This window comes from Rousettus aegyptiacus, unplaced genomic scaffold (genome assembly GCF_014176215.1).
Source record: "Rousettus aegyptiacus isolate mRouAeg1 unplaced genomic scaffold, mRouAeg1.p scaffold_m13_p_15, whole genome shotgun sequence".
NCBI classification, from domain to species: domain Eukaryota; kingdom Metazoa; phylum Chordata; class Mammalia; order Chiroptera; family Pteropodidae; genus Rousettus; species Rousettus aegyptiacus.
In genome coordinates, this window is record NW_023416290.1 from 34,573,539 (window position 1) to 34,817,331 (window position 243,793).

Below are 243,793 nucleotides of genomic sequence, written 5' to 3' on the forward strand. Positions count from 1 at the left end.
AGTATGAGCAGAAAGGGAGCAGAAGATGAGATTGGAGAATCATCTGGAACCCTGTAAACCACTGTAAGACTTTTCCGCTCTTACTAGGCTACCGCTCAAATTGCTCATATTTGACTTTTTACAAACGTTAAAAACACTGTGCATAAGAAAGTTGGAGCACCTGAGCAAATGTTTGGGTCCAGGGTCCAGAGAAGGGAGGGGCCAGAGAACCAGTAAAGATGGAAGAGAGGAGCCAGGGCCCAGGTGGCCCGCCCACCCCATAGGCCATCCTTCCTTAAAACAAGTGAGCTACTCAGAATATCCATGCTCCCGTGTTTAAAGAAGTAATGGAACCTGCATTTGTAAACATTTTCTTCCCACTTCCCCTCTCTATCAGAAATCAGCATTTTTTTCTATTTATTGTTTAGCTTCTGCCTAGTGACCTACCTCATTTCTTTGATTTTCCTTCTGTTCTTCTGACCATGCTGTAGTCGACATCCGTTTAACCCACCACAGCCCCTTTGCCGATCCCCTCAGCTTGGTCTTTTGGACCTCACCCTTAGTGTTTCCTGTCGTGGCCTCTGCTCATGACCTTTGCCCACCTACTGCATCTCCCTTTCACATCTTCCTATCACTCCATGTTCTTGACTTGGTCCCTGTAGTAGACTGTTGGCTTGATGTCTTACGATGAACCACACCTCGAAATAGTCCTAGGATAGGCCATGTGACTTGGTTTGGCCAATGGGACCTTAGCAACTACGAAACAAGCAGAGACTCCATTAGTGCTAACACACTGAGGCTTACATTCTGGAAATTATCTACTGTGCACTGAACTTGCTGGGACCACACTACCTGAAGAATGAGATACCACCTTGGATGCTAGTCCAAGCCAAGCTCCCAGTGGGATGCAGCCATGTGACTTCAAGTGAAGCAGAAAAGCTATCCTGCTGAGTCTGTTCAACCCTCAGACTCATGGAAAAATAATAAATGCTGTATTTGCTTTAAATCACTAAGTTTTGTGGTATTTTGTTATACAGCAATAGATAAAAGAATTCCCATCGCATCTGGTCCAAAACTTGTTAGTTTCAGACCAGTGAGGGACACACTTCTGTGGTAGCCTCAGTTTCTGTGTGTCTAAATGCTTTCATCAAGACCTGCTGACCCAACTGCACCTGAACCTGGGCTGTTACAGGCATCCGGTTTTGGACAGTTGGTATTTGGGCTCTCTGAGCAGGAAACAAATTGAGAGAAAACCGAGTGTAGAAATACTCATTATTATCATGCTGTGTTATGACTTTTGTGCCACTCTCCTCATTCATTTCTTGGCCTATGTTATATGCTGAGTCATTGTTTGGAAATAAATTTGTATTTGCATTGTCTATCAGCCAGGGAGCACAGCACCCACGGTTTCCCTTCATAAGTGCGCTCTTTATAATAGTGTTTCTTTTGTCTCACTTTCATTTTCTTCACATCCTTTAAGGTGAGAGATTGTTGACAACTTTATTATTATTATTATTATTATTTAAAAGTTAGCTGCTTAAAACAAGACTTAAAAGTTTTACATTTAGTTCCAGAAATACTTGAGAAAAACTGATATTTTACTTTTCAGTAAGAGTTACATTCTCAATTTTGAAGGGCTACTTACAAGCTCAAGCTAATAAATTTATTTCTGGTGCACTAAATATGCAGTAAAGAGCTCTGGAATTTTACAAGCGTGGCTTCCGTTTGAAAACTGGTCATCATGGCCTGAGTGGTGGATTGCTGAGATAGTGAAAGGCCCTGGGCTGTGAGCACCACCGGTGCAGAGGTGCTTGGTCTGGTCCCTCTCTATGTTCTCGGCCCTAGGCCCAGTGCCAGACACAAAGGTGTGCTTAATAAATAAGCAAGAGTGAACGGATTATCTGTCAGGAATTTGGTGCCTTGGAAACGATGCTCAATTTCTTGTAGGAAACCATACATCTTGATAAGTAAAAAAAAAAAAAAAAAAAAAGAATGAAGCCTCTGCTCCAATGTGGTATAAAAAGTGGTATAAAAACACGTTCAGTACTCTCTTTCAATTCCTGTGTCAAGTTCAATGAACTCGACAGAAAGAGAGCCATGTCAGTGAGAAATGAATTGCGTGCATGCTAATTATGCATTTCATTTAAAATTCGAAAGTGAAGGTGAAATGGTGAAAGCAAGAGATTTTTTAAAAATACCATTTTCTGATTTAAAGTAATATGTTTGCTTTAGATATTTTAGAAAATACAGATCAATAAAAGTAAACAAAATAAAAGCTACCTCCAAAAACAAACAAATGAATTGTCTATCCTACAATGTTTTGAAATCTGCTTTATTCTGTTATCAATATAGCATGCATAACTTTTTATTGTGTTAAATATTCTCCTATGTTATAATTTTTTATTGTTGAATTGTATTATTTCACACCCATGTGAGTACTAATTTTTTTTAGCTAATTCTCTAATTTTGAATGTTTACAACTTTCTTTTGCTATTATAGAATAGTGTTATAATAAGTATAGTTGTAGATAAATTTTTGCATACATTCATGATTATTTCTCAAGGTCAAATTCCAAGAAATGGATTTCCTGAGTTAAGTGATGTGCATTTAGGTCTTTTGACACATATTGTTATGTGTCAAAATATTGTACCTCTTTCTACTCTCCAACACTTAGCTCTTAGACATTCATCATGATCACTAATTATTATTATTGTTTTTGTTAGTTTTGCATAATAAATAAAAATAATAGCTCATATTTGAAAATTCTCTGATTATTAGTGAGAGTGGGCTTTTTAAAAATTATTAATGAGATTAAAAATTTTAATATGTTTAGGTACTGTTTATGTATCTCCTTTTGTTAAGTGCCATACATGTCCAATAGCTATTTTTTCTACTATAATATTTTCCTTTTATGTATTACATAGGAATGATATTGACTCCTTGTCATATAATTTGCAAATAGTTTGCCTATGTGGTCACTTTTCTTTTAACATTGTTTGACATAGTTTTTTTTTTTACAGCAAATATTTAAATCGATCTCTTTTCTCCTCATAATTTCTGCCTTTTGCGCTATACTTAGGTCATTTGCACTCTCATGCTTAAAAAATATTCATTTATATTTTCTTTTTAGTGATATTGTGGTTTCTTAATATTTTATTTTACATTGAACTTTCTGCTTTCTAACACTTCTTTCCTTATACTTTCTTTAGTTTTCATTTGCCATAGTTTGACAATTTCTTGAAATGGATGTTGAAAGTATTGATATTTAACCTTTCTCTTTTTCTAATATGTGTATTTAAAGCTATCTATTGTTCTTTAAGCATGGGTTTTAGCTGTATCCCAGAAGTGTTGGTATGTATTATTTTTTTACCATTCGAAACATTTTCTAATTTCCATTGAGATTTCTTCTTTAACCCATAGGTTTTAAATATATGTTTTAACATTTCCAGATATACAGAGGATTTCTAGTTAACTTTAAAAAAATGATTTCTATCCTAATTCCACCCCAGTCAAAGAACTAATTTGATACGACTTCTATCCTATAACATGCAGACAATTTTTGTTTCTGTTCCATGTGTGCTTAAAAAGAGTACCTTTTGGGAGTTGTTGGGGATACTTACTGTTCTATATGTGTCAATTAGATTAAATTTATTAATGATCTTGTTTAAGTTTTTATTTCCTACTTCTTTTCTAGAGAAATGTATTTCTATCTTCTATAATGATTGTGGCTTTTTCTGTTTTGAAGCTCTGCAAAATGTGGATTATTGGCCAGTGTTACCCTGCAAACTGTTACCTGTTCAATAGCGCATATATAGAAAATGAAATAAGCATTTAGCAACTTTTATAGCAATTTGATATTGCTGTAACACCCATTCATATGATAAGTAAACATATTTTGTGAGTTTTTAATTTATTTTGATTAACTCTTTTTACTGTAGTTTTATGGAAGTATTACTCTGTAACAGATTAGAAATTTTTAAAAGTGTTCTTTCAATGTTTGCTTTGTATATTTTGCATCTATGTTATTAGACATACAATCTTGGAAATGCAAAATTTTCCCAGCAAATTGAACATTTTATTATCATAAATTGTCTCTCTTTATCTCCAGTAATACCTTTTGCCTGAAAAATCTACTTAGTGTGATGTTAATATAGTCACTCTAACTTTCTTTTTCTGTCCATCTCTATATCTTCATACTTTAGATGAGTCTTTTATAAGCTGCATATAGTTATTTTTTAAATCCTGCCTGACAAACTTTGTTTTTAATTGGAACATTCAGTTCACTTATATTAAATGTAATTATTGATATGTCTAGATTTAATTCTGCCATTTTATTATTTACTTCCACTTTCCCTTCCTGGTCTATATTCCTTTCTTCTCCTTTCTTGCCCATTTTGGACTTAGTATTTTTTTATCATTTCATTTCCTTCTCCCATTAGCTTGGTAGTTTTATATAATTTTGCTCTTCTATTTGTACTTACCCTTGTGATTACAATATGCATCCTTTACTTATCAAAGTTCAATATTATTTGATATTTTTACTTTATTCCAAGAACTCTAATGCATGAATTTGAGGACATTTTAACTCTACTTACCCCATCATGACTTATGTGTCCATCATGTTTGGTTCTCTCTATATGTTACGCCCTGATACATTAGTATTATAGTTTTATACAGTCAATAGTCATTAAAATAATGACTATTATTTTAATTATCTCATTATGAGATAATTTTCTTCCTGTGTGGAGACTACCCTATAGAATCTCTTTAGTATTGGTCTGGAGGTAACATAACATATCTCTTAAGTCTGCTTGGCTACATTTAAATTTCTAGGCTGACAATTATTTTCTTTCAGCATTTTGAAGATACCATTTCATTGTCTTCCAGCCATTGTTTCAGTTAAGAATTGGCAGTCAGTGTGTTGCGCCTTTGAAAATAATCTGTCCTTGCTACTTTCAATCTTTTTTTTTTTGAGATTTTAGTTTTGAGAAGATTTATTATAATAATTTTTATTTTGTTTATCCTGTTTTGGATTTATATTGCTTCGCAATTCTATTGACGTCTTTCAATAGTTTTAGAAAATTCTCAGCCATTATTTCTTCAAATATTGCTTCTGCTCCATTTATTTCTTCTCTCCTTTTGAAACTCCAATTATACATATGTTAGAACTTTTCACTATATGCTCTGTTTTCAGTGGTCCTTTCTGTGTTTTTCAATCCTTCTCCCCTCCCTATGCTTTATTCTGAGCTAGCTTCCTGTTTATTTTCTTCAACTATGTCTAAATTTGGTGAAACTGAGCCGTTGAATTCTTAATTTTTATTATTTTAATTTTCAGTTTTAGAATTCCTATTTGGTAAGTATTTTTTACAGTTTATACATTTCTGCAAAATTCTCAGTCTTGTATTTATCTCCTTAGATACAGTAAGCACACTAATTTTTAAATCTGCCATAACACATGCTGTGACTTTTATAGATCTGTTCCTATTATCTCACTTTTTTCATGGAATTTAATAATATTATCTGGTCTCACTGTGTTCTTGGTTATTTTTTGTTGAGTTTTAGACATTGTATATACAAAATTATAGAATAATTTAAGGCCTAAAAAGATGATATCTTCTCCCGGAGAGGATTTATATTTGCTTCTGGGAGATAGCACAGATTTCTAACAATCCAGGATCAACCTAATCCAATTCTAGGGTTAGAGATGACTGAAAACTGCTCAGTGTAAAGGCTCATCTACCTCCACACTCACTGTTCCCTTCAGGACCCAAAACCAGTGTACTGAGAGCATACTAGGGGTTTTCCTATTCCATTTTCTTTGTACTCCAATTTTTCTTTCCTTAGCTCCTCAATGTTCTCAAAAGTACTGTTGTCTACAGCTTCTCAGCCATCTGCTTTGGAATAAACTAACGCTTCTAGAAGCAAAGCGTCTCCAGATCTTGGGCTTCTGCTCCCAGGTTCTCTTCTTCTTTTAGATTTTGGCTGTGCCATTCTTCACTGACTTTTTAGCTCTCAGATGCCTTCAAGCAAACGCATTTTGAACTTTGTTACGATTTTCTAATTGTTTTCAGCAGGAGGGTTGATTCGGTAAAATGGAATGTATTTAACTTGGGGCGAGTTATCCTTTTATTCCCATTATAATTCATTGCATAATATTTTCATAATAACGTGAACAATCACCATTATCATACTCTAAATGAATGAATATATAAATATTTGGGTTTGCTTCTAGACTTTCTGTTCTACCCTTCTGTATATTCTAGACTGGAACCATATAGTTTACTGGGTATAGTCAGTTACTGTAATTTTACAATAAATTTAAATATCTGGTGAGAGAAGATCTCCTTAGTTTTTGTGTTTCTTTCTTCCTTTTTTTTTTTTTTAATTTTTAACTCTTCACATGTCTTTGTTCTTTTGGGTGAATTTTTGAATCTTTAAGTTGCATCTTCCTCATAATAATTCCATTGAAATGTTGGTGGGAATTTTATTAAAGGTATGTATTAATTTGAGAATTCACAATTTCCAATATTAAGTTTTAATGCAGAAATATGGCATAAATCTTTACACATCTTTGAAAATTTATCCAAGCCTATGAGTAAGTTACCCCAATATTTTTTAGTTCATTTCCTGGAGTTTTTCAAAAAGCCAATATGTGCTGGTAGTGATTAATTTATCTCATCTTGCTCAATATTTACACCTCTTTTCTTTTCCTTGACTTACTGCATTAGTTAGAGTAACAAAACAGCATTAGAGGCAATAATGGATATCTTTGTATTTTTCCTGAGTTTTAATTAGATTGTTTCTAAGTTAGTCTCATTAAGTATAATGTTAGCTATTGATCTAAGAATGATATTCCATTAAATAAATTTTTGAAAATATATATTGATAAAAGCCATCTGATCACATGTAAACTATAAGATGTAATAGAGATTAAAGCTTATATGCTTCTTGAATATTATCTTTGTGTCTTAGTTTGGTGTATTAGCTTCCTAAGACTGCTACAACAAAATGCCACAAATCAGGTGGCATGAACAGAAATTTATTCTCTCCCAGTTCCAAAGATAGAAACCCCAAATCATGGTACTAGCATGATCAATTTCTTCTCAAGACTCTGAGGGAGAATCTGCTCCATGCCTCTCTCCTAGCTTCTGGTGGCTGCCAGCAATCCACGGTATTCCTCAGCTTGTAGATGCATCACTCCAAACTCTGCCTTGATCTTTACATGGCCTTTTTTCGCTATGTGTCTATGTTTTTTATGTCCAAAATTTTCTCTTCTTTTAAGGACACCAGTCATTTTGGATTTCAGGCCCACTTATCCAGTATGACCTTATCTTAACTTGATTATATCTACAAATAAGGCCACTTTGACAGAGCCCAGGTATACATAAATTTTTTCAGGACATTATTCATCCCTATACAATTGGTTTCTCCGGAAGCAGACTCCGAGATCGGAATTCATGTGCAAGTCATTTATGTAAGAAGTGCTCTCAGGTAGGCCAGTGAGAGAGTGGGAAAGTAGAAGAAGTTAAAGAAGAGTGCGATGACAGCAAAATTTCTTGGAGGGACGATGCTTCAATATGCTCAGGGAAACTCAGGATTAAAAAATTGTGCCTCGCATTTGTCCCCACAAGGGAGCTGGGCTTTATTCTCCCAGACCAGTTAGTCATGGGATGAGCGTTGCCTGGGAAGGTATAACATCCCAGGCACTTTTCTCTCTGTATTTGCAAGCAAAGTGTTCCAGTAACTTGAGGGGAATATTCCAAAGAAAAGTCATAATTGCACGCTGTTAGAGGTAGTAGCTCAGCAAAGCCAGGTAAAAGACATGCAGAAAGAGTAAAGGGGTCCGAGGGGGTCTGGTGGAGAATTGACAGTGTCTGTTACAACATTTGGTGTATGTACATTTATCAGTCAAAAAAATTTATCAAGTGTGTCTGCTATTTTTTCTAGAAATCTACCAAGCCTACTCGTAGTAGCTTCTATCAGTCTTCCCCAGGTAGACCCTAGATTAATTCTGTTTCCTTCTTCCCTAATTTGGGTATTATTTACAAAGCATTATAAATGCAACTTTGCTGTACTCATCTGGAACTCTTTACATTTTATACAGCCCTGGCTTTAGAAGTGTCCAAAAAAGATTGGAAATATACAGTGACAAAAAATAGTCAAATAAAAATATTGGTAATAGGAGAGCATCAGGGGGTGGAGGAAGATAGTTAAAGCGGCAGAGAAGGTAATGGAGTCAATGAGTGACAGATATTTTGTCAACAAAAGGACAGATGAAGGGATATCATGAGGTAGGGGAGATGTAAGTAAGGATTATACAAGTTCTGCAACCCACCACACACACACACACACACACACACACATGCACACAGATGTAACAAACACACAAACAAGTAAGTTCACATAACCCCAATGAGAGCAACCCAGAATATGGTAAGCCGAGTTTGGGCCTGTGCTATAATCACTCTGGAATTTAGACATGTTTGTGGGGTCCACAAGAAGACTCTAATAAATGACTAAGGAGTAAGGAGTCTTGTAGAAAAGCACTCATCTGAAGCAATAATAAAGACAGGTTCTTTGAGTGTCAGAAAAGGAGCACAATTTTATATATAGCATACCTGTTATAGAGCTAGTCCTTCAGCTGAGGATCAAGTCTAAGTTCAAAAGTAAGGAGACTATAGGTAAAATGGAATGATCTCCTGTTGCTAGAGATGAAATGTGAGAATGGGGGTACCAGGCAGCTCTACGTAAAGACCCTTTGTAATGAAACAAGTTAAGGGATGCATCAGAGCAGATAGCCCTAGATGCATCTGTCTGCAACAGGCATGGCCTCAGGGCAGAACAGAGTTCTTATCTATCATTACTTCCATGACATCAGCAGGAAGTGGGTGTCAGGGCCCCCGTAAACAGAAGAAGAGATGGTAGCAGCAATAGGGGACTTCATAAGGCTTTGGGAATATCAGAGACTGGGGTATAGGCATCTCTCCAGGAAGCCAGGTTAGGGCAGGAAAGGAAGAAGGGATGTTATGTAGCCCATGTTCGTGAACACATGTAAGACACCTCCTAGAAACAGCCAGAAGTGCATAGAGTGGACTTTCTAGGAGAGCAGGCTAGCGGGTCTTGTGTTAGTTCAGATCCTCCAAGAAGCAGATATCATATCTGTATTAGATGTGCCAGAGACTGATTGAGGGCAATGCCTGTGGAGGAAAAAGAGAGCTAGTTGGAGATGATAGGAATATTTGACACCTGTGAAGGAGCAGTAAGTAGGAAAAGTCTCAGACTTCAGGCCAGTTTTTCAGAAAATTTCAGACAGGATGATGGGGAGTCCTTCAGTCAACATCTTCTGGTTGGGGAGTCCCATCCTGCTCAGGAACTCCGTCATGCTCAGTAACTGGGAGCAGCCCTGGGAAACACAGTCGTAATACGTACATGACAGTGGACCAAGAGGGAAAGAAGTTGGCGCCATTGGACAGTCGTGCTCCCATGGCAAGAGATGTGAGCAGTTCATCTTCATGACTGCCACAGTTCATACAAGCAGATGAGGCCAGACAAAGAAATATCATTTGTTATAGCCTGCAAAGTGACATTTTTAACCCCAGGCCTGTGTTATATACATAGAGAAATTTGGATTGCATATGGTTACAAATTTTAAAACTATTTGAAGCTTAGAGTTATACTTAGTTATCTGAGTTCCTTTATCCAGAACTATGCCCTATTCCCTCACAATGGCGGTTAATGTTGGTGCATCTATAGTAGATAATTTTAGACAGCATGAAAGAGGTTCTGGAATTACCAACAACTTGTGTAGAGATGGTCAGAATAAGAATTTCTGACCTCAGAATAACAAGAGATAATAGATTATTTGCATTGCTCTAGATGTACATAGGATCGACTAGAGTGCTAAAGGTGAGGCTATGTAAAGAAACCGGCTAAAAGAGGGGAAACAAGCAGCCCCCTGACTCCAGCTGCTCAGCTGTATAAGGGACAGAAAAATGGCTTTGCAAGACTTCGGAACATTGGTGAGAGGGTTTTAAGAGACATTTGTACTTGCAATGATGCCGTTCGTCAGGTCTATCAGTTCAAGAATGATTTGTTCAACTGGTGCTTCAGCCACATCAGGTTGAGCCTGTTCACCAACACAGAACACCTAGGGATTACCCCTGGAAAGTGCAAGAGGTAAATATAGGACAGGGAAAAGGAAGTGCATAGGTGGTGGCAACTTACTGAACTTGTTATGTCAAGAGGTGATGACAGCCAAGACTATAAATAGCATGACTCTTTTTTTTAATTGTTATAAGAATTTATTTGAGCCAAACTGACAACATCCCCAGGAAGCAGGATCTCAAATACTCTCTAAATGGCATCACTATTTGAAAAGTTTAGATAAGTTGGTGCTTAACAACTCACTAGCTGTAATTTGGGGGTGACCTTCTTTGGTCTTTTGAGAGTGACATCAGAGAGACTGTCCTGTTTGTCTCACAACAGTCTCTACTGGGGCCTCTGTGAAAGCCAGATTGCTGGACCAGATGTATAGTGGTTCTTATTTAAATATTCTCAAGTGAAGCAATGCAATATATATATATTTGTTAACCAATGCCACCATAATAAGTAAATATATATACATATATATGTATGTGTGTGTATATATATGTGTGTGTATATATGTGTGTGTGTATATGTATATGTGTGTATATATATGTATATATGTATATGTATATATGCATTTATATGTATATATACATATATATTCAAATGAACAATTAATGTGAGGAAATTCTGAGGCAACTGTTAACTTCTCTGGTTGTGCTAGTTCAGATCATCAGACTTTTGTTGGTGTTGCGGTGCTCTTCCTTCCAGAAGACAGTTCCTGAGCACCACCCTGCCACCCTGACACCTTCCTCTGCTAGCTCTAGGATTTTGGAGCCCACCTCTCATGCAAGGTACTGAACCAGAATGTGGATCATCTCGAGGTACAGAGGTTGTTGAAAACCTTTTCAAACACATGATCTCAACCCATAGAAATGGAGCAGCATTTGAAGGCACTATGGAGAGAGGATTGGGAGTTAAGGACAGACAGCAGGTGACCTGTGCCCGTCCTCCTTCTCCGACCCCACTGAAGTTTCTGAGTCCTCTCTTCAAGCCATGATTTGAGTACCACTGTGGCAAAGAAAATCAATGTATTTAGAGCACGACCCGATGATCAATGACACCTATCCAGTCCTAAGACTGCATGTTTGACTACATAATTACAGAATGTCACACCACACATGGCAATCAGAGTTCTCTGGTGAATTTAAATGAACTTTTCTAAAAGGCAGCATGCTCATCTGGATAGATCATGAGCTTTGGAGTCAAAATATCTGGGCTCTAGTCTTTTTTTTTTTTTTTTTTTTTTTACAAGCAGAAATAAATGCAAGTCTGGTAACTGCCCACTCCTACAGTGGGAAGTACTAGGAACAGAGTGGTGGAAAAGGAGGGTGAAAGATTAAGGGGCAGGAGGGGCAGGAGGAGCATGTTTTAATATTTTTTTTCCCTTGGGGGAATAAATAGACTAAAAACACAGGAGTCAAATTACTTAAAGTAAAACCAATTGATTCTTAAAAGAACAGTGTTAAATGTTGTCACATCAAAAGATAAGGTCTCTTAGCACTGCAACTGTCAGAGCATATCAGCTGATCTCTAGAATTCCTGGATGGAGAATTAAGAGGGCACTGAGTGAAACCACAATGGGCCTAGCTGCTATTGTGGAGGTGGATTCAAAGAGCCAGAATCCAGACAGCAAAGATGCCCACGTCATCATGTCCTTCCGCATGAACATTTGCCTCTTTGACACTCCAGGGAGTAAAAGCAGGTAAACTTGCTTAGTCTCCATATGATAAAATGGGTTGTGGAAGAAAAATCTTGAAATAGGCATGGCACCCAAGAAGACTGTGTGGGTTGATTCATATCAGGTTTTTTAAACCTCAGTGAAGTCATTAATAATAGTGAAAAATTAAAATCCATCCAAATAAACATCAGTAGGGAAATGACTAAATAAGTTATGGTACCCATCAGTCAGAGACCTCTGAGATGGTGCAGTGGTGTGGGTGGAGTAGACTGGCCTACCTGTAACACAAGGCTCTGGTTAGACAGCTAGCTAATGGTAAGCGAGGCTTGTGGATGGTGTGGAGCCGAATGGTGGTTAGCGTGGACAGTATGACTTGTTGTTAGCAGACACATACCTACCCATCCTCTAACCAACACACACACAGCCCAAAGCTAAATTCTTTCTTGTTTTTTTTTTTTTTTTTAGTGATGTCCCAGTTCCCTAAGGCCTGGATTCTAGTTTTGACTCTTACACTTACTAGCTTTGTGACTTTGGTGAATAACTTCTCCAAGTCTCAGTTTTCTGGCCTTAATAATGAGGGGAATAACATCTTCCTCAAAAGAATGGTAGGGAAAGAAAGCGAGATACCCATGCTGTCTTGTGTGGGATGGGACAGTCCCGCTCACACAGACATTCCCCAGGTGCTCTATCTGATCTTCTGACACCCGTGTGTACCTACATTCCCAACACTCTTACGGGGCTCCCGTCTTTGACCACCCACTTTATACAAATCATTGCAGCCCAATGTCAGTGTTTCCTGGGACACATCCTGATATTCACCCCTTGACTCAACCTACCACGACCATGGATAAAGGCGTGTGGGCACTCCTCAGGCCGACCTTACAGGCAGGACCCTGGCTACTACGGAGAGGGGTGAAGGTGGGCCTGATACCCTAAGACCTGCTTGGTTTATGACCTTCATCAGAGTCAATCTTCCTATTGGGGCTTGGGTTCTGGGTCCTATCTAAGCTAAAAGGACATACAATCACTTCACCCTCCATACCATAAAACCTTCTGCCAGTCAGATTCAGGTAGCCCAGATCCTTACCCCAAATACACGTCCGTCCTGACCATAAGCTACTGGGAGGAATCTTCAGGTATGCAGAGGATGGCATGCATGTTGAAGACCAGACATTAACCAGGACCAAGGGTATAAGATGGACTGTGCCGCACCCCCTCGCCCCCCGCCCAAAGGAGTCCTGGCTGCGTAGAACATGCAGAAAAGGTGCCAAGGAGAATCCACTCCAGCCGCAAGCACAGAAGGCAACAGGGGCTACAAGGAGAGTCAGGTGACCTGGGATCCTGTCGTGGCTCAGCTAGAATCCAACTGTCACCATACTGCTTGATGAAGTGATCCCACGGACCCCATAGATTCACAAGAAAGAACCTATGAATATGGGGCTTGAGTTATACGCGATATTTATTCCCTAGCGACCCACCCATATGAGCAGATGAGAGAGCAGAAGGAAAGCCAAAGCTTCCAATTCGGTTTATTTGTGAGAAGAGACCCTCATTTGTTTAGAAATTGAGCGGAAGCAACACCTTGGTCTTATCACTATTTATGCTCAATGATACACCACTGATATCTCTAACACATGTTCTGGTAATTCCTGATCTCAGCAGATAGGCTGCCTTCTGTTCATTGTGGAGAAGGTAGCAGAAATGAAAGGGTATGGATAGGGAACAGTAATAGGGAAAGCAGGTTTGTCAAGCCCCATCACTGAGGACTTCAGGTAATTTAATCTGGGGTATATCAGATAAGCAAACAAATCTGTTAATGGTTGGAAATGGAGTCTAGCTCCGCCAGCTAAGAAGAGAGATTGGGCCAGATAGTAAACAGCCCTTTTCTCTGCAGAGACCATCGTTTTTCTCTTCTTGCTGATAAAGAAGATGAGACAGGCATTTGAATTTTACCTGGAACATAAGGAGGTATTGTAACCACGTGTTCCAAACATTGCGAGGCCTGACAGGAAACAAGAACAACAGAATCTGGCAGAGAGAAAGTGGGAAAACAAAAAGCAAGAATCTCAGGGATTCTGAAGGAGAGAATGAAAGGGGCTGGAACTCGTGTTACTGCCTGGGCTCAGTGTGGAAGACTTTGGAGCAGGAGGAATTTCCACAGGGGCCACCCTCCGCCATTGTTCTTGACTTTGCACTTTGTCTCTCTAACTTATGAGATGAATTTCATGACAACTCCAATTTATTTTACCACCATTTGACTAAATCACTAATGTGAAAATTTCCTATACTGAATATGCCAAGTATACATCTTATACCAGGCTTCTTGCGTCTCAACCTGTCTTTAGAATATTTTTGGCATTCAGGGAACCAATGAATAATAATAATGATGATGATGATGATGATGATGATGATAGCAGCTAAGTGCTAGAAATTCTCCCGAGCCTTTTAGAATATTTTTCCACTAAATTCTTACAATAGCCCAGTAAGGTAAGTACTATTATTAACACTAATTTACAAGTAAGAAAACTAAAACTCAAAGAACTGATAAAATTTACTCGTGGTTGCAAGGCTACTCAATGGCGAAGCTGGAACTCCTACCCAGAATTATTTGCACCCAAATTCATTTCTTAGTTAATATGCTACACAATGTAACTAACAGCAAAGAGCATTTAACGAGCACTTACTAATTCTCAGACCTCCCAAGATCTTTCCTTCAATTATCTCATTTAAATACTCACAGCAGCCCACACACAGGTACTGTTATTGAAATCATTTTTTAAGTTACTGTTATTATTACAGAAAAAGACAGTGAGGCTTGAGAGGTTTGGTAATCCTAATCCTCCCAAGGAACCCAAGCGGAAGCTTTGGGATGCAACCCCAGGCAGCCTTACAGGGAGCTGGCGCCATTAACCACTAACTTAAACCTAGAGTTAAATCCTCTGACTCACTGACCCAGTGGTACACATATTGTGTGTTGTCAATAATCTAAATTTCCAGGGTATATTCTACCTGCTTGTCAAGTTTAATCTTATATTTTAACTGCTCGGGGCCGTTCCCACGGGAGTACTGTTTGGCACCTGGTTGATCGCCAACAGTTTGGATCTTCAAGTAGTTTCATCTCTCTCCTATTCATGCTTAGGCTTGAAATATTTATTGCACAGCACCACTAATTTTCCAGAGGAAGGCAGTTCTCCCTGTGTAAATAGAAGAATGATGAGCTTTATTCCCTCCCCCGCCCCCTCACCCCCGGTCCCTGCCCCACCATCCGGAAGAACTTTGTCTAAATCCTCCTAAAATGGATATGTGGCCAGCCCCACACTTATCTTGCTTCTATTTTCCGTCCTGCCAGGACATGAGCCCTGTCACTAGGAAGGGCCAAGCTCTTAGAGCGATGCCGGCTACCCTGAGTCGAACCTCTGTGCAGTGAAGAGCTTTAGGATTTTCTAACACGAGACCTGCACCCGACTGAGTTCTAATCTGTTTCAGGGCTTCCTTTCCTGTCACAGTGTCGCCTTGCCCCTTCCAGGTCTCCTACGCTTTTGAAAAGGCCCACCAAAGCGTTTCTAATGTCCACCTCCATTTCCTGCAGCAAGCTGAGATGTAGGTTTCCTAGGGTTTTATCAGCATGAAGAATCTCAAACTGAAGTAATCTGCCCACTTCCCAAATCCTGCTCATCAATCCACCATAATGTGATTCCTGATTAAGACAATATCACTTCCATACAAATGAATGCAGAGAGCTCCATAATTTCTTTGTCCTTATCTCTTGTATAACACATTATCCTTTGCCATTTGAGGAAGAAATTTCTTTCATAGCCTTAATCTTTTGTTTGTTGTTGATTGTTTTTGTCCCTTTGAATGCTTGAAAATGGCCACTTTTATCTTTCATTCTATAACTCTGTTTTGTCTTTTTGAACCAGGACTTGGCCAAAGCTTTAATTTGCTCATCTGTCGAGTAGTTGGACTAGACCAGGGCCGGCAACCTTGTTCTGTGGGCCAGATAGTAAGTATTTTAAGTTTGTGAGCCATACGGTCTCCATGGCAGCTACTCGACTTTTTTGACTTGTAATTCGAAAGCAGCATATTACAATAAAACTTTATTTATGGGCACAAAAAATTTAAATTCCACATAATTTTCACCTTTCTTGAAATACTATTTTTTTTACAGACCACATAAAAATGTAAAAACCATTTCTAGATTGTGACATGCACAAAACCAGGCAGTGGGCCAGATTCGGCTCCTGGACTAAAATGATTCTAAATTTCCTCCTTATTCTAAGTATCATGGCATTTCAGAACTGGCGGGGAGGTGGGGCGTAGAAACCACCAAATCCAGATGTCTTATGTGCCACTGAAGGAAAAAGTGGCCCACAGAGTCAATGTGACTGACCCCTGCTCACACAGTCGGTGTGTTAGCGGCAGTGCAAGACTATAGTTCAAGTCTGTTGGCGCTCACTCTGGGCCACCCCGCCACTGCGCCCTGCCTGCAGCTTGTAAACACATATGCTGTGTTCCACTTCTTAACACTTTCAAGAGTCATAAATTTGGGGACCACTTTCTACTCTGCCTGGAAATAGCATTTTATATACTTGCATTTAAGTAAAAACATGACTGTGAATACTTGATTTGAATGAACATATAAACTACTCGCTTCTATAAAACACTAAAGAGTTTGTGTAGTATATACGCTTTTTATTGTTGTTATAATTAAGATCAAATTATTCAACTGCTTAGATAAACTCAGGGCAATGTATGGATACCCAATATTTATGATACTTGAACTAAAATAATAAAGTAAATTTATCTGGAAAATTTAGGATAAATTGGACTGAGGTATTAAATAGCAGAATAACCACACATAAAACACACATGCACAAAAGGAAGAATTTTGATTCGTGCCCCCAAAGACTGGCGAAATTAACATAAATAAATTTTAATGAGCCAGGTATAGGACATGCTCCCTCTACTCTCCAAGGAGCCCTACAAAATACTAATGATGAAAGACTTGTTTTGGTAGCAAGACTGAGTCAATCACAGTGCAGCCAACTTAAAATAAAGGGCACTGTTTTAAAATGTATCACTCACCATTCAAAGAGATTGGCCAGACAATAAGATGGATCATAGCAAAAGCCTGCATTTTCCTTTTTTATCTGCTAAAAACAGATAAAGTTTTTTGGGGGAGGGACGTATGTGTGTGTGCATTCGTGTGTGCACGTGCGTGCGTGTGTGTGTGTGTGTGTGTGTTGGACTGGGGACTGAGCAGCTGCTTTAAAAAATCAATCTGTGTTTTCACTTCCTTTGACCAGGAAAGTGGGAAGCAGGAATTGGGATAAGAAGGAATTTCATTTAAAAAACAGCCCATTAAGATAAGTTTCTAGGAGGATAGGGAAGGGAAGAGGAGGTAGCCCAGAAAGAGAAGACTGCTCCAGCAATTTCCATCTGGAACTGGTTTATATCTCCTGAATCTTCACACTATTTCTGCAGTTTTTTAACTTTCAAGAGAGTCTCTGCCTTAGCAGCCAATTCTGACAAGTTTTATCTAGTGATCCAGGGAAAAACACAATTGCAAAGATATGAGAGAAACCTCAAGTAGTTTTTCAGATGGCCCACGTCTTTCCATAGTCACCTTGCGAATCGCGGGCCTTCTCACCTTTCAGAACCCTTCCTTGGGCCTATCTGTACTCACACCTGGGAAGAGGAATCGGAAGTTTTAGCAGAAGCAGCCCCATATGATGCATACTCAGCTATTCACCTACCAGACATAAAGCTGACATCATAACTAGTCAGGCCTTGGTAAATCAAAGGCTTAGCGAGATGCACTAAAGCTCCCAGCCAAAAGGTTGTGGTCCACTCTTCTTTGTGGAACCTGATCTTGCAGGTGCTAAATCATTTCTTCCTGTTCCTCATACCTTTCGGGAGCTCAAGGCTTCATCTCACGCACACACACAAAAAAAAAGGATCCCAGTTTATATTTCGCAGAGTAGAAAATAAACGGCTTACCCTTTCGTCTAGGGTAAAGAGGCCCTTGGCTTTGGTTTATCATTTCAAACCTGGTAGCTCACCTTCCTCATTACCTTAACCACGCACACTACCCAGTCCACACCTAGAAAGGAGAATCTGGGCATCTCATGTTCGCTCAGTCAGAAGTCCTGGGCTGTCTCACTTTCTGCTAACCTGGATATATTTGACTTTTAACCTCTCACTGTTGTCTTCCTTTTCTTACCCATTTCTAGATTTTTATTTGTTTGATTATTCATTTATTATTCATTCCTACCATCAATGTTGGGTGCCACCATGTGCAGGCACTGTGCTAATACTGATGGAGAACACTATAAGGGAGGTTCTTGTGCACTTGGGACTTAAAGTTTAGCAATGAACAAGACAGCTGAAAGACGATTACCTAGGTACTTACATCCTTCGATGCGGTGCATGCTGTGATGGAAGTTAGCTCACTAAATGTTTATAGAGAATCTACTTCTGCTAGGCTGAGTTGAAAATGGCGACCGTAAAGGGACCCCTGCCACCTCTGTTTTCATGGAGACAGACCATTAACCAAACAATTATACTCACGAATACTACAATTACAATTTGAGTATGCAACAGGGGAATCTAAGAGCCTTGGGAGTCAGGGGTGGCTTCTGGGAGAAAACAGCATTGAAACAGTGACCTGAAGGGAGGGTGACTAACTTTGGCTTCTCTGCATATCCCCAGTAGTGTGTGTGACCCTGGGAACCCCTCCATGAGGCAATTTCTGCACCCCTCTTCTGCTGGTATCTGGACTTGCCAGGAACTACTCAAACCAGTCCAAACCCTCCCTTAATGCATCGAGCATCCGTTCATGTGGCCAGCATCCTCGGTCCCTAACAGTGGTTATCCAATATAGTGAACATCCAATTGCTTCAGATATGTATACCACCTAACGCAGAGCCTGCATGTAATAACTACTCATTAATATAATATATAAAGTAAGTTCTTTACCAATTAGCTCTAGTCCTCTCTGGCTGGGATCTCCCGTCACATTATTCACGAATTCCTTTGCTTTCCGGGGATAACTTATTGCTAATATGCTTCTATATGCCTTAGCTAATTACTATTCAGACACAAGGTCAACAGCAAATATATGTGTGTGTGTGTGTGTGTGTGTGTGTGTGTGTGTGTGTATCTTAGTTTCTGGAGTGGAGAGTCTAATTTCTTTGATAAACGTAAACCCATAGCATCCATGCTTCCTTGGCCTATGACTGCCCAGGCTGGAAGATTAAGCTGGAGGAACACATGTAGTTTGTTGGATTTGTAACCCTAGAAAGTTCAGGAGTGAGCAGATATGTGAAAGTGTGGCTCCTCACTGGGGGCAGAGCTTGGGTCACAGGCCACCTTCTCCTGTCACCACTTTTTCTTTTCTCACTCTCCTGAAGTACTGGCTGGGCTCGGTGAGCTAACGTTCAATTCCTAGGAACATAAAGTTCTTGTTCTAGATCTTCTCCCAGGGGGTCTCTGAGCAAGCCAGTTAGCGACCTCGCCTGGAAAGGAGAGTCACAGGACAGCCCTGAGACAACATCCTGAGAGGTAAAAGAGAATCCCCGTTAAGATGATTTGGAGGCACTTAGCAAAGATGAAGTTCAGGGTCAGTGTGCCGTGTGGTTCCTAATAAGACCTTTGGAGCTTTTAGGGGGAGAGTATTGAAGAAGGGCGAGGTGCTGGAGAGAATGGCTGGGGAGGAGGTGAGGGAGGGCAGTGACCTGTGTTCACCGAGAGGCCATGGCTCATCCAGCCTTTTCATCCATTTCATAGCTATTTCGTGGCAGTATTTTTGCAGGAGGAACAAGCTGCAAGATCTGATCATGCTCAAGTGGTCACCCAGTTCTCTTAGGCATTATTGAGGGACTGTAACTCATGGGCCCAGCCAGCAGGTGGGCGTTCCCTTTGATACGAACAACCGCTTCCTCCAACGGCCTTCTCAGGTCCTAATTCTTGAGTTGACTGACTCCTTCCTTCCTTTTAGGCATAAGATCCATGATGACTCCAGTGGCTCCCAGAAACTACCCAAACTGCTCAGTTTTGAGCTTTGGGAAGACAATTTGTTTTAAATTGTCTACATAATATAGCTACATTTTAAAAATAAAATAGAGAAAATTAGGGAGAAAACGCATGACCCCATTAACCTGACACATTATTACTGTTACCATTTTGGTGTATTTTTCATCTTTTTCAAATGTGTTTTTTTATACGATAATGATGTGGATTAAAATTAGTGTCTTGTTTTGCTTTATGTTTCTATCTAGTCTTCATAATCAATTTGAATGGCTAGATACTATTCATTGAAAGAACAGATAATATTTACCTTAATTGTTATTATGGCTTTATATTTCCTTGTATCCAGTTTTTCCAGTAGTGAAATGATACTGGAAGGAACATTTTTGAACAAAATCCATAGTAAAGTACTAGAAAAGGTCCTGATGATTCACACGGCTGAGTAGCTTTCGCTAATGGCTAGGTAAGATCAAGGATGTCCTCTGGGGTATCTATACTGAGGCTAACTGCACATCTATCAGGCAGTGATGCTGTCGTAGATAAGACCGTCTTGGATCCTGGATTTGCAAAGTCACCTGATTCATTGTCATCTTTACAATCATCTGCTTCCTGCTCTCCTCTTACCTGAACTCATGGTAGATGAAAGGTGGCCATTTCTTAGCTCCTGGGTTCAAATCGCCATTCAAAAGGCATTCCAGACTGACCTCTGTCTCTAAATCCTGACTCCAGATTCCAGAGAGAGGGAATCCGACGACCTCATCTAGGCTTGGTATATCTCTTGTCTCTTCTGTCAAATATAGGCAGAGAGGTAAAGTCACCTAGGACCCATTGGAGGCCTATTCTGTTGCTATTATGGGCGATTTATACCTGTCCCTATCCAAGGTCACCCCCTCCTATTATGCCCTGTATCCTACTCCTAGCTTCTCAAGGACACAACTCCTGCAACTATGCCCTCCCTCTGATTTCTGCTCACCACTCTTGTCATTTTGTTTGTCAGCAAACAAACATGTTTTAGTTTAGCTTTAACTTAAAACAATAACAAACCTGCTTTTGGCCCCAGTTTTTCTCTATTTAATTTTCAATCTCTCTGCCCCTGTTGACTGATAACATTATCAAAGGAATTATCTGTATTGCTGTCTTCACTTCCTCATCTCCATGCTCTTCCCAGTCCCTTCAGTTAGATTTGCCTCTTTCCAGTTTCGCTAAGATTGCTCTGGTTAAGGTCACCAAGACCTCCATCTTGGCACATCTGTCTTCATTTGAGGCAAACTTTCAAAAATATTTCAAACAGTTGACCACTTCTTTCTTGAAACTTCCTCTTTCCTTGAATTTGAGAATACCGTATATCCTAGATGCTCTGCTGTGCTACCCACATCCCCTTGGCAGGGCAAGGAACTCATTCCTCCAGTTGTCAGGTGCTTTGGTGGCTGATAGCTCAGGGCTCAGTCCATTTCCAGGAATTGTCCTTGGAAAAACAAACTGCCTTTCCCAAACGAACTTAAGCCCCTCGCCAGGGATAGTCCATATGTAAGTACTGGTTGACGTGAGGGTGCAAAGTCCATGCCCCTTGCTGCAATTTGGGACAACCCGAAAGGACCGTCCCAGCTCCAGAGCCCCCGGTTGGCGTGGACAGGCTGAGGCTGCAACGGCATCACTTTGAATCCCCCCGCCCCCCGCCCAGACCCACTTCCCTCATTTCCGTAAAGGTGCCGTTCCTGAGGTCTCCCACATCTCCATCTCAGAATTTCTTTTCAGGGGACCTGACCCAGGATAACAAAGTCTCCTGGTTTTCCTCTTCTCTCGTTTTCTGCTACCTAGATTTCTTACGAGTTCATTCCTGTATATCTTCATTCTTGATTTCTTTTCTCAATAACTTTAAGATACCTTTTTTCTCTCTCTCTCTTCCCTTCACTTTTTTCTGTTCTCTCTTTAGCTTTCTTCTTTTCTTTGTATTATCTGGTTGGTACGCTAGTGCCAAATACAGAACTGATAAGATAGGTCCCAAACTAACAGTTCTCTTTAGAAAAAGCCACATTACCCAATGGCTGTGTTCAATTTTTCTGACATCTAAGGAAGAGATAAAGTGCAAGATGGATTTTTCCCACTGGCTCAATTGAAATGAATGTAACATTATTTATTGTTTCATAATTAGTTAAGTAGATAGTACTTACCCATGGATACAAACCCACGGGCCTGATACACAAATTAAACCAGTGACGGTGAAATTATGTGCATAGCTGTTAGTTGTAAGTACATTTCATTCTTTCTCTTAATTCAGCTCTAAAGTAAAGAAGAAAAGGACCAAAAGTTTGGATTTTCAACAGCTGTAAACTTCCTAGTGGAGAAATAGAACACTTATTCACAAAGCACTTCATGAGCTGAGGCATCAAGAAGAAATTGTGGTCCTAGACCATTATACATAAATGAGGTCATCTAGAAAATCAGAAAGCATCTGCTACATAATGTAATGTTCACATCATATAGCACATTAAAAGCACCTATACAATCGATGTTGATCTTTTAGTTTTGACAAATGTACCATGGTTATGTAAGATGTTAGCATAGCAGAAGCCGAGTAAAGGGTAGGAGTGAACTCTGCACTTGCTTTGCAGCTTTTCTCCAAATCTAAAATTAAAACTTTAAATACTACACAGTTTACTATGTAAGCTCAATCTGACTGGTTGAGAGGAAGTACCTAGGAGATGCTGAAATTGGATGTTTGGTGACTCCAGCCATTTAGAGTATAGCTATGAATAGTGAAATCAGAGAAAAGGTCTTTGAGCAGCTGAAAGCTTTTATGAACTCCTAGGAAAGGCAGTTATCCTCTGGCCTGCTCACAGCAGCTGTGCCAAAGATACTGAAAAGACTGGAAGCTGCCGAGACATGCAGACTGCAGCAAGCAGTGCTAGAAGAAAAACTGCTGATAATGCACAGCCGGTTAGGGACATTTGATGTAGGGACAACCAAAACCACATACTCCTCGGGAGCATGACTGAATGATAATGCATTTCAATGGAGGCCATTTGTAATGAGGTCCTCGGATGACAAAGAAAGGTCAAAGTTATGTTGGGCTTAGGCAGGAATACTTCTTAGAATTTCCTGCTCATCTCTGCTCACACATCCCCCACGCTCTCCTCCCAGGCGGAGATGTGGTAGAGAAGGAAGAGCCTGGGCTTTGGTGCTGACATCTCATGCCATCTGACCTTGGGCAAATCTCTTCATCTTTTGTCTTAATTTCTCCATCTATAAAATGAGAATAATAAAAAGTATCTCGCCAAGGCTGCAGTGAAGATTCTCTTTTAGATCTTTATAAAACATTTAGGAAATGCCTGGCACTCAGTGGGTACACAGACTTCAGGGAGGTAATGAATACACGTCTAACTGTGTAAGATTTAGAGTCTTGCTGTTCAGACCACCTTTCCAGCTGTGGCACTTGAGAGCTCCCTCTCCATTCCATCCCTGAGCACAAGAGGGACTGATATGGGTCAGGTCAACAACTTTCTTAAGTCCCAGTGATTAGGGTGAACTCGAGGTGAAGCTACAGAATCTTCATGGTCTTGACTTGACCTTGTATACTCACCTCTCTGCATTTTCTTCCTCCCCTTTGAGGTTCCCATGAGGTTGGCAGTGTAGATGGCTCTGGCTCTGCCATTGCCCTTTAGCTCCAATGTGGTGGTGGGTTTCTCAGGCCAGCTCTGCTCTGAGCCTTAAGGAGAAGCACTCTTAAGTGCTGTAGTTAGGCTTTTCTTTGGGTTAATTATTTCTGTACTAATCGTTTCAATGTAATAGTAATAAGATCTAAAGGGCCAAGATCAGGGGCCAAGGAAGCCATCACCCTGGCTTTAACCAAAGCCATTGGGCCTGGCCATTTAAAAGAGTCCTCCCTGCTCCATGAGGTCCATCCTCAACTGTCAGGGCCAGAGCCTCCAAGTGGCTTGTCGAAACTGATGCCTGGAACAGGATCTCATCTGCAATGCTCCCTCAGAATCCTGAGAGTAGGCACAGTGGAAGGCTTTCTTGTGATGAACATGGTCCCTCGAACCCCTCAAATGCACAGGCATTACTCAGCTCCCAAGAGGGCTGATCTTTTCTTTGCTCTGGTTTTGAAGACCAGTCCATATTCCTGGTCCAGGTGGAGCACTGGTTTATCAGGGCTCCCACATCATCCCCTATGCCTTGCCACAAAGGACCTGATCTCAGCCTCTTGCTTTATGTCTATGGTCCAGTGCCCTAGCAAGAAATGTATACCCTATGCCTTGGAAAGACATTTGTTCAAAATGACTCAATAGACAAATGTTGATGGTTGAAGAAGAAAGTGTCAGATATTATGAAAATTCATGTATGCAGATATCCTATGGATCCAGACATAAATGAGCATACAGTAGCCAAGCATATTTTTCCCCACCGTCCTTAAATAAGTTGACAATTTAGGAAAAAGTTGCTTTAGTTCAGCCTGTTTCTCTTGAAATCACCATTTCTTCCCTCATCTCACTTTGCTATTATTGATTTTTTAATTCCTTGCTTTTACATCCCTGTCTTACCCACCTCCCTCACTCACCTCCTTCCAGGACTTAACACTGAGGAGATCAGTTATTTCCCAGCAGACTTAAAACCAATTCTCAGCTGCTAGGCTTTCATTTCTGATCAGAAACATACAGCGTCTTTTCAGGTCTAGACATCCAATGATAATAAGTCATAGGATTTTGTCGACAGCCAGTGCCCTGTGGTTTGAAACATTTATTAAAAAGAGAGCAACATTTAAACAAACTGAGCCATGAAATTGTGTCTTTTCTCCTCTGGATGTGCCAACATTTGGCTCACTCTTTTTTTGGAGGAGTGGGGCACAGGTTCCCATTCATTTACCTCCCGTCGGATCTATCTTTGTCAGTTCCCACAGGCGTCTCCTCGTTAGGTTAGTGGCTTCCTCTTCCCCTGCCAGCTCCTTTCATTGGCTCCTTCCTCTCAGGCTCACCTCCATGGTGTGACCCTCACCTCCCCTTTGCGCATAGTTGCTGAGACCTTCGGCCCCCAAGGATCCTCCCGCCAACACCATTCTTCACTTGATCAGTGGGTGCTGTAATAACTAGTTTGGAAGAGGTGAATGAAAGGATTTGTTTTTCACTCTCTCTTAGAGGCGAGTGTGGATAGTGATGCAGGCAGATGGGAATTCCACCTCAGCTGAGCAGTGGGCAATTGTCAGTGAACATTGGAAAGGTGAAGCCAGCAAAAGGCTTTAGAACATCGAACCCCACGTGTGTAGTACAAACCTAAGGGAAATTCTTAAAAGAAACACAGAGAAAGTGTTTGCTGTTGTTAAGATGATAAAAACAGGGCAAATTAAGAGGATAAAACATTTGTCATAGCATTCCTTTCTCCACGGTCCTGCATCCCTTCCTCCCCAGGTTCAGAGCTCTAGCTCAGCTTCATTCCGCCTGCCTTGAATGCTGGCCCTATAGGCTCCTTTTTACTATTGGGACAGAGAACCCCAAACACCTGGTAGTCCTCCAAACACAGGAACACATTAATAATCAGAATTTAAAAGATACCAAGTGTTTATTTGTTTGAATTAAATATGGACCAGAGAGGTGGGGATCAAGCCTTCCCAGCTACTTAAGAAATACATGCTGACTGTTGCTAGGGTCTTCCATCCATCTAGCTGGCCCAGAGAAGGGACAGCTTAGACACATGCAGAGACATTCTGGGGTACTAAATCATCAGGGTGGGACTTACTGCATCCTTACTCATTTTCATCTTATTTCCCCAATTTTCAGATGCATGGACAGCTGAACAAAAGCAAGGTTCCAGGTGCTGAGGAGATAAGTACAGCTGGAACACATCTCTGGCCCTGCAGGAAGTAGACATATGTGTTTATTTGACTGTGAACAGTTTTAGCAGGAAGAACTCAAGGCAGGACAACTGCAGGAAGAGTAGGAAGGGAAACGACCAGCAGGAATGAGTATAAAGGAGGGGCCTCTGCTCCAAACCATCCCGAGCCTAGCTTATAGAGTCTTAGGTTCTACCTGCTAAGCCCCCAGGGGTCCACGGGGACAGGAAGGTGGGCTTGGGGAGAGACTGGACCCTAGGGCCTAATGTGACTCCATGGAGGGCCAGCTGACCCACTCCTAGAAAGACACTAGGGCATTTTTCAAGAATGTTCTATATGAAACATGAGCATCTCAGCAAAATGGCGACTCCATCCTTGCAGTTGCTGAGGCTAAAACCTTGCAGTTGCTGAGGCACTCATCCTTGACTCCTCTCCTTTCATATCCCACTTTCGATCCATTGGCAAATTATTTTGGTTCTGCCTCCATGATATATACTGAATCTGACCTCTTCTTTCCATAGATTTATTGCTACCACGTTGTCCAAGCCACCATCGTCTCTCACTTGGATTTTTGCAGAAACCTCCTAAGCTGTCTCCTGGCTTCCATGCTTGCCCCTCTGCAGTCTATTCCCAACGCAGCTGCCAGAGGGATCCTGTCCCTCTGTTGCTACAAATGCTCCCATGCCTTCCCATCTCACTCAGAGGAGAAGTCAAAGAGTCACAGAGTTATGACCAGTCCGACCCAGTCTCACTGACTGACCTCCCACCACCCCTCCTTCATGGCCTCATCAGCCCCCTTCTCATATCTTGAAGACATCAAGCACACTTCTGCCTGAAAACCTCTGTCCTTGCTCTGCCCTCAGGATAAGACACTCTTCCCTCAGAAACTGACCCAGCTCCTCCCTCACTTCCTTCATGCCTCTACTCCAGTGTTGTCCAATCAGTAAACCTTTCCTTATCACCCCCCTTTCCACCCCTGAACCCGCTTTGTTGTTCTTCTTAGAACTTATCATTACGTGACATATGTATTTATTGGTTTGGTTTTGGTCATCTCAGCCACAGAATGTCAGTTTCATGAAGACTTTGTGTACTTGACTTGCCACTGTACCTCCAGGGCTGAGGACAGGGGCCACTCAGGAAATATGTTTGAATGGCCAAATGCACAGAAGTTAATTAGGGCACCGTAAGGTACAGTGACACATGGATACAATTTAGATCTAGAATTCTGGTTCTCAAGCCCTCCTTATCCATGGAATCCTTTCTTTAAGTAAAACAAAGGGGTTGAAGGAGGAGGGAGAGTTGAGAGATTAGAGAGGCCCATTTACAGGTCTCTCTTCCCACTCCCCAAGGAAGTCCCACTCCCCAAGGAAGTCCCCAGTAGACCCGGGTTGAACCTGCAAGATCTGAAGAGTAAAGTTTGAAGGCTAGTGATCTAGGAGATAACTTTAATATTGTCACTGTTTTCAGTGGTTTAGAAGTTGTTTTGCCCCTTGGCTACCATTTAGGGCACACCTATGGATTCTTTTAATATGTTCTCTACTTAATTACCTTTACCTCGAAGAAGTTCACCCTCTTTCTGAGAAAACAGCATTTTCTTTGTAGAGACTAACTTTATGATGCAGTTTTCTGGAACACTATGTAGTAAAAAGCAGGGACTTCTTGTGATGGTATTTTGGGAAGGCATCGTTGGACTAGAAACTAGGAGAAATGTTTATACTTGACTTTTTGGTGATAGGTGAAGAATAAGAAACCAAGCGATTCATTTTCAAAAAAACTTTTATGGAGTGGTTATCTCGTGCCAGGCATCTCTAGGTGCTAGAGGTTCAGTCAAGAATTAGACAGAGTCCCCGCCTCATGGAGATTCCATTTGAGAGGGCCAGGCAGGTAGAAAACACACGCAAGGGTAAATGAACTGCTTATTTTCAGGTAGTGCTACAAGCTATAAAGAAAATAGATCAAGCCTATGTCATAGAGAATGACCGGGAGTTGTCTAATAGCCTAGACTTACTCAATATTTAATTGCCCAGAGAATTAATCAAGCTGATTTCTCCATCTCAAGGCTGAACAGTAAAATTTCACATTTAGAATGATTGTCCAGAAGAGCTGAAAGATTAAATTATATTCCTTATACTCATTTTTAAGTAAGAAAAGATAAAAAATAGTGTGGGGTTGATGGGAGGAAGGAATAAGGAAAGAATAAAACTATTTTCTAAAAAAATTTCTTGCAAAGTGAAGAAGATACAATTAACCAAAGCCTACCAATCCCAAAGAATTCCAACTCATCAAGGATTCATAGGACCATTAAAATTGTTTCTTAATACTTTGACTCTCTTTAACAGAGAAAATTCTGGCATGTTTTTCATAAACACTGTTTTGATTTCAAGTATATCTCATTCCATAATCTAGTCCCTTTTGAATTTACAAATGGCATCCTAATCATTCATGGTCTTTATATAACTGAAAAGAAATTTGTCGGCAAAAGTGACACATTTGCAAAAGTTACAATATTTTTTAGATCAAAGTGACCCAATTTAATTCTAATTGATTCACCTTATTACTGACATTGAAAAGAATTCAAGGCACATGCTGGCCCATGCCAATTGCTTTTGTTTTTCTTGATTAACTAATAAAAGAAAAAGTCGTTCGTCTAGGTGTGAGTCCAATTACATTGAGTGTGATACAGTCAGGGCCTGCATGATTTAAATGTGATTCCCCTCCCATTTATACACACAGCTTTTAAAGTCAATGATAAAAAATGTGACCAGAGCTTAGGGCAGAACAAGATTTCCCAGAGCAAGTTTCTGCCATAGTGGTGTCCGTGGAGAAAACCGAGTGCTTGGGTCAGAGTAGAGGCACTCAGGAAGGCTCCTGGATGTGCTGGCACCAGTCTAAGTAGATCACAAAGTCAGAACAGTCTCACCAATAAGATCTGGAGTTTTACAGTGTGGTTCCAGCGGAGATGTCCGAGACAGGGTTGGGCGTTAGTTCATCCTCTTTTCCACCACTAGACACCCTCATCATAATCACTAACTTTTGAGTGCACACTAGGGTCCATTTGTTATATTCATTCACTCATGCAACTACCTTGCCAGGTGGGTACCATTATCATGCTCATTTTGCAGACACGGAAATTGAGGGAGCTGGATAATGTGGGCAATCTCACATAATAGTAACTGAAGAGTTAGGATTCTACCTGAGGCAAGTAGCTCTAGAAGCTTCATTTACATACACTGCATCATAAAGAACTCCACTTTGATCTCATTGTATGTTTACATTTCTTGTAAAATTTTGTTAAAAGGGAAAAAAGTTAGGTTGTTAAAACAAACCACCCCCTTGCCAAACAAGGTTTAAAGACCATCCACTTAGAGTAATCACAACATCTCTACCTAGTACATCTGTACCTTGCGAAGAGGGTTAAACAGTAATCTCCACAGAGAGTCTATACCTTTGTGCTGGGGAAAAGGCTTAGGGCCTTCTCACTGAGCCCAGACACCTTGGACAATAATAACAACGAGCATACAATGGCAATAATTAATAACACTAGCCATCATTTATTGAGTGCTTGCATTGTGCTGGGCATTAAGGCATTATGCTAGATATATTACAGGAATTATTTCAACTGAACATTCCCCAAGCTTTTCGAGGCCAATACTATAGTTGTTCTGAATTTTAAGAAGAAGAAACTCAGAGGTAAGCCGCGTGCCCTGCCCAAGACCATACAAGAGTTCTAAGTGACAGATATTCAAACCTTCATCTATCTGATTGCAGAACCTGAGTCCTTAACCACTAAATTCTATACAGCCCAAGGTCAAACAGATCTGAAAGTCATGAGGAGTCGGGGTCACTTAACTGCCTGAGGCAGAAACAGAAAGGCATGAGCCTGCTAAGAAGAAAGTGGAGTAAGGGGACAGCTGTTTGGAAAGTATTCGTTGATTCACTGATTCATTCTATTATTCAACAAATATTTCTTGCATTTTCACTATTTGTTAAGCTAAGCTAGTTCCACTCATGAGCTCTTTAATTTGTTCAGCAAACATTTACTGAGTGCTTCGTATTAGGCAGATAAAGGTAAATAAGTCCCTGTCTCCAGGAGCTCCTCCAGCCTAGCAGAGAAATTGTGTTAACAAATCTCTAAGAAAGGAATCACTAACCCAAACAAACAAACCAAACCCCACCAACCTTGGACCTTCCTTTCTGGACAGCTCCCTTGCCTGTTCAGAGCCTGGTGGGAAAGGCAGTGGGGGAAAAACAGGTGAATAAATAAGCGTAGGGGATGGGGATGAGAAAGGACTCCTTGGTCGGAGCCCTGGCTATTTGGCAGGCATTGTGCTGGGCACTTGAAATAGACTCATGTCGTCTGTGCAGCTGCCTGCCGGGCAGCACCATTAGCCCTTACACGCAAGGGAGCCGAAGAGCAGACAGGTTTCAAAATTGTCTTTAGTCACATGGTCAGAAAAGTGGCCGAATCTGTCTGGCTCTAAGCCCTTGGAAAGGTCCAGCATGTGTTCTGATTTCCCATCTGCCATTTGCCCCAGGATCTGTTTGGCAAGTGTCAGATCTGGAGAGAACTGTACTTGGAGCTATTAGGCCCTAATTCGAGAGGTCGCCTAGAAGGAATCCTCTCCCCAGGTCCTCCACTATCAGATCATTCTATTAAACTTGAGAAAAGAGGAGAGGAAGAGAAAAAAAAAAATCAACAGAACACAACATGTTTACTCCCTGATAGCTTTGAGGAAAGAAGGCAAAGCTCAGCCCATCAGGACACCTTGATTGTCATCAGGCCAGAAGACAGGACAGAGGTGACCTGTGCAGGTGAGCAACCTGCTAAGAGAGGTCACTCTAGAAACTGGGAGGGTCTCCAGACAGCGATGGGGACACTCTGCAACCACTCGGCCTTGCAATCCAGCTGTCTTTACTCTCTTAGCAAAAGAGCATGTGCATGTGTTGGGGGTGGAAGGGGGTGGTGGTTGGAGGCATTAAAATGAGGCACGTGGGCAGCATTTAGAGAAATATTAAAAAACCTGGGGTCCAATACGATAGAATCCATTGCTGTGGGGCTGTTCATTCATTTCCTTAATAGATATTTCCTGAGTGCCTATTTGGTGGCAGGCACTGGGACCACTAGTGGTGAACAAAATAGAAAGAGCCTTTTGCCTTTGTATAGCGTGTCATCTGGGAGAGGGTGCATGGATAATAACGATCCGAATTATAAAACTACGAATCATAACCATTGCTCTGTGGGGACAGCGGAGTTATACTTCTGGGAGGTGTCCACTGAAAGCACAATCTTTGGGAGGCTGTGGCATGAGGGGTGAGGTACCTTTCAAGGCTTGCTTGATAAGAGCTCGCTCAGAACCAGCTCACACTACCTAAGCAACAACACGTGACAGTCTGTGCTAAGGGATACTGCCTGGGAGGAAGTGGAACATGGCCTGAGAAGACAGTGTTTGGAGCTCGAGGGAGGCAGTTTGTAAATAGAGTTGGTAAAAGTAACTTTCATCTTCCTTTCATACTGCTCTGGGACAGGTATGGGGCAGGTATGGGGCAAGTATGAGGCAGGAGGAGGTACGGGGCACGTACGGGGCAGGTGTGGGGCACGTATAGGGCAGATATGGAGCAGGTACGGGGCAGGTATAAGGCAGGTATGGGGCAGATATGGGGCAAGAGGGATGCCATGAATAGTAGAATGGCAGATGGCTGGTTGTTCAAGAGTATTCACTCCTTCCCTTCTGCCTCCATGGTGAGAATGTATTTCCTTGGCCCTTGACTTAGGGCTCAGCGGTGTGACTTGTTTTGTCGGCAGGTTGTTACGGATGCAATGTAAGCCCAGAGAGTTGGCACTGCCCGTCTGCTCCTTCTCCTCAGCCATGAAGGAGCTTCCCCTGAATAGCTGCAGCTCCTTCGGCCTGGGCCCCAGAGGGAACACACAGGCTGAACCCAAGCCACCAGAGAAGCCCAGGCCAGTCAGAGCTGGGGCCCAAGGCAGCCATCGTTGATCTGCAGCAGACGTGCAGACCCATGGGCGTGAGAGTAAATGCTTGCTATTGTAAGCCATGAGTGTCGTGGTGGTTTGTTCCACAGCATTATGTGGCAATTGCTCAATAACTGTGCCAAGAGGTGGTTAGGAGAATTATCCACCCCACCCCACCCCCCAAATAAAAACTCTAAGTGAAAACAATGAGCATATTATGCAAACGTGGCATAAAAAAAATATCCCTTAGCGATGACCTTCCTACCATATTCCAGCTCTCAGCTCCCGTAGGAATTCTAGAGCCACCACTGTTGAGAAAGTGAACACTGCTGCGTGGCATGGCCATCTCCAGGGGCACAGGTGTCTCTCTTTATGCCAGTTCTTGGCCTCACAATGGATCTGAACTTCAGGGTTAAAGGCAGAAGGTTTCACTCCCACTGTGCCCTGATGTATGTGAATCCCAAGTCAAGTCCTTATCTGGTCTCACCTGAAGTCTGTCTGTCAGCCCACAGCTCTGCGAGAAGAGCAGGGCAGAACGCAGGGGTTACAGACACGCCGCGGCCCCAGGATGGCATCCGGCACAGCGGGAGAGGAAAGGAGAGTCCTGTGGAGGTTTGCAGTCCAAAGGGGCTGTCGCCTCCCGCCAGAGTGGGCGTGCGGCTAGCTCCTATCTCTAAAACACTGTCCTGGAGCAGGACTGGGAATCTGCCATCAGGAACGTTGGGTAACGTTTCTCTCTCTGGTTCTCTCTGAGTGTCTGTTACATCCTTCTCTCCCAGCATTTCTGCCTTCTCTGGTATGCATTGGATGTAGGTAAGAAAAACTGCCATGTAAATCTCTGTTCTTTTGTCTGATTTCTCTATCTGGCTCCTCTACTCCTCCTCCTCTTCTTCTTGTCTCTGTCTCACTCTCTCTCCTCTCCTTCTCCCCACATTTACTGTGAATAGGCTCTGACTGGTTTTATGTGGGTCAAATGGACACCTGTGGTCTAATCGACTGGGCCCAGGGTACCAGATCGTGTTGAATAAGCATGACTGGAAGGAACCAGCTTCCTGGGAATGAGTGTAGAGTGGGGAGTTAAGGGGGCATTGCGAGTTGGGCAAAAATCCCTAGAGCAGTCTGTTCTAGGCAGGGCCACCTCTGTTATCCTTTCGTGTCTGCGTGACGTTTCACGCAGTGCTGAGCACACATATGTGATTCACAGAAGCTGCAGACTGTGATTGATTGATCGATTACGGTAGCATTTTCACACCCAGAAAGTAAACCTACCACAGCAGTGATAATAAAGCCAGTTACAGGACAGCATTAGGAGACCAAGATTTCTCTACATCCTCAGGAGACACTGAACAAACAACAGTTAACAGGTAGATTACTGATGCACAGTCTCAACATCACAGACCCTGTGTTTTCTCTCTTCCTTACCCCTCCTGTCCTCCTCCCCTTTTGCTTCCCGCATTTCAGAGTCCAAACTTCCATTCTTCATTAGCATTTCTGCTTGTCTCCTCTGATCTCTCCAAATCAACTTGTGGGGGTGGGGGGTGGGGGGAACCAAAAGCAAAACAATGGGCAGAGCGCTGAAACCTTAATCCTGTTTTGGCTTTAGCACAATCTAGTTGTGTGACCTTAGCTGTCCAGATTACTTGGTTTCTCCGGACTTTTTTTTCCCTGGACTATAATAAAGAGAGGACATGGCAGTTTGCAGATTATCACCCTGGAGCCTTCAGGCTCTTCAGAAGTGCGTCAGGAGCAGTCATAGGCTAGAAGGCTCATGCGAGACCAACCCCAAGTTTAACCAACAGAACACCTACAGTTTAATAACAGGGGTAAGATTTAAAGTGCTGCTAAACAGGACTAGTTGACCTCTAAGATTCTCTTCCATAGCGCTTCGGAATTTTGTTAGGTGGCAAGCAAAATGTTTACAGGAACTTTTTTAAAAGAGTGAATTACAAAAAAAAAGTCTTTTTTCCTTCATGTAAAAAAATGTCCAGAGTTCAGGGTCAGGTTGGTTGCTCCACAGTGTCAGCAATGACCTTAGCTTCCTTGCTTTTTGCTCCTCTTATAGCACTAGCTATTGGCTCCCACCCCCACAGTTGCTAAATACTTACTGAGGAACTATCTGTGTGTGCTTGAACACTCACATACGGAAAAATCCAGAGACCTCCAGGGTTTCTCCCGGCGCCTTGTCTGTAAAGTGTTCCACACTTTACAGGCCGGCTTAGTAATTCCCACCTCCGTCGCCCATTCTACTATCTGTCAAGAGTTGTGTTTTCCACACCGTATCATGTACCATCTTTCTATGTCACAAAATCTGGGCTCTTGACATTGAGCACCACGTCTTAACTCCTCTTTTGGTTCCTGGTGCCTAATCCGGTACTTAGCATCCAGCAGGAGCGTGGTACTTGTAGTGCATCATTTTGTCTTCACTACCCGTAGCCCATCTGTAATTAATGAAAATTAGATTGCTTGGTCATGCTTGTTTCTCCAGGGGAAAGGGAGAGGAGGAACAGGACACAGCTGATTATCTATAAGCCTAGTAGAGCTCCAGGAAAGGGCTGAGCCAGAGGTGAATCCGAGAATCATCGACATATATGTGGGAGTTAAATTTATGAAGTAGATGGAGATCACAGAGTAGACCAATGGAGTAAAGGAAGATGAAGGGGACTCTGGGGAATACTCACATTTAAGAATTGGGTAGAAAAAGAGGATGCAGCCAAGGAGACTGAGGAGTGAAGAGCTGGGGAGAGAGCTGCAGCAGGAGAGGGCTTCAGAAGGAAGCCACGAGCGGCAGCGTGAAAAGCTCAGTGAGATCCGTAGGCGAACATGCTCGGCCTGGCCCTGCTGACCAGTCTCTGGAGTTACGGGGCACCAGCTGAACTCCAACCCTAATCTTCACTCTCAATACCCTCTGGAAAAAGCACATTTCTAAGGAAGTCAGAGGCATCTATTCCCCATACTCAGGCCCCCTAACTATCACAACTATACCTCCTCCACTATGAGGTAATTTTATCCATAGCAAAAGCCACTTACAACTGAAAGACGCATTTAAGGAAAAGAGGCAGTTCTTGCTGAGAAAGTTTTATGGCTGGATGGTCACAGCGTTGGTTAACCTAGCGGGCAATAAGGCCAAAATCAAACTAAGGAGGACAATGGGAATTTGAGTCACATCTCTGGCCGTGGGGTTGCAAGTATAGCAGAGTTACCCAAAGTGTGTGCCAAGAAATACTGGTTATACAGAAAGGATGAGAAGAACAACAAAAGAATCTGTTGCTAAATAAGGACCAGGAGATCAGAATCAGCTGCTGAGTCAGAGACTGGGCAATAAACGCCTCAGCATCGAGTAAGAGGAGAAGCTATGGAATTTGGGTGAAGGGTGAAGCAGAATGACAGCCGAGCAGTGTGAAGACTAGAGACACAGAGACAAAGTGAGGAGAGGGCACTGGGGACAGAAAGCTGACTCATACCAGGGAGACCTAGGACAACCTCCCAGATTGGGACATGTACCTAGACCCAGTAGCCATTCCTGTTGATTTAGATAAGATTTAGATAGGATTTGAGCTGCTCTTAGAAGAATGGCAGATAGGGAGGTGGGGAGGTAGGTCACGTGGGGCAGAGGAAAACATTTGAACAATAACCTAGAGTGTTGGGTTAGTTCTGCCAGCAGGTGGTGAAAGGCGGGGGTTGTGAGGCTTTAGCTTTGTGCATTCTCAGCATCTCCCCAGGGAGAGTGACTTTCAGCCTCATGCTGTTTCAGGGCACAGCCCTGGAATGAAACAGGACCCACTGCTCTCCTCAATGCCACCTTTTGACTGAGAGTGGACCGAGACTGGGCCAGGCAGCCCAGCTTCCCGCCTGGACAAAGCAGAACCTGGCCTGGGCACTGCGTGGGGCCTGCTCAGCCGAGCAGAGTCTCCGTTACCCTGAGCTGCAGGCTCCCGGGCAGGGCCCCAGCTGCTTTGTTCATGGCTGCTCCTTCGAGCGAGGATAATGGTGCTGGTATATCCTCCCAGCTGAGACACTCACTTTGTTCTGCAGGATAGCCCCACTGTTGTGCACTCCGTCACCTGTCCCAAGGTCTTCCTCTCAGTCTACATCCCCGGTCAAGGGAGCGGGAGATGCCATGCCTTTCGTTTAAAAGGCTTTGAGAGCTCTTGGGTGGGAAGGGAGTATGCAAAAAGAGGCACGACTGAGAATGTCCATGGAGACTGCCAAAGCCCAGCACCAGGCCTTCTGAAAAGACTTAAAACGAGTCTTCACATTCTAAATATAATGGAAAGCAAAAGTAGTAAGTCAGGGAGACTTTCTGAGCTGCAGTCTTGGCTCTACCATCTGTCTGCTGATCAGACTGGGCCATGTGCCTAGCATGGGTCAAAATACTTAACTCAGTCTCCTGTTAAATGGAGATAATCACATCTACTTTAAGAGTAGTCGTGAAGCTTTATTGAAAGCATTTAGCATAATGCCTGGCACCTGGTAAGTGCTTAAGAAATGTTAGCGCCTTGTGAAAACCACTGCCTTCCTTGTCAAGTTTGTCCCTTTTATACCAAACTCGTGAGTACACACACTCACAACCTTTGATTAAGTAATTCTCCTCCCAGGAATGCACCTTAAGAAATTACACAACCAAGAGAAATAAGAGATGTAAACACACAAGGAAAAGAGGCAGTAATAACAATAACAAAAAAACAAGACTGGAAGAGTAAATGATGAAGTATATTTATTATAAAACATCCATTTTTAAGGACTATTCTGCAACCATTAAAAATTGTGACAAAGAATAGCCAAAAATGTTTTGAAAAAGAACAAATTTAGAGGATTTATTCAACCCGATTTAGACTTATGGTAAGGCTGAGGCAGTCAAAACAGTTGGAACTGGCATAAACAGACATGACTGAATCAAAATTGAGAGCCCAAAACTAAACTGTTACTTCATGGTCAATTGATTTTTGACAAAGCTGTCAAGACAATGGAATGGGGAAAGACAGTCATTTCAACAAATGGTGGTAGAACAATTGGACATCCACATGCAAAAAAAAAAAAAAATCAACTTAAACCTTATATTACACTGAACATAAAAATTAACTCAAAATAATTTAAGGAGTATATGAGACACTATTAAGGCTCCAAATATTTGTCTGATCAGAGTAACTGAAGAAAATCAAGATGTTGAACAGCTGTTTGAAGAAATAATGATGGAAAACTTCCCAAACTTGGTGAAAGAAATGGACATAAAACTCCAGGAAGCTCAGAAAATTCCAAAAAGCAGGAATCCAAAGAGGTCCACACCAAGATACATCATAATTAAAATACCAAAGCCTAAATATAAAGAAAGAACATTAAAAGCAGCAAGAGAAAAAGAAATAATTACTTATAAGGGAACACCCGTAAGACTGGCAGCTGATTTCTCAAAAGAAACTATGCAGGACAAAAGGGTTTGACAAAAAATATTCAACAGGATGAAGACTCAGGATATACAACCAAGAATAATTTATCCAACAAAGCTATCATTTAGAGTTAAAGGACAGATAAAGAGCTTCCTAGACAAAATAAACTAAAAGAATTTATCACCACTAAGTGAGTATTACAGGAAATGTTGGAAGGACTTCTTTAAGAAGAAAAAACATATATCAAAAAACAAGAATAAAGAATGGTAACAACTACATTCTTATCAATAAGTACCTTAAATGGAAAAGAATTAAGTGCTCCAACCAAAAGGTAGAGTGGCTGAAAGGATAAGAAAACAAGATCCCTACATATGAAAAGGAAGGGGATGGAAAAAGATATTGCTTTAATGGACCTAGAAGGTATTTAAGTCAGACAGAGAAAGATAAATGCTGTATGATTTCACTTACATGTGGAATTTAAGGAATTCAAAGAACAAACTAATCAAAAACAGACTCACAAATATAGTGGACAATTTGGTGACGGACAGAGGGGAGGGGAGTTTGGGAAGCTGGGAGAATGGGGTGAAGATTTTAAAAAATGCAAATCAGTAGCTGATGGATGGTCACCAGGATGGGGAGCACGGCGTAGGGAATGAAATTAGCATTAATACATTGTCTAGGTGGAGGGTCAGGGGAGGGAGGGAGCAATTGCGGGGATCTTTTTACGAACTATATAGATGTCTAACCAATGTATCGTATACTTGAAACTAATTAAAATTTAAAAATTAAAAATTAAAAAATCTTTTATAATTCAGTAACAAGAAGATAAGCAACCTAATTTAAAAACAGACAAAAGATTTGAATAGTCATTTCACGCACAAAAGAAAGGTATATGAAAGGCTAATAATATACCTAAAAAGGTGTTCCACATCATTAATTATTAGGGAAATTACACTGAAACTAATAAAATGCCACCTCCCACCTATTTTAAACACTATGATTGAAAAGAAAGATAATAAGTGTTGGCAAAGATGTGGAGATACTGGAACCTTCATATATTGCTGTGTATACTAAGTTGAATGTAAAATGACTTAGCCGCTTTGAAACAGTTTAGTAGTTACTTTAGAAGTTAAATACAGAGTTGCCAGATGACTCAGCAATTCCACTCCTTTTTGTTATCTGGCCAAGAAAAATGAAAACACATGTGCAGACAAAGACATATGTTCATAGCAGCGGTATTCACAGCAGCCCCAAATTGGAAGCAATCCAAGTGTCCATCACCTGGTGGGTGGATAAACAAAATGTGGTATATCCATACATATGGTTCAGCAATAAAAAGAAGCAAGCTACCAACTGATACGCACTACAGTGCAGATGGATCCCCAAAACTTTTTGCTAAATAAAATAAGCCCGACACAAATTTACATGAAATTTTTAGGAAATACAAATCTAAAACAGAAAGCAGGTCAGTGGTTTCCAGGGGCAGGAGATGAAACCAAGAACTTCAAATGCAGACAGAGGATTTTGTGATGGAGATATCCCAAAACTGGATGTTAGCCATAGCTGCATAACTCTATAAATTTTCTGAAAGGCGTAGAACTATACACTAAAATAGGTGAATTTTATGGCATATAAATTGTACATCAACATAATACTTTAAAAATTATTATTAAGATTGTGTGACAACATGAACAAATTGCATGATATGTTAAGTAAAAACAAAAAAGCTAATGCAAAATACATAAATATTTAAAATACAAAGTATATGCATGATTACAACTGTGGATGAATCGGAATAAAGATGAAGGAACTATGGAGCAATAAAAGTTGCCATATTCATAAAATGGGGAATTATTTTTTACTTTTTAACGAAACATTCCTTATTTAAAAAAAAAAAACTGAGACAGACTGGTTTGTGTTTGGTCTTTTAGCTTTGGGGGTGGGGTGAGGTGGAGGGCAGAGATAAGACCCCTCCTAGTTTCCTAGTTCTTTTCTTCTGCATTGCTAGAGAACTTCACAGATATTATTAGTTCATTGATCCTTTAACACGCCACGAAGCAGGCAGAGAATAATAATAATAGTACCTCCCCTACCTTCCTTATTCAAGTTCATTTAAAGGCATAATTTTTTTAAAAAATTTATGATAAGGGTTTATGTGAGGCCCATGATAATCATATTTTTCTATATTTCGAATTTCTGCATACCAACACGCCAGAATAAATGGATTACATTTTAACCACCTCCTCCGAATTAGGCTATTTCTCCCCCATTCTCATTGTCCTCTTACCCATTCTGAGCTAAAGCTGAGGTATCATGTTACCTTAGCTTCCAAACAGAAAAACCACTAGGCCTACTAAATGCTTCTGGTGGGCCAAAATTTCTCTTTTTGTGCTGTCCTTAAGTGATCTGGACAGCAGACGTGAGTGTCCAGGCGCCAGGTTACCCTGCCGGTGTGCAGCTCTCATTTTGTTTGGTTAGGACTGACTTTCGCCCATTACAGACAGGTGAAGTCCCATGTTACAGAACAACTGATTCCGAAATAACAAATCCTGAAGGACGTCCTTCTTACACACGACTCGCACTGTATGTGCTGTCCCTTCGCTTAAAACACCCTGTCCCACTCATCTACCAAGTGACCTTCCTTGATCTTTTCAGGAATAAGATCCCTTATAACCTTTTGCCTTTTTCTTCTTCACTTCTTCTTAAGTGCCTCCCTGCTCCATATTGTAAAGCACCCCTCTCCTGTGCTCTGATGGGTATGGACCTCGAGTTTTATCCTTGTCAAGCATATTTGCCGATGTGCTTGCTTCCCTCTATTAGGCTGTGAATTCTTTAAAGAAAAAAGATAATGGCATAACCATCTTTGAATCCCAGCACATGGTAAAAGTGATGATAATAAAGATACTGATGAATTATATTAGTTTGCTAGGGCTGCTGTACCAAATGCTACAGACTGCGTGGCTTAAACAATAGAAATTTATTTTCTCACAGTTCTGGAGGCTAGAAATCCAAGATCAAGGTGTCAGCAGGGTTCATTTCATTTCGAGCCCTCTCTTCTTGGTTTGTAGATGGCCGTCCTCTCCCTCTGTCTTCCTAGGGTCTTCCCTCTGTGTGTGTCTGTCTTCACCTCCTCTTCTGGTACGGACACTAGTCAAAGTGGATCAGGGTTCACCCATATGATCTCGTTTTACCTTAATTGCCTCTTTAAAGGCTCTATTTTCAAATACAGTCACATTCTGAAGTACCGGGGGTTACGACTTCAAGTTACGACTTCAACATATGAATTTGAAAGGAAAGCACAATTCAGCCCATAACACTGCTGATGAAGAGGATGTTAACAGCTACCATTTATTAAGTGCTTACTATATTAAGAGCACTTGACTTTCTATCAGCTATCTCTATTAATCTTCAATATCCCTATAATTATGATCAATATTTTGTCATTCCTGGTTTATAGACAAAGGAACCAAGGATTAGAGCTAATGTACAGTGGAAGTAAGATTCAATCCCAAGTTATTTTGCCTGCAGAATTATACTCTTAATCACCATACTCCGCTACCTGATACATAATATGTATGCAGTGCATATTTGAAGAAAGAGTGACCAAGTAAGTCAATGAAATAATGAATAAGATGGATGCGAAACATTTAGATTTAGTCATCCTACAGATAATATCATAGTTTCAAAAACTAATAAAAATTGTGCATATGAAACTTTGATAGATAATTATCCTAAAAAGTAACTTTATTCTTGTATCTAATGCTGGATTTTTAAAGGTTTTATGAAATTTTAAATCTAGCACTTTTTTGTTTAAAAAAAAAAGTTGAAGTCCTACAATGAAAGAATTTCAGAGCTGGGAGAAGCTTCACAAATCATCCAGTTCAAATTCCCCCTTTCACAAATAGGAAATAAAGGCTCAGCGAGGTTAGCTGACTGGCCATTACTTTGTTAGGCTGATAAGACATTATTAATTACGCATTATTGCTCCTACTATTTACATCACAGGTGTGGAGTGATAAAATTAGGTGTTCTTTATCTTCGAGATCAGTTCAGAGCGGCTGGGGTGTGAGACATGTGAGGAGGCAACGGAAGAGGCTGGATTGGCAGCCCTCCCAGGCCACTTTCCAATGTGCTTTTCCCCACTTGCCTTGTTTCCACCGCAACTCATTCTAACTGGAGAAAGGGGACTTTTCTTCCATGCACTGATTCACAGGAGTATTCCCTAACCATTGCTGATGAAAGGAAAAGCAAGGTTCCGCACGATTCTCAGGAAAATGGAGCACGTGCGTGGCGTGGCCCCGGCAGGCACACTGCTCTTGACGGCACCTCCCACCAGGGTGCTGGGCCCGTCAGCAGGGTCTTGGAAAGCTCTAGATCTTCAGGGACAGGAAGGAGCTCAGAGCCTATTTAGTCGAACTTCCTCAGATGAGGAAACGAAGTTGTAATGAGCGAAATGACTAACCCAGGTTGAATCAGCTAATTAATGAGTGTTAGAACCAATCACTCTCCTCCATGGATAAACTGGGCAGATTTAATAACGTTTCACTCACACCTAGCGTTCTTCTTATATCTGGGGAGTATTTCCTGAAATGTGGTCTGCGCACCCCTCACGGTTTCACAGGATAGTTTTAGCTACTTTTTTTTAGCCAACATTTCTTTCTTTTAATATTTACATATTTATTTAAATTGATATTAGAAAGAAAAGTAATTAGTCCATAAATTCATAGGTTAAACTGATTTGGAAGAAACTTAAATTTTATTCTGAAATATTCTATTTAGGTAAAAAAAAAAGTGATTTGATTTCATGAAAAAAATCAGTAAATAATAATATAGACCTTATGATAATACGGCAAAAATCCCAGTTTAGTGTGGGACATGCTGAACTAAGATAATTCTCTCCTTTTTATAGATGTGTTACCTAGTGTGTGGGGAAGAGATGAAATCTGCTCATGAACAGGATACAAATATTTTTTCTTATAGTTCAGGGATTTGTCCTTATAACCAAGTACTAGAATAAGTTATAAAATTTCATTTATGTCCAACAGCTCATGGATTTCAATGATTTGAAGGCTGCCATCACATTGAGCATTTTTTCCTTCAGACGAATATTTTTAAATACATCGTGAGAACAGCAGTTGTCTTGAACCTTTATTGATACACTTGCATGTTTAGCACGGAAATGATGAACCAGAAAAGATCCTGCTGCAAAAGTTCCCATGGTAATCTGTCACTTATCAGATCCTGGTCTTTTATCTGAAAATTGGCAGATTGGACAGCAACCGGTCTACACTTGTCCTATACAACTGCTGTTCTAACATGTTTACTGCGAACAAATACACTTTGTTTTTATAGGGTGAATAATATCCTGAAAGGGTAACCTGGGTTTCTCGCTGCTCAATTTAAGCCAGTCCCAGATATTCTTAGCCTTTAAGTAACTCCTTTCTTTATTTAAAATGCCTCATTAAGTCCTCCAAATTTGCAAGTTGAGTAATGAGTTGGGGTAAGGCTTTTTGAAGTTTTCCTGTGGTTGTTTTTGTTGTTTGCAAAGTTCCCACCTTAAAGATTTGTATCTGGAACATTTGTAATCAACTGGCAGAGGCTTAACCTCTCCCCACCCCCACCACACACACCCCCATAGAGGCGGATCAAGCATTAATCCTCAGATTTGAAGAGTGTGGGCCCAAAACTCTGGGCCCAGAGTCCTCTTCTTAGCCCAGGGCCCCGGAGGCCCACGGGTATGCCATTAGCCTCCCACTACCACAGAGAGACTGAGGTGATATTTTCTCGGAGGAGACGCTTTGTCTAAGAAGCACCCCAAGCAAACTAGCAAGAGACATTACGGATCCACCCCTGGGGCTGGATCTGACAGGCACGTGAATGTTACACAAGCCTACAGCAAATTACAGGGCAAACCCTGGGTTGGCTTTTAAATTTTCCCAGGGAACATATGTCCAAGGACCCTTCTAGAAAGTTCCACTCTCCTTTGTGTTAAATACAGTTCAAAATATTTTTGTGGTGCTAGGAATAACACCAGTGGGAGGTTACTTCCTTAAACTCCTTTTAGTCAGAGTCCATGAGACCACTGTAGATAAGACTTTACAAGTGTTTAAACTGAATGCAGGTTGACAATGAAAGTCTCATGAGGTAAAAACAGCTCCAAGCCAGGGAGAGATCTCACATGCCTAGCTCATAGCTGGCTCTCAGTACAATCACTGGGGCTGAACCCTCACCCAACCTGGCTCTCATTCTATTCTTTTCCTAGTTTCAATGTAGAAATTCTGGGCTCCAAAGTAGAAGTGGCGGTTCTTGTCTGGGCTGCTTCCTCTCGCTCTGCAGCTCCCATCCGACACCTCGTTCCTACCCAGCTCTCTTATTCAACTCCCTTCACTTCTTACCGTCCATTTCCTTCCCATTCTCAGGGCCAGAGGTTAGACCTTACACCTTACACCTCTTATTCAACTGGAAACCAGAGGCTGTCAGTTCAAACACTTTAGTGCTATTTCAAGAATTCTACACAACTTATTCGAAGACCCATTTGCTTCAAGTCAATATTCTTTATCCACCACAGAAGGGAAATGTACACGTTCTTATGGGAGATTGTTTTTAAGGGAAAACCATGTCCTGAGAAATTGGTTGGAGATACAATCCTTGGAGGTTCTCTTTGAAGACTAAAAGAAAATGGTGGGAAAATATACCTTGAAAGAGATGTTTAATGTATTAGAATGTATCTTATATTTTCTACTATCACAGTTAAGATGCTTTTTGCCAGATATCGCTAACGTTTTCTGACTAGTCCACATCTCTAGCTGAGTGGGCAACAGATGAGGTGAACTTATCTCACTGCACCTGGTGAGGACGTGAGTCTCAGGGATGGTTCACCCGTTACACCACCTGTGACATAACCTGGCTCAATAGCTAAGCCAGTCAAATCCCTCTCTAGGGTTTTAGGTAAAGATGCCCAGAGAGAAATTAGTTCTGGTGGCTGGACCTGGAAGGTCATACAGATTTGGGAACTGAATGGCCATTTTGAGGCATTTGTAGATAAATAAGCAGAACTATTCAGCCGGCAAACAAGAGAATGAAAGAGGCAGCATATAGAGACGGACTCTGCCATGAGGAGGACAGCTGGAAATGTGAAATGAGCGTGTTATAGAGCTGCCTTGATTCCTACCTTTCTGGAGGCTCTTCCAGAACTCCCACACATATGTGTCCCTTCAGTAAACCCCATTATTTCTGAAAGAATTTGAGTGAGTCCCTGTTTCTGATTAAGACAGAACCATGACGGAAGCTCTAGAGGAGAGAGATTTTATGGACCCTAACCTGGGTGACAATCAGCACTCTCTCTGTGTCAGGTTGGTTGGTGACCCCTCCTTGGTGTAAGCTTGGACATCCACCCAGGGGTTGCACCCAATCGTATTTAGTCCTCATCCCAAGACTCTGGCTTCTGCCATTTTGCTTTAAAGTAGTTATACATCCTTACAGACAATGCTAAATCTAATACAGACAGACTCACAGCTTCTCAGTGTAGGAAAGTCATGAGACCACTCTGTCCGACCACCCACCCCATGGTTGAATGATGCCTATACATTCCTGGCCAATGACTTTTTCAATCCTGACTTGAAGACTTCCAGTGACAGAAAATTATAATAAAATTATCTCCGTAGCTACCACTTATTAAGCATCTACTATGTACTGGGCACTATGCTAGCTGCCTCACATACACTCTCTTAATTATTTTTGAAAACAGGAAATTTATGCTTTAGAGAAAAAAGAGAAGAGAACCAGTATTTATTGAGCACCTACTATGTGTCTTTCTCTGTATAGATATTATCTTATAGTATACTCTAGAATTACTGGGATTATTTTCAAATGAATAAACTTGGACTCAAAGAGGTCAAATTGTTTCCCATGATCATAGTCATGCATCTGATTAATGGCTGTGAAAGTTAGAACTTTTTGCTCACATTAGAAAAACATTCCTATTAACTTTAGCAAAGACAATATATTAGAAAGACATAAGTAGCTTATGGAATTGAGAGAATTTTGAAGACTAAGACAAAAACTAGTAATAATTCTATTCCTCAAGATCAAATCGCTTTGTAAGGAACTTGGGTTGGAGATATTCCTTAATGATTCTCTTTAAAGACTGGAAGAAAATGGTTGGAAAATATAGCTTTAAGGACATGTTTAATACAGAAGAACACATCTGGTATTTTGGCATCCTCACAAGTAAGAAGCTTCTTACCAGATATCATGAACGTTTTCTGACTAGTGCACAGCTCCTGCTGCAGGAAGTTCAAGGCCCAGGATAAGAGCCAATACTCAGGTAGGTCAGGGCACTGCTCAGGGACAAATCAGCTCCAGCCATTTCTCCACTCTCATGTTACTCAGCTCAAGATAGAGTGTCCTGGGAAAAAGAATCAGACTGGGCCAGCTTGGGTCACATACTCAACTCTTGGCCAGGGGTGATTAGTACAACTTGATTGATTGTCCCACCAAGACTGCTCTCAAAGGAAAATTTTATTTCCCCCAAAGGAAATTGGGCATTGCTTTCAGAATAAAAGGGAATAGACTCTGGAAAGCAAAAACAACAAACGCTCACCACAGTGATGACACTGGCGTCCACACCGGCCTTTCTCCCACCGCTTCCAGGCAGAGATAACAAACCTGTCTTCATACAAGATCAAAATCTGTTGCCCTCCAACTTTCTCTTATTGGTCCTGGTTTTCCAGCTTGGAGCCACACAACACCAGCCGATTCTTTCTTGAGTAGGAATATAAATATTTTCCGCTCCTTAAACTCTTCCTCACATAGTTTGAGTATCTTCTCCGCTCTGGTCGTCCTCCTCGAAGCCTGCTTTGGATTGCTTATTTTCCCCCTTACAGCATGGCGACCAGAGGAACTCAAGGTAACAGAACTCGAGGTATCTACACAGAGAGAGACACACAGTAGGTGCTCCATAAATACGTTCTGTTCAAAGCAGAGAAGTGTAGAATTTCTCAGAATCACAAATGGTCATTTGTTTCCACAGCTTGCCTGATGCAGGCTCTAGTGCCTCATGGGACTAGTTCTGCACCTCAGCATTGCCATTTGTTAGCTATGCGACCTCAGGGAAGTCATTTATTCTCTGTGAGCAGGCTTCCTTCCCTGCTACCTGTATTCGTAATACACATCTGAGGCCACCATGATTATTAAAAGAGACAGTGCATGTAGAGTGTTTGGCACAGTGCCTAGTCCATACATAGCAGGTATACTCATTGCTATTGCCATTTATTATTGTTACTCCACCCCAAGTAAGAGGCCATTCAGCCTTTCCATGGCTACTGAATGTGGGTCATTGCCAGACAAGCCATATCTGTCCTTCAGAGTTTGCTCAAAGGCACACAAGGGACGGACTGGACAGAGAGCACAAAGTTCAGGATTTATATACACTAACAGAAGGAAGTATTATCAGCTAGAAACTAAAAATGACCTTGTGGGAATATGTGCAATGCTATGAGGTGAGGAACCGCTCTAAGGTGCTTCCCTTGAGAAGTAAAGTGAGAGCTCATTTTGCTTTGTTTTTTTTTTTTTTTTTTTTTTTTCCAGGATTGACCAGAAGTAGTCATTATGTCAGGATCTGGAAAGATCAAGTTCTAATTATGAAAGGGTGAAAACTAACATGCAAATATTTGTTATTGATAAGATACCTGGTAATCAAAGTGGCTTCTCACACCCACAGTAGGCTTTGCTCACAGGACTTACGATCTTGAATTTACTGCTCCCACACTACTTAGGCACATAAAACAAAGCAGACCCGGAGTAGAAATGTAGTGTATGTCCTAGAAAATGGCCATTATCCTTTGCTGCACTAGGACACTGCTACTGAGGCTGTCGGAGCATGGCTAGGAAATGGCAGAGGCGAATGTCGTAGTCTCTGAGTCAGTGGTGTCAGAAATAATGGCAAACTTTAAAGTGTATGCACCACTAAGAGGCTATCTAGAGCAAGGGTCCCCACACCCCAAGCCAGGGACCTATACTGGTCTGTGACTGTTTGGGAACCAGGTCTCACAGTGGGAGGTGAGCAGCAGGCAAGTGAGCGAAGCTTCATCTGTGTTTGCAGCCGCTCCCCAGCACTAGCATCGCCGCCTCAGCTCCACCTCAGATCATCAGGCATTAGATTCTCATAGGAGCACTGGTCCCTGGTGCCAAAAATGTTGGGGACCACTGATCTAGGGGATAGTTAAGAGAATAGGTAAAGGAGGCAGAGGCAATAATTAAACTCTGTGAAGTCTTATATGTCCATGAAAGACCAATTCTAAGATTTCATTGTGGTCTTGTGAATCACTAGCACTGTGCCTGCCTCAGAACAAGAGTTCGAAACTATGAATGAATGAAGAACTGCCTGCGTTCAGAGCCTAGCTCTGCCACTCACCAACAGCATGATCTTAGGCAAGTTCTAAAACTTCTCTTTGCCTTGATAGCCTTGTCTGAAAAGTGGAGATCATGATAAAACTGTCCCAGGATTGTTGTAGAGATTAAACGAGAAATGTAGACAGTTGAGCACAGCACATAATGTTCTGACTTTTCATTATTATTATTATTATGACTGACTTTCGATCAATTCTGATAAATGGTCCGTAGACAATAATCTTCACATTACACAAATGCCTAAAGAGTTAAATTGCCACATTAGCAGCTGTTTTACCACCAGCAATAGTCAACAATGAGGCAGCTAAGTTTTTGTTTGCTTGTTTGTTTCTGCCAATTGAATTTTAAGATCCTCGGCTTCACTATAATTAACTTTGAACAGGCAAGGTGCTCTCAGTGCAATCGCCGGCCATCGGTTCTCTCTCCCCTCCCCCGTCTCTCTGCCATGGCCTCAGTGACACACATCCTGGGACGATATCTTGGGACTTCAGAGCTTTGAGAGCACAGAGAAGATGGGAAGCACCTATCATTTATTTGGAAGTGACTTTAATAATTTCTGCAATGAAAAGAGACAGTGTGAAAGAAGGGGACACACACACACGCATATATGTGTGTGTGTATATATATATATTTAGAAAACTAACTTGGTAAATTTTCAATAATTAATGACTTGAAAATTTTCAGAGAGTTTTGTTTTAGCACTGCTCCCTATTTTCAGGTCCAAATCTCCCTTGGCTTGATTTTTTTCTCCCTTTTCATTAATGAGGAATATGATATGGAGAAATTAAAGTGCTACTACCAAACACCCATTTGAATCAAAAGGAAGTCATGTTATGTGTGTGTCTGTGTGTATGTACACTCTCCATTATACTGTGTATTACATACAATGTCATCCTAATCTTCTATTGTTTTAAATAGCAAATTATTTGCTTTAATTATGCTTTATCTAAACAGCATTTTTAATTTTTAAAATATACAAATTATGTATAATTTATTGAGGAAAAAAATCCCAATCTTTGCTTTTCTGGGTGTCACTGCAGCTATGCTAAGAAAAATAGCAAACATTTCTAGACTGTCTCAAGCTAGACACCATCCTTCAAGAAGCCTATCTTAAGCTCTCAATAATATTAGGATCTCCTTAAAAAGAAGAAAAAAAATTCGAAGGAGGGAGAAGTGACTTTTCAATGCTATTATCTTTGGCATTCTGTACCAGTCTGGGGTTTCTCAAGGCTTGAGACCTGAGGCACATGTTCCATTTAGACATTAAAAAAAAAAAAAAAAAAAACCATTCTGAATACCTTTGCAGTCTCTTCCTTGAGCTGTCTAGAGGGAACTATTTATTTTGCTTCTTTACCTTGCAAATAGCTAAGGGCTTCCAGTCAGGGCTCAACCCAGCCCTTTTGTGCCCTGCAGTCATCGCTGTGTCTTTAAAAGAAAACCGATTCTCTGGAATGCTGTGCGTGCACATGCCTGTCGGACTCAGTAGGCCCCACCTGCGAGCAGGTAAACCAGATCCTCTGCACTGGCCTCTGCAGCCACATTCCAGCCAGGCAAGCTCTTACTCTCTAATTGTTACCTGTCAAACAGGTCAACCAAGCACTTGGGTCTGGTCCAAACACGCGCATATTCCCACGAAACCCTAGACCTGCAAACCTTTGACCTTTCATGTTGCCCCAGTCCCCGTGATTATTGTAACCCGGGCTGATTTAAATCCAGATGACGACTTTTTAACAGGCACACAGGTTCTCCTTCTCCCTCACCGCAGATGTTGGAGCTGACCGCACACTGTCTGGGGTTTCTGGACCAGCACACCGTGGTAGTTCAGCGTGGCCAGAAGGCATAGCCGGGCTAGCAGAGCTCCTGAAGCGAAATCCACTGGCACTAAATCACTTGTGAAAATCGCAGGCTGTCCACCGTGACCAACTGGAAAGTGAATTCCCCAAGGGGGATAAAAACAGAGGGACTCGCAGGTAAAAACTCCCTCCTCTCCTCGCAGGTACTAGGCTGGCAGCAGAGACTGTGGCCTATGGACTAAGGTAAGACCTTAAACAAGTCACAAACCTAGACCTGCAAACCTTTGACCTTTCATGTTGCCCCAGTCCCCGTGATTATTGTAACCCGGGCTGATTTAAATCCAGATGACGACTTTTTAACAGGCACACAGGTTCTCCTCCCTCACCGCAGATGGTAGATCTTCCCCTCTCGAGTAGTGAGAAGAAAGGGGGCACGCAGGTCATAAGGATCTCTTCCAGCACATTCTGTTCTTTCCCTGACGCCACCCAAAGTAGAGGGATCATGTCATAGGATTGCAGCTGCCCCTTCACTCTTTGTTATCTGAAGCTGGTTGAGGGGCATGGATGCGGCTGGGGGGACCCTTGATCAGCTGAGGGCCTGTTTTGATTAGGTTACCAATTCTGGGGACTTCGCTCAAGTGTGGGAGGCCCTGGGCTTCCCCTGTTGGGACATCTTGTTGTGGTGCGATCAAATCCAAGACCCATGGAGCCAAGTGAGATGAATTGTGAGCCTTTATTAGCCGGCCAGCGACTGACCCTCTACCACGCAGGGTTAGAAGAGATCAGTCCCGAGCTCCCAGAAGAAGCAGTTTATATAGCCACCAGCACATCCCTGAGCAGATCACCACACCCTGGTTAACAGTTGGCCATTAACATATCCTTGATCAGATTACCCAGGTTAACAGTATCTCCTTGATCGGATTACCACACCCTGGTTAACAGTATCAGAAGTAAATACTTAATGCTGGGTTGCTGGAAAATTGTCCACCCATAACAATCTGGGTAGAATACAGGACATCCGTCTTGACCTCAGTTTCCTCTCCACATCTAGCTCATTTCGGGAGTTTAGTCTTTTTAATTGGGAGAAGTGATTATTTTGATTGTTTTGGTAGCACTGACTATTCTTTTTATTCTACCGATAATAAATTCAGAATCAAAACTATGGGCTCGCCGCATCCACATATTTCATTTTACAGATAAAGAACCTGACGCCTGGAGAAGGAGTATGAGTTGCTGGACCCCCCTCAACCAGTTGGGTTCCTCAGTTAAAGAACAGTGGGCGTTGGTGAACACTGTGGGCTAGCGAAATCATTGTCAGAGAAGTGATGCCAGAAGATGCTTCCAAGACTGCTCCAGTGACAGAATTTCAAAAATCCGGGCAGAGAACAGGAGCTCTCCAGCAGGTTTCTGAGAGGGGCGGTGCTGTCAAGCCAGTTTGCTTGGGGCAGGGGAAGGTCTCTCCCTAAACCAGGCAGGTTATTCTACCAGGAGCTCAGGATCACCGCATGCCAAGCAGGAACTGGCACTTCCTGCTTGTTCATCCAGCTCAGGCTTGTCCGCCAGAGCCAAACAGGCAGGGCTGGCTCCCGGGAGAAACTTCCTCCAGGCTCTGGGATGGTGGAGCCTGGGCCGTCCGCAGGACTGCAAAGCATCCTTCTCACCGGCGGCTCACTTTAAGGTGGACAAAGTATGGAATTGGAGTGTAGAGTGCGTGGGCTCAGGGAGGGGACTCCCACCTGAAGCCCGCCTGGCTTGTCCTCTAGGCTGCCATTAACTTACGAGGGCTGCTCTGTGCTGTGGGCACCATGCTTCCCCCACAAAGGGACCGCATGCACTGAAGGGGCCTTCAGCAGTCACACTGGAAGTCACACTTCATCTCACTGTGAGCGCCACTGGGAACATGTAGACCCTGTGTGGTTGCTTAAAATAAATATTAGACAGTATTTACACAACATACCTGATTAGCATTATATTCTCATTATCAAACACAAAATTTTCCACAAATTGTAAATTGTCAGCCATCAGCTTCTAGCAAACCCCAGATGTATTGGCTGAGGACCACTGAGAGAGCTATATCAGCTTCCTGAGCCCCAGCTTCCTAATCTGCACAATGGGAACAATTGTCCTATTTCCTCAATAGCCTTGTTGTGTGGAATAAAAGATAAAGTTCCATGCCTGGTATGGGCTTTGCACGTAACATGCATTTAATGTCAGCTATTTTTGTTGCTGTTGTTGATATAAAACTAATTAAAGTAGTGATCCACGTGGCCCAGTTTCAGAAAAGTATGTCTGAGGATCGAAAAGTAACTTCAGAGCAACCCAGAGTTCTCTCTGCCGTTCCCCAACGCCGGGAAGGGGGCTCCAGTTTCCTCACACACGAGAGCCATTCCCCGCGTGGTACCACCTTGAATTCTAGGCTGTTCCCCTGCCGTCCCTCACACTTCTCACTGCCTCTACTTGCCATTTGTTGGTAAGGGGTCTGGAGTGTTAAACAGATTCTAGTATCAAAAAATCCAAAACATGATTCGAAAAGATGCTCTGAAGGAGAGGGTGTTTTGGGGGTTATGGCACAGGGACCGGGGGGCTCAGCTCATTCAAACAACCGCACGTCAATAGCTACACTGGGTGACTGTCCCTCTCCCACCCTTTCCTTAGGCCACACGCTGATTACGAAACAGGCTTTCAGAGAAAGGAGAAGAGTCTAAAACCTGAGAAAATCCACTCACCGAGTAATCACCTCCCAAATCCTTAAGTGCTGACAGCTCTCTTTAAAATTTTGGCTTTTCTAAAACAAGACTGGCCCAAGGTTACACTACACTCATTTTGGCTTGCCCCAGGCCAAAGCACCTTGGCCTTGGGGATGGATGAGGATTAATAGAGTGAGATCTGGTGGATATTTGGCTAGGGGTTGATAAGGAAGTAAATCGGTCCCCCAAAATTTGTTTTTGAATCCATGATGACTAAACCCAATACATTCAGTGAACCACCAAATCTCATCAATTCTACTCAAATCCGTTGACCGCTTTGTCCACATTTAGAACACCAAGTTTTTTTATGTGAGTTCCTCCTCACCAGACTTCTAAGAATGGTTCATGTGGCCTTTGATGGGCTCATTGGCATTTCTCCACAGCCTCACTCCTAGCCTCTGGCCCCTCTCTGCTCCAGGGCACGCTGCAGATGCCGTTCCCTCCCTGCCTAACCCCTACTCAGCCTTCAGGTCTCTGCTGAGACAATGCTTTCTACAGGAATCTCTACAATCTACCAAAAATGGTCTGAAAGCCCCTCCCAGGCTCTAAGCAGCTCGGTGGCAGGCCCAGCTTCTGTCCTAGGCACCACGCAGACTGTACCTCCTGCAGTGCTTGACCTGTCAGAGCTGTTCAATGTGTATTCTCTCATTTAATTCATATCACCGCCTTAGAACACAGGTGTGACCGTGCCCACGTGACACATGAAGTTTAGAGACAGGAAAGAACTTGCCTGAGGTCACCCAACTAGGACAGGGGCAGAGTCTTTATTTTAATCCAGGCCTAGGGGATTGAGGCCTGTGCTTTTAACTTCTACAAGATGCTGCCCCATGAATACTCAGTTCACTCTATAATTAAACAAGTCAGGGGTCAAACAGTTAATCAGAGTTTGAGTCAGTCATGAAGGCAATCAAAAGATTCCGGCTCCCTCAGATGCAAATTCAAGCAAACTGTCACCTTTCAGATAGAGTATGCAGGCCCTTTAAGAGCAGCTTTGGTTTGAGCTACATTAGATTAGCCATTTCTACTCCCATAAGTATAAAAGACACTTTTAAGGCTGCATTCTGAAAAATTTAAATGATTAAAAAAGAAGTTTGGATACAGGTGCAGTTGTGCTTTTAGTTTCAATGCTAGCGGTCAAAAGTTTTATGAAAGAATATGGTCCAAGGGGATGATTGTCAAATGCAGAAGTGTATGGCCAGAGTGGCCTCGGAGAAAGGGCCACCCTGGGACCAGGAGGTAGAATCAAAGGAAGGGTGACAAACAGAGGAGCTCTGGGCGGTGTGAAGGGATTTTGAGAACCCCAATACCCGACTCTTCCAGGGACCCCCAGGACCCTCAAGCTCAGAGGCGAGAGGCTTCATTTGATGCAGAAGAAACACCACCAGTGCGGGTTGGGCAGTGGTTGGAGACGTGGCCGAAGAAGTTGGAACTTGGGGTGTTTTAACCGTCTTGGAAAGAACATGGGGAGGAGTATGAACCGAAAGCTTTCTGAGGTCTCACCCAAGCATTCCTGAGAGGACTTCTGGATTAAATGTCTGATTTAGCACTGAAAAAGCATGAGGACAGCAACTGATCTGGCCTCCTGCCCTTCAAGAGAAAGAGTCAATGGTATTTAGCCAAGTGCTTTGGTTAGAAAGAAGTATGAAAAAAGCAGACAATTAAGACCCTGAGCATAAAGGGAGTCACATCCAGGGATTCTCATTCCTTTCTACCCTGGTTTCTCTTTGCCCCACACATACCACCTGCCGGAGCTCTGGTTTCCATTCAGCACAGGACGGGGTTCAAGATTTTGAGAGGATGAAAAATATCACTGATTAGAAACACAGACTGTAGCAAGATTTATTAAACAAATGATATAAGAAAGGAATATTTTCTTAAATTAGCCATCATAAGTCCTTTCCAAGACAAGTTAAGCTACAAAATAATGAAAAAAATTAAACGTAGAAATATAGAACTAAAACCCACGGAGTCATCAGTAGCACCCATTGGGTCAGCTAAAGAAAAAATCCTGCCAGAAAGGGAAACATTAGGTACAGAAAGAGCAACAATGAACCGCAGAAGTCAATTTGTGCTTTAAGAGTGAGCACCATGTAAGATTGTGCGGGCCATATCGCCAAGTGGAAAGTATTTCTCCTGTTTATGGAAGCAATACGTTTAAACTTGAATGTCTGAAAAACTACGTGAATCAATTAGTGGTTGAGTGAAGCAATTGAAATGCATCCAACTTCCTACCTATAAAAGGTAATGTTTCATAATAATGTATGATGATAACCTGCCAAGCTATGTGAACACTGGGAGGATGAAAAATTAATATGAAAGGAAAGTGTTTTTTTAAACGCACACGCGCACATACATTCACACGCATACAAAGGGGTTTGTGCTGCTCAATTACTTCAACAGGAAGCTCCTCCATGGAAAAAGTAATAGAAGCGAAGATCCATCTGTGTCCAAAGCAAATCAACGCTGACCCTGATGGCAGCTTTGGAAAGAATGGAGTGATTGGTCAAAACGGTCTACAGAAAAATACTAGCCTAACTCGGCAGAAGAGAGAAGGAAAAGTTACACTGTTTTGGTTTTGTTAATACATTTACCGAATATATTAAGGAAGTACAATTCTTAAGCTACAAAACTTTGAAGGGACTTTATAAATTCATACAAAAAGAAACATTCTACCAGTTTATGGTGTGTCCTTGAATGTGTCAAGGGCTTTCTAAGCTGCAAAGGAAAGAGAAGACCCTTGTCTCCAATTTTTAGGTAGGTAGGTAAACAAAACAAAAGTGCATTAAAGTACAGGCAGTGGGTAAGCAGTGTGTAAGCGAAGAAAGTTCGTGTGATTTAGTTGCCGGGGGGACACAGGGAGTCAGAGAGCAAAAGAGCATGTGCTATGGGACTAGCCAGAGGATGGTTCCAGAAAGTACGCGAATCTATAAAAATTACTTGGAGTTGAAATGTCCCAGTTCTGATCAGGATGCCCAAGTAAGTCATCGCAAAGATACCTGCTGAGTATCTACAGAGTTTACTGCACTGGAGGCCTTACTGTAGACAAAGTACCTTATGTGTATTACGCACTTAATTTTCACACTGCCACTTAAAGACAGGTCCTAACACCATTCTTCTTTTTCATATGAGGAACTCAAGGCACTGAGAGTGTAATCCCCTTGCCCTGAGTGACAGAACTAGTAAGTGGTCTGCAATATTAACCACTTCTCTCTACTAGCCAGAGAGTAAATGCTCAATAACTATGAAGGCTTCTGGTCAAGCAGAAAAACCACCACAAGCCTCAGCATTAACATAAATGTTTCTGCTAAAGTAATGACTGCTCGAAAATATAGAAATTTGGTTTGGAAATGTCGTAGGTATCAATGCGGGTGACATAGATATTGTACAAAGGATTTTCAATGAACTACTCACTCAGGATTTTTGCCAATTAAATGTTGAAGTCTTCTCTAAACATTCCATTCAGCTGATAATGCTGATTAAAACAAGCAGAGTTTTGGCAAAATGTCATTCTTTTCCAAACTAGAATGTCTGATTCTGCCTAGTCTTGTCAGCAGAGGTTAGATTTAATGTGTACAACCTAATATCTCGAACGAAATTTAGTCTTCCCTTTCGAAGCAGTAGGAGGTCAGGTAAGATCCATGAAATTTTGGGACATGCCAAAAATGGTTAAATTTAGGTGACCTGGTGGTCTCTGTGGGATACCACCTCCTATGTAAAATCCAGCCTTGTAGAGTATCGGGATTAAATGACACCGAAATCCCAAGATTCCTGGCTCTTTCTGAGGCAGTAAGGGCGCGTCAGGTCATTGTCCTATAGCCACTCACAGATGTTGTTTGGGCCCCATTATTATTATCACTATATCACACAAATCACTCGGAGGGGTTTTTTTTTGCTTGTTTGTTTTTGTTTTTTTAGTATGTATTGGTGTAAAAATATCCATTATACAGAAACACATAAGTAATGAGGCTTAAAATATACATCCAACGGGCCAGAGAGGGGACATGGGCAAGGATGACTCTTGCAGTGCTGCGGTGTTGGGGAACAGGAAGCAGTGTGGGTGACCGTCACTGGGGTGTGGATGCGGAAAATGTGACTGGAATACTCTGCAGCAGTTAGGAACAACAGGCTGGATGTGCCCGAAGCGACATGGATGGAGTGAAAAAGTTATAATCAGAACGGGTCTAGAGCACAATGCTTTTCCATAAATTACAAGCGTAGGCATAAAATACAGTAAACCACTTTTTACAGGAATGCATATAAACACAGGTATATGTCGTACATACATCAAGTATATTAGAGTGGTAGCTGCAGTGGAGGAAGAAACTTGGGAGGGAGAATAGAATAAAAAAGAATAAATAAATAAAATAAGAGAGGGCCTTGCATGGGCCAGTGATGATAATACACTGTGAACTGATGAAAATGACAACCTGAACTCTGCATCTGGGATCCAAAACCAAATAAGATATTTAACCAAGAGTTTTAATCTTGGGTGCTTAGCCCTATGGCTTCCGAATGAGGTATTTAGCAGTGAGGTTAATGATTGCTGGGTGGGTTTCTTAAGCTCCTTGGATGTGCTTGGATGCTCTTTAGGCCAGAGGCTCTCAACCTTGGCTGCACATTAGAGACACTGGGGAGACGTAAAACATCCCAGTGTTGGGCTCCGCCCCCCAGAGATTCTGTTCCAGCAGCCTTTGGTGAGGCCCAGGCATTGGTATTTTTCCAGAGCTCCCCAGGTGTCTCTAACATGCATCTAGGGTTAAGAACCATTGCTGTAGGTGTTTGCATTTTTTTTTTCTAGTTGCAAATGTTGTATTTCTTGCCATTTCAAAAGAGACTACTGAAATCAAAATATTTTCCTTTTTCCAAACATCAATTTTATTATTAACAGAGAGTAGCAAAAATATATAGCATAATTCATTTATCCAGTTGATTACACAGTCAAAACTTCTGGTTGGGCCACAGCGTGTTTAGGGCAGGCACCGCATAATTCCAGGGGATGTATCCACAGTGCAGTCTATGCAAACAGGGCCCCTTGGAATTGATCAGTTCCCACCCTGCCCTGCTGTACACAGCAGTTTGTTCGGTGTCCACCGTGTGCCCACCGCTGCATTGGTGAACAAGATGACATGGTCACTGCCCTGGCGGGACTTCTGGCTTCCAGGGAAAGCCATTGCACTTAGCATTTCCCTGTGATGCGGTTGTGCTGTGGTGGAAGGTCACTGTGGGAGCTCAGGTCAGGGCCCCTCGCCGCGGCGGGGGTCAGGGAAAGGCTTGCTGGAGGAACTGGAATTTGAACCCAAACCAAAGGACAGGTAGTTCTCCTGTGGGAAGACACTGCTGCCCACCCAGAGGGAACACCCCGGGAAGGGCAGGGAGAGTCTACTGCGCTCATAACAAAGGAGCCGGAAAAAACATAGAGTGAGTGAGTGTCATGCGCAGGGGTGAAGTATGGGGACTTCGGGGAAGGCAACGTCTGGTTACAAAGGGTCTGTGGGCCAAGTTAAGCAGTCTGGACTTTGTCACACGGGCAACGGGGAAGGAAATAATCTAATATGGGACTTAGGAAGATCATTCCGGCAACAAGTGAAGTTGGGGCTGCAGGGAGCCAGGAGAAGGCACAGAGGACTGGTTATGGGGCTAATGAGCAGATCGAGGTGATAGATGGTAGCAGCTTGGATGAGGGTCGAGACCTGGAGAAGAAGAGAAATGGACACACGTGAAAGATGCGTGGGAGAGACAGGATGTGCAGGGTGTCTGAGGGACAGGGTCGACGCTGGACGGAAGTGGCACCACTCAATGAGATACGGCGCCACTCAATGAGATACGGCGCCACTCAATGAGATACGGCGCCACTCAATGAGATACGGCGCCACTCAATGAGATACGGCCGGAGAAGAGGAGAAAACGGGGTGGGATGGGGGGGGGGCGCGTGATGATCTTCTTTGAAGATGTTGGTTTTGGGGAGCTAGTTTTACAGGTTGAACTCCGGGGAGGTAGGCTCTGAGACAGTCTAGTGAAAAGAATCTTTCTTAAGGTGTGCTCTTGAGAGTGACACCCGCAAACGAGAGGGAGAAGAGATGGATGTGGGCAGAGGGAGATACTGAGCTGCGAAGCGGGACTCATGATGGCCTTAGGCGTTTCAGACGATATTTTGCAGAGACGGCCATGCCAACTGTGTCTCCTCCCACGTGCGCTTACAGTGTGATTGTTGATGCTCTTGCATGGAGGGATCGGGTCTGTACTCCATACTCTTGGACTTGGGTGGACTTTGTAGCTGCTTGACCAGAGTGATGCCGCATGACTTCTTCCTGGTTTCCTCTCTCGGGATATGCATTTAAGAGCCCTGAGTCAACAAGTAAGAAGTCTGGCTTTTCTGACGATGCCATGCTGGAGAGAGCATGTGGAGAAACCACACAGACATACAGAGTGCTGCCCAAGCAGCCCAGCAGTTCCAGCCCAATGCAGTGTGTCAGACACATGAATGAGTAAACAAGCTTTTAAATGTACCCAGCCCCAACTCCCAAGAAACCCCACTAGACACTGAGTAGAGCAGAGAGGAACTATCTCTTTGCCCTTCCTCCCACCTGGAGCCTGGCCCAGACTGCAGATTCACAAGCAAAATAAATGCCGTCATTGTCTTAAGCCATTACATTTGGGGGTGGTTTGTTAGGCGGCATTAGATAACCAGCACATCGGCTTGCCCGTGGGGAGTTCTAGAGCTTTTCCAAGCTGGACTGAGATGGCTGAGCCTTTATATTCACACGCTGATCAGTGACTGGGCATGGGCTGTCCTGAGAAGTGACATGGCTTTCGAGGAGGAGTCTGCCTCCAGCCAGGCAAACCTGGAAAGGGCTCACAGCTGGAGTCTAAAGGCAGACAGCACTCCCTGCAGCTGGGGCAGAAAGCCCTCGCCTGAAGAGTGATCTGGTGGCACATTGCTGTGACCGCTACAGCCAGGGAGACATCGAGCCAACTGCACAGTCCGGAGCGTGGAAGAGCATGGGAAATTCTGATGAGCCTATCATGCAGAGATTCATCTTGCGGTCTGAGAAACGAAAACAACCTGCACTGAATCATCTGAACGCAGCCCCCACCCCTGACCTGGCAAATCAGCACTCAAGATTATTACTAGACTCCCTCAGATCATCCTTCTGTCCTCTAACATTGAGAATCTCTGGATAAGGGATACGAAAGCCAGTGGGGAGTAGATGAGGTACCTCGGGGAGACCACATAGGACGCCTGAGAACCCTGGAACACCGCCATTTGGGAAGAAGAGGCTGCAAAGGAGGTGGGGTAGGAGTGGGGAGCGCAAGTACTTTCTGGTGGAAGCTGTCACTAGTAATGGATGCAGACTAAGATCAAGTAGTGCGAGGACCCCGGAGTGCCCTTTGGACTTGGCAACACGGAGGTTATTGTCGGCCTTAGCCAGGGCAGTCAGGGTGGCTGTTAACTGCGTGGCACAGCCCTGGTGATCTTTCTCCTGGCTTCTTGGCCGGGGTTCCTGGGGGAGAGGAAGGGACTAGAACTAATACGGACGATCAGGTGGGTGTTGTCTTGGGGTGGGCCCTCTGCTCAGAGGAAAAAGAAAGGGATTGTAGCAAAGACGACACAAAGTAAGCTGGGAGAAAGTAAACGAGGGAGAAGCTAAAAGGAAAGGAAAGTACCCACCAGGGAGACTGAGAACTAGCTGAAGGACCCAAACCCAGAAAACTACTTATTAAGCAAGTACTTTCAGGGTTTACACAGCCCAAGAAGGCAGCCCAGTGGTCACTTAAGTAGCTAAGAGAGCAAATGTGATTGGAATCAACAGGCACGGCTTTGGTTTCCAGCACCACAAAGTTGTATCTCTTGGGAAAGCCACTTAACTTTTCCAAGCATCCACTCTCTTATCAGAAACAGGGAGGTAATCCCGCCTGGCTTGCTGCTTTGCTGCGAGGACTAGTGCTTGTCCGTTCATTCAGTGGGCATTTACTAAGCTCTACGCCTGACGCAGGTGATGCGACGGCCAACGGCACAGACCCGGCACATAGTGAGGGCTTGTCCTTCAGTGAGAGGGCTACGCAGTAAATAGAGTGTAACAATAATGACGTCACCACTATTGCAATAAGTGCTACAAGGGAGGAGAAAAACAAAGTATGTTAGATGCCAAGTGGTGCCTGGAACATAGTAAGTGGCCAATAAATGGTATTTACAACCAACTCATTGGGAAGATATTTAATGGGACCACATTCAGCAAAATTGTAAAAAGAGATGTTTTATATTCAGCATCTACAGAATCCCTCTCTCTGCTGTTTTCCCCTCCTGGGGAACTGTGGTATTTCACGTTTTGCTTATCAAAAGTAGTACTTAATCGGCACCATCAAATACTTGCAGGAAGAAGCGAGCTGACTCACAGGGAGAGAGGGCATTGCCCTTGGTCCTTCACGATCACACGTGGGGACGGCCGCCTCTGTTACTCACGACATAAACACACTCTTGAACTTCTTACACATAAAAAGAAAAGTTTAAAACCTTTTTTCTTCTTATAAATTCATTTATTAGAAATAGCATGAACTACCACAAGTGCTTTCTTGTGGTAGTAACTTGTGTAGTATATTGGCCTCTTTTTTTCTTTTCTTTTTTCTTTTTCTTTCTTTCTTTCTTTTTTTTTTTTTTTTTTTTTTTTTTTTTTTTTTTTTTTTTTTTTTGAGCAACTTTGGCACAAAGCTGACTCATTTGGCAGGAAAGCTCGCCAGTGTGAGTCTAGAGTCAGCAGGAGAGGCATTTTACAACTTATCAGTCAGAACAATCACTGATGATAACCTCCATTGGGATGGCATGTTCACATCAAGTGTGGGATTTGATATTCTCCACGACTCCATGACATGGTAACTTCATTTAACAGCAGAGGAAATGAGAACTCAGAGAAGTTTGGGCAGCTTCCAAAGGTCCCATAACTGTGACTTGACCCAGGCTTTGTTTCTCGAAGCCCTTTTGAGGGGTGGCACCTGGGAAGGGGTCAGCTACAGGCTCTTGCCTTCCACGCCAGCTACCACTCACCCCTGCCTTCAGCAGCTTCTAGTCTCTCTCACACACACAAGCTTTGGAGTCAGGGCAGTGTGGCCAGGCTTTGAGGAAAAGGTGAAGACAGCAGGCAGCAAAAATGAATGTGGGCCTGGGAAAATGCTGACTGAGGCCGGGCCCAGAGAGAAACTGGGCAGGTGAGTACAGCTATAGCAGTTTTGCCAAAAATATATTGTGCTTGTGTGTGTGTGGGGGGGGGGGATGTGTGTGTATATGAGAGAAAGTGTGTGTGCGTGTGAACTTGTTGAGTGCTATATGAGTGGTGTGTGGATTTGTTGGAGAGCAAGCGTGTATAAGATAGCATGTGTTAATGTGTGTGTGTCTGATAGCATGTGTGTATGGCTGTGGTTGTAAAACGTGGGTCATGTGTTTTATGTCTGAGAGTGTGTGTGACCTCATGTTTGTGTGTGTGTGTGAGCGAGGCTGTGTGGGTGAAGAATCCACCTGACAATGTTCAGAGATAAATGTGCCCTGGGTTACTTCGAGGCCTACCTATTCCTGATTGATGGGATATTACCATCACTTTTAATTTTCTTTAAGGGGGAATCTGAAGGAACACAGTCCCAGAGTTACCTGATCCACTAATCCCCAGAAATGAAATTCCTACACACCAGCAGTATCATTTAGAGCCTTCCTCAATTAGCAATCATAACACCTGAAGCTTTGAACAGTTGTTATATGTTTATCTTTCCCTTCAAGTTCACTCTGTTGGCTGTCTAACCAGCCAAGTTCAAATAACCTTCTGTCTGGCAGCTGTGAAGACAATACCCCCAGCTCCCACCCCAAAGGCAGTTATAACCAGACAGAAGATGGGGTCGATTTCCATCATCTCTGTGTGTGTTCTGTTGCCTTTTTATTTAATTGCGCTTTATGATGTGGCTCCTATCAAGGATCTGCAGTGACTTACAGTATTAAAAACACACACCCTACAGAAATGATTCAGAAACACAAAAACTCAGATCAAAACTCTGACCATAGGTAGAGAAAGATGTTGCAGTGTGTGTATTCCATTGCTTAGTTTTCGCTTGTGGTAAAACAGAGCCATCAGAAGTGCGATAGTGGGTAACGGTTAAGAATGCGTCTTTAGGAATTACCCTGTCTGGATGTAAATTATTGCGCTATTTGCTTAAATTCTCCACACCTTGCTTTCCTTATCACTACAAATGGGTATCTGCCTTGTAGGATCAAGAATGAGGTAAGATAATATATACGAAGCGCTAACGGTGCTTGGCACACAGTACGTGATCAATTTCATTGTGGTGGTGTCATTTTAACTGCCACTGTAGGATTTCAATTGCATCCACATTGCATCTCTTTTTGATTGTGTGCACAGATCTAGGTGGGATTTTCCCCTCTCTAGACTAATGTAAAGAGAGGTGAAGTGAACATATTACTGGAGTCCCATCGTCCAAGAGCCCAAGAGCAGATGCCGTAGCTGGCTCTCGTGCATGATGGAGAGACTATCAGGCTGCACATCAGGCTGCATGAGTCGGGATTGCTTTACTTTTCTTTTTCAGTTTTGGGGTTGTTTGCTAGCTTTGTTGGGCATTTGCATGAGCTGGTTTGGTTTGTGGGTTCTGTGATCACTAAGTGTGGAGCTGAGTTGAACTGAGGCAATGCTACACGCTCGAGTGAGACCCACAGGCCTCCTTCCAAGGCCAACTTAAGTTCTATTGATCTCTGAGAAACAACTGTTCTTTGGAGCAACCAGTCTCAGATAACACTGGTAGCCTGTCTGATATATACACAGCCTACAGCATAAGCACCTTCATGTGGATTCTTTATTCAACCTGGAATACCTAGACACACAGTCACCTTATCCATTCTTTGCTTATGTCTTCAATGGGCAAATGAGAAAAGATCTACGATCTCATAAAATATAATTGAATGCTCCAGAGATGCTCACTGAGCCCTCCGACCTGCCAGCTTCCCCTTGGTTTCCCAGTTTCCCAGGTTCCCATGGCAAGTACCATCTGGACAGGGTATAAGTGGAAGTTACTCCAAGAGCTAGCAGTCTAATCCTGCCCAGCATCTGTTTTCCACAATCCCGTCTCCCCTTCTTGTCCTCCTCCCAGCAAGATGGGTTCAAGCGCTGCAGTGGCTCAGTAGTTATCTCTGCGTCCCCATCCCCATCTCTCACTTCAGGTCCCCTTGGTACCTGGCACTTAGTAGCTCTCTATAAATATATGTCGAATCGAAGAGCATGCGTACGAAAGCAAGTAAGCAAAGAAATGAAGTGTTTCACAGAGAAAATGTTAAGGCAGAAATAAACCCAAAGTGTTGTTAGATTGAGCACCCACACATAACAGTCAAGGAGACAGAGGCTGTGGCTGCCCCACGAGGTGACGAGACTCCGTGGCAGGACTGGAGTCCGGGCGTCCCACTCTTGCTATGGCCCTGTGCGGCCTCTTATTCCCTCTCTGTCTTCACCTATCATTCTTCTGGGAGAGGTTCCAGGAGTCTGCCTGAGGATCTGTCAGCCCCACTTCTCGCTGACATCACTAGTTCGTTAACCAGGGTGCACCCTAGCCTGGCCTCATAACAAAAGCAAATCAATTAATATTGATGAAGTGCCTACTATGTCGATAGCCAGGTGAGAATGAGGAAAGGCAGCAAGCACAGGAGAGAGAAGCTCTGTGCAGCTTATCTGCCTTAGTAATGGTCAGTCTGACACCCCAGTTCAGTTCACAACGGTCCTGACAAGGCGGCAGGCATGCGTGTGGGCTTTCAGCTAGGAAAGATAAGGAAGGGGGTTCTCCACTGGCTCCAGAGAAAGCCCCTTTCTCCCTTAGGTGAGAAAGAACAGAGAATGTTGAGTAAATAATGAATCCAACTACACCCTGTTCCTTCGGAGAATTCCATGAATGATTAAACCTGACTGTGGTTCCAGGATACACAGAAATTTAATGTTGCAATTGCTCAGTGCACTTTCTCTCTGTCTCTGCGTGATTGTCTATCTCTCTGTCTCTGACTCTGTCTCTGCCTCTCTCTCTCTCTCTCTCTCTCTCTCTCTCTCTCTCTCTCTCTCTCACACACACACACACACACACACACGCATAAATGTGCATGTCTGCCACCTTGTAACTGGTCCACAAGGAAGGCAATGTAGTCAGTCTGATGGATAGGTAACACTGGGTACAGTCAAAAGACTTGACTACTATCCGTGCTCAGCCACTCATTCACTGTGAGCCTGGGTACATCGGTTAACTGCTCCAGGGCTCTACTTGTCCATTTTAAAAAAGGATAGTACTAATATTGTTATATATCTACTTCACAGGGATGTTGTTGTTACAATCGTGCTTCATAGATATAAGCAATCCTTACAAGTTAAGCTGCTTCAGGCATCACATAGTCAAAATAGTCTTCAAAAGTTGGCTATACACTTCAATACCCCACAGAGATCACAAGGAAGTAGACCTAATAGATAACTACAGATCACTCCATCTAACAATAAGAGAAATACATTATCTCAGGTGCACACAGAATGTTCTTCAGGATAAACTAAATGCTATACTACTGCAATGGACTGAATTGTGCACCTGCTCCCCCCACCCCAATTTATATGTCAAAGCTCCTAACCCCCAATGTGACTGTATTTAGAGTAAGAAAATAATTAAAGTTAAATGAGATCATAAGTGTGGGACCCTGGTCTGATAGGCTTGGTGTCATTAGAAGAGGAAGCACCAGAGAGCTCGTCCTCTCTCTCTGCCCTGTGAAGACACATTGAGAAGGCAAGTCTGCAGGCCGGAAAGAAGGTTCTCACCAAAACTAAGTGAACTAGCACATTTATCTTGTACTTCCAACCTCCAGAACTATGAGAAAAAAAATTCCTGTTGCTTCAGCCACCTAGTCTGTGATATTTTGTTATGACAGTCACTGAAAAACTAATAGACACAAAATGAACCTCACTAAATTCAAAAGAATAAAAATAATACAAAGTCTGTTCTCTGATCACAGTGGAATGAAATTAGAAATAAATAGCAGAAAAAACTTTGAGAAAACTCAGAAATATGTAGAATTAAACAACACACTTCTAATAATGAATAGGTCAAAGAAGAAATCAAAAGGGAGTAAAAAAATTACTTTGAAATGAATGAAAATGAACACATAATATATTGAAATATGTGGAATTAAGCTAAGTCAGCTCTTACAGGGGAATTTATAGCTGTGAATGCTTATATTAATAAGGAAAAAGATCTCAAATTAGTAACCTGAACTTCTACCCTAGGACACTGGAAAAAGAATAAACTAAACCTAAAGCAAGCAGAAAAAAGAAATAGATAAAGATGAGAGTAGAATTTAATGACATAGAGACTAGTAGAACCATAGAGAATATCAATGAAACACAAAGCTGCTTCTTTGAAAAGACCAACAAAATAGACAAATGTTTAGCTAGATTGACTAAAAGTCACCTATAAACAGACTTCACTGTGCACAGGGCCTCAGCACTACTCATCCTTTGCAATGGCCAAAGAGGCTGAGACTTTAAGAGCTAGGTGTAGCCAAGGCAGAGGCAAGCCTGGAAACAAAGTGTCCTGACCCCATTAGGGGCTTGGACACTCCAGCCCCTCATCTATCTTCTAACACCAAATCAAATGCTTATATTTCAACTTGTATTTTGAAAAGCAATAGGAAAACCAATGAAGAGAGTTTTGCCGTGATGTAAACTAGGAAATCCTTAAGTGAGTCAAATCACTGCCTCCCTCCCACTCGGTCTTCTGCATAAAGCAAATCTCACTTGATGTAGATATTACTCCCTCAAGCACTGGACCTATTTTCTCTTGTTGCTGAAAAACTACCCAAAGCTATAATAGGTATGGCAGGAGAGAATTTAAATCATACTTCTATAACTACCTGTTCTTTTTCAGGGTCATGGTGACCATTTCAAGATTATAATCCCGGATGAGAAAAAGTTAGGCAGTAGATGAGCCAGGATGTGCACTGTATTAGATAATATGGCCTGGTTTGGGGAATCAGAATCCCCAGAACATTCCTTGAGTCTCATAGTATTGCACGATGTGTGGCCGAGCTGGGTTAACCCTATTCCGCATAATTTCAAAGAGAATGCTTGAGTCTCTTCTGAGGAAAGACAAGCCAGGTCTTACCTCTAAGAATAAAATCAAAATCTCAGAACAGTGCACTGATGGGAGACTTCAAGTTGTTCTCCCTCCTGAGCAAGCAGCTTACGGCGACCTCTCTTATCCCACGTGGGGCATGACCATTTTCAAACATCTAGATTCTGCCCCTTTTTAGTAATAATTTATCACAGTGTTGCAGCAACAGATATATGCCTTCACAATACCAGTTGAGCTTGTCTTCTCCTTGATATCAATTTTATTCAGCTAATGAGACAGTAGAACCTGAAGGCAAGGAGGGATTTTCAGATGTAGTTCAATGAGCTTGGGTCAGAGGAAGGAGTCTTGGTGTCACAATGATAATAACAGATAGTATGTATTTAGCGCTTGCTATAGCCAAGTAGTGTTCAAAGACTTTACATTGAATAACTCATATAATGTGCTCAATAATTCTATGATGCAGGTGCTATTATTGACTCCATTTCACAGATAGAAGCTGAGCTTCAATAAGTCTGTGTCCTTAATCACGCCACTTCACCAGCCCTTGAGAAAATCAGCTTTAAGATTTGGCTCTACCAGCTACTGCTATCTATCTATCTATCTATCTATCTATCTATCTATCTACCTACCTACCTACTTCTCTACCTCCCTCCCTACCTACCTACTTAAGCTTTTTTCAAATTCCTACTTACTCCTATCACCTATAATCCTCTTCAGGAATCTTCAGAATAAACAAATTAAGAATCGTAATAGGCTGGAAAGTCAGAACTGGGAGGGACCTTCGAAATCATGTAAACCAGGTCTCTCTCTATTTTATAGTTGAGGAGACTGAGGTTTAGAACGTTCACTCGGTATTAATGACAGAAGAATTCATTACACAAGGCACAATCACACAGCTATAGTTTCAGTAGTTAGAGATCACAACGTAACAAATCTATTTTATAGATCCTTCTAAAATAATTCTGGATCTTTCTGAGAAAAAAGACAGCCTTGCCCAAGAGTTTGAGTTCAAATCACCTGAAGAACTTTTTAAAAATACGTACACCTAGGTCTATTGAATTAAGATCTCTGGGGTGTAATTTGGACAACTGCATATTTTCTTTTTCTTTCTTTCTTTTTTTTTAACAACACATAGGTGGATCTTATGCACAGTGAAGGTTGAAAATCATGTGCTGAGCCAATATTTGATAGATTCTTGCTGCTTGGCCAAACCAGCACTTTATCTAATCAAGGACTCACTGGTGACAGCGGAATAGTTTTTTATTCCATAGGTCATCCTTCCCAAGCGGGTCTGGGCATCTTTGAAAATCAAAGTTACTATGGCTATTCATGCCTCGAATTCTTCCTGTGAATTGAGAACCACCTTCATAGCATGCAACTACTTCCAGGTATTCCATAAACATGACACTAAGTTTAAGAAAACGAGTGTTGGCATGTGTCGGTCTAACCCAGCAAGGCAGCAGCAGACCTACCTGATCTGATGCAGATCTCAGCCTTGGCCTTTCTCTCCCTTGGGCATGCAATGGCCTGTGGATCTCATACCAACCTGCTGGCCTCAGAGCTAAAATCAGGCTAAAACCTAAAATATATTTAGTCATTAAAAAAAGTAAAGTGTTCGCCAAATGCATGTAGTCAGTCTCCCAGCAGAAGTAATCAGCTCGCTTGCCCAGGGGGCAAGGGCTAACGTACAGGAGGAGAGGAATGAAGCCGGTGGAAACGGCATGCCATCTCCCAGGCCCACCCCACCCCACTCCACCCCAGCCACCCCTTCCCACCCCCGCCCTGCGCCCGCAGGCACCAGATAAACAAACAGCCTTTTGAATCACTTGGCTCCTCTTTTTTTTATTCTGCATAATGATAAAGACCATCCCTATAGTGTTCTCAGGGCTCGAGTCGTACGAAATGACATTTTGTCAGTTTGATTAAGTCAATTTTAATGAGTCAAAAAATTTTTGTTAGCCTGCGATCAAACGGAGGTGAAAAAAAGTGGAGTGGGGGCGGGGTTAAATGGTCCGTTAGAGACGTTCGCCTCGGGAGCCGGAGCGGGAAAGCGCCGCGCACGCCGCCACCGCGGGGCTCCCCGGCTGCCCGCTGCACCTGGCGGGAAGGAGCCGCACGGGCTTTAACCCCGATTCCTGCAGGACCCAAGGAAGCATGTCGGAATCCAACTCTTCTAAGGCAGAATTAACCGAAAGACGAGTTAACGAAAGCTCTTTGATGAGCAGGGACGAACAGTGACCAAACCATCAGGGTCCCAAGAAAACAATTACAAAAGGGGGGCGGAGAAAAGCTGAAATCGTTTCTTATACTTGTAAAAAAGTATGTGCGTGCTAAGAATGTCAAACGTCTCAGTGAGTTGTTCCTGTGATCGGCTTGATACCGGTGAGGGAGGATGTCAGTAAAATGATCGCAGCGACGACACTATGGATCTTGCCGTGGACTCTGAAGGGAGCGCCTTTGGTCCTGAAACCTGTGAATTTTTATGCATTGTCCTCTTTTTGCACGTTTCATAGCATGCAGAAGACTGAGCTGCAGCACCGCCATTCGCCGCACCCCTCCTCCCTTGTCTTTCCTTTTAAGTTTCGGCCCAAGTGCTAATGACAAAGGAAGCGCCGGGAGGGAGGGCTCTCCGCTCCGACAGCCTTTGGTGCCCAGCATGGGCTGGAGTCAGGGAAGGGGGGCGCTCCCCTCCATTCGAGACAGAGCGTCTCAAGCAGGAGCCTCTGCTTTTTTCTAAGGTGGAAAGTCCTGGTGATGAGGCAGATCCTAAGGAGAGATAGGGAAACTGCTAGCCAAAGTTTCTTAGCCTTTCTTTATTTTTCATTTGCATATTCACCAACAAAGATCCTCATTGTTAACAAGCGGTCTGAAGCCTTTTTATATGCATTTAAGTAAAATGAATTTGCTCTAATTCATAGGAGAGAGGATAATCAATATTTATTAAATTCTTAATGTGTGCCAGGTCCCTTACAAACACCCTCATTTTAAATTCTGTAACTACCCAATGTGGTCAACATTACTGGTTCTCTTTTATACAAAGAAGGAATCTCAGAGGGCGGAGGTGACTTTTCCAAGGTCACACAGTAAACCAGTGGTGGAGCTAGGTTTCGAGTGTAAACGTGCTGGGATCCGGGATCCTCACTCTTGTTCTCTATACTAGGCAGGCTCCTTCTCAGCCATTTTTCTCATTGCCTGTCATTATCTTGCTCCAATGCTCCTGCGTCCAGTCCTGAAGGGTGGTTTTACCAAGGACAGCATATACCTCCCCTGCCACGCACACTCTCCTTATCCTAATGGCAGGGCACTCGCCCCAGAGTGAGGTTCACAGAGGGCTTTTACTAAGAGCATGGGACTTTGTGGACAATTTCAATCTGATGACATTTTATGGCCAGAAGGATAAATGATAACCTATCTTTTGATATTTTAATTTTGCATTTCTCTAGCTATTCTTATGCTCCTTGATAATATGATGGCATTTCTGTTTATCTTAGGTTATAAAGGTTGAAAGCTAGGGCTCTGGAATGAGAAAAAGCCAAGTTGAAATGCACGGTATGACCTTGTGTAAGTGACTTCAGTTTGTAAAGTGGGGATAATCGAGGACTGTTATGAGCAGTGCAAGGAATAGTGTAGTGACTGGCACATAGAAGGTGTCCCAGTAAATGTTTCTCTTCGATATCCTTATTGTCCTTCTCCTCTTTATTATTATTTCCCCTGGAAGTGGAGTCAGAGCACGGGTACAGAACTGTGTATCTGCCAGTTCTTGGCCGTCAGCCATTTCTCAGGGGCCGGTGGGAAGCTGAGAAGGAGACAATGGTGATACTTCTGAGGCAAGTCCTCTTGTCTTCGCCTTTTTCTCTGGCTCACGAGACCTTATTGGTCACATGACTAAGAATTGAGGGTGGAGGTGGAGAATTGGGGGAAGCAAAGCAGAGGGGACTGCCAAGATTAGAGCATGTGTAAAATACAACTGTATGAGCACAAAGAAGATAACGTGGGCTTTGAATTTAACCAAAGATGCTCAGGTTTGCCTTCACTGCTTTTAGGCTGTTTATCTTTGGGCACATTATTTTACTTCTTTGAGTCTCAATCTCACCAACCTAAGGTTTACTGAGATGCTACTCTATGCCATGTACCTTTTGGTCACTTTTCATATCTATTTCGTATATATGAGAGAGCATACCTTCACAAGTACTCTGCAAGCTGTTCTTAATATTTTAGTCTATTTATGCCCCTGCTTCACATCTACTGGTTCCGTGAATAACAACCAAGCGGTCTACTCTGCTGGGAATAAGGAGATGATTGCCCATAAGGCAAGCAGGCTCCTTGTCTTCATATGGCTTGTATTCTGAGGGGGAAGTCGAGGTGGGAGTGAGTTATCATACTTAGCACACAGTGTGTCTTCAGTAAATATCATTTTCCTTCACCTTTGCCTAATTTTACTCATCGTGCTACACACAGTTCAACTATTCAGTTGAATCTCATAAAACTGATGTCTTTATCATCAAAAATGGTCATAGAGCAGCAATTGCATATAGTCCAATGTAAGGGAGAAGGGAGAAGGCTTGCCTTGATTTAAAGCAGTCCTAGTAGCAACAAACTCCCAGTGGGAGCTTGAATAAGATCATTTTTCTTGACTTCCTAGGAAGGCAATTCCATCCCTTGCTCTGTTAAACCTGGCTCTAAAAGCAAGGCAGCGAAACAGACTGTTGAATGCTCACCGAGGTAGAAAACCAGGGCCAAACAGCGGTGTCCCACTTCGAGAGCCAATAGGGGAAACGAGGGAAGGTCAGCGTGAGACTGCAAACAGAGGAAGGCTGGCTGGCACACCCCATGCCTTGGACAGACTGACCGCAGCCACCAACATTAGCAAGAACAGAGGCATGCTGTCAGCCTCCCTTTCCCTGAAGCCGATCCAACCAAGAGACAAGCACCCAAGAGAAAATAGTACCACTGTGAACCCAGGCAAAGCACTGTCAAGGGGGACACCAAGAAATGGGGGCTCGAATATACTGCTTTTTCCTCAAGAATTAGGCAGCCCAAAGAATTAGACTCTATAACTTCTAAATACCTCCAAAGAATCATTTGATTAGCATAGCTCATCAATAACTACTCTCAGGGACAACTATCTATCATGACTGAGACATTGCCTTGCCCTTTTAGTTAGAATGATGATGGATCTGGTGTAAATAAAGCCTTTTTTGTTAATTTCGATTGTGTGCAATCAAAAGGCTTTTTTTATTTTTCCTTTTCCTCACCCCCCACCCCTTTCCCCTAAGGTGTTTTGGACTGAATTTACTCTGGTTCCTGAAGTGTGAAATAAGTAAACAAAGTTTTGTTTGGATTCTACCCTTAAGTTTCTCTGCACTAAAAGTGTCAGAAAGTTAGCCCAAGGAAAATAATTGTCTTGGAGTATGATAATAGTTTCAGAAAATGTTATGGAACAATAATAACTAAAAAATCCAGAGGCTTTTTTAATTAAAGAGATGGGGCCGGTGGTGGGGTGAGACGATTGGCCAATTACTTTGTATTTCCACAAAAAGGTAAATAATTTTAAAGTTTATGGTAAATTTTAGCTCATGGGTAGTCAGGCCATTAAACACAGGATGCCTAATGGTAGATTAAATGAAATTCTGACACAAAACTTAATCATTATAAAATTTCTGGTAGACAGATGAAGTGCAACAAGTATCAGGAACTTAAAAACACACATGCACAAAGAAATGAAAATCATCTAAAGAAGTGACCTCGGTCTGTCTTTGTGGTTCTTAGTAATCTGCAGAGAGGACTCTAGCTAGTGAGTGGCGACATGTCAGTAAGGCTTCCAATCAACAGTAGGTTATTAGCAGCTAAATACTGGGAGAGTCAAATGTTATGTGTGGATTTTTTACTCCATGAGGTTCAGTGCCCCTACCCAACTAGTTGTTTTGGTGTCAACTGTATTTGCAAATGTAGGTGCCTGGTTTTACATGTAAGCTCATTAGTCCCAAGAGACTTACAGAATTAGATATTCCAATATTGGCATGTTACGCTTTGGTTGCCGCGTAGAAGAACCTATTACCATCATAGATTAAGATTTGAAGCAAGTGTGACATTGCACTGTTCTTCACAAGGACACCATCGGCATCACACTTAATGCATTTTACAGTGTAGGCTTACACCACAAAACCAAACCTTTTCCTGTCACAGCTACCATGTCTAAGAATTCTTTGGTCCATCTAAATTCTCATTAACATCATTCATACACATTCATTAATAGAGCCAACTGAAGGGGATTGTTCATACTTATGCTCTTCTCACCAGAACACACCATTGATGATTTCAGAATGACTTATCTGATTTGAATATTTGGCAAGATAAACTGGACATGTTTGGCTTCTCGCTGTCTTTCATCCTCTCAAACAGAACCTGCCTGCAGGAAGCATCAGTTTCCCTTGGCTCTTCCATAACATCAGTTTGCAGGCCTGGGACTGGGCAGGTGCCCAACTCCAGGGTTCAGGCTGCAGGTCCAGTCTGCTTCTCCCATTATATCATGACCTCAAGTGTGCCTCTCTCAGTTGGGAAGAATACCTTCGGCTTTCACCTTTAATCTTTCCTTTGCGTCTCATCTTGTTCAGGACCTAGGTGGGAAAACGGAGCACAGTTTATTCCAGGCCTCTTTGGAAATCTCAACAAATTGTCCCTCGGATTTCTCCAGTCCTACTTGGCACGTGTTGGGTTCGTGTTTCTCCCTTGCTGGTGAGAGAAGATGTATTTTGCGTTGTTCAATGGATACTTTTATCAACCTGCCATCTGAAAAGGTTAAACTGCCTTGGCATCAAATTCATAACTACATTTTGTAGCAGCTTTATTGACTTTATTCACATGTATAAAACTCTTGATGAGAAAATGTCTATTTTTTTTTTTCAATTTGGTAATATTTTCATCCTAGTTCTTATTATGGTTTTTTTCAATGACAATTATTAAATTGTGTTCTTTAGATGCAATCATTCTTTACATAATAAACATAGCAATAGTCATTATTTCCATAGAGAAGTAGACTGTCTTACAAGTTTCTTAAAATAGGTGGTTCTTTCAGTCTGTTTTTTTTCTTCTTGCATTTATGGTAAAGGCATAAGAGCAGAAAAATGTTAGAAAAATAGTAGAAGAGTGATTAAAATGGCAGCTAACACTCAGCTGGAGAGTCGCAGGGCGGGCAGAAGCTGAGCACACAGGAGACATCCATCTTCCCTTAGGGCCACTTCTGCCACGTGAGCCCAGGTTGTCAGATTTACTGATTTTTTTTTTTTTAAAGACGAAATCAGATTTTTATGTGAAATTTTACTTTAAAAATATTTAATTAAAAAAATACTGCTTCAATTAAAAAATAATCACTGAGCATATCAACAAAATATGTTCTTTGGCAGAATCCTTCCCAAGGAATGCCAGTTTCCCTGTTATCAGACAACAGGGAGCTCCCTCCCAGGGTGGCTTGGGCATAGATGACTAGCTATAGCATAAAGTCTGTTGGGAGGAGGGCGGCGGTTAGGGTCCCTCTTAGGGACAGGCTGTCTTCCCTTCAAAGGGCTGAGCCGCCCGGAGCCAGGAACAGACAGGGTGGGGACAGAGGGCCCATTCTGGCCAAGGATCCATTTTGCATTTTGCCTGGGGCAACCAAGCCAGCTTGTGACTCACTAGAGCTTTCTCCAAGATTCCGAGCTGGCAAATTCCACTCTTGGATTTTTTCTTTCTTTCCCTTTGACTTTTCTTTCCCTCCGAATCTGCCCATTCTTGCTACTTCTATTTTTTAAACCGGAGTTCAGCTTCAGTTCAGGTTCCTTAGGACTGGTGGGTACTTGGTAAATTCCCACCAATTGAGGGACAGTAATGAACAGCTGAAACAAAGACACAATGAATTAAACTCGAAAGGCAAAATGTCTGTTATGAAATATAGCAGCCGGAAAAAACGAAAAAGGATTTCATTGACTGAGGAGAACATAGAATCATTAAAGAACCCAAAATGAAAACTGCTTTTTATAAGAGACATGTAGAACACTTTAAACTCTCCTGTAAAACTGATTTGACATTCCCGAAGAAAGCACATAAACCTACATGTTACATCATATCCGCACACATCTGTATTACTTTTATAAGACTTTCGTCTTAAGACGCATTAAAAACATGTTTTTGCTTGCTTTTGAGTACATTTTTATCTTCATTGATTATTTGAATATCCATTTGTTAGAATTGCTTGTTCAAGTTTATTGGCCCATTGTCTTTTGGATTGCCTTTTTCTTATAAATTTGTAGAATCCCTCCCTCTCATTTTCTCTCTCTCTCTCCCCTCCTTCCCTCCCTTACTCTTTCTCTTTCTCTTTCTTTCTTTCTTTCTTTCTTTCTTTCTTTCCTTCTTTCCTTCCTTCCTTCCTTCCTTCCTTCCTTCCTTCCTTCCTTCCTTCCTTCCTTCCTTTCTCATTTCTTCTTCTTTTAAAAATATGCCCTAGATATAATTCCTTTACCATTTGTACGTGTTGAAAAATGTTTTCTCTGGTGTGTGGATTTCTTTTTACTCTTTTAATAATGTAGAAGTTTTAAATTTTAATGTAGTTCAATTTATGGATAGTGCTTTTTTTGTTCTGTTTAAGAAAGTTTTTCCTACTCCAAGGCCGTAGAGGCATTTTTCTACATTATCTTATAGGAGGTTTATTGTTTTGCTTTTAACATTTAATATTACAATTCACCTGGAATTAACTTGTTTTGTGTGTTTTCCTTTCTTCCTTTCCTTTCCCTCCCTTCCTTCCTTCCTTCCTTCCTTCCTTCCTTCCTTCCTTCCTTCCTTCCTTCCTTCTTTCCTTCCTTCCTTTCTTTTCTTCCTTTTTTTTCTTCCTTCCTTAATTTGGATATCCTATTGGCCTAGAGTCATTTATTAAAAATACTGTTGTGTCCCCACTATACTACGTATAGCTTTGTCATAAATGAAGATGTGTGGGTCTATTTTGTTTATTACTTTTTCATGTTTGTTTATTTGCTAATTCGTTTGTTTTAAGCTTTGAAAACTATGCATAAACGGTAGGTTGCCTCCATGATGGCTCCAATGATCTCACCTCCAATGATCTCAATGATCTGCACACCGCGGTGCAGTCCCCTCTCACGTCATATCAAGGTTGGTTTGTGTGACCAATAGAATACTGACGAAGGCATGGACTCTCACTTTCAAAATTAGGTTATAAAATGCACAGGCTTCTGTTTTTCATGTGAGCTCTCTCTGTCTCTCTGTCTCTGTCTCTGTCTCTGTCTCTGTCTCTGTCTCTGTCTGTCTCTCTCTCTCTCTCACTTATTCTAGGGGGTGTTAGCTGTCATTTCTTTAGGATATTCAGATATTTCTGTGGAGAGATTCACAGGGCAGGTAATTGTGCCCTCTGTTCAGCAGTCTATGGAACAACCACGTGAGTGAATTTGGAAAGAGGTCCTCTAACCTTCAGATGACTGCGACCACAACCTCATGAGAGCCCAGAGTCAGAATCACTTACAGAGCTGCTTCCAGGTTCCCGACTCTCAGAAACTGTGTGAGATAATAAATGTTTGTTGTTTTAAGCTCCTAAATTTTGGATTCATCTGTCACATACAAGAGATAACTAAAAACACCATTGTTTCATTTTAAAAATGTTTACATACTCAAAAATACAAACAGAACTCCTAAACGTCTTACTTTTTATGAGTCGCTTCTGTTGAAGTGTTAAAGCAGAGGATTACCTAATAATTAATACTTCACATGTCATAAAATTCCAGGCAGCTCTGACTTTGAGCACACCATTGCTATAAAAAATATGTGACAGCAACTGACAAAATGAGAAAAAAGCGAGATTAAATCTGGGATTCCAGAATTACTTCTGTGGGCCCTTCCTTCTGGATAATTTAAGATTCTGGTAGAAGTCTAAGAAGTCTAGTTCTTTAAAATCTTTAGAATAAAGAGTAAGGATCTTTCTTTCTTCCTTTCTTTTCATTCCTATATCAGCCTGAAGGTATTTAAGTTAAACTGCTTTAAATAGCAGCTGGGAAATGCAGTGAGAACCTAAGATGCAACGTGCAAGGCAGTTTGCTTGGTGCACAGAATTGATGAAGGGGAGTGTTAGGAGGTAAGATCAAGACAAGTAAGTTGATGTCCTTTCACTCTTGGCCCACAGAGCTGGGACGAGCAACACATGATTTTCCATGAGCTGGCCTCATTATTCCCAATTCTCGTGCGCTCATTTTCTTCATCTCTGCCTCCAAGGCCTGACCGCAAGCCTGCTCCAAATAGTTTCTGAGGCTCCTTTATTTCTGGGCGACTGCCTGGCATTGGAGCACCTGTTCTCCCATCAGTTCCTGTTCTCCGTGCTTTCTTGGTATGGGGCCGCCTCATATGCTGGGAAAGGAATTCCCCCTTGCAAACCTGGTCCTTAGGAACTTTATCCTGAACTTAGTCCTCACTAGCTCCCAGGGGATAGTTACATCATTTTGCTTAAATATTATATTTTATTGGAGTATCCTACAGCGCGCGTGCGCACACGCACACACACACACACACACACACACACACACACAATCTCACTTCCATGGGCTGATAAAGATAGAGACCTCATATTTCACATTCTGGTTCTTAAAACCTTGTCTAAAGCCCCCAATACCACCTCCACCTGTCCACTCCCTTCCCTGTAGTCAAATTACATTTGGTTGTTTGTCTTTTAAACCTATTTTAATATAGATTTCTTCCCTCCCAATAGCATTTTTTTTTTTTTTTTGTCATTGACTTGCTGCAGTAACGAAGCCTGTTACCTATAGGATTCCCAACATTCTAGGTTTGTCTACTTGAGTTCTTGGAGTGTCATTAACTTGTTTACCTATCTCCCTTGTTTCCAGAGGCTTGATTAGATTCAGCTTCATTTTTAGGCAATAACACCTCAAAGGTGATGCTATAACCTTTGTCATGCAATACCTCAACTAGCTGCAGTGGCTGACTGTTCTACTTTTAGTGATGCTAAGGTTGATCAATACGTTTAGTGGTGACCACCTGACAGTCATTCGAAAGTTTCCCATTAATTGTTCATCATATTGGTTCCATACATTGATAATCCCAAGTGAGTTTTTAAGAGGAATCTCTGCTACGACAAGAGACCTGGTCCTCTGGTCACAGTTCACCTTGAGCAATCTATTATACTTCTTTGCCCTGAACCTCCCAGGATATATGATTTCTACTCATGGCTGTATCTCCAAGCCCTAGACACATGCTCCTCAAAACTTAATGTGCATATAAATCTTGTTCATATGTAAATTCACTTCAGGAGGCCTGACTTATGTATTTCCTACAAGCTCCCTGGCTATTCCAATGTTGTTGTTCTGTGGCCGCACTTTGTGTAGCAAGGCCCTAGTGCGTCTCTAACATCTAATATCCCACAGGAGCCAGAAAGAGCTACAGACTACTCAGAGATTTGCAAGATACTTTCTAATGCCTTATCCCATCTGGCCCTAAGAATCAGGGGGACATTTGAATTGGGAAGCAGTATAGGGCTCCCTTCCCTGCAAATCTGCCTTCTTCCAACCTGGAAAAACTACAACTTAGGGACCAGGGATCTCCTCAGAAGCCCTCCTTCATATGGCTTCTGCCTCCACTACCTGAGCCCATGACAATCCTCTTTCTGCTGGGCCAGGCCACCTAGACTTAGCCATGTCTTCCTCCTCCCTTCATGCACATCTCTGCCTGAAGCTCTGCAACTGGAGATGGGAAGAGTACAGTGAAAAATGCACTATGCTCTTGTTGTGTCCAAAACCTGGAATACTGAAAATGATATGGACCACTATGTACCACAGACCTTGTCGGCTGTTGCCAGAGTAACTTAGAAAATGTCAGGGCTTTCTGCAAGGACCACCCAGGAAGAACTGAGGTAGTGTGATGCAGGGGAGGAAGGGGACTGTACCAAGACTAGGATACGTAAGACAAGAAAATCATCCCCATCAGTGAATGACACAGACAATTTCTCTAAATCTCAGTGCTTCCAACTCGCTCACATACCTTGGCTTGATATCCTAGATCCATGGCACAGTTTTAATATCTGCTCTTGGCCTACTTAAGCTTTAAGTTCCTTCCAAATAATCTTTATGGCATTTTTGATTCACCTCCCAATTTTCATTCGTGGTTTATGGCTCTGCTTATACTTATGCTTTGGTGGTGGTGGTGGTGGTGGTGGTGGTGGGGTCTCAACTCTTGGACAAGGAATGTTCACTCCAGCCTGCAGCCCTGTAGATCCCACATCAAGCCACAGCCACTTCAGTTCTCCTTATGTAGAAGACCGGTGGGGACAGATTCGGGCAACAGAAGTTAGACTGAAGAACCTCTCAGTTGGTAGATTAGGTTGCCCCGTGTGTACTGACGAATTGCTGAAGGTTTTCAAACAGGAAAGGAGCAGTTACATGATACTAGATTCTTTGAATATGTTTTTTCAAGTTGAGACATTTTCAAAACTGTATTGAGGCATCAACAATGAGCATAGCTCATTAAAAATCTCAGAGAGAACATTCTGTTCTGCTATAGCCCCAGCCATGGTCTCCATGTTCTCATTTTGGCATTTTCCCTTGGGTAAATGTCATCTCTTCTCAGTCTGTTTACAGTTCATTTAGATCATCAAAGTAATAATAAATCTCAAAAATAGAGAGAGATGCTCTGATGATCAATGGACACATGAAAAACATTTTTATATGAGAATAAAAATGAAGAGTGCGATATTAATATAATGTCCCACAACCATCCTCATTATCCCCATCAACTCAATTTGTGTTTTTTACTTCAAGGTCTTGCTTAAAGTATCTTCCTCCTTCCATCTTCCCAGTTTAGTTTTTTCACCAATTTTAATGTTATCATTAAGTAATTCCATTATTATGATCACATGACTATTATTCACTGTTGAGCCAAGTATATACTAAGATTAATATGATTGTATTTCCATTCTTGTATAATTTCCCACCTCTCCCCTCCACCAGAGCTACTGAATGCTAAATAATTTGCTTAGTTTTCTCTGTACCTGTTGCTAATACTTTCCACACCCTCAAAAAAATTCTAAATATAATTTTTTACAATGTTAAATTTAATAGTTGAATTCTATCTCCCAAACCCCACTCAGAGACCTCTGTTGAAAGAGTTTGGTTTCCCTCTAAGCCTGCCACAAAGCTGGCATTCTGCATTCCCTCAAACTTTCTTTTCTGTTGACTCCTCTGTTTTCTTAGTCTTAAGACTATCTCTTTCTTGATTCTTTCTTGTTCTTCCATGTTTTAATGGAGCACATCCTCCAATATCTTTCAGAGAAAGGGTACATGAAGGCAATTTTTGAGACCCTGCTTTTCTAAAGTCGAACTTTATTCTACTTTTATACTTCACTGATAAACTGTCTAGGCACAGAATTCAGTATTTAAAGACATTGCTTTCTAATGTCTTCAAGCTGACAGTGTTGTTTAGAAAGCTAATATAATCTGATTCTTGATCTTTCATATCTGAACTGTTTCTTTTTGTTCATTTCATTTTTACTCTCAGAAATTTAATGGTAATTGCTTTAATTTATGTCATTTAGAATTCACCGTGCTAGGCACTATGTGGGTCTGTCAACCAGAAGACTTGTAACATTTCAGTTCTTAAAAATCATATTTTATCTTTTCTCTAATAATTCTCTCTCTACCATTTTCTTTTCTCATTTTCTCTTTTTGAAATACCTGCTAGTCACATATTAGACTCTCTTGACTGATCTTGCAATTTTGTTATTTTTTCTCCTTTATTGTCTCTTTTGCTGTCCTTTTGTTCTACATTCTGGGAGGTTTCCTTGATTCTATCTTCAAATACACCATGCAAAGGCTCTATTTCAGCTTTTATATTTTACTGTCTACAAGTACTTTTTGATTCTCTCATGGTTGTTTTATTGCTTTTAAATAGTATGCTGTTCTTTTTTCATCGTGAATGCAATATCTTCTCATATGCTAATTCTATAGTCTTTATCCCATCTCTGTACTACCTCTTTTCCTCAAAATCACTCTTAGTTACATTTTTGTTCTGGTATTTGTACTTAATATTGGAGATTTTCTCAAATGTTTCTTTTTTCTTGATCTCGTGTTTACATTTGAGTGTGGTATAAAAAGCTTATCAGAAACTCTGTGTGTGAGGGTAGAACTTGTCCACTGATGGACTTTATTGAAAGGAGATCTGGTAGAGAGCAGGTCGTCCCTTCCTCCCTCCCCCCGCTTTCCTTCTTTCCTTCCTTCTTTTTCTTTCTGCTCTCCTTCTCCTCTCTGATTGGGGAATACCCACATGTCAGTATCTGTAGATATTTACTCTAGGACTTTATAATTTATTCAAAGAAGGTTATCTGATCTCTTACTTTGGGGAAAAAGGATGGGTGGTGGTGGTAAAGCTTGGCTCCTGGCTCACTAAGCTGGGTGGAGTAAGGTAGGAGATGGTATCTCACAGATTAGCATATGGCCTTTCACTTACTCTCCTTGCTGTAGATCCAATGCTTCACTCTTGATGATTGATTCCCTTCATGTACTTCAGCCTGCATTCTTCCTGGTTCAATTGGACTATAACATACTGTTTCTTGCCAGCATGGAGGAAGGATGTTATTATGAGCTGAATTGTGTCTCCCCTAAATTCATATGTTGAAGTCCTAAGACCTAGTACCTCAGAATGTGACCATATTTGGAGATTGGACTTTTAAAGAGGTGATTAATGTGAAATGAGGTTATATAGGTGGGTCCAAACCCAACAGACTAGTTCCCTTATAAGAAGAGGGTACTAGGATACAGATACACCAGGACGTGCATGCTTACAGTAAAAAGACCTATGAGGACACAGTGAGAAGACGGCAACTTGCAAGTCAAGGAGAGAAGCTTCAGAAGGAAACTAACTAACAAAAACCTTAATATTGGACTTCTACCCTCCTGAATTGTGAGAAAATAAATTTCTGTTGTTTGAACCACTAAGTTTGTGGCACTTTGTGATGGTGGCCCTAACAAACTCATACAGATAAGAGCTTATTTATGCTGGGTGGAGGTGGGGACCCAGGAGTCTAGTAGTTTTGAATCAAGATTTTGGATCGATCCCTCTGGTTTCAGCCCTACTGCTCACTCCCAGCTTCGATTACAACCAGAAACTTGATTTTCTGTCTCCATGAGGTTTTACAGGCTAAATGGGCCTGCATTCACCTTTTTCACTTTCCACCTTTCAAATTTTGTTGTCATCTTTAACTTTCTCATCTCTCTTATTCTATCAGTGGAATTTTATAAAGAAGTAGAGATAAAGACATATATTCAATGCACCATGTTTTAACAGAACCATGCTTTCTATTGGCGAGTTCCCAATGGCTAGCCCAAGCACCAGAAACTTGTGTTATCCTGAAGGAAATATGCAAAATTCAGCTGGCTGCTGGACAGTCGAAGAGTCTTCATTAAATATGTAAGTATCCATGGAAATAGACCTATCTGTGCAACCACAAAAAATAGAAATGGCCCTAAACTGCAAGAAAACTGCCACTTACTGCTTAGTTGGTTGTTATAAATCTTTATTTTGATTTCAAATTCAGGTGTCCACGTACATTTCATTCTTCTCAAAGTTTCTTCTTCTGGGTAACAGCCAGCTGAACAACTCAGTGCTTTTATAGTGCAAAACCACCTAGGAGATACCACCTGTCATTGGCTTCCCAGTGAATTCTATGACACACCTATTGTAATGGCCCTGTGTGTGACATCAGACAGTGGGTGAACGAGCAGCAAGCAGACTTGTTTAACTAGATCCGTAGGCCTTTAAAACTTGATATTTCTGCCTGGATAACAGAGAAGTGTCATCCTTCTTCCCAAGTCTCACTGTAAGAGACTTGTTATAATAAAACGACAATTTAGCATCAAATACTAAACTTTTTACGTTAGGAAAATGGGATTAGCCATTATAATAGGTGGTAAAAACTACTACTAAAATGAATTAAACAATAGTATTTTTCTTCCCTGAGAATTTAACTGAAACTTTAATCTCATAAATAAAATAATTTAGTCTAAGAAATAGTACTCTCTTATCACTAGCTTTTTATACGAAGATTTATTTTGTTGCTGCTACCTAAAATGACCATCAAACTACACTGCAGAAACTCATAAGTCTATAGTGAGTACTATGGCAGATTTCAGGCTCATTTTTGGATGTGCTAACAGTTTCAATTAAAGGCAATGGTCAACCGTTATTTAAACAATCTCTAGGTGGGAAATGAAATAATCCTGATGGATAAAATCTACTACTTACTCCCTCGTTATTGAAAATTGTTGGAAAACTCTGTATCCGGCATAATTTAGAATGATGGCCTTTAATGGCTAAGAATGTGCTACTTTCTCCTGTCAGGATAATGTACCAGCGTGTATCAAATTCTAATATGTAGGGCTTATTAGGAATACAGACTGCTACCCACCTCCTTGAGTTTTGGCTTTAGTAGGTCTAAGGTGAGCTAGTGAAGCTGCATTTCTAACAAGGTTGCTGGTGATTTGATGCTGCTGGTCCACAGTTTGGAAACCACTACTGTGCTTAATTTAACTATTTATGGATAAGGATGTCTGGAGAGAGAGAGAAGAATTTTCTCATAATGGGTGTGGCAGGGACTTTCACATTCATTTATAACTCTTTTGCCAAAAGAATCGAAACAACTGGGTAAGGAAGGTAATTTCATGGTTGACAGTTTAACATGGTCATGATGACCTTCTCCTTCACTAATCTAACCAATCAGCATAGCAGTAGGTGGCCAATCAGGGATACTAAGCTACCTAATCAGAGTTGAGCTGTTAGATGGTGAAGCAGAAGCAGCGAGCTTGGCCATCGTTGACCAATAAAAGGAAAGGTCTGGCCATAAAAGTTGGTTTTGTTTGTATAAACAAAGTTGAGATAGTTTGATAAACGCTTCTGGATAATTTTGGAAATGATTTCAAATTAAAGATGACAGATCGACCCACACTTGTTTACCTTCATTGTCTCCTGAGGATAATACAGGAAGATAAAAGGATAAATCTTCAGGGACAAAGAGAACAGAGGAGGGGTCAAAATGTATATTTTGACACAACTCTGGAAGATGGAATGAAGGGAAGAGTAGACGTTGGCTTAAGAGAACAGCAGAAGCTATACTCTAATGTAGAGGCCAGTACAGAAACAGCTCAATTACCCTAAAAACCCCCACAGCTGCCTGGGTCTTAGAGATGTCAGAGATCATCAGAGGGAGATGCTGGTGAGAGGCCCCCAGAAGTGAAGGAGAAGTAAGAGGCAGAGGGCTGAGGGAATGTGGGTATTAGGAGTCGTTAGATCCTCAGGTCCCCTGTCCCACTCCTTGCAGCCAGGTGATCACAACTCAAGCAGGTAAAACAGGAGAGAGGTTTATACATCTGGTAGAAAGAAAGGCAGGAGTAATGCACCTGCAAAAAAGGAAAGAATATGAGACTGCCTACTAAGCAGTAACTCCCCCAGACTCCTTTCTCTCAACTGCTTCCAGAATACTGGCAGCCCAGTGAATGTCCCCTCAGGCAAGAGATTGCAGATATTTCTTCTGAGAAACGAAAGAGCCCAAAAAGAAAAGACCTCTAGTTTTTGACATTTGAAAGATCTTCCTATGGAAAGACCAGCTTTTACCTGACCACTATACTTGCAAGCCCACAGGTGAGCAGGCACACTCCCTCCCACCCCTATACATAGAGTTTCTGGTGGGACTTTATGACTTCACTCTTAAGTACAAATACAGAGTCAAAGGTTTGCAGGCATTTGAGGAAAGCCTCCTGCATGATGGGACTAAAACAAATACATAGAATGAAAGGAAGCAGAGAGAAAGCAGGAAAGAGAGAGAGAGAGAAAAAAAACCCTTTAGTAACTATCCACAAAAGACAAGAAATTATTGCAGCCATGACATAATCACAGAATTCTGTTTCAAAAATAATATGAATAGCTGAGATAAAAACTTCAGTGAAAAGGAAAGTAAGGAACTATTCCTCCAACTAGGACAGATGAAGAGATGTCCAACGGGAAAGAAAAAATTCTAAGATTAATCCAGAGGATCCAATATCCAACTGAGAAGAGTTGTAAAAAGAAGAGTGGACAATAATCAAGGACTTACTATGTGTCTGGCACTGTTCTAAGGGTGCAGATATATATCCATGAGGAAATTACTATCATTATCTCCATCATTATTATATATAACATATGTTTTATTATTAGAGACAAGAAAACTGAAGAAGCACAGCAAGAATAAGTGATTGCCCACGGTCATGTAGTAGAGGCGTGATTTGAACTTAGACCGATCTTCGCTATTGAGTTTCCAGCACATAATGACGAAATTTCAGAATATTAGAGATAAATGGATTATTCTACAAGAATAATTCCAGAAAAAAAAGGTCCCAGGTCACAAAAAAGATAGAATCAGGGTGGCATTGGAATTCTCGACAGCAACACTGGATGCTAAACGATAAAAGAGCAAGTTTTATAAACTTAGGAATGGAAAATTCCAACTTAGAATTCTCATCTCCATTGGAACAGTAGAGGGATGTTTCGAGGGGAAAAAATGAAATTGATTTGGAAAATAAATTTGATAGTTATTTGACAGTTATGTTGTAGAAAAAACATCAGGATGGGTGCATAACAAAGTAAATAGATAAAAGATTTTATAAGAAAGAAAACAATCACAGTGCATCAGTTGGCACTGTTGACTGGTATTTGTACAGTCACCAACTACTTAATACTCCCAAACTGTGAAAGAGTTATGTTGGAAGAATGGCAGAAGGGGAAACTGGGTGGGGTGTGAAAGAGCTGAATCCTTATCTGAGGCAACAGGTAGTCAAAGCACACCTGAACTGATAAATCAAGAGATAGCAATATAAATTATTTAAAAATCAGAAGGTAAATGACAAAAGAAATAGCTGAAAGTGGAATGCGGTTGCCTCTAAAAATGAGATTAAGAAGATAGAGGAGAGGTGGGTACTGTATTATCTTAAAAGATTATACTAACTTTTAAAAGTATGTGTACTTATATTGTCTTTGATAAGTAAGCATAAAATTTTGAAATTCATTTGACTAGAGTGAAAACATAGAACAACCAAACCTTGCTTCCTAATGTAATTTTCAGGAAATACCTGATCCACAAAGATTAAAAGAGAAGTTGTATTAGCTCTGGCAACGTAGTATTAACATGAGGTAAAACGTGGTAAATTTTTCGTGCCCTCTCCTTCAGTCCCACAATTCATAAGTCTGGGCTAGATCCCTGTAGAACTTCCACAAATACTCTTTGGGAGCAGTGGTTATAAATTATACCTTTGCTAATTCGCGTCGCTTCCAAGCAGGAGAACCTGAGCTACAAAAAAAGTCAGTTTCATCCTGAATCGTTTCCGTAGCAACCATACTAAGCTGGAAGGATAAAGCACCTTTGTAGTCGCTGCTTCTATTGAATTACAATGTAAATGTTGATGTCCGCTTGGAAACGTCAAACGACAGCAGGTTTACGGAACGGATTCGGTGGCGGTTTGCAGCTCTGGAATCCCAGGCTGCAGAGTTGAAATGGTGCGCTTGGGCCATCTTACTGTCTCTTCAACTCGATCCCCTCATCCCACCAAAACCATGCCGCTGCCCGTCTGCCCAGCTCATGAAAGGCTGCTCACCTCTGTGAAAATCTGTAATCAGGTCTCTTTACACATCGGGGCACGAAAAGTGTTTGTTGTGGGTAAGAATGTTAAAAATGCAATTACGCAACAGCCCCGGCAATCGTTGTGTTCCTCCCCGCCCTCCCCTCCGGGCCCCCCAGAGCACAAAGTCAACTTCGGTCCCGTACTCTTCTGACACTGTCAAACAGTCCTCTCAATGTGGGCATTAAACGCCTTGTGGTTGTGCTGCGCATTTGATTCCGGTTGGCTTGGGACACCTGAGTTCTGCTCTCCACAGTCCTTCCGTTCGACCCACAATCCCTAGTGTTTGCAGGTGTTGCTTTTTTTCCTGGTTCCTTTTCTCCTGAAAGCCCCCCCTCCACTCCCCCGCCACTCCTCCGGGCGGCCAACGGGAAGAAGGAAAAAGTAGCACGAAGTCTCCGAAGCACTGACCCTCGGCTCCCACGGGCTGCCGCAGAGCTGCAAGCGTGCCGCTGCTCCACTCAGGTAAACTTCGGAGTGAGTTACCTGCACTTGGAGAAGGGCCTTACCTGAGCGCGCCTCTGCCAATGGCAGCTCACCTGAGGGAGCCCCGCAGCCAATCACCGCGGAGCTCGTCCCTCGGGTTGTACCCTTTAGTGAAAGAATTCAGCTCCTTGCGAGAAAGTTACCTGTGGCCGACCAAGTCCGCCACTTTCTGCTCTGTGGCTTCCCATTGCCACGATCCAGGAGGACTCCGCGCCGCCCGGCCGCCTCCGAACTCGGGCCCCATGTGAGGGGCCCCTCCTTATCCCACCTTTCCGGCTAGGTGAGGGCGCGAGCAGGCGAGCGAGCGAGAGTGGTGAGGGGGGACGGAAAAGCAGAATTACCTGTAGCTCTTGTTCTGCCATCTCGGGCGCTCTCACACACCTTCACCTGCACAGACTTGAAAGTCCAGTTTCACCAGAGGCTGAGGCTCCAGGAAAAGGGGAGCGAGTTCATTGGATCAAACATGTCACAAGAGTCGGACAAGTAAGTGGATCACACGCGCCGGCTGCTGCTACTACCACTTTGGGCTGATGGCAACTGGTTTGTTATGTTTTTTTTTTTTTTTAAGTTGCTATTGTTGGTATTTTTTTTCTTTCTTTTTGGTGTATCCAGACTCTTAACAGATTATGTTTCTACCCTGGTTAAGGGAGAAATCCTACAAGAATGTGAATGTTTAATACCCCCTCTGGGCCTTGATAGAACAAGTAGGCTTTCCTCTTTCCTTCCTCCCTTACGAAGGATCTCAGCTCCCGATTCCCAGGATGAATACTTGGATGTTGACAGAGGATTTGGTAGATGAGGGCGGGAGGCGTTAGTCCCCTCTTTAAGTTGCTCCCACCGTTTCAGGCTTCTAGGGCCATTTGAAAATTCAGCCGAGTTCCTTCGATTTGTCCAAGGGGCCTGCTGGAAAAGCGGGTCTTGGCCGCTTTTGTGTGCGCGCAACAAAGAGCCTTTATATGAAGCAGAAACGGCCATCTTCCCGCACTTGGGCAGGAGAGTGTGCGTGTGCGCGCCCCCGACGGGAGGCGAGGCGCGGGGGCGCCCGGGTCTCTGGGGGCGTCCAGCGCCGCTCCGTCCCCATCCCCCCGTCCGCCCCGCATTGTTCGGCCACCTTAGGCAGGTGCGCGAGGACAGGGCCCTTGCGAAACGAGGGGAACTGATTTCAGGCACTGAGTTTGCCCCTTGCTAGGGCGCAAAGGGGCGCCTGCAACTTTTCGGTTCGCCCACGTCCGGAGTGTTTCTGCGCGTTCCTGCGAGCCCGCGGCCCGGCCGGCCCAGGCGCTCCCCGCTGGAGGCGGCCACTTCGGGCGTGGCGAGCGGGCCTTCTCCGGGAACTCTCGGACGGAAAGGCCGGGGCCGCGGGCCGCCTTCCCGCTCCCCGAAGGGCGAGCCGGGAAGCGCGTCCTTCCCATCCGGGACTGGAAGGCAGACCCGCCGGCGACCAGTGACCTGCGCGGCCCGAGCTGCGGGGCGCCGGGCCCGCGTCCAGGTCCAGTCGCGTCCCGGCGGCCTCCCAGCAGGCCTGGCCCGCGGCTTCGGGACGGCTTTGTGCTGGCAGGGGGAGGAGGGGCCGAGGGCGGGAGCGGGAGGGAGTCGGAGGTGGGTCCCGCGGCCTTTCTCGGGATTCGATGTCGACACTCCCTTCCCCCTCTTCTCAGGCGCGGCCGGGGCTGAGAACTGGCTGCGTCCTAGTCGAAGCGCGTAGTGGCCACCCGTTTGCTTTCTTCGGTAATTTTACCCTGGTGGTGTGGCTACCCCAAGGAAACCTCCCCGAAGGTGTCTCCGACAGGGCAAGGGCCGGGCGCTTCTCCTCGGAGAAGGGCTCCCGGCCCATTCTCAAATTGAGGGACCCTAAGGGGGGCGGCGGGCTGTGCCTGGGGTAGATGGGGGTGAGGAACCGGCCTCCTAGTAAAGCCGCTGGCAGGGTAGGCATATCTAACAGTGCGTGTTGCCATACTTGAAAAACAAAAATCTTCCCGATGTTAGTACCACTACCCACCAGCGAAAAGCTAACTGCGTTCTACGCACCGGAGGGGAAGAACCGGTGGTTGTTAGGGAAACGCTGGGAGCTGGTAGGAGAACGGCGGGGTAGGACAGTGTGAGTGCATATCCACCCTCACGCTCGCTCACGTTCTCGCTGCAGCTTTTGAGAAATAACCACTCGATTTTGAAAACTTAAGTTAGGCGAAAGCCGAGATGACAGGGTTTTTGTTTGTTTGCTTGTTTTGATCTTGGTATCAAAAATGGTTGCAACTCTAGTGACTTTTGGACGAGATTATAATTCTTTAATTAAACCATACAATTAACATTTGGTTATACTGCTTTAGTTTTGTGATACAACATGACTCGAATTCAGGATGAAAACGGACGGGTTTTTATTTTAACCGGTGATACTTAGCACCAAGAAGGACAATTAATTTAGTATTGAAAGTAGGTTCTGAACACTAGCAATCTGGTTTCAGTACGATGCTTTTATGGGTAATAACTATTTGGGATTGCATATATTACATTTAATGAAAGTAGCTTTTATGGTTTCCAAGACTTAATTTCGTACCCTGGGAAAAGCAATACTGACAATATGCTTCAAAGAGGAACACCTTTGTACCCCCACATGCCTCTCTCTGTGCTTGGACTATTATGAAATGCTGGAAATTAATAAATTTGAGTTTCGCATCATTTTTGCAATTTCTAGCTTAGTTTTCTTAATATTATAAAAGAGGAGTTGCAGGGATAGGTCCAGGTTTTCTGTACCTGAAACTTATGCAGTTGTGTACGTTAAGCGGGGTGGGAGTCCCGCCAGTGCAGGTCCTGAAGCTGGAGCTTGGTGGGCGTCATGGTAAATCCACTTAGGAGGCCTGTCTGTATTTTCTGGAAGTAACCTAAAAGAATACACACAGGATATTTTCCTGTAAACCTATCAAAATGTAGGTAATCGTTTGACTAGTGTACGAAGATAAGCCCAGTTAGCAAGTCTAGACTGAACTAGTAGCATCATCTTTTTTTATGGTCATGGACTTTTCAGGTTGTGGACTTTCCAGATTGAAATGTCCTGCTTTTTATTATGTTCTGCAGTGTTGGTGCTATTGCTAATTAATTTTTATGACAGTTTGTGAATATTTTAAAATTCCCTATTCCCACTTTTTAAAATTTTATGAAGATTTATGATCTTCCTCAACAAGCATGTGATTTCTACCAAGGCAATGATAGATTTAGAAACTTTGATTTTACTGCCATATATAATATATATTTAGAGAGTATATATGTAGTTTTATTTGATACCCAAAGGTATTTCTCATTACATGAATGTGTTTTCTGATTACCTACTATTTGCAACAATTTAGATAGGCATTATAGGAGAATAAAAAGATGTGTAAGATGGGTCATGTCCTCAAAGGCTCACACTAGTGGAAAGTAAGACATGAACAGACAATTTTAAAAATGCGAAAAATTTTCAATTACAGTTGACATACAATATGTTAATTTCAAGTTGTACAACATAGTGATCAGAAATTTATACAACTTATGAAGTGATTACCCCGTAAGTCTAGTACCTCTTTGATACTATACATAGTTACTATATTGACTATGTTCCGTATTCTCTACTTTACCTTCCTGTGACTGTTTTTGTAACTGGCAATTTAAACTTATTAATCTCTTACCCTTTTCCTTAATCCTCCCAACCCCCCTTCTATCTTGCAACCATCAGTTTGTTCTTTGAATCTATGACTTTGTTTCTTGTTTATTTATTGTGTTTTTTAGATTTCACATATAAGGGAAATTGTGATATTTTTCTTTCTCTGTCTTACTTATTTCACTTAACGTAATACCTCCTAGGTCTGTTCATGTTTGTTGCAAATGACATGATTTCATTTTTATAACTGAGTAATATTCCATTGTATATATGTACCACTTCTTCTTTATTTATATATTGATGGACACTTAGGTTGCATCCATGTTTTGACCATTGTAAACAGTACTGCAGTGAACATACAGGTGAATATGTCTTTTGGAATTAGTGTTTTGGATTTCTTTGGAAATGCCCAGAAGTAGGATTGCTGGGTCGTATGGTAGTTCTGTTTTTGATTTTTTGAGGAGCCTTCATACTGTTTTCCATAGTGGCACCAATTTACAACCCCACCAATAGTTCCCTTTTCTCCATATCCTCTCCAACGCTTGTTTGTTGATTTATTGATGATTCGTGTGAGGTGATATTTCATCATGGTTTTAATTTGCATTTCCCCAATAATTAGTGATGTTGAGTTGAACACATACAATTTTAATTAAGGAGATACTTGGCAAGTTACAAAGAAAATATAATAATGTATTTATCAGGTCATGGTATATTGATCCCCTGTCTCCCTACCTACCCTGCTTTTGTCTAGGACAATTACTTTTAGTCATTCTGTGTGCTTTGTCTTGAGTCTGCCATTATTTTAGAAAGGAAATAGAAAATGCCTCCAAATTATAGGTATCTCATATGGATAACCTTTTAAATAATGAGATGAAATATTTTAATTAAACTTTACTCTTTGGTTTTATAAATGCATATGTTTGCTTCCATTTAGATATATAAAATATCTTTTAAGATCACAAATATTAAGAATTAATCATATTCTTTTCAAGCCACTAAAAATAACCACTTATTTAGTTAACACATATATTGAATAGCACTATATACCCAGCATTAATCCTGGCATTAAGATTCACTAGCCAAAAGAACAAAGTCCGTGCCCTTGTGCTGCTTGTGTTTTAGTTGGGGAAAACAAACAGTAGGTCAATCAAGAAGTAAATTTATAATAAATTAGATACTAATAAGTGCTATGAAGGAAAGCAAAAACAGTTTAAAGGGAATGCAAATAATGAGGACCCATTTTATATAAGGTGGTCAGTGATGCCCTCTCTGATGAAATGACCTTTGAGTAGAGACCTGAAGGAAGTGAGGAATCAAGCACTGAAGATATATGGGATAAGATGCTTTTTAGGCAGAGCAAGAGCAAAGGCCTTGAGCTGGGAGAGTGCTTAGCATGTTCTAGGATCAGAAAGGACTCCACTGTGAGTGAAGCAGGAAGGTAGATAATGATCCTATTAAGTAAACTAATGTAATCAATTCTCTACTTACTAGTATACTCAGACAAAATTATATTTATAAATGGTCCTGGCAGTCAAATGGTGATTAAAGAATCAGTTAATAGCAATAGTCTTGTCTTTCCCCTGAGTATTGAGTATTGACAGTTGAATGGGTAGTCTTGTGTTCTCTTTCCTACAATGGGTTAAATCCTGCCTGCTCCTTAATTTAGAGGTGAATAAATGCACACATTCTAGAAGACCCCTGGGAATCAGAATGGAGGAAGAAAAGCCAAGTCAGATAGTGTTTGCTCTGACACTCCTGCCTCCCTAAAACTCCTAAATAGTCCCATTCTTCAGGGACTATTTCACTCCTTTTGACATCAGCCTCCTGCAAAATAAGGCTTGCATTTCCTGCCCTCCTCTTGTCCTCATTCGAATTCTGCAAACTTGTATCCATCAGAAAACGCGAGCTTGTCCACTGTGTTTAGAAGAGGACATTGCAAGCAGTGCTCTTGGGTTAGTTTCATCTCTTTAGTGGAGTACTCTAATATACAGGCATATTAACTGTCTGAAAATAAGGAAGTACTAGATGACAACATGACAATCTGGATTTTTTAAAAAGTTGAAGATAATTATATACATGTTTAATAATAGAAATCACCATAAGAATTCTTTAAACTACTACTTCCCAAACGCATAAGATTACAAAAATAGCACCCAAAGTACATGGGAAAACTGCAGATCCCTGGACGCCACGCCTGAACCATGGAATCGGGATTCTCCATCACCGAGGCGCTAGGGCATCTGCATTTAAACAGTGTCCTGGTAGCTTTCACGATTGGGTTAGTTAGGGAAATAATGGATTAAGTGAGTATTTAACATTATGGAATAAGTTCAATTTATATGCAGCTTTTCAGGTATTGTATCAGTGTGTAAGTGAAGTGAAACCTGCGGCTCTATTCTGAGCAGCTTCTGATGTAATTTTAACTTGGGTTTAAGAATTCTTAGGCCTTCTCTCAAAGTTATTTGCTTTCATTGTTTGAAAGAGAGGGAGTCGGAGGTGCTGAACTGCCCTTTCTGGAAGAATGGGTCATTTTGACAGGCCATATATTTCCAGAGCTGCCAAAGACTTGATGTGGAGTGATGTCATCCATGTGGGCCTCTGCCAGGCATGTAGCTAAGGGTCAAATTCAAATTTTAGGCTGGATCCCATTCACTAGGGAGCTTGGTTGGAGTTAGAAGTTCAACTTGCATTTTCACATTAAAACCAGAAGTTAGTGTTCATTTTTCTGGGGACAGTCTTTACTGAAGTTAGATTCTACTTTGTAGTACAAAGTCAAATATTGACTTCTGATCTGATGTTTGGTCCTTGGTGAAATGATTTAATGAAATGAGGGTTACCGTTTCATTTCTAGGGCTAATGGTAGCTTTAAGTATTTCCCTGATAAAATGGCACTAGACCTTCTGTTGGCCTGTAATTACGTCTTCTTTTAAACTAACTTCAGATATCAGGCCACCCAAGTGGGCCTTGTGCCAGGGGGATTAAAAGTAAGTGCTGGAGCAGCGGATGAAGAGCTATATCTAGCAATTTCTACTAGGTTCTGCAGAATCAAAAGGAGAATTTAGACAAGCAGTCAGGTAGATCAAACATACATAGAAACATTCAAACAACAGCCATACCCATTAACTCTAAGGAGTATTTGAAATCTATAGACAATTTGAACAAAATTACTATTTTGATGTTAGGTTTTTAAATCTACTTTTTAAAAAGTCTTAGACAACTCAAGAAAATGCTTCAGTTCCTCTTTCTGACTTTCATGTAACTAGACATACATTTCTGGTTAAAAAATGAACCATTTGGTTAAATAGTATTTTCAGTCTCACTTCCCTAGTCTGAACCAGCATTTTTCCCTCCCTCTCTTCCTTCCTTTATTGGTCTGTCTCCTGATGCCACTTTCCTGATTCCAACCCCCCCCCCCACCTCCGCCTCTTATATTTGTTGAAACTGACACATCCACAGCTTCTCTGCAGAGATGTAAATGTGAATCCGATTTTAGGTGTTAGTGAACTCTGCATTTGGCCAGTTCTCTTGGCATTTACAGCATCAGCAACTCACCCCTATTACCTGAGCCAAGAGTGAAGACGATGGCGGCAGATGTGTCTCCCTATCTAAGTCAAGTCAACTAAGTTTAACCTTGGGAAAATGTTTAAGTTCCTTTTGGTATAAGGAAAGCTTTATCCTAAATTAACTGCAGTCCTCACTCATGATTCCTGGCATTCATGCTGGGGCGTGGACACTATGTTCCTTTTTTTTTTTGCCTACAGTAGCCAGTCTTCCTAGGTGGTCTCCCATCCAAGTACTAACCAAGCACAACCCTGCTTAGCTTCTGAGATCAGGCGGGATCAGGCATGTTCAGGGTGGCATGGCCGTAGACACTATCTTCCTTTTCAAAATGTATTCAAAGATTCCTGTTCAATTATTAAAAACTAGGTCTAAGCTGAAATAGAGTAGTGATTGGTTTGGCAGACTTGCTCAGGAAAAATTCCTTAGCAAGCAGCAACAGGCTGAATAGGAATTTTTGCTTCTAGCCCCGGAGGGCTAGTGGGTTGCTTAGTAACAACAGTGTGTACCTGGGGAATCCCTCAGGCAGCTGTACAGGTCTTTAGATTTAGGCTCCGCCAAATTCAGATTCACCCTACCCTCCACCTGCCCTGCTTATTTCCATCCTTTAGAGATGTCCCGGCTTCTTGGTTCAGAGAGATCAATAGATTGATCTGTCTATCCATCCAACACATCCATTACTAGGAATTACATTTTATGCTGTAAATCTTTTAATTGTAAATGGTAAAAAGGACTGAACTATAATGAGTTAAATAGGACAGAAGCAAAGGATATCTCTTTGGGGATTTACCTCCACCCTCTCCCTCCATTTTTACTGATAAGAGATTAAGAAGTGTTTTAGTTTGATGTGTTTCAGTGACTAGTAGGAATAAAGTAATATTATTTCTAAAAACAGCACATTTTGATTTGCCATATACAATACCAACCAAGTATACACTTTCAGAATTCTATGGAAATTACTAGAAAAGCTGGTACATTTCAGGGGATTTTAGTGTATGTACGTTGGGGATATAGAGATGGTGAATATACATGGGCCTGCAGTGGAAACAATCACTGCCTGTGGAGGCTGAAGAGTTATTTTACTTTGTAATGAACATGGCAATGAACTTGGTGGGGAGCACTTATGAAGTGATTCGACTTCACTTTCACTTCTAAGGAAATGCGTCCTTTACTAGTGTGAATGCAGACACCCTCCAGAGCAGAAAAGGAAAGCAAGATTCTCTTGTTTCTTTTTATTTTGGCACCTGCCTTTCATCAGAAGGCCAATTGCAAGTACAACTAACCCCCCAGAGCCAGAGTCTCTTGTTTCTTAAGACCCTTGAATTTAGACTGGAGTTTTAGGAAGGGGGTTGGCGGTAGGTCGAAGTGTTCAGGGAGGGATGGAGACAGGGAAGGAAGAGAAGGAGCAGGAAGAAACTGGTTTAGCCAATGTCGATTTGCCAGAATTTTCTCAGTAGAGTCACGGAGCTGGGATCTAAGGTGTGGTGACATGTGGCGATTTTTCTCCTGGGGAATTGATGTTCCTTAGATCTAGGACACAAGCCTTAGAGATCATGTAGGGCATGTGAGTAACCAAGCATAAGATTTGGAGCTAAAAGTTTGGTTTGAGGAGAAAAGTGCCATCCGATCTTATTTCTGTGATGCATTTGGGGTTGTAAGAATGGGTTGAAAATCTGAAGTTTTGATTAATTTGAAAAAAAATGTGCTCCTTTTTATTTTTTATGGGGGGAATGAAAACATTACCTTCTTAACATATGAGCACGAGCATATGAAATGCCTGTTTAAAGATTCCCATCGTTTTACTGTGTGTTAGAACGAACTTTCTTTCCTTCCCACACTCACCCCAAATCATTGCTTTTAGTTCTCAGTTCACTGAGTCTCATAAAATAACTGCTTTCTGTACTTCTTGGATCTAACTTTTCAAAGAAGCAAGGAACAAAGGTAGCTTTTGCTTCTTTCCTGTATTGCCAATAAAATAATTAACATAAGATCATAGGATTCTTTCATTATTTTTCATCTGTAAAATGAAAAGCCGAACTAAATGATCTCTGAGGAGAATCACATGCTCCAGCATGCTGTAGGTCTCGGGTTCTCCCTCCAAAGAGGTCCGGGGACGGGCGCGGCCCACAGAGAGTGATGGATGTTACATAGGAGAGAACCGGGCTCAATGGGACCCGCTTCCGCTCCCATGTCCCCCCCCCACCCCTTTGCCAAAATAAAAGGTGGTCTAAGATGACAAAGAAACAGATGACAGCAAGTGGGAAGATTTCAGAGTGCCACATGGAGTTCAGAATGGCAGCTAGGAGGTAAAATCAGGGGTTTACCTAGAGGACCCCCTTACAGCCTCACTGGGCTAGTAGATAAAGGGTACAAGAAAATCAGATAAAAAAGCCTGGCAGGTACTCCGAGAACTCTCTTTCCAGAGAGAGCCCAGGAAGCGGTCTACTCTGGGCAGGCTCGTGGAGTGAGTGAGGCAATATCAGAATGGATGGGACATTGAATGAAATTTAGTTCGCCGAAAACCTTAGGCAAATGAGACAACTTCTGCTTCTCCCCCCCCCCCCTCCATCTCCCCACCTCTCTTTCCCCTCTTCTTCCTTCTTCCTTTTTCTTTTCCCTCTTCTCCTCCTCTTAGTAAAGCAATACCATCAGTTTGTCTGAGCCAGGAGTTTAGTAAGTGTTCAGAAAAGGTATTAAATAATATAAGGATAAGAGTATCATCTGCAGTTTCTTGTTAATTATGAATTAATATATTATTTCAATATCAGAGCACACAATGACTATTCATTTAGGTCAACAATAAAATCTCTTTCTCAGGTCTCCTAGTGTGTTAAAGGATTTAAAAGTCCGAAGTCAATTTTCTCTGCCAGTCAGTACTAGTAACCAGGACAAAACAGATTGTAGCCCCTGGGAGGTTCTCAAGTTGGAGGACTTTTGATGGGTTACAAGCCCCCCTAAGTACATTTATGCTGCTTCTGCAGATCATGATTTTTACTTTGGAGTCTTGGTGTCTACTTTGAAATATCTATGTCTTACATATTTTTGAAACCTTTAAAAAGGACAAATGCCTCCACAGAAATACGGTTAAAGACCAGAAGTAGACAATTCACAAAAGCTATCAGTGGTTAATAAACATAGAAAATAATATTTAGCTTTATTTATAATCCAAGAAGTCCAGATTATAGAACAGGGAAGTTCCAAGTTTCTCTGTCACGTTGGCCAAGATTAACAACTGGATTTGGAGAAAATACTTTTCTAGGAGGATTATAAATTATTATGAACTTTCTGGAAAGCAATTTGGCAATACTGGTTGAAATGCGTCCACCTGTTGACACCTGAATTCCAGTTTCGGGAATTTATCTTAAGGAAATAATCAAGGATATTAATTATAGCATGATTTTTGAAAGTGAAAAATCAGAAAAACAAGTGCCCAGATACACAGAATTGGTTTAGCAAGATAATGGAATACTATGCAAGTATTACAAATCGTATTATGGAAAAACATTTACCGACAGGAGAAAACGTTCATGATATATTGTATTAGGATGTTTATGTAGGCATACAAAATAAAGAATGAAAATAAAACCACAATAGGTTAAAAGTAGTTTGCTCTCTGTGTCGAGAAATTATAGGTGCTATAGAACTAAAATTATAGGTGCTCTGTATTTTTCTAGTTTGCTGAAATGAAGTTATAATGCTTTTGTAATTAAGGAGAAAAACTTTAAGGTTATTTTTTGAAGTCGTCATTCTGCCCTGGAGACATTTAGAAATAACACACACATACCCTAAATAAAATGGAAAATCTGCCTGCTCACTTGCTCTGGGCGGAATTTACCTAATGCCCGCAGAGGCCCCTGCCTCCCTCCTGTGATCCAGGCGCCACCCTGCGCCTCACGGGTGCTGGGCCACGTGTGCCTTCTGCACTATGCTTCATTCACCTGCAGATTGGTTGGGTTTGCGTCTCAACAATCCTGTCTTTTTGGATGTGCCCAATTATCCAATCCGACTATTTTTCAAAACAGTAGGAAATAGGTATAGGAATTTCCAACCTTTGTATAACTTGAAGCTGAGGAATGACTGAGAAAGTGAACTGTTTCTTTTACTCAAAAGGCTGCACGTACTTGTGTAGTTTTCCTTGAAGAAAATTCTCTGTAGGTGAGGCTGCCTTCCATACTGTCTCAGACACTATCTGGATGTTTCTGCGGGAGGCTATGTGGCAGGTCCAGTTGCGTTTAATCTTTTGGAGGAATAGGGAGAGCCTGGAATATGACTTCTGTAAACACAAAAAGTAGTTGTAGGCAAAGTTGAGTTTTAATATTTTTTTAACAACAATTTATTTATTTTTTTATAACGTAGGCTAGCTTTTTCCCGGAGGTCCCAGCATGTGACTCATCTACCTGCTTCTACAAGCTGGTACACAGATCGTGCCAGACTAGAGCTGGAGTCTGTTAAGCTGCATGAGATTGCATCACTGGATTTCCTGCAGGCAATCTTTAATGGAGGCTTTGTCGCAAATGTGAAATTATTTACTTATCAACATATCCAAGGAGCATCCATAGCAGGGAACAAAAAGTACACAATGTGGATTTGAGGGAGAAAATGGCCTCACAAGATCACTGAAGTTGCCAAAATAATGTCAGGAAAAAAAGGGGCAGGGGAGGGTAAAAAAAAAGTGGTTATGAACTTTGTAAACTTGAACAAAACCAAAGCAGTGTTTGGCTGTGGGAATCAACAAGAACTCCTGTTTCTGAAACAGGAACTCATAGGTATACTTTTTGGTTGTGGATTCCAAAGTGAAATTTTCGATTGCCTCCTTCCCTCCCACACCTACTTGGCTCCTCCTCCTCTATATTTTTCTTCTCATTGTGCGAGAATTCACCAGATCTCAATACTGTATCTTCCATTTTCAAAAATCAACACATTTTTTTGGATGCTCAGAGTCTAAATAAAGGCATACTAGAGTCTAAATAAAGGCTTGTGGGAAGGAGATGAGCAAATGGTTATGGTTTGTCTTTTTATCCTGTATGTATCTTCAATTTAGTAAACAGCTCAAAAGTTGCGGTTTGTGTTCTATTTAGCCACACAAAACCACAAATTTGCATTTTGAATTTACCCTCAAATATTGGGGCACAATTCATTGATCTTCAATAGTATCCTGAAATTGAAATGAACTGGGGTAGCAGTTACTCATTTAAAAGACCCACTTACTTTTCTTGTCTTCCTGATTCTTCCTAAACAATAAAATAACCTATGTCGTCAATACCCTGGGAACCATTTAATTACAAGTTGCAAGTTTTTTGCCAGCTAAACTGAACTAAACTGAATATGTTATTCAGAGGTTTCAGGACTAACTAGATTTTGTTGTACCAAATATTCTTGGAATATTGAAGACATTGAAAATGTTTTTTACGATTCTGAGATTTTTGTCGTACTGAATATTTGATGGATTATTTTACAAATTGCTGTTTCGAAGCATTTCTGAATCCTCGCGGCTTTCAATGTTATGGTGCAGGCTGACTTTTTTGGACTATTTTGTCATATAGTTTTACATCTGCATGCGTTTCCATTTTTAAGCACCATTTTTGGGGAAGCTTTTTTTCTGATTATGAAGATAATGTATGCTCATGAGGAAAAAATGGAAACTAGATAAAAGTATGTAGAAAAATCTCCCATAATTCCAGGACTCTTAATATTTATATATTTTCTTACAGTTTCTAATGTGTGAATGCATGTGAATGTTTTTATAAAGAGTATGCAAATTGTGATTCCCCCACTTTTACAGCATTCATGCTATTCTGCATTTTCCACTTAAGTTGATGTTATTAGCATTTTACTAGTCTCTTAAATATTCTGTACAGGACTTAATAGTGAAATCCTCTGTTTTTTGTATGTAAGTTATTTTGCTTTTTCTTTATTATAATCATGCTTACACGTTAATCTTTGTATCTCTGGTTATTACTTTAGAATAGGTTTTTGGAAGGACAAGAATAAAAGACATAAATATCTTTAGGTTTTTGAGTCACAATTGGAAAATAACTTCTAAAAAGATTGTAAAAAATTTATGTTTTCTCCCAACAGTGTTTGAGTGCCTTTGTCACATCATATCATCAATAAATGAGAGTTAAGTTTTTGTCAATTTGAAAGGCAAAAAAAGTGTATTTTTATTTTATTTTGCAATTTGATAATGAGGTTAAAACATTTTCTCGGGTGTGTATTGGTCATTTGTATTTCTTTTTTATTGAAGATCTTGCTCTTGCCGTGGCTGCTGCATACAGCTGTGCCATTGTGTCTGGACGAAGGGACTTAGGGCCTGAGATTCGGCTATGCTTCTCTCTGGCCTCTCCCCAGGGAAAAGGGCATCTTCCAGCATCTGTACAAATGTACGAGACGGGTTAGCAATGGCTTGTTATTTTTCATTCATTTTAAAAATCAGGTCGCCGATATTTTTATTATTGATTTGTGAGAGCTCTTAAGCATTTACATTAGTAACCCTTTTGTCAAAATTCTGGCTACCAATTCCCGAACTTTTTGTTTATCATTTGATTTCATGATTAAAAAAATATTTAGAGCTTTAAATTTTTTTGATGTCAAATATATTGCTCTAATGTATGTAAATACTTTCATTGCTTTCAAATGTAAAAAGTTTGAGATCGACCTTTATGGACTTAAATCATGAAATCTTTTTCCTCTATTTTAGCCTTAGTCTTAAAGTTTTTTTAAAAAGGGCCTTTAAAAGGTAATTCATACTTAACTGTAAAAACATTAGGGATAAATAATTATTCTCAAAACTACCACTCATCTATATTTTAATTCTTGTTACTATGCGATTACATACAAATATAATAGGTATACAGAGATGAGATAGTAATTTACATGCTCTTTAGTAACATATTCTTAATTAATATTGATCACAGCTTTCTATGGCAATAAATATTTTTAATGGCCCTATAGTTTTACACTGAATGGAAATGTTTAAATTAATTTAACCAGTTCCCTATTGTGGTACATTTAGATTTTTTTTCTCAGTTTTTTTTACTATTAAAGTTAATTATTTGAATGATTATCTTTATAGCCATATCTTCAAACATTTCGCAGTTATTTCCTTGAACTATGTTCCAATGAATAGACATTTCTGATAGAAAGGTAGGGTCTTTTTAAAAATATTTGGTTCATATTTCCAACTTGCCATCCAGATATTTTTTCCTCACTAACACTCCCACCAACTCTGAGGGAGAAGTTTCCACTTCCTTCTCCAACAATGCATATTATCCTCTTTTTAGTCTGCCAATTTGATAGGGTAAAAATGGTAACTTGTTTTGAACAGCATTTCTTTCCATTTACTCAAGTTATATTTTTTCTATCTCAAAAGAGATTTTGTTTTTGTTTTTGTTTTTATATATAGTATTTTGATATCTTAAAGCTCATTTTGGGTTTTTATAGAGTCGAACATCAGTAAAAAGAGTTTGTTAGCAGAAGGTCCAGCCATGGTCTCTTCTCTCAGAATGTCAATGGATCTGAGAACTTCCCCTAATTCACAGCCTCCATCCTTTGTCAGTGAAAGCAATCCCAGGTCTGCACTCAAGTTCCTTAATCAAAGATCGCAGTTCAAGGAACTTAGTCAAGGGACAGGGAGCCCATATCTCCAAGCCAACTGATGACCAAGTTCAGGATGAATATGTCCAAACAAAGACAAATGAGTGGTCACCACACTCACTTATTTCACTTTATGATTTATCGAGTGCCTGTAAGCCAGGCATAACAGCTGGGCACCAGGCCAGGCCCTGAGACCACAAAGATGAAACAGACTACTAGTTTAAGGTCTGAGACCTTAAACAACATAATTAGAAAAAACATAATTTAGAAAGAAAATGCACATTTACTTTTCATTCTTGAGGTAATTAGTTGTAGGAAAAGTGGAGACAGGCAGGTCCAAAATAAGACAAAATCGTGTGAGTCTTCAAATTTTTTTCTTGATTTTGATTTGAAAAGAACTGCCACTATTTTTTATTTCTCAGGCTTTCATCCATTCACTTGATTTATTTACTGATTTTGGTCTATTTTTAGCTGTTAAGAAACACTTTGGCTATTTATCTCGATAGTAGGGTTATTTAAAATGGAGTCAGTTTTCAAAGAGAAATCTCTAGGACTCTATAATTAAACTTTATATTAAAAATCTTTTCTAGAGCTATGGAGTTTAAACATCTATTTGTGTTCCCTGTCATATGTATTTTGCCTATAGTGTTAAAGGAAACATCCGTGGAAACTGGCAATTTATGGAAGTAATTTGGTTCTTTTCTAAACTGAGGTACAACATGAAAACATCTAGGACAATTAGGAATTTATTTTTAAAGTGTTGGTGACATTAGAGCCAGCTGCAGTAATCAGGAACTCATTATCTGGTCTGTGAATTATTGAGGCTGTTTTCTTTAATCTCCCTCTTATGGTTAACCTTTTGGATATAAATTTTTTTCTCCCTACAGATCTACTAGAGGGAGCATGAAAAGGAAAATTTAGCCTAATTAGTTTGGCTACTGATTAAGGGACAAAATGTTTAATTACAATAGCAGATGAACTCATTATTTTAAATACATTCTTTGATTATCTAGGATTTCATGTGATGGTTGCTCTCCTTTTCAAATGTTCTTGAAGCTGTAAATTTAAGGATTGTTTGATTAGGAAGCCTACCATTTGCAAGGTACATATAATGGCCTTCTCCCATGAAACATATAAAGCACTGTGCTAATGAAGGACTAATTAAGTAATTGGCTTATATTGCATATTTTTCTATTTTTCCAACCAAACTTTATAAGTATTTGTCTATGATTTTATGATTTTTTTCTAAATATTTTAATGGCCACAGAGCATTATGTGCTGTGGATTTACTATCATTGACTTACATTTAGGTTACATGTAGATCATTGCCATTTTATTATTATAAAATCATACTTTTATAAAAATCCTTAGAAAACCTTTCACAATTTTTGAATCATTTACTAGAATGAATTTCTACAAGTAGAATTTACTGAATTAAAATTTACAAATATTAAAAAAATATGTCATTACACAATAACTATAAATTTAGGGAGAAAAAAGATAAATTTCCCTTTTATAATTCTCTCCTACCATTTTCAACAGAATCTTGACAGTTTCTTGGATAGCCTTCTAGATGTGTTTCGAGGCATTATATTAACATGAATATGCATGTATTTAAGAGTCTTTAAATTTTTTATTTTTTATATAAATAAATTATTTTATACATACTGTTTTATGGCTTTGGTTGTTCCATGTCGACACTGCAGTATTATATCCTTTTTTATGGTTACGCAATATTCCACAGTATGACTGACTATATGAGTGACTAAATTTGTAGAAGTAAACTTCTGGGGCAAAGGCTATATGTACTGAAATCTTAGATTATTCTCCAAAATTATACTTTAATCTATAATCAATAATGTTTGAATATGCCCATTTCTGCTTACCCTCAAGAAATGGATTTTTTTAGTATAAACCTATTTTTTATTAAAATATAGTTGACATACAATATTAGTTTTAGATATACAATGTAGTGATTTGACATTTATATATCTTACAAAGTGATTACCATAAGAAGTCTAGTAACTATCTGTCACCATACAAAGTAATTGCGATGTTATTGACTGTATTTCCTATACCGTACATTACAGCCCCATGATTTATTTATGTTAGAACTGTAAGTTTGCACCTCTTAATAATCCCCATCATCTTTTTCGCCCATTCCACCCCTCTGGCAACTATCAGCTTGTTCTCTGTATCTGTGTCTATTTGTTCATTTGTTTAGTTTTTTAGATTCTACCTATAAGTGAAATGATACAGTATTTGTCTTTCTCTGACTTATTTCACTTAGCGTAATACCCACTTGGTCCGTCTATGTTATTGCAAATGGCAAGATTTCATTTTTTTTTTTTTTATGGCTGAGTACTATTCCTGTGTGTGTGTGTGTGTGTGTGTGTGTGTGTGTGTGTGTACACGTACCACATCGTTATACATTTTTCTATTGTTGGACGCTTTAGTTGCTTCCATATCATGGCTATTGTAAATAATGCTATAATGAACATAGGGGTGTATTTATTTTTATTCATTAGTTTTTTTCATTTTCTTAGGATAAGCGCTCAGAACTGGATTTGCTTAATTCTATAGTATTTTAATTTTAATTTTTGAGGAACTCCCGTACTGTTTTCCTTAGTAGCTGTGCCAGTTTACAACCCCAACCAACAGTACATGAGGGTAGAGAAGAGGCAACTCACACTGCAGGAGGTGTGGTCCAAGGGCCTCAGGATCCGCCCTGGTTTCAGAAGATTTTAATGATCGGTTCTTTCTTGAAGTGAAGCGTTTATATCTGGTGTTCTCCTCTCTGCCTCTTTGATTTTTTAAACATTCATTCATTCATTCATTCATTCATTTATTAAAAAATTTATTTTTCAATTAGAGTTGACATTCAATATTATTTTATGTTAGTTTAAGGTGTGGTTAGACAGTTATATAATTTACAAAGTAATTCCTTGATTAGTCTAGTACCCACCTGGCACTATAGGTAGTTATTATAGTATTATTGACTATATCTCCTATGCTGTACTTCACATCCCCATGACTATTTTGTAACTGCCAATTTTTGCTTATTAATCTCTTCAACTTCTTTACCCAACCCCTCTCCCATCTAGCAACTATAAGTCTGTTCTCTGTATCTATCTCTGTTTTCATTTTGTTTGTTTGTTTTGTTCTTTAGATTCCACATAAGTGAAATCATATGGTATTGTCTTTCTCTGTCTGACTTATTTCACTTAGCATAATACCCTCAAGGTCCATCTACGTTGTTGCATATGGTAAGATTTCATTTTTTTATGGTAATATTCCATTATATATATGTACCATTTTTTCTTCATTCAGTTGTCTACCGATGGGCACTTAGGTTGCTTCCATATCTTCACTATTGTAAACAGTGCTGTAGTGAACATGGAGGCGAATATATCTTTTAGAATTTTTTCGAGGTTTGGTTTTCTTTGGATAAATGCCCAGGAGCACAATTGCTAGGTCATAAGGTATTTCTAATTTAAAATTTTTGAGGAACCTTCAACTGTTTTCCATAGTGGCTCTACCAACAGTGCATGAGGGTTCCCTTTTCTCCACGTCCTTGCCAACACTTGCTTTTTCTTGTCTTTTTGATAATAGCTATTCTAACAGGTGTGAGGTAATATCTCATTGTGGTTTTTACCTGCATTTCCCTGATAGTTAGAGAAGTTGAGCATCTTTGCATGTGTCTTTGCCATCTTCATGTCTTTGGAGAAATGTCTATTCAGGTCTTCTGCCCACTTTTAGATTGGATTATTATTTTTTATGTTGAGTTGTGTAAGTTCTTTATATATTTTGGCTATTACTGCCTTATCAATATATCATTTGCAAATATCTAACCCCATTCTGTAGGTTGCCTTTTTGTTTCGTTGATGTTTTCCTTCACTGTGCAAAAGCTTTTTGGTCTAATGTAGCCTTGTTTGTTTGTTTTTTTATTTTGTTGCTCTTGCCTGAGAAGACACATCCAAAAATATATTTATAAAATTAGTAACAAAGAGTTTACTGCCTATGTTTTCATCTAGGAATTTTATGGTTTTAGGTCTTACACTTAAGTCTTTAATCCATTTTGAGTTTATTTTTGTATATGGTGTAAGAAAGTGGTCTAGTTTTATTTTTTTGCATGTAGCTGTCTAGTTTTTCTAACATCATTTTCCCTATTGTAGTATTGCTTACTTTGTTGTAAATTTAATTGATTATATAAGTCTAAGTTTATTTCTGGGCTCTCAATTCTGTTCCATTGATCTATGTGTGTTTTTGTGCCAGTACTATACTATTTTTATTACTTTGGCTTTGTAGTATAGTTTGAAATCAGGGAGCACGATGTCTCCAACTTCAATTTTATTTATTTCTGCTCTAGTCTTTATATTTTTCTGTTTTCCACTAACTGGTGTAAGTTAGATTATTTGAGATTTTTTTTTTTATTTCTTAAGGCAGGCCTGTATTGCTATTAACTTCCCCCTATGAATGGCTTTTGCTATATCCATAGATTTTGTAATGTTTCCATTTTCATTTGTCTTAAGGTATTTTTTGATTTTCTCTTTGACTTCTTCACTGACCCATTGGTTGTTTAGTAGCATATTGTGCAGTTTCTGTTTTTTTTCTAGTTATTGCCTTATAATTGATTTCTAGTTTCGTTTCATGCCATTGTTGTTAAGTAAGATGCTTGATATGATTTCAGTCTTCTTAAATTTATGGAGACTTGTTTTGTGACCTAACATGTGATGCATCTTGGAGAATGTTTATGTGCACTGGAAAAGAATGTGTATTCCACTCTTTTGGGATGGAGTGTTCTATACATATCTAATAAGTCTACCTTGTCTGTCACTTAAGGCCAATAGTTCCTTGTTGAGTTATGGTCTATCTATTATATAAGTGGGTATTTAAGTCCCCTGCTATTTTTGTATTACTTACAATCACTTCCTTTGTGTCTATGAATATTTGCTGTGTGTATTTAAGTGCTCCCATGTTAGGTGCATAGATGTGTACAGGTGTTATATCCTCTTGTTGGATTGACCCCTTTATCATTATGCCATACTTTGGTTTCTTGTTAGTCTTTGTTTTAAAGTCTATTTTGTCTAAGTATTGCTACCCCAGCTTTCATTTCATTTCCATTTGCATGGAATATCTTTTTTCTTTCCTCCACTTTTAGTCTGTGTCTTTAGATTTGCAGTGAGTCTCTTTTAGGCACCATATGTGTGGCTTTTATATTTTTATCCATTCAGCCACCTTATGTATTTTAAATGAAACAGTCCATTTACATTTAAAGTAATTATTGATACATATGTATTTGTCGCCATTTTATTTTCATACTAGGTTTATAACAGGTTGGTCTGCTATCTTTATTATATGTTTTGCCTTTACTAGTGAGGTTTTTTCTTTCATATATTTTCTTATTTTTAGTTTTGGCCTCTTTTTTTTTTTTAAAGCATTCCTTTTAACATTTCTTATAATGCTCGTTTAATGCTGATGAACTATTAGCTTTTGCTTGTCTGGGAAACTGTCTTTCAGTTTTGAACGCTAACCTTGCTGGGTAGACTATTTTTGGTAGTAGGTTTTTTCTTTTCATTGTGTTGAATATATTGTGTCATTCCCTTCTGGCATGGAAAGTTTCTCCTTAAAAATCAACTAGTAACATAATGGGGGTTTCCTGTGTACATAACTAGTTGTTTTCCTCTTGCTGCTTTTAAGATTCTCTTTTTATCTTTTGATATTTTAATTATGATGTGTTTTGGTGTGGGTCTCTTTGGGTTCATCTTGCTTGGGACTCTCTCTGCTTCCTAGATTTGAATTTTCTAACCTTCTCCAGGTTAGGAAAGTTTTCAGCCATTATTTCTTCAAATAGGTTTTCTGTCCCTTTCTCTCTTCTTCTGGGACCCCTATGCTGTGAATGTTAATATGCTTAATGTTACCCCAGAAGTCCATTATGCTATTCTCATTCTTTTTAATTCTTCTTCTTTTTTTTTTTCGCTCTTCTAATTTGGTGGTTTCCACCATCTGTCTTTCTCATCATTGCTGATCCTTGTCATATGATCTGTTAATTCTCTCTAGGGTATTTTTCATTTCATTTGTTATTTTCTTCAGTTCTGATTGGTTCTTTTTTACATTTTTTATCTCTTTGTTGAAGTTCTCATTGAGTTGATCCACTTTTCTCCAGAGTTTGATGAGCATCTTTTTGACTATTACTTTGAACTCTTTTATCTGGTTGGCAGCCTACCTCTGTTTCATTTAGTTCTTTTTCTGGGGTTTTGTCTTGTTTTTTTGTTTGTTTGTCTGTTTGGAACATTTTTTTTTTTTTGGTTTTGTTTTTCCTATTTGTTTCTATGTATTAGATAGATTAGCTATGTCCTCTGGTCTTGAAAAAGTGTCCTTATATAGAAGGTGTCCTATGGGGCCCAGTGGTGCAATGGCTGTGAGGCCTGGCCATACTGTTGTGGGTATTTGGGTATGCAGGAGGGGCCTCTGACATGGCTGGCTTCGAGGCCCAGCCTAAAGTGTTACAGACACATTGCTGTGTGCTGATGTTAACTGAAGCCACCCACCAGGTATGGCGGGGGCAGGAGCCACTTTGGAGGGATGTCAGCTGGGACATGTCCTCAGGGAAATGCCAGGGTGGGGTGAATAGCATTAGCAAGATTAATGGAGAGTGTTGGAAATGGCACCTGCTAGTATCAGACCAAATAGGTGGAAGGAAAAGAAACAAACAGAAAAGGCACCGCTCCCCCCTCCCCCCAGCCCTTCTGTCTCTGGAGAAAGTTTCAATAGACCCTGCACCTCCAGCACATGCCCTGAAATTAGTCAGTGTGTCGCCTTCACATTTGACCTGGCTGCTTTTCAAACTGCTGCCTTCGTGCTGGTTTCCTACAGCCCCTCGGCTCTCCCAGACATAAGCCCTGCTGGTCTTCAAAGCCATTTGTTATGGGGCTCCTCTTCCCAGCACAGGTTCCTCAGGCTGGGGCTTGGGTACCTTGTTCTTCAGGAGGGACTTTCATGCTTGTGATATCCCTTCCACTTGCAGGTCACTACTCAGGGAATGGGGAATAGAGTGGGTCCTGACTCGATGGAGTCTCTACCCCTTCTACCTGTTTTCATGTGTTTTTCTTTATAGCCTTAGTTGTAGAATATCCCTTCTGCTAGACTTCAAGTCATTCTTGGAGATAGCTATTGTAGTTTTGGTGTCAACAAGAGGAAGCAAGCGCAGGATCTTCCTACTCTGCCATCTTGAACCTGAGGTCAGAAGCCTTGCTCTTGAATGACGATATAGCTTGTCTGGGAAATGTTTCGTGCAGCCGGTGCACAGCCCCCACAACAAAAGTGTCTCTGGATCGCTGTGGCACTCGCAGTGGATCTTAACAGTATTGAACATTTTTACTGACATAACAATAGCATCTTATTACTTTCTTAATTTACATTCTTTTAATTCTTTTTATTAATTTAAAAGCATGTGCTTTTATTCCTGTGAACTGTTTGTCAGTGTTCTTTGCTTTTATTGTTAGTCTTTCTTAAGCAGCTTTATTGAGATATAATTGATATATAAAGAATTGTACATATTTAATGTGTACAATTTGATGAGTTTAGATATATCCAAACACCTATGATACCATCACCACAATTAAAATAGTAGACATATCCAATGCCTCCAGAGTTTCCTGTGCCTCTGTGTGTGTGTTAAGAACACTTAACGTGCGATTTACCTTCTTAAATTTTAAAGTGCACAATACATTATTAACTATAGGCACTATGTTATACAGCAGATCTCTAGAATTGTGCATCTAGCCTAACTGAAACTTTAAACCCATTGTGTAACAATTCCCCATGACCCGTGCCTCCAGCTGCTGGCAACCATTATTGTTAGACTGCTTTAGATGCCTCATGTAAGTGGAGTCATGCAAAATTTGTCTTTCTGTGTTTGGCTTATCTCACTAAGCATAATTCCTTTATGTTCATCCATGTTGTCAATAATGGCAGGATTTCCTTTTCTAAGGCAGAATTCTATTCCATTGTATGTATATACCATATTTTTTAAATCTATTCATCTGTTGATGGACACTTGGGCTGTTTCCATATCTTGGCTATTATGAATATCTCTTCAAGATCTTGATTTCAGTTCTTTTGGATATATACACAGAACTGGAATTACTGAATCATGTGGTGTTCTTTATCTTTTATTCATGAGTTTTAAGAGATGTATTTGTACTGAGAGATTAACTCATTGTCTACCAGTTTGTCATTTGTCTTTTGACTATATTGTGTTTTACTCTCCGGAGAGTTATGATTTATAGATAGCTAAATTAATCTGTTTTCTTAAATGGCTTCTAGGTTTTATGACTTGCTTGGGAAGGGTTTCTTTGTTCTAAAGTTAAAGCAAATAAACAAACTACGCCTCCCCCATGCTAGCTTCTTCCAAATTTTATTCCATCATTCTATGACTTAGGATTTCACATTTCCATTAAAAGCTTTGATCTACCTGGAGTTTGCTTGATGAAGAAATGAGGTAGGATTCTTATTTTTCTAGATGGCCATCCTATTGTGCCAATATCATTAATTGAATAATACATATTTCCTCCACTTATTTGAAATCCAGCCTTTATCATATATTAAATATCTCTGTATTTGAGACTGTTTCTTAACTCTATTCTGTTCCATTCAGCTACCTGTTTATGCTTTAGAAGCAATTATCTTTTTACCTATTTGTTTATCTTCTTAAAATGTTTTAATATCTGAAAGTTCTATGTCATCTCATTACTCTTTTTAAAAATCTTATTGGTTATTTTTGCAATTTTTAAATATAAACCTTAAAATTGGCTTCTGTAGTTCTCAAGAAATATTGATTTGGAGATGGGGAGGAAGGGAAAGGATACATTAAATTTTATTAATAATTTTGATATGGAGTTGATATCTTACTAACTTTGTATCTTCCTATTTAAGAAGAGTATTTTTGCTTCATTTATTTAATCTTTGATGTTCCTCAGTATCATTTAAACATTTTCTTCATATAAACTTATTGTTAAGTTTATTCAAAAAGTTTAAGTTTACTCAAAATTATGTTATCATTTTGCTATTATTTTAAGTGGTTCCTTTTTTTTTTTTTTATACATGTTTTAGCTGGTTGTTTTTATATAGGAAAGGTATTGATTTTTAAATGTTATTTTGTATCCAGACAAAATTTATTGTCTTTGGTTTGTAATAGTTGTTCAGCAGATTCTCTTGGGAATTAGTCATGCTATTGTGTTATGTGCAAATGATTTTTTATTCATCTTTTCCAATTTTTATACCTATTATTTCATTCTCATCTTCAAATGTATCAACCCATTACTATAGCACAATGTTAGCTAATCCTAACTAATAAGTCTGAGAGTAGACATCCTTGTTTAATGTCCTTAGAGTTTCAGCATTAAATGTGATCTGGACTTTGAAAGCTTTTGGTTTTTTATGATCTTATATCTGACCATCCAATTGGACCCCTCTATTCTAATATCTTTCTATCTATCTATCCCCCGCCTTCCCTCCCTTTCACTGAATCTCAAAGGGTTCATTAAGTAATTATGTTATCTATAGGTAATGATTATTATTTCTTCTTTCTAGTATTCAGATTTCTTAAATCTTTCTCTTTTAATACATTGCTCAGCATGTTGAATACAATCTTGAACAGTAGGATGGTAGAGGAGGTCCTGTAAAAGAAGTGATTCTAATGTCTCAATTTAAAGCATGATTGTACTGTAGGTTCCTTGGCTATCAATAATAATTTTCATATTGGTTGTTTTCTTTGTTATTCTCTTAATGTAATGATATTCATAAATAAGTTTCTTAATTTTTTTTTTTTTGAAAGTCTTGTATTCCTGGGATAAGCCTTGTGTGGTCATGAGAGATTCAGTTCATCAATATTATTTTGATGATTTATATTTATATGCATCTGAGCCTCACTGGTTTCTGGTGATGTGGCCTTAGGCAAGTTACTTAATCATGCTGTGCCTCAGTTTCTCCTCTGTAGAACAGGGTTAATAGTAAGAGATCTTGCCTCCCAGTGTTGAGGTGAGGTATGCAACCTTTAGAACAGTTCGTGATACATGGTAAACACACAATAAATGTTATCATTATCGTTGTCATCGTAGCGATATTATGATTGTAAATATTTCATTATTGTTACTGATCTCTTGTTTTTTGGGTCATGTGTGTATGTATGTAGGTGCACACTGTCTTTGTTTTGATACCCATGTTATGCTAGCTTAGAACGAGTCGGGAAACTTTCCATGTCTTATTACACTCTGCAATAATTCAAATGGTGTTGGAATGATCTATTTCTTGAAGGTTGTCTGAGCCTGGTGAAGGTCTTTGATTAATCTTTCAATTCTTCTACCCTTCCTTTGTCTATTCAAGCTTTCTACTTGAGGCCAAGTTTTAGCATTTATATTTTCCAGGAAATCATCACTTTTAGATCTCCTTTGTATTAGTGGTTATGTCTTCTATTTCATCAGATTTTAACCCTTCTGCCATCACCTTTACTCCAGTCTCACCCTTACACACACACATTCACATGCATATGCGCACAGACACACACACAGGACAGCTCATTACTGTCTTTGTAGATATTTGACTAGAAAACTTGAGGTCACAGTAGAATAGACTTGTGCAGTGATTCCTGTGGATATAACTGGGACCAATAGGTAAAAATAAGATTCTGTCTCTGTTTAGGTAAAATATACATAAGAGTATTCTTTTGTTCAAATCCTCCAAGAAGCAGTCACCAGGATGAGATTAAACAAGTGAAGATTTTATTAAAGGAATTCCTGTGTGAGGGGGCGTAAGGATGGTAAGGTGAGGAGCCCCAGGCAAGTCTGACCCTGAGTGCAAGAGAGAGGAAGGGAGATTGGGTGGAAGCCTCTTACTTTTCCAGTGATCTATGGAAGCTTCCTAGAGCCTTGGGAATCCTCTAGTTCTGTGCCTGCCTTCTGGGCTGAGGTTGGCAGGGGCAGTCTGGGGATGCCTGGCTCCAGCAGCAGCTGAGCCCTCGTCAGTTCTCTCCTTGCTACTGGAGATCTGTGGTGTAGCGTGCACCCAACTGACTGCCACAGAGTAAAAGCTTCCTAACAATACGTACTTTCTACCAGTGGAAGGAATAACTTTGTAAGGGAGTGATTTTTACTAGAGAGGTTTAGGAAGGGGGTTGAGTGCAGAGGTGGGGCTGTGGGTTATGTTTGAGGGAGAGTCTCAACTTTTAAGAACCATTTCTGTTCTCTTCCCCTCATCCCCAATTTTTTCATTTTTCTTTGTTCTTCTCCTTTCCTTCCTCTGCTCCCTACTCCAAAATAATGTTAATATTAACAGCTAATATAGATATAGTGCTTATTGTGCCACAGGTACTACTCTAAGTACTGTAGATGTATTAACTCAATTATTTCTTAAATCAAGCTTCTGAGGGTTGATGAGAAAATGGGGGCACGGAAAGGTTAATTAATTTCCCCAGGGTCCCAGAGCTAACAGGCAGAGAGCTGGGATTGGAGCCCTTGCAGTCTGACCCTACTATCTGAATTCGGCCATCGTGCTGCCTTGCCTGTTGATAGGGAGCAGTTGGGGTCTGATCTCCTGTTTGGAGACTGCCTGCACCCACTCGCCTACTCCTTCTTGCCAGAAGCTTGGTAAGTTTAGGGGGTGAAAACTGGCAGTCACGGGCTGCTGCATCTGGGCTGCAGACATGTTTCTCGTGACCCACAGAGTATTTTAACATATATTTTTTATTTTTATCACAGAAATGTATTTACTTAAAATGTCAAACAATACTAAAAATGTTCATGAAAAATAGCAGCTTCCTGAGACTGGCTCTATCCCCTGGGTTCTGGTCTCTAGAGGTGGCTATACTCAACTTTTGGGCCTCTTTCCATTCTTTCTTACTTCCATACATCTCAATAATAAGTACTGCCATTTCTGGTTCTATCTATTTTAGGTATTATTTATTGATTTTCAACCATGAAGTGTTTTTTTTTTCTCCCAACCAAAATCAAAAATAGTGTTATTAATTTTGGTGTCTCTGAAGCAAAAAAAGAAAGGATGCAGGGAGGGAGGGAGGGAGGGAGGGAGGAAGGAAGGAAGGAAGGAAGGAAGGAAGGAAGGAAGGAAGGAAGGAAAGAGGAAGGAAGGAAGGAAGGAAGGAACCACCCTTCCCATTTTGCAGGCCCAGGTGCAGGTCAAGGGGCTGCCCTTACAGGCAGTGCAGGCCTGGGGGCAAGTCAGTGCTGACCACCAGCCTGAAGCAGGTATAGCCCATGGGTTTGACTCATAGGACCTGGCTGGGAGGCTGCCTGTCTCATTTTGATGGGATGAGAGATCAGGGGTCAAGGTCAGAGGTCTGGGTCACTCAGTTCTGGCTAAGTCAGTGTTTAGGTGTGATAGCCAAAGCTACTCAGTTCTGTGGTCCAGCAGAGAGGGCCAGAGGATGGGGTCCAAGTTAACTGAATCCCGGGCTGGGATCCAGAGGGCATCAGGCCACTCAGCATGGATGCTCCCAGAGAGGCTGGGCAGCTGGACTTCCGTTCTCCTCAGCAGGGGCAGGCCACTCTCCTGGGGCCCCAGGCGGTGTCCCACGCTCAGGAGCACTGCTGTCCAAGATTGCTCTAAGAGACTGAATTATTTCTTTACTGTCTTTCCGCTGTCTGGGACATGTTTGTGTGGCCTTTCCAGGCCAGCTTAAAGCCTGGGCATTTGAAGATGTGGCAGGGTGGAAAAGCTAAGTTTGGCCTTGGGTAGCCTATGAGCGAATTGGCTGAATATTCTATATTGAGTTCAGTCCATATCTGCAGGAAGGCAACCTCTTCGTGTGTGTGTGTGTGTGTGTGTGTGTGTGTGTGTGTGTATGCACACGTGTGTGTGGGGGGGCTTTACTTTTTAGGTCTGTCCCCTATTTACTGCCAAGTACTGGGGCCTCTGCTTCTGCTGGCAACAGTCGCCTTGGTTGTTTCACACGTCTCATTCCCATCAGTCATTAGGGTTAAAAGAAAAGAGTACTTGAAGGTATTGGTGCCATTGTTCACAGTTCACCATGGAAAGTTGTTAAGAAACTTCATCTGAAGATTTCAGCTGTCTTCTCTCTACCCCTTCCTCAGTTTTTCCTCTTTCAAAGGGTCTTACTTGTTTATCTACCATTTTGTTTTCAGTTCTAAGTTCCTCTTCACTCCTGGGGATAGTACTAGCTCCTTCTTCCACTCAGCTTAATCCCTCTGGCTGGACCAGATCCCTTGCACAACAAAGAGGGCAGGGACAGTGTCCAGACAGCTGCCACAGTAACTCCAAGTCACAAAAGCCACTGGGACAAAGGGCTATGCTGACTGTCACTTTATTGGCCTCTTTCTGTCAAAGAAAATTAGGCTGCTTACTGTATTTGGAGCTCTGCAGGACACTTTTATTGGGACATATTCTAACATTAGTTGGAGAGTTAGTGTAAGTTTAAAAAATGCTCACTTTCTTCAGAGATGAGGAAAAAAAAGATGAGGTTTACATAGAAGGTCAAATAACATAAAAAGTACAATCCTGATGTTTATCTTTCCTTTACAGTTCCAGGTATGTTTGAGGTAGTCTGATACAAGCATTTCCAGCATTGTAATTAAGCAGCTATACTTCCTGGAAGGCTTTATGTCTCCTGCAACCCCCTCTCTTTCTAACAGGCTTAGCACAAGTTTGGCTAGCATCCCCTCCATAGGACTGAGGCTGGGAAATAGAACTGCACATTTTCATGCAGTGGTGATACTAGGTAAAGGTGCAGGCAACTTGGGTTCACCAGCGTCTTGCTTATTCACACTGACCCTGTCACAGGGCCAGCACGAGAGTCAATGTGTCTGAAGAGTCTCCGACATTCTAGAGCTTCAGGGCTCAGGACGGTCCTCTTTATTCGTAACACAGGCTCACCTACTGTGACTTTGTGCTTCGTCCACAGCAGAACACGCCCTTTCTGAACTCTTCTGCACATATTCCCCTGAGGTGGCGACATCTACGAAACATATTGTCCTGCTCCTAATTGTAGTTATTTTACCCATCTGTGACCTTCCCATTATAAAACCATAAATATGGGGAGAGGGACCAATTGCTAGTGTGCCCGGGAGTGGTGCCCACACAGAATCGTCTTTTCACTTGGTAGAGCTCCACTCGAGTTCCTGTTTCCCCACCTGAGTTCCTGTTTCGCACAAGAACGTGACCATTCTGCATTCTCCCGGTCCTTCTCTTAGACGTTTCTCCCAGTGCTTCCGTGCTGGTCACTGATACAACATGTCATCTTTCTCTGGAGACTCACTAATCAATATCCTTTCAATATAGAACGATTCATTCTTAGCTAACAACAGTTACTTATATATGGTTGAGATCATTCTGGATTTTTTCTCTTTCCTGCCATACTAGAAAGCCCCTAAGTTCTTTCCATCTCAGCTAAAGTTCGATGGTGGGAGTAATGATTTTTCTCAAAGGGTTTTCCCAAGCTATTATTCACATATGTCTTCTTTGAGTTCCTCTTCATATTGGAGGGATAGTAGTGAGAATGCGCCATAATCTGTTGATTTAACTTCTGTCTCCTGTACTGCTCTGGATGAGGCACATTGGTACAAAAACCTTCTATTTCTTCCCTTTAACACCATCTGTTATACTGTATGGCATGGGGGTGTGCACCTTCATTGTGCAGTTGGTAGGTTTTTGACACACGCACGTACAATTTTTGTCTACTTGTGTTAGGTCTTATGGGAGAGAGTTTGTAATACAGCCTCACTCTTGTGTCTTTAACCTGAAATTCTATATATTTTTAATGTTTAAAATAATCTAAGTTATCTGTTTTTTTTTCACAGATTCTCCCATTGTTTTTACGCTTAACAAAATCTTTCCAAATCCAAGAGCAGATTAAAGAGTCGCCTACATTTTCTTTTAATTTTCTGTGTGTGTGTGTGTGTGTGTGTGTGTGTGTGTGTGTGTGTGTGGTTGCATACTAAACCTAACTGGAATTTATTGTAATGGTTTCAAATAAGGTTTTAATTTAAATAAGTAAACACACAAATGAAATGAAACCTTTCACCACTTGCCCCAGCACCACTTATTAGAAGGGAAGCCCATTCAGTCCTCTTCCGTCCTTCTTCCCTCCATTTCTCTCTCCTTTCCTGATTTCCTTTCTTCCTTCTTTCCTTTTTAAAAATCCCTTTATGTGTGTACAATTTTATACACAAACATAATTTTAATAATTGCATAAATGTGATTATATTATACACAGGGTTTTTTGTGCCTTACTTCCTTTCCCTTTCTTATCTCTTCTCTTCACACTATTTACCTTCACCTGCATCTCACACACCCCACCCCAATCCTAAGTATGTATATATAAAGATATATGTATGTATACATATGCATATTCACATACAGTCACATAACAGTTTCAATTTTAAAATTAATATTTAACTTCAAGCACAGATCTAAGGCCAGAGGAATAACTGAGTGATTTTGATTATTGTCCAGAAGAGGAAAAACAGGTAATTGGTTTTTGTTTTCCTCCTAGTATTCTCAGAAGTCCATCTAAATTCTAATACGGCAAATCAAAGTTAACTGGATTATTTGATTTAAGTTAGGTTTATTATATAGGCAAGCCCATTTATTTGCCCTAGTTTTTTTAATAGAAGGAACATTTTGTGTAACCAGCAGGTTTAATATGGCTTTTGTATGCATTTTCCCATTACTTCCTTGTGCAATCTTGTGGGTCTGTAATCAATTTTTTTTATCTATTAAAGGTGGAAGTATATTCTAATGTTTTCACCATTGAATATTTCTGTTAATGTTGGAGAGCATAGGCTAATTCACATGCTATGTGAGTAAGACCTAATACCAATTTGCACAAAGACAGTAAAAGTTAAGACTTGTACCTAAATAAAGAATAAGGCATAAAATACTGAATGCCTTGAGATAAAGAAAAAGGCTATATACTTTTAAGAGAGATCTTATGAAAAGGATTTTTTTTTTCTTTAGTTAGAAGAATAATCCTTGATTTATCTTTTTGTCTTGGACCATTTCAGTAGCTTCTTTTTGGTCTCCTACTACCTCTTTTATTTTCAATTCATTCACTGCAGCCAGAGTGATCTTTTTAGAACACATATTTGACCAAGTTGTTCTGTTGCTAAAGATCCTGCATACCTACCTCATGCACTTAGAATAAAATTTAAAATCCTTAAAGTGAATTACAAATCCTGGCATTATCTGACTTCTGCCTATCTCTTAAGCTTCGTCAGACCCTATTCTCTCCCTTCTTGAAACATTATGTCCCACTACCCCGTCCTTCATTTAATTCCTTGATCGGGAGACGGTCCATCCTGCCTTAGGGACCTCACACATGTCCATGTCATGCCGTCCTTCATCTCTCCTTTCATTTTTTCCCCATTTTATTCTCCCAGCTTCAAGTCTCAGCTTAAGTGTCACTTCCCCAGTAACTCGATTTGTCAATCTAAATTAGATCTGTGTTCATTTGGGTTCTCTGAGAAGAAGACTCCAAGATGGGATTAAGCATGCAGGATTGTATTAGATGAACCACCTATGAGAAAAAGTGGGGAGGGATCTGGCAAAGATGGGAGTGGCTGTCATACTGCCATGCAAGTCTGACACTGAGTGAAGGAGAAAGAAGTGTTGAGCGGAGGCCTCCAAGCCTGCAGTCTCAGGAAGGTCCGGCGAGGCCACTGAGAGTCTTCAGGCCAGAGTCAGCCATCAAAGGAGTCCCTGCCTTTCAAGATTAGGCCTGCCCTAGTAGTCCTACCATGCACAATCATTGGCTAGCTAGGAGCAATGAGGAAGTGTGGCCTTTACACAAACGTCATCAGTTTCAGAACTGGGTAGCGAGATCCTTGATCACTTATGCTTTCCGAAGTTGGAGGACTGTCGATAAATATATACCACCACATATTCAGTGTTCATGATCACCACAGGATTCCCGGGACATAGTCTCTCATAGCACCCTGTGCTTTTTCTTTATTAATCTTGTCACATTTGCAATTGTGTATTCATCTGCAAAAGCTTCACCAGGGCAGCTATTCATTTCTTCTCTGTTATCACTGTATCCCAGGATTCAGAAGAGTCAACCATTAGAAGGTGCTCAATTAAGACCTGTCAAATCACTGTTATCCTAATTTCAAATGTTTATAAGTAGATGTGCCTCCAGTATATAAACATACATACCTTCTATGATACAATTTTCTATTATATCTTTATACCTGGACTGACATATCTAAGGATCAGAACCTATTAACAAGAAGAGGACCTCAAAGTATGAGCACGGGGATGAGATTTTTGTTAGCTTCTGGAGAAAGCTCTGATGATAAGATTACTCGAATGAATGAATGAATAAATAGCAGACTTCGTCACACTTGGTCAACAGTGTGTTCCTTGCACCTAAATCAGTGCCTGTTGTACAGTAGGAGATCAATAAAAGTTTATTCAGTGAATCGAGGGGGGAATTAAAGGCAGGGGACATGGGTGGAGGAGGGAACCTTTTGTCCAAAGGTGCACATAATTTTTGTTTTACTCTCAAATAGAAGAGTGCTCGTGTGTCTGCAAAGCACTACAAATTAGCTAATAGGGCATGTGTCTTCCAGCAACTTGTCCTCTAGTCACTTTGATGTTAGGACAGATATTTGTGTCATCCTTGGGAAATGATGTGATCTCTCTGGACCTTGGCTTCCGCATTTGTAAAATGAACACTTTGGAGTCGGTATTATGAAGATGGCTTTTAGCACGTACATGCTATGAGTCAGTTCATAACCACAAGAACAAGTTGTACCTCAGGCCATTGGCAAGTCTTACAAATATATAGGTATATAGATTATATCTAGTTCTGAGTAGTTTTAGAATTTAAGTTGCATAAACTTTGAAAGGCTTTTTTGAGTTTCATTTCTCTTCTCAGTAAGTAGGCCTTTTAATCATAAACTGGGCGGGTTCACAAAGTACGATCTATTCTTACAAGGAATCAAAGGGAGCTTTTCCATATGGGTGAAGGAAGGTACACAGTAGAAACCTCATGCTTTGGAATGGCTAATTGTATAAAAGTCTCTGTGACCAGCTTTTATGGGTGGAGCAGAGAAAGGGAAATCAGGAATTATGGATTCCACAGAGAGGAGAAAATGCCCAAACTTGTCTGTTTCCCAAGCTTCTTCCTTTACTCTAGTACTTAGTACTTCTCTATCAGCTGGATAGTCCTTGTTTCCGTTTATAATCAGTTGTATAAGCAATATTAAAGAAAAATTACTAAAGACAAATCATTTGTGGTTCCACCAGCAAAAGTTAATTGTTTTTAATTTTTCTTTGTTTTTATGGTTCATAACCTTTTTTACTTATTTTCTCACACACGGTTGATATGGAAGTCATCCATAGTGAAGTATGAAGTAGAACGCCTCTGCCTTTGGGTTTGTGTGATGTTCTTCTCACGATTTGCCTGGGATTATGGATTTTTAGAAAGAATGCCACAGAAATGAGGTGTCCTCCTTATCACATCATCTCAGGGTATGCATGACATCACAATGGTGTTAGCCTTCATCACTCGGTTAAGGCAGTAGCTGCCAGGTTTCTCCACTGCAAAATTACTATTTTCCCGAGTGATTAAATCAAGTTTGATTATGTGTATTTTTTATAGAAATGTTTCCATTTTGTCTAAGGTTTTAAATTTATTAGCATAAAGGTATTTATAATATATATATTTTAAAATGTGTGCTACGTCTGAAATTATGTCTCTTTCTCTTTAAATATTTGATTATTCTTGCCAGTTTGTTAGTTTTCTTTGTCATTTCAAAGAACCAACTTTTGCTTTAAATTGTCCTTTCTATCATGTCTTTATTAATTTATGTTTTTATCTTTCGTATATTTTTTTTCTTTCTTTGGGTTAATTCTCTTATTTTTTTTCTAATACATTATATGCTCTGCTCTTTAAGTTTTAGCTTTTATTCATTTCTAATATAAGCATTTAAAGCTGTGACGTTTACCTCTAAATGCTGATTTATCCATATCCCACAAAATGTAGCAGATATTTTATCATCGAGTCTTAATTTTAAAAAAGTCCCTTAGGAACTGTTTTTTTTTTTTTTTTGACTTATGAATATTTGGAAGAGTATTTTATAATTTCTAAACATACAGTGTTTAAAATTCATCTTGTTTTTGTTGCTTTACAACTTAATTATGTGCAGTTAGAGAATTTAGTCTGTATTATAAGCATTCTTTGAAATGGGTGGTCTTGCTTAATGACCTGATATAGGGTCAATTTTCTTATATATCATGGGTGCCAAAAAAAATGCAGTATTTTCTTTTTTAATTCAGTTGAAAATATCTAATTTTTAATGGTGGGGTTAAATCACCTTCATTTACTGCAATTGCTGATACGTAAGGTTTTATTTTTTCCGTCAACTATGTCACTGTTTTTATTTTTGCTTGTTTTTGTTTCATTGATCAACACTTCTTTTTCCATTATTTTTCTCTAGTGATTTTCTAGAACAATGGTTCTCAAACTTTTTGTTCTCGGAATCCCTTGTAAGGACTTTCCTTTCAAAGTCTCTAAAAATCTTATATTTTTGTGGGTTATATAAATATATATATGTACTTACCACATTAGAAATTAAAGATGAAAGGTTAAATACATATTTATGAGTCACTTAAAGTAATAATTGTAAACCTATTGCATATTAACATAACATTTTAAAAATGAAAAATAACTAAAATTTCAAAACCCAAAGGATTTAGTGAGAAGTGTAATATTGCTCTACATTTTGCAATCCTCTTTAATGTCTGACTTAATAGATGACTGCTGGATTATCATATGAGCTTCATTCAATCTGTTACAAAATATTATTCTGATTGAAATATGTGGAAAAAAATCTTCTCTTAATAGTTGAAAAAGGAAAACGTATTTTCATAACCATTTCAAGTAATTATAGGTATTCTTTGATACTGCACCAAAATTCAACAAGTGATAGCTTCTTAAAGGTTAGCTTTTTTTTAAAGTTTAGTTTTAATGTAAAACTGAAATCATACAATGAACTTTCTGTACTATGTTCCATTAAATCCCTGGGTCTGTCTTGTACTATGAATGGACCTTTTACCTGTGCATTAACGTAATGCATTGGCATTTGAAAATATTGGTTGATTGAGTGATTCAGATCTTCTGAATGTGAATGCCTCATGATACATTAGCAAAAAAAAAAAAAAAATTGAATATATTAATATCACCATCAGTCTCATCAGAAAATCTTTAAGTGTTAGAAAGTTGTTGACAGTGGTAAATGAAAATTTAAAAATTTTCTAATATTTGCTTGAAAGCTTATTACCATCAGCAACAAATACTGTCAATTGTTTTCCTTGAAGTGATAGACTCACACTTGGTTTATATTTGAGAAAATGTTGGCCAAATACCCAAGTCTGAAAACATAGTTTGTTGGTCTGTCATTGTTTCATGTAGCAATGGAGTTCTTTGAAAAAAGCAGGTAGTTCAGTTTCAACTCAAAACAATTGCACAAGTGCTTTTTCTCATTGTACTTCAGTACATAGTAAAAGTGCTTTATACATATTGTCTACTTTGTCACATAGAATATTCAAAAGATGTGAACCCAAAGTTTGAGGTTAATAAAATAAATATTTTATACTGCTTCATCAAAGACATTCTCAAGTGAAAATAGCACTTTTTGTTTTCTTTTGTTTTTATTGTGAATGTGTGTTGATAAGAATATAATGACTCAAGGGCAACTTGATGTCAATATCTTGATTTATAACATCAAGAACAGAAACTTTTATATGCTATTAGTTTTGTACAACCAGTGTAAATGTCAACATAGTGAATAAGACAAATAATGTTCTACTATTATTATGAAGATAGTTTTAACTTCACAGACCTCTGAGAATATCTACAAGACCGGATTATGAGAATGTTGCCTTAAAATTTCTATAGCCTATCTTTATCCTAGTAATTATTACCAACTAAATTTTTAATAAACATTTAAACTTATATTTCTAACAATATCAGAAATTAATCATTATCTATTATTCTTCCTTCATACAAAACAAAATCTTCAGTATACTTTTTAAACAACTGCTCTCCTATCACCCCTCAGATATTTCTTTCTAGTTTGGTATTATCTTTAAGAATCCTTTCTTAGCAACATAAATTTTATTTTCATGATCAGAAATTAGTTACAATTAATGTTTTACTGGTTTATTTGATTCTCTGATTGTTGTATCACTTTCTTCCCTACCCATATCTTTTTTCCTTTTGAACTGAGGAATAGTTCTTTCCAAAGGGATATATGTGTAGAATAGTTTTTGAATCCTTTCATGACCAAACATGTTCTTATTCTGCCATCACACTAGTTGATCTTTTGCTGTGTTCAGAATTCCACATTCAAATCTCTTTTCTTGTCTTACAGCATTTAGTGACGCAGATGAGAAATTTACTGGCGGACTGTTGAAAGTTACTTAGTTCTTTTTTTTTTTTTTTTTGGGCAAGGCAACCCTTGGTTGATCTCGCAGATTGCAAGGACCTTGTCAGTTTACAATCCCTTATTTTTTTAATTTTTATTTAAAAAAATTTTTCGCGCCTACAGCACCTGGTCTTCCTAGGTGGTCTCCCATCCATGTACTAACAGGCCCGACCCACTTAGTTCTTTTACAAGTTTTTTTTTGGTAGCATTTTCTATTTAATCTTTAACATAGAAATTTTGCATATGACTTGATGTGGGTTTTTTTTTTTATGATTTTTTTCAGCACATTGGAGCCTTTCATTCACAAAACAAGTTTTTCTTCTGCCAGAGGACATTTTCTTCTATTATTTCTTTTATTATTTATTTTTCCCTTTCATGTTTTTCCTTGCTTTCTTCTATAAATCTTGTTAGTTGAACATTATACTTCCAAATCTGTTCTACATGCTTTTTAACTTTGTCTCTGAATTTTTTTTTCCTCTAAAAACTGGAAAATTCCTTGCTTATATTTCTCAGATCGATATTTTGGTCTTTTTAATTCAATCCTTATACAAAATTTTATTTTTATTGCAGAAATTATGTATCTTGTTTTGTAATTTCTTTTTCATAGTAACCCAAACTTGCTTGGTAGATATAATATCTTTTTAACATTATTTTCTGTTTAAAACATTAAATATTTTCCTCATCAATAAGCCATTTTGATCATCTTGGGGCTCCTCTTCCATTCATGTTAGGTTTCCTTAAATATCTAGCGATTCTTAGGTCTTCTATTAAAAAAGTTTGATCACTTTTCAGCACTGGCAGGGGTTGTTAGCGTAGTGGAGCTCACCCTTTTCAGAGAAGGCTGTTCTTCTAAGTGGAGGGAGTGGCTATAGGTGTTGAGGGTTCCTGCAAGATTCTTTTGCATAGGGGCAAGTTGGGGTTTGACACACTGGAGGGTTTTCCTATTGTTTTCAGTTGAATTTTTTTCTTGGTTTCCATTTGATAGTTTAAAGTTACTTTAGTCATTTTACCAAATTACTTCTCTCTCTGGTCCTTGAATCCCAAAGGCCGATTCATTCGTGTTTGAGAAATGAACACTGTAGTAGTTTCTTTGTGTGCACTGCACCAAAGGGAAGAGTCTGTGACTTGCTTGGTGATAGACCCTGAGTTAGAGTTTTCCAGGCTCAGTGGGAAAACTGGTACTCACTTATGCATTTCCCACTCCCACACCAGAGCTGTGGTGCAGCCTTCTTGACTTGGATTTTTCCTCTGTTCCAGTCTCTTCTGCTGTCTGTCTTCTAGAAATGCACAAAATTTCTGTTTCCACATTGGCTATAACACATTGTTACTTATCTCGCTTCAGGGAAATCTTTGAGAGGGAAGTATACACTTGAAATGGTCTTAAGATGGAAATCTGTCCTGTGGCCTTGTAAGAGGCGTGTGTGTGTGTGTGTGTGTGTGTGTGTTTTCTACTAGAGATTTAAGCATGAGAAGTTCCTTCGAAGTTCTCTTTTTAATTTTTAAAGCTAATTTGGTTTAAAATGATTCTTTCCTTTAAAAGTTGTATTTTGACCAGGCTAAGTATAATTGTTAGGTTCCTTAAAAGGCCACCAAGGCAGGGTGATTTTGGAGGGCGTAGAGGGTCTGTTCCCCATGATGGAAAGGATGGGAAGACAAGGAAAGTGAGGAGGGTGAGTGGCAAACCACAAGGGCAGGAGGGGCTCTTTGAGCGGCATCTCCACTGACAAAGAGCCCTGCAAGATAGAGCAGAGGGGTCCTTCTGAGTTGGGCGTCCCCAGTTCAGAAGGACCTGGGGTGGGGCCAGGTGGTTGAGGAGTCTTCTGACCTAGTGACAGGGTTTGTCAGACCAGAGAGATAAAAGACCTGAGAAGAGGTAGATAACCGCTTCCCCCAAAATTAAATGACCAATGTGGACTGGCAGGTTAGCAATGAACAAGTGAAACTCCCGCTCCCGCATCCTCCCTGGCTGGGTTTGGGGAGGTTTGGGGAAGTTAGAGGAAGTTAGAGTTAAACCCCTTAGCGCCCAAGAAAAGGTAGGAACCAGAGATTAGCCCCAGCGAGCTGCTGCAGCCCAGTGCTTTCTGAGTTGCAAACCAATAACTGCAGGGCTCAGAGGAGTGGCCACTGAACCTGCACCAAACCCTCTCGGATTTGGCACCATACGTTAGGGTTGCTGAAGGAGGAACGCACAAGGCATAAGAGGTTAAGCAAGGTTTATTGTAGAAGAGTGACAGCCGGGCTGAACCAAAGATGATGTCAGCCCCGAATGCGAGGGGCTTGAGGTGGGCTTTTTTGGTGGGAATATTTTGGGTGGGTAAATTGGCGGGGAAGAGAGGAAAGTCCAGTGAAGCGGGAGGTGAGCATGTAGTGTTGCTAACTTGAATGCAAGGTCCGGTTCCCACATGCAGGTAAGGGAGAAGTCTGGTTCCCACAGTATGATGGGGTGGGGGGTAGGGATTGGGCCCTCCTGGACCTAACAATAATGTTCCCAATATTTACTAATTATTTATTTTCTATTTCTTTCACATCAATTATATAACATTTTCCCATAGGACAATTAAAAAAGATGGTCTCTAGCTATGTCAAACTAAAGATGAATAAGGAGGAGTTGCCACCCCTCATCTCACATGATTCATTTGTGTTGCCCGATATGATACTACCTTGCGGAATGTTTTAGCACCTTGGAATTTGCACATAATCTAAACACATTGTCTTTGTCTTCAAGGAGTTTATAGACCTCCACTTCACACAATTTCTCTAGAACCTCTCAATTTGGAAATACTCTCATTTACTTGGATGTAAGAAATCCCCTGTTACATTGGTCTTGTATCCAGTTTGTGTTTTAGTTCCCTCTTTTCAAGTAACTTTTTTTTTTTTTTTTTTCAATGAAAATAGAGCATAGTCAAGAATTGGCACCAGAGAAGGATGCTTGTGAGCTGAGTTCTGGTATGCAATTCTGGTCGAAGCTGAGCACTGCCTGACCCCGGGCAAGTTACTTAGCGCTAGCTACTCAACATCCTCATCAGTGTAAAGGGCATGTTTACTGTATCAGACTTCAAGGCCATTATAAGGAATACATGCATTAATCCATGTCAAGGACTAGAACTCTATCTGGCATAAAGTAGGTGCTCAATAAGTGTGCATGGCTTATTATTGAAGACTTTGAAAAGCAGAAAGAAGCAAATCAAAATTCATCTATAAACACTGGAAACATTTTGTATTTTGATTTAAACCCATACACGTGTAATTTTTTTTATAGATTGCGGCCTCTACAAATGCTCCACGTGTTAAAATTATTTTCTTATTCTCTTCCACTTTCTGCTGTGATATCTTTCTCCTATGGTTGTTTCTAGTGCTTAATTCATGCTTTTAATTCTATTCCTAATCCTCTCTACCTCAGTTATAAATTATTTAATATGTGGGCTAAGAGCATGCTGGGGCAACAACGGGAGAGGGAGAGAAGGTGGGGAGATTATGTTTTAATCGGTGGTTCATATTTTGCTATTAGTGTATCTAAAATGTAACTATCTTGATTTCTATACCTACAATATTTTTTATAGTTTATTATTTTTAAAAACCGCATTTTCTGTAGTAGAGGGCATGAAAATATCTTCATTGAATTAACTGAATTCTCTTTCTCAAAATACCAATATTTAACATGAAGATTATTAATATCACCCCAGGTTTGTGGATTCATTTCATTTCCCTTGAATCTTATATGGATTAGGTCAACAGCAAAAGGTTAGCATCATTAAGGACAAGTGCTCAGTGTAGAAAGTTTCGAATATATTTTAACCATCGTTCTGACATGGAAGCAATCTGTTATCTCTTGTATTTTGCCTCTAGCCAGCACTGAAAGGAGGGATATTACTGAAGTTAGCCAGGAGTGAAATGACTAACATCATTGGCATTTAAATTGTGGCATTAACCCTGGCTGGGATGATTAGTTCATTAGCTTCTATTTGAAAGTCTTATTAACTTAATGAAGAAATACCAAGATTTCAAAAGAAATAATAATTGTCACTTCTTAAAACTCGGGTCCTGAGTTTATTCTGAATATGGTTTTGTTTGTTTGTTTGTTTGTTTATTTTTTTGGGGTTTTTTTTTTTTTTTTTTTTTTTTTTTTTTTTTTTTTGCTGGTTTGCTGAAGTGGTTATATGTCAGCTACAACAAAATGAAGAAAATGAAGACTAAACCCCAAGTGCTGGACAGAGTATAGGATAGTTTATTGATCTGAGATATTAGTTTTGAAATAAATTAGACTATTTTCCTTGTTTTTTTTTTTTTTTAAAAAGATATTCTATTTGGAGAATAGAATTCATACCATCTCAAAATAAAAGGCCATGTATGTGCATGTGTGAGAGAGAGAGAGGGGGGGAGAGAGAGAGAGAGAGAGAGAGAGAGAGAGAGAATGAGATGGGGAGAGGAGGAGATTGAGGTAGTGGACATAGCATAAAAACCTGAGAATTATATTAAAGATCACTTCTTCTTCAAGAGAAGGGACTTTTCCTGGGTGGAAAAAATTCTTTGTCCGCTAACTCAAGTCGGTGTTGAGAATAATGGACAACAGGTGGGAGAAAGGGTCATGAATATCAGACCTTTGCTGGCTGGGCTTCAGTCTTCCCCTTGTTTTGCCTTTGGTGTGCATGTAAGCCTGATTGGTTTCCTGATGCTGTGGCTCGCATTTAAGGAGACTAGAAGAATGAATTATCATTTATTTAATTTAAAGGCAAGAATTAGAAGGTGAGAGAAAGATAGTTTAAATAGGATCAGTTTATTTTATTAATTTACAATTATGCTTCCTAAAGTTGAGATGTCTTGCATTTGTGTGGTACTTTACACTCAAACCAACTTTACAAATATGCTATAAATTGATTTTATCAAAACATGGAAAACATAGCCCCCATTCCTTTTATAGCATTTGAAACCCCAGCTTATACTTCAGTTCCTCAAAGAATTTTTATTCACTCATTCAACATCGTTAATCGAGGACCGCACATGTGGCAGGCACAGTTCAAAGTATTTGTGATGTATCCATGAACAATACAAAGAATCCCAGCTCTTGTGAAGCACACACTCTAAAGGGGCAGACAATGAACACCGAACATAATAAGAAAGCTACATAGACTACAGTGACTGCTAGGGAAGAAAGACTAGAAAGCTGGGTATGGAGATTGACCATTCTAGAGGAATTGAAAACTCCAGGGTCTTTGGAGGCAGATCACTGCCTTAAATAGGGTGGTCACAGTAAATCTCATCGTGGTGAGATTTGGCTTAGAGGAGATAAGAGTTAACTTTGGGTGTTTGGGGCAAGAGCGTTCCAAGATGAAACAGCTGGAGCCAAGGCCCTAAAGTAGAGACTGGTAGGCAGTGTAGGGGGATCAGAATGAGTAACTAGGAGAGTATTAAGCGAGGTCAGAGAACTAAGGGAGGTGAGATTCTGTAGGGCCTGGTAGACTGTTGGAAGGGTCTTGACTTCTAAGGGAAATGTGGAGTCCTTATAGGATTGAGCATGAAGTGACATGATCTGATTTATGTTTTAATGAGATTTCTCTAGATGCTATTTTGTTGAGAATAGACTGGGCGGCAGGGAAGAGGGAGCAATGGTAAAAGGAAGACCTATGAGGAGACTATTAGATATCTACTGCTGTGCAATATATTATCTCAAAATTTTACAGCTAAATTAGCAAATATTTATTATCTCCCAGTTTCTGATAGTCAGGAATCTCAGAGCAGCTTAGCTGATTGGTTCTGGCTCAGCGTCTCATAAAATTGTAGTTAAGTTCTCATCTGGAGCTATAATGGATTTAAGCCTTAATTCTGGAAAATCTACTGTTGTGGTGTGATCAAATCTAGGACCCATGGAGCCAATTAAGATGAATTGTGAGCCTTTATTAGCCGGCTGGCGACTGACTCTCTACCAGGCAGGGTCAGAAGAGATTAGTCCCGAGCTCCCAAAAGGGGCAGTTGATAAAGCCTAGAACCATACCCTGGTTAACAAGTAAGCAGATTACAGAATCAGAAGTTGGCCTTAGCATATCTTTGAGCAGATTACCACACCCTGGTTAACAGAATCAGAGTAAATCCTTAATGCTGGTTTATTGGAAAATTTTCCACCCTTAACACTACCAGGCTCTCTCATGTGGTCATTGATGGTCAAGGCTGTAGTTCGTCCCTACAATATGTCAATTTGATATCCCTGGATCAAGAGGTATGTGTGGTGGGGGGAGGCGGGAGGGAGAATATGAATATGAATGAGATTTACCAAAATGGAAGATGCAGACTTTTATTATCTAATTCTGGAAGTACCATACTATCACTTTTGCCGTACACTATTGGTAATATAAAGCAATTCTGCTACAATGTAGAAGGGAAAACTCTAGGAGATAAGGGTCATTGAGGGCCTCTTTGAACAGAACCATCATCCCAAACCATCATCCCCTAGGTTAAGACAAAAACCCCACCAAAATGAACAAAACAAAAGCCAGTGCCCTCCTAGAAGTTATGAAAGAAATGGATGATGAGAGATGGATTGAAAACGATAATTTGTGTGAATATTCCACTGTCATTGTTATTTTGTGGTCTCAAATGAAATGGATTTATGTCTGCATTTGTTGCCTGTTACTACACACATTTTTAGGGGATGAAGATGTTGTGTGCAAAGTTTCATCTGCTCCTTTCCAGCAAAGCATTCCTGCATTAGACTCTTGTTCATACTTGGGTGCATGGTGGTGATAGGTTGTCTCTGGCAGAGTGATCTGGAACTTTTCTTGACTTGTTGATTACGATGACTGTTCCACCTCTTTCACTACTAATGCTGATGACTCATCTCTCAACTGTTCTCCCAACATCCACAAGATGTAGTGGATTAAAGAAAACAAATGAGAAAAAAAAAAAAGTTATACCTGTCATCTAACAGCCTTTGCCTTGCTGTGAATGCTTGAGTGCTAATCTAGACTGTTCTCCAAGGAGGGACCATGGATCAAGTTTGCTGTTTACAGCCCTTTGTCCTAGGCTACTGGAACTTAACATACCTAAAGCTGCACAAAGGATATTCAGAAAGCCGTCCAGAGCGAAAATTAGAGCCGCCATTCCAAAAGAACAATGATGAAATCAACTTCAGAAAGTGTTGCAGACTTTGGTAAAAAAACTATTCTGTGAAACTTTACTTTTTTTACAAGTCTACATTTTTGTTCAGTGTACCAAATAGATTATTCTGTTTTTATAAAACCAAGCTTTATTCAAATAGTGATTTGTACTAGAGAGATTATAATCTGTAAAGAACAAAACTGGAGTCATTAACAAAGTTAAAGGGAAGAGCATAAAATGCTCCTTTGGCCATTAAAAATATTAAAAGAAAAATATTAAAAGAAATGATGAGTAAAGTTGTACTTTTCCAGAATAGGTCTTTCTATTGATCATGTAAGAATTCAGCAACCATTTCACCGCAGAGGAAAAGCTGATGAATCTACATTTATAAGGAAACATTTGTGCCAGGCACAGATGAAGCCAGCAGTCCCGGAAGCTCAACAGGAGGGAGCAGGGGCTTTAAGAAGGAAGAATCAAGGAAACACCTCTCCAGCGAATCAGGACACTGCCTGTAAATCAAGAGTTGGCTCTTTGCTTCAGCCCAATGCTTCCCCCCAAATCTCGGAAATTAGCCAGTGTTGTAACTGACAGCCCCCCCTCCCCCGCCAGCAATATGTGCTTCTCTCAGGCATGAAAAAGAAGAAAATCCTCATCTTTTTCGATGGCGAGGTCACTGTAAATAGCATGAAGCTTTTTATTCCTTCCCAGAGGACTGAGTATTTTTGGGAAGTGTGCAGAGCGCCCAGGCCCTTATGGGCGTTCAGAATCCTCTACTTCGCCCTGTAAGTGAAGGCTGCAGATGAGGCCCCCGAGGTGGCCCCAGCTACAGCACTGGAAGGGGAGGTGGTGGCACCACCGCGCACAGGCCCACCCCCTCTGCCGCCTCGGTTCTGCCCAGAGGCCTTATTTCTTCCACTCGTAGACTTTCGTGGGCCCGTTTCTACCTCCAAATCCAACCTTATGTGATTAGTAAATTTTACAACACGAAAATGCTACTTCACTGTTAGATCAAATATGTAAATTTCTCTAGAGCACTCTCCGAAATGAATACAAATATGCTCCTTTTGTCAGAAAATTCCATTATTCTGCATTGCCATAATATTCTTTACCTTAAAAAATAATTTCCACATCTTTCAGCATTTACCAGCACATTCCTTCCCATCCTTCAGGTCTTTATAGAAACTTTGGTTCCTCCCTGATCCTCTGATTAGTTAGGCCCCTCTGTCATGTACCCTCATGACACTGTCCATTCTCTTCCTCACGGTCATCGCCCTGTGGTACTACCTCTGGCAGCAAGCTGCGTGGGCTACGGGACAGCACCTGTCTCAGTTGCCACTGTATCCTCAACCACTAGCACTATGTCTGGTACCTACTCACATACTTGTGGAGTATTGCTGAATGAGCATCTTCGTTTTCCTGTTAATTAAAGATTATCTTTAGCACTGTTAAATTATAATCAACTGTACCCCAAACTGACACACCCACAAGTATTATAGTAACGTTGAACTAGAACCATGCAGTGATGGTAATACCTGTTATTTGTATAGCATGTGCAGTTTACCCAACTCTATTTTATCCATTATTTTATTTGATTCTCACAATTGAGTTATGAGGTAAGTAGGAAAGACATTTCTATTCTTACTTGAGTCAGGGTACATAAAGAAACTGAAGCTCAGTTTTTTACCACAGTAAGTGGCGAGCAAAGACACTCCCGGGCCGGCGCTGCTCCCCGGGCCGCCGCTGCTCCCGGGGCCGGCGCTGCTCCCGGGGCCGGCGCTGCTCCCGGGGCCGCCGCTGCTCCCGGGGCCGCCGCTTGCTCCCGGGGCCGCCGCTGCTCCCGGGTGCCGCCGCTTGCTCCCGGGGCCGCCGCTGCTCCCGGGGCCGCTGCTGCTCCCGGGGCCGCCGCTGCTCCCAGGCCACCGCACTGCCTAATGGTTAGTAAACCTTTCCATCAGGGTTTTTCTCATTTACCTCCAGAAACCTGATTACACCCTTTTCATTCAATTTCTTTGCAGTTAGGTTAATATTCTCTGTCAGTTCTATCAAACCACTGGCACAGAGAATTCAAATCAGGAGCCTGGAGACCATCTAACCTAGAATTTCACCATGCTAATTGTGAATTTCCTGCCCATCCCCAAATATATTTTACCAAAGTCAGCGTCATTTTATGACCTTACACCATGCACAGCACCATGACAGCACCCAGAGGACCCTCAACATGCTGTTGAAGGTTCACACCAGTTCTCATTACAAAGCGGACTGAGAGACCATCTACCTTGGAAGGCCCTGGAGGAATGTCAACAAAAAGGGGCCTCTTTTAGAACTGAATGACTGTCGAAGGCCTTGAGGCTGCATTTCCATTGGGTAGTATAGGTGTCGCCTTCACGGGTCCTGCCACTTGTCTGTGTCCTGTTACTAGGAGCAGACATAGGGGTCACTGAAATACAATGTCTGATTGTTCCATTCCATTTTCGTTTCAGCGACCAAGGGAAAGAGGGCCCGCGGATGAGGCCCAGGTTTCTCTATTTGACATCTGGAGTCCTAACCAGGCAGCTGTTATGGTCTTTGGATATTGGAGTTATCACATCCTCCTTAAGAAATTGCCTTGTTTGTCAATTCCTGATTTACTCAGATTTGGCTTGGTTAGGATTAATGAATGATTACTCCAGCCCCTTTCTGTCAGTTTTCTACTGAAACTTCTCCACACTCATTCCTCATTCTCCGTGATGATTTTTATAACATGTAGCTTCTATGTCATTTAAACATAGTAGGATCCTGTGGCAACACTGGATTCACATATAAAGTCTGTCTCATCACAGTCGCTTCATATCCTTATTACGTCTTGCTTGCGAAATAGCTTATATTGCCTTTTTTAAATTAAAAGACTTTTGGGTTTGCCTATAATTCACTAGCAATTTCAGATGTAGATTAAAGTGGATCATTTTAAATAATCATTGACATATGATTATGTTTAATGTACTGCACATATTTATGATTATAACACAGAGAATTAAATGAAACCTATTTCCTCACAGGATTTCGTTCTACTATTCCTTAATGAAGAATAATGAAATAAAATGTTTTGACCCTAGAATGATCGGATATGGAAAACCAAGTGTGAAGGGACTACCTTGTACTGCTTATACAACCTTTTAAAGATCGTTCTTACTTGTCCTAGAAAGTGAAAAAATAAATCAGTGGCTTTATCAATGCATTGTGGCACCACTTTAATTTTAATGTTCCCTTCTCCATTCAGAGGACGTACAAATTAACCATATTATGTGCATATTATTAATGGGAATAGGAACATTTCTCTGAAAATGGAGCTCACATTTCTCTTGCTTTCACAGTAATAAACGACTGGTGGCCTTAGTGCCCATGCCCAGTGACCCTCCTTTCAATACCCGGAGAGCCTACACCAGTGAGGATGAAGCCTGGAAGTCGTATTTGGAGAATCCCCTGACAGCGGCCACCAAGGCCATGATGAGCATTAACGGGGACGAGGACAGCGCGGCTGCCCTGGGCCTGCTGTATGACTACTACAAGGTACATGTACAGTCCCACCCCCTCCTCTTCCTGCTCCTGGCCTCCCCTGGGTGGTGGGAGAGGGCACAGATTCTTCTTCTCAGGCCAGAGAACTAATTCCCTGGGAATTCAGTAAGTATCCTCCTGTTCCTATTGCTTCCCTTTTTTTTCCTATCGATGAAGCATAACTTCACCACTCACCCAGAGGAAGTTTTCATTTGGGATAATTATTTCTGTGTTCTCAGCTTGCATGCATACATATCACCTACATATCATTCCTACTTTATGTCATATTGGCAAATACTTTCTTGCTGCTGTTTTTACGTTATGATTATTATTTTTAGTGAATAAAGAATATTGCATTATCAAAAAAAGAATATTACATTGTGTAGCTTACCATAATTTAGTCATTCTCAGTTACTGAGGTTGCTTTTAGATCTCTGTTTTAAAAGAAACATTCAGGGTTTCTAGACATTTCAGTTTTATAAGAAATTCTGATGAATGCTTTTGGGGTAGTGTTTTACAGCAATTCCAAAAGCCAGTTTTGTTACAACTCTACTTGTCTGCATTTATTTTGAACAACACTTAAAATAAAATGGGTATAATTTACTTATATTACAAAAATACCTGCCATGCAGTACCTTCAAAATAGGAGTAGTTCAGGAAATCGAGCGACAAACAATGGTCCATCTCAACTAAGGCTATATCTGGTATGACCTGTTCCCTTAGAACCAGGGAAATATAAAAAATCAATCAACAAGTATTTATTGAGTGAGGAGATTTATTGCCCGCTAGTTTAGTCTGGGAATCGGTACTAAGGTGAGAATGGCAGTGGTTATTTTGCTAGTTGGACACAGTGAACTATTTTAGAATAAGGATTAAATCCTCACCTCCTTCACCCCCCCCCATCATGAGAATATCACCCCAGAGAAACAATTTTCCTTGTAGTAAGCTTCAGTTCCTGTTTCCTGTTTCCTTCCTGCTTCTTACTTCCTGTTTCCTTCCAGCAATCTCTACTTTTTCAAGTTGTGTTGTTCCCTGTATCTCTCCTAAACCAATGTTCATGCTTTCAGAAGACCTCCCACCACCACCAACTCTGACACTTCCTCCAGGCATGCTCTTCTGCCAGAGTTCCTTATAATCACTCTCATGGAAGCCATGCTAAGTTAGCATTACCTAAGATGAAAAACAAGATATGAATAATTGACAGGTCAATCCATCCAGGGTATATAAAATGAGGTATTATTAACTCAAATAAACTTATCTTTTATTGTCATAAAGTTTAGGAGGAATATATGAAGGGCATTCCACTGGTACCCTGGCCAGTCTATGCTGACTTTTTTCCCTTACCAAAAGTGGAATTGGCAGATTATGACAGGCCTCTTGTGAAGGTGAAAAACTCCCGATATGACTCCTGGCATAGCAAGAAAGGACTGTAACTTTGGGAGACTTGGGCTCTAGATGGAAGGGTGTTTTAGGGCCTAAACTACATTTCATGTAAGTAGGGCAGTTTCCTCCAGTGAACAAGTAGGTAGTGGCTGAAAAAAATGAGCCCCAAAACAAAGATGGTTTCATAGTAGGCTTTCTCTCTCCTTTTCTTTGTTTGTGATTCTTTTATATTTTTAACCCTTTTTTGACTGAGGAGCTCATTTGAAAAACACAAGGATAAATTCTATATGTTTTGGAGTGGAAAATTTCAAAATTTATTGAGGATGGTACAGAAGTATAAAACTTATTAAATAAGACTGCTGAGCCATTCCTTGAGGGTTCAGCTTTATTAGAGTTCTGTGTTAATAAATAATGTTCAGAAGTGGTCTTATCCTTAGGAATAAATCATGAAGCAATTTTATGATAAAAAAATAGTGAAAACTTGGAGAGTTTTATCAATCTTCAGCATCTAGTAACACATCATTAAAGTAACCCAGGTTTAATCACTTTGGTCATTACAACTTCTTTTATAACTATATTAAAATGATATGTTAATTAACAGTTTCATAAGACTTGGTGGATATATATTAAGACATTTTGAAGAAATATATTGTTCTATTTTTAAAATAGATCTTATTTCACTGCTGTGAAATGGATATAATTCAATATATCTGTATTAGATGTCAATTCTTTTGTATTAATAAAAAAGACATACATCAGAACAAAAATAATTAGTAATTTATGAAAGCAATGAATTTATTTCCCATAGGTTCAGAGAATAATTAAGTATTGGTAAATATGGTGCCTGGATTACCTTTCCTCTTGTATGTTTTTAACATTAAAATGAATTGAAATATTCCTTCCTGTATATATTTTGAGATGCAGAGTAGGGAGTTTACATAAAACTCAATTTGTAACCAAGGTTATAACTCTTTTCGTCGACTTAATATTTTCCAGGATTAATTTATTCATTTAGGATGTAAAATATCTAAAGAAAATGTTTTCTAAGACTGTGGATTAAAAATTACATGGCTTCTTTTATCTCATACAAGCTTTACTGTAATTATACTGGAAACATTTTAAACATTAAAGAATTAGTCTTCTTTCCAAAAACTTTGCATCCAAATGATTATTTTCAGGCTTTAGTCAGCCCTTTTTTATATTCACAGCTTATATATGCTGGTGTTAAAGTTAAAACAAAGTTAAATCTACTTTGAGGGTAAACCTTTCTGTAGTAAAGTAAAATGTTAATGAAAAGAGGTTCTATTTTACGAGAGTAAATTTTGGGAAGTCGTATCATTGTCACAATTACTGCCGCATTATTATTTAAATTCTATAGACTTTTTATACCTCTTTGGAATACTAGTTGATTATTTTTGTACCATGCATCATTTTTTTTTTATTCCTAAGGTTGGAGTATATTGCTCCTCAGGGAACAGTAGTGAGTCTTGTCATAGAAAGTGTGTATGACACACAGCAGGTACTCAAGAAATGCTGGTCCCTGTCTTTGCAAGCTGGCAAAGGCATATCTTGGTATAATACTTTATACATTTCAAAGTCTTTTCACCTGCATTTTAAACTGTCACCACAGGATCATTGCAGGGAAGCCCATCCTGTTTTATATTTTATAGTTCAGGTAACTAAGTAAGATTTACTCAAGGTCTCAAGTAGGTCCTGTACATTTCCTAACATCTGTTCCATTACACTGTATTAGTCTGTTCAGGCTGCCACAAAAGATTATTACAGGTTGGGTGGCTTAAACAACAGAAATGTATTTTCTCGCAGTTATGGAGCCTGAAAGTCTGTGATTAGGGTGCTGGTAGGGTTGGTTTCTGGTGAGACTTCTCTTCCTTCCTCCCTTGCAGATGGCCATCTTCTTGCTGTGTCTTCGCATGGCCTTTTCTCTCTGCGTTTACTCCTAGTGTCTTCCTCTTATAAGAGAGCATCAGTCCTACCGATTAAGGCCCCATCCTTATGGCCTCATTTAACCTTAATTACCTCCTTAGAGTTCCTATCTTTAAATACAGTCACATTGGAGGTTAGGACTTTAACATATGAACTTTGTGGGCACACAGTTCAGTACATTACACTGTCTACCATTGTTTTGAACCCATTTGAAAATGGGTTCAAATTTTAAAAATATACATTTAAAGCTACTTAGATTATATCTATTATAAAAATAGCCAAATTGCTAGAATCTTTCATAATTTAGGGGCTCAAATACTAGCTCAGTTTTCTATCCAGTTCAAGCTACTTGTCAATAGCAGCTCTAAAGTCAAGAGTGACCTTTTGATGAATTTTGGATGTGATAGAAGAACATGACAGATTCCATTAGTTACTTATTTTTAAAAGTGGTTCAACTTATACATTTATCTCACTTTATTTTCTCCTGATGGAGCCTATGGTTTGCAAGCATCTGATTCTAGCTCTAGTGAAAACATGCTTTCCTGGCCAGTTGATTTCCATCTGTTCTGTTGATCCGGTACTGCTGGAAACCAGTTTTTTGGTTTGTTTGTCCATCCGTAAGGCCATCCATTTATCCATCTGGCCAACCAGCCAGCCAACCATCCATCTGTCCATCATCCATTCTACAGATATTCACTAATCAGCCGTGACCTTCCAGCAGTAGAATAGATATTAAGGGGGTTAATTTGATATCTGAAGACAGATGGGACCCAGTTTAACACCTCAGAGAGGTCACAGTCCAGGACAGACGTAGTTCTATAAAGCTACAACCACAGTGTGTGGTTGTTAGTGCTGTAACAGGGATGTGCTCCAGGAGCAGTGAGAGAAGTGTGGCACCTTCGTAAAGAGTTCAGATTTTCTAGAGGAAGCAACACGTGCTCTACTGGGAAACAGAGGAGGTTTTGTCAGGTGGATGGATGAAGAGAGAGCATTTCAGGCCAAGGGAGCAGGAGATGAGAAAACATGGCTGCTCTCAGTGGAATCCAGGTAATCAATCTTGCTGAGCTCAAGGGGATGGGCAGTGAAGATTGATCAGGAGGGCAGTGGATCCCTCTGGAAGACGCAAGGTGGGCTGGGCTTTATTCTCTCAAAAAGGTGTCGAGGGCTAGGTGCATGGCCTTTCTTTTTGCTGGATGAATGAATGAATGAATAAGTGAGTTAATAAATATTCATAAGCTGTTGAAATTTTTTCAAAATAGCTTTTCATTTTAAGTTTACATGAAAATGCAGGGCAGCTTAAAGAAGAAAATGAAATATCCTGTAATTCTTCTATCATATTATTTGGCATCATTTCCTCTGAGATTGAAGGATTTTGAATATAGGCCTGGTAGATTGGAGAAATGATTTACGCCTATTACAGCAGCAGCAGCAGCAAAAGCGGCAGCAAAAGCAGCAGCAGAGCGAGGTGGGTTATGGGCAGATAATTCATTGAGCAATCAATCAGGATAGCCCACGCGAAAAATGATGAAGACCTGGAGTAAGCATGGTGATGGGGGTTTCCTGGGTCACCATTTGTTGGGTTCTCACTAAGTCAGCCACCAAAATAAACACTGGAGACAAAACATTATGTCCAGGAGTAAAAGCTAGCAATTGATTGTGTATATGTGTCTATGAGTTGGCAGGGGAACCCCATCACTTGGGTCAAGATATCTGAGAGGACCCCCAGCTTCGCCAAGGTGAGGAGTACAGGAGTAAGGCTTTGGGGAGAGAGATACGTGTATGTGGAATTCGGTGCTCGTAGAATGCCCAGGATAGACGGCGATGTGGGTCTAGACCGGAGAGGAGCCCAAGTTCAGAGGTCTCAGTTTCTCTGTGGAGGACAGTCTTTGGCAGGCCAAAGGTAAATATGGTTCCGAGTTGCCTAGATAGGAGCGGGCCCAAAGGTTAGTAAGGCCTCGGTTGCATGGCACCCAGTGTGGGGGGTGGAGCGGGATGCTCTGCGCTCTCCTTCGTGTGCCTTGCCTGCCTTTTTGGGGGTTGTTAACCTGTTTTAGTGTTGGGAATCCCTATTTCTTCTGCTTCTTGGGTTCTGTCTTTTCCAGGATGTTTTGATAGATTGATTCATTGTTTCAAAAAGTATTTAGTGAGGGTCTGCTACATTCCAGGCACTCGCGACATAACCACGCACAAGGTGGACACTCATGGAAATTATACTCTAACTTCACATATGCATTTACACGAGACTTGAAGTATGCTCGTGAATTAGCCCAGAGAAAGCATAGGTGGGGAGTGGGGTGGGCTACGTTCCAGGCAGATGGGACTTTGTGTGCTGGCTTTGTCTGAGAATGAGCATTGCATGGTCAGACAGGCAGTGTGTCTGTATGTATGGTAGTGGTGAGGGCCACCCAAGTTAAGGTGAAAGACTTTTTGATGGCCACATTCATGAGAATAATGGGAAGCATTGATGAGCATAATGGAACCAGCTTGCATTTCTAAGGTCTCTCTGAATCTTCTTAATGAATCTAGAATGGATTTGCAAGGACAAAGTGAGAGAGAGACCATTAGGAGGTTGATGCAGCAGCCCAGGAAGAGATATTGGAGGCTGAACCAGGAGGCAGGCATCCAGAGGGAAGTGGATGAATTTGAGTCACATGGGATTTAATGTGATATCTTTAAGGCTCATTCATATTATAGCATGTATCAGAATTTCAGTTTTAAGGCTGAGGAGTATTCCAATGTATATATATACTACATTTTGTCTATCCGTTAATTTATAGATGGACATTTGGGTTGTTTTCACCTTTTGGCTATTGTGAATAATGCTACTGTGAACATGGGTGTGCTGGGTATTGAAATTTTGTGTTTATCTGTCATCTTCAGTAGATGATAGGAGCTACGTTATATCTACCTCATTTCCGTCTAACACTTAGCAATGCCTGGTACATTGTTGACCCTCAACATTGACATGTGAATGAACTTACAATGAATTTATCTTATTTTTATTTAGCAAATGCTTATAAAGTACTCTAAACATTTTTTTAAAATTAACTCATTTAATGTTACTAAAAACCCTGTGAGGTATAAAACTCTACTATTAAGCCTGTTTTACAGATGAGGAAAGTGAGGCAGAGTGTAGATAGTAGCAGAGCTGGAGATTCAAACCCAGACAGTTCCGTCTGGGTCTCGACTCTTAGCCACCCTGCTCTGTTGCCTCCCTAGTCCAGCTGACTGCGCTTGCATAGATATTCAGGTGAGTGGAAACCATGAGAATTGCTAGGGGAATTCAGAAAAGGGATGCTTCTCATTAGTGCTCTTTTATGGCAAAATTGTAAAGACTGAATTTTGAGTACAAAGGAGTTTGGCTAGAAGGGAAAAAAAAACCCAAACCCCAAAACTATCCAACCAACCAAACAAATCCAAACCCACTATTCCCATGTTTGCAAACTATGGCAGAGATATGCAAACAATCTGAGCTGCGGTGGGGTGATTAGATGATGGTTAAAACGTAGCTGGTCGGGGGTCCCCCTTCTCTTAAGTGTACTTATTCAATAATCTTTGAGGCGATGTGTTGGCATCGTGGTTATGAAGACAATAATAAAGGTGTATTAGAAGAAAAATTGTGGAAGCAAGTCCCAGAGCTCTGTAGGGAGTGTAGGTAAAGGGCGGTCCAGGAACACCAGATGTCGCTCCCTCGGTGGGCAGTGCAGCCCCATGCCCAGCTTGCTCCACTTCACATCACACCCGAGGTCCCTCATCAGAGTAGAGGGTCAGTCCCTGTTCCTGAACAGGATGCCCGTTGTAATTCCAAGATGTTTTCTGTTTGCTCTGGGGCACAGAGGTTCAGATTCGCCCCCTCCGTTTATAGTGTTCCTTTCCCCCATCGACCCCCAAAGTGGGGAGGACTCAGCAGTTGCTAGGTCCAGGGAGAGATGGCCCATGTCGGCCGTGCACAGCAGAATCATGATTGTGGTAGCCCTCCGTTTATCATCACCCCTTTGTGTCTGGCCCGCTGCCATTGCCATCGACTTAAACTTTAACCATCTCCTGGCTATGGCAAATCTGCCACTTCTCCTGAAGAGCATTGCCTTCCAGTTTCTTTGCTTATGCTGGTGTCTGGCTCTGCACATGGTTGGGGTTGCACCTGTGTAAGTCTGACTGTGCTTGCTGATGTTTTCAGGTTCCTCGAGACAAGAGGCTGCTGTCTGTAAGCAAAGCAAGTGACAGCCAAGAAGACCAGGACAAAAGGTACGGTGTTATGTAAAGGAATACGCCTAGCTCCCAAAATAACTATCGTTCTATGTTTTTTTAAAAAAACAAACAAACAAACAAACAAAAAACTACAGTATTAAACTCTAATTTTTGTTCCTGAGAGGAGATGGAATCAAGAAGCATAACCTCCTTTTTCTCTCTTTTGGAGTCTGGACCGAAACTGGATGCCTCGGTAGAGAGAGCAAATTGCATTTTTCGGTTGTGCATCCAAAGGGTCACCAGCAGGCTCTAGATATACTAACCCCTTCTAAGGAGGCAGGAAATTCCCAGAGTTGGAGGTGAAATGCCGGCAAGACACTCCACTACTTGAGTGAACTTTTCTGTAAGTGTGATCAAGGCCTTGAGGGGACGAGACACTTGCAGCTTGCTTTTGATGAGGGGAGAGGAAGGAGGCAGGGCTGTTTCTTGGCCCAGGCAGGCAGCGCTGGGTGGCAGCGGACTGTCAGGGTAGGGACAGGAAAGACGGCGGGACATCACTATGTAGCACCCCTTTCCTGCGGTTCCGAAATAAGAATTAATTGAAAAACAAGACACGGTCAGACAGATTGAAATTAAAAAGGAAAAAAGAAAGAGTTTTATTTCTGACGAAGCTAGTTAGAGAATGCGATTTTAAATCTACAATTTCTAACATTTCATTCCTGCCTTAGATATGCTTACTCATTTAGTCCCAGGCAGGGCTTCCGGTCTCCTTGATGGGACAGACCTCTCGTGGCACGGCAGGGGTGTCTGGAGAGTCTCCTCTCTTTGGACAAGATGATTCAAATATAAAGGGACTCAGCCACCTTGGTCTGCTACCTCTCCCCAACTAGCCAATCAAATGCATCTCTTCCCCTGCAGAGAGATGGAGGCACTGCAGTGTTTTTCTATTGAAGGGTTTTTTTTCCAAATTGAAATGTGCAGCCAAGAGAAGTGAAATCCCCTGCTAGCACAGACGGCAGAATCTTACGTGGCCTTGATAGGAACTGCTTGTGACATTATGATCTCATTAAATGACTAGCAATGGGGGTCACCCCGCCAACCAGCAGCCCTGAGCTCTGTGCGTTACCTCTAAGGCAGACCCCAACAGAAGACGAAGGCTGCCTACTTCTGATTTGCAGCTCCACAGGGATCTCCTGATGCTCCCTGCTGCTCTGGGGCCCTGGGTTCTCGTTGGTAGTAGTGATGACAGGGAGAAAGAGGCTGACGCTCTTCGGGTCCTGTAACTTTTCTTTCATCTAGCCAGGAAGTATTAAGTTGAGCATATGCTGTCTACCAAGTCCCATACGGGCAGTCATGAAGGGATCAGGGAAAAAGACGTCTAAGATGTGTACCCTGTCTGTGTCATAACAGACAGAAGAGGCCATGTTCTCTTAAAGCATCTTTTAGAATACTATTAACGAGTGATAGCTGCTCCTTGTATTTTAATGGTTATTTTTGCGATTTCAATGGCGCACTTTTAAAAAAGCCGGCCGCGAGGTATAGACAAAACCATCTTGTATAGACTGATTATGACTTAGTAGACTGGCCGCATGTGGTTTGGAAGGATATCATCTGCTCTGGAGTACATTCATGAATTAAGGTGCCATATGCTAACATGGTATCATTATAACTGTTTGCATACAGAAGCTGCTGCTTTGAGAAATAGAATCTTAATGACATAGTCCAGATTTTTTTAAAAAGTATATTAATACTCCATTCTTAGCATTGCATTTTTTCTCATGTTAAAGATTTGATTTAATTTTAAATTCTATTGCAGGGAAGTCAGTATCTCACAATTCTTATTTGTTCTAATCATCCATTTTGTTGGATGTCTTTCTCTGGCATCAGCTTCTAAAGCCAATGCTGTTTTGCAGAGGGATACTACACATTATAGGATGGTGCTGAGTCTGTTATTTCCTTGTCATATGATAATAAGAAATCAAATAAATTTAAACCACTTTATAGTTTGCTTTTTCATTTGTTTGTAAGAACACTCCACATTTTTTACTTGTGTTTCTTGTTTAGATTTCAGAAATTTTGCATGAAGTAAAAAATTAAACAATTTGTGCTAAAGTAGACCCTAACTATAGAGGAATTGGGTAACTTCGAATATTGTGGCCAAGCCAGTAAGAGCATGCTTGTGCAAAGCCCAGACGAGTGGAAACTGGGTAATTGCTTTGGTAGCTAATCGATGGAGACCAACCTTTCTACACCCAACTTGTAGGACATTATCTACAAGTAGTAATAGTTAATCTTCCACTAAAAGGTCTGGGATAAAATGAGCTTCAGAAAGTCTGGGTTACAGTTAAACAGGTGAAGGAACACCTGGGGGGCCTTCACCCTGTTCCTGATGTCTGTGACCCCCCAGGGTGGTCTTGTTAGGCAATTGCTTTTTGTTGTTGTTTTGTTTTAATACTGATGTTATCATGGACTCCTTTCTTTGAGGAACATTTATTAACATTCCATGCAATGTTCTAAATCATGGAGTTTAGGAAATGCCGATATGAATGGGTGGTCTGGGTTTTTGCATCCTCCAGCTAACTGGATTCAGATTAAACATAATTTCTAAATTTCACTATGTCTTATATTCAGATTTACTGATTAATTTGGCCATGAAAGCAGGTTATTTATTTAAAACCAGAATGTTTGTAGATCTGCAATTTTATTTTTTAAAGGATAATTTTCTAGAGTGATTTCTACAGATCTGTGACAGTCTCAAAGAAGTTTAGATATTTTTCTGTTGGCTTTGTTCACGTGGAGCTATTCTTTCCTCAAGCTTCGCTTTGAAGTTTTATCAGAAAAAAAATCAAAGTCGAAATACCAAGTCCTGCTTGAGAGTTAGGCTAGCTCAGAGGCTAGTGGACTTCCTTTACAGAGAGGAGACAGGAGAGCTCAATTCTTGGAAGAACCAATTTTATTAGAATATTTTCTTTCCATGAGAGATGCCAGTAAGCCCTAGAAAGAGCATGCCAGTTTTAAAAAGCTGACATTGGAGACAGGGCTCCATGCAGAACATTTATTTTTCTCTCTGTTTTAATCAGAATAATCCATAAATAAGTGAGAGGTAGCTCCAAATTTGACCACAGGGACTTTGCTAGTAAAATCATTTTGCTATCAACAGTCATCTTCCATTAACAAGGCTCTCTTTGCTTCTGCTCACTCCCATAATTCTTTAGTGTAAATGAAAATATTTCATCCTAGCCTGGCAAGAACCAATTTTCTAAATCCTCACTTTTCTCTTTGTACCAGCTGGGAGGTCTGAGATATGAGAGATGTTGTTTTGCAAAAGCCCGGTCACACCACTTCTTCAAACCCAAAAAGTAATTCAGTGCTAAAGATATCAATAAGCTCATATTAGTTCTTAATTTAGTGAAAATATTTTACTGATAAATTCTCATCGTCTTATTTTTCCTACAACTTCTAAATTTTGAGTTCCACCCACAGAAAAGTGAAAGATATCCTTCCTACCCCTGTTAAAATACCATGTTAGTTTTCTTCCCATGTTTTTAAAAAAGCTATTTTAAAACATTTTCTTTTGAAAATTTTCAAACAAATACCGAAGTAAAGATGATAGTGTAGTGAACCCTCAAATACCCATCCCATCTTCCAGGTTCATTAGTAATAAGTTTTTGTACATCTGTCTAATCTGTACTTTTTCTCTATCCTACCCCCCGCCTTTTAAATTGCAGTGATATTTAAAATAAGCCCCTGACCTCATATCATTTTATCTCTACCTATGATTTGTATCTCTAAAAAAAGGGACATTTTATTACATCATCAAAATACGTATCACACCGAACTAATTAACATACTTCCCTAATATCACATAAGCCCTAGTCCATATTCAATTGCCTCAAAAATCCCACTGCTTCATATGTGTGTCTTTGGTTTATTCAGATAGGGATCTAAACAATATCTTCTCATCACGTTTGATTGTTATGTCTTTTAAAACTCTTTTAATCCAGAACAAGTCTCCCACCCTTTTTCCTTTTTTCATGCCTCTGACTTATTGAAGAAACATGTCAGTAAGAAATGTTACATTCTGGTTTGTCTGATTGCTTCTTTTTGATGTTGTCTAAGTCCTTCTTCCAGCTCCCTCATTTCCTGAGAGCTGGAAGTTAGGTGTGAAGTCTTGCTTAGATTTAAGGTCTTTTTTGTTTGTTTGTTTGTTTGTTTGTTTGTTTGTAATAGTGCTTTAGAGGTGGGCTGATTGCATGATATATTGAGGCACACATGTGTAGTTGTCCTATTTCTAGTGATCCAAAGATCCATTGCATCCCATTGTAAAGTTCACCATCAATCTTTCCTTTAATGGCGTTCACATCTGTTGATTATTGCCAGCATCAGTTATTCTGTTAAGAGTTGCAGAACGGTGACTTTTCTAATTCTATCATGTTGTGGGGTGGGTTTAAACCCACAGGAACTGCCTCGGCACCAGTGAAGCCCAGAGTAATTTGAGCGGAGGAGAAAACCGCGTGCAGGTCCTAAAGACTGTTCCAGTGAACCTTTCCCTAAATCAAGACCACCTGGAGAATTCCAAACGGGAACACTATGGCACGAACATCCCCGAGAGCCCGGCCATCGTCCCCGTGTCTGGAATCACGGTGGTGAAAGCTGAGGATTTCACACCGGTCTTCATGGCCCCGCCCGTGCACTATCCCCGGGGAGACGGCGAGGAGCAGCGTGTGGTTATCTTTGAACAGACTCAGTACGGTGTGCCCCCCATGGCCAGCCACAGCACCTACCTCAAGGATGACCAGCGCAGCACCCCAGACAGCACTTACAGCGAGGGCTTCAAAGATGGAACCACAGAGGTGAGTCCCTGGCTCTTTCACCAGTAGCTGGAACCCGAACCCAGAATCCCTAGATAGTTTTTCCCCCTCTATTTGCTTTTTAAGTGGGATGAATGAATTAAACTGAGTTTAGGGTTATTTTTGTAAAAAATGTATTTGTCCATATCTTTTGTTATAAACAGGTTTTAATAAACCATTGGTCTAGGTGTTTGGAGGAATATATATATATTTTTTGACTTTTAGATGACAGATTCCTTTGTTTTAGTTTTAGTCTTAAAATGAAATATTCCTAAGATATTTGTGAGGAAACTTCTACTTTGTAAAGTTTTTACCTTGACCTCTTCTATTTTGTAACCTTCCAATGGTAGCTAAAGATGTTGCCTACTCATTCTTTTTTAAAACAATATAACTCTTTACAACTTTGTCTAATTATACTGAAGAAAGAAGTATTTTCAATGATTGACTGTGTATATACGTACTTTGTACTTTATAGAGACAACATATTCTTCACACGTGCCCACAGAATTTACAGAAACAATGATCTCTGACTGCTTGTTTGTTTTAAAATTATGTGTTTTAGGTGCATAGTTTGAAATTATTGGTATTGTGTAACCAACATGAGAAGTCATAGAAAGTCCCATCACCCTAAAAAGTTCCTTGATTCCCCTTGCTCTTGGAAGCACTGATCTGCTTTCTGTCTGTATAGTTTTGCTTTTTCTAAAATTTCATACAAATGGAATAATAGAGTATATAGCTTTCTATGTTGTCTTCTTTCACTTATAATATTTTTGAGATTCATCTGTGTTTTTGCTTGTATTAATAGTTTTTTTTTTTAATTGCTAAGTAGTATTCCATGATAGGCATATATCACAAATTGTGATTTATAACATTAATTGCTGATATACTGTGGATCATCTCTCTGATTTTTGACGTAGAATATATAATGCATTTTTTAAAAATCAGGTCATCTTCGACATTTAGGTACAGTGTCTCTGCATTTGAGATGATGGTCATTGACTTTACGCTTTTTCAGTTTACCTGCACTAATAAAAGATAGTGGCTGAAGGGGAAAACATGTGGTTTGTAATTCCCTAAAGAGGAGTGAGTGTGGTGGGAGCATGCTAAATGCTTGCAGCCTGCCGTTCATTTAGTTGCCATTGGGACAAAATGCAGTTACCTGAGGTTGAGTTTATATCCTTAAATAATAATATTTAAAAATACTAAACATTTGAGGATCACTTACTATGTGCCGGGCATCATTCTAAGTGATATATACTCATTTAATGCTCACAAAAACCCAATGAGATAGGTACTGTTATAGTCATCTCCATTTTCCAAATGAGGAAACTAAGGCACAGAGAGCATCACTGTGCCCATGGTCACAATGTAGTGAGTGGGAGAGATAGGATTCATCACAAGGTCTCTCCTCCAGGACCAATGTCCTTAACCATTGTCTCTCACTCTCAGAGAAACTGTGTGGGACCTTCTAATCTCATTAATTCCATTGCTTAAGTCCTTCTTCTCCTTCTCCTCCTTCTTCTTCTTATTCTTCTTCTTCTTCTTCTTCTTCTTCTTCTTCTTCTTCCTTCTTCCTTCTTCCTTCTTCCTTCTTCCTTCTTCCTTCTTCCTTCTTCTTCCTTCCTTCCTTCCTTCCTTCCTCCTCCTCCTCCTCCTCCTCCTCCTCCTCCTCCTCCTCCTTCTCTGAGTGTTCTTATCTATGTCATTAGATATTTCTTATCTTTCAGAAAAAAGGAAGAAAAGGGATTAGCTCTCTGCAGCATTGATAGAAAGTTGGGGTAGATAAGTTGCATTAGTAGTCAACACACCCGTCATCCTGAGCACTTGTTGTAGTCTATGAAACTGGGGAATGAGCAGAGTGGGACACTATAAATTCCCCGCCCTTAAGAAGTCATTGTATTTCTTGGGTTCTGGTAGCTTTATAATCAAACTTTTAATGTCCTTGTAATTAAAAATAAAAAAGTTTTAAAGTTAGCTTCCTTAGCTTCCTGTGCTGTATTGCTTAAAATGGTTAGCAAAAATTTTTTTTTCAATCGATCAAAGGATCTTGTAGGGTCTTTGGTATTATCGAATATTTGATTGCCTTTAAGCAGTCAGGAGTGCTTCCTTAGGAAAAGCAAATCACTCCACATGGGAATGTGAAGTACATGATTTTCCATTAAAGGGTTGCCACTGATGTTTTTCTCATAGGGTTTAGAAATATTCCATTAGTCACAGAACAGTCCATGGATGTGGTCCAATGTCAACGGAACCATCATACTATTTGGGGAATGTGTTATCAATTGTGTCATATTGTAGATAAGGAGGCTTGTGAAAGGACGTCATTGTATTTGGGTTTTATTCTGAAGTGCATGAGAAGCTAAAAGTAAATGTGAAGATTATTCCCACTGAATTTGGAATATTTAGAATGTTTTAACTGCTCTCCTAGTCTTAGAAATCAGTGTTTACATTGCATATTGTATTTCAATCTGATGTGAATTAAATGGAATGCTCTTTTATGATCTTTAGCTGTGACTACCTACAGGTTATAAGATTAGGTGAGCTCTGAGTAATTTCACCAAGTTAATTTCACCAATGGAAATTTGTCTAAAATCTAGTACTTTTTAGGAAAACTATTAAAATGTCTAGGATTCTTGTTGAATTAATAAGTTTCATTTGCTATCATAGACTTATTTATCTCTGTGTGTGTGTGTGTTTGTGTATGTGTGCATAGTGGTATCAGGAAGGGAGTAGTTTGGTCCAAATGATTAAGAAATGTATAGATGCACTACATCAAATCACACTAAAGTGATGTGGGCTGCCTGCCTGCTTTTGGGCATTCTACGAATTATATTAAAAGGTGTCCAAACAGTTGTGGAAACTGGGTAGCTGTAGCCAGAACAGCCCAGACATTTTGATTCTAATTTTTAATACTAAGTCATTTAGGGCCATGTGATCAGGTCTCATAAAGGATTATGATATTTTCCAAGTGGACTCTACATTTAATTTTTTTTTAATTATAAAGATAATGTAACAGAATCAAGGAAAAAATTTTAAACTTGAAAACAATGATTTTGTGTTTGTAACATACCAGCTTTTTTCCCCACAGTTTTTGTTCACATGCACTTGTGGTTATTGGAGTACAAGTATTTATTTCAGTCAACATGTAGTCTCTTTGAGTCTGAACAGCTGTAGTATACCACCTTTTCATATCACCTGGAGGATTAGAACTGTAGAATTTGTAAGTTCAATATGTTTTAGTGGGCTAGCCTATCCTCAGGCTGCTAGGCTCTATGGCATAGACAATAAATTCATTCAAGGCCATGTTCACTAATTCTTACTGGTTCACCATATGTTATTAAGGGTTAGAGCATATTCCTTCAAAGAAGACCATTCAGAGAATGCCATCTCCTCTTCCTCTAAGCCACTTCCTTAAATACTTTTCATCATGCTATCCTCCAAAATTTCCTAGTTCTTAACTATACTAAATATAAATACGTTTTCATATATCAGCCGATTGAATTTTCTGCAACCAATAGAACTTTCTGCAACAATGGAAATTTTCTTTTCTACTATCAATATGGTATCTACTAGCCTCATGTATCAATTTAGTATTTAAAATGTGGCTGGTTGACTAAGGAACTGAATGTTTAATTGTATTTAATTCTAATAAACTTCAGCACATGTATCTAATGGCTACTGTATTGGTCAGTAAAGACCTAGATTTCCAGGTCCTCCCTTCATAATCAGGTCAGGCCTGTGTCCTTGGCCTTCTCATGTACCACATTTGTACTCATCAGTTTCTCTTAAATCATGGTGGTCCTCTCTCACCTGGATTACTTTCTCTTGATTCCTTCAATTAATCCAGGTTCTCTTTAGCTCCCAACGGTCAGAGCAAAGTTCACAATCTCCATGAAATCTTTCTATAATTTTGCTGATCTTTCCTTCCTGGAAATGCCCATTCTGTGCCTTTCCAGTGAGGACACATGAATGAATGAATGAATGAATGAATCAATCAATCAATCAACATAGACTTTCTTATGTAGCCATTTGCTATATTTTAGTTTCTTTTGTTGTTATTGTTGTTTTTCATGTGAACTTACCCATTCCTTCAACCAATTTTTATTCTTTGGGAACAAGACAGTGTCTTATACATTTTCTGTATTTCTCCTGGCACCAAGTAGATGGTGAACCCCCAGAATATTCCCATGGAATGCTTTGCTAATTGATTGATTATAAAAGAAACCTAAATCTGGATGTTTGATTCTCTGTTATGGTTATTGAACCAGTCAACAAGTATTTGTGAAACGTTCCTGGGTAAAGTTCAAAGTTTGGGTAAACTTTGAAGGGCAAACTAATTCTTGGATCTAAAGAATTTATAGGACTGGATAAAAGTAAGGATCAAAAGTACATGCATATAAACTGTGATATAAGGGTACACTGATATCTAGAGATGATATCTAGAGATTGTGAAGGAAGTTTAGGAAATAACCATGAGCAGCTATTTCCCAGAAGGAAACCTTTAAATTGCTGGTCAAATAATGGAAGTTTATGGTAGAGAAATGAAAAGCAGGAAAGTTGTTTTTTAAAAAAGTCACCCTTTTTAGAAAGAGACACTTGAAAAAAGGTCACAGTGGAAGGACCAGGTGTTGTATGGTCAACTAAGTGCTTTTGTTAAAATCAATATTTTACTATATTCATTTTAGGATCAAGAGTTAGGGCTTTTGTCCATCTTCTCTTGAAGTTCTAAAATGTGGAAAAGGGAATTCTACTTGCATTAAATATACAACAATTGAACATCTCCGGACCCAAGCTTCTTCACATGCACTACTAAGACTTAGAGTTTCCCCCAAAGCTTAACTTTTACAGTATAGTGATAATGAAGATCTTAGAAAAGGTCACTGAATGTGGTCAAGCTATTACTGTATAATATAATTTAATACATACATATAATGCTTACTGTGTACCAGGTACTGTTCTTAGTACTTTACCTCTATTAGCACATTTAATCCTTTACTCACTGTAAATAGGCATTTTTTAGATGGAGACAAATATGATACTTGCCTCAGTTTACACAGGTAGCAGGCAAAAAAGCTAAAACTTGACCCTAGACAGTCTCGCTCTAGAAACTATGTTCCTAACCACTGTATTACACTGCTTTTGCTATGCTATGTGGCCTCTGTGTAATTAGTGTTCCATTAATTCAGAATTGATGACTTTTGGAATAACTATGGAGTTAATGGAAAATGGAAGAGATGTCTTATGTTTGAGGAAACGGTTTCAGTACTTGCAAACACTTTAAGAACACCTGCAGATGTGTGTATAACCTACAAATTACAAATGCATTGTCTGTTGAGTATAGTTCTCATTGGGCAGGTGATATGCATGTTCTATGCACAAATGTTGTTAAAGACATAGTACCAAAAAACGTATAATTTTCTTAGGTGAGGATAAAACAGTTTGGCTACATAGATCACTCCTTTTGTCTTGTCATAATGACTCATCTATTTGTTTTAATTTGGTAACTTTAAAATTTTTCAGAAATTTCGGAGTGCTTCAGTTGGGGCTGAGGAGTACATGTATGACCAGACATCAAGGTAGGTTACCAGGAGATGCCCCTGGCCACCGAGGAACTGATGACCCTATAAATGTACTGCCAAGTTATACTTTTAAATCTTTTTTCTCTGTATACTCTTGTTGAACAATCTGATTTCCTTTGTCTTCAATTCTTTTCTCTACACAAATGACCTTTAAAATACTGTTTCTAGTCTTGACCAGTTTTCTGGGTCCTCCACCCCGTCTTTGTCCTTCTGGTGACTAGACATCTCTGCTCTGGTGTTTCCTGAACCTCACACTTGTGTGTCTCCAACCCGACATGTGAATAGTGGCACTCGTCGTGATCTTCTCCTCTTCTGTCCTTCGTGTTCTCTTCTTTCACACCTGGTCTCCTGCTTCTACTTCGGTTGTGGTTAATGACGCAGCCGTTCTGCCAGCCGCCCACTCGAGGCGGAAGGGCCTGCTTGCCTTCCTGCCACACTGTCGTGTCACTCACCAAGTGCTGAATGTTCTCTCGTACCTGTCCTGCCCCCTCCATCGTACCCTTGTTTATGTCCTCCTGAACTATTGCAATGTAACTGATTTCCCTGCCCCAGCAATTTCTTCCCCCTTCCGTTCCACTTTGCATATACCTAACTTCCAGCTAGCCCACACTCCGTTGCCTTCCATGTATCAGCAGTGCAATGGGGATTAATGACAAGATGTAACTTCTTACCAAAGACTTTCTGAGGAGACAAATGGAGGACACAAATGTAGTGACTGGACAGATTGCAATATGTTTGCTAAGTGATGAGTCCTGCTACAGAGAGATACATAAACCGACAGCTGAGAGGACCTGCAGGCCTGGGTGGGGCTGAGGTGAAAGCTTCAAAGGGAGTGGCATTAGAGCTGGATCTTGAAGGATTAGCAGCAGAAGTTTTCCAGGGAACGGAGGAGAATTAAGAACAGTCTAGGTAGAGGGGCTAGGTGTTCAAAGACCTTGGTCGTGATCCTGCCTGAAAGCAGGAGAGGATGGCAAGAAACGAATTCATCTCTTCCATGTATAAAACTTACCAGTGAGTCACCATTTCAGATAGAATTGAACACAAATTCCTTATGAAGGTGGTCAGGGCCCTCTATTTGCTGGTTCTTCTTTACGCTAACCCTTGTCTTTCACTGTATTCTTGCCCTTTTGCTGTTATGTGTATGGCTGTCTTCTAGTCTCTGTCTCCACTTGAAGTCCTCCTGATCCTTTAGGATCTTGCTCCAATCTCAGGCTCCTCAGTCATCCTCCCACATCGTCCTAGTCAGAATTTGGGTGTGTAGAGTGGGGAGGAGAGAGATAGGAAGACTACTGTTCCAAATTGCCTTTAAAAATGTGTAAATACATGTATAATTTGCATGCCGTAAATCCCATCCACTATATCATCAGCTGTCAGGCCAGTGAGAGGAGCATTGACCTACCAGTCCCTTGACCTTGTTCCTCTTTCTACTGCCGTTGTCTGGCAGAGTGAGCAAGTGTCTCAGCCTCTCCTCAGCTGTGGAGTGACGAAGGTGGTTCTTATTCACTGTTGCAGACAGGCTTGGGGGACACAAACCACCTGACGTTATATTCAAAACCATTTATGTTCATATATACTTTTTTTCTGGGAAGAGAGTTCACAAGTTCTTGTTTTTTCAAGCAGTCTGTGCCCCACACAAGTTGCAAGCTACCAGTCTAGGCGATTCTAATATCCTGTCCAGGTCTCAAATTTTATGAGACCTGGCTATATAGAGATTTGTTTTTTTCCAGACAAAATGACAGTGGAATTGATTCTGTCTTGAATGATTTATTTTCCACCTTGTTCTAAGACACATATTTTGGAATTTGCTTAGTTTATCAGCTTAAGCCTAATATTTTTATCATGTAAGAGGAATATTATTTTGTCTTCCAGATTTTTCTCATTATAAAAGTTTAAAAAATCAAACATTGAAGAAATATTTAACATAGAAAGCTATGCTAATAATTTTGCAAGGAGGCCATTTTAAGAGGCAAACTTTGAGAGTCATTTTTGCACTTAGCCTTTTAAAGACTATGAAATTAAGAGCTAAAAAAAGGTAGGCTCAACAAAGACATTCTGATGAGTCAGAAAACATACACAGCATTTATTATTGGTTCATCGCTGTGTGCCGTACTGCAGTATAGCAGAAATAAATACTTCTGAACAAACATGCATATGAACGAAAGCATTCATACATTTGGTTTGTTGCTAGGATAAAAGTGGTAAATTCTATCAATCTTTAAGCTTCAGGCATCACCGCTTGCCGTCTCAGACCTAGCAGAGGTTCTCCTGGCACGGCCATGCACAGCTGGCCCGGAGCATCATGGACTTTCTCCCCTTCTGAGCCATCTGGTTTATGGGCCACTATTAGGAATGTTGTATGTATTGTACTAGCAATGACCTTTGGTCTGGTCTCTTCTCTTTTGCCATATGCTATGTTTTGTCTCTGAAATAGAGTAAATATTGGTTAATATTCATACAAAATGATATCGATATGAAATTGATCAGAAAGGCAGAAACGTCCAAGTGAGTGCATCTGACCCCTGTTTGTTTTCTGTTCACAGTGGCACGTTTCAGTATACCCTGGAAGCCACCAAATCTCTCCGTCAGAAGCAGGGGGAGGGCCCCATGACCTACCTCAACAAAGGACAGTTTTATGCCATAACACTCAGTGAGACCGGAGACAACAAATGCTTCCGACATCCAATCAGCAAAGTCAGGGTATGGCCACATTTCTCTGATAATGCACAGAGGGCTCAGATGAATGCAGTTGTTACCTCATGGCCTTGTGGGAAGGGTATGGAAACAATTCCAAAATAAGTAATTCTAGAATAAATGTCAGAGAGTTGGGGTGAGAGAACATATTGGCTTGTAGTTTATCATTTTAATCAGTGACCAATAAACCCCAGGGAGGAACGTGGTTGGAACATGCTTTCTGACCATATCCGAGGAATTTTCCCAGCTTCATTCATTGCCAGTGTTCCTACCTAATTGTTGTCATTGTTTTTCAACTACTTAATTTTTCAAGTAGTTATAAGCCAGAACATATTTGAACATATTTGCTGCTGCTCTTGTCTGTGAAGGAGGATGCAATTGGGCTGTGTCCTGGGGTCCTTTGCAACATTGTTTAAAAGCCTGCTGCAGCCCAGTGCTTACTCAGCAGCTGAGGGGTGAGGCATGATACAACCTCTATTGGGGTCGACTTGGAGAAATTTTACACTCATCAGTGTTAGTCCTATTTGTGGGAAATGAAAGTGCCCTGGAAGCCTGCCAGCTTTTGGCATTCTCGCTACTGCCAGGAAGGGAGGGAACTGCTAATCCCTCTCTACTGAAAAGGAAGATTATAAAAGAACTCTGAAGAGGCTGAAGGACTTTCCAGCCCTGTCGTAGAATGATTTTTGCTGCTACATGCATGGTACCCCCCCCCCCACCTTACTTTACCCGCAGTTACCCCCTCCTTATCTCTTCTGCCTGGAAGAGAGGAGCGCTGTGCTGTGCCCAGCGCACTGGGCAGCCCAGCTTACCCCATCCCAGATTCCATGCAGAGGCAATGAATGAGGTAAAAGAGAAAGAAGAGTCTCTGGGCACCTGTTGGCTGGCCTGCCTGTCACTAGCTTTTGGTAAGATCATTGTAGTGGTGATGTCCGGATCAACTGGATTTTCTGGCTTGGTTTTAATGAGAAAGACAAGAAGGATCGCTGCTTATTTCTCCATCCAATAGCCTTCTTTCCTCCAAGGCTGCCATTCCCAGATCAGAGCTGTCAGTGGCAGGGCAGTTGAGAGTGAGGGGGAGACGTGGAGCTAATGTCCCACCCAAGGCTGAGCGCGTTGCAGATAGGAAGGCGCTCACTGTGTGCCCGCCAAGGGAGTTAGTATGTTCCCAGCCCAAGGTCAAGGCAAAGGGATGCTTTAATAAGAAGAATAGTGATCAAGGCTGCGGTGGAGGGATGCCATAAGAGTAATAACGACAACCACAATAAGACCTACATAGTAACAACTGATATTTATCGAATATATATTCTGTGTGCTGTCCCTTTGTTAAGCACCATACACATAGTAACTAATTTGAAACTAAATATTACTCTGTGTAATAGGCACTATTACTTTTATATTATAATGAGGAAATTTGGCCTTTTAGAAGCTAGTAACTAGCCTGGGTTACATAGCTGAAATGTGAGGGAAGCAAGATGTATCCGCGACAGTTAGACTCCTGAACCCATTCATTCTCTTCCCCACTAAGGTGCATTGTGACTGGAACCCACCTCTGGATATATATTCTATAATTTACTTGCAACACCCTTGCATGTGGATACCTGATAAGAAGATACTAGATAATTTTTTTTTTAATCTTGTAAATTTTAAGTGTCTCACTTACCTACACCTTCATAACAGCATTAGCATCACCCCAAAAAGATGGAGGATGGGTAGTGGCAGTATTCCCAGGCCATAACAACAGTTTGGGGTACAGGGACTTTTCTAAGGGTTCATCTTTATTAAAACCATGGAAATAATTGAATATGGATATTTTATTTCCTTTCTGCTTCATTTTGGCTAAAACGAGGAGCATTTCTTCCCTTAAGCGCTTTACCTCTAACACTCTTGGAGAGCAGGATGGCATCTTTCAGGTGGATCTTTTTTAGCTCCCAGCTCTGGTGGTGGGAGGGAGAAGGGGGGAGGGGGCAAGTGGTCTGGAGGAAAGAGGGATGCACCTGGAACCTACCAGTGTTACTTTCCCAGAACCGTGTTTCATCTAAGTGGAAGCCCATAGGCTTGGTAATAGCAGTTTCAAACTGCCTTTCTCTTTATCACAGAAGAAATAGATTTCCATACCAAGAACAAGCCATTGTTAATGTTAATTTATTCATTTGCTACAAAAGATTACCTTAAATGTTATTTTTATTTTGGAGCAGACACAAACAGCAGAATGCCCAGGAAACTTTTACATGTACATGGAACTTTGAAGAAGCAGTAGGGAAGGAAACGAAGAGCTGGCTGAGCTGTAGTTTCACCAGCACAGTCAATGGTCTCCTTTCCGGTTGTCGCCATGCCTGGGAAGGTCACGCTGCTTCTGAATTCAAATAATACAGATACACATTTCCAAACTAGTTTTCCTAACAAGCGTTTGCTTCCTGTGTAACCAGTGTTCTCGCACACGTCAGGAATAAGCCAGATTTTGAATTGACTGTACAGGCACAAGCACGTATTTGGTATCTGTCATTCGTCAGGCGTGAGGGCTGCTGTGGTGAGTGGCACTGTCCCTGTCCTCACTGAGTGTGAAGCCAATGGGAAGACATTGCCATCAGCTGAATAATTGTACATAATTAAGTAAATGACTACAAGGGTGTAAAATGCTACAAAGAAGAAATTATTAAGGAATAGGTAAGGGTCAATGAAATATTCTTCTGGAATAGTAGGAAACTGTCTAAGAAGTATTTTGGATATGGAGTGAGAAGGGACAAGCCGTATCCCTGATACTGTAAAGGGTTCTTTGGGTTTGTTTGTTTCTTTGTTTGTTTTGGTACTTTCTCCATCTCATAAAAGACAGTGAGTTAATGTGTTTTTAGCTTAATATGGCTGTTTATAATTTAGAACTGAAAGGGGTTTTGGTTTCTCAAGCTCATTTTTAAAGTACTCCGCATTATATTGAAATAAATCACGTAGTTGGCCTTATATCTTTTGGTCCTCAGTTTAGATCTACGCCCAGCAATATGAAGTCATCTTATAGTATTCCTCTCATTACTTTAGTATTTCTCTCATTAAATCAGTATTCCGTCCTGAGGCACTTAATTAGGTCAGAAACAGATATTTACTCCCTTATAAATGGTGCCAGTTTCTATGTGTCAGGATACAAAATTTCAAAAATGTGCTTGTTTTCAGTATAAGAAACGTTTTTTTTTTGGTATTCCCACTCACCTTGCAAAATAATAAATTTGCTGTTCATCGGTTAATCTGGTTGTTTATGACTCAGGGTAAAAAGGATGTAGGATTCTCTTTTTCCATGGGTTGTTCCCATTTCCCAATCATTTTTTTTAAGTGAGCCCATTTTAAAATAAAAACAAGACAAACCATGTAAACGAGGCTCGTCTGGGCGTCTGTAAAGCAAGAAAAGCAATATTCCAGAGACACAGCTCTGGTAGGACTTCTACTGGAACTTTCAGAACTAGAGACTGCATGAAGCAGCCGAGGCACCGAACAGAGAGTAAGTCACGTGATTCTCCCCTCTGCAGAGCGTGGTGATGGTGGTCTTCAGTGAAGACAAAAACCGAGACGAACAGCTGAAATATTGGAAGTACTGGCACTCTCGGCAGCACACAGCAAAGCAGAGGGTCCTCGATATCGGTAAGTCGACCTGGTCTTTGGCAAACCAACTAGTTGTCATGTTGCAAAGGAGGGTCCAGCACAGAAATCATAGCTAGGACCCACATTGTGTCCATGATGTGCCAGGCACTCGTCTAATAGACATTTAGTGCAAATCAGACCGAGAAATCAAAATTGGACTGAGTTGTTCTGACAGTCAACTGTGCCCTATATAAGAATAGCAATATATATAGATTTGTAAGGACCATGCCAGTTTCTGAAACATATTTTCATGCCCTCCTGTGTTTGAGCTAAATAGGCAGGCAGGCCAGAGGAACTCTGATCCTTCTGTGACATGAACGACTTCAGGCTTCTTTGGCTCTAAGGGACTTGTGAAGGTCACAGTTAGATAGTGAGTTCTGGTTCTCGCTTCTCTGTCCCTTCCATTCTAACGCATGTCTAGTGCAGATAGTACTAGGTGGTCAGGAAAATGAAACCTTTGAGAGACTTTCTGTAGCAGTAAAGAAGGAATGACTCTACCAAGTACATGTTCTGGAGACTGTAACTCCTAAATATGATGTGCGTTCTCAGAGACCTATAGTCCCCTCGATGGGACTCAGAGTCCAGTCAGAAAAGCAGAGCCCATGCCAAGTGGTGCGAAGGAGGCATTTCGCGGCAAAGTTTGGGAGGGCTGAGGGCATCGTGAGGCAGTCCAGAGAGGAGCAACTGCTCTTACCTGCAGGGCTGCAGGATCAAAGGGAAGAGGTGGTGGGTGTTGGGGTGCCACCCAGCAAGAGCTGGACAATGCTGGAGGCCGCCTCCACAGAAGCTGGGGCCACAGAGGGGCCGGCTTCCCAAGAGCAGGTAGAACCACAGAGGAATTGCTGCCACAGCTACCCCTCAATGCTGGGTGGGCGGAGGAGTGCCCTGGCTTCGCTCTGCCTCCTCATCTCCCACCAGCGCTTCCCATTGGCCAAATTACCTGGAAGCCGCTGGGCACGTGACCTTAACAAATGCAGTTTTCAGGAATCAACCTCAGACATAGAGCAAAGGAGGGGAAATCAGATTTTGTATCTTAAAGCTTCCAGATATTACTCAAAAACACAGTAATATATAATAAATACATATAAGTATTATATAATAAATACATATAAGTAATATATAACAAAACCCATAGGGTTTCTAAGTAATTTTTAATACTTTATACTGTTTCAGTAAGCATTCACAGGCTTTACTACCACATTTTGCAGACCAAGAGACTGCAGGCCAAGGGCAGGCAAAGTGAAGGTTTCTATCACATTGAGTATCAGGTTTTACTAAGCTATTAGAGTGATGTTTGCTTTGATTTCTTATACACTGCTGTGGTAGATTTTTTAGACCTTCCACCTCGCCCTTGCAAGAACCCCTTGACCAATAGCAGAGAGGTTAGTGACTAGGTTAGGGTTAGAGACTCATCATAGAATATATTGAAAATAATTACTGGTTTATCCTGGAAAATGTTTACGCACCTCCTTACCTCACACCACACACACACATGCACACATGTATATACACTAACACGTATATTCTATTAACCAGTCCAACATATTTATCTAATAAAGAAGGAAACTGAGGCCTAGAGGGGCTTCCTGACCTATCATCCTAAGGGACTCATCTTCAGATGATTAGTGCAAGAGCTGGGATAAGAACAGTCTTCCTCATCCCGTTTATACTTTGAACCTCCAAGGCCAAATGACTTAGGACAAGGGTTTGGAGATACTTGCCTTAACCTGCTTTGTAGCCAATCCGCATAAAGGAGAGGAACAATTTTATTTTATTTGAAAAGTTAGCCTTATAATTATTACCCAAGAAAATGAGAGAAGCAATTAAATAGCAATGTGGACTAGGTCCAAATAAGGCAAATAATAAAAGCATTTTACCGGCATACCTGTTGGTTCAACTTTGATATTATTATAAAGTTTACTTTTCTTAGACAAGAATGATTTCTTAGCTCTCATAGGACTTCAAGTCTTATCTCTCTTCTTTATCACTTCCTGCCTGCCTTCATACTTCTCTCTCATATAACCCTATATACACACACGCATGCACACACATGCACATATACATGCTTTAGCTTTGAGATCTGTGGCTTTTGCTAAGTAGCTTTATGGCTACGTGGGCTCCTTGCTCTGAACCTGAGACCAAAGAATGAAATCAGCTCCTTAGCTTTAAATGAAAAATCAATTTTCTGACCACAGTCTACACCCCTACTATCAACCTGACAGCTACTCACAGGATGAAGGAAATATTCAAAAATCATATAATTCATTCTTCTACTAGATTAAAAAAATCAAACCATGTGTTCCTCTGCCAGAGGGTGGTTCACACCATTTCCAATATGAAGGGGAGATTCGGGAATGTTTGGGGGGCTACACTGTGGCTCACCGAGAGGTTTATTTATCTGTGCCTGCCGCGGGTGAAAGCAGGCCGAAGAGCACATGTACTAAACATCTGCCAGTCAGGGCTGAGAACCTTCTAGTAGACTAAAAAAGAAAAGGAAGAATCCAAAATTATTTAATATATTACTTTTTATTAACCTCCATGAAGTCAGAGGTCCAAGTCAGGGCTCCAAAGTCACAGTTCCCAAGTCTTCACCAGCCACTGTGGTCAGCAAGTTCGAGTGAGCCACACGTAGTAACCGGTGGCCCTTGCAGTCCGTGGGTGAGCCATAGGGGAGCCCCAGGCTCCTCGGGTTATGCACAACATAGTTTTGTGAGATGGGGACGCGCCGTCTTTCATCCCATTTTCCAGCCCTCCATCCGCCGCTCCTGCCCCTCTGCCTTCGCTCCCAGCAAAGCCGGGGGAGCTCTCTCTTCCCTTTGTCTTTCCTTATTCGGCATCCCTCAGCGCTCCTGCTCAAGGATTGTTCTGTCGTCTCTTATACCCCATAAAAATGATGTCTGGTGAACAGTCTACATCTTTTCTTACATAATTTGCCTCACTTGGATTCGATTGGTGATTGATCTTTGAGGCTGTTTCCTGATGCTGTTTAGCCCCTCAGTGCCGATCACCTACCAGGGAGAGAACCCGCAGTGGCCCTCATGGAGTCCCATCGGTGGGTCTGTGCGAAGGAGGCTGGGAACCTGAGGACCCAGGGCCCAGGGGAGGAGGCTGCTCCCCAGAGCACGCGGCGCCTCAGCTCCCAGGCTCCTGTGTCTTGAGCAGGTTCCTGGTGAGGCTGCACCTGCATCGTACCAGGCTCGTCTCTTTGTGGGGATACTTGCACTTTGCAGGGCTTGTTCCCTCACTTATAGGCCTTTGCTTGTTGTCACCTTATCAGAAAGACCTTCCCTAGAGGGACCTTTCTCAACCTACCTACACGTCACACCCAATCACTGTTGCACTGCCTTGCCTTTGTTATGCTGCAGAGTGCTCATTACGACCCAACATGTTTTTTTCTGTATGTGTTTCTATCTATTGTTGTTTCCCTCTCCTACTATGTAGGCAAACACCTGTCTGTTTTGTTTCCTGTTCTAGCCTCAATGCTCAGCACAGGGCCTGAGACATAGAGAGCATTCAATAAATGTTTCCCGAATGAATGAATGAACTAACAAATGTGTGGATGAAACTTGCTACGCTGATGGAAGATAGGCTCCTGAGGAGTGAACTGTGTCTCCGTAACAGCCCCTCTGTGTTCATTTTCTTCTACGTTCCAGACTTTTCTGTGCATCATACATAGACATGTTGTCCTTCATCCTCAAAAACAACTCATTTTGTTTGTTGGTTTAAAAACCAAGAATGCGAGGGGTTAAGAGTTTTACCCAAGGTCATGCACTTGGAGAGTGGTGTAGTCGGGATGGAAACCCAAGAATGCCGGTTTGCGTCTCTTGTTTTATTTGTTCGTTTGTTCTAGGCTAGTTCTTACTCCACTGTACATACCGTCTTTGTGTCCCACCCCTAGGAAGCTCTTGGCCCCCACCAGGCACCGATCCATGTAGAATGACCGAAGACATTCACTGACTGACCTTGCCCCGACGTCCTCGCTCTCCCCTCCGCGCCTCCCTCTCCGACGCCGAGGACGTGTGGGTGGTGGGACTCTTGGCAGCTGCTCGTCCTGACATTTCCGAAAGCCGGTTCAGATATGTGGTTCTTGCACATTAGGCCATAAGCTATTTGGGGGCGCGGGGAGGAAACGTTAGCAATTAGCTCTTATTTGATATAAGTAAAACAAACAAATCCTGGCCCAAGTGGATTCTGCTGCTTTTCAAAGCACACAAGCAGAGGTCTCGCATGTTCTTTCTTGTGAGCTTGTTGAATAACAGCAATTATTCCAGGTCATAAATACATTTACATTTTGCAGCCCAAGGAGCATTCCTGTGCCGATTATACCTCCCATGTGGATAGCTACTTAGATTCTATCTGCCCTTTGCTTGTCTCTGAGTGTGCAAGCCCCTTTATAGTGGGGCATGGAGTTAGTGTTGGTCCCAAATTAGGGACTATCAGCTTGCAGAAAGGTATGGTTATTCCACATTCATTCAGCAAACATGTCAAACTCTTTGTTAGGGTCTGGTGATTCAGAGCTGATTAAAGCCCCTGTTTTCCAACTGCTCAAGCCTGGAGGTGAGAAGATGTCAGAGGGTGAGGGTCAGTGTGGAGGAGCGCTTCCCAGAGGAGGTGTTTTGGAGACCTCTCTGAAAGGGTAATAAGAACATATGAGGTCACAAAGGTGGGCGAGTGCTACGAGCCAAAGGAAAACCCCAGGAGAAAGCACATGCAAAGGTACAGGAACTAAGGCAGCAAAACCAAAACGAGATCTGCAGACTATTTTACAAAGTCTAGGAAACTGTTAGCACCGGTGGAGGGGGTGAAACTCTCACACATGCCAGCGGGAGTGTTCATCGATTCAACCAATACAGAGAGGGGGGTGAGAGGAGGGGGTCCGAGTAAATGGGGGCAAGAAAGTGAGGGAGAAGGGTCTGGTAGTTGAGGGAAGGCTTGCTTTTTAAGGTAGGGATCTTAGGACGTCAGTGATGTGAAGCATTGGTGGAATTTGCTGGTCTCAGGATCTAAAAGGCATCTCCCTGGTCCCCAAAGGAGGCCGACTGTGCCCAGCAGGGTGTCTAGAGTAAGAGGGCCGTGGACTCCTGGCGCCGGTGCGCCGATGGTGGCAAACCTCAGAGCCGCAGGTGGACTGGCGGAGAAATGCTTTTTCAGTTCCTTTGTAAAGACCCACCTTAGGGTCATCACCATGCCAGACGCGGAGGGTAAGTAAGCACTGAGTTTCTTGTCCTCTGCGGCTTTGACCCTCTCTTGGCTCCACAGAGTCATGTTTTGCAGTTTCGTTGGGGAGATATTGAAGTGTGTGTGGTGCGTGTGTTTATACTTTTTCTAGTGAAGTGTAACATACCTACTTTGTTTTTTAGCTAGTCCATGCTTTTCTGTGGTCCAATGGAGTAGACTTTAGAGATCCACGTAAGAGAGAGAGAATAAACTTCTAGCTACATATTTTCGTTCATCCAGGTGGGTCTGTTCCACTTGAACGTTAGTACCCCAGATAGGGACGGACGGAGGAGAATGTGTGGAAATAATAGTCAAGTAGGGTACTGTGATGAAAGGGCATTTCCCTTTAATGAATTGCAGTACTTAATGTCAGGCGCTTTGATAACCGCCGAGGAATTTTAGCAGGACTGTAGTGATGTGATCTTAGTATTTCAGAGAGGTAGTTCTGGGCCAGCCTGCGGGTGGGTTGAAGTGAGGCAGTGGGGAGAGCACTTAGAGCGGTTAGAGGAGGGAAGTGTAAAGGGGACATACGAAGGTAACCCAGGTATGAGAGGCAAATTCTAGAAGTGATTGGCTTTCCAGGATGCATGGCTATGAGGATAAAAGAGGAAAAAAGGAGAGCAGGAAAAACGCCACTTTGCAACTGGGCAAATGCCCTGCCAGGGCACCGGGAGGAGCCGCGTGGCTGGGGAGGGAGGCTGGCCAGGTGCGGAGCTCAATGACTTTGAGGTGACCTCTACACATGGAACGGGGTCACAGTTCCCTGGGACTCATTTGCATTGTGGAGTTTGCACAGCGTGAGCTGTTTAAAAAATATTTGAAATGCATCATAAATCACAAAATAAACTAGACTACCTATCAAGTCTACGCAAATAGCGGGTAGTTCCCAAATCATTTTCTGGGGAAGGCACAGTTTACCATTTGTCCTCTTTTAAGCAGGGAAGGAAAATTAGAAGAGGTTCAACAATTAATATTGGCTTTATAGAAGGAGAGCCAGAAGCCACAACAGATAAACTGAGTCACATTTATGTGGAATTTCTCTCTATTGAACAGAATTAATAATTGCTACTTTACAGACAGATGTTCTAAGGTAACAAACAGCACCGGGTTTGCATTTTCAGAATGGGTGATCTGGATTGTCATGTAATGAGACTGATTCCACAAGCACATCTAATTGAGCATCGTTGCTTTATGGTCACATCCAATAATGTAACCATTATTGATATAATTTTGTAGTTAATTGTGAAACCAACCATTTGCTCTTGATTTAATCTCTGTCTTTCATTTTGGTTCATCTTTTCCTGTAAGGGATTATAATACATCAGAATGTATTAGTTATTGTTAATATTAATCCTGTAATTTTCCATGGTAATTAGCAGGCAATTATAGTACATCTTTGGTTATTAACATGTGATTATAGAGTTTTCATCTGTGTTCTCATACAGATCTATTTCTTAAGAAACCAGTGTTTAAATTGTTCTCTGCTGGTAGCAGATTGATATTAAGGTAATGCTTTTCCAACTAAACCAAAACATTTCTTCAAGTTTAGTTCTAAAAAATTTTCTTTGAGGGTTCAGAGAAGTCTGTCAGAACTCTCAAGCACAGAATTTCTCTGACCACTGTGAATTATTCATCTTGGCTGATCTGTCCTGAGTAGGAGCTCTCTTCAGCCTGGAGTTACTTCACTTTAGGACAGGGTTTGTGATTAAATGTGACATTGTTTTCTCTTTGAGTTTTCTAGAGGAGAGTGGCTTGGATGTGTCCTACAAGTGTGATTTCTTGCAGTGTTTATAGCCAAACTTGGGTTGGGCTACTCAGATCTGTGCAGAAAACTGGGAGGGTGGAGATTAGGGGGGGCGGTCAGGGAGGCAGCTGCCGCCTCTCAGAAGGCCACGTAGCCGAGTGGTCAGTGCCAATTCATGGCCCAAACAGGCCCAGGAGACGAGAATGCCCAGGAACTCCCCTCTGTCTTCACCACGGTTTGCCACCTGCCATTGAGTTTGTTCTCTGCAGGGTTCTCCTTCCCCAGCGGCATGCAGGCCTGCTCTCTCCCTGCAGTTGGCGAGTGTTGGTCCACCTTCCTTTAAAAATAACTCAAGTGAATATAATTTTGATTTTAGATGTTTTCCTAGACTATTTCCATGCTTCTGAATAGATACAAAAAGTAAATTTGATCCAAAAGAAAAACAAACCTCTCCAGAGCCCCCCACTTTATAAAAAACAAACCCTCTGTACTGGTGAGAGTATAGGCAGTGAGTCAGAGCTGAGTTAGAAGAGTGACCTTGACCCCTGCCCCCTCCACAGGAAGGAAGAGGCTGGGGTCGGGCCAGGCGCTGTGTGGCCTGGGGTCTTGCTCTCTTTCTGTGGCTCTTGCCGTTCTCACAGGCACGCACAGTGCGAGGCACCCTTTGTGTTACAAGTGCTGTAGCCACAGTCACTGAAAATCCCTTTTCATCTCCAACTTTGGTTAGAAAACATTTATATGACTAAGTGTGGTAGGCTATTAGGTTATATATATTTTTAGTGTTATAAAATGCAAGTATCTGAAATTAACCTTAGTTCAGACAGAATATATTAGTTTTCCGTAATAATCGAGCCACTGTGGCTTTCCATTTATTGCATGCATGTTTCCTTGTGAGTCCTAGAAGCTCGTTTTGTTGGGGACAAAGCTCTGGGGAGAATCACTTCCTCCTTGACATATGTGCCTGGTCATATTTTTCTAGACCCCGAGGGAGGGGTCCAGGACAGTGCCCCAGGGTCCTCGAACTATTCATATGTCCAGGTCCCGATCCTTTCGGACTTCCCATCAAGCTGTTTCTGGGTGTTCCCCTTTCCTTCCACTCCATGTTTCTTAGAAGAGGAGCCCACTTCTTATCCTACATCCCAAATAAGTGTGTCTCTATCCAGTGTAATCTGTCTTTCATTAACATTTTTTAATGCCAAACCTGTAGGTCCGTTTTTGCTCCTCATTGGTTTTCCCGATTACCTCTAGCCTCTCCTTTGCTCCTTCTCCGAGGCTCTCCTTGCCTTGAGTAGCCCTCCCTCTCTCCTTCACCTGGTAGATATTTCACCCCTTAGGACCCTGTCCGTCTGCCTCGATTTGGGTGAGATCTTCCTAATCTTTCCAGGCAGAGTCAGTGCTTCCTCCGTGGCATTTGTTTTATATCCAAACCCGGTTGGCCATGTTTCACGTGGTTTATCAGTTTACATTCTGTCCATCTCACTAGATGCTGAGCTTCTTAAAGAGAAGATTTTTTTTTTTTAACTTTGTATACCCAGCACCTGGTACAGAGCCTGGCACAGAACAGATGCTTAACCAGTGCTGAGTAGTTAATGAACAAACCACCAGGTGTGGTTTTGTGTGTTTAGGTGAAACTCAGTGTAAGTAGGCATGTGTCTAGCTGGGGTCACACTTTTTCTTCTGTGCCGAAATAATTAGTTTGGGTCATATTTTTATCGACATCAGGGAGCTAAATGTATATTTGGTACTTTAATTTCTTATATTTTAAATATTATTTTATCATCCTATAGCCCTTTTGATGAAACTTGTTTAACAACTCTTAAGATTTAATTGCTAGCAAGGAAATATTATATATACTAATAAACCAGCAGAAATGACTCCTTTTTAACTCAACTAGAAATTATTATTATTACTTTGAAACAAGCAATAGGAAATTGTTTAAAAGCAAATTTCCCAAAGAAAAAAAGTAGCTGGATTTGGAAATTAAAAATTCCAATTAATGTGGTCCTTTACTATTTTTTTTCACCACTCCTAGGAAGGGCATTTATCTGGTTGCAGGACATATTGTTTAATAAAACTTCTCTGGGGAAGGGTTTCCCCCCTGCTGACAATTTTAAAGCCCCGAGTGGTCAGCCAGAAGGAATGTTACAGAGATGATGCTGGAAGACCCCTCTGAGAGTCTGTTTTAATGAGAGGGTAAAATAGTCCCATAGATACTGGTTTAGATTATGAGCTTTCAAAATTAATACACACACACACACACACACACACACACACACAGCTAAAACCACTTCATAGATCCACCATATTTAATACCTGTCTTCCATCTTTTTCTCTGAATTTACTGGGTACCACATTGCTTTTTCCCTAATTGGTGGGACCTTTTCTTTATCTTCAGCTACATAAGACCATGCTTATGTAGCACAGAATCTATGCTTTTATTTATTTTCATGTTTCCCCCCTTGGGGTCTAATTATTTTCTTTCTTCAGAGATATATTTAATGAAACCTCAGGCAACCTATGACCTCACATTTTAAAATATTATTTGATTGGCTTAAAAAATTAGAAAAAGTACCTGGAGATACAGTCTGATGGTTTCATTAGACTCATCTATTTACTTAATAAAACTACAGAGCTGGTCTTTTCAGCCATCCTCCAGCATTTACTAGACGCCTCTCTCTCACTGTGCCTTTCAACAGAAACAAATTTATGCCTCCGCAATACCCCCAAGTGTGAAATTAGGCATATCTAAAGTTTTTCTTCTTTGTTTACAAAACCTAAAACTTGCCAAGGGAAAGTTTTTCCAAAATTAAATTAAGCTCTTTGAGGTTGTATTAACCAAAATAAGGTGAAACTAATCTGAAGAAAATTCTTTGAACAAGCTCCAGGAATGTGGAGCCGCCGCTAGTTTTTCTGCTCTTGAAAAGACAAGTATCGAAATAACCGCGTGCTCACTGAATGGCTGTCTCGTCCTTGAGCCGCAATCCTGTGAGGCAGGCGCTGGCATCATCTCCGCCGCGCAGACCGGGGAACCAGCTCAGAGGGGTTATGCGGCTTGTCCCAGCTCAGAGGGGTTATGCGGCTTGTCTGAGGTGGCTGCTGATTCAGCTGAACTCAGTCTACAGCCCCAGACGCTGTGGTCGGCGTACAAAGGAAAATAGTGACGGCAGCAACAGCTTCTCTCCGTGGAAGGACAAATTTACCTTCCTGGAGAAATATATTTAAGAGAATTAGAATTTCAATTTCGAAGTAACATCTATATCCTCTAATAATTGGTGGAAAATAAACGGAAATAACACCGTGAGTAATTCAAATATCAGTTATTGCAGAAGTCATTCATGTAACTAACTAGAATAGCCAATGCGGTTCCCCCACCCCCACCCCTCCCTCCGCCACGCCCCTCACACTGACCCTTTAACAGACTTAGCTTCTATGGCTGTTACCAGTTCCGTACATGTGATCGGGTGGCCAGGAGCAATTGGGGAGGATGGAAATGGAGGTTAATCTGAATGGAATTTGAGCAGCTGAAGCGATTGGGTTTGTGGTTCAAATTAAGTGAAAGATAATCCATGTGGGACAGGTCTGTGTCCTGTCCCACCAATTACTTAAAAGCCATCTTTTGTTTGAAGCTGTTCAGTCTGCAACTTAAAAGTACAATTATATGTGTTCGAAAATTGTTTCTGACACTGAGGGCTGTTAGACACTAGAATTGGTCTTGAAGAGATTATTGAATGTCTTGTAGAATGGCACTTCTCAAGACTCTTATTGCTAATAAAGTACCATCATTTGAGAGAGTTCAATTTTCTTTTATAAATTAGTGTTCGTTTAACTGGGGAATATTACAGTTTCTGAAAATATCTGGGGTGGGAAGAGGCTGAAAGCTGTTCTTAGTGGAGGAGTCCTGTTTGTAGGTCTGAAATGATTCAGCTGATACATAGGTACAGGAGCCTGTGTGCTTATGTGTCTGCACATAGGTTATGACCTATTGTCAGTTTGAGGTCAAGTTTACAGGTCAGGACCAGCATTCTTTGAAAATGAAATCCAATAGAATAAAAAATACTAACATATATGGAATACAGTAATGGGTTATAATGTAAAATGCTTTTCTTACACTAAGTTTATGGTCAACGAAATTGAAAGCTATAACATTGGCCTATACAAATTTCCTCCCAGAAACAGGAGGGTGAATCAAACACAAATAAAATATTAGATTTTGCCTAAAGGGAAAATTCCAAGAAAGAGTCCGACTTAAATGTTACTTTAAGTGAGGGAATGATAATAAACCACAGAGAGGAAATAGTAACAATATTATTAATTCCTGCTTTAGGATCAAATAGTCACTCACTGCCCATCACATTCTATGAGTCACAAATTAGGTCTTCATAATTTCAGCCATCATCATTCTGGATTATGAATGGAAAGGGGTTCATTTGAAAAGTTGTGTATCACAGAAATTAAAGAGCTCTGGCTTTATATGTAGACAGAACTTCTTAGGTTCCAATCTCAGCTTGGCCCCTTAAAAACTAAGTGACTCTCAGGGAGGGGAGGTACTTAGCATGTTTGCCTGTTTCCTATTCTACAAAGTAGGAGTTAAGAAAAAGGCTACTGATGAGAACTGTCCAAAGTAATGTTTGTGAAGTATATGTATTTGGCACACACTCCGCTCTCAAAAACTGGTGCTATTCCTATTATTTGCTTAGGGATCAAGACCAAATGATGGAAATACAGTTAGTGCCTCTACAAATCAGCTCAAGTGTCAACATACTTAAGGAAACCCAGGTTACTTTACTTGGAAAAAGTATTATAAAGGAAATAACTCACTAGAGTTCTTTGTGAGTCATTCAGGTTTTAAAAAGCTGCTTCTTTGATTTTGAAAAAGAGGGGAAAAAATCTCAGAACCTATTTGGACTGTTTTATCATCCTATTTCAAGTCAGAGAGCGAATCTTCCTAGAATGACTCTTTACTGTTTCCTGAGTTTGAGCTGATCCTATTTGACCTTTGCAGACAGAGGGGAACATATGTTTGAGGACAGGTGGGATGGGGGAAGTAGAGACCAGTGCTGTTCCCATCGCACATCATGGACTAGCAGGGTCTGTTGTCTTAGATGTTGTCTTTTTTGTAGATGAGGAGATATAAGCTCACAGAGGTTTCGTAATTCACTGAAGGCCACAGGGCTTGGTGAGAGGAAGATGGAAATTTAATTCAGGGCCGTGTCCTCCACCACCAATCTCCTTTCATCCTGTGCTTTGGGTGCCACCCTATAAATGGATTTCTTGTATATCCTGACCCCACATGTACAAACTACCCAGAGTTCTTAGCTTAAAAAAATAAAACTTCTTAGGCTGCAGCGTATGCACACTGAATTAGCAACAATGCCCTGAGCTATCTTCAGCATTCCAGGTTCATTATTTCACTAGTCCAGACAGAATCTACACCTTTCAGAGGAGAAGCAATTTTTACATTAATTGTACCATTCCTTTTAATCTCCAACAATATATACAAAAATAATTAAAAGGAATAGTTATAATTTACCAAGCATGTGAAACTTAATTAAGGTGAAAGAATTCAAAGTTCCTTTGACGACATTCCAGAATCACACTTAGACACACACACAATCAGTTTGAAGAAAACTCAATCTGTAAAAGTCTATTAATAGACCACTGATTATATGCAAAAATAAAAAAGATAACAAAACGATTTACCACCGTGCTGCCCATAACAGTTAAAATAGAATCCAGTCCCACAATTTCTATGCAGAATGTAACATGCCAGAAAATCACACATGAAAGCACTGCACGTTCACCCGTGCTCAGCAGCCCTTTGCTGGCAGGTAAGGTTTATCCTCTCCCTCCCACCTACCCGTCGTTTCCTCAGGAGTGCTAACTTTTGAACCTTTCTTTCAGTCTTTGTGGTGCCTGCAGGATATGGAGATGTTTTCTTTGCTCCTCTGTAGTGTGGCACCCCAGCTTTGCCCTCCTTTGTCAAGGAGTTGGCTACTGTCCAAAAGCGTCTCCTTTTTCTGCTTCATCGAACCCTCCTTAGCACTTCTTTACCAGCTGGTTGCCATGTAGGTAGGATGTGCTGTGATTTTTTCTGCAAGGTGTTAATATCTGGTGAACATTTATTGTTTGATTGGCAAGATAAATATAGCAGTGGTTAAAAGTTTGTCCTTTGGCACCAACACAGACCTGGATTCAAATCACAGGTTGGCCTGTTACCAGCCACGTGATCTTTTACAAGCAGCAACTTCTCTGTAGGAAGAAGATCCTAATACCTATTCCGCAGAGTGCTTGAGGATTAGATGAGGTAACCTTGGTGAAAGGGTTGGCACAGGCCGACACTCGGTAAGTTCCAGGTCTGTGGCAGTTGTTATTATCCCAGGAGTATTTGCATTTTAATGTCAGGAGATGACAACGCCCTTACCCAAAGGAAAGAGTGTTTCAGAATGGGATTCCAGGCTTGAGAACAAGCAGACTTCTTGGAACAGGTGATACTCAGGTCTCACCATACAGGTAACTGCATGAGCCTCCTACATGTGTTCGTGTCCTCCCAAAAGGGGAAATCATCTAGGAAGAAAAACAACCTGTTGCATGAACTTCATCGAATGTGTAGGGCCTCACCAACAGGCGTAGTGCTTTCTAAAACCACGCGTGGAATGAGCCAAATGCACCCAAAGGATTCAGCATTTTAATTTGCCATGGAATGGTGCTATCCAGAGTTTGGTCTGCAGCCTGGCAGCATCGGCCCTACCTGGGGGGTTATTCGAAAGGCAAATTCTTTGCCACATCCTGGACCTGCCTAATCTCCGGGAGTGGGCCCAGACATCTGCATTTTACTAAAGCCTTGCAGGTAGTTCTGATGCGCCCCAACATTTGAGAAGCACTGTTATAGGACATCCACTCAAGCGTACAAGGTACAGGAATCCAAACTCATTCTCCATCTTTAGGGGGCATCCTAAAAGCCCCAGAGAAGGTACATGGCTGTGCACTCCTGTACTCACTCTGAGGTTCCAAGGACACACACAGCCTCAGAGAGGACCCTGGAAAGTTGAGCCCTGTCACTGGCAACGTTAGCGATGAGATCAACTTCGTTTTTATTTCATTAGACAGACTCCCAGTTCTTCTTCCCATGGCTTCATTCTTTTTGATGCTTTAAGCTAGTCATGGACTTTAGGGTTGTCCCTTTGTATGCAAATTACTAAGATTAATAAGAACTACCTTTTATCTCAGATGCAACTGGCATACTTTTTCTTAGTGACTTACTTCAGCCAATTATAATTTTGTCCCATCATGCCGGTTTTTGGAAACATCAGCCATTTTTCTATTTATATCACTATTCTCACCAAGTAGATGTCAATATTATATAGATATTTATAAATAAGTAGAGAAAACATATAGCTTTTTGTTTCATTTTTTAAGAAAAAAAAGTCCATTCAAAATGTAATAGATTCACAATTATGTGCGTTATAATTTTTTTAAAGTGGGGTGATGATTTTTTTAGCTGAGGTGGCTATCATATAAGAATAAGCCATTCACTTAAATCACATGACTTCTAATCATAGGAGGGTTTCCCAGGTGCAGGGATTGAAAGCTGACCCTCAAAAATGATGCGGCCATCTTCTAACTTCCAGAACCTGTATAATATGGCTCTTTTTTGGAAAAAGATCTTTGCAAATGTAATTAAGTTAAGGATCTCGAGATGAGATTATTCTGGATTAGGGTGGACTCAATTCAATGACAAGTTCTCAGAAGAGAAGGGAGAAAGAGACACAGACACAGAAGAGAAGAATATGTGGACACAGAGGCAGAGATTATAGTGCTGTATCTACAAGCCGAGGGACACCAAGGATTGCCAGCCACCAGCAGAAGCAGAGACGTGCACGGGGCCTGTCATTCCTCAGAGCCTCCAGAAGGAACCGACCCTGCCAAAACCTCAGTTGGGAACTTCTGGCCACCAGGACTGTGAGAGAATAAATTTCTGTTGTTTTAAGCCTCCAAGTTTGGGTGATTTGTTGTGGCAGCTCTAACAAACTACTTCATTACACCAGCTCATCACTACACCCTGGTTTGCAACTGTCAACTTTTACGAAATATGGGTTTGAGAAACTTTCTTAAGGAACTAAGTTAAGTTAAGGAGAGCTTAACACCAAGTTATTGAATTTCCATTTTTACACCAGAGATCATAACCCTTAAGCAAACAACACTTATCAAAAGACGGTAATGGTTTTCAGAACAGGAGATACATCTATTAGCATTTTATTCATTGGACAAATATGCTTGTGGACTAAGCAACATCAGTGTGCATAAGGTGTTTAGTCTTGTAGAAAACTTACAGTTGCAAAGTGATAGTAGAGCTATTTCACCATCTGTAGGTGAATGACTTTTAGAGACCAAAAATAAAGGGTAGAGATGAACTGGCGTATCTTGTATTGCGTAAGGTTAGAGGGAAACATGTGGTGACATCAGTCTCATGGTTATATTTTTTGTTTAGAATGCTTATGGATCTATTCATTCATCCATTTACTCATTTATTCAGCTAACTTATGGAGTATGGAGTGCATCTTACCTGTTTGGTGACAAGCACAGAGAGAGAAGCAATATTTAAGATATGTTCCTTGCCCCCATATAGCATATGTAGCCAGTGGGACATGCTGGCGATAAGTAAGTAAACAAAGAAATAAAATATTGGTATACACGGTGAAGGAAATAAACATGGTAATGTAACCACCCACTAAAAAGTAGCCTTATCAGTCTTTTTGCGTTTTGTGTTTGGCATGGAAAAACAGATTAAACATAATCTGTTGTCTAAATAAATAGACAAATGAATTATGTGTTGTTTATTTATTTGTCTACTTATTTACAGTCTGTCTCCGCAGGACTGTGAGAGCCACAGGATCAGGGACCTAGTCTTATTTTATGCTGTTTCTCGGGTGTGAGGACACTTGCTTGGCACATAGCAAGCACACAGTAAATACTTGTTTAATACGTTTGTTGATTGAGTCAGTGAATTTGAGAGAGAAACTGATGAAATTCTGTGCAAACTTAGCAGACACAGAAAGCATTTATTTATATTTGTATTACATTTGTTTTTAAAAATCTTTTCCTTTTCTGAGCTAATATATTTTTTTAGGTGAGAAAAATGTTCAGATGCAGAAGCTATGGAAAAATGAAACCTTATAATGCAGTAACTTATGGTATCTAGGATAAGTATATGACCAAACCACTTCAATTTGTCTTTAAAGATATGATATTCACTTTCTTAATTTATGACTGAACTAAAGGTTTTTAAAAAATAAATTTGTATTAAAAACTTTAAAATAAAGTTGCAACACTGTCTTTTAAAACAAATACCTATGAAGAATCAGGGACGCAATCTTTTAAAATTCAGTGGTCCGTTTCTCTCTTCGAATTTTTAATAGATTAGATGGCCTACCGAAAGCACTAGTTTGCATTTAAAATCATCTCCTATATAGTGGCAAATGCTTATTCTAAATTTGTAGGCTATAGAATAGTTTTCCTTTGCTTTCTATTTTCTGTCTTAGTTTTAAGTATTTACTTTATAATCAATAAAAAAATTGAATACTGTAAGAGAAAAATGAACAAAAAAAGACAGAACAGGAAGCTGATAAATGAATAAATATAAAAACAAAAGAGAAAGAATATAAAGAACCAAAAAAACCAGAAAGCAAATGAAAGATTATACCTCTTTAACAATCAAGGAATTGCAGATGAAAATAACAAACATATTTTGCATATCAGTTTTTAAATAAATAGGAACTCATACACTGTTATTGGGAATATGAATTGTTTCAACCTTTGGATGAACAATTGGACAAAACAAATTAAAAGCTTTAAAAATATATTTGCCTTTGACCTATAAATTCCACTTCTGAGAATATATCTTCATGAAATAATGAGGTATATATGAATATTTAGCCATAAAGATAATTAGATGAAGTGATATTTAAGGAAAGTATTGGACGTCATTTAAGTGACCAACATGAGCAAAATAAAGTTATGGCACTTTATTTTAGTTCAGTATACTAGTATTTGGCCATTAAAAGTATTTCTTACAAGTTTGTTTATTGACACGAAAAGATGCTGAAGATGTATTAAAGGGGAAAAAACAAATTTAAAAAATAATTGTTACTATATTGTGTTAAAATATTGACATATTTTGGAGAAAGGGAGACAGGGACCGAGAAGAAAAATGAAGCATGTACAGATTTTTTTTTTTTTTTTGTGGTTGGTTGTGGGTGAGTAGATTGTGGCTGCTTTTAAATATTTTTCTTATTTGTTCATGGCCTCTCACTTTCCCATGGTGAACACACAATATTTTATAGTAAAATGTGTTTGTTTTATTTAAAATGTAAAGGTATATAGTTTTGCTTTAAAGTTTTTCTGGGGCAACCAGTAGAAACATGGACAAAGGGTACGAACAGGCCGTTTATATGAGGAGACATTTGGTTGGCTCCACTGGATGTAAAGAGATGCTTGAACTCGTAAGCGATAGAAGAAATGCAAATATAACATTATTAGGATGCTACTTTGTACCCATGGGATTGGCTCAAAAAGTAGATGTTTGGTGAGAAAGAGGAATAGAATTCTGGTTGGCGTCTGGGCCGACATGATCCATGCTAGAATGGGAGTTGGGAGGGCCGTTCTGGAGAGTACGTATGGTAGGTTTGTCACTGATTAGCCATCCGTTGGGGCCCAGTAATAAGGAGTTTTATTAAAAAACAAAATCAAACTGGCTTTTTAAGATTATGGATTATTATGAACTTATTATGGATTTTGTTTTATTGTTATTGGTATTGTGGATAGGAGAAGTGAACAGAAGTACTACTTCTCTCAACCCAATCCATGCAAACAGAAAGAGTTGTCTTAATAAGAGAAAATAATTAAAATCTTGGTAAAGGATCATATGAACTTAGATTCCGTGAGCAGGAAACAGCTAAAAATGAGTAGATATGTGAATTTCAGGAAAGCAGACTTCGAAACTTCACAGCATTGACAGAGAACTTGCCAGAGCCTCGAGAAGCCACCAGCCCTGCCGTGATACGGCGACTTCACAGAATACAAGAGAGGAAACAACCGTTTGGCCAGAAATGTGTCAGATTTTGTAGACAATGAATACTTTATACATCCTGGAAGTGGGTCATAGTAACTAACTCCTGTCCTAACTTGGACGGAAAAATATTTAGAAAGATTTTATAAACAAATAAGCTTCCAGCATCCTTAGACTTGCATCTTCCTCTGACCGTCCCTGTGGCGTGAGGGCCAGTGGCACCGACACGCAGGGCCCAACGGGGAAGGACACAATAGGTCATGATGTAAGATTTGGCCTTATAAAAAATTATAAAAAGCAGATGGTCAGAGTTCCATTTCAGAAAAATAATTATGAATGCTTACAGAGGAAGAACATGTGATTAAGTGATCAATTTGTGAATAAACCAGGCCTCAAAGAAAAGCAGGTGGGCTTTACCATGATGCCAGCCATGCAGGATGTGACCAGTGCTTATTTAGTTAGAAGAGACAGAATGAAGGCAGGCTGCCATATCTAAGGAGGCCAGGAGTGTGTGTGGGGATGGGGGGTGGGGGAGTGGGGGTGTGGGGGGTGGGGATCGATGGCGAGCATAAGCTAGAGCATAAACCTCAGGAAGCAGTGAGCATTAGATTAGGAATATCATGTGCAGACCTGAATCCCAACTAAGACAATAGCAGTGGAGACAGTGAGTAACAAAGATTTTGACCACAGTTCTGTTTGTCATACTAGAGGGCTAGAGCCCACGGAGGGGCCCATCTCTGAGGAGTAAAGATAAATTGTGGTGGATGGTCGCTGTGGACTTCCATGCAGCTGCAACTAGAAATAGGAGGGTTGTTAGATCTGAAAAGGTCCAGAGCTAGGCGTGCCAGATAAAATACAGGGTGCCCAATTAAATTTGAATTTCTTATAAACAACGAATACTTTTTAAAATAAGTATGTCCCAAATATTTGATAAATCTGGCAACCCTAGCCATAGCAGAACACAGTTCGTGAAAATGAAAGCTATGTACATAGGCAAATCAACACAACTTATACAAGAATTCATAGCAAACACATTAATAGCTATCGTGTTTATGGGGACAGATAATGGGAATGAAAGGAATAGATAAATATTACATAAGTAAAGAAATAGAGGAAGAGAGGGCCTTAAATAGACAAGTGGTGATAGTGAGCTGAGTATGATTACCTCAGCTTTCCATCCCAAAGTCCAAAAGAAGAAGAAAAGTTTTCCAGCACCCTCCTGGAATTTGTTCACTGCAGTCCTGATGACACTGTCTGGCGGATAAACACAATATTCTGTTCTATAAAACAATCCCTATGGAATACTATGGCGCTTCCAGTGAACTTAAGTGGCAGGAAAGTGACTAGGAGTGGGAGAGGGTAGGTGCCAAGGGACTCAAGTGGGGAAGAAATTAATAATTTTATAAACCTAGTTTAAAAAAAAATGGAACGAATGAACAAATCAGTTAGGAATATTCCTTCACCTAGATTTACTCTTAATAGAGGAACATGCTTACATTCTTATAATATTAGTGAAAGATTATCAGCAAACACAAATCCTTAACTGTTGCCATAGAGACAGCCAGAGAAGAGGCAGAGTTTGAATTTCCCCATTGGAAAATGACAGTCTGCCACTTGTCATCTAGTAACTCTTACACTTTTAAAACCTTTTCTTTTTGTTACTGTTACAGCTGATTACAAGGAGAGCTTTAATACAATTGGAAACATTGAAGAGATTGCATATAACGCCGTTTCCTTCACCTGGGATGTGAACGAAGAGGCGAAGGTGAGTAGAAAAGTAGCACTGAGTTGTTGTTCAAACCTTTTAAGTGATACATCCTTTGTCTGCAAGTGATTGTTTTTTACAAAAGCCTTTATTGGTAGGAAAAGAACTGTTAACTTGAGCCAGAATCAAAGGAAATGAACCTATTATCTTTCTTTAGAAGTCACAGACATTCAGTTATGTGCAGCTAAATTGTCTTCTGTGGAGTAAAGGAGGAAAAGGAGTGTACCTGTTCCTCCTTGGCCTTCTGGAGAATGTTCCAAGCCACGTGTCCTTCCCAAACCCTCCAGACTCCAATTTAGCACTTGGGGCTGACATGACTGGGCTGGAAAACCTTTTCTACCTGCACAGATTTCCCCAGATTCCTCTGTAACAGCTGCCTTCCTTCAGAGGCAGGGAAGTGCTCAGAGCTAACATCTTCGCAGGTAAATGACTGACTGACTGGGCGTGCCTCCTGACCCCAGGACTCCTTCTAGCTATAACCTGGTTGGGGGGGGGGGGCAGGAAGCAGGGCTGCAGGTGTCTAAACTTCACTCCCTGGGGTATAGCCACTGTGACCTTGAGCTATTTTTTTTTCTTATCGACAGCTTAAGCTTTTTCTATTTCTCTCTGGCGCCAGTGTGGTTAAGAAGGGCAATGGTAAAATCTCCAGCAAGGTGTGCCCTGAGGACAGACGTCTACCATTGCACTGGTTTGGGTAAAAAAGTGAGACTCACTGATACTCAGATTTACTTTCCAGCCAAGAGTTTCTTTGAGTTTATGAAAACTCCAAACTTTCCTGCCATGTTCACTCTTCTGTGTTCTATACCTTCTGATTCTTGATCCTTATTTTGTTCTAAAGAGAAAGTTCCAGATGAAACATAAGTTTGTTTTCTACTTCAGTTATGTGCCATCTACAGATGGCATTACAAAACTTTGTCTTCAAACTAATGAAAAGGTCAATGTAAAATAAACAACGCCTTTCAATGCTGTATTGTCTGCGAGCTGGGGGAAGGTTGGGTGAGCGAGGAAGCTGGATGGGAGTTTGCAGGCATGACTTATAGCAGGAGATGAATTGCTTAGTGTCTTGTTTCACTCATGTATAAAACAGTATAAATGAAATTGGCTTCAGGCCCAAGAAAGGTGACCTAAATGGGCAAGCAGCAACAGAGTGCCAGAGCAGCCTGGAGAATGTTCCAGTGACTCACGGCATCCGTGGGAAGGAAGGAGGCCCTGCACCAGGTGGGAGGTCAGGTCCTGCACGGAAGTGCAGGGGAAGATTATCTGCTAGGGTCCACCGTGCTTCCATTTAAAGTTCCTCAGCTAAGCCCCACCCTTTCCCTTCAGCCCCCTCTCCCCAAGGCTAGGTAAAGAAAAGGCAGATCAAGAAAGAGCAGTCTGTGCGATGGGCCACCCGGCTGGGGTTAGAGTCCCTAGCAAAGCATCTCACCTCTCTGGGCCTCAGTTCCTCACTCAAAACAAAATAAAACAAACTTATCCATTTATCTCTGTCATACCAAGTGTCATGCTGGGTGTGACGTGTGACGACCCAGTGCTGTGCGGAGGGAGGCGGGGGAACCCGTAACCATACGCAGTGTGAGGAGTGAGAGGCGGGCCTGCTGCGGTCTCTGGGATCCTTCCGCTGGAAGAGCCTCGTCAGTGCGAGGCAGGCTGTGAACGTGAGCTGTGATCTTCGTGGCTCTAATTTCCATTACGCAATCTGCGATAATGGGGGCTAGTGGGTATATGTATTATCTGTTAGTGCCGATAGGGACCTTTTAAAGAAAATGCCTAAAATGAAATGGGCAGATTGAATGATGGAGGCTCTGTGGTAAACCAGCAAGGTAGTTAATTTGAGCTGACTTGATCTTTCAGCCCAGTTAAGATGAATTTACTCATTTACTATAGGTACTTTCCTTTAAATGAATATGTTTGCACATGTGTGTTGTTTCAGACTGAGAATTTAAGCTCACATATGCTTTGACAAATGGCAGTGTCTGCTTGTTGTAGCAAAATTTGTTTGAGTAACCAATAAGTAATAAAATATAATTCTATATAATTTCCTCCCAAAATACTGGAAGGGCTTAAAAAAAAAACCTAAAAGTTAAATCCATAGCATTACATAGGCCAAGAAGATCCCCCTCCCCCAACTCACAGAGCCTAGGGTATTTCTTTGGAATACCGATTTTATAATAAGCAGACTGCAAAAAACAAAATCATGTGATTGACAAAAAGGTTTTCAACAAAGCAAGAAGTAAAGGCATCCCTCTCATAGTGGAAATGTTTGTGATTCTTGTATTGTGGACTTCTCAGGAGCAGTTACATTTGCTTTGAGTTCCTGTTGGTATCATCTACATAGAAATCCTTCGTAGGCTTCAGGCCTGAGGCCCCATTCCGTGATGTTTCCGTTTATCTGGCCAGAGGACAGAAATTCCACATCCACTCAGACAACTGAATATCCAGTTTATATCTTCGTTGACTTTCAGTGTTGGGAAAAGCAGTGACTCGATAGAGGTTGACATGGTACAGCTGATAGAACTGGGGCCAGGATCCCCTCCCGCACCCATTGGTTCCTTTGGCCAGGCCTTTGGTAGCCGGCCAGAGGTGACTTGGGTTGGCACTGTTCAAGAGAGTTGCTACGACATCCATTTGAATGCCCACAATGGCTGTAAATCTTGATCTTCTAAGGTGTTTTTAAAAAAAACACCAGAAATCACTTGGGTCCACATGTAAATACATACGACAAGCTGGAGAATACCTCTCTAGGGTTACAAATGAGGTTTCTTTTGCGCAAGACCAGCTTTGAAGAAGACAACGTCAGAAGAGACACTACAAGTACACTTTGAGCCCCAGCAGCGTCATTTGAGAAAACCACATGTCTTCCCAAAATGGCTATGTTGAAGGGTAGCCTGTGTTTGGACATATAAGTTTTGGTGCATTTAGTAAAACAAACAAACAAACAAATAATAGCAGTTCAGTATTGGTTATCTTACCACATGTGTATAATCAAGAGCTGATGACAAGGTAGATAGCTTCTTCCAGAGCATATTTCTACCTTTTCTTTTGTTGCTGACCTACATTTTACTTCTACTCATTTAGCATGGACAGAAGAAAGGAAAGGTTGTGAAATTCTAATCGTTTAATTTAATTATAGAAAAAAAATTGATTAGCGAAGGTGTTAAAACTATTAGTTAAAACGAGGTTTGGGAATTAACTCCTGGTTCCCAGTATCCATTGCAGTATGATTCTGGCAGAACTATCACCAAGTTCTCCCGCCCAGAACCGGTTTTGCGAGTTGTGCCACAGTGTCTTTCTGTGCAGTGACTCAAGCAGCAGAAATAGTCTCCAACAGGACATTTTTTTCCCCTTAAGGGTCTGTGCAGTCTGGAAGCTCACATGATGTGAATGGGTAACCCTGGGTCCCTGGGAGTGACTCAGGTGACATCTAGGTGGATGAGGTTATGAGTGTCCACCCTGTCACCACTGGAAGTTGATAGTGCACTAGGCACTGGATGGTACAGAAAAAAAGGCACCGAAATGGGGTTTGGGCGACAAGGCACTAGTCCAGGCTCTGGAATAGCCGGCTTTGTGATTTTCCCTTCTGAGATTCATTTTCCTTAGCTGGAAAACGGTGGGGGGAGGGGAGCAGGGATTATTAAAATATATTATTAAAATTGACAGAGTAAGGTCCCACCCACATGATTCTAATGGGAGGACTGCAGTGCTACATTCTTTCATGTGACTCGTTACTTCAATTTTTCTTTCTTCCCTTAGCCAAACACTGGTACCTACAAACTAGATTTGTTGGTCACTAATCCCCCCAGATGAGGAATTCCCACGCAAGACCCTATTGAATTGTTCAAGAGTGGTGAGTTCAGATTGCTGGCACCGAGTGCTGCCTTGTTCCAGGCAATGACATCACCCCCAGAGCAGGAGCACAGCGAACCTTGATTAAAGGCTCTCCTTTCTCCCAGATTTCTAAGGAGATTCTTGAAACTGGGCTCTTTATTTTTGCCCCATGTCGTTTCCTCTGTTCACAGGGATTCGAAGATTAAACTGATTTCGGTGTGCTGCAAAGGGCTCTCTCATGTGACCGCAGAGGATTACTTGAGCATAAAGATGCTCCTTAGCTCTTTGAAAAATGGGTTTCCTTTTTGTTCCTTTCCCCTGGAACACCATACAATTAATTCCCCTGCACCATCCTTCCCCCCGATTTCTATGCTTCACTCCTCTCGTGGTTTATAAACTACCTCAGATGAAGGAGACGTCTTTTCATGAACCCTTTTTTAATCCCTCTGCTGCAACCAAGCCTTTTGGAATGATCCGGAGTCAGTGAAAATGTTCCTCCACCCTAACGGCCAGCATTGTTCAGTAATCCAACCAAGGGGGAAATCCGCAACTAGCCCATCCCCCTATCTCTAGGATTAAAAATAAAGCTATTATAATTCAGTAATATGAAATTCTGCCTCTCTTGGGTTACTCTTTGTTGCCCTCTAGCCTAGCACCTCTGCCTGCAGAAGTAGAGCTATTATTCTTGGGGCGGGGCCTACCTTGCCCCCCCCTTCACCTTCCTCCCTGAGTTGCAGGAGGAGCTTCGGAGACTGGCTAGTTCAGCCCTCTGCCTTGTGAGATCAGTGGTGAACTTTCTTCCTACATTTTGGGCTTGGGGAGGAACTTACAGAGAGACAGTTGTTGCAGTTTTAGAGGCCCAAGGACACAGATAAGAGATGTGTTTTCATCTTTGTTAACAAATTTTCTGGTGGGAGTGGGATGTGCAGGTCTGAGACCTGGTGGGGCAGGGCTGGGAGCAGAGAGGCTGAGAGACGCCATGGATCTGTGGATCTCAGATTCACGTTCTACTAAATACCAGCTTGCTACGCATGGAGCACTGCAGGATTAGGAAATGCAAAGGTGGGCTTTGAACCCATGTCCTCTGAGTTCAGAGTTCATACTCTTAACCATTCCAACAGAGGATATCTGTAATTTTTTTTTTTTTTTAGACCAAAGCATGCTAGGATTTTCTTTCTCAAAGAAACCTATAGGGTACGAGATATGTAGGTCCAGAAAGAAAGAAAACAAGTGATCAACCCCATTTCCTCGAGCCAAGCAGTTTAATCAAGTCATCCTCTGTGTCCTGTCTGTGTCCCCTCGTCCCCTCCCCCCCCACCAAAGGTGGCTTACTAGTCCAACACTTCTAGCACGCAGGTCTCTCCCTATGCATGCCTTTGGTTGCCCTGCTTTATTACCTGTTGATATCACACAAATCTTTGACCAGAATGGATATGAGAAGTGAGGACTATTTGGATTCCTTGCCCTCTTCAGCTGTGTGTGTGTGTGTGTGTGTGTGTGTGTGTGTGTGTGTGTGTGTGTTAGCCTAACATTAGTGATCATAGCATTTGCATAACTACTACCTCTCTATTACTTGAAGATCAGTACTTGCTTTCTGATATTACAACACTGAGACACATCAGTGTTTTTTTTTTTCTCCTTACCTTTACACATTTATTCTCCCTTTTCCCCACTTATCTCTAGCTCCTTTCCCTGGTGTCCAAAATTTCATTTTTATACTCATTTACGTTATTTCCATACACTTTTCTTTTATGTACTTTTTTTTTTTCTGTTTCGAATAGTGAAGACTATTCACTGATTACTCTTTTTTTGCAACACTATGCAGGAAGCAGAGCATAAAAAAAATTCAAAGCCAGAATGAGAATTATTATCAGAGAAAATAAAGGTTGCAAAAGGCACACAATGGCTATCTACTTTGTTTGCAATTTAACAAATCAAATAAACTAAAACCCATATTTACCAAGCTGGTAAATTGGAAGTAAATATTTACACATGAGCAATATTCATTTTATGGAGTCCTCTGACTTTGGGTCACTTTGGATACTTAAAAAGAATTAGGATTTACACAAGGGACTTTTGACATTGTGAGAAAATGCAAGGTGAGGGGATGCATGTTGATATTTCCTCCGGGCCCTGTTCCTCTTTATAGTTTTGCTTTTCTGTTGCCTTTGTGCCTGATTTTGCTCTAAGACCCTCAACTGAGATACGGTGTGCAGAGTAGTACGTGGATGTGCTAAGATGAGTCGGCTGGCCAAGCAGGGAAATGTAAGTAAAAGTTGGGAGTAAAAGGTTCTCTCCTCTATTTGTAAGTTCATTCTTCAGGAAGGAGATGAGGTTGGTGTGATGCCCTGGCACCACCCTGCAAGCTGCCCTGTGCATAAGGGCATTTAATGTGGCTCGTGTCATGACTTGCTTCATGTTGTGAAATATAACTAGAGTTGCCATATAGGATGACTTACTTTTTCCATGTAAAGTCCAGGTGTCTTTCCTGTATGGGTCAATCCTTTCTCTTCCCACTGCTGTCTTTTCAGGGTACAACTTGTGGTCAACAAGGCAGCCTATCTTTGCTCCATTGGCTGTTGATGGATAGGAAAAAACAGCCTCTGTCCTCATCTCAATTTAAGTAGTTCAAAAGACAGACAGGATGGTGAGAACAACAGTGCTTTGTTACAGCCTAAGAAAGGTAGTACACTGGAGAAAATATAGATGTTCTTGTACACTGCAAATTATTCAATCTCTTTGAGTGGAAAATAAGGTTACACTAATTAAAAGGCCAACTTGAAATTCAGTACCGAATCATGGCAAATCCATTAAATCACCCCAAATTTATTATTGCACTCCCTCCTGGCTTCACCCTTTCTTTCAACATTTCTTTTTGGTCTAAAATATTTCATTAGATTTTATTGAGCTCTCATTGTGTGTCAAGCACAGCGCTTTAGAAAATTACAGTTTTGTAGTGTTGATGAATCAATCACGCTTTCTAAGGGGATAGTTCTGAAAGGATTGTGCTCTCTTTCAGCTAAACTCCAGGGAGAAGAGAAGATATGTAAATATTGATTTTCAGGATGAGAAGAGAAAGCAAAGGACTGGCCAAAGGTGGCCATACTCCTGATGCCCTATGGGTTCATGACCCAGTTCATCCCCCAGCCCGTCCCCGCCTCCTGCCAGCACTTGGGGCATTGTCTCTCTGCTTATAAGCCAGTCTCAAATGAAATGGGGTTGATAGATATTACTGATTGAAAAAAAGTTGCATTCTACTGTTTTGCCTAAGTTGAGCCCAATTTTAAGCAGATTATCTTATGGAAGGTTAGAGACTATTAAAGGACATCTTCTGTGATCTCAAAAGTAAAGAAGAGGTTGGGGGAAGCTCCTGGGAGGGCTCTTGACAGGTTGAGATACACACTGTGAAGTAGGGCGAATGGCATTTCGTGTGTTTGTTGGGGCGTGGTACGGGTGATGGAGGCTTTAAAATGGAAAGGTAAACATTTGCTGGAGTCTTTGGTATTGAACTTAAATAAAGTCATGCTTTTGTTCCAGTTTTATAAGGTAATGGATGGCAGGAAAAGCTGTAAAGCTGGAGTTAATTCATATATAGAAGGAACAGTCTCCAGAGGGCATCTTGCTGAAGTTATCAACAGCTTAATCTTTTGTTAGAATGAGGGTATCCATGATTTCTGACCTGAATTCTACTTAGGGCTCTGTAACTCACATGCATGAACTGTCGTGTGTATGCAGAGAGTTAGATCACAGACTTGAATTTCATGGACTGTTGTGTGTATGTGTATATCTGTGTGTGTGAGTGTGCAGTGATGACCATATGCCATATGCATTCTGCCAGGTGCTTTTTATACATTATGTAGTATTCATATTTTTAAGTGGATATAATTTTTTTATTTAAATAATGAAGAATTTGAATCCCAGCGCGGTTAGCTAAGTGTACCTAAGGTTGCACAGCTAATGCAGGGCAGAGCTGGAATTCCCACCCTGGGCTGTTCAACGCATTTGCTCTTTCCACAATGACTTTTTGTATTGGGAGGATTTAGTAGTAAGATCTTACACATTGCCTCTGGCAAAAGGGCAGTCATTCCTTTAAAGCATTATACCTGCTGCGTATCCTGCACTGGGCCAGGCAGTGGGAACTCATGGACAGAGCATCCGCTGTGAGAGAACATTTGGGCTAGGGAGGGAGGACACCGAGACATAGCTGTAAATAACTGGCAGTGCGAGGTAGAGAATAACGGCTCTCATGAAAATAGAGTTCAAGTGCCAGGAGAGTTCTGGAGAGGAGGATAACTATGATGTTTAATTTAAAAACATTCTCCCAACTTTTTATTTTTATACATTTCAAATGAAAGTTGAAAGATGAATACAATTAATACCACGTACCCTTCAGGTAGATTGACCCATCGTTAGCATTTTGCCAGATTTGATTGACCTCTCTCCCTTTCACACACACATGCACGTGTGCACACACACACCCTGTACTTCACTTCTAAATACTTCAGCGTGTAGCGAGATCGCCTTCCTATGGGGTCAGGGGAGACACGAGGGAGGATGTAACACGTGGGCTGTGTCTTAAGGGTCAGGTAGAATTCAGACATGTAGAAGTTGGACAGAAACACATGCCGGATGGAAGAATAGATACTCAGATTGCAGCCTGCGGGAAGCACAAGAAAGGCAGGGATTGTGGAGCGCAGGATAGAAGTTAGCGCTGTTTTAAAAGAGAGGATCGCAGGAGTCCAGAGAAATGATGGCATTGATGGGGAGAGTATTAGAGGGATGGGCAAAAAGAGCATCCAGGATGGGACTTTAAACCCACCCCATTTAGGGCATTTGGAGGACGAAGGACCAGAGAAGGAAGGGGTGCTCGGTACGGAGAGTTCAGAGGAAGGCAGTGGGGAGAAGAAAAGGAGAAGGAGGAACTGGCCAACCACGTCAGTGCTTTAGGTGGTGGCTTCTCATATCCTGGGTCTCCACATGCAGTATCAGCCTCAACTGGGAAACTGTTAGAAATGCAGACTTGGACCTTTGCCTCAGACCTACTGAAATGTAAACTCTAGGGGCAGGGCCCTGTTATTCATATTTTAACAAGACCCCCTGGATGCATACTAAATTAGAGATTTCCTGGATGCTATTGAGAAGGCTGACCTTGGAGAAAGCAATTCTAGTGAAATAGTGAAGATGAAATTCAGATTAAATATAGTCGGTGACATGATCTATAGGACTGCCAATAATTCATATGTTCACATGTGTGTAAAACCCATGTTGAAATACATGCATTGCATCATTGTTATAAGATGAAATATATGAAACATAAAAATATAGAATATATATGAAAAAACTGTAAAGAAACTGTTAAAGAAGTCATTACTTCATATTTCATGGCTCTTTAAAAAAGAAAGAAAAAGCTATCTTCAAAATTTATTGTCAAAGCAAGATGAAGAACTATGTTAACTATGCTACCATTTGTATAAAAAAAGAAAAGGATCTGTGTTCTATTTGTCCATAGGATATTTCTAGAAGGATATGCAAGAAACTGTGAAGGATACACAAGACATTGTTGGTCGATTGGGGAACAATGATAGTAAACTCCCTTAGATTTTCATGCCACTTTATAGTTTCAAACATGATCTCATTTTAAGTGTCATGGTTTTAAGGTAGAGATTATTATCCCTATTTAAAAGATAAGGCACATGAGGCCCAGAGAGTTTAAGTAATTAGTCCAAAACCATAGTGCTAGCATTTGCGTTAGGTACATACTTTTTCGAGCCTTTCGTACGTTTCCTTCTCGCTGTGCTTTCCTCTCATTTTGCCCATCAGCTTCCTTGAAAGCTGTCTTTTTTCTTACAAAACTTTACTTGTGAGTCGATCTCATTTAATCCCTGCTTCTGAGGCTCTTAGCTCCCACAGACTCCTCTTTTTTTGCAGACTCTTACATTCATTCTTCCGATTATGTGAACACCTCCTCCCGTTTGGAAGAATCCCTCCGCTGGACCCTGCGGCCCACTCCCGAGTCCTGTCCATCCCTCCTCCCTCTGCGCCGCTTCCCTGCGAAGCCGCCTCCTCTTCATATTCGCATCGTGTCTCACCGGCCCCAGCAATCTAGCTTCCCATCCTTCCCTCCACTAGTCCAGCCTCTGGGAGGGATGCAGACCCTCCTTACTTCTGAACCTGATGACTTTTCTCAGCCCTCACTCTCCTTGTCCTCTCTGTAACCTGGATATTGGATACTGTGGCCACAGTTCTATCTTCTCTTGGCTTCAAGGATACACTCTTGACCTCATCAAATGTTCATTAGTTGATCACAGTGATACAAGCATCTTGGTTGGCCTCTTCCCTCATCAACCTCCTTTTTCAGGCCTCTTCTTAAGCTCCCTAATACAAACCCTCCTCTCCCATTATTAGGCTGGTCTCTTTCTTCCAGCTCAGGACTCCTATAGGAAATCTTCTCTGGCTAACTTGTTGAACTTTCTCCTTTTCATCAAGTTCTGACAACATGTACAGCCTGCAATATTTATATAATTAGTATCTAATTATATACCTTATACAATAGGTAAATCTTTTTCCTTGAGGGCAGGATGCTACTATAGATTTCTGTATCTCCCATAGCATCCTCCACATATAGCATCCTCCGTATTTGTGTGTGTGTGTCTGTGTGTACAGACAGACACACATACTGAATATATAGTTGGTGCTGATTTTATGTTTGTTGATATAAGGACAGATAATATTTTTTGAGGATAAACCTGGTCAGACCAGCTAACCCTATTGTATTATCTTGACAACCTGAGCTACTCAAAACAATCTCAGCTCTTAGGAGGTTTTGCTTATGAAAGCAAGAGCATGGATGAAGATCGAAATGTGTATTTAGAAAAGTAATCTTATCTTAATTCATTGGACAAATATTTGTTGAGTATCTACCATGAGCCTGACATTGAGACTAGAGTGAGCCCGAGGGAGACAAGAGGCCTCCTCTTAAGGGTTTACAGCCTCATGGAGCAGACATGACAATTAAGCACTAAACAGATAAACAATGAGATAAATTCAAATACTGTTAAGCAATATGAAGAAAATAGAAAAGAGCAGCGTGGTAGCATGTGATATAGGCCATGGGCTGAGGTTGGAAGAGGAGGAGGAACTCAACTCTAGATGGGTGATCGAAGCAGGTAGTTCTGAAGAGTCGACATTGGACTGAATGAGAAGAAGGAGCGGGCAATGTGATGATCTGTGGGGACGGCATTGGAGGTGGAGGGCAGAGCAAACAGCAAAGGCTGTCAACTGGGGACACAGTATGTTCTAGAAATGGGGAAAAAATGAGTACTGAAAGAATACAAAAAACTACGGTAGAATATGTGAGTAAACCAAATGCATGTGTGTACACAGATGTACCCACAGGGGGTGAAGGAGGAAGTAAAGAAATATATTATTAGTTTTTAAATCATTCCCTAAAAGTGCTATATAAATGGAGGCTTCAGGAAAATTAAAAGTTTCTTAGATCTTCAACAAAATAACAAGCTCTATGCAAGCAGGGAATCTGCCTTGTCATTCTTGTGTACCACCTCCTACTATAATGCCAGGCAGTTGATAAATATTTGATGGATTAAAGCATGAAGAAATAAATAAATGCCCAAGACTGAGATTTCGTATGTTAATATTATCTACTTTTAGTCTCTTTCTGTCTTCTTTGGCATTGCATCCACATCCAAATACAATCATATAAAAAGGAAGAAAAATGCTGAAATGTAAGAAAACTGTCTTTAAGGTCTTTATAATGCCAAGAGCCAAGAAGTAGGGAAATTGGCAAGAGCACACTTACGTATTTATATATTTTTATTGTTTTAGAGTGAAAATGATGATTTCATGGTGTACCACATGACCCTGTAATTCAGAAGCTAATACATATGGCATTTCTTGGAAAAGAGCTCTTCAGAATCTCAACCTTAGGAAATAAGTAGCTTTCGTGGTCTTTAATCAGAAAGATCTTGAAAATGCAAAATACAATTGCTTAAAGAGGAAAATAAATACTTTCCATTAAATCATGGATTTCATGCTTTTTTTAACCCCTGAATTGCTTTGTTAATCAAAGGTAGCCTCATTTATTTTAGTGGCAGCACTTAGAAAAATCTTGGAAGTTAATAATTAACTTAATGTAGCAATTCTAAAGACCATCATTGATCTGTGTTTATTTTAATAAATCTTACTACACTTAGCACACAACTGAGATGAATTATAACCTGGGCAAAGTCACTTGTCTTGTGTAGGAACTACAAATAGGAATTGTAATTCATATGTAGAAATATGATTTTATTTTTTAAAAACGTCAATTGTCCTAAGATTGCCTCTATTTCTGGAAAGGTCTTGGTACATTTAGAAACAATCTTTCTATCTGAATCAATCTTTGAACCAATGACAAAATTTAAAATGTATCTATTATCTGCCTGGATGCACCTGATTTAATGAATATTTTTTCTAAAAAATAAAGTAGGAGCTGTTAGAATTATAGGAAATTATAACAGAGATTCTGAAAGTATTATATGAACATATGTAACATTTATAATTCTTGGGTGACAAGGACATTGTTTGCCACATTTATATGCTCTTTACATAATCGGGGCTCATACTGAAGTTAAAAAGAACTTTCCATGCTTGACGTTTGGATGAACATTTGTTGGAGAAAAGCATACCTTTCCCTAAGTTTTCTGTAATACACGTTCACAAATAGTGCTTTGTAGATAAACTTTCAAGAAATTTGATCTCATATATGCCTGCTGTGCATGGAGCTGGGACATGGTTGGGTCTGCAAGATGAAACAAATTAATGCTTATCAGTTCCCAAGCCAAGGTTTTAGTTATATCCTTCTATGCCTTCCCACCCCTGCCGTCCCCTCGACCCGCCAGCTGCAGTTAAAGTTCAACCATTTGGGTTTTGAGTGCAGCACAGCGAGACTATGATGGATATCACCAGGCACTCAAACTGTACTTTGCTATTGGGTCAGGCAGCCAGGCAAGAGGAAAGCAGTGCCAACCCTATTATAAATCCTTGCCTGTTAGGATGACTCTGGGAGGCCAATACCATGTAGCTAAAAAGGCAAATTCTAGTGTTGTTTATTTTTTTATAGAATCAGGATGCCATGACTCAAAGACAACCCATCAGACTTTTTACTAAAGGACCTTTATGAGGGAGATGTAGTCTGTCTCCTGGTCATCTAGTATTGTAGCTCATTTGACCTTTAAAGACCTTATCTACTGGGTGGCTGATTGTTATTGCTCCTCCAAGGAGGATTTAGTCTATTTATTGTAGTATATTGCCAGTAAGCATCTGTTATTTCAGTGGATCTGTTCCAGTCAAGTGGCCTTTGTAAATATATACGTTCCATCAGCCCAGCTCTCTTAGTTGAGCCTTAGAGCTGACGAGGCCACAATGAATACCTTTCCTGCCTGTCTGAGTATGTGTCCACTGTGAGTGATGTATGGATAAATCAGTGAGCCAACCGTGAATCTTAATGGCATGGGAAATATTCATCAGACCACTTTTTTCTTCTAGCTTCTATAGTACTAGGCAGGTTTAATGAGGAAGTGGAAAATAACCAGTGTGGGTTGACACCCCTGTGTATTACAGCACCAACTGGAAGATTCGTATATAGAATACATGGCCAAAAACACGGACAACTGCATGGCTCACCAGAGTGATCACCGATTTGCCAACATAAAGTTATATTTATACATTCTGACCAAGATAATCCCACTGTTAGTAATAACAATAACAGAAGCCAAGTGTTCCTAGGAAAGAATGCTTTTATTTTTTGACCTGAAGATCAGTGTTTGATGAAGTTACTGTAATCTTTAGGGCACCGTCATGTTGTCTCTCTCTCCATTTAGCCCCTGACTTCTCTGATTGCCAGGATCATAATTAGTGCGCTCGCGCTAGTACCTCACACAGCCTCAGAGACATGGCAGGTATTTTAAAAGGTTTGTTGCATGAATGAATGTTCTCTACAGTTAGGGCAGCTTTAGGAGCAGTAGACAGAATTTTCTGTCTCCTTTTACCTGGGATGTTCAGTAGGAGAATCAGGCATATTCTTTCCTAGCAGTCCTCAGCACTCAGGGCCCCTGAATCGTCTGATATTTGTACCTTTAGTCGCACTTTTTCTCTTAAATAATACGTGATGGAATCCATTGTCTTATACCATTGTCTATGTGGGTTTTGTATTTCATTAGTGTCCTCCAGGTTCTGTGTTCTGTTCTGTGTTCTCATGGCCTCTGAACACATCTCACTTTGGAGAGTTTTGACCACCCTTGTTGGTCACTGCCCATCTGTCTTCCCTTTGAACTGTCTGCTCTGTGAGGCAGGGAGCTGAGTTTCTTTATCCGCAGGTTCTAACATTGAATTTGACCCACTGTGGGCTTGTGTTGATGTTTATAGGATGAATGAATGAGTGAATTAATAAAAGGAGTGAATGAATGAAATGAATGTATCTGTGGCACTTGTTTTCAGATGTTGACATTAAAATTGAGAGCCTGTGGCACAAGGCACAAAGTTGTGGTAATTAGCTTGTCCCTAAGACCAGTCATCTGGCCTTGAATGCAATTGATGTGTGTGTGGTACCTTGCTAACGTGTCTCTTATTGGTAAGTAAGGAGCTCAAAACAAAAATTTTTTAAATGATTTTTGTATATATATAGCACTAAAAGTGAGATACATGTTGTCTTTTGGGTAGAACTCATGCCAGAATACTATTCCCACCCCCTACTTCAAGCCACAATTCAAACATTTTTCTCTTGATAGGCCTGAGATATTTTTCATTAGTATTTTTGTGAAATCAATTCTCATGCCACTTTTATATATCTAATTGTACTTCAGCACATTTTAAGCCTTTAAAAAATGTATACTGAAATCTCTTGAGATACTTTATTGCTGAAATTTGATCTGTTTTTTGTTACCACAAAAATCTATCCAGAAAGAAGGAGTCATCTGCATGCCTTGCACAGTGGAGTCTCTTAGGACTTACAAACTACCTCTAAGGTTTTCGTTTACAGGCGTATTCCATTTTAGCAGATGTGCTGATCTGCAATGTATGCGCTACATACCAATATATGTGTTCTGAATCTTTTAATCTTATTGATATACTTTCACAACCGTGTTTCCAAGGAATAAAGATTATTCTTGCTTAAAAAATTTTTTTGTGTGTAAATTACCAAAAGCCTATAGGCATAGAGCTTGAAATGAATTAGATTATGCATGGCAGTTAAATTAAAAATTTGAATGGTCTTTAAATTTTAAAATGCAGCTGTGGCAGCGGGTCTTTGCCCTCTGCAGAGCTATTCTCTGTGGCGTTGCTGTGATGTTAGAGGCTTCAGATCAAGGGTTTGAAGGTGAATAAAAATGTAAGGGGACAAAATGAAACATGGGCCAAATAATATGTTTAATGAAGTGGCTTTCAGAATCCATGAAAGTACAATTTTAAAACAATCAAGGATTTAAAATTTTATGTTAAGTAAAAATAATACATATAGTGTCAAATGAAAATAGTACGAAGAGTGTAATGCTATACTCAAGAGTATAATAACAATATTCCTGCTTTTCCACAGAGACCATCTCTTAATATTCATGGAGTTAACCACATAAATTTAGGTGCTTTACTTATACCTCTACTTCATGAAATATGAACTTTAAATGGTATATAGATATTGACACCTACCCACTACGTAAAATGAGGATAAATTTAGTCATTTATACTCCTCTCTCTATTTCTCCCAGTATTTTATAATAAAATTATTATTTTTAGTTTTTCTGTTGCTCAGTATTATAATCTTTAATAATTTTCTTGAGTTTCCTTTTCTTTATAGATGCATGTAGTTTTTGTTGTACCTCTTGATGCTCCACGTCGTCAGCTGAGGATGCTGGTGCCTTTACTACATTTCTGTCTTCCTGTTTCATGTCTTACCTTCGCCAGCTCCTCTTTTACTTTTTCACTTTTTGTATAATAGTATTTACATTTTGTCCTTCAGGAAAAGATCTAAAAAGTCATCAGAAGGGAAAATTGAAAACTGATGACAATTAAGGACGTGCCTGAAGTTTCTTAGCCAGTTAATGTTAGAGTTAGGACTAAAACTTGGAACTTTGACTCCCAATCTAGTGGGTTTTTTACAGATAAACTCATCGATTCATTCATCAGATGTTTATTGACTGCCTGTGCTCCACCATGCACTACATTAGATAATACAGAAATAATAAGAAATACAGAAATAATAAGAACTACAGAAATACAGAAATAATAAGAAATGGTCTTAAATCTTAATAGTCAGGTAGGAGAAGCAAATATGTAAAGAAATAAGTTTCAGTGTAATAATGCTCAAAGGGAGTTGTTATCTAGTTTTTGTTGTTATTGTTGTCATTATTGTTTTTTTTTAATCTAACAGGCCGGAGATTAGAGAAGTGATAGCTTTAATATGTTGAGAAGACAGTGTTTTACCAAGTTAACTTATGCATGTTTCAAAAATACGACTCTAGTATACTCTAAGGAAAGTAATTTTAATTGTTTCAAGATTAAATATAAAAGCAAACATTTTTATATATTTATAATTAAATATTACATAATTTATCATACTTTATGTGCTCAATGTTTTACGTCAGAGCATCCAAATATTCTTCAGTTGTCCTTACATATTGGTTTAGTGTTTTTATTTCTAGTCTAAGCTTTACGCATTTTTTATACATCTTTTTTATGGCGACTTATGAATTTTTTCCTTTTGTTCTCTCTCCCTCAGATTTTCATCACCGTCAATTGCCTGAGTACAGATTTCTCCTCCCAAAAAGGAGTGAAAGGACTTCCTTTGATGATTCAGATTGATACATACAGTTATAATAATCGTAGCAATAAACCCATTCATAGAGCTTATTGCCAAATCAAGGTCTTCTGTGACAAAGTGAGTAAAGATGACAGTTTGTCATAAAGATATCTTTGTTATTAGATATTACTTATAATGACATTTCCCCCTTGTCACCTTCTGTCATCTGGTGATGTCAAAATAATCTTCTTATTGATCATAGTGGGAGTGGTAATCTTTCACTCTCAGTTCCTATCAGATATCTAGGGTGTCGGCTGTATTTTTTTTTTTTTTGTCAATCATTTTTACCACTAATTTAATGACTGATTGACACTGTACTGTGCTATGAGTCTGAATCACTTAGATAATTAAGTGAATGTTCTGTCCCAGACATATCAGTGTATCCTTTATTATTCTGTGGGTCAAATGGGGTTTAATCTAGAGCTTTTTGGAATGGAATTGGCACCTATAACATAAGTTTATTAGTCAACATGTACTCCAGAGGAGATACAGTTTTTGAATCTTCCTGAATCCCACCATAAGAGATAAAGCAATTAGAATAGCAAAGACTAAAATCCATGATTACATGATAAGGGATCCTTACACATCCCAAATATACATGAGACTAAGCATCAACAATTTCATACTTGCATGTTATCAGCATCTTTAGGGAAAGGAATGGGCCACTCAATTATCAAAGAACAGGATACCTACAGAATTGCCCAAAGTACTCACTGAAGAGTGAAGTGGGCCATCTGAAGACAGTATGTAAAATTGTGGTGGGAGGGTGTGGATTCTGTAGTCTCTAATTTGCTGGTTGGTGCAAGGGGACAGAGAACATTGAAGTGTTTTGGGCTATATGAACTTGGGAAAGTTATAAATCGAAGTTCCCTTCTAGGACAAAAACCCTGCTCTGAGAGAAATCTGGGAGTTGGACAAAGAAATAGGTGCAATGGAAAGAGAAGTTACAATTGAAAAGGAGAGGAAAGGATACGGAATAGGCAGATTTCAAGAAATACAAAACTGTTCTCTTTTAACCATTTTGTGAATATACCAGAAACAGGAGCATGAGAGCCATGAAGCTAGAACTATCCTGGCCTACTCATTTCATTTAGGAATGACAAGCAGAAAAGAAAAATAGTTGAGCCACATATAATGTCACATAAAAAGGATAGTAAGATCACACTGATTTCTCCGTGGACAATGGATGCATGCCAGAAAAACATGCTCATAAAACAGGTGAAAATTGTAGCCTAATGTTCTGAAATGAGGTAAATGAAATTAAGAAAATAATAGAAGTTATGAAAGTCAACATAAATCACAGTTTGAAAAATTCAAGACATGAGATGTTTGGAGAACAGAATGATTTGAAGAGAGATGTGATAGAATTCAGGAAAGAATTTAGAAATAAAAGATTAAAATACTTCAGAGGTAAAGGCTATACTAGAAGCAACACAAGAGTGAATAAACATAACAGATAATGCCTTAAGAGGAATACAACTTGGGAAAGAACAAAATTTTTAAAATCAGAAGAAATGAAGAAAGAGATGTGAGAGAAAATAATAGATATAGTAGAGAGATAAAGAAGATCCTATATACCTATAATAGGAATCTTTAAGGAAGAAAACTTAAACAATGGAATAGCAAATGCTTAAATGAATAAATCAGGGAAACTTAAAATAGAAAGTACATATATTTGAATGGCTCACAGTACACTAGGGAAAATTGACCCAGGATAGCCAATACCAAATAGTTAAGAAAAAAGGAAAACATTTTTTTAACATCTAAGTAAAATAAAATAAATATTAAGTCACTTATAAGGAAACTTTATCCTCAGACTTTCAACAACAGCATCTTGTCAGAAGACAATGCTATTTAAGGTAATTAAGTAAAGAAAATGTGAGCCAAGGAATTATCTAGCTAAACTGATTTTCAAGTGTGAAAATTATAGGCAAAACCAAAAACAAACAAAAACCATCAAAAAAAATAATCAGCCCTACAAAAAGCCAATGAGCAGAAATTCATAGAATATTCCTTTTTTGAGGAAACTAGTAGAGAACAAACTTTAGAAAAACAATATGATTGTAAAGGCATGGACTGATGGTAAGCATTGAGTATGTATGTACCTATAGATCTAGTTCTAAATTATGAGAGAGTAATGTCAATACAATACGTTCTGACAATGTAGACATAGTACAATTACTTAAAAATTAGGAAGGATAGAGAGAGATTATGAAAAATAGAATAAGCTGCCTAACTGCATATAGGTATTAACTGGATGTAAAAGGATATGACTTTGGACTAGATCCTGATGACAGCAGAGGAAGGGGTAATAGAAGTGAGTAGCTAATTCAATATTGCTCAGCTCTCTTAAAGGTGCTGCAGTCAGTTGTATCAAAAGTCTACTATGCCATTAAAATGTCTGAAAGTTGTGATTTAGTAGTGATAGAATTTAAGGAGGAGTGGGCTTCTGTCAGTAGAGAGCAGAGATGGTCATGAGAAGAGAGAAGGAAATACCCTAACCAGAACTGCACTGGGTTTAGGGACAGACATGCAGCATAGTGGTAAATATCTATAAAATCTCAATAGCTTTTCAAATTGTGACAGTTGCATTTAGTGCCAATCTGTCAGAGCAGCAGAACACCCTCAGGGACAGTTAGGCAGTCTCAAGGATGCAGAGGCCAGTTAAGTCAATTGACGCAGTTGTGTGGGTGAAAAAACAATGGGTCAGCCAGCTTCAGTAAACTTGTCCAAAGTCACACAGTGAAAAAGTAGAGGAGCTGGATACAAATACAGGTCTGATTCTGAACTCATATCTCTTGAATTGATAAATAACTTTACACGTGAAATACCAAAATCCAAAAACCTCAACAAAGAGCCAAGGTAGACTTTAAAAACAAAACAAAATAAATCTATTTATATTTTTAATTCAGCATATTAAATATTAAGAAAACATTTTCAAATGATGTACCTTACCTCATGGAATTTTTTAAGTATTTAAAAATAACTTGAATTCTCTTACTTTATTCCAGATATTTCAAGGGAGATTGTGGGATTCCCCTTCATGAATCTTCTTTTTGGAAGCAAGGAGTAAAATTAGGAGCAAGAAGAAAGGGAGGGAAGGATGGCTAGAGGCACTGGGCAATCCATTTACCTTTATTTTGGTAGTGAGAGTTGAAAGTGGGAAAGAGAGGGCTTATATAATTATTTTTTCTACAGTGTTGATGTAATAAATACAAAAAAAAGCAAAAATGAGGTATAAGGAGTGTTATATTGTCGTTCTCTTAAGCTGTAAAATAAGGACATAAGAAACGAAGAGGGTAAATAAAGAAAATAATTGATTATACTTTTTGTTTGAAAACATTTTTAAAATAAATTTCATTCACAGTTATTTTATCTCTAAAAAGGAGAGAGTAGAAAAGAGGGTTCAAGCCATCTGTTTCTAACAGTCATAGAAAGGTAATATGTAGCAAGTAAAAAAATAGTTAAGAAAACCCCTTATTTATGTGTGCTTGTTTGTATAGATGTATAAAAACTAGAAATAATCATATTGACAAACACTGACAATCTGAAAATAGGCAGTGTTTTCTAAAGCTCCTATTTAAACTGTTGGTCTAATATATATCAGTGCTAACTAGAAGAAAATGATTCGAAGATGTTGGGTGAATATTGACATTTATTCTAAGTTGCTAGTGATGTAAAGAATTTCTACTGGGTGGTGTTTAGTTTACATGTCCTGATGTTGAGGGTTAGGAAACTTATAAGGAAGAAATTTCATGGGACTTGCAGAGTATATTAACCTTAACCACTACTAATTTTTCTAATAAGCTATATACAAAATTTTTTGCTATAATTTGTTATATTTGCAGCTCTAAATTTAAAACTCATGCCAAACTCACTCCTGGAAGATTAAAAAGAGAAAAGGTTTATTTTTTTGCACTTTTCAAATGGTTGTGTAAATGCAAATTATTAATTTGAATTATCCTCTAACGTAAAAGAATTAAGAGCTATTCTATTTTAAAACTGTAAAATTCTTCATCACAGTCTAGAATCTTAAACAGGTGGAATTCTGCACTATTTATAGTTTTCCAGCTTGATTTCTAATTAATATACCTACGGGATTACAGATGAAAATAGGGCTCTCTCTAACTTTTTTTGGTGTTATACTTCTATTGAAATATATATGATTATGCATTAAAAAATTTAGGATCTGCCTATATATCTACTTATAATCAATACCTATGTCTATAACTTTATATTTAATAACTTCCACTATCTTCGATGAAAAATAAGAATTATAAACAGTAACTATGCAAAACTTGAGAAATAAAGCCACGTTCTTTTTTAAAAAATACATTTTTTTCTCTTTATTAATTCTCATTTAGAATGATCTCAGAGGCAATGACTGCTGAAGATTGAAAAAAATGCTAAAGATATATCTACAAACTTCCTTCTCAATACCTTGGCTGACTTTAAATAAGTTAAAGCCATGTTTTAATAATAAATTTAGGAGAAACAAGTTAAGTGTCAAATGAAAAACAAAGGTAGCCATTACCTCTCAAGAAGAGGCAAAAAGAGATCACAATATAATCGGGAAATCTTCAGGCATATTTTTAAAATTTAATGCTCCATCATGAACATTTAGATGGAGGAAATTATTTTAAAAAGATAAATTTGAATTTTTACCAAATTATGCAAGTGATATTCTTTTGGAAGAACTAGTTGGTTAGTTCTTTTTTTCTTTTTGTACTTTAATAAGAGTGGAAAGAAATTTTCATGTTTTCTAGAAGCTTCGGGTCACAAATAATCAAAGGAGGAAAGGGATTCTTGGAAGGTCATGTATTAATTAGAGCTTGCCTGAGTGATTGCAAAGTCAAAGCTTTATTTTAGAAATGAGAACTGTAGTTCTCCCAAGAGTGTTTGGGCATTATCAGAATTGTTTTGTCATGCTGATTATCTGTCATTCTGAGCAGGAAATTATTTATATAGACCAGGCACCAAGAGTAGGCTCTATGGAGAGCTACTCTGTTTTATGTTAATCCCTTGGGTTTACATATCAAAGAATGCCTGTAAAATAATTAGCAGGTGACTTTATTTCCTAAAAATCTACATTAAACATATGTAAATTTTGAAAAATATTAATTTCAGGCTGTTTCCCCATAGAAATAGTATAATATAAAACAGTAATTTAGAAATAAAATTGCTCGACAAATTTCGGAGTGTGTCTTAGGTGAGTTGTATTTCTATAGGTAAAGTTCCACATTTCTATTTATATTAAATGCTGCATCATATAGAGCTCCAATTACATTGAAAATGCCATATGTGGAAACAACAAAAAAATGTATAATAGAAGCCTTTTGCTTATATTGCACACCCATTTGAACAAGGTGACATCTGTGCATTTAACACTGTATTCTAAAAATATGTTATCTAAACGTTAAAACTCTATAAAACTTTAATATATCTTGAAGAGACTTTGAAAGCAAATATTTCTATATTTTATCCCCCTCTTGCTATGAATTTCCCCAGTTTATACTTATCAATGACAACTCAAAACTTAAAAAGTAAGGCACTGTAAAATAATTACTCCCTTTGGTAATGAGAAGATTTTTGACATAAAAAAAATGTGTATTAAAAATATCCGGTTAAAATATAACCATTCAAATCTCAGCTATGTAAAGCTCTTAGAACTCAGCTGGCACAGATAAGTGCCACCTAAGTATTAGCTGTAGTTACTCATTTTTCAAGAAGGAGCACTACAACTATCTTCTGTATTCATTGACCGCAAATCCCCAGTGTGCCATGACCCTACTTTGGCTAGAATTGGAAATCTGCTTTTTTTAAAAAAAAAAAAAGAAAAAAAGAAAGAAAAGAAGAAGCCAACAGAAAAGCAACAAATATATCTCCTTGTTTTAATTCAAACAATTTGTGTCTTTTTCTGTGAATTTCATAGTTCACGACTGTTGTCTATTTTTCTATTGGTTTATTTTTTTAAATTTTTGATTCATTCTATATTAAGGATTTAACACTTTAATATTTTATCACAAGTATTTTCACCAATTTGTCCTTTGATTTTTGATTTCTTCCCGCATAACAGAAGGATTACATTTTAATACTATTAAAGCTCTCTTTGTGATGATTTGGGGGCTGGATCTAAAGAGTTAGAGGTTGCTGGTCTGTTTGTGCCTCAGTGCTGCTTAAACAGGCTACCAGGAAGGGCAGGAACTGAATGAGGATCTGAAACCTAGGGGAGGAGTTCATGTGGTGGGTGTCTGATCGTCATCTCTCTAGAGTGTCTTGAAAACATGGATGCAGATGAATTCTTCTGCAGCAAGAATGGAGATAGAGAAAGGAAGAGGAAACTGTTGGAACAGCTTATTTGGAGGGAGTGAGCAGAGGAGGCTGAGTTAGCAAAGCTGATGTAGAAGAGTGACCTAAGAGAGGGGAGGATGACCAGGAAATTCTCAAAGGCTGAGAAGGAAAGAGATAGAAGGTGATGGTCAACTGATGAAGTAGGATGGGGCCTGGCAAGAGAAGCCTATGAAAAAGTCATATTGCAATGAGCAGGGGAATAAAAAGGAGGTGAATAGACCAAACTTTTTTAATTTTATTCAGTGAGCAACATCTCTAAGACCATGAGAACATAATAAAACAAAACACAAAATCGTACTTGTACATGCAAAATGATCTTACATCCTATATATTTTTCTTATGCCCTCCCTCATTTACACCACTGTAATGATTTTGTAAAGTTCCATAACAATGAGCAAAGTTTTATAGGGAATTCACACTCATTTTTAATGCCTTCTCTGTGCCTGGGAATGATGTTAACAGGCCAATGCTTCACCTTTGGGCATTGTATTATAATTACTAAAAGTTACTTACCTGGCTTTGCTGAGATAGGGAACTGGGAAATGGCTCCGGTCTTTCTGTATGGATTCAAAATTGAAGTTGTGTAAATAGGCGAAATACCAAAAAAATGGGGAGTGGGAATCTTGGAAAAATGGGGTCCCTCAGAGGTTCAAAATGTGGTGTAGACTAACATGTGATCTGAGTCTTCAGAACTGAGGCCAGCCTCATCCAAGGGATGGAAATGGGGCTGCCCATTCTCCTCCTCTTGTTTTGTTTTTTATCCCTGTGATTTGTGTGTGGATACTATTTGTGTGTGCTCTGATAACATGCCTAGCAATGTATTTGCTTTTCCCTGTCAGGGAGCAGAAAGAAAAATTCGAGACGAAGAGAGGAAGCAGAACAGGAAGAAGGGGAAAGGCCAGGCCTCCCAAACCCAGTGCAACAACTGTGAGTGTCTTGGAGAGGGGTTGGGCTGTACCGGGTCCACTGGGGAATAGGTAGAAAGAATGGGTTGCGGGTAGAACTATGGCCTTGCAAAGGATGGCTTGCTTTATCCTAGCAGTGAAGACACAGTGAATTGTTCCTGTGAAAAGAGAATAAAATCAATGATCGCAGAGTGTTTGAGCTAGGAGGGACTTTGTTATATCATGGAGATAAACACTTTCGTTCTGTGGACAGAGAATCTAGGACACAGAGAGGGACAGGAGGGTGTGAGGGGCTCTGCCTCTGGAGGGTCACTCAGAGTCCAAGTTCTTTCTGTTGGTTTGGCAGTGAGAGAGGTCGGGGGGGAGGGGGTCTTTTCAAGTGTGTTCACATTTTTAAAAGCTTCATCGGAGAAAGTCATGAAGTTTAGCTGAGACTAGACCTTAGTCATGCACAACCCTCTCATTTTTGGGTTTTCGGTCATGTCCAGCCTCAGACGGAAAGTTGGCAGCCATACCTTTACAGAAGAAGAGTGACACCACCTACTTCAAAACGATGCCTGATCTTCACTCACAGCCTGTCCTCTTCATACCCGATGTTCACTTTGCAAACCTGCAGAGAACAGGACAGGTATGACTTACCTGCTAACATCTACTTGCCATTCTTCTGTTGAGTTGGTAGAGCCTTGAGATAGGATTACTTCAGGCAGCATTGTCCTTAAGAATAAAAACCATACTCCATGCATTCAACAAAGAATCAGTCATACTGTATAGAAAATGGATTTTCATGGGAAAAAATGTTTCAGGAAAGGAGACCAGCTTACTAAGGGGAAGAAGTGAATGGGCTGATATTAGTGAAGTGTTGACAAAGCAGTGAAAGAGGAAGAAAGTAAGAGGCCGATAACCTTTGAGTTTTGTTTTGTTTTAGCTTTGTCATGTGGGGTTAGCCTGATGCAATAGAGCTCCAGCTAATGGTAGGAAATTGAACTGCACCTATGATTTTGTTAAGTTGCACAAGAAAAATTCTGTGAATAAATAAAAACCTATTAATAATGTTTCCCTTAGTAAATTAACAGTTCCCATTGAACAGGTAAATAATTTTACACTAAAAGAAAGATGACGTTGTAGGCAAGGCTTTTAAAAAACAATTTCCATCTTCTAGGTATATCTACAAGGGAAATGAAAGAGCCAATATTCAAATAACATAAACATCTCATAATTAACTCATTGTGATAGTGCAAGTCAATGGAATATTATGCAGCCACTAAAGTTATAATTATGGAAACTACGTAGCCACATGGAAACTAGTTATGATAATGTTTAGTGAAAACGGTGTTCTGTGCAGTGATTCCAAAGATATACCTCAATTTGAAGGGAATAAGAAAAATTATAACACTTTATGAGTAGGATTCTGAGATATGAATGATTTTTTCTTTCTGTAATATTATTAGTATTATTTATTTTATGTGATAAAGATGTGCGAAAAAAGGAAAAAATAATTACTTCTCTGGCATTAGCCAGAATTGTCTTTCACCAAACCAGCTGAGTTTTAGTGAATCTTACACTGGTTAGTTTTTTTTTTTTTTTTAACTCAAAGTCCTTTGAGGAAAGGTCTGTTTTGAGAAACAGGGACATGCTGACACACTCCAGTGTCTCTTCCAGTCTAACTGCTTAGACACTCATTGGCATTGACCTTAGTCTGGGAGGAGAAGTCAAAATTGACGTCACTTTCCTTTTTGAGAATATTCTGTCCCCCACTGTTGTTTTGATATGTATGAGGCAAAGCAGTTATACAACCAGGCTTTTCGTTGCTGTTCATGACACAACACAGAACAGAACACCCACAGCTTTTTCTTAGAGTGCTTCCCACTGAAAACTAATTTAGCGTTCCCATTTTGTCTTATTTGTTTGATAGGAACAGGAACACAAAGGGAAAGGAAGACTGGTATGATTTATCAAGATATGAGGGCCAGCACCAACTTTTAGTTTTTAATTCCCAAGAACATGGCGATCTGTGTACTTACAGTCTCTGCTGCGTAAGGTTTTGTGAAGTTAGGTTTCCACACTGTCCAGAGGAGGGACAGTTGAGTTAAATTGTTCTTATCGTTTACTGTCATGATTCTGACTTCAGCTCCATGATAGCCTGGCCTATTCTTCTGGCAACATTTCTGTGAATTGTAACAAGCCGTAAATAAATCTTGAGAGAAAAAGTGACCTGACCCGGCTTCTCACGCCTGTCAGTCCTTTGGCCTCACTCGCCCCTCCCCTGTGTCCTGAGCTGGGCTCCTAGCGCATGTCCTGAGCTGGGCTCCTAGCGCATGGCCGAATCAGAAGGGAAGAGCAGCCTTGACAGTTTGTTGGTTTCAGCAGTTGCAAAGCAGCCCAGTCAGCGCCCCCCCAGACCACTGGCGAAGTCAAGTCCTGTGATCTGGGATCCATCCTTGCAAAGCCTTCAGGCTTTTCTTGCGCCCTTGAAATCAGAATTAAGGGATCAGTGGGGGAGCCTGCCTGAGCTCCGAGCAACAAAGGAACACTCAGCTGTGCCCTGGAACAATGTGTGAATATTCTGTGGTTGGTCAACTTGCTTGGCCAGGGAAGAACACCCACCTGCGGCTGGTTGGAACTTTAAAGGCTGCCTTTTCTTAGGAGAGCTAGAAGCCTAGGAGATGGGTCCAGAGGCAAGAGGGAAGACGGTGGTGCCATACGATTAGAAGCGGGCATGGGGCAGGATTTGGCATGCCAAATAAGAGCCAGCAATGGCAGGTCAAGGACGGGCCAGTTTTACCGTGAGGGGTGGAGTGGCGGAGGAAGGCAGGCAACAGTGTGCGGCTCAGTAGTCATGGCAGACGTAAGCCTTATTAGAAGCAGTCACATCACGCTCTGCCCAGCTGCAGGGCGGGCAGCCCTCTAGTTCACAGGTAGCGAGATATCCTCAAGCCACACTGATGGCACATTGGCCATGGTACAGGGATTTCTAGTCACCCAAGGACACGGACAGGTGGGGTAAGGAACTTCATTGTCAGCCCACATGTACCCCGCTTCCCCATGATCTCACTGATTCACATGTAGATTGGCATATTCGTCAGACAGTTATTGAAAACTAATATGCGGGATGAACCCAGTGCACGAGCGCTACTGAGACCTTCAGTCTCCCTTTCCTCACGTTAGAGCCCTGATACTTCCCTCGGCTTTTGTCCAGCATGCCTTTAAAAACAAGTGATAAAGGAGTTTGGGAGAAATTATGGGACGCAGAGCCAGCATCCTCTGGGTAGTGTGTGCTCTGCAGGTATCAGCCTTCCTCAGGGCTTGCGAACCCAAGGACAGCAGTGCCCTTCCTTCACAGCCTCGGAACAGACTAGCCAGCTGTGGTTTGTAAGCCATCTTCCTCCAAATCACAGGAGTTCTTGGTAGGAATTCAGGTTCCCAAGCTCCAGTCCTGGTCTCTTCAATTAAATTCTCTGAAGGTCGTTCCAAGAATTTGCATTTATGACAAGGTCTCCAGATATTGTCTGTGCACTCTAAAGTTTGAGGAACGCTCTCTAAAATTAAATTAGCACAATGAGTCCTACAACTGATAAGGAAGAAATAGTGCTCATTACACGAGCGGAGGAGAAATGACGATGCAAGGACAGTAATAGGGACAGTGTCGGAGAAGCCACTCAGGAGGGCCAGAAAACACTGAAGAGAAGGCTGCTTCCATCTTTGGGTCACCAACCAACTTTGTGGAGAGCTGTCCCTTACCTTGCCATATAGCTAGGTAGGGTAGATGCATTACGACGCATTTAGAGAATCCAGCAAAACACAGACTAGCATCAGGAACTTTTCCCAAAAAATCCAATGGTATGGTCAGTGCTATGGCCCGGGCTCCCTCACTTTGACAAGGGTCATTTTGTGTGCATCTAGATGGACATTCCCATTTTGTCCATCACGATGACAGACGCTCCAATGCCAGCACTGAAACTAGGGATGATTGGGAGGAAGCATCTTACCTTTGTTGTTTTCTGTTTAAGAAGAAACAGAGTATACAGTATAATAATAGACATAAGAGATTTAAGAAGGAAAAGTTCCCCGTGGAAATCTGAGCTAATGACCAGAATGACTCATTCCCAGTGAGTTCCAGGTAACCAGCTCTGTTACATAACTAAGCTTAGGCTTGGCAGGGTCCCAGGAACCGCCAAGAGCCTTTGAGATTGTTTGTAGGGAGAGTGTCCATCGAGACACAGCTGTTTCTCTCTCAGGCAACTGGGGCAGGGACAGTGACACAATGCACTAGAACCAGAGGCAACTTTGAAATTAATATGTAAGTGTCCAGTGCTAACTTGGGTATTGTTCTTTACTGAAATGAAAATGGTCCTACAACACACAGATGGAGCTCATGGAAGGCCCACAATTAATTTTTATAAATCATTGGGTCAAGAGGATCTACGTATACAGCAGAATGCCCCTGGATTTCTCTTACTGCCTCATAAAATAGTAAGAATGCCATATAATTTCTTTAATCCTAATTCTGTGTGCTGCCGCACTGACCACCTAGAGTGTTTTCTGGAAAATCTTCCTCTGGCCAGGAGCACCTTCAAGAGCTAAGTGACCTTTCCCAGCTCAAAGACCATTGGCTCCTTAATTTCTGTGGTTGCAGGATGTCAAGGTGACCCCTGTGTCCTGGGGTTACTGCCACACTCATGTGGGGACCCTTTTGCTCCCCTCCCATCGCCTAAGCACAGTGTCCGGCGTCAGCTCACCTGTGGACTGGATGGGACTGCTTACTCATAGGCTCAGCTCTAGAGAGCTTCTAAACAATGATTTTTATTTTTAGATCCTGTCAAAATATTTCCTTATCATCAAAAGCAAGATTTGGCTTAGGGTTATAGGTAATCTGATCAGACTGGTTTGATTTTCATTTTACTTTACTGAAATATAAGAATTAACCCTAGAGAGAATGTGAGGGGGTTAACTTTGTATTTTCTTAGACACACACACACACACACACACACACACACACACAGCGCATCCTTAAACAGATTTGTCTTTTTTTATGAGACAGCGTAATGCCTTAGGAAAGTCTGTGCATCATGTAATGTATTTCCATTTCTTGTCTTTGACCTACAGTAAGCCTATTGTTTTGTTCCACAGGTGTATTACAACACGGATGATGAACGAGAAGGGTAAGACACTCAGTTCTTTCACTAAACCACCCGAAGTCAGTTCGTGTCAGTAGAAGCTACTCTTCAAGCAATGGGTAACCGTGGGAGGGAGTGGGACCTTCCTATCAGCGCCAGACTCAGAGTGGAGAAATGCTTGATTCTGGGTGATATCTAAGAGGAAGTCTGGAGGAATGCTGTTCTCCCTTCAAACCTCTTTCCCCTTCTTCCTTCCTAAGATCTGCCTTTGAATAACTAGCTGGTTTTCTAAGTGACACACCTATTTACCAATAACCCAGTTACTGAAAATGTTTTCTGTTCCTGACATAAGATCAAGCTGAACTTGAGGCAAAGCCAAGGAGACAGCCTGCCCTGCTTTTAGTATTACCTGGGCCACCTGCTCATACCTCCTGAAGCTCTCCTGCTGGGAAGTGAGCTGGGTGGGCTAGTGGTAAGGCTGGGCTGAGTGGGAGCTGGGAAAGCTGAGAGCCTTTTCATTGTCCTTAGGATTATAGGTAAGAGAGGGTTTACTTAAGATCACCCAAGGTTCCCAATGTCTTGCACATCGAGTATCTGCATAGTGCTTTCTATCCATAACTCATAGACACCTAGAATTTTAGAGCCAAAAAGGAACCTTCAATGTCATTTAGCTGACCCTTTTTCTTAAATAAGGTAACATCTTATACCACATCCTTGAGAGGCCAGTTTTTCATTGAATATTCCCACTAACGGGAATATTCTGACTATTCTCACTGTGTGCGAGGTACCTCATTACACTGCTGAATAATTCCAGCTCTGAGAAAGTTAGTCTGTCTGTTGAACTGATGTCTACCTTCTCTTGACTTCTACCCCATTGGCTCTGGTCTCTGGACAAGACTGTTCCTTTCCTCACCATTCCAACATAATTTTACCCCTCAATATCTTAATTCCCCCTCCAGGGGATACCATCACATTTGTTATTAATCTCCTTAAAATTGACTCTCAGAAATAAACATGCATTCTTAAGCACATGAGTTGGAGATTACATTGGGATAGTTTCTTCTTATGACCTGGAGGCTGTTTTTCTCTTAAAACAACCTACGACTACATTCATTTTTCACTGTCTACATACATTTCATATATGTAACTAAAGTCTTGGTTTGCATTACATATATGTAACTAAAATCTAGAGTTAATCCAGGGCTTCCATATTCTTATGTAATTAATGTATTTACTAATATATTTATTTCTAAAACATTTCAAGGTGGAGTCAGTGCAGCAGGTGTTGCTGAGCTCATTCCCTAGAGCAGAGGTGGGCAAACCATGGTCCGAGGACTGGATCGGGCCTGCCGCCTCTTTTTGTACAGCCTGCAAACATTTTTAAATGATTGAAAAGATCCAGAAGAATATCACATGGCACGTGGAAATTATATGGGAGTCAAATAGAATTTAATAAATAGGATAAATAGAATTTAATTGGAGCTCAGCCATGGGACTTCCCTTCTGTCTTGTCCATGGCCGCATTGGTGCTATCACAGCAGGGCTGAATAGTGGCAGCAGAGATCCTATTGCCTGGAAAGCCCAAATGTTTGCTAATATAGACCTGCACGGATAAAGTGTGCCACTCTCTGTCCTCAAGGATGGAGAATCTCAAAGGAGTCAAATAATTCCCCAGCTGATTAGCAGTAGAACCTCCTCTAGCATCATTCCTCTAAATTCTGAGTTCTAAATTTTCCGAATACTTAATTAGGTTGCTCTTTTTATCTTGGCACATGAGTAATTTATTTCCAGTGGCTGGAATAAACAGAAATGATTAGTGATATCAATTCTTATCTGTTACTCACATATTTTACAAGGGATAGCATGGCATCATGGAAAGATTGTTGACTCTGAGTGTAGGCGGCCCACGTTCTCCTCCTGGGCTGTGGCTGACCAGTGGGAGGCCTTGGGCTGGCTCCTTGACCTCTGGGTTTTGATTTCCTCAATTATTAATTGAGGATTTTGTCTCAGACAATCCCTAAGATCCCGTCTCATACTATCATTATGTAACTTTCATGGGAAAACTTAGCATCGTGAGTGAGAAGTGCCCAAGACCTGAATGCTACTTCATGTATAGACCTCGTTTAGTCTACCTCAGCCTAGGTCGTCCTTCCTTGCAAGTTGGCTCGTTGACCTACTTCTAACTCTTTTGGCTTGACCTCTCTGTAAGAATTACCCTCTGTTATGGCATAATCTTGAGGCCCACAGCCCATTTCTTACTCTGATACATTTTCTGATTAGAGGTCAATTGAGTAACATGGGCGGCCGTGGAGCCTCCATGTTATTGTATGGTAGGTATGTGGCTATTGTTATATGTGAAAGTAGTAACATTTACTGGATCCTTGGATGGGCACTGTTCTAAGTGCTTTATACACATCATTTCATTGAATTCTCCCAAAATATCCATGGTGAAGTTGGTATTATTACCTCCACTTTATAATGAGGAAACCAAAATGTCAAGAGATTAAGAAACTGGTTCTAAGTCGCACAGCTGGTGAGAGAGGCAGGATTTGAGCCCAGGTCTAGATGATTGGTGGCCTATCACCCAACCCTCTTAATTCTTGATCTGTGGTTGCCAAGGAGGCATCAAGAAACAGGCCATCATTGTGATAGCTTTCTGGCCATGACAAAGGGACACCCTTGGCACATCTGTGGAGTGCGGGACCCAGATTTCTGACAAACCTAGGGGATCAGTTCACCAGCCCTGAGGAGTTCCACCTTTACTGGCATTTACACAGCTTCCATCAGGACCGTTCCTGGCCAGTTCTTCACTCTGGCATAATCACATTAGTGTGAAAGCATCTGAGAATTTGAAAGCATCATTCAGGCAACTGCCAGCTGGAGGAGAGGCACGCCAAAGCCCTTCTCCCTGCAGCTCCGAAGCCAGAGCACTGGTCAGACTGACTCGTTCACAAGTAGGAGAGCTTTTCAGCCTGAAGTGCCAACAAAACTGAATGTAATGAATGAGAGGAACTAGGGGAAATTAACATGAGGTAAGATGGGGAGCAATCAGCAACCAAGTGCCTAAACTGAACAAAAAGGGAACACCTATTTGTTCCTGCCTTCTTGTCTAAGGATAAAGTACTTCGGATAACTTCAGGTGCTGAACTGGGGATCAGCAGACCCTATGCAGGTTTATTTTGTAGGCAGTGGATACAATAGTTAGATACAGAGGCTTTTGGACACCGGTTCTCAGCAGTAGGCCTCTCGCTACATTTGGGAGTTGGCTGGGGAGCTAGAAGATACTCATGTATAGGAATTTTGATATAATTGGTGTGAGGTACAGTTCAGGCTTGGGGACTTTGAATAGTCCCTAGATGATTTTTAATGCTCAGCAATTTTGAGAACCACTGGTCTAGATCCTGTCAGCCATGAATTGAATCTGGTCTTGATTTTCCAAGCTCTGTGACTTAATAGAACAACCTTATGGACCCTCAGTTTTCTCATCTAAAAATAGCAAATAATAATACCAACCTGCTAGAGTTATTATAAAGATTAACACCTAAAATGTCCTGATACCTGAAAGTGCTTTTAAGAAAATCGTAGCTATTTTTGTTGTTAAGATTCTTTGTCAGGCCCTGAAAAATGATATTTAATTGAAAGATGGAAAAGAGGGAGATCAAGAAGAATGGAAAGAACAAACCAAACAGAAAGAATTTTCTGTAGAGCACTTGCCCTTTAACCGAGGAGCCATAGAATGGCTCTTATGGGGAATAACATGTAGATTAACATGCAAATGTCACGCACAGTGAGAAATTCTATTTCTGTTATTCCTGGTGATCTGGTCTCCATCTCCATTTGACTTCTAGTCGCTGGAAATTCCTTCCTACATCGATCCTCTGTCCACAATGGTCCCCAATGAGGTGCCCCCTGTTCCATCCTGCTGTGAAGTCCCTTTAACCTCTGTGGCTTCTGCAGTGCATCTGGGGCATGGGGATCCGTGGCAGGTTTGGGCGTCCCAGTGTATGGAGGACAGTGGTCTCCCTCCAAGATCCTGCCCTCACTGTGGGATGCTGCTTGGGATCCTCAAACCTCAACCCTTTCCAAGAACTGCTGTTGTCCCCTTGCTTCTTCTCGAAGGCACACCGCTATCTCCCTTGGAGCCCCCTTGAATAACTTCCTCAAAGGCTGAGACTTAGGAAAACAAAAGGCAGAAGAAGACGCAGTTGGGAAGGGCAGCTCCGTAGATTGGTTCCATCCCAGCTGAGTCAGTTCCCCAAAGCAACTTCACTTATTAGGTTCTGAGTGACTCTGGCATAAGTCTCTGCCTTTCCCCTTGCAGGAGGGATGGTCCTGTAGATGCTGCCAGACGAAACCATGAACCTAGTTATAATGCTGCTGAGAAAAGAGGCAGTTCTAGATGTTCCTCTTCCGTGGAAGCCAACACTTGCACTAAAATTCAGTACCCTTGGGGGAAGTTAGAGATTATTAACTTATCACCAGTGAGTGCATTTAAACCACCTGATATTAAACCTAAAAAGCCATCACCCCGTGTTCATAGTATAAAACAAAACTCCTCTAGAATTCTGTGCTGTTTCTCTTAGAGGAGCAATTTCCCAGAAAACCAGAACTTTTTGTTGTTGTTCTCAGGGTTGCTAGGCAAACCATGAAGTGTAGGCTGTAGTGGGCTATGTTTTACCACATACACATGAATATAAGGTGATTACAGATATAGGATGATTTCCCCAATCTCCCAAGGATAGATGAAAACAGATTAAAGCTGTGGGGCCAACTTGAGTAGGCAAATCTGCATGAATATAGCCAAAAGCGTCAGTGATCTACTGATACTTGCTTTGTTAATTTAATTACTCATACATGTAAAGAATAGTGTATAATTTAGAAATATCTGTCATTTATGAAACACTTTTATTCAAATTCTTCACAATTCATCTTTGACATTGGCATCTTATCGTTAAAGCTACTTTTTCCCATTCCACACTGTTTAGTAGGACAATTCTTTACTGCCATCAAAGTTGAGATATATGGCACTTTTTAAATCCACATATATGAGACTGTCCTCAGAAATTTCATCCCAAGCCACAAATATTAATTCTCATAACATTAAAAATAATAGTTACATAAGTGACTACCATAATGTTGCCTTCCATTTTGAAAATTTGTTTTTAATTAAACTTTATTTTGAGATAACATGCAGTTGTAAGAAGCTCTCATCCCCTTTTCAATTGATATATTTTTATGTTGTACTGTTTGATATTGCATTTAAAAACCCACTCAATAATACCAAAATCTGTACCAGATATGCAAGGAAGGTTTTAAAAATATTTATGAAAATGGAAATCGTTCTTTACCATCTCTCATAGTCAGATTGTCATCAGTTTCTTACATTAGTACCAGTTATTCTTGCTTGCATACTAGTTTGCCATTTTGTAAATTAGAAGATATAAACTTAAGACTTTTAAAACTGAGCTTTACTTCCTTTTATAAATTTAACCTGCATTTACCCATTCTGTTGCTCTTCATTCATTCGTTTATTTCTGTTTCTCTTTGTAAATATTTTTCTTCCTGCCTGAAGAACCTTTGTGTTTCTATTGTTTTTTGGAACTTTGGCAAAGAACTTTCTCATAGTTTTTTTGTTTGTTTATTTATTAATATTTTTATTTTGTAGTCACCGTCACAGGATTTTTTACTAGATATCAAATTCTAGGTTGGCAGTTATTTTCTTTCAGTTTTGCTTTTCATCATTTCTGTTGAGAAGTTGGCTGTCTGTCTTATTGTTGCCACTTCAAATGTACCTTTCCTCCCTCCCTCCCTCCCTCCTTCCTTCCTTGTTCTCCTTCCTTCCTTCCTTCCTTCCTTCCTTCCTTCCTTCCTTCCTTCCTTCCTTCCTTCCTTCCTGCCTATTTTCTGGAGAGGCCACTTTAAAATTTTTCTCTTTCTCTTAGGTTTTCAGAATTTTTACTATATGTTTCTACATGTGGTGTTATTTGTATTTTTTTTTTCTAATTTGGCTTTTTATAGCACATATTGAATCTGTGGATTAATGTATTTCATCAGTTTTGGAGCATTCTTGGCTGTTATCTCTTCTAGTAGTGTTTTATGTCTCCTCTTTCTCTACTGCTTTGAGATCTTATATGTGTATTCAAACTTTTTAGTGTGCTTCTATGATTTTTATGTTCTTTTCTGAAATTTCCATCCTTTTCACTCATCATGTTTCAGCTTGGATATTTTCTATTGATCTAACTTTCAAGTTCTCTCTTGTGCTGGGTCCAATCTACTGTTAAACTTATCTATTGATTTTGTAATTTAAATTATTGCACTTTTTTAGTTCTAGGATTTTCACTTAGTTTATTTAATTTATAGATTCCAGTTCTTATATGTCTTATTATTTTTATGAACACAATAATCACAATTATTTTTAAGTTCAAATCTGATAACTCAAATAACTGTCCTATAAGTGTGTTATCTGTGAGTCAGTGTATTTTCCTTTGGTCCTGTTTATTAGTATATTTGATAAACATTGATTGAATGATGAACAATGATCATATAATTATGGAGGCTCCAGATGACCATATTTTTCTCTTGTGAAGGTTTTCTCTGTCTTCTGGTGTGCAGCCTGAGTGAGTGCAGATCACCATAACTGAGTTGGGGGCACAAGTGACCCAAAGCTGGGTTGCAGTTTGTGTTAGCCTCAGACTACTTCTAGTTCATCCTTACTCCTAGATTATAGCTCTGATTTTCTATGGGCTTTCTTCCTTTCTGGAGCCTGAAATCTTGGCATTGGGAGACTTCAAAACCTCCTCTATGATTTTCAAGGGCTTTCTGCTTAACTTCTCGTTCTTTGGTCTGTGCAGCTTAAGAAGTTGGCAAATACCTCAGAAGGAATATTGCTGTGTCTGGCTCACTTGTCTGTGCTTCACTACTTTATGGTAGTTTGACCGTAAGCCCTGGATACCTTAGAAGTCCTAAACACCATTTTCTGTTTCTCTGACACCATGAAATTGCCCAAAGCTGTGTAAAGTCCTTTGCCCTTGGTTATGTGCCTCTGTGGAATTACTGTCCTCAACTTCCAGTCAAGAATTGGTAAATGCTTTGAGAGGAAGAGTTGCACACCGATTATCAGCTCATCCTTCCTCATTCTCTTCTCCTCCTTAAGTTCTGGCTGACTCTTAAGCAGTCCTCAATATCATCAATTAAGATTCTTTTTTTTTTTTTAGAATTTCATACATTATTTTTTCACATTGTTCCTGTCTGGAACATTGGTTTACCACAAGCTACAACATCTTAGCCAGAAGTAAAAATATCTGTATTTCTTCTTAAAATAATCCTTCTGGGGCCTACTGACCTAGTCATTTATTACTTGCAAGTTTGAGCTCTTAGCTATAGTAATTATTACTAAATCTATGTGTGAGTTTCATTTGTTGATTGGTTTTTTGTTTGTTGTTTTTTTTTTTTTGTTGATGAATTCTATGAGTACCCCAAACTAACATTGATTAAAGTCATTTTGGGATGATGGATTCTTCCCCCGAAGAGTAATTTGTTGTTAGAAATAAGTTGAGATTAAGTGAGAGACTTCTTGAGGACTTAAATATAAAGAGGCCCTCCTCTTTTCTGAAGCAAACATGGGGGAAGAATGTCAATTTATTTAGGGCATAAATGGTAATCAGCCTACGTATGCCATATGCAGAGTTGTGAGGGATAAACTGTGTCTCTATGATGCCTGCAGCTTCTCTCTGCACTTTATTTTGGCACCTTCTCACTAGACACCAGTGCCTGGCAGGTAGGGCACGACACTACCTTTTCCAGATATGGCCAGAGACCCAGGCTTCAGACCTGAACACCTTCCCAGTTTAGCCCTTTGTTTATACTTTAGGCACTTGTTTCCCTGAGATTGACCCCTCAAGGTGACAGCTTCATGTTTTCCTGGACCTGGAGTCACTCCGCTTATTATCATACATTGTGCCAATGGGACAGAGAAACCACTTCTTTTTGTCCTCAAGTCCTTTTGTGGTTTAATCAAATGTGATTGGACAGGGCATCAGGAGACCTAAAACTCATGTGCTTTCTATCTATCAAATGGGGAAGGCTTTTCTGCCCTTCTTTTCTTACCTTGTTTTGAAAGTAAATGTCACAGTTGAATTCAGACCACACCAACTTATTGACTCCTTACTGGGTTTATAGATTTGAAGGTGTGAAAAAGCATTTCTGAACTCCTAAGAAAAATGTGGTTTATTCAAGATGTTATTTTAATGGCAGAGTTTGCCATGATTCAGAATGGGTTGCTATCAAAAGTCAGCAGAACTGTAAAAATATAAATAAATCTTGCTTGGTGAGAAAAATAAAATCACTGGTTTAGGAAACCTCACACAACATGAGAGGGTCTGGTGATATTTCAGGCTGTTTACCCATTATTAATCTTCTGGTCACTGACGGCTATGTGCATGGAGTTTTAATCTTTTGCTCCTAAGGTCCTGGTGACTCCAGTTCCAAGGCATGACGGAATAATGTGACCTCCTTTTATAACAAGTTAGCAAGAGGAGGACAGAGGGAACAGTGCCCTAAAAACTTATTACCACCTCCACTTGGAACTTCAGTTTGAGCTTTCCTTCTAGTTATTTCCATAGTTTGACTTACTACAGAATAAAATAAGGGAATGCCGACTGTTAATATCATTTCTTATACACTCACTCATCATCATCATCATCTCAGATTTAGTAAGTACCTTTATCCTGAGGCTGCCCCTCAAAGTTGGGTTCTCTGAACAGTCTGTTTCACTTATTAGCTGTATTGCTCTGCATAAGACACTTAACACTCTGAGCCTTAGTTTGATCATCACTGTAATAGGGGTAAGATTTGTCTTTGCCCTGACTGGCTCACAGAGTCTGTAACACTCAGCATCAACGGCTTCTTTTCAAACACAGTCTATTTTTCCCATTTCCATTCCTCTCAAACAGTTCCCTCCTTCCTTAGAGTGCCCAGAAATGACAGGGACTTTGGGAAGAAATGCAGAACCATCAGAACTGGCCCAGTTGGGGACATGCAGGGCCTCTGCACTATGAACTCCCAGGAAGGGGGACTGAAACCCTCTCCCAAGGAGGAGGAAAGGCTAGGCACCCGGTGTCTGGGTCTCTAGGGAACTTTCACCCGTGCGGTCTCATCTGCTCCAACCAGATGGAGCCATAGAATAGCAGGAAGTCAGGGCAGCCTCCTAACTGGGAACCCGTGAGGCACAGCTGCAACATTTCCACATGTCCCCACTGTGTCCTCTGGGGGTCTAGCGTGAGCGTGCAGGACCCTCGGGCCCTAGCTAGATGGAAGGGGGCTGATATAACTTGGAGACCACACAGACGCCAGGGCTCACTCCTGCTACTCCCCAGACCTGATCTTCTGAGCAGGAAGAGGGGTTAGTGCAGGACAGAGGGAGTAAAACCCAGAGTTCTCACCTTTATGGATCCATATTCAGCAATGGGGAGTTTGTCTTAGGTCCATGCCCTGAACATGCTAGTGTGTGTCTTCTGCCTCAGACAAGCATGATTTGGGACCTGCAAGGGGGAAGAACGAGGTGAGTGAGTGGACCCAGTTGTGGAGCGAGGGTTGGTATAAACAAAGGGAAAGATAGGACTGATGCATGCAGGAACTTTAGTTTTGGCACCCTGACTGCTTCACTTAATACTTTCTGCTCATCTCTTCCAGCAGCAGTGTCCTCGTTAAACGGATGTTCAGGCCCATGGAGGAGGAGTTTGGTCCAACCCCTTCCAAGCAGATGAAAGAAGAAGGGATGAAGCGAGGTATCTCTTGTGCTGGGGGACTCCGCTGGCATCGCTGAATGGCCCATCCCCCCGTCAGAGTGGGGGTGGCGTGCTTTGCCAAGCAGAGCACGTAGCCCAGGCCAGACCCCTATGGTTCAGTGTTGGCCTGGGGATTTTTGGTTGACACAGGAAGTTCACGATCTTCTCCTCTGCGTTAAACCCTGTCTTTTAAAACACTATAAGCAAACGTTTATTCTTTGTGGGCACTGGTTCTTTCCTTTTCTTCGGGAGAAATGTAATGAATGTACTGGCTCGTCCAGCAGTGAGATATAAGGTGAAAAAGAAACTCTTGCTGTATATGTGACAATAACATCTCATAAGCACCAGCAACTGAGAATCATTCAATAGATGCACGCAATTAACTTCACATGAATAAATGAGCCTCTTTTCTGTGACATCACGATTTGCTCATTTTCTCACGCAAGGGTCTTATTCCGTTTCACCAAGAGAGTAGGAAATGAAGTGTGAGCATGTCAACTTTCTCAGCATTTGATGTTGTCCACGACCCACTGTCCTTCCTCAAAATAAGAGGAAAGTGTGGGGAGAGGAAGATGCCTGCGCCAGCACCCCCCCCCCCCCCCCGCCCATATCCTGCTGTAGCCAACACCAAAAGCGTCCAGAGATCTTTGACTTATATAGTACTAGACCTAATGAGTCAGGTTACCATGTTAAATATATTTGCTGTCTGTACAGGCTTGCATTTTTGTTATTGAGAAATTTTAATTTTTTGTCAAAATGGGATTTGTGTAACAATCAAGAAATCCCTTTGTGGCTTCCTTTAGCTATGTAGAGTTGTATAACCTCGGAAATGCCATCTTCTTAGAGTCCCCACTTGTAAAGTGGAGATGACAGAAATATCTATTTCATAGAGTTGCTGTGAGGACTGATGAGTAAATGTATATATATTTATTTTATTTTATTTTTTAGGCGAGGCAACCCTTGATTGACCTCACAGATAACAATCCCTTATTTTTTATTTTTTTATGCCTGAAGCACCTGGTCTTCCTAGATGGTCTCCCATCCAAGAACTACTAATCAGGCCCAACCCTGCTTAGCTTCTGAGATCAGACAAGATTGGGCTTGTTCAGGGTAGCATGGCCGTAGATTTGTTGAGTGAATGTATAAAACACTTAACTTCAGTGGACCTGGATCTAATAATACATTATCATAACTGTGAATAAGTAATTAGTGATTCAGAATGCAAATATTATAGATGTCTGGATAGTGTTAATTAATTAGCATCATTTAAACCTTTAAAAGATTTTCTGACTTCACAGGCTCACCACCAAATATTCAAGAGCATTTTGAGCTCCATTCCTGCTTGGCTTTTGTAGCTCATACTTAAAACGAGAGCAGAGCTATACAGAAATCAAAGAATCACACAGGAAAAATTAATTATAGTTTGCATCTATGTTTAGTGCATGCTGGCTAGTCCAAAGGTTGTGTTTTACAAATTATTTTGAGATTGTGAAGTCAGCACAAAAATTGCCACTTGGAATTTGGATTGGGCTGTGATAAAAGCAAGGCTTTGGCCTTTGAAACATCTATCACATAGAGACACATGAGGGCGCTGCAGCCTACCAGCTATAGAGAAAAATGTTCTCTCAGGAGTGGCTTTTCTTTGGAAAAGGACCCTGGCGCACCTGAGCCCCCTGCCCAGAGCTCCCAGTCTGAGCTGGTCTGCGACAAGCAGGAGGAGCCAGGGTCAGTGATGGTTCTTATTGTCGATCTGTTAGCAGTTCTCCAGGAGAGAAAATGAGCATAATTATCCCCGGGACCATTATTTGTTGTTTTTGCCTTTGTAGCCGCTTCTCAGGGGGACCCTGTTGGTGTCACTTGGGGCTGCCTCCGTGGCCATCTGCCTGCGTCTGCACAATGTCTGGGATGTGGGACAGTTGTGATTTCTGTCGGCATCACAGTGACTCTCAGGAGTGCTCTGCCGCAGATAAGCAGTTAACGAGAGCCGACTCCCGGGCACGCTGTGGGGGTGGCTGCGAGCCCAGCACGCTCTGCGTGTGGCTGCCAGCAAGCCCAGCGGGAGAACGGTGGCCCTGCCTTGTGGGGGGTTCTCCTGCAGCTCGTCAGCATGCCCCTACGCCACCTTTAAATCTGTCCAGTGACGACCGCAGCTAGAGTAGCAGCCATGCTATTTTAAAGACAGTAATTTTTTAAATCTAGTGTATGTTATTTTTTATGCTATATATACACAATTTTAAAAAACATTTTATATATTTTCCCCCTCCCTTAAAGACAGTGATTTTAAAAGATTTATAAATCCAATGGAAACAGTACTCCATTTTAATAGAACATAGTTTGGGGTTACCTTAGGATGAGATTGTTGGAAATGACATTTTTCTGCTGAAGGATGTGGGAAGTTACAGAGTATCCATCTGTAACAGCCACTAGTAATAGGTTGCATTTTTTTGTTTGTTTGTTCTTTATTTTTTTAACTTTAATTTTTCCCATTTAGTTGTCATTTAGGTCCTACAGCCTAAATGTTTCTCATTATACTGCTAACACTGAGTCCTCTTACATTGCCATTAGGTCACTAGACCATTTTAGCTGAAATGGAGGCTATAAAATATTCCATCCAAAGGATTACATTTGGAAATCTTTAGAATCACAGTCAATCTATTTATTTAATTAGAATTTTGTTTTTATGCTGGGTAAAGAGAAGAAACTGCAATACTTAAGTGTTGTATGTGTGTGTGTTTGTGTGTGTCATACACAAACTGAACATCTGTGGGCCTCAGAATGAAAATGCAGGCAGAACCCTTGTGCACCCATGTAGACGTTGCCTTCATACAGCAACAGCTTTAACGAGGTCCTTGGGGATTGGGGAGAAGAGGGAGAAGGTGAGGGTTAGAGCTGATTTCATTTCCAGCTCCGACCTCATTCCTTCAGGTTGGTGGTGACTGTGGTGCAGCTGGTATCTGACCGTAGCCGCATCCAGGCATACCAGGGCTTTCTGACGTGCGCATGCGTCCTGGGGTGGTGCGTGCACAGGAGTACAGGCTTCGGCTTCCGCCCTCTGCCTTCACTCTGAAGGAAGAACCGGAAGCCATGTCACTGGGAGAGCGAAGGGGCAGTCAGCTCGCTGGGGCTGGAGGGCCACATCTGAATGGCAGTTCCCAGTTCTTTGGGGGAGCTAAGCCCCAGTGCAACGTGGAGTGTCTTCACCTCTCTAAAGATACCCAGGGTCCCTACCACCTCTCATTTTCTGTGCATCGCCAAATTCAGAATGTTGTGTTATGGAGAGATGAACAGAAAGCTGCATTCATCTTCCCTGGGGGAAGTAGAGCCACAATGGCTTCATGACAGCATCTACTGATTGAGGAATGGGGCTCGCTGCGAGCCGGGCAGCTGAGCATCTCCCATGGAGGCTATTCCATTTAATCCTCACAGCAACCCTATGAGGTAGATATTATTATTATCCCTGTTTTACAGAGAAAATCAAAGCTCAGAGAGATTAAATAACTAGGGTCCCACAGCAGACTGAACTGGGGTCAAAGCCAGATTTGTTGTCTCTTACCAGTGTGCCTCTGAAATGCACCATCTCCCTCCCAGGCCTTTGCACAGCTGTCAGCTGGAGTTTGCTCTCCCTGTCCTCTCTCTCCCGGCCTGCCCACCCCGCTTGCCTGTGTTGATGCCTATATACCGTTTGTAACTCAGGTCTCTCCTTCAAGTTAACCTTCTGGGAGCCCCCACCCACACACACGCACCCCACCAAAAAGCTCAGGCTCCTGTAAGCACCCTATCTTTTTCCTTCATAGCTCACATGACTCTGTGTAGTTGTCTGCTTATTTGAGGAATGCCTGCCGTTCTAAGTGGGCTATGAACTCCTTAAGGGGAGACAGCATCTTAACTCATTGCTGCAACCTCAGCTCCTAGCACACAGCCTGGGACCTAGGGGCCCAGATAGGCATTCAGTAATATTTGTCAAATAATCTAATAAATAAATAGAAGACAGAGGTCACAGAAAGAGATGTTATAAAGAGAGCATGTGCCCACCTTGAGAAATTCAAAAGTGAACAATGTGAACAGTGGGTAACAGCCTGTTAGGTGTTACCCAGTTGTCAGTTTATGTCATTGAATTGCTCCTTGCCGCAGTCGTCTGTGGAGGTACTTCGTCAGGATGTCATCTGGGTCAGGGGTCCGAGGTTTATTAGAAGATGTCGTCAGTCTCTGACACTCATGTGACAGGAAGCATGTCCTGTGGCAGTGGCAAAGTTGTGTTGGCTCCTCAGTCATGGCTTTTCTCCCTGTTGTTTTTCAGTGCTTTTGTACGTGAGGAAGGAGACCGACGATGTGTTTGATGCCTTGATGTTGAAATCTCCCACGGTGAAGGGCCTAATGGAAGCGGTAAGCCATGAACCCCTTTCAACCTCCAGGAAGTCTGCTTGTGTTCTCCTGAGCTGGAATCCATTTATTAAAATGCAGCCTTGGTGGTAGTTCTGGAATGAGCTTACAAAGAAAAAGGAAAAGCAGAGATTTATAGTGACACCCATCTCCATACTATCAGGGCTTATCAGCATTTCCAGGAGAAGGAAAGTTTGAAAAATTGCCAATTCCCTGTCAGTTTAAGGCTAATCAGAGTAAGATGCCATAGAGCAAGGTTAAACTGTGAATTTGCATTTGTCTCTTTACATGAAACCGAATTAGATATGTTTAACTTCTAAATATACACAAAACAAAAACAATTAGTAAGTGTCTCGCTAGCTGTATGATAGCGTAATCCTCTTTCAGTTAAGAAAAAATATATATATTGCAGAATTCTGAAGTAGAGTCTAAGTTCCTTCCTCCCTTATCATTCCCAGTTTAGTCTAGCATCATCCTGCTGGAGCTCAGAAAAAGTTATTTTATATTTTATCCATATCGTATTTATCTTAATATAATTTTGACTATGATTTCTAACTCCCACCCTTTCTTCTTTATGTACAACTTGGTGTAGAAGGTCCAGGTTTTTATAGTGGCGGAGACAATAGGACCTCCAAGGGACGGCCCATTTATGGACTGTTGTTGGTTTGCAAAATAGCTACATTAGAAACAGCACCTTGGGTTATGGGGCAAAATGTTAAAATGCATAAGATAGTGAGTGATTAAGTGGAATCATACAATACATGCCCTTTTGTGGCTGGTTTCTTTTAGCTCCATTTCGTCATGTTTTGAGGTTCTTCCATTTGTAGTACAATCAGTACTTTATTGTTTTTTATGGTTGAATAATATCCATTGTGTGGATAGATCACATTTGGGTTTTTCATTCATCAATTCATAGACATTTGGATTTTTCCACCATCTGCTATTATGAATAGTACTGCTATGAACATCCATGCACAAGTTTTTGTTTGAACACTTGTTTTCAGTCCTTTGGGGGTGCATACCAAGGAGTGATAGCCAGACACAAAAGGTCACATATTGCTTGATTCAATTTATAAAAAATATCAAGAGAAGACAAATACACAGAGACATAAAGCAGATTAGCGATTGCCAGGAGCTGGGCGAAGGGGTGATGAGAAGTGCCTGCTTTATGAGTTTCCTCTGGGGGTGAGGAAATATTCTAGAACTAGATAGTTCTGATGTTTGCACACCATTGTGAGTGTACTAAATGCCACTGAATTATACACTTTAAAATGATAAAAATGGCAAGTTGTATGATATATAAAAGAAAAAATTATTAATTGCTTATTTGAATTTTTTAAATGCATAGGAGTGTTAACAGTGCAGATTTCCCACTGCCCTCTGGGGCTGGCATTGTCAACAAGTCCCCAGGTGGTTCTGAGCGGGGCATTGAGGCCCACCCTCTCAGAAACTCTGCCGAGGGTTTGGTAATCTTCTATTCTATTGGATTTTGCATTGGGATGGGGTTACCTGTTACTGAATCTGCTATGTCTGAACGAAAAACAAAATAGAAATGAACACAACAAAAAAAGTGACCTATATCTCTTCAAATCAACGAGAATTTTAAAAAATGACCCTAAAATTGCCAGAGGTAGACTTATGAGCTAAAGAAGTCTATAAAATGCTTAGAGCTCTCTGGGGTCCTTTGGATAAATTTCATTACCCTAACCTGGCCTTTAAGATTGTATTACAGAAACTGACTTACCTAGGACAGTGGCGAATACAAAAATTAACTAAGGAGTTATGCATAGTCCCGGACTTCAATTGCTGACCCGAAAGTGGAGTGGCGGTGCAGGACCAGGAACCTGTGTTTTAACAAGCTTTTCAGGTGCTCTGAGATCAGTCAGGCACGAGAACCACTGATCCAGGCCAATTCTGAACTGATTCATTAAGCTATGATTCATGAGGCCTTTCCCCTTGGTGTCTTTCTTTCCCTTTTGTGACGTCTGGCCTGTTCTGAGTGTTCCGTAGCTGTGGTCACGCTGGACCACTGTGGGGGTAATTGTCACCTTCACTCGCACCTGAACATTTGCAGGCACTTGCCGCCATAGCAGAGTTGAGCTTTTGATGTCTCTTAGGAGGGCTTGTTACACCTTCCTTGCCCTGCCTAGCTGGGGCCCGGGGACAGGTGGTGCACAGTATCCTTTGACCTTGTACGTCATGGAGAGATTAGGGTTCCCAGGCTGACTCTGGTCAGATCCCTCAGAGTAGTTCTGACTTCATCACTCCTTCATTAAATCTGGAAGAAAGATTTTATCAAAGCACCAACACAAGGATCTCCTTGCTCCCTAAGTTGTGCAGATGGGAAAGCCGGGCCCGAGAAGCTGTTCAGGATTCCCAGGCGATGTGGCTTGGTGGTAAACTCTGAAGGTACGACACTAGCAGCCCCTGAAGTTGCGGGGCAGCTGTAGGGATAGCAGGGTCTATTTAAGTGTAGACTTCAGTACACCGTGAAGTGAGAAGGCAGAATTTTGAAGAACACTGGCTTCTGTTCACTGTCACTGTTCCCTAAAGTTACTTGGGATCTGAGTGGGGTTAGAAAGGGCTCTCTCTGGGGTGTGGGTTCTCTGAGGACCAGCACCTCCCTGGAGTATGACATTTATCTCTCTGGCTCCAACACACGCAGGTGGAGACAGCGTAGCCTAGTAAGTCATCATACGGAGTTAGAGCTCAGAACACAGAAACCCGTGTTCATTTCCTGATGGTGCCCCTTACTAGCTAGACAGGCTCCTTAATCTCTTCTTTGTCCTCAAAATGGGAATAATAATAGTATATACCTCACCAGGTTGCTGTGGGGATGAAATGAGACACTACAGATGTAAAACTCTCTGCCTGATTCCTAGGCACCCAATAGAGGTTAGCTTTCGTTACTAGCCATTGTTTGGGGTAAGAATCAGAGCTTGAAAAGTCACGGAGTAAGGATTTTTCCCTTTTCCTCAGATTTTGGATATCTCAAATGACGAGCTTCTTACAGACATGGTCTGAAAGATGGAAAGTTATTTTGGCTCATGATTCCATTATATAATTTTCCACTAACTTGGCATTTCAGAGGAGGCATGGAGCTGTGGAAATAGTACAGGTAACTGGATCTGAAATTCTGGAAGCTGTGTGGGGAGTTCCCTTCTGAGTCCACATCTAGAAAGCTCCTTCCAAGAAATGATCTTTATGCTCCACAGTCTAAAGCCCACATTAAACAAAGCCTCAAAACAAGAAGGCGGTGTGACCCTGACCCCCATGCTCTGTTATCACTCTAACTCTTAAAATAAGATCATGTGTGGGGTTTTATATTTCTTAACAACTAAAAAATCCCTAACTTTTAAGGAAATCTATTTAATCAAGAAATATTGATCTTGAGCCATCGCTTTGAATTCTGTCACTGGTTCAAAATGGCTTCCCATAAACACAGTCCCACACTCATCATGGACCCAGCGTGTACTGTGGGGCTAGGATGTTGCTTCTCTCAGTGGGAGATTCTGTTGGAATCTCTTAGCGTGCTTTTCAGTGATGCCATCCCAGAGCCCAACATCTGACCGGGATCAGGCTCTCTGCGAGTAGGCCCAGGAACCAGCATTGATAACAGTCTCCCCAGTTGACCTTGAAACACTGGTGTGTACCCTGGCTGGAAACTGGTATCAGTTTCTGATTCTGCCCTAAGGTCCTACTGTGCATATTCACTTAGAATGGGAATAACTACCCTTGATATACTCTTTTGGGGGCCCAAGTACCTCCGAAAGTAGTCCTGAGCAGTGGCGTGGCACTGTAGGCCATGCCACATCACCGCCCCATCCCTGTTGCTTTGGGCCTTGGCCTGGGTCTTTCATCCTTCATCGATGGTGTGGGAAGACCAAACACTTTTTCTGCTGAGGAAGGTACCATTAGCCTCCCAGGGACAGCAGACCTCATGACTCCAAATGTAAAAGTGTGCCTTGGGTACAATCTGTGTGTGTCTCACAGTTGTTTCTGAAATAGGAACACCCTGTTTCATCTCCATAGATAACACTGTTTTGTTCCTTTCCTAACCTAGTTACTGAAAGATTGGCTGTGCCTCAACTTCCTCATCTGTAAAATGGAGTAATTGAGAATGTTAAATGAATTAATGCAAGCACTCAGTAGGCATTAGCAGAGGTGACAGTAATGACATTGATGACGATGCAGCTGCTTCTGCCGCAGGACAATTTGGATTGCTTTTCAACGGGAACCTTCTCGCATTTCTCCCGTTAAACTCCAGATTTCTTATCCTCTGTCAGGTATTATTTAGACGTAAAAGAAAACCTGTACTAGAGAATAAAGGGCCCCCCAAAACAGTTTTGCACTTTTTTCCTTTTTTTTTTTTTTAAATAATTATTGGCATTTGGTTGTGAAATATTGATTTGTCATGGGGACAGAATAGAACAGTATTGCCACCCTTCAGATGGGAACTGAAGTGTGAGTCAGAAAGTGTCACATCAGAGATTTGTTGAACAGTTTGGAGACGGTGACAGTGTTCCTACAGCCTCCGCAGATTTCCTGACGTCTGTAAGTTAGGTCACTTAGTAGGATGGAGTTCTGTTATCTTGAAATTGTTTTTATACTCAGCAGACTTTATGCTATCTTTTAAGATAATATTACTGAGTTGTTCTTAATTAGAGAAGCCTCCTATAAGACCAAGGTCACAGGTCCCACCAAAAACACGCACACAGCAGCATGTGGAAGAACAGGGAACGGGGAACTTGATGGACTTGGGCCAAATCGTGACTGGTAGTCTTGAGCAGCTCAGTCTCAGATCTCTGGTTTCCCTCCTTGAAAAAAAGTGCTACATGTCTACCTGAAGAATGGTTTTATTCGTGTTACCCTTGACCTCTCATTGTCTTAGAAAGAGCTCTTGACCACAACAACGAGGAATAGAATTACTATTTAATCATGCCAGGCCGGGTCACTTTTCTATAGGACAGACTGGATAATTCTTATTTACTAGTCCTGATCATCCCAGACCTTCATTTCACATTCCAGAGAGTCATTATTCATGCAGATCTAGATGCCTGGATAGAAAAAGATGTTACTGAATATTCCCATCTTGGTGTCATTTGGATAAACTAGAATGTTTCTTTTTTCACCTGCATGTTTGGTATTATGTCAATCAAGACATCCATGTAACTTTGATGATTTCACTCTGTATTCTTTATTCTCCACCGCCAGCTTTATTGAAGTATAATAGACAATTAGTTGCTCATATTTACATTGTACAATTCAATGAGTTTTTTTTCAGTTATAGTTACAATACAATAATGTATTAGTTTTAGTTGTACAGCATAGTCCTTCAAAAGCTATATAACTCACGAAGTGGTCACCCCACTAAATCAAGTACCCTTCTTCTCCCTTACATATTTTTTACAACACTATTGACTATTGTCCTTATGCTATCCTTTATATCTCCATGACTACTCTATCTATCTATTTGTACTTCTTAATCCCTTTGCCCCTTTTCACCGACTCCCCAAACCCCTAACCCTTCTCATGGTCTAGTTGCCCTCAAAATATTCTCTTTAAAGAGTTTGTTTCTGTTTTTGTTGTTGTTTATTTTGTTCTTTAGATTCCACGTGTATGTGAAATCACGTGGTATTTGTCTTTCTCTATCTAACTGACTTCATACAGTGCAATACCCTCTAGGTCCATCAAGGAAATTTCTTTTTCCATCCTCTTCCTTTGAGTCTGTGTGTGTTTTTTAATCCAAAGTGAGTCTCTTATAGATAAGCATATGTAGGGGTCTTGTTTTCTTATCCATTTAACTTCCCTAACTTTTGGTTGGAGCACTTAATTCTTTTCCATTTGAGGTACTCGTCGATATATATTTAGTTATTACCATTCTTTATACATGTTTTTGATACATGTTTTTTCTTCTTAAAGAAGTCCCTCCAACAATTCCTGTAATATTAGCTTGGTATTGATGAGTTCTTTTAGCTTATTTTTGCCTGGGAAGCTCTTATATGTCCTTCAATTTTAAATGATAGCTTTGCTGAATAAAGTATTTTTGGTTATAGATCCTGGATTTTCAATGCTTTAATATTTTTTGCCAAGCCCTTTTGTCCTGCAAAGTTTCTTTTGAGAAATTGGCTACCAGTCTTATGGTAGTTCCCTCGTGGGTAACTAATTGCTTTTCTCTTGCTGGTTTTAAGACTCTTGCTTTGTATTTAATCTTGGACATTTTAATTATGATGTGTCTTGGTGTGGGCCTCTTTAGGTTCCTCTTTCTTGGGACTCTCTGAGCTTCCCGGAGTTGTATGTTTATTTCTTTCACCAGGCGAGGGAAGTTTTCCATCATTATTTCTTCAAGTAGTTCTTCAGTTTCTTGTTCTCACTCTTCACGTACCCCTATGGCATGGATGCCATTACCCTTACTTGTGTGCCATAGAGTCCTTAAATTATTACTATAGTCTGGGTTCCTTTTGTCTTGCTGTTCTGATGGAGGGTCCTTGGCTTCCGCACCCTCTGTAGCAGTGTTTCAACCCTCCTCTTCACCCACTGCATTGATTCCCTCTAACATACCCTTCGGCTCAGATAATGTGCTCTTCATTTTTGAATGGTTCCCTTTTATAATTTCCATTTCCATTTTTATGTTTTTTTTTTTTTTTAATTTTCTTTGTTAAAGTTCTCCCTGATTTTATCTACACTTCCCTAAGTTCATTGAGCATCTTTATAACCGGTGTTTTTAACTCTGTATCTGTTAGATTGCTTGACTCCATTTTTCCTGGATCTCTGTTCTGTTCTCTCATATGGTTTCTGCTTCTTTGTCTTCCCATTTTGGCTGTATTTCTGTGTTTGTTTCTATGTACTAAGCAAAGCTCCTAAGTCTCCTGGTCTTATTAGTGCGGCTTTGTGTGGTAGGTGTCCAGTGGCACAGTCCTGAGAGGGGTTCAGCTGCAGGCCAAATTTAGCCCCAGCCTGTGCCCCTCTGGGGCCACCTGTTAAGATTCAGCAAGCAATCCACAGATGTTGTGCGTATAGTTGTCTCAAAAGGCCATGCCAGGGCCAGCTGCCACCATCGTTAATCTTGGCGCTGCTCAGCAAGGAGCACTGGACTCGCAGAGGACACACCTAGAGGTGGCTTGGGTGGGGCTGTGAATTAGGGAGGTGGAGTTTCAGGGAATCCTCTGAGCAGAGCAACCTCTATTATCCAGTTTAATGACTTCTCAGCTATGGCAGCACCGCGGCAGCACACTGGTGGGTGGGGGTGAGGAGGGAAGGGCTCAAAAGAGAAAGAGTGGATACCACTGGCACTTCTGCGCGCGAGAGAGCCTTGCCTCCGGCCCTAGCTCCGACAACTCAGCATCCCTCTGTAAGTCCCTGGTGTCCTCTAAGCACCCATCTGGGTGCAGGTGCTCAGAGTGAGCAGGTCTGTCACTGTGAAAGACTGATTGCAGATACAACCCCTTAAGAGGCATCTGTAGCTTCTGTCCCACTCAGCCACTGGGGACTGGGATGCCTCGCATATTGGTTCCCTCCTACCTTTCATCATTGCAAGGTGATTTCTTATTTCTCTCCCTCATTATAGGGCTTCTGTTCCTCTAGACCCCCAGCTTACTCTGCTTGCTGTTATCTCCATGTTTCCGTCTCAACTTTGATGTGGTCGTGAGAGGGGATGAGTGAAGCTTCTATCATCTACACCATTTTGCAATGATGATGTTTTCTTTTTTTTTATGATTACATTTTAAACTTGATTACAGATAAGGATTTAGTGATGATGGTGGTAGTGAAGGTGACATGGGTTTCTCAGGCAGGGCAAATATCATCACCATTTTACAGAGGTGGAGACTAAGTCCCAAAGATAGTTCCACAGAGTGGTGGAACCAATTGAAGCCCTCAGGCAACTTAAGTCCCGTTAGGGAGATGCCCAGGATATGAAAAGTTATTACAATAAGAACAACATTTCAAGTCACAGGTCACAACAACTAAAGGAAAGAAGCTAAGGCAATAATAAACCATCAGGCAAGAAGTATCATGTGTAGTGGTTGATCCCACACAGTCAGGGTTCAAATCGTGGCTCTGACACTTAGGAGTGGTGTGACCTTGGACAAGTTACTCAACCTCTCTATACCTTGGTTTCATCATTTCTGAAATGAGAATAATAATAATTTGGGATATTGTAAGGATAATGTTAAAACGCGATATAGGGTTGTTATGGGTATTAAATGAGTTCCTATATGAGATATTAAATGAATTACTATATGAGGTGTGTTACTATATATGCTGTGGGATGGAGAGGCAGATTGAGATTCCTCCAAGCCAAAAGAACTTGAGAAATGGGCTTTCCTGGGGTTCTCTCCTGCTGAAACTAGCTGATGTGCACAGGAAGAAGGTTGTCCATGGACCCAATAGCACTCTGTTCTATCCAAGTGAGTCATTCAGAATCTCCTTGATTCTCTTGACAAGTCAAATGCAGCCACCGAGGAAGTGTTTGCAAGTGGGAGTCACTTCATTTTAAACATACATCTCAGAGCCCACACCAAAGAATTTCTAACTCTAGATAAAATCATTGGCTTCTGGAGCAGGCTGTTCTGTTGGATGCCTCTAGATAAGGCAGGCTGAGTCTTACATTGGTGAAAACCAGTGAGAATCTCTAAGTTCTGCCTATCACATACCTGAGGTTTCTGGGCAAAGAAAAGTCTCACCAGACAACCATTGATGAGATATGTTTAAGATCTAGGATCCTCCTGGATATAAAAGAAGATTAAAAATATTAATAATGGGCTTTTAGAAGTTATGAAAGTGGATGCCTATTCCAGATAACTTGCAAAGTGTGCGTGTACATGCACACACAAAACCCACGCACTCTGAATCCTGCCGTTCTGAGAGATCTGTGATGTAGCACTGGCTTTCTGTGCATGGAAGGGAGGGTTGTATGGTGATATCACCCAGCCCCTGGGCAGAAGGAATCCTGTAACTCCCCCTACACACACACACCCAGGCTCCGCCACATGATATCCTGAAGCCTCACTTCTTTCCAGGGTTCTGAATTTGGCAAAGCACACTTCCTTGCCTCACATGAAGGCAGAGGATGCTTTGCTCGTGTGGCATATTGTCAAGTTGCTTTTGCCTTTGACAACTGCACTAAGGGCAAGACTTTGCCCTCCTGGAGACTGTCGTCTTTAGCGGCTTGGTGCATATGTGTCAACATTGCTAGTTGCTTCTTGGTACTGGACGGGATCCATAGGCCCCTCTCCAATAGTCTCAACATATGCCTACTTTCTCTAAGAGTCCAGAATCTGAACCCAGACCTCTAGGTTGTTCTCTTTCAAATCCTGTCACTGTCACTTACGAGCTGAGGTACCCTGGGCAAGTTACTTAATGACCGTAAGCTTCAGTGTTCTCACCTGAGAAACAGGGCTCATAAAAGCACCCCTTCCATTGTAACGATGTGAGGATTGAACAATTTAACAGATGTGGCGCTCGATGCGCCTATATTCTAGGCACTTAGTAAGCACTCAGTAAATGCTAGCTGCAGCTGCTGCTCTCAGCAGCCCCAGGTCGAAACTGGAATTGTGTAGGTTTTATGCAAATTTCTTAGTTCTCACCATAATTAGTTTATTTGTGATCCAAGGTATATGCATTCATGCTTTGGGAAACTGGGAGTCAAACCCCTGAAAAAAGATCTAAGAAGCAGATTCGCTTCTCTGTCAGAATAGGCAGCTAACAGATATGAGCCTACTGATATGGAGTAAAAAATAGCTCCTCTTGTGTTGTTTTGTTTTATTTTTATTTTATATTTTATTTTATTTTTAAAAAGTTTCAAATGACCCTAATTAAAGTTCAAAACCCAACTCCTACAGGCCAAGTAACTCACAATGATAATTAGGTACAAATCACAGGGGCCCTAGGACTCCATACAGACAGCAAGCACTTGTGTACAGCAAGGAATGCTCATCAAGGGTCTTACCTTTTTGTGCCATGGACACCTTTGGTAGTCTGGTGAAATCTATAGACCCTTTTCAAAATAATGATTTGAAATGTATCAAATAAAATACATGGGATTACAAAGGAAACCAATTGTATTGATATGCAGTCATCAAAATAAGAAAGCATGTCTGTGATATAGGAATACATGTACTATTTACTCATGGATTAAATATGGCCATTATTACATGGGTATGACTAAAAACTACTATAATTTGGAAGTATAAAGGATGAATGTAGTCAATATTTTGAAATACCTGCAGAATTCTAATATAACATGAAAACATCTGTGATTTCCATTGGTAAAAAAAGACAGGTACTGCTAATATTACTGTAGGTTCCAATAGCAGGAAATGCTAAATTCTAGTTAGAGGTTAGTGAAAATAAAGATGCATTTTTTCCCCCCATAAAAATTCATGTACGTGCTCTTTGGGCTTCTGTAGACTCAGGCTGAGCAGCCCTGGCTTGGACCAGCCATGCTGAGGAAATGGCCACTCCAGAAACGGTGCCAGAGCAAGGTGCTCCTCAAGCATTTTCTCTGTGCCCCGGCTGTGTTAACTGAGCATTTCTAGAACCTCAGGGAGTGGGGAAGGTGGTGAGCCCATCCCGGAGAAATGTCACACCTGATCGCACCCTTCCTTTTCCCTTCAGCCCTTAGGGTGTAGAACCAACTCACATCAGCATCTCCCTTTTGATTTACATGTGCAGGTGTGGACACCAGGACACCTGCCGGGACACCGACCGGTAGCGTGGGTGCCGGGCTGGGGAGAAAGAGAGCTAGAAAGTAGAAATTCTTCCAAAGGGAAATGAGGTTAAGCTTTGGGGAAGAGTGACGAAACTGTGTCACGCCTACATTATTCCATGTATGTCACCAGATTTGGAAACAGCTTTGAGATTGCTGGAAAAACTTGCTACTATTAGTTTATGTGGATAGATGTAACATAGCATCTTCCCAAAACAGTTGCTAAAGGAATTTGAGTTTCTGAGGAAGGGATGCTAAGCTGCTGTACAGCCAGGGCTCTGTAGGAGTACTTCCAAATAATTAAGCCTTTCCAGCAGCTTTAAATTTTGTATTTCCAGTTTTATTGAATTTTGATCTAATTTGGCTTATCTTTGAGCCCAGTACATGATAGATTCTTCTTAGATGTAGTAATGTGTGTGCGCGTGTGTGTTTGTGCGTGTGTGTATGGGAATATATATAAAATATATATTATATTTATATATATAATCTAGTATATTGATTATATTATTCAGCCATTCTTATTTGTTCATTAGATTTGTCCAATTCCTAAAGACATATATTGCCTGATGTCAAACTATACTAAAAAGCTATAGTAATCAAAATAGCATGCTCTGGCATAAAAATAGACATATAGATCAGTAGAACAGAATAGAGAACCTAGAAATAAACCCATGCTATATGGTCAATTAGTCTATGATAAAGGAGGAAAAAATATACAACGGGCTTAAGACAGCCTTTTTAATAAATAGTGTTGGAGAAACTTGACAGATACATACAAAAAAATGGATGAAGACCACTTTCTTACACCATATACAAAAATAAAGTCAAAGTGGATTAAAAGCTTAAATATAAGACTCGAAACCATAAAACTCGTAGAAGAAAACAGAGGCAGTAAACTCTCAGGCATTGGCCTTAGTGATGCTTTTTCTGATATATTTTTTTCAGTCAAGGGAAACAAAAGAGAAAAAAAAAACTTAAACAGGGCTACATCGAACTAAAATTTTTTTGCACAGCAAAGGAAATCTTCGGTACAATGGAAAGACAACCTACTGAGTGGGAGAAGGTATTTACCAATGATACATCCAATAAGAGGTTAATATCCAAAATTTATAAAGAACTCACACAACTTAACACCAAAAAACCCAACAATCCAATTAAAGAATGGGCAGAGGACCTGAACAGACATTTTTCCAGAGAGAACATACAGATGGCCAATAGACATATGAAAAGATGCTCAACATCACTGATCATCAGAGAAGTGCAAATTAAAACCACAGTGAGATATCACCCCACACCTGCCAGAATGACTATCATTAATAAATCAACCAACAACAAATGTTGGAGAGGATGTGGAGAAAAGGGAACCCTTGTGTACCCTTGGTGTGATTTCAAAATGGTGTAGCCACTCTGGAAAACAGTTTGGAGTTCCTCAAAAAATTAAAAACAGAGCTGCTATATGACCCAGCAATTGTACTTCTGGGTATTTATCTGAAGAAATCCAAAACATTAATTTGAAAAAATATATGCACCCCTATGTTCACTGCAGCATTATTTACAATGGCCAAGATATCGAAGCAGCCCAAGTACCCATCAATAGATGATTGGATAAAGAAGCTGTACATATATACAATGGAATATTACTCGGTCATAAAAAAGAACGAAACCTTACTATTTGCAATAACATGGCTGGACCTGTAAGGTATTATACTAAATGAAATATGACAGAGAAAGACAAATACCATATGATTTCACTTATATGTGGAATCTGAAAAAATGAACAAACAATACAGAAACAGACTCATAGATGCAGGGAACAAGCTGATGTTTCTCATGTGGGAGCGGAGTTGGGTGGCATGGTGAAAAATGTGAAGGAATGTAAGACTGAAAGCAACAAACGAACAAGATAGACAAACAGAGACTCACGGACACAGACAACAGTTTAGTGGCTACCGGGGTAGGGGTGGGTGAGTGGAAGGAAGTAGCTAAGGGTAAAGGGGTTCAAATATACAGTGGCAGAAGGAAATTTAACTTTGGATGGTGAACACAATGCAATATACATAAGACATATTATTGAAATGTACACTTTAAACCTATGTAATTTTATTAGCCAATGTCATCCCAATAAATTTTGTTAAAAGGTACAAATTTGTAGTTATGCAATAGTCATGGGGATGTAAAGTAAAGCATAAGGAATATAGTCAGTAATATTGTAATAACTCTGTATGTGCCAGGCGGGTACTGGACTAGTCAGGGGATCATTTCGTAAGTTATATAAATGTCTAACCACTATGCTGTACACCTGAAACTAATATAAAATAATATTAAATATCAACTGTAATTGAAAAGTCAAAACAGCAGAGAAAGGTGAAGGAGAATAAGAGGTTCGAATTCCTAGATATAAAACAAATGTCATAGGGATGTGGTGCACAGCACAGAGAATACAGCCAGTGATACTGTGATAGCATTGTGTGGTGTCGGATGCTTGCCGGGTTCATCATGGTGATCACTCTAATTTAGGTCTGTTAATGTGGAATAACTATCATGTATACCTGAAAATAATACGATATTTTATGTTAGCTATATTTTAATAAAAATCTTCTAAAAAACATTTTGTTGTAAATAACACATGTTTAATGGGCAATCACATGTCAGTTATTCATTTCAGGCACACATGAGGGGCCAGCTATAGATGTCCTTGTATCTTAACATCTATATTAAATAATTTTATCTTATTTTACAAAGCGATCGGAGAACATCAACATATCTCAGTGTATTTAGGTTCTTTTTCATCTTGGCCTTGTCGTTATTTAGGATCAGCCACTTAACTTTACAGTTTTCCTTTGCATTTTCATCAATAAAATTCTGCTGTGGAAAAAATAAAAGAGATATATTGAAGTGTCCTGCTATAGTTTTTTTCAGGTTTTCTCGACATCTGTCATAATTTTTGCTGAAGTGCTGTGCTGTTGGATGCATAAAGTTTTATGATCGATGTATCTTTTTCATAGATTGTGCTGTTTATCATTACTGCACAATGCCTGTTTTTACCTCACCAACCTTAACTTCTACCTGTCTAATATTGATCTCATCATTCCTACTTTGTTTTTGTTTGCATTTGTTTGTGTAGTCATCCATCAGTCATCCTTTTATTTATCACATGTATTAAGTGTTTTTCTTTTAAACAGCACACATCTGGTTTTCTCTCATCCTTTTTTTCCCTGGAGGACGGGAAGAAGGGGGGGGAGAAGAGAGGGAGAGAGGAAGAGAGGGGAAGGAGACGCGAGAGAGGAAGGAAGGAAGGAAGGGAAGCAGAGGAAGAGAAGGAAGGAAAGGGACGGAAGAAGAAGGAAGGAAGGAAGGAAAGGAAGGAAGGACAGGCAATTAACGAAACGAAAGAAAGAAAAAGGAGTACGTGCTTGTCTTCGTGTCCTCCACTCCTACTACCTCCCTCCCTAACTCCATACTACCTCCCTCCCTCCCTTCCTTCCTTCCTTCCTTCCTTCCTTCCATTTCCTCCTTCCTTCCCTTCCTTCCTTCCTTCCTTTCTTTCTTCTTATCTACCCTGACACTCTGGCTTTCAATGCAAAAATGCAGTTCATTCTCATTTAGTATAATGACTGATACACTTAAACCTATTTCTTCCATCTTCCTTTTTGTTTATTATTTATTTCAATTTGTGGTGACCTCTTACTTTGCCTTTAGTTTTGCAGGTGGACTAAGCTGTTTGTTTTCACCTTTTCTTAAAAGTTATTATTTACTTTTCCTAAATTGGTTCAAACCCCTCTCCTTATTTCTCTGTCATTTGAAAATAGAATTCCAACTGTTTTTCCCATCAGTACTTTCTAGCTCCCCTATCCTCTCAGTAAGATGAGACTTCTGGAGCTTCCATTTCTCCCTTCACCTACCCTCCTCCTCTCACTAGCATGAGGCCACTGAAATATTTACCTCACAAACTCCTGACTTCTTAATGTTGCTGAAATACTTTAACACTTCCTTTCTAGGAAACGATTAGATTTTTCCTTCCATCATTATTTTATTTTATTTTTTTACTTTAAGAATCCTCATTTAGCATTTGTTTCACATGCCTAATCCATGCAATTGTAGATAGATGATAGATGATAGATATATACATAGCTATGTAACTATGTTATTTATGTATGTATCTATATTATTTATATATATATATAAAATATAGAGTACATATAGAGTATCCACATCTTTCTATCATCTATCTGTCTGTCTGTCTATCTATCTATTATCTATCTATCTATCTATCTATCTATCTATCTATCTATCTATCTATCTAATCAATCTATCAACACTGGTTGCTGGCTGTCTTCCCCCTTGGCCAAGCTGAAGTCTCTGTTCTAATGCATTTTCTGTTTAGATAGGGTTCTTTTGTATTTTCCTCAAATAGGATATTTGGGTGAAATGCTCTCTGAATCCTTGCACTTCTTAGATACCATTCTTTCACCCTGAGAATCGAGGGGTATAGGGTTCTTGGGGCGAAGGCACTTCTTTTAGTAATCTGTAGGGGTTATTCCACTATCCTTTGGTTTCTAGTGTTTCAGATGAAGAGACTGAAGCCAGGTTTCCTCTCCTCCGCCTTCTCTTCCTCCTCTTGCCTTCTTCTTTCCCTCTTTCCCCTTCCACTTCTTCTCCTTCTCTTTCTTCCTTCCTCCTCTTCTTCATCGTCTTCTTTTTTTTCTGTAACGTTTCTTTTCTGCCTGGGAGGTTCCAAAATGTTTTCGTTACCCTTGGAGATCTGGCACTTTTCAGGATGGTCAGACATTTGTCTTTTCTCATTGATCTCTCCTGGGATTCACGATACGCCTTCCTCTCCCAAATGTGGGTCTTTCTTCTGTTTGTTTCCTGATTTTCTTTTCTCCATCTGTTCCTTTTCCTCTGTCTGAGACTTTGGATATTTACATTGTGTATGGCCTGCCTCTACTCTTCAAATCTCTTTTCTTTTCCATCTTTCTAGGTAGAGATTTTTTATACTTTAAAATTGTTTTTCTAATTGAACTTTCCTAACACTATTTGTTTGCTGTATTGACCACTTATCCTTCAGTTCATATTTTTAGATATTTTCAGATAAGAATTTTGTACATGTAATCATATTTTAAACAAGAATTTTGTACATGTGTGCTGTTTAGCAATCTTCACAAATGTTCTTCGATGACATTCATAAGTGCTCTCTTATGTTCTGCTGAAGTGGACACCTCCAACGAGTTCTGTCCACAGGCCTGCCTTGGATGTGTCATTGTTCATACTGGGCTCATTTCAGCTCAGGTATGACTTTGTTTCATCCCATCAGTGCTGGAGCAGTGTTGAGGGCAGGCAGACTGCTTGTTCCCCAGTCTCCTTTAGCTCTCTCAGTCCTCTGCCCATCTGTTCTGTGCCTTCTGGGCTTATTAGGGGTAGGGAGTTCTTTCTGTGCAGTAGGAGGGATAGACAGATGGGAAATTTATGGTTCTCTGTAAGATAAGCTCTTCCCAGGATCCAAAGCTATCCAAAGTTTGCCCTAGGACTCTTCAGCCTCTTTTCCTAACCTGCCCAGCAGTCCAAGTCCAAATCTCACCTGCCCTGGCTGTTAGTGAGCCCCGGGCTCAGAAGAGGTGGGTGGAAGGAGAAGGCAAAGAAGGCATTTAGAGTAGGTCTCTCCAGAATCCATCTCTAAACTATTTTTACTTTATATTTATAAAAGCCAATAATAATCATTGTGAAAATAAAATAAACAGTACAGAATTGAACAAAGTAAAAAGTAAATGAATCTCTTTAATTCTTTTCCTTCTTCCAGGGTAGCCACTATTAATAGCTGGTGGGTCCTCGAAATATTTTCAACTTACTTTCATATATTTTTTTAAAAAATAAAAATGAGATTTATGTATACACTGTTTTGCAACTTATTGTTGTTGTTTTTTTCCCTTAGTGTGTTCAGGATATTTTTTTTTTTCCATATAGGCTGCCCGCATTTCTTTTAATGATTGAATAACTGCATGTAAAAATATGAAGATGTGCTTAATGGATGTTTGTTACACGCAGTTTCTGTATTATGAACAGTGATGCTTTGAAGAGCTTTTTGAACATCTGAATATATTTCTGTAGACCAGATGACTAGATGTGGAATATGTGGGTCAAAGGATATATTCACTTTAAATTTCAGTAGTTTCTACCAAATTACCCTCCAAAAAGGTTGAGCTTATTTCTTTCCCATCTGTGGAATATGAGAGTTGTTATTTCTTATACTCTGGCTGATATCGTATTATCAATTTTTTAGTTTTTATTAGTCTCATAGATTAAAAATAGTATCCTATTGTTGCTTTAATTTGAACTTTATTATTTATTTTATTATTAGTTTCAAGTATACAATACCTTTGTTAGACATTTATACAGTTTATGAAATGATCCCCTGGTTACTCTATCTTCCCTCTGGCTCTGCACAGCCCTTAGTTACAGCCGACTGTGTTCCCTATGCTGTGTTGAACTTTACATTACGTGCAAAGTGATGCATTTTCCCATATGCTTATTGTCCTATTGCATTCTTTCTGTGAATTACTTCTCGTTGTTTTCTTCCTTTTCCCATTAAATTGTTAGCTTTCTTGTTTGTTTGTTTTGATTTAAGTTCTTTCTAACTTAAGGAAGTTAGTTCTTTGTCATTTGTGTTGCAAAAATGTTTCCCAGTGTATTATTTGTTCTCAGCTTTTTATGGTGGTTTTTGCTATGCTGGTATTTTAAATTCTATATTGTTTTTATCAACCTTTTAATATTTTTTCTTCAGGTTTTCTATCTTGCTCGGAAAGCTTTTCCTTACTTGAAGATGATCTCTATACAAAGAATTAACTCGTGGTTTCTTGTTGTATGGTTTCATCTTTTCACATGTAAATATTCGATCCAGCTTAACTTGTTCAGTTTTTTTCCATATGGCTACCGATTTAATCCAACATCACGATTAGAGTCCATCTTTTTCTGACTGATCCGAAAAGACACCTTCATCACAGAATAAATTCCCATGTGACTGTATCTATTATTGAATAATTTGAGGTTCATCCAGAGGGAAAGAGAGCCTTGCACATGAGGTATTTTGAAGGTTTGACTCATGAGCGAAGGGCACTGGTACCCAGGAAAATCTCCCAGAGACTGAAGTTGAAACTTTCTCTCCTGCCTTTGCTTGAGCTCCCCTTCCATGCTCATCTGCCTTTTTGTTATTGGTGTTACAGATATCTGAGAAATATGGGCTGCCCGTGGAGAAGATAGCAAAGCTTTACAAGAAAAGCAAAAAAGGGTAAGAAAGAAACTGAATTTAAATTGACGTTCAAATAAGATAAGTCAACACAGTGCCTTAAAAAAAAAAACAAACAAAAAAAAAAACAAAAAAAACAAAAAACAAAGATAGCTCTCTTTGTTAGTTCTGTTGTCCACCTTTAATAAAAATTGTGTGTCATCCTTCCAAGTGAGTAGCTTGCAAGTGCAATGCATTTCGAAGACCTGTAATGAGAGAGGGAAGGAGGATGATAGTGCATTGTTATGATGTCAACTGAGATGCCCTATTCCAGTGACAGGATTAGTGGGTGGAATAAAGGGGCCTAGCAAAGTCACCCTTCTGTAGAGAGTGGAGGTTATAGGGAATCCCGCGTTGCTCTCAGGGTTGGTTTCAGAGTGGCACAGGAGGAACAAAAAGAATTCATTCTTCCAAGGTAATTATTAATAAAATGCTCTAAGTGATCATTGGACTTGCGTGTTCTCAGTGTTAAGAACAGTAGCTCTTGTTTATTGTGTGTCCAGTATGCATGCTTTGTATGCATTGCTCTATTATTCCTCACCATTCTATGAGGTGGATTCTTATCCCTAATTTAGTGATGAGGAAACTGAGCCAAATGGAGGCTAAGTATCTTACCCAAAGACTCCTGTTCAGTAGGTAGAAGACAGATTTGAACCCAGGTCTGTGGTCCCAAAGTTCCGGTGCTTAGCATCTCATTCTACTCCCTACCATCTCTGGTCCTGGGGTTTCCTGTGTATAAGGCCCCAAGAGTAGAAGCTGCAGGAGCTGAATTTAGTGCCAGGAGAGGGTCTCCATTGAGTCAGTTTTGTGGCACTATTTTTCTAGAGCTATTTTAATACAAAAAAAAGCAGAAAATTGGTCTGTAGACTTGTCTCTGGGCCTCTTTCATAAAGGATATTGATTATGCTCAGGCTTTCTGAGTGATAGATAGGGTCTCTTGGTTGATTGGGAGTCATGCAAGAAACCCTGTCCACTTGAGCCATTGTCAGAAAGCTCACTCAAGTGCATATTACAATTCTTTCCAAGGTCAATGCAATAAGCTGGGTTTGTTCCTTGATGGTGAGATTTGAGTGGTGTCTCAAGGTCTTGCTGCTGAGAAGAACTCAGTGCCAATGCGCATGCCAGTGATGATAACATTTTACTTTCATTGAGTGCTGCGTCAAGCCCTGTCCTAAATACTTTAATCCTAACAACAAGCCTTTCTTTACAGCAGAGTTGTTATTCTTAGTTTTACAGAAGAATAAACTGAAGCTCTAAAAGTCTAAACAACTGGCCTAATGACACAGAGCCATAAAATGATAGTCAGTTATTCATTCTCGAACTAGAATCTGTTTGACTTTGATGAATAAGATAGGGTCAAGAACTGCTAAATCGTGAAAGATGTTGGTTTTCTTAAAACTAAATCCGCTGGGGATAGTTAGCCAAGGAGTACATAACATATGGTAAAGTATGAGCTTCAGACTGAGGCAAAGCTCCGTTCAAAACCTAGCTCAGCCATGATGAACTTGCTGAATGAACTTGGGAAAAGGTTTAACCTCACCGAGCCCAGTTTTCTCATTTGCAAAATGGCAATGATCAAACCTCCTCTCAGAGTTGCTGTGAGGAGGAAATACAGGGTCTCTGAAACCGTGGAATATACTACATGCTTGGAAGCGATACCTGCAGCTCCTGGTTACTTTCCTCTTCCTCTCCTGAGTGCGGAATACTTTTTAAGATGCATTTTCAAGAGGCAATATGGTTTGATGAAAATAGCTAGGGGCCCTGTTTAGGTCCTGGCTCTGTCCATAGCTAAGTCTGTGAGTTCAGGCTCTGTCAACTTCTTGGGTCTCAGTTTACCAGTCTGTAAGGCTAGAGGGTTGGGTTGGATGATCTTTGAAGTCCTGTTTTACACGGAGTCATGAGGTTAGCTCTGAGGAATTGAGGCTTTGCTTTCCTCAAACTGTTTTATAGACAAAGAAAATAGAGTGAGGGTCTTTTCCCCCCACCTTGTGTCCTCACCCCTCCTAGTCTCCCTTGCCAAAGAACGGCAAAGGGAACCCCAGCCCGGATCCTGCCGAGCGCACTGTTCACGGTGTCTTTGTACCCCTTCTCCCGCAGCATCTTGGTGAACATGGATGACAACATCATCGAGCACTACTCGAATGAGGACACCTTCATCCTCAACATGGAGAGCATGGTGGAGGGCTTCAAGATCACGCTCATGGAAATCTGAGCGCTGGCCTCGGCTCGCGCCGGCGGGAGCCCTCCGTGCACTCCTCCGCGGGGGGGAGGGCGGAGGCCCAGACCCCAGTACTGCAGCCCCACCTCGCCCCGCCACAACTGCTGTTACACGACCGCGCTGGGGAGCGGGCCAGGCACCGAGCCCTGCTCCTTGGCGGTGTGTTTGGCCCGTCCACCGGGTCCAGCTCTGGAGCTGAGGCCCGAGCCCCTCGGGAAGGGGCCTTGCGCTTGTCAGACCCTTATTTATTGTCCAGCGTTTTCCGGAGCTGGGGGCCAGGCCCACCAGGACTCCGCTGGTCACCCCGGCCCCAGAGGACACTGTCCTGAGCCCTCACCTTCGAGGGAAACAGCGCCAATCCACTCGTCTCGCCTCTCCACTTCTCCCGAGCGGCTGGAGGAACTGAGCTGCTGCTTGCTGCAGCAGGGGGAGGTGGGGTAAGAAGTGGACGCCCCCTTACCAGTCAGCCCTTCGGGTGGCTCTGGGGCAGGTCATCTTGCTGGACACCTCTAGGGGTCCCCAGTGAGTGGCCACCAGGCCTTGTACAGGAGGACATTCAACTACCATGTAATTAGTAAGTGTCGCAGAAGATATTCCTGGCTATCGTGTACATAGTGTGTATAATATTGCAATAATATATTTTACCTGTGGTATGCGGGCATGTTTACCTCCGCTGGCCTGGGGGAGGCACACAACTGGAGACTCTACTTTCTACAAGAGGTGTCTGCCTCTGTGCTGTTCAGGAGACACTCTGGGCTAGGGAAGTGGCCTCCAGGGAGTTGGGTGACTGTGGTGGGTTCTGAGATGGCCGCTCCTGTAGCATGCCCAGACTCCTTGTCTGCAGAGGGAGCCCCGTTCCCTCTTCATGGGGACAACCTACCCTGGAGGCCGCCACCTTTATCGCAGGTTGATGTGCTTTGCTGTGAGTCGCTCTCTGTGCCGTCATGTGGGAAAGGTCACATCATCTGAGGCCCCAGCTCCTCCAGTTCTTCCTGCCTGAACTTTCTGGAGAGACTGTGGGGGCTTTTCCACCAGGGCCTATCACTGGGGCCCGCCACAGAACTCCTTGGCTATCATGGGGATCCTGGCCACTGTGCAGTGCCTCGCAGCTTACAAGCACATCCTTCATCTCAAGTGGCCCCCTTAAATTCCTGACTGCAGTTTTGTGAGCGGTGCCAACAGCTCAGCTCTGAATGGGCGGCCAGGGCTGCCTCCTGCGCCTTGCCAGAGAGGGAGGGACCAGCCGCCTCTGCTCCTGGCTGCTGGATGTGGAGGGAGGGTGGGACAATGGCCCGAGAGCCCTGGCTCTTCTGAAACCAGTCTGAGAGACTTAAGAGGAGAAAAGTTGCTTCTCCAAACAATCACAAAATCATGAACTGTTCTGGACCTCTGTTCTCTTTGAGGGGACAGGGAGGTGGCCTAGGGGTTTGCATTCACCCCTGTGGGTGGAAGCACTAGCCTTTTGGTAGCCAGACACATCAGCCATCCGAGGTCCGGATCTAGGACAGGCTCTCTATAAAGGCCCAGATTCGTTTGTAAAGCACTTTGAAGTCTTACCTGGGGCCTCTCTCTCCAAGGGCTGCCTGCCCTCCACCTCACCTGTCCCTGGGGCCCAGAGCAGGATAGAAGGGCTGCTTCCGGCCCAGCCCTTTTGCCTTGAGGCTGCAGAGGATTTGAATTGAATGGAGGACAGGCGCTGTGCCCAGGACAACCTCTGGACTGGCAGGGGGCACCTTTCTGTGTGTCTTATGGACACCCCTCCCTGTGGTGCCAAAGGTTTGCATCCCGGTCAGCTCAGCTCAGTCTGTCCACTCCTCCTCTACTCTGGAACTGCCATGCCCTGGACCAGCAGCTGGCGTCCTCCTGGCTACTCCTGGGGCTCTGTTCTAAGACGGATGGCTCAGTGTTGGAAACACTAATTGTACTGTGCACTTCCTGCGCTGCGTGCCTTAGGGGTGTTCTCAAACATGACCGGCAGATGATAGGCCGGCAAACACTGCGGGCGCCTGGGACTCCAGGGTAGGGAGAAGATCGATGCCTTGGCGGTCTGACACAGGTTAACTAGCCTTTTCTCTCTAGCCCCTGTGGAAAACATGTTTGCTGGTCCTGGCCTAGGCGGAGGATGTGTAAGAGATGCTTTTGCATTTGTCTCAGGTCCCTGAGCAATCGTCGTGGTGATCGCGGCCGGAACAAAGAATATGAGGTCGGCGACACCAAAGGGTAGCGCAGCGTCGCCTCCCATCCGATCTGTCCCCGGCTTTACCGCATCCCCTCTGCGCGCTCAGAGTGCCCAAGGCTTCGCCGTGCTGCGTCCTTCGCTAGGTGTGCTAGCAGATCTTCCTGAGCGAAAACACTCCAGAAAGAGGAAAATTGGCTGCCTCTTATTTTTTTTTTTGTCTTGTCCCTTAAATGAATCACACTCAGATGGGTAAGCTTTTTTTAAAAAAAAAAAAAAATCCATGTAAGATAAAGGACATGTGAAATAAGTGTTTTTTAATACATACCCAAATGGCTTAGACTTTACAGGTGTTCAAAATTGGGAAATGCAATCAGATGTCACCTTGGAATTGGATCCTAAAAGACTAAGGCACATCCCAGGCCAGAATCTTAGGAAGCATGAAATGAATCAAACATTTGTTTTCATTCTTATTTAAAATCATTTCAAAAGCAGCAGAAGCAGAGGTCTGTGCCAAATTCTATGAACAGCCCTTTCTTAAAGATAAGCAAGGGAGAGTGATCGTTGGACAATTTGCTCCCATGTTAAAAAAAAAAAAGGCAAATGTAACTTAATAGTTTTGTAAATGGGAGAGGGGGAATCTATAAACTATAAATACAGTTATTTTATTTTTTGTACATTTTTAAGAAGAAAAAAATAAATATTCATAAAGTAAGAGTAAACGACAGTGTCTGGTCATTTCCATGAGGTGGGCGTCGGGTTCTTTGCCTAGTTGGGAAGAAACCTGTGTGAACTCAGAAGGTTCCAGGCTCCCCTCGCACACCTTCAGGCCCCAGGCTTCGACACAGTGAGTATTTTCCCATCTGATTGCCTTGTCATGCCCCACCCCAAAGTTAAGTGAGAAGAGGGCTGAAGAGGTCAAAAGGCCTTCAGCGTGATCACAACAGGCCAAGGGTGGTTCTTCTTGACCAGCTCTGCAGGGCAGGGGCAGGTTCTGTCCATGAGCCTTTCCCTTCCCCTCCTTAGCT

At 40.8% G+C, this 243,793-nt stretch overlaps 1 protein-coding gene, 1 long non-coding RNA gene and 1 pseudogene across 6 annotated transcripts; 1 reads left to right on the forward strand and 2 right to left on the reverse strand.

The window, feature by feature from the left end:
- Positions 1-85,482: 85,482 nt before the first annotated feature.
- On the reverse strand, positions 85,483-86,695 carry LOC118611997. The gene is made up of 3 exons (XR_004954625.1): positions 86,606-86,695; positions 86,288-86,391; positions 85,483-85,503 (listed from the first exon to the last, which is right to left on the reverse strand). It is a non-coding gene; the product is annotated as an uncharacterized LOC118611997 (long non-coding RNA).
- Positions 86,067-243,548, forward strand: GRHL2 (grainyhead like transcription factor 2). 5 transcript variants are annotated; one of them, XR_001597228.2, is made up of 17 exons: positions 86,367-86,747; positions 132,947-133,142; positions 140,632-140,699; positions 145,102-145,495; positions 151,013-151,068; positions 153,612-153,768; positions 157,275-157,386; positions 177,083-177,177; positions 193,769-193,927; positions 201,040-201,127; positions 201,594-201,733; positions 206,233-206,264; positions 215,910-216,004; positions 220,302-220,387; positions 238,310-238,374; positions 240,469-241,163; positions 242,744-243,548. XR_001597228.2 is itself a non-coding variant. In XM_016147540.2 (16 exons), the coding sequence occupies exons 2-16, from the start codon at positions 132,975-132,977 to the stop codon at positions 240,581-240,583; spliced, it is 1,830 nt and encodes a 609-aa protein (XP_016003026.1). In that variant the 5' UTR covers positions 86,067-86,243; positions 132,947-132,974; the 3' UTR covers positions 240,584-243,548. The 5 variants fall into 5 exon arrangements, 4 of the variants coding, with proteins under 4 accessions (XP_016003026.1, XP_016003025.1, XP_016003023.1 ...); XM_016147540.2 differs by lacking the exon at positions 86,367-86,747 and adding an exon at positions 86,067-86,243 and having other exon boundaries at positions 240,469-243,548; XM_016147539.2 differs by having other exon boundaries at positions 86,365-86,804; positions 240,469-243,548.
- On the reverse strand, positions 93,648-93,766 carry LOC118612130 (annotated as a pseudogene).
- Positions 243,549-243,793: the final 245 nt, after the last annotated feature.

Excerpts from the sequence above, each read along its gene's own strand:
- GRHL2 (XM_016147537.2), top strand. The coding sequence starts at position 86,728 with ATGTCACAAGAGTCGGACAA. Across the intron at positions 145,496-151,012 it reads TCAAAGATGGAACCACAGAG|AAATTTCGGAGTGCTTCAGT; the intron begins GTGAGTCCCTGG and ends AAAATTTTTCAG. Across the intron at positions 153,769-157,274 it reads ATCCAATCAGCAAAGTCAGG|AGCGTGGTGATGGTGGTCTT; the intron begins GTATGGCCACAT and ends TCCCCTCTGCAG.